Consider the following 267,594-nt stretch of genomic DNA (forward strand, 5'->3'; position numbering starts at 1 on the left):
CTAAATATCAGCATTCCCTGCTAGACAAATAGTAGTGCAGATACTCCCTGGATGAGTCACCGGGCTGCTGCAATAGCACAGCAGCTCATCCTCAGATAAGAAGCCCATTACTCGTGCAGTGTGTCCTGTCACCACTGACTCAGAAACTGGAATACCAAGATTGGTCTTGAGTCAGCATTGCTATGGCTGTCACTAGGCTGCCTTAGCTCGCCCGACGTTTTCACACACAATGAAAATACAGGGCTGGTGATGATCAAAACAGGATCTACATGGCTCCAGCTGACGCTGACTAGCTACTCTAACATATTATCCTTGTGGAAATAATTCCAGGACAAGTGTTCTGAAGCAGTCCTCATGCCAAACCATAACCATGGCAGCAGTCAGTTGTCTGACCCCCGGCTATCCCTTACAAGCCCCAGGGGCCTCTACTGTGTCCTGATACAGCCCTGAGGGGATTATTTGCCAACAACAATCTGTCACTTGATTCTCTCAAGGATGGTCATGACTCTAAAATCTAATTCTAGACCTCATTATAAGCTCCGTTAGCTTCTAGTAGCTTGCAAGTTGCTATTTGGGAGCAACTTGGATGGGCAGGACCTGTTCCCTAAGTAATCCCCCATATCTGCCTGAGTGTACACTGAGGATTATCCATAGATCTTTAATTCTTCCTCACTTAAAATGAGTGAGGCTTTGGCTGCTTTTAATTTCCAGGTACCTTTTGTAGTTGGGAAGGCTGTAGGTTGAGCTAAGCCGAGAGAGCAAAGATGCCTGTTGGAGGGGCCCCTACCTTTCTCATTTTATTATTTAATCACAGCAGGACATGGGAGGGTACATTTCATCCTATAACAGCAGGATTCAGTGTAGTTTGATGTCCTATGGTGCCAGAGCTGTGGGTGACAGTAAGTGATCTGAGTCCAAATTACTCAGCATACAAAGGCTTGAAGGCTGAGTGCTGGTGCCTGTGCATGTTTGCCTCCTTTGGGGTATAATAAAAAGCCGTATCTCTGCATCCAGGGTTTCGCACTAATACACAATGGAAATTACTGCAATGTCTAGAACAAGCTTATTCTGAGGAGACTTGCGTGCTGATTCTTGCCAGTCAAACTGTAAGGAAGTTTGAAAAAGCTGCTGAAAACTGAATGCAGGGACCTGGGAGCATTATGGAGCTCACTTACCCTCAGTAATTTGCCTGATTTCTCTACTTTCATTTATGAATCAGTAATACTGGAAGAAAGAGGAGGCTAGACCTGCAAGGTGGCAAAACCAAGTGTAATTTCACTGAACTGAAAGGAGATGGGGTAATTTACACCAGTAAGCCATCCAGTTTGAGGCTTTAAAAGCTTTAAATTGATGACTATTCCCCATTGATGGCTGATTATTATTGGTACGCTTCGGTACAGTGCCTCTAAAGTGCAGTACTCTATTAATTCAGCACATTGCATAAGCCTCAGCCTTGCTTCACTTTTAGACTCTTTCTGGACACCAGATTTCACTCTTTCTTTATGGTGATGTAAGGCTGGAAAGAAGCCATCCTATCCTGGCAGCACTACTTGGGGTACAGACTAGTGCAAAAAAAGAGAAATATGTCTGTCCCTCTCTGAAACTTCTTGGTGTCTCAGTAAGTTGGATGTTTTCTCAGTTGGCCTTATTTATTTATTTCCTCATTGCTTACTCCTTCAGCAGAAGCTCTTGACACACTTACATTATGTACAGATGTCTGTGCCTTGCTCTCAGATTCCCTGCAGGCAAACCATGATAAATGGGGAAGAAAAGAAAGGTGGCTTTTAAAGAGTGACCTTAGGAAACAAACACTGCAGAAATGGTTGCTATGCCTGGAGTCTCATCTAAATATGCAGGAAAGTTAGATGCATATGCGAGTGGGAAATGCATCTCTATCCTTGGGTAGAGGAAACTGGAAATTTTTGCACAACAGCTGGCTCTTTAGGGCCAGACTTCAACTGATGCATCCATGGACTTCTGTAATAATAAGAGAAATATATCATTGCTCAAAGATAATTTTAAATGAGATATAAAATGTTTAGTAACACTTTTATTGCCTGATAGTCCTCATTTTCCTTGTTACCTGTCGGATTTCCTCTCTTGGCTTGAGAAAAAAGTATCTCCTCTGCCATGCAGCAGCTGGGCTATTGGTGATGAACTATTTCCATGACTCACCTCTTCTTTTTCTCTTTTATTATGTGAAATACGTGCCTATTGTGTTAGGCCTCATTGTCTTTGGCATTCATTCCGAATGGTATTTGCTCTAATGGAATCATTGCATCCCAGGATATTTATATTTAAAAGAAAATAATTAAACTTTTGTTTCATTGGTTCCAAAGCTGGCACTGGGCTCCTGGAATAAATCTTTCCTTGCCTTTGGTTATGTCTTACAGAATGCTCTTATTCCTGAGATTCTAAATATATGTTAAAAAGGAAGAAATTAAAAATGAAGTAACTACTGATAACATCCTAGAATCAAACTCTGTTTGGAAGCTTGCTTTCATTTAGGAGCATAGTTGTTAAAATGCAGCTTATCTATGCATGTAGGGAGATGATTTTGCCTTGCTCTTAGACAGGAACTCCATGACTTCTCTGTTCTTGGTTTGACCCCTGATGTCACCAGAACATTTCTGTATTTTGCAAACTCAGTGCCACTTTCTGTCCTGACCATTTCTTGCTGAGGCTGAGGATTATTGGGCAAATGCACATCTGAAGCTTATGTAACTTTCTTGAAAACTGAAGAAGTAGAGCTTGGAAGTCATAATGAAGAATCATCTTGAAAAAAAAGGAAGGAGAAACAGTTTGCAGTAAAATGAATGGTTTATCTGACCTTTCTTAGTCTGCTTTTATTTACTTTGTCTGGATATAGCCTTGTTTGCCATTGTTCATATAAATTGAAAGCTCGTTCTTATAATCCTTGAATCTACATCATTCCATGATTGTCTGTGGGAAAGTAAACTCTGTCTTCCAGGGGATCAATCTCAGCTTGTGTTATAACAGGAGAACTGACAGATAACCCGTGTTAGGGAAGAGCTACTCTGAATAGATATCTCTGAGACAGTAACCTTAAGTTATCTTTGAAGTCAAAGGAGAGATGTTTTTCTCTCTTGTATCCCAACCTAATTAGACAGCTCTTTCTCTAAAACTGTTGGTTTCTCTCCAAAGTCTCTAAAGATGACCCAGCTTAGTTTAGTGCAGTTGTCTTGAGGTCTGGTGAATCACACCCCTGATAGCTGTGAGGATGGAAAGGGGAGCTGAGGATACTTGCAGGAAGTGTCAGCCCCAGATTTAGAACAAGGGAGTAGTTGTTCAAATTAGACACAACTGACAAATTGGTCTGAATTCAGTGAATTGCTAGTAACATCTCACTAAGCACAAAAAGAACATGGTGTTTCCTGTTCTCCATGGACTTTTTTAGACTTGAGGGAAAAAGAAAATCTGATATAACATAAAATTCTCACCAAAGACTGCATATGGCTGATGCTTTATATAGGCTTAAAGGAAATTCCCACGCCTGCATTTGACCTTTCTTTTTTTTCTGTTTTTTTTTTTACAGGACACATTCAGCATCTAAGTAGTTATGCACCTGCATATTATTATGTACTTTGCACATGATGAAACTGCTGAGTTATGTTAAAATTGGCAGGATGCAAGCTGATATATCTGCCAAAGCAGAAGAAAAATTAAGTTGTCTTTAAAATACGTGCCTTCACCTTAGCAAACTTGTTTTAGCTATAGCACAAAGAACTCATCAGAATACAAAATAAAATTGTCAACTCAATGAATGCAGAAAGAATTGCATTGAGTGTTTTCTGATATGTGCACACTTAAAGCAATTCTCTTGCTGAGTACTTCCCTCTGGGAAATAAACATTGTTGTCCATGGTCCATTTTGCTAGCAAATCATCATTTTATTCACCTGATTTTCACGTGGTTCAGCTTTTCTGTTGCAAAAGGAAAATCTTTTATATAAAGAATGGGCGATATGCTACTGTCTGACAACACAGAAAACCATTCCATACTTCAAATCACAGACTTTTTGGTATTGACTTGCTCAATATTGCTTTTTTGAAAAGAGTAGATGACAGGAATAATTGTGCTGATTGCTAGTTTGGGGCCTGAATGCCCAGGACCGTGATACAGTTAGTATCTAAAACTCAACCTGAGAAGATTCATACCCACACTTAGCAATACGCACTGTGCACAATCCTCTTGACATTTCTGGAGGCAAATGCAAAGCATGCAGTAGAAGTCTTTGAACAACTGGGGTTTCAGCTTCCAATTTGAGAAATGTGTGCTTTAAATACAGCACTAAGCCCCCAAAGGCTGAGTTCTAGTTTCCATTCAGCTCTAGACTAAGTGTTACATCACCTGGGGAATGAATCATTGCTCAGAAGAAAAGTATGCTGTGTGACTGCATTGAGCAATTTGAATTCCCTGGACAAAAAGTCTTCAAGACTGACACTTTTCTAAATGCTCTGAATTTAAGTAGGAATAAGTAACATGGGAGTCAAACTGTCTTCTTCTTCTTTTTATTATTATTATTGTTATTATTATTATTAATGTAATCATATCTTTGGTACAGAAGAATACAACTCCATGCAAGTGATGATGCACTTCACTGACTTCAACACTCATTTTGCTCCTAAATATTTTAGTGAGTTTTCTTGCAGTTGCAGAATTCCTGGCTGAGCCCAAGGAGTTTGCTTGGCTCTGGCAACTGCTGTCAGCAGTCACAGCTGCTGTCGCAAAAGGAACGAGCAAATGCACGTTGCCAATGTCAGGCTCAACTTTGGGGGATAGCATAGGAGCAGAAGAAAAACTGTAGGATGGATGACTAGCTGTGTATGTAAGGTCTGAAATTATTTTGAGAAGAATAGGCCTTCACAAAAGGGTTTCTCCTTGGGGGAAGGTTAATCACAGATGCACTTATAAAAATCTGGCTCTTCAGTAACAACAGAGAAGCAGTGGGGCAAAGTACTCAGACCCCAACCCAATCAAATACTCACATGTATAAAATATTGCATCATCGATGGCATGATTTTAAATTGCTACATGCAATAAGTAGCTGGTAGTTTTATCTACTTTATGGATAAACCATTGAGACCAGTCATCCAAAGCCTTTGTTGTAACTGTATTACAAGATTACTATTTTCTCTGAGAGTAGCTATGAGGATAAATTAGGCAGTAATGCAGATACCTTTGAAAATATGTAATAAGGCATAGCATGGTTTTTCCCATACCCTTTGGGTACAAAAGACAAAATGAAGATCCGAATCTTCTTCCTTTTCCTTCCAGTAGATTCTGCTCACACTCTTAGTTTTATGATTTCTTCAAGCCTGTAAATCTCATGCAAGATGAAAGGACTGTAAGGAGAGAAATCACTGTCAGGTGAGTTTACATCATTCCTCTTCATTGCCCTTTGTTCAATTACTTTCATCCTTAGTGGTCTTGTTTCCTCTGTATATATAAATCAAGATACATAGACATGCAAAATTAAGTACAGGAAAATCAACTGCTTGCTTTATTGCCCAGTGAGGATGAACTGCAAGGATATTTGAAGTTACTTGCATTCAATGAAAGTGCCTGAAAAGGAACAGGTCTTTTGTGCACAATTTTCTTTGTACTGTCTAGACTTTCTAGTCCACCTCTTAAAAAAGAGTTAATCTTGGTGCTGTTGTATTTGCCTGTTATAGCTGGACACCTTGACCATGCCAGGGGACAGCTGACAGATTATAATCTTTTTCTTCACCTCTGTACCTCTTTCCCATCTAAATACTTGCCTTATAAGAGATTCTTGTATTTTACACCAATACAAACTTTTATTTACAGCTACAGTTATTTCACTATGACATTCTTCCTAAGAAACTAAACAAACAATTTTAGAGCAAGGAAATATTTTCTTTCACCTTTTTATACACAAGAATTTTCTGCTCTGTAAGAAGGTTTGGAGTATAAAGCTGTGTTCCTGAGTAAACCCAGAAGATTGCTTAAAAGAGCTGGCAGATTTTCTGCCGTTTCCTGTTTTGCCAAGGAGAGTGATGTTTCAAACTTAACATGAACTGTTGGTACGCTTCCCAGTTCCCTCGTTAGAACAAGCTTGATGGTGTTGCCCACTCATTTTCAACTGTAAGCTTTTCCCAGTCCGTTTCCTTTTTTGTTGTTGTTGCTGTTGTTAAATACGTTTAAAAGAAAGCACTAAAGAGAACAGAATCCTGATTGTAACAAAGGCCTTTGGGCATAGATACATTAAATTCATGTTAAGTCTTGAACTGCAACCCTTCAGGTCACGACACAGTAGGTCAAATATGTGAACTGAGGCAGGAAATGTTAAATGCTGTATTGATTTGAAAAGTGTATTTTATACTGTCGCAAAAGACAGACTTCATTTCAGCTTGTACAGAAGTTGTAATTGTGTTGTGATCAATGGGTCTCACACTGATTTAACTATCACTATCCACTTGGATAGTAATAATTTGCAACAAATGGGTTAGATAAAGATTTTTTTCCACTACAGATGATGTCTCTTCTACATGCACTGAAGGAAGGAAGGAGAGAAAAAACTTAAAAACAACATGTGAAACAAATGCATGACCATCAGCAGGGAATATGTTGAAGCTGGTGAACTCAAGGGTAGTTCTCAGATTTTGGGCTCTGTCTAGAGGAAGCCTTGGAACAACCTTTTATGAGGAAGGCACAATGTAAACTGCTTACTCTAACAAAAATCAATTGTATATTTCACATACAGAGATTGTGGAAGCTGCACTCTGGATTAAAGAACATTTGTTTGCTTTCAGATGATTTTTCAAGAAATGACGGCTGTTTTGCATTGCTAGTACCTGGCTATTGTTGCATGCAGTTCTCTTGAGAAACAGGCAAGCTTTGTCACTGACTGGCTTTGCTTTGTCTCATTTGGTTTCTATCTTTCAGTTCTTCAGTTCTTCTTTTTCTGATGGGTAGAACTTTGCTCATGCTTCCCACTCCATAATGCTGAGATTTTTTTACCTATTGACACAACAGCTGTGACATTGGCTTCATAGTGCGAGCTTCCATGCATAAGAGGACAGTTTGTGTTATGCACCACTTCCTTGTCCTCTTATGCTGGCATTTGGCAGTGCCAGTGATCACCCGTTGTGATGGTATCTTTTGCGTTTCAGCTACTTTTGCGTACTAACCTAATCTGTATTGGGTTGATATCACCCGTTTATTTAAAGCAAGGTTTCATGTGGTTTTTCACTCAGAGGGTGGTGATGCACTGGAACAGGTTGCCCAGGGAGGTTGTAGAAGATGCCCCATCTCTAGAGGCATTCAAGGCCAGACTGGATGTGGCTCTGGGCAGCCTGGTGTGGTGGTTGGAGATCCTGCACGTAGCAGGGGGGTTGAAACTAGATGATGATTCTGGTCCTTTTCAACCCAGGCCATTCTATGATTGTAAGATATAGGCCTCTGGCAATAAAAATGTGTTGAGTTTATTGCTTTAGAGCTTTGACACCAGACAAAAAGTGTGTAGCCTATGTGGTCATTCACACTCTTCTTCTTTGACTGAGAGGTATGGGTAAAGCCAGCACCTGGCAAACTGTCTTATAATGGTCTCCCTCTATACTTTGCCTCACTGACTCTTTACCAAGGTAAGCAATTCTGAAAATGAAATCTTGGACTATGATCCTACTGTTTCTGGCATTCATTTTTACATGGTGGAATACTCAGAGTTTTTAAAAAAGGTTAAATTCAATCTACTGGATTAAATTTTTGGATATAAAGCAGACTGATCTGAAATTTAACTGTGTCATTGGAAGCTAATATAGAAGTCATTTCCAGTGTGGGGACACATTAAGGATTTATTTCTTTTCCATTCCCAACTTTCTTTTCTAACATATTCAACCGTAAGAGCAGATTGTCGTATTAGAAATATATCCAGAAGTAAATCCTACTTCACCAGTGCAGAAACAGAGCTGGTTCATGAGGGTGATGGCCACCCTTGAACTTTCAGTTCTCCACTTCCTGGTCTTGAAGGTGTCACCCTTACACGAAGCATCAAACACAGTGCAGAGGCTGGGAATGTGCCACATTCCTGCTACTTTGCCATCTCCACATGAATCGAAGATCTTGGCAGTGATTTCTGTAATTGCAGAGGTGAGATTTAAATGAAGATTGATCTATCCTAGATTCCAGTCTGACTGAATTACCCTACTATGGCATTTCCTCAAATTTTGAAAGGCCTCGATGTTCATCAAGTTCTTAAATTACAGAGCAGTTTTTTTACAAGCACTCTCCATGCACTATGCACAGTGATGAGGATGGGATTTCAGATGACAACTCCACGCCCATGAGCCGTTACAGCTTGTCACCCCAGTGAGCAGAATTAAGAAGGGAACTTCTTCAAGTACTCTTCTCTGTTCTCAGCAGCTGTTTGAAAAGTGGAAAACACGTCCACATTTTCTTCTACTTTCAGTTTTTGATCATGTCTGACCATCCCATTTACCCTGTGATTTTTTTCCCTTCAATTACTATTGTTTTGAATTCTGACTTCTGGAGAATAAAACACTGAGTACAGAGGATTTCCATAGAGAAATCAGCATTTCTTCATAGATCAAGGTAAGGGATCAGACAGAAAGTTTGTCGCAGTTCATCATGTTGGTTTTGCCTTAACAGAATCACACAGAATCACAGAATCACAGAATTACCCGGGTTGGAAGGGACCTCAAGGATCATGTAGTTCCAACCCCCCTGCCTGGCAGGGCCACCAAACATACACATTTACTAGATCAGGTTGCCCAGGGCCCCGTCCAGCCTGGTCTTGAACACCTCCAAGGACGGGGCATCCACAAACTCACTGGGCAGCCTGTTCCAGGACCTAACCACCCTTCTAGTAAAAAACTTTCCCCTAACATCCAACCTAAATCTTCCCTCCTTCAACTTAAAACCCCTAACATCCAACCTAAATCTTCCCTCCTTCAACTTAAAACCATTTCCCCTAGTCCTGCTATTATCAGCCCTTTCGAAGAGTTTACTCCCCTCCTGGGAGTAAGTTCCCTTCAGGTACTGAAAGGCTGCAGTGAGGTCACCCCGCAACCTTCTCTTCTCCAGGCTGAACAAACCCAACTCCCTCAGCCTGTCCTCATAGGGGAGGTGCTCCAGCCCCCTGATCATCTTTGTGGCCCTCCTCTGGACCCTTTCCAAAATCTCCATATCTTTTTTGTACTGAGGGCTCCACACCTGGACACAGTACTCCAGATGGGGCCTCACAAGAGCAGAGTAGAGAGGGACGATCACCTCCCTATCCCTGCTGACCACCCCTCTCCTGATGGAGCCCAGGATCCCATTTGCTTTCCGGGCTTAAGAAGAACAGGAAATCACAAATAGTCATGTTGCTAGCAGCAGTTCTTCAGCTTCACGTTGGGATAAGATTTTCATTTCTACTTACTAGTTCTTACTTGACAGTACTTCTTTTTTGCCTTATGAAAAATAAACGGTAACTTCTTAGTGAAAGATTTGATGATGGCAGGCAGGAGGATCTACTGAATTTTACTGCTGCATGAAAACAGTGTTTTTAAATGTTGTTTTTGTTTTTCTTTCACTTGCTTTTGCTCATTTGCAAAATTTCACACGAGCATCCTGAATTCCGAAGCCATCTGGTCAGGGTAATGGAATAATGGAGATTAAAATGGGAAAAGAAAGGAAAGAAAGAGGTCTTCATCTTATTTTTATAAGATTGCATACAGATATGTGAATGTTCTGCTTTTGAAAACACTGATTCGTATTTATTCATTACAAAAAAAAAGATGTTTGTCTCCAGATATCTCTCCCTTAAACACTGGAAGTGTCTTCTTGTGAGAAAGATCCTTCTCTCTGTGGCAACAGGTATCTTAAAGTACATGAACTCCCATCAACATAGATAGTTAACCTGTTATTTTTACTCCCTTTATTTCTATACTGATTATGCTGACATGGCAGTTTCCTTGTTGTGAAGAGAGGTCAGCTCTAATTATGATGTTAAATAAAGCTGCAAATTTCAGCTAACTGTTTGAATACCTGCTACTTTTTTTTGCATAAATGAAGAAAATCTCATAGCCTTGATTTCTACAGTTTCAACACTCGATTATGGAGGTGTCAGCCCCTGACTTGTAGTGCAGTCATTACAGAGACACTGACACCTATATATTGGTGCTATTAAAGCTTCCGGTTCATGTCATCTAGATAAGAGCCATCCCTTGGAAATCTTTTTGTTATTTGCCATGGGATGTGTGTGCAGTGCAAAAATAAACAAACCATAGAATTTCTTGCTTTTTAAATCTGAAATGAAAAACTTGGTCACCTTTATGCGTGACACATTCAATGTGTGCTAATTTTCAGTTGAATCTGTATTTGCCAGAGGTGTTGTTTAATGTGATGGTGTTGGTGGAGAGACACAGTGGACTAGAATAGTTCATATTATATTCCTGGAGGAAATTCCACTTTAAAATAGAATTTGACAATGGCACTTTCTGCCTGACTGGGTCTTTATATGTATGGTCTATCAAACAGAACCAGAAAAGAGACATTAGAAAAGTAACATGTTATTTGTTAGCACTTCTACTACTAGAATGGCATGGCTATGAGTAGATATTATTGCTCAAGAGAAGTAGCAATTGTCCTAGAGGCAAGCAGAGGAAGAGCTCTTGCTGTGGGATTTCCAAACTGGGCAGAATTTGTCAGTGTTTCTAAGACATTAGTAAAATTACAGCCACAGAAATTCTCTTAAAAGATGATGAAAGAAAGAAAAGAATGTGTTTTACTAAGCTTCTAACTTTACATGGTTGCTGTGGTTGCTTTATTCTGGCTCTTGAAAAGGTGTTATGTTTTCTGTCCTTTCTGACCCCTTGTTCCTCTGCTGCCTCTTCTGCAGAGGAAGGAACATTGATCTAATTCAAGATGAATGGTATGTGAGAACAGATCTTGCTGAGAAGTACCTCACCTGAATCTATGATCTGCTGGATCATTTGTCTGGGCCTGGCCAACACCAGTGCTGGTACAAGGAAGGCACCAAGAGCATAGAACCAGATGAAGAACCTCACTGCCCATGGTCTTGTCTCTGGGTTGCCAAGAGTAAAGTGCACTTCATTTCATGTGTATTCTCAAAAGTAGCTTGACTAGTTCCCTTGCAGAGAGCAGGTGGAGCTCAGGCTTGGCTTATCTGGTCAGAAGAGTGGGTGAAAAAGAGGCAAGGATTCTCAAGCCTTGGCTGTCATGCCAATTCATGACTCAGATATACCAGAGGTGTACCAGGATCAGCAGTAACCAAGCAAGACCTTCTCATGATGCTCATCACTATGTTCACAAAGTGCTTAGTTCACTCTGAATCAGAAGCAAATCTTTCACAGTCAGCAGTTATACTGTCATAAAACCAGCATAACAGGAGAATCAGGTCTTACATTGATAACTATCCAGTTTCTTCACTTTGAGCATTCCCAGCCATTTTAGTAATGCTGTCCTCATCTTCTTGTGTTATCTTCTTTGGCAGACTGGGATGGTTTAATTTTTCTCCTGGTGCCAACCATTGGTCTTAATATCCCATTCTGGGTGGTGCTTTGTGGAACCAGGAGTTGAACTCAATGATTCTAAGTGGGTCAATTCCAACTCCAAGTATTCTGTTCTGTTCTGCATTAATTAATTGATCTCTCCTTTTGAATCTTTCACACACTTACGTACACACATACAGACACAAACACACACTGAATGATTTTTTAAAAAGATCCTCTGTGGACTGTGGTTTATTAATCTGCATAAGGTAGTGTAAAATGGTGATAAGCTTGTTGTCCTAGTATAAATTTGCTTTGCAGGACCATACATTCCTTCATGCTGTGAGCTTCTGAGATAACAAAGTTTGACAATTTTGCATCCTTGATTTTTAGCCTTTTTTTTTGGAATATGGCTTCCTCTTTCCAGAATGCCAGTTGTGTGGTTTATTTTAGAAAATATCTCTTATCTACCTTCTCCACTCCTTGCAGCCTCCTGGCAAAAAAGTGTTCATCTGAGAAAACTCAAAGACATGTCATTGGAGGTGCCAAAGGGCTTAACTTCTTTGAGAGTTCCTTGAAAATAACTTTTTATAACTGGAGGAGCCATCACATACAGCATAACAGACGTGCAGATACCAGGGTCATCTGCTACTTTACCTTGGAATACTTACCTTGGCTTTTTTCTTAAGTGCTAGTTTTCTTTATTGGACAACTTCAGCTACAGGAGGTGGTTGTACCCACCATTGTTCCCCATATGTGCCAAATAATTATATATTAAAAAAAAAAGGCTGAAGCTAAATTTGAATGTGCTGGGTTTTTTGGTTTTTTTTGTTTTTTTTTTTTCAGGGGGAGAGGGGAATACATTTACGTATGCTGCTTCTTTCTCGATTTAAGTGTTGTTTCTAAAGCATGCCTGTGAATTACTTTTAGAAGCATCAGCCATGGCCATTTCAAAGCATCATCTGCTCAACAGATTTGGAGTAGATTAACCTGTAGTTTCACTGATTTGTTAATTTAGGATGATGTTTCCAGATAGTAGCTTTCTTGCTCCTAGAACTTGATGGATCTAATTTTTATGACTCAGTGTCAGTAATAGTTTACCCCACATACGCTATTGTACCAGTAAGTATAGAATCACAGAATCATAGAATCACTCAGGTTGGAAAAGACCTCAAAGATCATCAAGTCCAACTGCAGCATAACCATAATACCCTATCTCTAACAACCCTCTGCTAAATCATATCTCTGAGCACCACATCCAAACGGCTCTTAAACACATCCAGGGGCGGTGACTCAACCACCTCCCTGGGGAGATTATTCCAGTGTTTAACTACCCTTTCTGTAAAGAAGTGTTTCCTAACATCCAACCTAAACTTACCTTGGCACAACTTGAGGCCATTTCTCCTCATCTTGTCACCTGTCACCAGTGAAAAGAGAATTGTCCTTCTATCACTGTGAGCGCCCTTCAGATACTGAAAGAGAGCAATAAGGTCTCCCCTCAGCCTCCTTTTCCCCAGACTAAACAGCCCAATCTCCCTCAGCCTCTCCTCATAGGGCTGACTTTCCAAGCCCTTCACAAGCCTTGTTGCCCTTCTCTGGACCTGCTTTAGTTCTTCCATGTCCTTTTTGTACTGAGGTGCCCAAAACTGAACACTGTACTCAAGGTGAGGTCTAGAGTATCACCATTAAATCTTATGTAAACTTGTTTCCAGCTCAGACAGTACACTCAATTTTTTTTTTATTCCATACAAGTTCTTCTAATTTCTTTCTTCCTTCACCATTTTTCTTTTAGTTGTTTTTTTTCAAAAGCAGATCCCATCCTTTGGAGCATCTTACCGTTACTGCTCTTGAACTTTGCAAATTGCTCCAGCTGGGCCTGTATAGTAATGAAACCTGTTGTCAGGCTGGTGTAACATTTGGGCACTGCTGCAGAAAGAACAAATGCTGGCTTTCCATCACCTTGGACTTCCTCAGTTCTGGCTGATCTTCAGAGTCTAGAGCCTCCAGATGTGAGGCTGGCAAGGAATTGAATGAAATTGGCAGCTGCAGTATGATAGAAATACACACACAAAAAAGCTATTTTATGTAATGAAAGCAACATACCTTAAAAAAAAAGAGGCAGCTTTCCATGCCTTGCATGGTCCTGTGCACAGTGCCTGGCACTGCAGCTTGAGTTTTGTACCTCTCTGAAAATGCAAGACTCTGACTAGTCCACACAGCCAGACTGCAGAAATTTATGTCTTCCATGCTGGCCTTTATTCACTTGTTCTGCAAGAAGACTTCACTTCCCTCAGGTTGCTTTATCTTTCTCTATGCTCCTTTCCAAGGATCACTGCTGGATCCCTGGAAACCTCCTCAGGGCTGCAGCCTGTGCTGGAGTCTTTGATTTAGTCCCAGGTATCATCACTGGACTTCAGTACCCATCCTGCCACCTGCTTGCAGCAGCACTATTTCCAATACTTCCCTGCATCCTTGCTGCCATGTTGCTGCTGCTTTCTTGCCCTACAGAGCTGGCAGCTTGCTGAGGAGTAGTGGGGAATATGCTCTGTGCCCTAGGGGTGACAGTTGTTTGGCTGCTTATCATAGAATCATAGAATCACAAGGTTGGAAAGGACCTACAAGATCATCTAGTCCAACCATCCCCCAATGAGGACCCAACGTTGGACTGTTTCCAAGAAGCACACAGAAGATAAGTCCCCTGTGTATCAGAATTAGGGAGATGTTTATGAGGTCCATGCACTGCCCTACCTCAAGTGGAATGCTTTGTTCTATGCTTTTAAGTGGGGCTAGCAATCATGCTTGACTTCCTCAGGACTGGCCTGTGTAGAAAAGGTGCTGGCTCTCCCTTTTTCTTCACTGCTCTGCAAAGCAGGTTCAGCACACTTACCATGCTGTGTGCAGTGGAAGCAACAGTACTGAAGGAGTTAGAGATAGTGGTGCTTAAGCTGGCTTTGCAACATTTAGCATTTCACTAGAGCCCGGGTTTGCATGAGAAAGAATGGATCCTTCTCACAGCTCAGGTCAGTTTTAGCAGTATGTACAGCAGCATTATCTCATGTTATTACATCTTCATTATTTCAACAGTGGCCTGTTTCAACTGGCTGTAAGATAGTACTTCATGAAACATTATGCATAATTATCTTCCAACTGCCCAAACAAATAACTAGACTAAACACATTTTCCTTTCCTTTATTTTAAGTTGTCTTTGTTCCTTTGCTGAGGGGAGTTATGTGGTCCTTCATGTTTTCCCAATCCTTCTTGAGTTTGGAGTAACCTGAACCAAAGAGGTGATGATCACTTCTTCAGTGAGCAGCTGTGCCTGGCTCATCCACATTCAGATGGGGTGCTGCTGTGTGGAGAAAGCTGAAAGACACAGTGCAAAAATAAAAGCCAATTTTCAGCTTCTCTATACCTCACTATGTTGTTTTGATAGGTGAGAGGTAACATACCTCACTGTACTGAGAGAAAAATCTGTGTGGCCAGTCCTCCTTTGTAATGTGTGTGAAAAGGAAAGGAGGCCAGAAAGAAACAGTTCCCACCTACTGCAGACATGCTCACTCAACAAAATTAGGAAGATAGTATCTACAGAAATACCAGCCTTTCAAAAGCAGTAAGAATCTGGAGATTACATGAGTGTCAGTATCTCATTTACAGAACCTGTGCAAAACCCTCTGGAAACATGATCCCCATGTCTGTTCAGTTTTTAGCTATTATGCAAAGAGTAATTACATTATCAACCAACCGGTAGAACAGGCAAACACCATGGTGAATGTTATTATGTCCACCCGTCTATTTAATGGATGAATGATCTTTTTACTTCTGCATCTGACTTGTAAAGGATAGAAGGCAAATAAGAACAGCAGCAATCAAACCATGAAATAAGGTAATGGGGATGTTTGCTTTGTTCTGAGGCACCGTGCAAAGAGCCACTTCTGACCAAGTTTGCAGAGATAAATTCCTGTGGCTGACTTTAACACTGTATGTACCTATGTGTCCTGAAAGCAGCACAGCCCTTTGACCACTATGCTGCCAGATTCTGTGGACCTACCCCTCAGCAGAGCTCACAATTTGGGGTGCTGCACTGCTTGCCCAGCTGTTGCACCTTCTGCTCTGATGCTGCTGCAGCCTCTTCAACTCCTGGTGATCTGTAAACATCACCAAGCTCTGAAGCTCCTTCACTTAGGAGAGAGAGGAGAGAGAGCAGTGGTCTCTGGCATTTGAAAGCTGCTCATCTTACCCTTTACACTGTACCAAATTTGTGCTAGAAGACTCTAAAATAAAACTCACTGGAGAAAACGAAGAAATTTCTACAGTGCCGGGAAGCTTTCAATCAGGCAAAAGAGCAAGGTTATATGGTTGCTTGTCTCCTCCAGTTCTCCAGTGTCCACAGCGGCAGGCTGTCAAATCTAATAACTCATATAAAATGACCTTAGAGCCTAAAATGGAAAAAGCAACAGCAACAAATGGCAATGATAAAACAGGAAAAATTGGAAAAACAAAGAAGATAAAGAGAAGCTGATATGTTCTGAGGTTTCTCAAGTAATAGTTAAATGATTAGATAACTGCAATAGAAAATCACAGGACTCAGCTAATGCCATGTGTGCCTGTCATAACTTTGTAGTGTCTCGCCAGTGTGATTGGCTTGTCTGAGAACCTGAAGCATCCCAATTCTCCAGGCCTGGCAGTATGGACCTGTCTGCTTTGTGACTGGGTCACTTTGCAGACTCTGGCCACCTAAGTAGCAGCAAGTAGCCAAGCTGCTCAAATTGACAGCAGCTGGCTGAGCAATAAAGCCTCTGCTGTATATCTTTGTGGGACTGAATACCCCAAACTTCCTGCTCAAAACTGCATTTCCCCTGTGCAGAATATAGCACAGAGTGGGCATGCAGCTGAGCAAAGCTGCCATTGCCTGGCTCTTCTAGGGTGTCATGCCTTGCTGCGAAGGCTATGCATGCTATGTGGGATGAAATCAGGTCTAAGAACATCTGAGTTTGGCCTGAATCACTTGTAATTTAAGCACTAAAATAAACAGAGGGTATTTGGAATGTGTCTTTTGTGACTTGCTCATTTCTGAAGCAGAATGCTCAGTGAATTCACAAGTTTTAATGCAGCGTCAGAAAAAACATACAGATACTGTTGTGATACTACTCTAAGTGCCGAGAGAAGAGTCATAGCAGAAGAATAAAACTCACTGAACTGTTAAGATGTCTCATGATGGATGAGTCAGAAACTCTTTGTTTCCTGCTACACTCTTACCCATTTAGCAGGCGGCAAAACTAGAAAATGGAGCTGTGGATGACAAAGAAGTGATCATTTTTGAAAAAAATTTCCACAGCTTGTGAGGTAATTGAAAGACGTGATTCAGCAGTTCCAAAACACCAGGAGATACACATCTGAGCAATTAAATTCCAAGTTACATTCTGTCTATTTTCAGTAGGCAGGAGCGGGTTCATTCTATGCAGAGACCACTAGTGGATCCATCAGATGGCGTGTAATAAATGGCACCAATGGAAAGACAAACATTTTGAGCCTAGCAATCCTCAGTTTGCATCTTTTGTGAATTCCTGTGGGGAAAGTGTTTTCTGCAGGGAAGGTCTGGAAAGCAGCATTATCGGTTGAGCATCACAACACAGAACAAGGGCAGCTCAGAGGTTGTTATGAGGCTCAGACTGAAGGTTACTCACCTTTGTTAGTCTTCTGTGAGCCCAGCTTACCAGAAGTTCATGTCACATGTATGTGATCCATGTAAGGCATTATCACCTACCACTTAACCCCAAAGATAAAGAGTTAAATGCAGCTTTGGGCCACGTGTGTGAGCCATTAAAGGTACAGGAATCTTCCTGGCACTAGATTTCTTTTAGGGAACTAAAACAAATGGCTTCTATAAGATTTTGAGTCTACCTGCGAATCAAAATGTTCTGTGTTTCAACTTCAAGTGTTGGTCAGCAGAGCAGCTAAGAAAGAAGACTACAGAATAAGTCATGATTGTTTCTTGACATTTTGCTGTTTCAAGCTGTATGTCTTAAAAATAGAATTGGGAGATGCAAGGTAAAATGGGAGCCTAGATTCTACTGGCACAATTTGAAAAGCAACTAGCAAACACATCCAAGAGGAACTTCACAAGGATACATGATTAGGAAAGGGGTTCTTGAGAGCATTATTATTTATACCTATGGCCTCCTTTATTTCAGGAAGGAATTCTGAAAGATCTTTTAGGGAAGTAAAATAAGAGAAAAGCCATGGGGAGAATTGTGGAAAATGAAAAACTCTGAGAGTAGTGCTGTGTATTTACTTCATAAAGGAACTGATTGAGAAATAACTCAGCTCTGATCAGTGTGTATCAGCACTGAAAACATATAATGAGCCGACTTTTCAGTATAGCAGACAAAAGTAAACCAAGGGCATTCACTGAGAGGCAGGCGGTTCAAACTAGGAATGAGGCACACATTTTTAGCAGCAAATGTAATTGAAGCAATATAGCAAGGACTTCACTAAATTTTCCATCAGTGGGAACGCATATAGAAAGACAGAACATTTGTATAGAAGACACTTAGTTGAAGCGCAAATTAATTCATGGAAGTTCAATGACATGTCGTATACAGGAGGTCAGACTGGATTATCACAAATGAGCCATTAGAGCTTTTAAGTCCAAGAATTTATGGGAGATTGAAATGGTATTAACAAATTTTCCTGCAGTAGGATGCCCTTAACAAAGATCAATCTCTCTGTCTATGAATGGATTTCCCATACTTTGCATCACTGCCTTTAGTCTTTCCCAAATAAATTAGATTATGTAGTGAGATCGATAGTGATTTCATAGTGTCTTCACTATTTCAGCCTGCCTCAGCTATTGGAAGAAATGTCTAGTCAAAACATTACAAAGTATTTTATTCCATTTTAGAAAGGCATCCAATCATATCTCATTACAGAATATTAAAATAGTTCATAAGAAAGTCTTAACAAACATAGTGAAATTATCAACCGAGAAATCTTACAACTTTGAAACTTCTTTAAACTTAACTCTGGACATGTTTTATCAAGAACTAAAGAGTTTTTCAGAATAATTATGTTTGCAGTCTCAATTTCACTTTTTTTTTCTTTTTCTTTTTTTTTTCTAAGTTAGTCAATGCAAAAGTTTGAGTCAGACCACATGAAAAATAATCTTTGCATACTTTAATAGCTCCATGGATTTTCTTTCATTTTTTCAAATATCCCAAACTTGATGTGTGTTAAAACCAAATCTGGAAAATGTCAGTCCCGGAAAGCATGTTTGTCAACTTAATGGCAACCAAAGAAAGAGGAGTGGTTTTATTAAGAACTGAATTCGGTGGTTATTATAATGGAAATCTTGTGCCTATTATCAGACTGCCTGAAGTAAGATGCAAACATTAAGGGACCTGCCAGCAGAAGTTGCCTGGGAGATGTGCTGAAACAGCCTGTCTCATGGTGCCTGGGCTCCTTTATTTCCCTGGCTGACTACATTCACAAGCCTCATCATGCCAGTTTGCTCCAGTCCTTTCCCGTCCCTCCCCAGCAGTCAGGTGTTGCAACCTATTTGCAGTGAGGAGACTTCCTTCTTGGGTGAACTTTCTTTTACCTGGCAGGAGAAAATCCTCAGGAATGAATGAAGTCTCACTATCTGTGAAGTAGCTAAAGGATTAGAGATGTCTTTTCAGTTCACTGAAGGTTGCTGATAAAGAGCACAGCAGCACTTTGTGAGGAGTGCAGAAGAGTACAGGCCCCATAAAAGACTACGGAAGATTTTTTTCCAAGTCCAAGCTGATCATCTGTCTCACCTCCACTGAAAGAAGCCCTTTGGTGGCTTCCCTCCCACCTCAGCAGAAAAGAAGCTACAGCTGCTGTGCTGCACCGTGCTCTTAACCCTGGAAATGCCCACTGCTGGGACATGCAGGTGCTGCTTCCTATTTACCTTTGGCTAGGGTGAAACCAGCCAAAGAGAAAACAGCCTTTAGCAAATGAAATAGTTGGGGGCTGGGAGAGTGGAGTTAAGAGTGGCTTCTTCCCACAGTGAATGGAAGCCAAAATGGTTGTGAATCTCATTTCAGCATCTAGCAGAAAAACTGCCAGCCTGGTAATAGTAAAGATGATAATTGTATGTTGTTTAATCTCATCTGGATATGTCCCCTCCAGTGGTTTCCTGCTGGTAAACCACAGCGAAGGGAGGCAGTAGTAAGTAAACTAGTGGAAGTAAGATGAAATATTGCCTGCTCCTCTGGTTAATAGGGGATTCATTTGAAGAATATTGCTAATTAAAACCAATAGTATTTTCCTCCATCTGAGCTTTCAAGAACAGAGGACGTTTTATTTCACTGAATCACTTATAGTTTAGGGAATTCACTGTGACAAAATACTAGCAATGTAATAAATTGTGCTTGTGCTCTAAGAGCAGTGTGTGAGATGGGTCCCTTACAGAATGTGAGTAACTGGTTTCACCCCTAAAATGTCCAAAGGAAAGGGCAGGTTGGGTTTAGAGAAGCAAAATCCACCTTCAGCCTATACCCTTAGGAGCAAGAAACTGCCAAACTGCTGTGGTTACTGGGAAAAGGATTCATGTGTCCCCAGGCTGCTCATGTGGCTCCAAGGTTGCTGGAGCTTCCAGAGCCCGAAACCCTGGGTTTGCCTGCAGTGCCAACAGTAGCACCAGCCTGTGGATGGCTTGGTGACTCACAAGGAGTGCAGAGCATGTGGCTGCTTCTTGCAGCTTTCCTCCAGTGTGGCCAGAGGGAGGTGAGGTTGCCTTAAAGGCTTTGACTTTATTAAATGCCTCAGAACTCAACTGAGCAATGCCAGTGAAGAGGTTTTGTGAGGGAAGTGACATCTTTCAGCATTAGAGAGACCTTGTGCTCAGCGCCTACTTAGTTCAGCAAGATTCTAAGCTTGTGCCCAAAGCTGAGGAAACAAACCTACATTTTCTTCAGCTTGCCTATTCACGAGTGCTTTGTGTCAGCAAAACATGCCTCATCATGTGGCTACCGGATGTTTTCTTCACCTCCTGCACCATTTCCACAGATCCCACTTCAGCCCACTTCCACCACAACAAATGGGACAGTCAGTTTTTGGTTCTAGCATTGCCAGCAGACTGCAGGAGGTGCTGGATCAACTCCCTGTGTGTTGACAGCATCTGAAGGCTGGCTTCAAACATGGTTGAGCTGAGTAGGCTTTGCCCCTACTCCAGAATTTAATGTGAAGGGGCAAGTGAAGATGCTGCTGAGAAGTGTTGGCATCCGTTCTGATCAGAGGTGTCTGAGCTGTGTCCTGTGGGATGTCCTCTGCCTGACTCCCATTCTGGCCATTGGCTGACTTGTTATGGTATGCTCTGCATCCATATTGTCTAAGGCCAGACTGTTCTGCTGCAAGTGATCTATCCCATATCTGAAGCAAATGTCCTTTAACAGACAATTCAAGTGAAATAATGAATGAATTAGAAGCTGAAGCTTCCTCTTTTTCCACTTTTTCCAGTTACATTTTTATGTATATTGGTTTTTGGTGTGGGCAACGTATTCCTCTTCTCATCACATGCTTTTGTGCTCTCAAGGCTTGAACAGCCCTTTACTATTTTGAGAAGCTCCTGTTTACCTCTTTTCACCTGTGCTCTGCTTTCTGGCCCTTGTTCTTCTCTTATTGACTCCTTGAGGGTACACAGATGGTAGCCTGGAAGCCAAATGGAGTGATTCGGAGGGACTGTGAGAGGGATAATTAAAAAAGGCAGGGAAAAAAGAGGGGGAAAAGAAAGCTGTGCTCACAGACTCTTCTAACAGCAAAACCCTGGTGCGTATCAGTGTGCTGGATCTTGTCAAGATGCAGGTAATAAATAATTATGGGAATGCATCCTACACACATTTGGCTTGTTGGCTGTAACCACGTAGCCCTTTTCAGAGAGGTAGAACCATTCCATCCCAAAGCACCTTCTGTCAGCTGGGAAGGATCTGCCCATCCACACGCAGTGCCATAGGTAGCCTGTGGACGTCAGTAAGTAAATACAAATACTCTTAGCACACAAAATATTACCGCTCTGTCACCTGTTAATACAGCATCGTACCGCCTTCCTACGTTTGCACGTGAAATGTAGCCAAGCTCATAAAAAGAACAGTGTAGCTGGGCTGACGATACAGGCTGCAGAAAGCAGCCGCGGTGGAGGCGGCTCAGTCATTAAGCAGCAAAGGGAACGGGCAGAGCATAGTGCCTGCGCAGGGGACACCTAGCGGCGGCTGCTAAGCTGGGGAGCTGCTCCTCTGCAAAGCGCTGGGGCTGCTGGAGGGGACTCCTCGAGAAGAGATAGTTTTTCTGGTGATTGAGTTTTCCTTCAGGGCGAGAGGTGCAGAGTGAAGCGTGGCTGTCAGCGAGGGGGATGTAGTCAGCAACTGCTGTGAGGAGTCTGAGCTCCAAGAAACCAGCTGGGTTTTGGAGTGAAGGAGATTATCCGCGGTGAGCATCCCTGTAAGCGCTGCTATGAGGAGAGCTCGGCCAGCAGGGAAGTCACAAGCAAGTGCTGACGGTCTCACTGTGTGTTCCTTGCACCTCCCGTAATTCCCTATCATTCCGCTGACTTTTCCTGGGCGAGCTTTTAAAGAAGCGAACTTTCCAGGAAGGATATGGTCTATGATATGATTCAAATGGAAGAATACAGTTTTGTCCACTTGCGGTTTTGGGGTGAGTTTTATTTTTAATGCGTAGTAGGCTCACAAAATCATAGAAATGCTTGAGTTGGAAGGGTCCCTTAAAGGCCATCTAGTCCAACTGCAGTGCACAGGGACACCCTGCAGCTCAGCCCCATCCAGCCTGACCCTGAGTGCCTGCAGGTGTGGGACATCGACCATCTCTTTGGGCAACCTGTGCCAGCACCTCACCACCCCTACAGTAAAAAACTCCTCCTTATCACCTGAAATGTGTCTTGTCCTGGGTGCCTCGGATGTTTGGCATACGCTTGGCAGTTCCTTTCTATTAAAACCTTCCCCAGCTTCCAGCACGGGGTGGGCAGTGAGGACAAGCTTGTGGGGCAGCAGAGCAGCATTGCAGGGCAGCCGGCCGCCTGCACTGCACCAACCGGTGCGACCAGAACAGTACTTGTGTGTGAGAGATGGATGCAGGTGGAGGGGAGAATGAGCAGGAGGGCTAAGAAAATGAAACAGCACGGGTTGTCCTGTTGGGTTCTGTCGGAGCAGCCCTTATTTCCAGTGATGGAGCTGGAATGAGATGGAAGCAAGTGCGTCGGTGCCGATAGTATCCTCTGTTTTGCAGCTTCCGCGTGCACGGCTTCTTGCAGAACTGGCCGCAGAATCGGAATAGGGAAATTCAAATCCCCTAACGAGACTTGGGTTTGCCTACCAGAACGCGTTGGAGGAGGGGGAGGAAAATGCGTGCGCCCGGCCGAGGCTCATTTGGCAGGTAAACTCCAGCGCTCCTTCCCTCCGCCCCACCTGTTGCCGGTCAGCCCATCCCAGCCCAACCCAACGCCAAAACGCCCCGCGACCCCCGCCGGGGGCAGGAGGCGGCCGGCACGCCGCGGGGCGGGGCCTGGCTGTTCGATTGCGCGACAGCGTGAGAGGCCAATGGGGAGTTAGGGCTCCCCCGGGACCGAGAGCGGAGCCAATGCAAGGCGGGGCCGGCAGGAGGCGGGGCTCGGCTGCGTGCGGGGGACGGAGGGAGCGGGCGTGAGCGGGGCTGCTCCCCGCCCCTCCCTCCGCCTCCCCTCCCGTCCGGCGGCGGAGAGCACTCGGGAGCCAGCGCCGGGCAGAGCGCGACGGAGCGGGCGGCCACTGGAGGTGGAGCGGTCACCATCCGGCTGTTTGTGTTTGCGGCTCCGCGCCCCGAGGGACGGGCGGAGAGGAGGAGCGGCCAGGGGGCAGCGGAGCCCGCGTGGGCGATGGGGGTCCCGCGGTCGGAGCGTGGGCTGCAGCGGCTGCAGGTAAGGGAGGGAGCGGAGCCGAGCCGGCCGCCGACGGGGCGCCCGGGGGGGGATCTCTGGGGACACGGGAACGCTTCTCCCCGCTGGGTGCCTGGGTGCCGGGGGGGGGGGGGTCACTGTGCTGCGTGCGTACGGGGCTCCGCTTTCTCCGGGCTCTTGGGGCCGAAGGGCGGCCGCGGTCCGGCGCGGCGCTCGAGGGGGCCGCTCGCTTTCCGAGCTACACCGCGATCCGCCACATCCATACAACCCGGAGAGCGGCGCTGGGATGAGAGCCTCGGGGAGGTCACAGCCTCATGGGGAGCAGCTCTGCTCCGGCACGGGGCTCCGAGCTGCGAAGCCCGCTGAAGGGATCGTGGCAATCACGGAGTTAGTTTGCTCGGAGGGCTCGGAGCGGAGCTGCGGTGCGGGGGGCACCTCGCGTCGGGGAGAGCGGAGAGAGGCTGCTCAGCCCTTGCTGCTTCCCCAAGTGGATTTCGTGCTTTTTACTTATTTACCGCATACGAGGCTCAACCTGCGTTTCAGTCCGTATCCTTCGGCACTCTTTGTTGCCGTGTGCTCTTCAAGGGTGGGTGCTGCATCTCCCGGCTCATCGCTTCGGTTCGTTATATGACAGCCCCTCGGGATGGACTGGACGCGGATCTGTTCTTCCGGCCCTGTCACTGTGCGTGTCGGTGCGGGTGTGCAGGCAGCGCTCCTGACAAAGACAACTCCGAAGTTGCCAAACGTCAGGTGTGGTTGTTAGCGGGCACGGAGCGGGGCAGGGAAGGCGTATGGGTGCCGGGTCGCTTTAATGCGCAGATAGCTCCAATGTCTGCTTTTGGTCCGGCTTCATTAGGGAAATGAGTTTGGGTTTTCTGCATCATAAAAACTAGAAGTTAACAGCGAATTGCTTACGTTAATTTTCCCAAGCTCTTTTGTGTGCGGCTTTCACTTCTACGAGTTAACGCTAGATGGCTTTCTTATATCAGATATCCCACAGGGAAGGGAAGCGTGTCATCTGTTTCTGCAGCCTACTATTTCTGGTTTTGTCTATTTTGTTCCTTCGTGTGAATAGTAAACTGACTTCTACATCAGTTCGGTGCTGATGGGAGCAGAGCAGAATTTAGTTTGCTCACTGGCTGACATCATTCAGCGATCTGATCAGCTTGCCTTCATGTTTTTGGGCTTTATTTTCTACGTGCTGCTACCAAAAGCTAAAGGAAGTTTTCTTAGTTGGAAGATAGTTCTGAACAATATTTACATTTCTTTAAAGGAAGGCAGCTGGATAGGAAAGGTTGTTTGAAAATGGAAAGAAACACCAATTCACTCTTGGTTATTACTTAGTTGGACTGCATTTCAAGAAGGACCACAGTATATTTGTCAGCTGATTTGTCTCCGGCTTGTATCCGTAACTGCTTCAGACAGAAATATTTTAGAGCTGGCTTCAGGAACACGGTGCATCGCAGCCTGTTGGGGATAGGAATGCGTAGGCCTGATGCTCTGTTCATCTTGTTCTTCAATCTTTCCAAAGCTGTGCCTGTTGTCAGTGCAGTCCAGCATTTCCTCTCTGTTTGTCTCTTTGCTGCTACCTCTGAAATACTCGACTCTTACATTTGATCTTTGAAATGTGTTTCATTATTAATGCAAAAATGTTTAAATCATCAAGAACGATGATGCGTTAGGGATATTTAAACATCACTTAAGCTCCACAATAGTTTATTAATAATTTATGTAGCATTCATATAAAACAAGATCACGGGGAAGGCTCTGAATGTATTGTCTTGGTTTGGCAAGTCCATTGTGGTAGTTTACCAGGTCATGCAGCACTTTAGATGTAACAAGAAGGAATATCTACTTGTAAGGATGCCAGGCTGTTTCACCAATCATGTTGGATCAATTAAAGGTGTCATTGTATATGCCAAGGGTATGATCTGAAACCTAGAGCTAAATGAAACCTCATTATTTATATGTTTCCAGCTGGTATTTGCTTGCTGTGCCAATCAGGCTGTTCTTTAAGGTTTCTGTTTTGTTGTCATAAGAGAAAGATAATTCAGTCTTTCTTGTGGACACTTACTGACAAGCACTATTACTCAAGTGCATTGTGAAATGTTCTTGCAGATGTCGAGTGAAACGAGGAACTAAGCAAAGCAGTGGTCACACAGGCAAAGCCTCTTTTTCTGCCTGATGACCCTTACAAGTGAACTGAGGCAGTTCTTTCATCACCATCAGCTTCATGTTGGATGTGGTAGTCAGGCATTGCCCCTAAGATTGTTATGTGCAGAGCAGCAGTTCTGTCTGCAGGAGGATGTATTTGCTTGTTGCCTTAACTGGGAATAAAATTACATTTAGGCAGCTGGCTGTTAAGATATTACCGGTAGGTTCATGCTTTTTACTGGTAAGCGTTATAGTTTGGTAATAAGGAGTGAGAAGTGTATCTTGCATTTTCCTACTAACATTACAAGTTCCTGGTTGTGGAAGGAGGGTGGGGTGCTGGGTTATCTTGTTTCTCACATTAGTCATCCAAGATTACCTAACATTGGCCATACTGACAGCTTGAAATGAAGTCATGGTTTGATGAATGTTCCTTTCTCTTTCACTGCAGTTTTTGCTTTAAAATGTTTTACTTCCATATTCCATTTGTGCTCAAGCTTGAATGGTTGTTTGGGCAAGCTGCACTGTGAAGCAGAGGAGTAAAGAGGAGATGGCTGACTATTTGTTGTGGTGCTGTACTTACAGTAAAAACATATTAATATGCTAAGCAGCATCATTTGCGTTCAATCTTTAAAACATCCCGCAAAGTTAAGACAAGTATCACTTCCTCTCTTTATTTTTAAGAGGAATTTCATCCTCTTATGGTTCAGAAAGTTTAGGCTTTAGGTGCACCTCAGTATTTTTCTGCCCTGTTTTTTGTTGTTGTGTTGTTGTTTTTTGTTGTTTTTTTTTTAACTGTATAATTTTGGGCAAATAATGTAATAAGTGTCTACCAACCTGAGAATCCAATGTCAAGCTTTAATTGTGGAATTTGCATTCAGTAGATAGAAAAGTGCTAAACATACTTCTCTATTAAAGAAACACTAATTATTTTTAATACAGATTGTGTTAAGAATACCATAAATTCTTCATAACACTCAGCAGTGATGCCATATGACTTGAATTTTTATTATTTTTAAGCTTGGACTTCATATGAATTAATCTCCTGAATGTGTAATGAATGTAATCAGCAGCTGCTCCGTCTTTTTGAACCCACCAGCAAACAGCCTTCGTGGATCTGTCGTGAAACGTTTTAAGAATAGTAGGTGTTTGAAAGGAAGTGGGCATTGTTTTGGTTACTGTTATCTGGGGAGTTCTGTATTCTTGAAGAAAATGGCCTGTACTTGCTAAAGAATAATTCTGTTTATTTGTTTAGGACTAAGAGATGTGATGAAGAAAGATGCTGTAGTGGGAGGAGGGAACCTCTTGGAAATAAGGGAATCTAGCAAGCCCTGAAGGAGAGGTATCAAGCTGTGCTGTAGTAGCTAGGAAGGCGGCGGTAGCTGAAGTTTTTCTGACATCCCCTCCCCCTCAGCTGCTCTGTGAATTCAGATGCTTAAATGAAATTCTGAGCACAAGACTTGGAGTTCTGCTATTGACTCTGATTCTTTTCTTACATAATGTCTTCATTTGTTGCCCTGCATCCTGCAGTGTGACATATCCAGCTTTGCAGACATTTGTATAATCCTCCCATAGCGTTTGCCATTCCTTCATTCTTTCCCCTCTCCCTTCACTCCCTGTTGCCTCCTAACTTCTCGCTGGCATGGTGCCTATCGACTGTGATGATGCTTTCTGCAGCCTCATCTTTTGAAGCACAGGAATTTCAAAATACAACTAACCAGACTTAAGTGATACAAAAAGGGTTTGATGGGATTTATGTTAGAGGATACATAACACGGATACAGAGCTCTGATACGAGCCAACAGTCTGGGCTTCTGTTTCTCTTTTGGTTCACCAGCCCTTATTTTAAATCTGATACAGCCCATGAAGCTGTTTTCCTTTGGTTTGGGGTTTTTGATTTTTCTTTGGGCACTCGCTTATTCTGTATGTATGAGAGTGAAAGGAAATTCTAAACTACTGTTCAGTTACCCCTGTTTTGTCCTTCATCTTGAATTTTCACACTTATTCCCATCACATCTGATAAGTTGTTAAAGGCTATGAGAATTAAGTGGCAAGTAAGGGGGATAAGAACATAAAGGGGAGTAAGAAGAGAATATGGCTTTCTGTAGATGTTATAAATGCACCGAGTATTAAAATCCTTGCTGCTTTTTTTTTTTTTTTTTTTTTCCCTTGGGGGAGTAGAAATGAATTCTGCAATTAATGCATAGTTAGCAAAACTGTCATTGCAAATGAGTGTTCTCTTTCTCTGTCTCTTACATTTTGTGGAGGAGGCATTTGTGAAAGATAGGATATCTTATTCTGTGGTCTTTTTTTCTTTGTTGTTGGTTTTTCTTTTGCTTGTTTGTTTATTTGTTCATCTAAGAGCTAATCACATGTTCTTCCTCTCTGATTATTTTCATTTGTGGTTTTCAGTTCAAAGCCAATTATTTCCTAGTTTTAGATACCGAAGGATTTTGTTTCCTTGGATGTTCTTTAAGTATTTTTCTAGGTTCTCAGCACTGAAAAGTGAATACTTGACATGTATTGCAATGTGAATTCACTTTAAATGTGTGTGACATAAGGTGTGTGTGGGGGGGGGGAAGTGGGAACAATGTGTCTTTGTATATGCATACATCCTCATTCATAATGTGATATAGTATATATGCAAGCATACATCTCTTACTTATTGTAGTGGCCAGCTGCTCTAGAAGAATTAGGAGCAGCTTAAGGTGATCAGGTTATCTCGCTGCTCTGCTGTAGTAAACTAAGCCTTTGTGAGGTTGTCAGGACAACAGCTTATTATTTTTGTTCCTAGTATGCTGTGTGTCTTTTTTCCCCTCTATAGCAATGAAGGGAGCTGTTTCAAAGAGTGGTTGTGTTGCCATGCAAGGATTGCCAGCTGTGATTTGGGTTCAGCAGGATGCTCTGGGTTTGTCATGTAAAAATTCTAATTGATGATGAATGCAAACCCAGTGTGAGAACAATTTTCATTCATTGGACTAATGCAAAACAACCCATTGTATTTATACATCCATAGCCTATTTTCTCAGCAGTATTGTCATTACTCTTCTGTTCTCTTCCATCTGAATCCCAGAGAAAAGCGTTTTATGTTTGGCAGTATGGAACCTGTGATATGAGCTGAGACAAGGTAGGAATTAGTTTGCATCAGCATGCACTTGTTTGAAACTAGAAAGATAACAAGTGAAACCATTGGGAATTTCTGTTAGTTTCCTTCATCGTATGTTTCACAAAAACGTGGTATGCAAATGGTGCTCCTTGAAACTATACAATCACTGTTTTAGTGTTGCCATTATGAAAGGCCACTAATCTCATTATACAGTAAATGAGATATGGCAAGCTGAATGACTGAAAGGTACTTCTCTGCATGCAGTGCAAGAGTGGCAGTAATTTTGGCTGAAATAACATAAAGGTTATTAGTATGTGTATGGTAACTGTTGAGTCACTGCCTGAGCCACTGATTTAGCACCTGGGAAAGGACCTGGTCAGCCCTGGGAGCACAGGTGAAGGCAATTCAGATGTGTGAGCAGAAGGGGTGGAGCCTGGCTGCACCTCTCTTAGACCTCATTTCAGGGCTGACCCCACTGGGGAAGGATCTATGGTTGGAGATCCCTCTCTTGTGGAGTCCTTTCTATGAGTGTTAGTATTCAGAGATAGGTGAGCACCTTTACTTTTCCTGTGAAATACCACGTTATCTGCACAGGTCCCTTTACTGTTACGTCCCTGTATTGCCTTTCCTCCACGTTAATCTGTCCAATTGCTACAGCATGTTTAGGGCCAGGAAACTTATTGAGATGTTCAGCTGGAGCAGTTATATGAAGAAGGCTTTCAAATAGCTGTGGTTTTAATTTTTTTAAATCTTAAAATGTGCTAACATGTGGGATTTGTTTTGACACTTTCATAGCTGCATTTATACTGCTAATATAAAGATATCCCTTAGTCTGATCCTCTAAGTCTTCAATCTGGGTTTATCTATATAAGTCAATTAAATGATGTGCAAATAGCAAAAATCCTTTGTCAGAACAGTAACGTTCTACTGCATATTCCATTTTTGGCCAACTGAAACAACAATTTATTCACAGAGTAAATTGATAGAGTTATATAGGTAGTTTTAGAAACTGCTTAACAGAATCACAAACTATTGGGATAAACCTGTGAATGCTCAGATGTTGTCTCCCTTACTTGGCCAGTTAGTCTGGAGGTGATTTTCTTCCTCCTCTCAGATTGACTGCTACTCTGTGACTTTCATGGCATGTTTGTATATTTCTTTCAGTCACACAGCCTTGTTTGCTTAGGAAGCCATTCCAAATTCATCTATTTGAAGATGATGAGACTAGGTGGGGTAAACACAGTGCTCGTTGTAATCCATAGCAACATGAGAACAGGCTTATTTCCCCTTTTCTTCAAGTGGAGAATTTAACCAATCTGTGAAGTGAAAGAGATGAGATAGATGAGATCTGGATTGGTTAAGAGCTGTGAAGGTGAGTGCTCAGAGTGCTACACCAAAACAGACAAGCAAATACCTGTTGAGCTCCAACAATGTTTTGTAGGTGAGTTGAGGTTGCTGCTGGTAGATTAGAGGGACTTGCTGGGAGCCTGAACTTTTGGTAACCTCTTAGCCTGGTTCCATGAAAAATCATTATCGTCAGTGGAGACTTCTGAATGAAGGTCAAGCATTGCTTCATTAGCCTGCGAGTTTCTGAGATTTGATAATTTTGCTAATGTCAGTGCTTCTCTCACTCAGGGGATGCTTTGTACTTTTTCACTGTGCTTATGTAACTTTTACTAATGAAGTTTCTGTAAGTATAATTACCCTTGATCTTTTCTATCAAATCTTGCCGAGTCAAACAACATGCTCAAAAATTATTGGGGCAGAGGGAAGAGTTTCACTGTGCGATTGGATAAAGCTTGTTTCCTTGTAAAAAAATAATTGTTAGAAGTACCTGACCATTCTTTTACATCATACTGCCCTGCGGCGAACAGATAGGAAAATTCATAATATTCCTTATTTTTAATTTTACTGTTGTGCTTCTAAGTACTGTTAAATATGTAGTACTATACTGTCAATTATAGGAGTGTGCTGTTGTGCCTGGTAACGTGCATGCAAACTGTATCTTTGTATGCACAAGCAGTTAACTGAATATCTGCCTTGCTCTATGAAAATGCAGTGGCTGCATGTTAAAACAGGACATTTGCATATATGCATAGTAATATTATTTTCTTCTAGGAAGTAGATGTTGGATGTCATGTTTTCCTCTTTCTTATGTTGACTGTACTCAGCAGTGTTAGCATTTGCTCATTTGCCTACATTCAGGATGCCTGTTGGTCAGAGCTGTTTAAAACTGCAACTTAAGCTTCTCCTGAGCCAATTCCTTTCTTTACCAGCTGTCTCAGCTGCATCTTTCAGTGTGGTACTTGTTTGTGACAGCTCCAGGGATAACTGTGGGAAAAGAAATAATATGTATGTCAAATATGTTAGATCCTACTCACTGAGACTTACTATATGGTTGGGGGAAAAATAGAACAACACAACAACTAAGAAAAAAACCTGCCTGAAACCAAACTGTTCTTCGTAGACTCCCTGCAAGTCGCCTTCGGGTCACCATGAAAACTTGCTCAGCTGGAAATCCAAATAGATATCAATGTATTTGTTTCATTTGTGTGTAAAAGACTAATAATTTATATTGGTTAAATAATGACTTCTGTTTTAGTATTTCTGCATACTTTGTTACAGCATGAAATTTTTCGCATTGCATAATTTATGTATAAGGGGATACCACTTTCAAGTTTTCTTGCTTTGGTGGTGAAATTAGTGTCTCTTTCCATGGACTATATCTACAGATGCTAAAATTCAGATCTTTTCTGTTTTATGTACAAACAGATACTTCTTTATCTCTGTATCCTCTTTGTTACGAGGAAGAAATCTATTGCAATTGTTCATTTGTTGTGTTCTTTTTAACTTAAGCAATCATTAGACAGCCCTTTGTAAGGTCCTTGAGTATCTTTTACATGTTGTTTATTCATAAGCTTGTGATCTTTTTGCATGTTGCTTAAACAATATATCCTATTAGCTAAGATTTAATAGTGCTTATGGCAGTTTGTTCATCATCTGTCTTGGTTTTAATCCAGGCTTTTAGCATGATTTCAAAGCATCTGTATAATCAAGTTGCAGTGTTATCTTTCCAATGGGAGGATTAGAGGAATGAAAAAGCGGCTGGATTGTCAGGCTCGAAAAGTTTACAATCAGTGGTTCATACTTTGCCCATAGACCAGTTATAAGTGGTCAGGGGCCTATCTTGTTTAGTACCTTTATCAGTGACCTAGGAGAGGAAATGAAACCTGTCCTCATCAAATTAGAATGTGATGTCTCATTACAGAAGTTGTCAGTGTGGTCGAGCACAGTGCTGTATGACTTAGGAGGGCTGGAGGAATGGCCCATAATAAACCATTGTGACCTTCAACAAGGATAAATGTAAGGTCGTGTGTCTGGGGTGGGGGTTGTAGAATCTCTTGCAATAGTACATGCTGGGGACTGCCTGCCTGGGAAACAGGTTTGCTGAGGACAGGAGTCAACGTACCTGTGTTCTGTGAAACTTACCATGCAGATTGCTCTGAAAGTAATGCCTTCTATTTTATTTCTGTGGAAACTGCAGTGGATACTTTGAGCACAGTAACACTATTTGAAAGAGTAAATTCTCAGCTACAAAATTCTGGTGTGAATTCAGTGCTTTGAGCAGGCAGTTGGATTAGGTGATGTGCTAAAGTGTATTCTAATGTGAGTTATTCCATATAATACCACATTCATTGATGATAGTTGGGCTGGTAATTGAGAATTGTAGTTGACTTTCAATATGTGTTTGACTATCAATATAGTGATATTGTGTTTGTACTTCATCTGTTGCAGTACAGAGTATTCCTCTATTATGATATTGGAAAGATTATTTAAGCCTAAGAAAGAGTCTTTTGTATTTACATTGTATATTCCTTGTTTAAACCAGTTGACAAAAATTCCCAAAGAAGTTACTGGCAGATGAAATATCTTATAGCTGTAATTCATAACAAAAGAGTAAGCATTTAAAGACAATGGTGTCATATCAGGTTTTGCTTCAGATATATGTTGCTAACCTTGTCACTGAATTCTAAAACATAATTATCAGTACTAGAATTTGAATGTGTGAACATCTGTTGAACTACTCGATTGGATTTCTTCCAAAAAGATTGTTTTACTCTTAAAAGAGCAGGACAGTCTGAGTTTGAAATTGGCTCTCAGCCTGTTAAACTGAATTTATATCTATCTCTCTTGTGCTGATTACTGCTTTTATTATTGTCAAACTTCTAATAATCTGTGCTGAAGTTATCTGTACTTCTTTTCGAAAACGAGGTGATAAATCAGTTTAAAAATCCAAAATAAAGTGAAGTTTGGTGGCCCTGCCAGGCAGAGGGTTGGAACTTCATGATCCTTGAGGTCCCTTCCAACCCAGGTCATTCTGTAAAGTGTTCAGCTCTGAAAGCAGCTGCTGCCTGTATCTTCTTACCTTTAGTCTTACCTCTTAGGTTCATTAACCATAAGGAAAAGCCAGGAGTAATTCAGAAGATTGAGTTGATTTCTGTTCTTGCTCATCCAACTCCACAGTAGTTTACTTTAAAATATTTCTGTGCTTACTGATGCATGAAATAGACCTTTAGAACTGTTTGGGTTTTTGTATGCTTGAATTTTTTAAAAACAATCAAGAATTTATATAACATTTAGCTTCATTATGAAAGAGAATGTAAATGTGTGCTGATTTAAGCAAAGCAAACAGGAAAGGGAATGGAAAGAATTTCCTTTAATGTAAATCTCCTCTACGTTGAGATAATACTGATAGTGCTCCTCAGTTGGCAGGTTACAGATTCACATCTGATGTTTTTCCTAAAGATGGGAAGGAATTTTGTCCACTTTTTGGACAGGATGTGGAGTAACTCAGCTTTATGTCCTTTTGAGTCCCATTTTCAACAGAAGGAGGCAAAACTTTAGTTTGATAAAATTGTAAGATCTCAAAAGTTGTTGAATTCTAAGGCTGATTATAAGCGCAGATGGGCAGGCCTAGCCTGGAACTTTCTTTATCCTGAACTCAAGAATTTGTATCAGTATTAATCTTATTACTTTATTATGTAACTGGATCATTGGTCTCTTTAAATAAGGACTCTGCAGTATAGGTATATATATGCAGTACTGCAGATGAGACCTTACCTGTACAGAGTAGAGGGGCAGGATCACCTCCTTCACCCTGCTGGCCGCGCTTCTTTTGATGCAGCCCAGGATATGGTTGGCTTTTTGTAGTATGGGCACATTACTAACTCATGTCTAGCTTGCTATCCACAAGTACGCACAAGTCCTTTTCAGGTTTTTTACTTTTTGTTATGCTTAAGAGGAATTTAAGCTGTATTTTATGAAGAATTATCTGTGGCAAATAAGATGGCATTGAAGCATGATTTCTACTGGAAATATTGTGCAATTTTGTGTTCTTGTTGAGTACAATGTCATGGTTATGCTTTCTGGTGTTCTGATGAGCTACCAGACTGAAAAATTCTCCTTTCATTCTTGAATGAATAACTGCATGCAAAAATGAAATGAAATTATTCCTCAGATCTCACTTTGTTCTTCTTAGTAACATTTTCACCTTCCTTCACAGTGCAGGTGCTTTCCAACTGTGTTATATTCAGATTTCATGAGCAGCTTCCACTTAGTGTCAAGGCCATTATTGAAAATATGAAGCCAGTCTTAGTTCATTTTTGATCTTCGGCTTCCTTTAATGAACTATCTTATTTCTAGCATTTTTCAGGGTGGTGTATTTTCTCTTGTTCTGTTTTCAGTTATGCCACTGTGCCAGGTACTTTTTTTGTTCTAGGTTGCATGAACAGTCTTGTTTTTATTTTAATGCCATTGATGAGCTGATTTGGGGAAATCATGCTGCTATGCAGAGCTCACAGGATCAAAGCTGAAGCAATAGTATTCCTGCACGTATCAATGTATGCAAACCATACGGCTTACATATAGGATAGTGACAGTACAGTAGTTTAAAATACAGTAGTAGCGGTATGGCATGCTACTTTGCTCTTCGGTTGTATGGCACTGCTTGTTTTTACAGTTTTGCTTTGAGTTTTTGTTTTTCAGGTTCAGTGTGAGGTTTAGAGTGTGTGTGTGGGGGAAAGATATCCCCTGAGCCAACCCTCTCCTCCTCATATGTCTTTGGCTTCCTCCTCATTAAGGCAGTATGTCTATATTCTAAATTACTAACCAGAGAAATAAGATGTCTATATAGTAGTGGTTGTTTGTCTTTTTTTCCTTAGTTCTTTTTTTTTTTTCTTGCTTTTGCTTGCTGTGGTGGGTTGACTCACATTTGCATAGCTGATTATGTACGAGTGTTTTTGTTACAAACACCAAAATAAGCATGTGGCTTCCTATATTTGCTTTATATTGATCTCTGTACTGATTTTGTTTGTGGTTGTTCATTTTAACTAGAATCATTGTTCAGTTCTACTGAAGTTAATAGAGCATATGGAAATGTTGTAAAAATATAGTAAGTTGTTAAAAGTTTCCTGATGATATCTGATTAAGCTTTTGGTGATAGACTTTGTTTTATTGGTTATACTAGTCTTCAAGTCTAACTTTTTTCCTCTCTGTATTTGTGATGAGCAAACTGTTGTCCCTCCAACTCTAAGGGTTGATTTTTCTCTCCTGGTGGAGATCCTGAAAGATCTATGTTCTTTATTAGCATTTCTTACAAGCACGTTGTGAAAGAGCAGTGCAGTGTTGTAGGTAACTTGTTATTTTCTTTCATCTGCTCCTAACATGAAGAAAAATATCAATCAGAAGAAAAGCAGAAGTGGAAATACAGAGAAGCCAAAGTGTTGAGTGCTTTGGAAACAGGTTTTGCTAAGTGAGGCTTTCATGCCAACTGTTCAGAACTGTTAAAGCAATTTGTGCCTTGTTATTGGATCTTGAGTAGAATGGCGCTGCATTGCCAAAAGACTAATGACTGAAGTGACACCAGAAGACTTAATATTTGTGAAGGTCTATTCTCTAGTTTGTTGTTCCAAGAGCACAAAATCAAATACTCAGGATGGACTGAAAATTGTTACAATTTTGGGTCTACTGACATAATTATATGATCATGGATAATAAAGTGATCTGCTTTTTACTGTGGACTTTTTCTGTTCTTGATACAGCTGGATACCATTCATTGCTGTTGTGGATGTGACACTCTGGCTTCCTGGCTGTAAGGCATTGCTCTAAATGAGCTGATGCACTTTTCAGACTGGTATAGCAAATCATATATATGTGATGTAGCAGGAAAATCTAATCTAAAATAAGGTTGTTGTTTCAGTGTTAAATAAAGTAGATCTTTCTCACCGTTTAATTTTCTCTTAAAATTAAAAAACAAAACAAAACTGTGACAAAAGCAAATAAAATCTGTGGATGTAATGATCATCATATGTGTTTTGTTAAAATGGAAGCGACTGTTAAGATGTGCCAAAATATAATGAAAGATTTGGAAGGTACCACTGCTAGTTCAGCATTTTACTTAATAAACAAAAACTGCTTTCTTTTGTTTTTTTCAAACTGCCATATCGTGTCACTTCTGCTCTTTCAAGGTTAGGACTGTTGTCCTTCAGGGTTTGCCAGTGTTGAAGGAAGGGTTACTGCTGGAGTGGGGTCTTGGAGCAATTTCATGCCATTCACATGAACTTCAAAAAGAATTGTGGAAATACATTGAAGACAAGACTTCAGATGTATGATCATTTTAACAATGGAAAAGTGGATTTTCCTTATGCTTTGTTTTGGAATTATATCTAATAAGTTATATATTTTCAGCTTCTGTTGTACAAGTTTGGGGGAGGTCCTAATCTACCAGTAATCTTTCTTAGAACATTGCAAGGGAGCTATGATGTTTGATCAGATACCAAATGTGTTTTAAGGTACTTAGAACTTTTCACAGTGTATGACTACCCACCACCACGCATCCACATGCTCACTTCATTGTTAAAGGTTAAAATGTTATGTTAGTGATGTGAGAGACTATATCTTAGGAAAAATCTCTTTACTGTGAGATACTGGAACAGGTTGCCCAGAGAGGCTTTGATTGCCCCCTTCATGGAAGCGTTCAAGGCCAGGCTGGATGGGGCTTTGAGTAACCTGGTCTAGTGGGAGGTGTCCTGCCTATAGCAGAGGGGTTGAAACTGGATGATCTTAAAGGTCTCTTCCAACCCAAACCATTCTATGATACTATGATCTCTGGTGCAGTACCAGCTACCTTATGAATTCTTACCAAGTTAGTAGTCTTGTTTTGTTTTGTAACGCATTGTTTACTTTAGCCATTAATTACTGTTATTTCCAACGGTGTCTTTTTGTGTTACTATGGTTGGATGGAAGTTACGGGGTTGAACTGTGTTTTTCTGTTCAGCTATTGATGACTTAAGGAAATAGCTGTCAGTCAGACCTATACTTCCCAATTATTCCCCAGGAAACTCTTTTCTTCACCTCTTCTTTGAAGCAGGAACTTTGGCACACACATGCTTTATTTTGCTTTCAAATTGTTTTATTTAACCATAGTGTTCTGACTCTTAGGTTTGCTTCTACCCTCCCCCAAGAAACTAATAATTCAAAGTCAGCTCAAATCCTAATGGGATTACTTACTTGGGAATAAACTGATAGTAACTATTGTACTGAGCCTTCTGGAGACAATAGCTTCAGAAACACTAAAACAAAATTGCAACTAATTACTGGTAGCTCAGATGATTTATAGCAACAATATAAAAACTCTTACAGTTGAACTGACTGCAGTAAGGCCTTGCAGTTGTGAGATGTTATGAAACATCAAACTTCGGCTTCTAATTAAATGTTTATGTCCTTTGACTTTTTTGGCAATAAATTAAGAAAAATTCTATTTAGAATACTTTTTTCTTAAACTATAATAACATCATTTCTACTCTAATACTTTCCTCCTCCCACATAATCTTTCCTTCTACAATAAAGCTCTTCATAGCCTTTACCCCATGCTCTATTCTGCCTCCTACACCCTTCTACTGACTGCCATTATCCACTTGTGGAATAACAAAATCACTTTTCTTTGTTTAATAAGTGTAGGCCTGTGGTGCACCAGCATAATTCACTCCAACCCTGGATATGTTATTGTACCCAGAGGGGCAGAGTGTGTTGTTCCTCTAGCCAGAGGCTGGAGGCAGAGTGTACATCCTGATGAAAGGTGGCTGACTCTCAGTTCATACCTCCCTGGAAAGTGTATACCCAGATTTGCTTCCTGGCTGCTCATGCCTGTAAGGTTTTGTGTTTACTTCTGCCAAGGGGACATGCTTGCAGCCCCGTACTAACCCAAAAGCACAGATTACTCATTGACTTCTGGCAAATAAATTAGATTACTTATCTTGCAGTGTCTTGTATGGGACTAGTACAGTATCTATCTAAGGAAATTCAGAGCAGAGTGAGATTTCTTGTTGGTTTTGAATTCTTTCCTGTGATGTAGTTGTTTGTTTGTTTTTTCATTAATAGACAATGGTTTCTACTCTGTCCTTTCATGCTAGTTAGACTTGAATGTTTTTCTCTCTCCTCGATTTGAGGGAAAGTCAGTCTATAGAACACAAAGATAATGGTCTTGTTTGTTTGTTCCTAAATCAGTGGATTTTAAGTGCCTGAATACTTTACAAAATACAAATCTTAGCCTTTTTGTTTGTTTGGTACCTGCAGGATTAGCAAGCTTTATCACATAGTATTGTAACTGTTGAGTCACAGCCTTGAACCACTGATTGAGCACCAGGGGAAGGGACCTGGTCAGCCCTGGGCACGCAGGTGAAGGCAATTCAGCTGCGTGACCAGAAGGGATGGAGCCTGGCTGCACCTCTCTTAGACCTCATTTAGTCTGCCTGCCACTGGGGAAGGATCTCTGGTTGGAGATCCCTCTATTGTGGAGTTTTCCCTGTGAGCCTAGATTTTTAGAGACAGGTGAGCACTTTTTCTTTGTAATGCCTTTCTGTTGTGCTAGTCCCTTTGTTATTGTATCACCTGTATTGCTGTTCCACTGTGTTGGTCTTTTTGACTGTTTTATGCATATAGATGAAATATTAAAGTCTGGCTCTTAGGTTGATATTTTTGAGCAGAAAGACATACTAAGCAAGCTTGAGGTTTGCTAATTTTTGTTGGTGTTGTTGTTCTCAAGTACTTTTTCATTACTATATCAAGAGCAATTTATGACAAAATAGCTTACTAATATCAGAGTTCACAAGTGAGTAACTTGGCTGTCTAGTCTAACTGGCCTAACCCTATGGTCTCAATGGAACAAAAAAAATCTGTCTGAAAACTGACTGCTGTCTTTTGTAATGGTGTGAGACAAACAAATGCCCTACAAAGTGAGCCTGTCTTTGTATGGAACTGTCACAGTTCCACAGAGCTGATACAGATTCTTTTCACCTGTGACTTTCAGTACAATAGAATCAAAGTCTGGGTGTAAACTTACTCCTTCCTGTTGCACTTGACTTATTTTTGTTTCCCTAAAACATTTCTGACGCCTACAGGGCTATCTTTCATCTTTCCCTTCATAGTCCCAATGTCCAGAATCCTGATTTCTTTTTATTCTGTGTTTGCATAGAAAAGTTCACTGATAATTTTTCAGTATTATTCAGAAATCAGCATTGGATACTGCATTTCACCTGTTTTGGGGAATAAAAACATACCTCATACTCTGAAATGTATGTTCTTCTTGTTAACTTAACACTAAGTAAAAAAAACAATACTTCTTGTACCTGTTTTGTTTTTAAAAGTGAGTTGTTCAGAAACTGTCTAGCTGATAATCATGACATACAATAAATACAAATAATGTTATTGGAAGAGGAATGTAAGGCCTGTTGATATTTAAAGTACTTAGATCTAATGACTGGTTAAGTGTGTGCATCATTATTGTACAGTTGTCTCAAGCACTTTTTAAATGCCACTCAATCTTGTTCTTAACATTCTTGCAGCATAGTTAGAATTTCTTGGGAAGAACCTTCTACTAAACGGAAATAAAATGCAACAGAAGTCACTGTTGGGTTTGGGATAGGCTGAGTAAATGTGTGTGTACATGCTTGTGCACATGGCACATATGCAGAAAGAGAAAGCCTGTGACTGACAGTTTCATTGTCTGTTCCATGCATAAACCAAAGAAGCAAAACCCTCCTAGATCTGAAGTGGATCACTTTATTCTTTGTTCTTTCAGTGATCTTGGGTTTGCAACTGAACAGAAACAGGTTACCATTGGCCTGTAGAATCAGCTTAATACAAGGTGTTGTTGTTGGGTTTTGTTTTATTTTATTTTTATGCATCTTGTAAAACTTTAAAGCTGTTAGAATGTCATTGTCACAAAAAATGGGATTACTATTTAAGGCAGCTGATGTTATTTAAATTGTGGAGTTATTTTGAATGCTAGATTTCTATGTGTGGAAATGGTGGATCTCTTGACAACTATGTTTTGTTGCTCTTAATTGCAGTTTTTGGATCTGAATATAATGTCAATAATGTCCTTAGTGGGTATAAATTAAATTGTTATACAAGTGCATCCCTAAGCTAAAACTGCGTGGCTGCACACAAAGTAACTGAATTGCAAGGAACTCTGAGGCTGTTTTTATTCTAATCTTCTTTCTAATAGCAACTGAAACTTTGTAATAGGAGGGTTTGTTTTGGTTTAGATTTGACTCAGTGGCTGAGATAAAGGCTGTGTATTTCCAGAATTTTGGCAGCTTTGAAAGCTTGCTTTAGGTCAGGTTAAATTCTTTGTAATTAATGAATATTTTTAATGAGTCCAAAGATTGTATTCACTAGACTGGAGGTCAGTGTACTAAATGAGTACTTTAAAGGCAGAAGATAGGGAATTATGTTGGTGCCAAATCTACTGAGTGCTGTTCAGTCTGGACTACTTAGCAGAATGCAAGGAGGTGCAAAGCCTTGCTGATTTCTAAACTCTGCCCAAAAATGTGGAGCATGGACAGTCTTTTGGCAAACTCTTATTTTTAAGCATCTCGTAGGCGGCTATTGCTCCTGTTTCACAAATACTCAATAGCCGTAACTGCTTCACAGTGAAGGCCATTTGTTTAAGTTCAGAAGCAGATGGCCTCTTTAAAAATACAAACCCAGAGAATATTTTAACTGAAGATGGAACGAAAATAACTGTATGTGGCACATGGCAATGTGAAACTGTCAATTCTTGCTAATTATTCAGTAATTTAAATGCATTGTATTTTTTTTATGTCCCTTTGACAGTGGAGTCTGTAAAAGTCCTTGTTAAATAAGGCCTTCACATATCTCTTGGTACAGCACACCAGCCTTGGTCTTAGTAATTTTTTGTTTTATTGGTGGCAAGCTATTGTCTAGTCTCTTCTCTTGTGCTACAGTGCCTATGGGATGCTTCTAATTTGATCGTCAGGTTGGTTTGCTTAGGCGTGTCTGAAATACATGTTGTGTATTCCTCATTTGGAACCAGAAAAACTATGCTGTGTTTGTAATATGTTTTTGAAGTGCTGTTTGCAAGAACAATGGGTTTAAAAATGTAAACTGGAGATCTTATTTCATTAAAAACCTGCTTAAAGAAAATCAAACAGAGAACAAGCATCTTCACTTCATAATGCACTCCTGTGTCAGATGCTGTTTGGTTAGGCTGCTTCTTTGTCACCTGGTAACAAAGTGGGGTGGAATTGTTGGAGAGAAGAGTCAATCTCTACTGCTGTACCAGCAATATCTGCCTATGATGTTGTAGTCCAACATAATAAAACAGGAGGCATTATTTTCAAACCACTCTCTTGTAGATGATGAAAAACTTCACTTTTCTGCAAATTTGCTTTGTTGTGTTTATTAAAACTGCTTGTGAATGAACCATCTTTGCAGCTATATCAGGGATGAGAAAATTAGCTAAATCAAAGTGTCTTGTACTGAAACATGCGGAAAGTGCCATATAGGTTCTTTTTTTTTTGTCTGGCAAATAGAATATGTGCTAGACTGTAATGTAAGTATATAAGTATAGGGCCTTAGTTATAATGGGAATTACATGATGGGACACTTACTAAAGATGCTTTTTATCAAAGTAATTGCAGAAGAATTCATTTCCTTTTGTATGTGTGTTTGTGTGTGTGTATATATATATAGTAATGTATTATGATTCCAATCTCACTGTTATGTTTACACTTCTATGGGCTTCACTTTTTTAATGCGAGATAAATACTGTTGTTTAAAACATCTTGCGTTACAACTTCCATAAGTATTATTCCTCCCAGCTTACCTGTTGGGTGGAATTGCAGTGACTTTTGTCTTTGGTATCATTGACACTCAACTCACCATGTAGCTAAAATCTGTCACCGAACTGGTAATCTGTGGGATATGAGTTAATGTTATTTAGGGGCTGGAAGTTTTCGATTGATTCCAAGACTGTCAATCTGAATGTGAAAGAGAGTCTTTTTGTTAGTGTGTATTATAGCGTATTTCTCAGCTCACATCTCTGCAGTCCACGGAAGAGTGATTATTAATTCCTTATGTTTTATGGTACATTTTCCTTATATATTCCATTGTACTTTGCACTCAGTGTGTGCCCCTTTAATCTGGCTCATTCCATTCTAATGTTATACCACGTAATTGAATGCTGACTATAAAAAGCAATGGCTGTAAATTATGAGACTCATATTCTTGGAATGAATTGGAATGACCAGTTATGCTATTTTTGTCTCTGTGCTTCAAAGGGAAGTGGAAGACATTTAAATGCAATTGGAGGCATTGTCTGTGTTTTCAGTGCTGGATCACAGAATTAAGGTTGAAAGAGGGCTGTACAGAATTCTGAGTAGGCTTTTCATTCAAATGTACAAGTATCTATGGAAAGCATTATGATGTTACATTTGTGTTGACTGAAAAAATGATGAAATCAATTACTAAAGGTGGTGAACTAAGTGTTGGTTTTTTTAAATATCCACATTATTGTATAAAATAACTAGGAGATATGTTAAATATTTTGATGTTAAATATCCAATGTTGTTCCCCACAGCTCAGGGGAGATGTTGAAGTGGGAAGCACCAGTAGCTTGGGTAGTAGCTCTGCTGCTTGGAGCACATGACCTGTCACAAGATATTGACAGAGCTAGGCTTGATTTTCCTGACAAAGCAGCAACTGGTAGGTGATCTGAGAGCATCACACAGGTACTCAAAGGGCAGTTACAAAAACAATAGTGTGCAGTTTTTCTCCATGGTACCAGATGGGTCAGTTACCCTAGACTGTGATTTGGTTGGGCTCCCATTAGACATGAGGAAGAACACTACTGGAAGGGCAGCGTAGCCCAGGATTTGGCTGCCTGGAGAAGCTGTTGAATTTTACATCCTTAGAGGTATTCAGGACTCAGTGAAACAAAGCCATACCTGACCTTTTCTAGTGCTGATGACAGCCCTGCTCCTGAGCAGGGGTATGACTTCCTGAGTTCTCTTATAACCATCACTGTCATGGTTCTATGATCCGTACTCAAAAACATACAATTAAACTTGCTCCATCCGTAGTAGATTGGTTGAGGTTTTAGCTCTCTGCTTGAGTTGTGTTGTTGGTTGTGTTGCCACAAGAGCAGTGGTACCAACTTCTAAAAACTTATCTACATCCGATTAGGTTTTTGCTCATCCTCTATTCGCTATCTTTTATTACCACATTTTAGAGTGACTGTGGCTCATTTTTATTTGAAAAATCAAGCAACGCTGCGAAGAAGGCATATTGTACACACAGTGAGGCATTATTCCCAAAGCTCTAATCCTGTTTATGAGAGAAAATAACACTACAAAGGAAAAATCCTCTCCACTGATAATACTTGAAAACTGCCCTACTTCTCGCTCTTGAAGAAAACACAGATAATAAAGATTTATTTATTTATTTATTATTTGTATCACACAGAGAGAGGAGAAACAAAACAAAGCACCAAACAAAAGTCACGGGCAAAATATTGAGCTTTCTTATGGGAACAGCATGAAGTTTTTCAAATTTGAAATTTGAAAATGATCTGTGTGAATGACATAAACTTAACTAAATTTCTGTTGTGAATAGCGTGTTTCTTTTATGACTTCTGAATGATTCCTGCATCTTTGCTTTTTCTAAGCACTTACTCAGCATCAGTAGCTTTCCATTCCACTTATCTTCAATAGAAAATTATCAATACCTCATCTTTATAGTTGACTTACTTCATCTACTTACTTGATTATGGATGTAGTCAGTGATTTCTGCCTTGCATAGTAGCTTCAGTTCAGGCTGGTAATTTGTAAATGCTTAAAGTTTTAATGATAAAGACACTTCTCTATTTTGTCATTTCTTTTTTGTGTTTAGTGGTTATCAAAAGCACTGCAAATCTCTTGTTGTGAAACTCGTGTTGCTCAGTGCAGGACATTAAAAGCCCCTTTTGTTTGTACAAGGGTGGCATGTTAAAAATGTAGATTATAAAGATTTAACTCTATTACTTTTTAATGAAAAGGATTAAATTGACAACATATGATGTATTGTAGGTAGGAAGGCATCTAGTGACATGATGGGTTATTTGTGATGAAGATCATTTTAGCATAGCACATAGACCATTTCCCAACTGAAAAGGAGTTTCAGAAGGCAGAGCTTTCTCTAGCGTACTTTTTCTGTTTTTCTGATCAATAACACTTTTGAGTTTTGAAGAACTCTTCCATGTTAGAGGAGGGCTAATTGATTTTCTTTCTTCATCAGGAGAAGGATAGGGTTGCTCTTGAGTGTATATCGGAAAATTATCATGTCCTAAAGGTAAACCTATTTTGTTTATTATGTTCCGAAGAGCACTGTCCACCTTACATCACTTTTCTAATGAGAGCTCTTTACTTTCCATCTCAGAGAAAGGCTTATCCAAAATTATAGGTAGCTCAGCAGGTTCCATAGACAGTTCTTCTCATCAGTCAATCTGAGACTTAAGTACTCAAAAGCAGAATGGATATCACTTTTCAAGTAAGTACTACTGTGTAATTAATTACGTGTAATTAGCAAATCTTTCCTTAAGTATTCAGACTGCAGAGATGTAATGTTTCCCCAACTGATCACATTGCTTTCCATTTCAAGCTGAACTGTGTCATGTTGTTTTTAACAAGCTCTGAGGAACTGTATGTTTTAATGAAAATGTTTTGGTTTAACATGTGGATCACACTGTTTCACCTTCAAATAGTGTTTGTTCCACCTAGTCCTTGTAGTTGGCTTCCTGTTACATTGAGCTGTGAAATGGCATTTGGGGCAGTGTTGTCTGGTTATCTGAATTTTGTTCCTTGTTCAGCAGTCAGCTACATGTCCAGAGTTGAGCACTGGACGCTTTGTCTAGAAGGGTTCTGTGTGGCAGCAGAAAACTGCTGAAATTCATGAAGATTTAATCAGCTGGCTTCCCTTGGTCAACTTGGTGGGTAACCTTGTCCAAAAAAAAAAAAAAAAAAAAAAGAGAGATTAAGCTCATTAAACAAGACCTTCAAGTCCTGTATCCAAGTCACTGATAAAAGTGAAGTCCTCCACTGAAGAGGACTGTCCATAAAATGGAGCTCTGTGGAACCCCACTAATCACTGTCCACCATTTACTGTAACCAAATGGGTCTGTAGCTGATGAACTTCGGCCAGCCTGGGTCAAGTAAAGTACCTTTTACATAGTTTGTGATAGCATTAACTCCCAAGATTTCTTTTCAAATGAAGTAGTAAACTGCTACATTATTAATCGTTGTCTACTTGGCTGTTTTTTAAATTGCGTTTTGCACACCTTGATGTGCAAGAGAATTACTGATCTTAGAATGTAACTCTTACTGTAACAGGTGTAAGTATTTTAGAAACTTGCAAGCACGTGCAAACTGAATTATCAGTTGTCTTGAACCAACATGAGTTATTTTTCCTTTTTTCCATGGCTTGTTTGATGCTCGGTTATGCTTGATTCAAGATATTGCTTGAGAAGAAACTTTGTAGATGGGGAGTATCAGCTTGAGTTGTAAATAGACTTTGCGACTTGCAACCAGAATTGGTATTATTGAAGCCTGTAAATGAAGGGAGTGTTGTTTGTGGCTTTTTATTTTTTTTAATGGTCAGAGATAGCCAGGATCCTGATTTGTGTTTATTTGGGCAGCATGATATCAAGAAAAAATATGGATTCAGAGGAAAGGCCTTGTTCATATGTCAGCATAAAAAGAACAAAGTAGTGGCATCCCAAACCAAGCTTCCCAAGCCTTGAAAAAAATGTTTTATTTGATAGTATTGTAACAGGAGCTGGATGGAAAAAGGAAAGGTAAATGTGGAGTTTTGGGAGATCTGGAATGCAAAACAAGCCAAGCGAAAGCTTAATCAGGATTATTAGTTGTATGTTTGGGTCCATGCATTTCTTACGTTTCACTGTCTAAACCTTGGTGACTCTTACTTTTCTGTGTCCCGTTAACCAAAGCTAAGAGAGAAGAAAGCACATTGTGGATCCTACTTATGGCTTGTTCATTTTTTGTTTTTATTTTGTTTCTCAGTGCTTCAAAAAGAAGCAATGTGTTTTCTTTCTGAAATGAAGAATTACAATAGATTTCATGTATGGAACACCTGCACAGTAAGAAATGAAGCAGAACCTTTCAGCTCTTGCTGTTCCATGGTAAGGTTTCTGTTGCCTTTCCTTCCTGTAAACAAAGGCAGTCGCTTAAAGAGTGGGAAATAGGCTGTTTACAGGATATTTTCTGTATGAAAGGAAGGAAAAGTGCCTTTACAGAGATCAACCTATTGTGTTTAGAATATTGGAATTTATATGGAGATAAATTGAGTTTAGCTTTCAGAGGGGAAACAAGCAGGAAAGCACATGTAATCAATTCAGTCTTGACCCTGAGAAGTGCTAGATAACCCCTTTACTTGTTGAAATCAAAGCAGGAGTTAGAACGGGATGCTTTGGTTTATTCCAAAGTCCTGTATGATCGTTTTAAGAACTTGATAGGATATAGGCCATACTTCAGAATAAAAGGTAAGTTTATGGAATGCGAGTTTTATTTAAAATTCAGCCACCTCTGAATTACCGTCATCATTCCTAAAGAAATGTCATAATTAGGTTGAGAATATGTGCAGTCCACACGTACATTTCAAAGGTTTACTTGTGATATATGCTAACAATAATTCTTGTGTGAATCGAGTTGTCCTATTCTTGCTTATGTTGTGAAATTAATTTCTGTGGCTAGTTATTCAGTTTTCATGCATCTTCTCTAGAACCAACAAGAACCTTTTATAGCTGATAAGAATTGTGAATTTTAGGCATTTTAACTATCTCCAAATATTTCAGAATAATCTCACTTTATTGAAACCTCATGTTTCTACATGAGAGCTGCTCTGAAATTAATGTCTCTTATTTTGTGATGTCAGCCTACAGCATCAGAGGCAGGTGTTGGTGATATGGCAACACAGGGATTGAATCTTCCCACTGATTTTTCCATTCTGTTTTGTTATATGACAGATGACAGCAGAGGGGCAGTCAGACCAAATGGCATCTGGCATAGAAATGCATATGAAGCAAAGGTGTGGTACTGAATTCCTCCATGAGGAGAAGCTGTACCTTTTGACGTTTGATGCTTGCTGAAGTCCGCTGGAAAACAAACAGTGGATGTGAACACAGCGAGGTGGTTGCTTGGTGGTGTGTTTCAGCAGTGGTGTCAGACTTGGGTGAGGCAAGCCATGTTCTGGATGGCCATACACAGCTATCACACCAGAAAATGAAGAGCATTTTGATCAGTTCATCTGTATAAACTGACTAAAGGTGGTGACTATGTTGAAAAACAGTGTTATGTTTGTTAGTTTTTTTTAGCAGAGAATTTGCTCTATCAAATAGTGTTATTGTATTCTATGTATACGTTGTAGTTTGCAGTGGAAATAAGTAGGAGGCATTATCTTCATAGGGACCTATGTATATAAGCTGAGAGGACAGACAGCAAATTTGCCTAGGAATCCAAGCAGGATAGATATAGTTAATGACAAATTATATCTTATGTGCATTTCCTCTAATTCTTCTACTGTAGTCAAGTGTGTCCACAATACTTCAGACTTGCAATGTAGATCAGCTCTACAGTGAATGTGCAGTAAGCTGTTGTTCTGTATGTACTGTCTTGCTATGGAGCTTATCCATACAATGACCATCTGTATAGTGTTCAGAGCACTTGGAAGCCAACTTTGGAACTGGGCTTTCTTGACCTGGATGCTGTCCATATAGGCCATTCTTTCTGGACAATCAGTTTCTTCTTTGTAGAGAAAAGATTTTTTAGAGGGAAAAAAACTTGCCAGAAAAAAATGTCTGGTACTAATGCTCTGCTTTTTCTCGTATAGGAAAATGGGAAGATACTAGAAGATTGGGCATAAATAACACCATGGGTTAAGGGAAAGATTGTTTTCACATCAGGTTTGAGAAGGAAGGAAGAATTTGTGGTGATTTAATGTCCAGCATTACGTGCTTTGTATACCGGCCTTTTTTTTTTTTTTTTTTTCCCTGCTTGTTTTCTGTATTCTGTCTTGTACCAGCTAGTTGTGTTTGAGAATTTGAGATCAGGATGAGTGTTTTTCTAACCTTGGAAAATGGTGTGCAGTATATGGCAAGGCAACTGTTTGAATGTGTGACCTTTTGCCAAATGGGAATTATGATAAGAATTAGCCTCCTTAAATTTTGGGTGTCTTAAATGACCATTTCTTTGCCTTGTCACTGACCAAGTTGGCTTCCTCAGTGACGTTCCCTGTGGGAGCAAAGCCTTGGTTTTCAGTTCCAGGGGACACTTAGAAAAACAGGAGAGGACTAACAGACCTGCAGAACAGATGCATGTGTTACTTTGTGGTGGAAAAACAACAATCCTTGGTTGTTCTCTAGGAATAGTGAAATGAGAGATGTCCAGATGTATGACAATTGTCTTACCCAGAGGATTCTTATGAAGTCTTTTATTACAAATAAGTCTTAGGGTGCATTGAAGAAAATAAGCATGGTTTTCTCTTATTTCTGATTTGCAGTTTGTTAACTTACATGAATTTAAAGAAACTTGTGTTTTGAGTAATTTCTCAATTACAGATCTTCATGCGTGTTAGGGCAAGATATTATGAAGAAAACTCTTAGAATGCTGATAAGACCATGAATTCTTCATACACACACCAATTTATTTTTCTCAGTTCTTAATTTCTTTTCCCAGTGCTGTTTTCAAACTTGGGATTAAAAAAGATACCAGTATGTGGACAAAGGCTACAAAGGCTAGTGGACAAAGGACAAAGGCTAGTGTTTTCCCATTTGTCTGTCTCTTAAAAGAACCATTTAATTCTCTGAAGTTCACTTTGTTTTACAGATCAATGGATTCCATGTTCTACACTCATAATAAATAGGCAATCACAATTCTTTGTGGCAGAGAACCCTTAGAGTTGGAAAGGACCATAATACTTAGACTTGTAGTTGACTTAGAATCTTGGAACTCTGTGTGCTTTACTGTTTTAGACAGTATTCTGTAAAATACTTTCTAGAATTATTTTTGTCCTTATGGCGGTTGTTTAGTAGAGGAAATAGCATTGCTTCCTGCTGTGTACTTTCCTTTCTTTCAAAATGAATGTAGCATTGTGTATTTTCAAGCTCGATTTTACTATCTGAGATCATGATAAAATAAACTGCCTTTGAAACTCTGTTAACACAGATAACATACATAGCTAGATAACCATAATGGTAGATGGAGGTTTTATGTACTGTATCTCTGTATGTTGATCTGAGAGACCTATCTGAAATAGAATCAAACAATGGTCTGGGTTGGAAAGGATCTCAAAGATCATCTAGTTTCAACCCCCCTGCTGTGTGCACGGTTGCCAACCACTAGACCAGGCTACCCAGAGACACATCCAGCCTGACCTGGACATCAGTCACGCTTTACCCATTCACTGATGCCATCCCTTCATCATAGCAGGCCACCAGATTGGTCAGGCAAAGTCTGCCCTTGGTGGAGCTGTGCTGACTGTCTTGGATCACCTCTTTGTCTTCTATGCGCTCTAACATAGCTTCTGGGAGGATCTGCTCCATGATCTTTTCTGTCGCAGAGGTGAAACTCGTTGGCCTGTAGTTGCCTGAGTCTTCCTTTCTCCCTTTCTTCAAAATGGGAGTTTCTCTTTTTGCAGTCTCTGAGGACTTCACCATACACCCAGGATTTTTCAAATATGATGGAGAGCAGCTCAGCAACTGCATCAGCCATCTCTTTCAGAACCCTGGGATGAATATAATCCAGCCCTATGGACTTATATATGTTCAGTTTCATGAGGAGTCTTGGACTTGTTCTGCTATTACAGTGGAGTGGAATCCGCTCCCCACACCTTTACCTAGAGGTTCAGGAGGGTCCTTTATAATAATTTCATATATATATATTGTTCTTCTTCTTCCTGAATTACCAACATTTCTGTATGTTTGAGGTAGTGTTATAGTAGTCATTAGACATATTTGTTAATGTTTAAAGGACTTCCTTTTTGTCTGTAGAATGTGAAGCTTAGAGTGTTGGATGCTCTGTTGTCTGGAATTCATTCCACAGGTTGTAGCAGAATGTTTTTTAAACTTTGTGGAAAGAACTATTATCTTCTCTCAAAATATTTTATGGAACATAATGAATTTTTCTCAGACTATTAATTGAAAATATTAATGAGCTACTTGCTGTAAAGATACCATTCTATGAATAACTGGGTACCCTTGATCATGACCACTGAAGCAGAGCCATAAGGAAACAAGCAGATAGTTCTGCAGCTGGTGGTTTATTACATCTTCACCCTACACTCCTCCCCAGCGAAGATTTTTGTTCCAATTTATTGCTTAGAACTTGCACAAATAACATCTTTAAATTCTCTTACACCACATAAACGTGATATGTGTTGCACTATGCTGAATTTTTAAGCCATTAGGGTTTATTTATATTGTATTTCCATATGCTATTAGATTCTCACACAAATGTTCTGAAGTTACTGTGTTGGGCTTTCTTTTACTTATTCCTTAACATCATAACTGGACACGTTTGCCTAAGAAACAAATGAACAAATAAAACAACAACCAAGCTGAACCAGTCTCATTTCACTTGCAGGTATCTCCTTATTACTTAAGTTAGAGAAGAAGTGACTCAAGTAGGCATCCTTTGAGAATCTTTCCAACCAAAGGTAAGCAAGATTTTTAACCCATGACAAATATAGCCCACCTTTTTTAACCCATGACAAATATAGCCCACCTTTTAAGTAAACTGGCAGCTCTGTTTTTGTTTGTCTTGATGTTTGTCTTTTGACATCTCAAAATCTGTATTTCTTACAAATTTGTTAAAATGCTTCTTGATATCCTGAAGGGAATTGCTCATAAAGCTCAGCATACATACAAGTGAAGTTAAGTCTTTTTAAAAAAATCTGTGACTTGGCAGGTTACTTCTCATTAATATGGAAGTATAAGATGAATGTACAATCAAACCATGTCAAAAGCAAAAGCAGAGAATCTTTGGGTAATGATTCTGCTTCTAAGACAGCCTCTGTAATTTTTTTAGTATTAGTCACTTTTTTATTGTATCTCTGTAATGCAAAGCACAAAATAAATAATTGTATACATTTAAACTTGGGAAAGTAAGTAGATACTCTGAGATCAGTCTATTCTAGTTTTTTTCTAATTAATTGTAAAATTGAAATATTGGGTTTTGTACTATTAGGTTAATTTTATGTAAACAAATCATGTTCTATATAATTATAAGCAAATTGCGTTAATGATGCCTGACACTATGTTCCTTCAAGTCTATTTATTTCCTGTATATTCAAGCATCATACTTCTGCAGTAAGATAGTGTTCCACTACAGTTCTCTTCCATACTTTCTGTGTAAGAGATAATTACTGAAGCCAATGAGATAATTACTGAGCCAACTTCTGTTCTTACTTTGAATGTTTCTTCCCAGAGTATTCCTGTTTTGGGGTGGGAAAATAAGATAAAAATAGATGAATAGATGAATCTTTTTTTCCTAGATGAATGCCCCCAAATGTTTTATTGTTTGTAAGTTCAAGTCTAGGTTATGTTTACTTAGGTGGCAAACCAACCTTGTGAAAGATCATGTGTAAGCATCTAATGTTCATGCTCGTACTTAGCTTTTCTAAGTTATCTCTGTGTGGTGTCAAGGAACCATTACTGTTCTGATTGAGCAAGGTACGGTCATGCAGTTCACATTGTGGATATTTTCTTTGTAGTCTGGATATCTGATTAGGGAAGCTAAACAAACTTGGAGACAGACCGAAGCAAGCACAAAATGTCAAACCCCAGCTGCCTATGTAGTGTCTATCCCTGTTGCAAATGTGGGTAGGACTGGCCTTCCACAATATTCCACAGTGTTGAAGGCAGTTTCTGTTTTACACTTCACTTCTGAAAGAAGGATGTTTTTTTGTGTGTGTGTGTAACTTACTATGTATTCAGAGATTTGTGTGAAGTGAGGTAATTGCTTTTGCATTCCTTTTAGATCTGTACAAGATTGTCAATCTATTCAGATAATTACAGATTTAGGAGAGTCTGAGTAGCTGACATTCTTTGCCTTTGGTTTGGTATGGCTATCTTATGCTTTGCTGCAAGAGGCAAAATTGAACTTCCTGTCTGAGGAATTACACTAGCTGGATGCTCAATAGCTGCATGTTACAGTTTATCTGCTTTAAATAGTCTTCCTTTGCTTGCTTTATCTCAATAGCTGCCTTCCCTTTCTCATCTAAGACTGTTCAATAGTCTACTCTTTAATATGAAATAAGATAACCAAATGCATGTATTAGTACATCTGATGAAGCTCTGCTTTATTAACAGAAATATGATATGGATATCTGAATCTTATCTGTCGCTTTTTGCTTAAGCAGTGTTTTGCCTTAGAAGTTGTCAGACAGAGAGAACAATGCTGTAATATTACAAGTTGTCAAAAATATCTTCATTTGAATGGTACCATGACAGGAGTCAACGGGATCAGTCTTGTATAAAAAAGTTCTGTCTGAAAATCAGGAAGCATTTATTTTGCCTTGCAGGTGATTGAGAAGTGGCATAGTTAATCTCCTTGGGAGGGAGACTCCACAAACTCTAGACTTGGTCTTAGGCAGCCTTCTGTGGGTGGCCCTGCTTCTTCAAGGAGACTGCCAGATCACCTACAAAGATCCTTTTTGATTTCAACCCTTCTATGATTCTGTGATACTCTAAATTAGAGATAATAAGAAGCACTAACTGTTCATTTAAAACATGATATAATTTTGGTGAGGTTCACTAAATTGCAAGTTAGGCTGGATTAACATGCAAATTAATAATAAGGTCTCCTGTTTTAGTTTTTGTTTTGTGCTGTCTGTTTTGCAGAGGGCATAGGGAAAATGGAGGGAGCAGGCTGGATTTAAGGAAAGAAGATCTGGGATCAGTTGCTAAAGGGTGGTAACTTTTAGAAGGGAAGGGAAAGAAGAGGCTATTTTTAAAAAATTGGGAGCAACTAATATAAAGTTGTCTTAAAGCCCTTCGCAAATATATTTTCTGTGAGCAAAAGACTGACATAACTCTAGTGCACACTAAATTGACCTAAGAAGAAACATAAAACCACCCTAGTAGCCAAATATAAAGAATCGAAAGAAAGTTCTTGGGAGAAGAGGGGAAGGAAAAAAAAAAACAAAACTTCAAGATGTGTACCATTTTAATCTCTTACTTTATACAGTTCCATTTACTGAAATAAATTAGAATATATATTTTTCTTTCATGGAAAGTGAAGGATTACGATAAATTAATTGAAGTCCTTTGTTTCTGGCTCTCGCAAAAAGTCTAAAGAAATATTTGAAGTAATGAAAAATTAATGCAAATGTGTCTGAAGATCAACTCAAAAATAGGTCAGAAACATATTCTATGAACCTATTTTCAGCTGTTACCAGAACTGTGCAGTATGAAGGGGTAGGTTAAAAATAATTACATGTTGTTGAAGAAGAGACTTCTCTGAGGAGACTGGAGAAATGAAGTGCATAGCAGAATGAGTAATGTGAGAAATGAGAAAATGAGAATTTGGAAAAGGTTTAGGGAGAGCCACATGCCATCTACAATTACAAAGATGGTGAGGATGTAAAGAACAACAAAAAGAAGACTACGGTAAGTGCTTAAGTAGTAAAAGGAAAGCTAGGCTGATTAGTTAAACTGGGAGTTGACATAGGTATGGGAATAGCAAAGGTCACAGAATAAACTAAGATAATCCGTACTTTCTTCACCTCTGTTTTCACTGATAAGTGTGGACTTCAGGTATCTCAGACCCCTAAGAACGGAGGCTAAGCCTAGAATAAGAAAGACTTACTGTTGAAAGAGGAGGATTATGGTAACGAACACTTAATCTGGACATCAAGAAATCTATGGCATTGATGGGATGTATCCACAAGTTCTGAGGTAGATGGCTGATAGCATTGTAAGGCCACTCTGATTTTCTTCAAAATGTCAGGGCAATTTAGAGAAGTTCTTGAGGATTGGAAGAAAGCACAGGTCACTCTATTTAAGAAGGATTTGGAGAATTGCAGAGTGGTGGTTAAAAAGGGAAAGTCAAGCATAAGTCACCTGATAGTCATCTCATCATAGAAGGATAGCTTGGTGAACAAGAAGAGAGCAGTGGACATTGTCTTCCTTGATATCATCAAACCTTTCCAATTTGTTCCTTGGAGTATCTTCTTAAGCAATCTGTATTGGCTGAAAAACAGCCTGTGAGAGAGACTGAAAGACTGAAAACTGGCTGAACTGTCAGTCTCAGAGGGTTGTGATTAGCACTACAGAGTCCTGCCAAAGGCCAGTCACTAGTGTGTACATTACAGATTGATGCTGTCTTGAGTACTCTTTCATTTTAATTAGTGATCCAATTGATGGGTTTGATGGCATACTTAGTGTGTTTGTTCATGATACAAAACTGGGAAGAATGTCCGATACCACAGATGGTTGTGCTTATCACACATGGTGGATGTTCTTATCAATGTATGCAAATACCCAACGAGGAAAATCAAGGAAGGGAAATAGAGACCTTGGCAGAGTCAAAGTGACAGGATGAGAGAATGGGTGGAAACTGAAATACATGAAATTCCATCTGAGCGCTGTGAAGGCTCTCAGGCACTGGAACAGGCTGTTAGGATAGACTGTGGGTTCTCCATCCTCAAAAGTATTTAAATACTAACTGCACCCTGACCTGTGGTCCTTAGTAATGTGCTGTAGCTGACTGTCCTTGAAAAGGGGTGTTGGTCTGGATTTGTAGAGGTCCTTTCCAACTTCACCTATTTAGTGTTTGTGTCATTCTGTGACAGTTTATAAGGAAAGGGGAAACACTGTATATTTTTAAGGCAGAAAAAAGTTAAAACACACTGATACATTCCATGATTTTAAAAGTCTTGTCCGGGTCACAAGGTTACTTGCAATTCTTTCCTTCATAGTCAAGTTGCAGGAATAATGTGTAAGGCACTTTTCCCTTTATTAGGGAGTTTAGGTAATGGGATAATAGAGAAAAGATATGTTTTTTGGGCTCAGATCAATGTTTGGTGCTCTATTGTTGTTTTTTCTTCTCTCTCCCAGTGAAAAACACTTAGGTTTTGGAAGTATATTTCAGGATCCAAGTGGAGAGAACTACCTTCAGTTTTTATCTTGTGAAACTGTGCTATAATGCTTTTACCCTGCCTGCAGGCTATCTAATATTTGTTTGGAATAAATTTTAGCCTTAATCTTCCATCCTAAAATACCAGTGATATAGTACAGATTGGCCTCTTGTCATACTTGGTCTTCTCTTAGTTACCATTTCAAATTCACTCCCTATCTAAAAAAGGCAGTCAACTTAAAATCTTTTTGCAGGCTGACTTGGTCTGCTTATTAACCTGGCATGCTCTGAGCCCTGTCTATTTGTGAAGACTGGAGCGAGGAGAGATGGGGTCAGGGATGGTGGAGGAGGTGAGGAAGTATCTAGTTTCAAAAATAGAAATCTCACAAGTATTTTGTCTTTTTTAGTCCTATAGAAAGTCATTTGTTTGCTCTGAACGTTACTTCATAGTTTTTACCTGCTAGACTTGCAGTTTTGTCTTGCCCTCTCATGCCGTTTAGCCTAGTAACTACATTTGCTTTTCAGCTTCCTCATTTTGAATGTACCATGTAATCTATCATGTGTGTCAGCTAAGGTGAGTGGGGAAGGAGTGGTACAAAAGTTCCCCTGATACTCTACTTCATCTGCTGTCAGCTTTGTATGCATTTTGGTTTTGTTTGAACATATTACAAATGGAGGAAGTGATACAAATGGCTTAAAATCACACTTCAGGAAGGAAGGAGGAGGGAAGGAAGATTTTCTTCATGCATTTCTTGAGATTTCTTTGTTGTCATTTATGAAAGTAAATGTTGGACAACATTGGGAGGGGTAGGGCTACATGCCAGCAAATGCTGAGGATCAAAGTCTGCTTTTAGCAACAAAGTTTTCTTAAAAACAAACTAATTTTTTTAAACATTTTTTGAAGTGGTTATTTATAAGAGGGACAGGAACGTGTTTCCATTTCATGTACTTTTTGTTAAGCATCTATACTAACTGCCTTCTGAGGAGTTGAGCTGATTCTGTATGTGGTGTGCTTCTTTCTGTTGTTTTTCTACAGCTTCCCAGAGACGAGTGATCTTCATTCTTGTTAGTGATAACAGCTAATTATGCTTGGGAGGCAGACAGATTAGATACACTATTTCTACATTCCTTAAATCTTCAGTCAGCTCCAAAGCACCATTCACAGTTATTTACTTACTACTCAAGGATGAGTGCTCTGCTTGTAACATGTTTAGAAGTTAGATGCAAAGAATGTGATTTTGATTTTTGACTCTGATTCTTTTCTTTCTTTTTTCTTTTTACAAGAAGAGAATACTTCTTGCTCATTTTAAAATGTAATATACTTTTGTAAATACGTATATATTAATATATATAAATATATTCTGTTTTGTTCTTGGCAAGGCTTATAAGACGTTGAAGGTCAGATACGTCTGCAGGTTTAATTCAGAACCTATCTTCTAGGGAGAAAGTAAGTTGATGTCATATTTCAGCCCTTTGACTTTACATATGCTAATTATTAGATTACATTTGGCAGTTAGTGGTTTTATTTAGAGGAAGAGGACGTGTGAGTGTTAAATGACAACTGTATGCTTTGCCGCTAACTCAGTCTTCAGGGCAGCCAGTGTTTAATGGTATTTTTAGGTTTAGCAACATAATCTTGGTTCTTTTATTTTTGCCTTTGATATGCTTTGAAACATTGTGAGATAAATGTATTACTTTTTTTTTTCCTGAAGGAAAAAGTGTAGCACATGTAATCTTGGTAGATTCTAAGTTACTAAAGCGATGTGGTTTTGGATGAAGTAGGAAAGAAACTTGTGCCTCTACAGTGAATTGCTGGGATTGTCATTCTGTATTGAGGTAGTGATCTAGTAAAAAACCTATCAGCTAAGTTTAATCTAAGCTTTCTTTTTTTCTTTGTTAAAACTATGAAAATAAAAATGTGAAACACAAAAACTGACATACTGAAGTCACATTGTAGTTGACAAGTGTGCTTAAGGAAATATAGTTTTGTCTGTAAGTTCTATGATTTTTATTCCTGTTGCCCTTGTATTTGTTATTAAGCTCACCCAGGAAATTAAACTGGCTAAACCACATGCTGAAGCAAGGCGGAAGATTCTGTGGTGAGCTGTAAACTTTGTTTCTGGAACTGTATACTGAAGTAATTATTTCATCAGTGTAAACTTGGCTTTCTTGATTTAGTAGAATTAAAACACATTTTTAAACAGGCATACTCATGACAAACAGTAACATTGTCATGGTTGCCAGTGTAACAGCTGCAGGTCTACAGACTTTATAAGGCTCTGGGAAACTAAAACTGTGGCTGTACTTTTGGGGTGAGAAATAAGACTTTATAATCTGTTATCTGTTTTGAAGCAGCTTTTTTTTATTCTTTCTTTCTTTCTTTCTTCTTGTTGCTTTTGTGTAGTCCATGTGGTTGCAAAAGAGGAAAGAACTGAGCTCAACTAACATATACAACCTTCCTGGCCATATTACTATGTACATTTATGTATGTTATATATTCTATGCATGTATTCATGTACTTCCTACCCCCAAAGGACTGAGCAATCCAGACTGCATGTAGTAGGAGGCCTAGAAACTGACTGGCATTGGATGTTGCATAGATGTAGAGACTGAGAGAAACGCTAGTAAGGAAATGCTAATTTTAGTCAACAATGATTTGATACTGCTTAATTTGTCTAATCCCATTAAAAAGAAATTTCTCTAGCAATTCTTTGTATAGTTAACACATGTTTCCTGCTTCTCCCAACTCTTATACCTTGACTTTTCATACATCTGTAACTTAAGTTTCTATCTGATAGATTTTTGTTATGTCTAAGTGTCTACTATGGCTAGAATATACTTAATGTCTCCTTTCAGTCACTGATAACTGTAGTGGTTTTAATGCAGATGTCTACCTTTGTTATTTTAATTTGCTTATTCACATATTAATTCTGTCCTTTTTAAAAGTTACCTTTTTTTCAAGTATTCAACAACTGTCCAACTGTGTTGGTTATACTATTCAGTGGAGATTTTACCAAAATGGTTTTATTGTATGTTTTCTTGCCTACTGTGGAGGAGAAGAACTAAGCACAATGGCAACAGTTATTTCTTCCTTTATGTATAAGTCACCGAAAGGAGTAAAATTACTTTGAGAATGGAAGAGCTTCTTTGTAGAGTTTGATTTTGATTGATATTTAAAGAATCGTTGTGTTGATCACATATTGTCTTAAATGTTGTTTGTTCTTTCTATAGAAGCATAGATTTCCAAAATATATGTGTTAATTACTCAGACTCAGTATCTCCTTTTGTTGTCATGTCTATAATTACTACATGTGGAAGATAGCTTGAACTGGGTTTCATGTGGTGTGTTTTTTTCTATTACATTCATATCTAATTTTCAAAGTGTTCATGTATTTGGTGAGGCTGAACTGGAGATCTATTAAACTTTCTTTTTGCCTTTATTTTTTGGAGGGTTGCTTGGTAGTTATGGTATTTAACAAGAATGTTGATTGCTGAGGTTCAGTCTTGTAGACTTTTTTCAGTAAAGGTTGAATTTCCTTCTCTGTTTCAAATGGAGAATTAGGAACTTATTTTTTACTGGGATGTTAATGATACTGCAACACAGTGGGAATACATAGTTACAGATGTATCTTACAGAGCAAACTGAATACTGGATAAACTTTACTCTCTCTTTTTTTCCTTTATATATATTATTTATAAGAAGCTAAACTGGGTTCTAAAATGTGGAACAAAAGATCTCCACAGAAAAACTGAAAAATCCCGAATTTGTATTTGATTCCTTGTGCGGTGGTTCACTTAATCTACAAGTCAACCTGTTTGGAGCAGGTTGTTTCAGAGCAGGAAAATGTTCAGTATGTTGTACTTTAAAAGCTGCTCTGGATAATCATTTCTGTATTTATACCTCAGTTACACAGTTTTCCATAAAGCTGCTTTTTTCCAGTTGACTCAGAATTTTTATGCTAATGTGTATTCTTTCATCAGTGTCTTTAGAAATGTCACTGAGGTTCTGTAGAGCTCAATGGAAACAATGCCAGCCTTGTTTAGCTTAAGTACAATATGCTACCATTGTAGTATTGTCCAGATTTTTACGTGCATATCAGAATGAGATGGAATTCAGTGCACCATGCAAACTAACGTTGGGTCATTGTTTGTTCAGGAACAATTAACTATCTCTAAAAAATTAGTTATGAATGCTGTAATGAACTTTTTGCTCTGGTGCCTGCTTAATAATAATTAGGTTTATTTGAGTTTATTTTAATAACCTTAATTTAATAATCTTCATTTTAATAATCTTAACAATTAAGACTCAACAGTACTCATTTGAGCTGTACACTGTCTGAGCAATGACTGTGATCTTGTTTAATGTCTTCATCAATGATCTGGACAAAGGGATTGAGTTCACCTTTTGGAGTCTGATGATGCTGAGCTGGGAGGAGTAGCTGATGCACTAGAATGCTGTGCTGCCATTCATTGAGACCTGGACAGACTGGAGAGCTTGGCAGAGAGGGATGTGATGAGATTCAACAAGGGCAAGTGCAGAGTCTTGCATCTGGGGAGGAATAACTGCATGCGTCAGTACAGATTTAGGTGCTGACCTGCTGGAGAGGAGCTCTGCAGAGAAGGACCTGGGGGTTCTGGTGGAAAACAGGATGGCCACGAGCCAGCAGTGTTCCCACATGGCCAAGAAGGTCAGTGGGGGATCCAGATTCTCATTAAAAAGAACGTGGCCAGAATATTGAGGGAGTGATCCTCCCCTTCTGCTTTGTTCTGGCAAAGCTACATCTGGAGCACTGAGTCCAGTTCAAAAAGAACTCTAGAGAGAGCCCAGTAGAGAGTCAAAAAAAGACAATTGAAGGCCTGGGGCATTTCCCATATGAGGAAAGAGAAGGCTGAGAACTGATTTCATCAACACTTACGAATATCTAATGGGCAGGAGTCAAATTAATGGGGCCAGGGTCTTTTTGGTGGTACCCAGTGACAGGACAAGGGGCAATGGGTGAAAATTGGAACAGAAGTTCTGCACAAACGTTCAAGAGAACTTCTTCACTGTGAAGGTGACAGAGCACTGGAGGAGGCTGTGGAGTCTCCTTCTCTGGCGATGGTCAAATCGTGCCTGGACGCTACTCAACCTACTATAGGGAACCTGATTTAGCAGGGGGGATGGACTGGGTGATCTTCTGAGGTCCCTTCCAAACTGTGTAATTCTATGATTATACGATTCTTAATATTAAAGTGCTGTTCCATGAAGGTGGCTTATAGTTGGTTTCGGTTTTGTGCTTTTTTTGTGGCTTTTAATTGCTCTTCTTACAAAACCAGTTGTCACTGTGCCTTAAGATGTTGCATTACTAATGTGTTACTAAATTTAAACTAACTTACTCTAGTTTCTTAAGTAGCTGGAAAGGAATTAGTTGATTCATTGCTTTATTTTCAGGTGATTTGATAGGTATGTCTGGCAAAATTCATGGCCTTCTGACAGCTGTAATGGTGACTGCTAATAAGGATCTGAAAGTAAATTACATTCTTGTACATACACAGCAGGAAAAGAACTATTCTCTTCTAAAATTCTACTTTAGCCATTCTGCATAGAACAGTCTCACCTCTTATGTGCATTTGGTTGTAGACTAGTTTATTCAAGTCCATTTGAAAAGATTATACACCTTTATCTAAAGTTGGATGGGGGAGAGAGGCAGGGGTTCTGTTAGGGAAATGGGGAAAGGTCATTTTTTTTAACCTGAGAAATGTGACTATAATGTGACCTTAATTTACTGCAAAGTCTAATAAATTGGTCTACTACTTCTTGCTATGGCTAATCCTGTTGGTTCTGCCAAACTCACCTTTAAGCCTGTAGAAACTCTTGTTACCTTATGCATGGATATATTTGCCTTTATTTAATTGTTTTACATTTTGAAATGCATATGAGTGTTTCTTTGTTTAAAAATGAGGAAAAGCCAGCTGAGCGTGGTCTGTAGAAAATCTGTTCAAATCACTCACTTCATCAATTACCCTAGGTAAATATCCTTTTTTTTAGTGCCATACATAATGGTGATGCTAATATCCAAAAACTTTTATAAGCAAATTATAATCTGTTGACAAATATGCAAATACAGAAGCAATTCACTTTAGAGATAAACGTTTCTCTAGGTTATAAAGAGAATAGAATTTGATAACGTTCTGAATTTGGGAAGAGTGGAGGGGTCTATTGTTCATTTTACTGATAAAGATAGGAAGCCTGAATTGAGAAGGAAAAGGAATTCAATCTCATTAGGATGTGTCAGAAGTGTAGTTTGTGTAATAATCTTATATGAGCATTCTAAGAGTCAGAAGCCTAGCAAAAGTGACTGTTCCTTGTGGAACTCTTGAATTTTGAAATAATTCTGTCATTTCTGCAATGTAAATGTGTTGCAGAAGAGAGAAATATGCACTGATACCAAGTAAAAATGCAGTTCCAGAAATGTGCAGTCTGTATGAATGAAATAGTTCGTTAGCTGAAGAGAAACTTTGTGCTAAATTGAGGCCAATAATAAAAAATTCAAAGGCAGTTTTTTTGGTTTTTTTTTTTTTTGCAGTGCTTAAAGTTCATAGCTACGTTTGTGCATGAACCGTTTGGATCTGTTAATTATACCCTCCTATCTCAACACTTTCATTTACATAACGAGCAGAACTTGATAAAACGAATGTAAAATTCAGTGTCTGAGCTATTGGATGAGGAATTATGTAATCTGAATTTCGAATATGGAAAAAAAAGGACCGATAAATGTGTGCCATTCCAGATAAATGAGGAATTTAATTCAGATTCCCCATGCCGCCTCTTAGTGAATCACATTTGTATTGTTCATATTTCCCAGCAATGTTACTTCATATTAATCTATTTAGATTGATGTTTAAAGGTAAGTTAGTGAAACTGTCAAATATGGGTGTTTATTTTCCCCCTCGAATCTTATGAGTTGTTCATAAAGTCACTAAGCTACACATCTTAGTGTAGCAGGCAGCTTTTCAGCACTACCTGTAAGCATTGTTCTTGTATACATGAACTAATCTTAAAAAGGTGAATGTTTTGATCCAGTGTGAGAAAGTATATGGGGCCCTGTGGGATGACATGATCAATTCTCATAAACATCAACAAAGCAAGAGGTCAAATTCCCTCAGTTACTGCTTAGTGACTTTGTACCTCTGAATCTACTCTGTAATACCTGTTTCCTTTGGACACTCGCACTTTCATTGATGATAATTTGGTAAAATAGAATTTTTATTTTTTTTTTTTGGAATTGATTTTTTTCTCTCTTACTCAAGCTATTGCATTATTTTCTGACTAACAGTGGCTTCCTACATTTCCATAACTCTTCTGAGTGCTCTGTCGGAATTAGAAACCTATTTTATGGAGTAGACAATCTCAGCTATTTAATAATTCTGCTTTGTTGTTGGTTTATCTTTTTACTGAGTAGTCAAACCAGCTTGATTTTTGGGTTTCCCTATAGTAGACCTATGAAAAATAGAAACGCCTCTTATTAACTGTTGGGGTGCGTTGACTTGTGAAACTCAAAACTTGCAATCTTCTTCTTTCCTTACTGAACAATTTATCTTTTCCCAGTACTTGACTCTTTATTCAAAAGAAGTACAGCCTCTGAACTTACTACCGGATTTCTACTTCCAAATGTGAAATACCCATCAAAATGTTAACGATTCTTGCTTACAAACTTCTCATTAAAGGCACTTTCTTCAGATACCTTAGGGGTCTCCGGGTCCAGTATTCATGATTTAATTCATAATAATAGAAAGCAATGATAAGCAGTATGTGAAAATGGCTTTACACACATCCCACAAATGGGGGGGGGATGTTAATGATATTATCTAGCTACTTGTAATTTTTCTATCATTGTATCTTTTTGTCTGCAGAAAGTTGTTACATGTTGAGAGTGAGAGCTTTCTTACTGTTACTTTTAGAATGAAACTGGATAGGATGTTTTTTAATAGCCTGTTTTTTTTTCTTTTTTCCTGGTTTTCCCTGTGCCTGCTGCTGCTCAGTGTTTTTCTAATGGACTTTCGATACTACTTCTTGCTCTGAAAGGAAACATGATAATATAAGACGTGATTAACTCTGGAAATAGGTAGAATGTTTTTTTTTCTTTAATTTTTTCAGGATAATGGAATACACGTCCATTATTTCTTAGAAGGTGATTTGCTTTTTTTCTCTGGTGTTTTACAACAGTTGTAGTGTGAACTTTTAACTACTGTATTTGGTAGGGTTTATGAGCAACCTGGAGGTAACAGGTTTGCTTTGAAATATATCACATGTAGTACATTCATTTCTTGATTATAATATGAATATTCTTCTCTGTAATCACCAGCTAGTCAGTTTACAAATGCAGAATTTTCCTTGGAGCATTATCCGAACATGTAAAATTGTCAAAAACTCATTGTTATGCAGCAGGTTATTCAGCAACTACTGACTTTGTTTTCATTATGCAAACGACTGTTCAGTACAAGGTAGTAGTCCTTTTCTTTGTGTTTGAATGATCAAAATGTGGTGTACAAGTCCTGTCTTTTTTTTATAAGCTTTGCCTCTGAAAGTGATTTGGTGCATTTGTTTCTTACCAACAGGATTATCATAGTGTTTAGCATACAGTATGATAGGGCTGGCATATGAGGGTCCTGTTGGATCAGGACCAAGAAACCTTCCCTCCTTTTGGGGGATTATGCAATTTAAATGAGAATACATGCCTTCAAACAGCGAGGGGTAATTCAGGAAAACATGAACATGTGACCATTTCTGAGCCTGCAGACATCATTGTTTTTATAAAGAATTCTGATGTTGTGCGGCTTGCTTGAGGAGACCATTGAAAATGACTTCTTTCTGATTTTGAGTGAAGCTTATTGCAGTGCAGTATTTCAGTTTTGTAACTGAAAGTTCTTCTAAAAGATGAATCATTTGTGCTCTAACCTGACCTCTCTTATGAAGTCATTTCTAGTGGCTGGGGCGAAATACATGCCATAGAAGCAGCTTTTTACTAATGTTTTGGAAGCTCTTTAAATACACTGGCTATGTAGAGTGTTATCCAAAATCTACCTGAATTATCTGCTGTCTGTTATTTCTTGTTTGTTGGATCTGTATCACTGTGTATTAAATAATCTTCATTCTAAATTAACAAATAAATAAACCTGATAGAAATAATCAGTATTACCAGTTTTTCTTAAGGATAAAGTTATTTACAAGGAAATTCTAATCACTATGAAATGTTGCAGGCAGAGAGATAAGTACGTCTTAATGCTTAAAGATATGGAAATATCTTGCAGTCATCTAGCCTGCTATACTTCTGTCCTAAGGAGATAATGTACGTAATGTAAAATATGTTCCAGATGTCATTTTAGTCTCCCTGTAGAAAATAGATTATTTAATGTTCAGTAAGCAGAGTTCTTTTTCTTTTTTTCCCTTTACTTTGACATGTAGATTCATGAATGGAAAGAATGAAAGGGAACAAAGACTCTTTGGTGATTTCTGTTTATTTAAAATTTGCGCTGATACAAGAACTTGTCTGCCATGTAGGTAGCTTCTATTTGCAGTTAACAAAAAGTTACACTGCCAAAAAAAAAGATGGATTCAGCTAACAATATTCCACAAGGAGTTTGGTGTTTGTGCTGTTTTTGTTCTTTATTCTTCCTTATGGGACAAGAAGTGATCGGTGCTGGTAGATGTACTTTCAACCCTTCCCTAAGAAAATTATAAGAATTTAATATTAAGACATTTTCTTTTAACTTTCTACTTTTGCGTTTCTCTTGCAGTAATTATGGTAACTGTAAGGAAAGACAAAACAACTAAAGAATGTGTAACAAATATTCACTACACAGCGTCTCAGATGTATTTCCTCTAGTGAAATGAAGAACTTCACATCTTTATTCTGTCTCTTATCTATGTCTGCATATTAATTGTGTCTGAAATATTCATAAGAGAAGTAACCATTTATACACTAGTAGTTATAGCTTTAATTGTAAATTTGGTATATTATAACATGAACCACTTTTTCATGAACTGTGCTCATAATTTGTTCATTTTATTATTTCCAAACCATTTTGCACAGCTGCAATTTGAATAAGCAGCTCAATTATAGTTAGTGTCATCCTTTAATATTCACTGTGCCTCATAGAAAACTTTGAAAGAAATGTTCTATTTAAAGACAATTATTCTTAAGTATCATGGCTTTCTAGAGACATTTGCATTAAAACAAATGCCTGAAGAGCTCATCTTCCTTTTTCATATTCCAATCTAGAGTAATAATTCTCCTGTGATACCATAGTCAACTTCATATGATATGAGATCACAGTTATGTGTGCCCAGAATTTTCTACCTTGGACACATCCTTGAAATCCAAGCATAGCCCTTATTTTGCTAATGACAATTGGGTAATTCTGATTTCAGAATCAACTTGGAATTTTGCTGCAGGTTTAAGAAATAAATACCATTGATATAATACGCTAAAAATATTTTCGTATGAATTTTCTTGTTTTGAAAAGCTGCTCTTTCTTTCCTATATTAGTTTTAGGAAGTAATACTTCGGATCAGCTTTGTTCAGTGGGTTATGTGGTTCAGAATTTGGGAAAATAGCAGGAGCTGAAAAACTACGTACATTTTTCCTTTGCATTGTTCCTTTTCATTAAACAGTGTTTTCTTGCAGACTTGCTCTGAATTCCTGTAAAGTATCCATTGTGTCACTGCTGCTCTGCTGTAGTGGCAAAAAAGAGAATGCTGTATTTCTCTGTATTTATTTGAAGAGTGGAAAACCAAGCAGACTCTGAGCACACGTGAAATGCTGCCTAGAATTATGTGAATACAAATTATATGTCTTATCTTCAGCTTTTTGTATTTTATTTCTTGTTACGCTCCTATTTTATCAAATTGCACTTCCCATTTTTTAAGATTAGTAGATCTTGAGAGTCATGATTTGTAGAATTGTCATCTTGATAAGTAGTAGAGATTAATGCTTTCATCCAAATTATGCATCCTTTTTAGGATGATAACATTACATAATAATAGGGGCAGGTTTCCAATTTCTTGATCAACAAAATGGTTACAGAAAGACTTCTTAAATAATTCATTTCCGTCTATCAAGGCTGACATGAGGCAGGGTTACCAAACAGCCTCCTTTTGACAGGATAGTGCAGTAGTACAGTTCTTATTCATTGCTCTGCTGCTGGCACAGGAGCGTCTGTGGGCATATATCCAGGTCCCCAGGAAACTTGGAAACATTCCATTTTAAAGAACTGTAACTGTGGCTAACAAACCAGCTGCTGTATTGAGCTCAGAAGGAAGTCTTTGTAGCAGTGTGGAAGGAACTTAAGTTATTTGCATAACATCCAGCAGCCTTAGTGGGAAGAGTTGGCAAGAGGACAACAGCAGAGTAGGCGGCATTGAGCTTTTTATCTTCTGAGTTATCTGTCAGTGATTCCATTCTTAAATCCTACAATGAGAAGAGAAAGATGTGAAGATCTTGATGGAAAGGATGGGGACAAATGAGTACTCGTGGTCTTACTGACAGCATTCTTTGTGGAAGTAATGGTTTATTACATTTATCAAACCATGTAAGCTTGTCTCAGATAGTATCCGTGTCATCTCTAGATCTTTGTGAGTTGCTCAATTCTTATTATGGAGAGAGAAAAACATTAAAAATAACAAGTACAGGATAATATGATGCTATCCATCAGCATAGGCCAGCTGTCAATCAAAACATGCTGTTATATTAAGTTTTGAGAATTTACAGAAATGGTCAGTGCCAAAACACATTTTATATTAAAAACAGGCATATTTTGTCTATTAGGCCAACTTTTTTTTTTTTTTTTAAGGTTTTCTAGTATACCTTAAACAAATTTTAGTGTTTGAAGGCATGATAAAATTTTCAATAAAATGCCAATCAAGAGTTCTAAAATAGGCATTTCTTCTTGCCAACTTTGCACGGTAAAGAATAATAATACTTTTTATTTTTAAATGTTACCTTCTGCAAAATAGCTTTAATTAAAATGATCAGGCCATACTACACAAAGTATTAAAGGCCACGCTACCAGAAAAGTTTGTCATGCTTTCACATTGCCTCTGGGTTCTTTTCTGCTATGTACAAATAGAGCAGTTTGTGAGACTAAGCGGTAAATCACATTATGGATTTGGATTTAAAGCAGCTAGGGTTGCAGTTTGTTACTACCTCTTTTTGCCTTCCACCACTTCATATCCCATTTAATTTTGACCTACAGTTGCATTCCTGGCCCAATTATCTACTTTTTCACAAATGCATATGATGGAAAACAGTTAATATGAGATAAGAAAATAATGGAGTTTTTGTAGGGTGAATGGTATTGGTCTTACATGTGTTTTCCCCATTTTGTAAGAGCTTGTTTTTGATTAAAAAATAAAATAACTTCACTATGAATGGTTCTGTGTAGGAAAAGACAAGAAGTGTAGAAGATGTAATTCTCCATAATTAAAAAAATTAATCTTCAGTAAGCAGCTAAATATTCTTCCTGATATGAGAAATCGCCCTATATTTATTCTCAGTATTTCTTTTTCTTGCATAATTAGAGAGATGACTCTGGAATAGCTTAGTCTTCTTTCATAGTTTTTATTTGGTAAAGAAGACTTGAAGTGAAAACTTCACTGTTCATATAAAGAAAATGTCCAATAAATGTTTTGTTTAAAAAAAAGAATGCTGTCAGCTGTTCATGTTGATGTGAGTCCCATGGAAGTTTTAATGCATCTCACCACTACAATATTACTTGTGCCACAGAAATGTTAAGAATATTGGTTGGTACTTTTCTTTTTATCTTTTTATCGTATTTTCATAAGTCTGAATTTAAAAATTCTACCTACTTTTTTTCTGAATGATTGTTTTTCCAAACAAGTTAATTTATAGAATTTTTGGAGTCCTGTAAGGAGCCCCAAATTTTATTCTGCTTGACATAATCAGCCATCAAACAAGAGTTTTGAGGAATTTGTATGTAGTTCAAGTTGCAATATGTAAACATATTGTATTAATGATGCTATTGTAACTCTAGCTTGTGGTTGGTAGTGTAAGTAAGTGGAGAATTCATATTTCAGTCTAATTTGACCTGACTTTCTTGAACTCTCATAAAGGCATGTATGTTTGTTTGTCTGTTTTGATGTGATGGGTTAAAGTATGTGCTCTTCTTGTGAATGAAGAAATGCCAAATTTGTAAGTAATTTAAAACTTATCAATAGGGCTGCTCTCCCGTCTTATTTATGGAAGACAGCAGATGTGTTCTCTAGCATAGTAACTACATTAACAATGTACGTTTCCAGCTAGAGGAATGTAATGTAACAAACAAAGCTGTTTTGCACACTAAGTAAAGGAACATAAAGAGATCTCTTTGGAGAGGGGAAAAAATACTTTTATTCACTGAGTTATTGTTGGAAGTTTACTAATCCTTAAAATGCTCTTTTAAATGGATAATTTTGATTTGTCTGTGGTCCTATCTGTTTTCATATATAATTTGCTTACGTTTTTACCACTCTTGCCTCAGTAACTCCTGTATTAATCAGTCTCAGGCAAACATTAAAGGATGTCTTAGAGATGACTGTGCTTTCGTGTTATGTAAAAAACAGTAAAGAATAGGCATCTATTGTTAATGTCAGTATTGAGGAGGGGGGTAGGGGAGAGACAGAATTGTACATAGCTGAACCTAGTCATCTGGCTATTCAGTGTACATGAAGTGGTTGGCCAGTGAATAGGTGTGCAGGTCCAAAATACTCACATCCTGTGGGGATCTTACAGGAAACTGGAATTTTTGCATTTATTGTGTTTTAGGAGGCAGAGAATATAAAACCACAAGAAGCAAGTCTCATTAAATGTTTCAATTTCATGGGGAGAATTGTATATATACAAACAACACTAAAAGCTTACCATTGTTGACTATAAACATTTTAATATGCTTTGTTTCCATTTTTTTTATAAACAGATAAAAGACGTTTGACTGGATTAATATTGAACTGAATGCATCTGAACGGAAGGAAAAGTTTTAAGATTGCTCTCCTGGCAGAAGTTGGACAAAAATGGGACACTGAGGCTTCTGCTGACTCTTCTGGGGAGACTGTAACTGTGTATTTACTTTGGGGTTTACTGGCCCATAAAAAGCAATGTAATAATAAAACTTAACAGTACATTTATGTAACTCTAGTGGTTCCCCTCCCACTGACTGGACATGAGTGATCAAAGGTCTTTGCAAGAAGATAAGCACAAAATCAGCAGATCTTCCTCGAAGTTCAGGGAGTCTTCAAGAAGCATGCAGTCTGATGATTATTTTGCTAGAAAACTTAAAGCTTTGAATGGTGGCATGGGTCCTCCTGTTCCTTCAAATGCATCTAGCAAGTCTGAAAGTAGTCAATCAAATGGTACACCAGCTGTGCCTAAAATGGGTGTTCGAGCAAGGGTATCTGAATGGCCCCCTAAAAAGGATTGCTCTAAAGAGCTGAGTAAAGCTGCTTGGGAAAATAGACCACCAGCTAGTTATGAAAGCGTTGGATCGGTACATCCAAGTGGACAAAATGACCAAGATGAAGGGCAGCAAGAAGAGCTGGAACTGGAATTTGCAGAGGGAAAATACTCTATTGGGGATCTTTTTGTTCATTCCCCTCAAAGGGGACTTCATCCCATAAGGCAGAGAAGCAACAGCGATGTGACAATAAGCGATATTGATAATGAAGATGTTTTAGACCAGAATGCTGTTAACCCAAATACTGGAGCAGCACTTCATAGAGAATATGGCAGTACTTCTTCAATTGACAGGCAAGGATTGTCTGGGGAAAATTTTTTTGCAATGCTAAGGGGGTATAGAGTGGAAAATTTTGAACATAAAACTCTTGCTCCTTTTGGATTTCCTGAGTTTTTCCACTGTGATCCTTCAGTTTCTCCAAGTCTACATGCTGCTGCACAGATTTCCAGGGGAGAATTTGTCAGGATTTCTGGCTTGGATTATATGGATAGTGCCCTGCTTATTGGTCGAGACAGGGAGAAGTCTTTCAAGAGGAGACTAAAATCAGAATCGGTAGAAACGTCTCTGTTTAGGAAATTACGAACAGTTAAAAGTGAACACGAAACTTTTAAGTTTTCTTCTGATCTGGATGATAGACTTGACAGAAATGTTCGCTCTTGGAACTGTCAGAAGTGTTTTGCACATTACGATGTTCAGAGCATTTTGTTTAACATAAATGAAGCAATGGCTACCAGAGTAAATGTGGGAAAAAGGAAAAATATAACCACTGGGGCTTCTGCTGCATCACAAACTCAGATGCCAGCAGGACAAACGGGAAACTGTGAATCACCTTTGGGAAGCAAAGAAGATCTCAATTCAAAAGAGAATTTAGATGCTGATGAGGGTGATGGGAAAAGTAATGACTTAGTGTTAAGTTGTCCTTACTTCAGGAATGAAACTGGAGGGGAAGGAGACAGACGGATTGCACTTTCTAGGGCAAATTCAGCATCTTTTTCTTCAGGTGAAAGTTGTTCTTTTGAGTCTTCTCTGAGTTCCCATTGCACAAATGCTGGTGTTTCAGTGCTAGAAGTACCAAGAGAAAACCAGTCAATTCACAGAGAGAAAGTGAAGCGTTACATCATAGAACACATTGATCTTGGAGCATATTATTACCGCAAGTTCTTCTATGGAAAAGGTAAGTTATTCTAATGCATGCCTGTCTCAAATTGGTTGCGTTAGATTTTATTTGCTTAGGAAAAATAGGAAATTCTTCTCTATGGCAAAACCTAAGTATTACTCTTGAAACGTGTTATTAAAATTAAGCCTCTTAATATTTCCCTTTGGGGAAGCAAGAGTCCAGTGGATTGTGTATAATGATAAGCAGTACTTGCCTGAATTCACTACTTGTTGGATCACTTAATTTGGTAGATGAACTTCTCTGTTTCTGACTTTCTTGGAGGGTAGGATAAAAAAAGATCAGTTTTATACCCAGAAAATTATCCATGGTAATACCAATACTCAGAATTGGCTGTTATTTCCTAAAAGTTGTTTCCAAAAGGAAACATTTTGTTATCAAAGCTCATGACTGCCTTCTAGATTAGAAACTGTTGTCTTGTGTCACTGGGCTGTTTCATACTCTTTAAATACAAAGCTGTTGACAGTATTTCATTTTTGAGCCTTAAGATTGTTTTGTGCTTTCTCCTCTCTTTTTACTTTTTTGGGTATCTTCAAACTGCAAAGTGGCAGGATACTCTTCTCTGTAGGGTAACTAACTTGGCTTGAATTGTTATTCAGACAAGAGATCTACACTCTGATCTACTTTGTCTCTCTGTATTCAACACTGTCTTGCTCTGTGTGTTTTAATCCCTGTTTTTGTGAGGGGGAGAAACCCAATGATCCTCTCTGGCCTATCTGTATTATGAGTTCCTGCTTAATCTTTTTATTGCTATTAAAAGAACAAAAGAATAAAATAAACCAAAAAGAAAGAAAAAAAACAAAAACCCACACATACAAAACACCAAAAATGCAAAAACAAAAAAAAAACCCAAACACTTTTGTCCTTAAAAGATTGTTTGTTACTGCCTGAGTCTTCCTGAAATCATACTTCCTTTGCCTTCTAACTGTATTTGAACAGCAGGAAATAAGCTCTATTCTGTACTTTCTATACTCTCCTTCCTGTACTCCTTACTCCTGTGACCCTTCATGAGGGACTCAAAAGAAAGTCCAGAAAAATTTAATGACATGGTGGAAACCTGGAACATACAGGCTGTAAAAATGGTGTATTTAAAAAGAAAAGGGAGAAATCTAGAACTGTTATGTAGGAGAACAAAAAAGGTATATACTTAAGCAAAGTAAACTCAAATATTCAAAATGGCCCCTGTGTTAGGCAGGTTGCAATGGACAAAAAAGTGCTGAGGGAGTTAGGGTGGAAGATAATGAAGGAAAACTTGTGAGAGTAGTGTGTGTTTTTTGAGTCAGAAGAGAGAATTGGCATAGACAGAAATAATTGTCAACGGAGAATTTTGTGGCAGGATGGGAAGAAAGAAAAAAAAGACAAGGACTAAGCCAAATAAAAGATGACTTGTTTGTGAAATGCTTTTGCAGTGGAGGTGTTAGAGGTTCCAAAGAGCTGAGTGTTTTTTGGAGTTGTTTTTGTTTTGTTTCTTTTTTTTGCAATGAAAGACAGTGTTGGAAGGAGAAAATACAGAGAGAAAGCGCTTTAATAAGGTACTTGAAATTGCACTTGGAAGCTGATGCATGTGCAGTTAGTTTTGATGACCTAATGTTCTGATGTTAAATAATCTCTTGACTAAAAATAGTGTATTTATGTTAGTGTAGTACTGAAAACTTAAATAGTATCTGAGAGTTGTACCCCATATTGTATATTACTGGTGAATGTTAATTGTTAATGTCCTTGTTACTACATGTTTTGTGGGTAATGCTCTTCAAAAGTAAATACTGCGATGCATTTAGTACTCAGGAAGGAACTGTTATAGTTTCACCTTTATAATCTATGCCATGCCCTCTTCCATGTTAAGTTTCTATGGAACAGTAACAGAAGCTATACAAGAGAAATCTTGATGAAATGAAAAATATAGCAAACAATAGTTACTTGTGTATAGAGACATATGTAATGCTACTGTTTTCTTTGCCTTCAACAACATATCTGTTATAGAGAAACAACTTTCTGCATATTTGATTTAGTTCACAGTTTTATAATTGGCACTTGTCAGCATACAATTTTTATTTCTGTTTTAAGATGCATGGAAGAAACACCCGGGCATGTGTAGCACTAATTATTCCTTTGCCTTTCAAGAAATGAAAGATTTGGAATTCAGTCTTTTGATATGAGCTGTAGTTGTATATTGCATATTTATAAGCATTGTAACTATTGTTAAGTTCAAATCCAACAAGGCTGATGTAAAATATGTTAATGTTTCTGAAAAATACCTTCTTAGTTTCCAGCTAAGGTAATCAAAAGCTGGGACATCTTATTTTATCTAGCAGTTTTGATTTATTATGTCCTTCAGAGAACTACATGCTTGTGTGATTGACTGGATGAGACGGGGGGGGGGGGGGGGAATTGTGTTGGTTGATATATTTTTTAAGGATAATTGAAGCATGCTGTTATTGTCATTGAGCGGTTCTTTTGTGTGATTATCCTCATAATATCTCAGGACTTATTACTATGTCTTTTGTGGGATGCTTGCTAAAATTTTCACAATTGCTGGATTTATGTGTTGATATCAAAGAGGGAAAAAAACATCCTAAAAGAAATGCCGAGGCTTAGCAAGCTTTTGGTGTTAACTCAGACTTCTATAAGTAAGAATTCCTTCATGTAAGAAGGAATGTTGACATCTGTTCCTCAAAATGACAGATAAAGAGTATTTACTGTCTCTCTTCAAACAGCTAAAAAAACCCAGCATTTTCCTCTTTCATTTCTAGGTGATACTTCTAAGGCAACGTAAATAAATTTAATGACCTTAATGAGTTTGTAGCTTGAGATTAAAATACTAAGAAACAAAACAACAACTTAGAGTTTAAAATGTTGTCTCTAAATCTTGGAATATTTACATTCATAACATTTTAAATATTTTATCTGTTATCCACTAACATTTTGTACAACATATCTGCCAAGCTTGCATTTTTGCACAGTAATATAGCTGCCAAGGTGCCTGGTAAAACTGTGGAATACAATTTTCTCTACTTCCAAACAGAGAGCTATAGAAACTGTAACTAAGTTTACCCCTTGTCAGAGCCTGAGTATGCAGCTGTGGGGAGTTATGTTGTTCAGTGTTTGATCTATGAATTTCACTCTCTCATGCACATGCAAATTAATATTTTTATGGTCTGTACAATCTTGTTCCATTGATTTGCTAAGTTTACTAACTGAAGTTCACTTAACACTATGAAGTATGAGCTATAATTAATCCATGTAGGTAGAACATCCAGGGTGGAGAAGGTGGGAAGAGTGTAGCTGGTGAGCATGGAAGAATAGGTTTGTGTCTGTGCTCCTTTGATCCCAGGAGTTTCTTGAGGAAAAAAATAAAGGTTTATGTCTATAACGTGGTGTTATTCATTTTTTTTCCCAGTGAGAGATGGACTGTAACCACCAGTATACTTTATAGACAGATCTTTGGAAGATGACTGGAAATGTAATTGAAAATTGGTTCGACAAATAAGTCTGTCATTTACATAATTAGAGATAACTTTATCTTTTTGTATCCCTTCCAAACATGGGATCTCTGGGATTACTTTCCAGTAAAAGAAATTTGGTGAAAACTTTCTTATTCATTGATCAAACTAGTTAAATCGAGGTATTCTTAAAATAACAAATTAATCTATTACATTGTTACTATTTAAAACCTAGAGTTATAGCATAAACTGATTCGGAGGAAAATTCCAAAGGTCATCAGTCCAATTCCCTATTTAAAGCCACCTTTATAAGTATTTTTTGAGCAACCTGTTCAGAACCTTGTCTCTCTAGATTCATTCTATTTCCAAAAATAGAGATTTCGCAAACTCTCCTTGCAGCTTGCTCCTTGGCTTGATTCTCCTCTATGGGGAGCGGCATCTTGTAACAAGTGGAATCTTGTACTTCTTTCCTTAGCTTGGAGGAGAGTCTGGTTCTCCCTTTACTGTTACTCTCCTTCAGGTAGGGGTGAGACAGTTGTTCTCCTTAGCTTGTCTTAGGGCTGCAAAAACTCACCTCCTTCAACTGCTCTTCTGTTATATGTTTCAACTCCCTGTTGTCTTCAGAGTTTTCTTGCTAATTATCTGCTGTACTTGTATCCAGTTTTGGACAGAGGGTGACAGCATGGCATGTATGGTCTCAAAAATGCCAAGTGAAGAGGAATAATCTTTCTCTTGACCTGCTGGAATACTTTGGCTGGCACAGCCCAGATTGTGCTTAGCCTTTGTTTCTGCCAGGATGTTCTGCTGACTGCTGTACTACGTAGTGCTCACCTGGGCCCCATGTCCTTTTCCAAAGAGCTGCTCCTGAAATAGTTTGTTGCAAACCCATGCCCTTTCATGAGCTTTCTTTGTCTGAAATGCAGGTCTGTGTCAGTTTTCATGTTCTTAGACTGCTGAGGTCCCTCAGAAATGCAGCTATAACCTCCAATGCACGAACACTTTCCCTTGAATTTGGACTTGTATGTGAAATTCCATCCCATCTTTTGAATGTTTAAAAAATGGTATTGAACAGTAACAGCTCCACTATCAACTTCTGATACAAGTCTTTTAGCAGCTGGCCACTAAATGGAATTTATATTGCTTATCAGAATCATTTTAGGCCAGCTGTCCAGTCAGATTGTCTACTTTGTAATTTCTTTGTACAAAGAAAGTCTTCTCAGTTTACTTAGACAGATATTATGGAAAAGTATCAAAAGCATTGCTAAAATGCGTATTGCTGACATTCATTGCTGCATCTTCATCCACAAAACCAGTTATGTCATTGTAGAAAGCAGTTGGTGTGGTGATGCGTTATTTACATTTAGTAAATCTATGCAGGCTGTTCCCAAGCATCTTTTATTGGCTTCCATTGTAATTTTTTCTTTAATCTGGCTGGGGCTGAAGACTTGTGGGGCTTCCTTATAGTTTCCCAGATTGACTTTTGTGGGTACAGCCACTCACTATGATATTTCAGAGGTGTTAGTGGCCTTACAGTGACATTGGCCAGTTTCCTCAGTATTTATCCTGTCTGGAGTTGGGTATGTCCAGTCTTCTTAAATAGTGTCTATCTTGATCTTCCTCTGTCTGGCACAGGCAAACCCCTACTTGGCCAGAACCATTTAGCTCAATGACAAATTTAACCTTTCACAAAGACTGAAGAGTTACTAGTATGAATTTGCACTTGTCAAAACTGAATTGCTGAATGTACAGTTTTAAGCAAGAGTAAGAATAAACTGAAGGAACCTATGTGGTACGTTACTTGTCTGGGGACTACTAACTTCTGTTGGAGACTTTAACTAGATAGAGTTTCTTTGAACTAGTTTCCTATGGTGTCGTGGAAAGAAAAAAATAATCATTTTGGTATCAGAAGTTGAACTTAACTATGGGTTATGTGGTGACTTATCATTCTACTCATCAAAGTTCTTATTTTGTGATTTACATGTTTACAGTAAAGAGTATACCCGATATATTTACAAATCACAGCTCTCAACTAGAAATAATACTTTTTCTTGATGCAGATTTTTTAATGTAGTTTAAACATTTTCTGGGAGATTCATTATTCTCTTCTTTCTTCGTTCAATTTTGCACGAAAGAGCATCAGAACTACTTTGGAATAGATGAAAATCTTGGACCTGTAGCAGTCAGCATCCGGAGGGAGAAGGTTGAAGATGCTAAGGAGAAAGAAGGATCTCAGTTCAACTATCGTATAGTTTTCAGGACAAGTGAGGTAATATTATTTCAGAAATTCTGCAAAGGAAAGCTGACTTAGAACTTAGGGTGCTGGTTGTTTGCTAACTTGGCAAGTAAATCTGATAGTGGGAAAGAGATGTTTCTTGTACTGTTAGTAAACGTACTTGCTACCTAGACCAAAGTTCTCTTCACTGCTACATTCAATTTTTCTTTTTGGATCGGCATCCAAAATGAGGTAAGTTGACTGAAATTAATATATCTGCAAGATGTAAGCAAGGAATCAGGTAGTAAGAACAGAATTGTAGATAAATCTGGACCAAACGGATAAATGTTATGTTTCTAATGGTAGGAAAAAAAATGATTAAGAAATGCAGGGGAAAAGAGAGGGGAAAAATATGAAAGTGAATACTAAAACTTAAGCGTACTTTTGTGTATTCTATTTTAAACTGTTTTCTTAGTAGCTTTTTTTTTTCTGAGAGATGTGCTTTGTACATTTCAAATAATTTATAGAAAGAACATTAAAACTTTCTAAGGAAGAGAAATAGAGAAGTGCTTCTCTCTTCTCCTCGTCAGGATAACCAATGATAGAATGCGTGTGAATGGCAGAAAGCCACGCCAAGGCTATTAAGATAAGTCAAGCACTGAAACAGCCTTCACAGTGAGGTGGCTGATGCCCCAAGCCTGCCAGGTTCAAAAGAGTTAAAGGATAATGCCCTCAACTATCTGCTTATCTTTTGGTTAGCCCTGAAATGGTTAGGCAGTTGGACTTAATGGTCTTTGTAGGTTACTTCTTAAGTGGAACTATTTTATTCTATTAATATGTTAATAAGATAATTACTTTAACTGGAAGAATAGCTTTCATTATTATTGTGGAAGGGTGTTTCTCTTAATTTTTATTTCAAATCAATTAGCGTCTCTTGCAAAAGTAATTTTTTTGACAAGTGACTAGGTCTGATTTGTATGATATACATGGCGTTATTATCCTTAGGACTGCTTGCCTTTTATTACTATTAAAACACACTCCTGATATCTCCGGGCTCGTACTTTTTACAAATATATGCAGAAACAATTTTTTTTAAGGCTAGTTTTTTCCTTCCAAAAAAGATGTGCCTCTGTTTATTGGAGAGCAGTGATTCAGCTGACTCACTTCTAAGTAACGTCTCTTTTTGCCAATGAAGACAAGATAGTGTGGTTTAAAAAATGGATGGATAAGGTAAATGAAGGTGCCATTAGGCATGGCTTACCTTGCCTGTCCAACACTCACACACACAAAACAACACTGTTTTCTAGAGTAATATGACATTAAAATTAACGATTTTTAGCTATCCTGAATTTCTTTAAACTAAGCATAGAAGCATTTCAGTTGGAGAAGACCTTCAAGATCACTAAGTCCTTGACTTACTGAGTCTCATCACTAAACCATTTCCTTTATTGCCACATTTTGATGTCTCTTAAATATCTCCAGAGTTGCAGAGTCCATCACTGCTCTGGGCAGCCTGTTTCAACACTTGACCAACCTTTCCATAAAGAAATTTTTCCTAATGTCCAATCTAAACCTGCCCTGGTGCAACTTGAGACCACATCTGTATGTCCTGTAGCTTGTCACCTAAGAAAAGAGGCCGGCACTCTCCTTGCTGCAACTTCTTTTGACAGAGTTGTAGAAACAGTGAGGTCTCCCCTCAGGTTCCTTTTCTCCAGACTGAACAAGCCCAATTTCCTCCATTGCTCCACATGACTTATTTTCTGTTTCCTCCACCAGCTTTACTGCTCTTCTCTGCATGCTCTGGAGCAATTAAATATCCTCCTTGTTACAAGGGCTGAAAACTGAACATGGTATTTGTGGTGTGAAGTCACCAGTTCCACATACGAAGGGACAGTCACTTCTGTCCTGTTGACTGTAAATATGTAACTGAGATAGTAAGAGACTGTGTTCTCTTTAAAAGTTATTTAGCAATCATTTTACTTATTAAAAAATAATTGCATACAATGATATTTTTCTTCATGCTTTGTTCCATGCTTTTTGTAAAACCTGAAGATGTAATCATAGTACTAGAAAGAATTTTAGATTAAAAATGCTTTGTATCTTTATTGCAGCTTACTACACTTAGAGGAGCAATTTTAGAAGATGCTATACCATCTACTGCAAGGCATGGCACAGCGAGGGGTCTGCCTCTCAAAGAAGTGCTAGAATATGTAATACCAGAGCTGAGCATTCAGTGCCTGAGGCAAGCATCCAACTCACCTAAAGTACCTGAACAGCTTCTTAAATTGGATGAGCAAGGGGTATGTAGTGTATGACTTTTATTTAAAGATTATTCATTTAGAAAGCATATGTGGCAGTGGGGGGTCTGAAATATTTTGCAGATAATGTTGATAAACCTGAATCTGAAATGCAGATCAGTCACATTTTTTATTTTGGCAATATTTATTTATGAGCTCTGCATTTTTACTGACAAAATGAGGTTAACTATTCTAAGCAAATTACTTTAAAAATATGTTACATCTTGGGAAAAATGATTAGGTTATAGTGATCCTGCTTAAACTGGCGGGTGGGAGAGAGATTATAACTAAACTTCTGATGTCTGTATTGATTTATTTCCATGATCTTTTTTTCTGCCCTGCACATACTGTGTACAAATGCAGAATGCAAATGAAAATTGTTCTAATATTTTTCATTAATACTTCTTACAGGTAAGGAGGCAAAAGTATATAACGTTATATCTCTGTCTTAAATTTTTATTTCTTTTAACTTTGATTTTCTGATCAACTTCTGCATTAGGTTGCATAGAATGCTTCTGGGTTCAAACAATGGAAATTACAACTGAGGCTATGTAATTAATTAACTGCACCAGTAATAAAATATCCACCATTTTTTCCGTCAAAATTTAAGCATATGAAGTTTATTGTGTTCAGTAAAGTGAGCCAGCCTCAATAGAAGCTTGTAGGTAAATTCATAGCTTCTGAATAATTTGGAAGGATAGACTTATGATGGATTTCATTCAAGTGTTAAAAACTTATTTTCATTTCAAGGAAAGATTACATTTTCTATGTGAAAGTCAATATCCAGCTGTTGAAGTTGATGGATCCTGTTGTTTATAACAGTGGTATAAGTATTTTTTTTTATGCTAATTTCATTTCCAATATAGTGATTGTGTCAAACGTATTGGTGTCTGCCAATCTTTTCCTGTGACTCAAACTCACAAGCACTTTCATTCTCTGCTGAAAAGTCTCAAGGAACAGTACTGCCTCCTATAATCTGATGTTTATATCAACAGTTCTTCCAGTTTCTTCTGTTTAGGGTTCATGCTAGTTTTACACTGTATAAATAGTTTCTGGCATACAGTCTGGGATATTCTATTAGCTACCTAACTCTCCCCCAGCACTCTTTCAATGTGGAGATTAATCAGGGAGGTGTTCTGGATGGATAGTACATATGGCAATCAAAAGGAAATTTCTAGAGCAGAATGGGATCTTAACCCTACCTTTCCCCAGAGGATCTAACTCAGATCTAACTCAGGCAGCTTCAGCACTGTACACATCCCTGAGTCTTCTTCTATGTGGTGATCCATTCCATTTCAAACTATGGTACAGGTCTTAGTTAATCTGTGCTCTGTGTGGCCTAGATGCAATGTTGTTAAAGTGTCATTCCTAATTCCTGTCCTGAGCCTGTATGTATTCTATATTTCTAACTGATTCCTGGTTAATGACCTTCAGTCAGAATATTCAGAGAGGACGTAAGGACTCCCCCCTACAAAAAGCAGATATCAAATGGAGAGGATGGACTGGGGCTTGCCAGAGAGGGGAAAGGGCTGCCATTGTATATTACCAGTTTGTTGCATACTAGTAGATCAAGTTCTGTAGTGTGCTTTTACATGTATACAGATATGCTGAAGTTGCAGAGCTAGGCTTATTTATGCAAGGTTACATGGGAATAAATTGTCCCACAGATACCTTTATTTCATTATATGAAATGAATTTCAGCCCTGTTGATGTTTTGAAGGGTTTTGCTATTGATTTTAACAGTAGACTGTTATCCTAGTACTTCATTTAAGTATGTTTAGTTTTGGAGCATGAGATTCATATTGTCACTGATTCTGTCTGTAGCCTTCATTAATTTGGACATCTTTAGGATGTTCTATGTATTAGTTGTGCTTGAAGGTAAATGCTTAAACCAAGAATGCTGTCAAGTTAGACCCTGAATTTCATGAGAGACAAGGAACATCAATTTTAAAATCATGAAGCATAAAAGACTAGGTTAGTAAAAGCATAGTGAGAGTTTCTATTCTTTCAGGGGTGATTTGGGTAGATTCTTTTTCTGTTCTAACTAATGCTTGGGTAACCACCTTATATAGAACTCTCCATGTAAAGTGGAGAAATGCTACATTTATTGGAGAAGGAAGGTTAAGGAGTATTTAAAGTTTGGAATTATATTTTTAATTCTTTTTCTTCTTTATGTGTGTGCTTCCTTGATTCAGTCCTTCAGTGTTTTAATTTTACATCTTTTCTTAGAAATTGCTGTGATAAAACATGAGCGCAGTAGCATGCTGTGAATATAACATTCTTAACATAGACTGTTCTACAAATGGCTGAGGCGAAACAAACCGTTCCCATCACCTTTGATCTAATGTGAAAGACTGTATAAATATAATCCCTAATTTGGACACTAATTTTGCAGTTTGATGTCTGAACATCTGGTGTGTATATAGACAGCGGATGGTGGCTGTCAGTTTGTGAAGCTATACTAGTTGTCAGTTAAGAATAACAGGACTACTATGTAGAGGTTGCCAATTTGTCATTTTAAGTATGCTTAAAAGTTAAGTAAGCAAGACAATATTCTCCTCAAGAAATAATGCCTTTTTAATATTACTATCCTAGTTAAAGTTCCAATACTATAACATGCAGTAGGGGTTGTGCTTCAATAGATCAGTAACTCAGATGTCATCTTGCACTGTTTTTAGCTGTTTTAATAGTGATAATCCTGTTTTCTTTCAAGATGTGTTTGCTTTTTGGTGACTTTGTTTTCCAAATAAAAATACAGGTTTTCATAATCAAATATTTTCTGTTAAACATTAGCAGTGTCAGTATAATAATTTTTATTCATACTAATATTGATTTTCTTTGCTGCTGTAATTGATGGTTTTTTTCTTTTTTAATTTCAGCTGAGTTTTCAACATAAGATTGGTATCCTTTACTGCAAAGCAGGCCAAAGCACAGAAGAAGAAATGTATAACAATGAGATGGCAGGACCAGCTTTTGAAGAATTCCTTGATTTGCTGGGCCAGAGAGTACGGCTAAAAGGGTTTAGTAAATACAGGGCTCAGCTAGATAATAAAAGTAAGTTATGTATCTGACCTGTGGTAGAAACTGCAGTTCTCTGGTTCATCTTCTGCAAATATCATTTTTATCTTTTCATTGTCATATCTTTGAGTTTTGGTTAGTAAAGTTAGATGGTAAACAAGGAAGATGAAGTATAGTAAAAATAGGAATTGAAATGTTAACGATACAGTGACACACATCCTTATTAGCATTGCTCAGCCTAACTCATTAGCAAGCTTCAGCTTAACTCATTCTTTAGTTTAATATGCTTTTAACAGGATTTTGTCAACTGGTCATGATAAGCTGTGATCTAAGGATATCTAGGTGCTTGTGTACTCTTTAGTAATATACTGTTTGTCTTGTTTTGTATCCTTTCCTGTAGCTTGTCTGCTACATCCTGGGAAAAAAAATAAATTAATTTGTGCAAACATAACTGAGTAAGCCAATTATAGTTTTGAATATGTTAATATTACAAACACACTTAAATACTTTCAAATTTAGTGCTAGAGATATACAGCATAGTTACTGCTGAATGTTACAGCATGTTCCCTACAACAGATTGCATAAGAAGGCATCCAAATGGGTTTAGAATTGCCTCAAGTTGAGCCAGGGGAGATTCAGGTTGGACTTTAGGAAAAATTTATGGTCTGAGTGGCCAGGCACTGAAATAGGCTGCCTAGGGAGGTGTTTGAGTCACTGTCCCTGGAGGTGTTCAAGGAATGTTTAGATGTTGTAATAAGGGATGTGCCTTTGTGGGGAGTTTTATTGGTGGTAAGTTGGACAGGATAATCTTGAAAGTCTTTTCCAGCCCTGATGATTCTGTGTTTCTATGAATATCTCCTGAGAAGATACTCTCCACAGCCTCCCTGGGCAACCTGTTCCAGTGCATTGTCACCCTCTAATAAAAGAAGTTTTTCCTCATGTTCACATGGAACTTCCTATGGTCCAGTTTGTACCCATTGCTCCTTGACCTTGCGCTGGGCGCCACTGAAAGAGCCTGCATCCCACCTATCATTTAAATATTTACAGGGATTCATAAACAGTAATAACATATAGTCATATTTTAAAAGTAAATAAACAGTATGAAAAAGAATGCTAGAGAATGCTTACTGCTATGAAAGATGTAAAATTATGTAAAAGAAATAAGATTGAAAAAGGGAAGAAGAATTGAGAATTATCTTGACAGAGTAGAGTTCCCAAGCTCTTTCTTTGAAGGTAATTAGTCATACCTAAGTAATCCAGACATCAAAGTGAATAACAAGGACTAATTTCTGACTACAAAGTAACTCCCATCTAATTTGCTGTAAACATGCTGAAATGTGAACTGTATTTCTAAGATGCCTAAATAAAAATTCACATCTGATATGAAGTATATTTCATTTTTAAAAATTTTAAGTTTTTTAATACTTTGAAAATTGCCAACAAAATTATCTGTGCTCCATACTACAACATATTATGTACGTGTTCTGTGATTTAAAAATGTCTGATCTGCAGTGTGTGTTCTATTGTGAGATTCAAAGTGTCACTGCCATTAGTTTATTTTTGATAAAGAATGGGATTAGCCAATTGTCTTTATTAAGGTTTTAAATGATGATAATAGATATCTATAATATAAAACTAAAGTATTTGTTTATTTTTCCCATGAAATATTAAGATCTTACAGTACTGGCTTATATATTCAAAAGTTGTTCATCTCATAGACAGCAATTTCTGAGCGCAATTTCTTGCAGAATCCGTCTCTCATAACATGAAGTTACAGAAGAGATTTTTAGCTGATAGAAATTTTTTATTCTGTTGCAGAAAGTGTAAAATTGCATTAATATATTTAAATCATAGCATGTAAAGAGTGGTGTCCTAGAAAGTCATGTGACTATTGTTTGTCTGACCTTCTTATGATTGAATTTGTTTTCAGCTGATTCAACAGGAACTCATTCCCTCTACACTACTTATAAAGATTATGAGTTAATGTTTCATGTATCAACAATGCTTCCATACATGCCCAGTAACAGGCAGCAGGTATGTTATTAACCATTTTAATATTATTTTATTTTATCAACACAGAGTGTTTCTTTTATTAAAACTGATTTTAATTGAGCTGAATTGCTTTTATACAAAGTAGGTCTCTTAATCTCGTGGTTGCTTTTTTAAATTTTTATTATTTAAACCAAATGATTTTTGTAATGTTTTCATACTTCTTTAATTCATTCTATACCTGCTTTTCTCAGTGGTAATACATAGAACAGTTGTCTGTGGTCAATTAGTTATTTTCAGTTTGTAGTTGGTTTATATCTTACATATGTTTTAAATGTTGCATGGAATAAAGCTTGAAAATCCTCTTATGGTAAAAATGTGCATGTGGTAAGATTTCTAAATGACTCTGCTTCATGCTACAGATCTTAAAACATTTATTAATGCATCAGCTTAAGATTCAGTGCTTAATTGTATTCTTCAGTAGGTCTACTTGTGAAGACAGAAAACTGCTGTGTACTTATTTCTGGATAATTCTCTTTGCTTACCCGATATTCAAAATATCTTTAAAGCATTAAGGATGGCTAAACAATAGCACAGCAACCAAAGTGTGCACCAATAAGGTTATTCTGTCTTGCCTGTCTTGTGACCAAATGGAAAACTACAAGCACATTTGGTATAATATATCAACATTATAACTCAACAGCAGGATTACTGCTCAGGCTACTGATAGTTTCTAACTTTCTACATTACTAGTCTGCGTTTCTCTAACTCTGCAGAAATAAGTACTGGATTTATTCATTTATAGAATATTATCCCCTTGTGATGCGAGATATGAAGACTTCAGTCATTTTGGTGGGTTGTTGTGAAGATGCTATCTCATTTTTCTTTGTGAGAAGCGTGCAGAAGTTTTGATTAGTTATTATTAAACCATATGATTTGCACCTTTAGTGTCTTGCCCTGTGAGTAGGACTTGTGGCAGGAAAGAGTTGCATCAATGCAGCAACAAAAAGATACAAGAAAAAATTAAAATATAGGGTAAATGAAGTTTGAAATGGAAGTATGTAATGTGATTTAAGTAGTCAGTTCTGAACTCTTTAAAGAACAGTTTCATCAAAACAGTTAAGACAGCTGTGAATTTCTTCCTCTATGACACTCAGGATTTGGATGTGGTTTAAAGAAACTAAAATAGGCATAAAAATGTAGGAATTCTTTATCATGTGAATAATATGAATGTTTAGATAAATAGTCTTTGAAAGTGTGTGCCTTTTAGAGGGCAGAATGTTGAGCTGCTTCACACACCCAGCTGTGACAGCAGCAAGTAATCAAGGTAGCAAATTGTTATCTCCAGTATCTCCACTTCTCTGCATTTTTAATTACTATACAGGATTAATTTAGTAAGCACACTAGGAGTTGCTGTTTCTGTAATTTGTCAGAATGGTTTACTTTGTGTTTGCTTTGGTTTGCACACAAGACTTTGTGGCTCTTACGTATTTGTAAAATAGCTCAAGTTTTCCTAAGGTACTGTATGTTTTCAATAGGGACTTGAAGGCTAAGGTTCTGAAATCCTGTGAAACACTCCAAAAACATTGCTGTATTCAATTTGTTAATATATGTATAATTTATTTGCAAGACCTTTACAAGTTAGCAAGGCACAGATGAAGGAACTGTACAAAAATTTCTGAATATATTGACCCGGAAAATGTACATATAAATTGGAAAAACTATACACTTTATTATGATATAATGCACTGAATGAGCTTGCCTTAAAGGAAAAAATAAATATTTTCATAGTTAATCACAGGCACTGACAGTAAATATGACCTTATTTGGGGTTGACTACTTTCATCATCGTTCATGACTTTCCCTTGTTTGTGAGGAAAGGAAATCCTTTTGACTCAATCTGCTCATTTTCACAATTGTTTGCAGTTTGCTGCTCAGCCACCTCCTATTCCTGTCCTTTCACTTATTCTTTTACTCTCCTTACATTCTTGTCATCTCCTTACATCTTTTTGTCTCCTCCTTTGTAGACAGGTGCCAGTTGTTGTAAATAACAAGCTTTTAGCTCCGTGGTTTTCCCCAGCAACAAGCACTTCTTTCCCACAGTGTTTTAGTAAACACACATCGTCACTTTAAGTGTGTTAAGGTTCAGTATTTAGTAGAAGCATCATGTTTTTATTTGTTGCTTTTTTGGGATTAAGATATGGTGGCTGTTTTACAAGTTTAATACTATGCCTGTCTGAAGACATCTTACCCCACATTACTTTTAGATGCAGGGATCTAGTACAATTTGCACAGCATGAACACTGCCTTAATAAAGTGTGACAAATTCACCTAAATGAACAGAATTTAGCCAGCCTTAATGTTCAGAAAGTATCTATAATCATTATTAAATTGTATTCTATCACCAAAATGAATACTGTGTAAAAAATATCAATGATTTTAACCTAGCTTTCAGGGACTAGGTTAAAATTGGATTAGGTCTTTTTCCTTGAGATATTTTAGATGCTGAAGACCACAAACGCAGTTATGTAAGTTCTGCTCAAAACAGAGACACAGGTGCTATGGGACACAAATGTTGTTCGTCTCTTCAGGAGTTGTCACACTAATCCTACATAGCCAAAGAAGGGGATTTTTTCTGGGATTATGGTAATTTTCTTTCATTCAGAAGTTAGTTTTTATTAGCATATTGTCTATTTTCTGGCAATGAGGTGATCTTACCCTCTCCCTATATCCTTTGTTTGATAATGATTGAACAAAATACTGGATCACCCTTCATCGTGTAGAAATAAGACCTTCGATGAGCAAGCACTGACCTTTTATTAGATTCCAAATACCTGTGAGCCAAAACCAGGCCACACCAGAACTGTCTGTTGCTTCTTCCAGGACCTAACTACGCCCTGCTTGGTCACTGATCAGGACATCCCTCTAGTTTTAGAGCCAGCAGGAGAACCAAAAACCAAGGTAATATTCACTTTGGCTGCAATATAGCCTGAGAACTTCCAGGTCAGCTGCTCCTTCCCTAGGATAGAAAAGACTGCCAAGCCTGGTGTGGCCAGTTCCTTTTCCTTTAGTGGCCCTTTTTTCAAGTTGTGGTTTAAGGCCTTCTCCTTTAAACTTTACCTTTGCAAAATCCCTTTCCAAATCATTCCTTTGCAGTTTTCCCATTCACGCATTTGCAGTCTGCCTGTGTACACATAGGAAGAGCTGAATAATACAAATCAATTCAAGCAATCAGTTTTCACCAGATTTAATGAATATTTGAAACAGATATGCAAGAATGCAATGAACTTTTTGAATTTAACCTACTGCTGAAATCTATGAGGTACCCACACATATGCTTGTGTCAAACTCATTTTTACCAGATCTTATGAAATATCTTTAGATATTTTTTCTGTTTTGGGTGCAGATGAATGACAGATTGAACTGAATTTCCTTTAAAGCCATTTAATTTAGAAATGTGCTAAAAGAATTCTGAATTTATTTTTTTTTACTCTTGGATTTTACTTTTAATGAAGAATATTTTTTCACTTGCAACTACGACAAGAATACCTTGTTAATTCTCAGTTTGATGAGGTAAATAAAATTCTGCACTAATGGGTACGTATGGCTGTACGTAGCCTGTAAATGTCCTAAGTTTTATGACAGTTAAGACTTTGCTTCAGAGATGCATATCTGAAAATTAAGAATTGTGTATTCTATTAAGAATCTCAAAGTTAATATAATTATTATTTGGTATAAATACTTTTATTCAAATGGATTCCGCTTTTCTAACATATTTTTCCTTACTGGACTCCCCTTTGTGTGTCTTGTATTCCCAAATAAAATCTTGCTGGTTTCCCGTTGGCTGCCTATCGTACTTGACTGGGTTCATTTTTAAATTCTACCATGCCAGTTTATAATGATACTGGAATGATGTCAGAGTGTTTGGTATCTCCTTACTGTAAGTAATTCTCTGTAATCTGTGCACCCTGTTGAGAGTTCCTATTGTGCTCTGCATTGGCATGAGAATCTTTAGAGTATGTTAGAAAGGCAGAAGGGTGAGGGGGCTGAGGAAAAGGAAAGAATACAACACACGAGCAGACCTCAAAATGGGAGAGGAAGCGGAAACTGAGAACCCAGAGTTTGGGGAAGAATGTGAAAGTTGGGAGGGTTACATAAGTTACAGAATATAAACTAGAGAATTTCTTACAGTTCTTCTTGCATAGTTCCAGTTTCTTTCAGTTCCTCTTTCATTTTCAGTATGCTGTCCTTAATTCACATTTTTTCGGGAAAGTGTGTTTCCTCCTTCTTTTCCATTCAGTACTGTATTTTCCTACTCCTTTATCCTATCCAGAGCACTTCTTTCCATCTTCCAGATCACCCTGGTTTTTCTCTTCCCTTTCTACTTCCTTGCATTTTGACTCTCTGTGGACAGACATATGAATGCGCTTTGCATTGTGTTAATGTTCACTGACCACTTATGCATGACAGTTATTTATAATAGTGATGTGCTGATTTTATTTAAAAATATTGAAGAAGTCACTAAGATCTCAGCAAGTTTGGTAAGGTTCTTAAAAATGATGACTTTGTGTTTACAGCTTTTGTGCCTCTTAATGTTTTAAGCTCTTGAAATAGTAGTCTAGGCATAGGATATGTGAACTGACATTGTTTTGTAAAGGACTTTCTTTATAGTACAAATTCGAACGTTCTAAAACTTAATTCTTTGTAAGGAACTTGCTTAAGCAACCTCTGCAGCAAGCAGAATCTCTTGGAGTTTCACAAAAGCAGAAAATATTCTTGAAAGCAGCGATTGTCTGGAGAAATAAATCTAATTTTAGACAAAATTTGGTTTTCTATTTTTTGTTCTCATTTTGCTCTGTGGAAAAGTATAGGTAGAAGCATGAGGCAAGAAAGAGTAAATGGTCAGATGCAATTACTTAACCAAAACAGTAATGAATCGCCTTGTACCTTGTAATTGGAAAGTGACCTAGAAATTTTACTGTGGTGTGAATTCAAACCTGTGAGATAATAATAACCTCTTTAACATGAATTTCTGTTTCACTACTGTGATCTAAATGTATGGTTCACTAGTTCAACAAATTAAGATTTACTTGCTGCACTTATTTCTTTGATAATTTTTACATATGAGTTTATGGCATAATTTGTGTTCAAAAGGATGCCCATCGTAACTTGTTCAAATAGGCAATTCGTTCACTTTGATCTTAAATCTGAAAATATGATCAGATGACATGATTTAACCAAATGTTATTTTCTGTTATAGTATGTGTCGTAAAGTGTCATCAGAAGTCTTACAATAACACAGTTTCTGATAGTGGCTGTTTCTCCATGAGTGTTCTGTCTTGGCTCTCTTGAAGTATGCAGCTCTATATAGTTTGTGATGATACTCATGATTATCTATTAAAATAAAAGTTAAGTTCATCACGTTAAGGATGATGCTAAATAAAAATGGAAGAGGAAATTGTATTGAGAAATACAATCAAATGTGTTGCTTTTTGTATAAAGGTGGATATTATGCTGTCAATAAGGAACTGATTTTAAACAAGATTCTGATACGCTAAGTAAGATAAATGTTTTTTCTTGTGAAATAAGAGAAGTGAGCTGAAACTGTACAGAACTAGTGTGACTGTGGAAAAACTCATTAGTATTTTTGTGAACTTAATCCAGTTTTGGTGTTTTTCCTGTCTTTTTACAGTTCAGCTCAATATCCTTTATTTCCAGCTATCCAAAATATGATTAATTGAAAATGTTTTTCTGAGAAAAACACAAGCATCGTTCATTCTCTTTTATTTTTGTTTGCTAAAATGAAGAAATTGTGATTTATTATAACTAATTTTTCAATGCATATTTCTCATCTAGCTGCTAAGAAAAAGGCATATAGGAAATGATATAGTTACCATTGTCTTCCAAGAGCCAGGAGCACTTCCTTTTACTCCAAAAAATATTCGTTCCCACTTTCAACATGTATTTGTCATAGTCAAAGTGCATAATCCTTGCACTGAAAATGTGTGCTATAGGTGAGTAGAGCTTTATAAATCTTTGTTTGCTTCTAAGAATGCAACTGAACTGCCCTTTCTAACCTTTTTTATGCTTCCTAGAGGTATTATGTATACAGTTTTTAAGATTTACACTTAATTTTGCACGAGTTTGAAACCCCACTGTCTTCTTCGCACATATCTAGAATCACTGAGCACAGTCTGTAAGATTTAAATGATTTTCTACAGAGCTCTGTGTTTTGATTTATGAGCACAAAAAAGTTGCTGAAATTAAGATTTGCAATCATAGCAATAGAAATTAGTACAGGGAAAAAAAAGAACCTCCTACTTTTTAAAGTAGGAAAGTAGGAAAATAATTTAAAATATTTTAGAATGTTGTTAATGTATATGAGTCCCTGAGTTTAACTATATGGCACCAGTGTGAGGTGTGGCTGTTAAGCATTTCAATTAGGACTTTTGGGGACCACAGGATTTGAAATTTCAGTTCATCTTCACTGTCACAGTTAAATTACAGTATAATGTATTCTAACAAGTTTACCAAAGGAGAAGCATAATTCTGAACTGAATGGAAAGTGTGCAAAGAATGAGAAGGACTTCAATGACAGCAGCACAGATTTAACACCTGTGAATTTTATATTTTTGTTTAGTATGAAATTCAGACTACACCATGAGGTTGGATCATATTGCTGGAGGGGATGTCTTATAGAACTTGATTCTGTTTTACTAGCTCTTTTGTACATACTAATGCATGATATATTTCATCAGTTCATTTTTATTATTAATAAATGATGGCAAATATGACTGCATTTCAGTCAACCTAGTAGTAGTTGTATGTAGTTTGTATGCTACTGTCAAATCTTTTTATGGATTAAATATGTTCCTTAGCTACTGATTGTAGTTATAACTGAGTATCAGTGAGAAAAATGTTTTTATTTCATTTACATTTTGCTGAGAACTTCCCCTATAAAAAATGGCAGATATTAAGAAATTGCATGGCAGCGGTTCCATTGTAGACAGTTTGGCACTGATACCTTTTCTGTCTTCACATTTTAGCATGGCAAGATGTCTGCACATTGCAATCAATTCTATTTATATTTATGTCTTACTTAGTTCTAGTGAAATTACGTGAAAACTGAAAGATTTAAATAAAAAAAAAATCAACTTGCAAAGAATATGTAAACTTATTCCATTAAGGAAAGGAGTCACTGACACCTTAAGGATTCATCCTTGACAGTCTTTGTGTTAGTGAGATACGTTCACAATGCTACATATTTAGAAAGAAAAAACATTTTTATAACAAATGTCTAAGTAAGTTTTCTTTGTGTCTAAAATATCTGAACATTTACATTTTAAAACTAAACTTATCTTTGTAACTGATCTGGACAGATCATTGCTTGTTTTCTGATGTTTTGGTGTTTTGTTTTGGTACAGAATTGACAATTGCATTTTTTTTCTTTCTATTTCTAGTGTTGGAGTTTCAAGATCAAAAGATGTACCTCCATTTGGTCCGCCAATTCCCAAAGGAGTAACTTTTCCCAAATCAGCAGTCTTTAGGGACTTTCTTTTAGCCAAAGTTATTAATGCTGAAAATGCAGCACATAAGTCAGAAAAATTTCGAGCCATGGCCACAAGGACACGTCAAGAATACTTGAAAGATCTGGCAGAAAACTTTGTTACCACGGCTACAGTGGATACTTCAGCCAAGTTTAGCTTTATAACTTTAGGGGCAAAAAAAAAGGAGAAAGTGAAACCAAGGAAAGATGCCCATTTATTCAGTGTTGGAGCAATTATGTGGAATGTGATTGCAAGAGATTTCGGCCAGTCTGCTGACATTGAATGTCTCCTTGGAATCTCCAATGAATTTATCATGCTGATTGAAAAGGAGTCAAAAAACGTTGTGTTTAACTGCTCCTGCAGGGATGTTATTGGATGGACATCTGGATTAATGAGCATCAAAATATTTTATGAAAGGGGAGAATGTATTCTTTTGTCTGCTGCGGATAACTGTGCTGAAGACATCAGAGAAATTGTTCAAAGACTCGAAGTAAGTACAACTACTAAACTGGAATCCCAAAATTTTTATGAAGAGTTGCTTGTCTATAACTCCTTTGAGATATAATTAAAAACGTCCTCTGTTTGTACTTCAAAACTGTTCTCAGTCTTCAGAGAGAATTACAAAAAGTAATCCTCACACAGCATATGAGATAAGTTATTAAACCATTTTCAGGGATGAGAAAACAAATGCCAATAATTTGATAGATTTCTTTAGGCTATGGATGGTTTCAATATTGAAATCAGTACCAAGAGGCTAACTTTTTGCCTTCTCTTGCTGTAGCCTATTCTCAACTCACACTTTTTTTTTTTAGGTAGAAATGTACCTTAAATTAAAAAAATCTTAATTGCACAAAATTGTATAAAATATGCTCACTTGAATTTTTTATTTAAAAAAAACAGTGTGAATCTTAGCAGAAAAAGTTGTATAAGTTCTCCTTTTTCTATACTGAGCAACGGCAGGAGGTGAAGAAAGCTAGACCTAATAATGCCAGCTTTTACAGCTGACTGGATAAAGATTTTCAGGTACTTGTGACCCTGTTAGCTAACTGTCTTGTAACTAGTCAGTGTGAAAGGACTAACAAGAGCTCCAAAGTAAAACAGCTGATGTGTCTCCTCCATGTGGTTACACTTTGCCCCTTTGATCTTAATTTCAGTGCTCTACATGGTGCCAGCTTTTTTTAATATTAAAAAGCCTCGTTCTGAACAGAAATTCTTATGCTTACCATTTTCATGCTGGATTGCAGCTGATATTGCAGGGCTTCTCTAGTTCTACATTCACATGTGGCATTGCATGATATTCTAGAGTAGAATATTGAATAGAATATAGAGTAAACTATTTAGAATAAATACTCATATTTTTCTTTCAGTGGATGAAGGCCTTTAGACTCCTTTTCTCACTATTATCTTTTTCAACTGGGCATTCAGCTCCATTTTTCTTGCACAGATATTTTCCTTCTGAAAACTAGCACATGCTTAGTCCCCTTCTATTCTGTATTCCTAAATGGGCAATATAACTTTCCACCTATTTAACACAGGTGGAAAAATGCATCAGATTTCTAGCAAAAACTTCCACTGTCAGCTGCCATTACAATTTTATTTGCTGTCCTTCATTTCTTTGTTTTTGCAAAATATGCAAACATGTCAGCTCCTGAGGATATATTTTTATAATAGAGTAATTGAATGCAAACTGGTAATCTGTATGCCATGATTATACAGGGATGATTGTCGCCATCTCTTCAGCTTCCCCTATTTTGAAAGTTGCATATTGTAATTAGTCATTTTATGAAGTTGAATGTTCCTTATCTATATTTTTGTTCAGACGCTCAGAGATGGCGCTTAAAACCACTAAAAAAGCATTTAAAACTGATTCAACACTTCGCATATGTGTACTTTAAAACCCTTCTAATTGACTCAGAACACAGTTAAGGTTGACAGCCACACAAGGTAAACTTGAAAGCTCTAACTATGACAAAATAGCAAGCTTTATTGATCAGATGATTAGATCTTTCCAGGCCCCAGTAAAAACATTTCTCATGTATGATGTGTTTCGTTCAGTGGTTTTAAAAACTGAGTTTGTCAGAGAATTATCTTTATTGTCTGACTTAAATTATTGAAATGAATAAGATGTCTCTCTGAATACTTATATTAAGCAACAAAGTGAAAATCTGTGGACTGTGATTTCAGTTTGAAGCAAAAGAATGAGTTCTGGCTTAAAAGAAAAAGCTGGCATTGTTCAATGTAGAGTCAGCTCTGTATTGGAGGAGGAATATTAAGTGATACGCTACAGAGGAGGAAAAGCAAACTATAGATGATTTTAACAGACCTGTCTTTTAAGGCAGAAAAGCAGTGGGTCTGAATGTTAGGATAATAGAGCAAAAGCAGAGAGAGGGATTAAATGAGAACCCTGAATGGATCCTTGGACATCAATTTGCATAGAAAAGGGTTTATTAGAAGCCTTTATGCTTCTTGTTTCCTTCACAGAATTTAGAAGATTTGTCTTTTAATTTCATCAGTGTTAAGTATATTCAGAGATGTGAAGCCATCTCTTCCTTCAGGCACAGCCACATGTTTACAGAAACAACAGCCAAGTAAGCAGAAGGACCTACTTTCAAGTGGAGCTGTACTATGGTTTATGTGACATAATGCCATGCCACATTTTAGATGATATGCTTGTGGAAGACTTGATCTCCTGGAAATCTTTTAGCCTTTTAATGGACTTGTTGAATCTTATGTAGAAACGATCACTTTCATCTCTCTTAACCTTCCAAATATTTCACCAATTTGAAGAAGATTCTGACTGGTCTGAGTTGAGGAAGTTCATATATTTTGGCACATTTGTTATGCAGTATTCTATAATTGGGGCATAGCAATAGAGAAGTAGCTGCTCCCCCCAACATCCTATTGTGTGCTTTTGAGAGAATAAAATTTGATCCATCAGCAGCTCCCGATTGTAACAGCATGTTCTTCTTTTCATTGCATCACTAAATATTGCATATATTTCAGAAGTTTGTGACAGAAATGTAAGGATGGTAACAAGGAGTTGAAAATCTTAATTTTCACTTATCCAGGCTATAAATTGTGAAGTGTCATTGAAAATTAGCCAGGACTGAAGGTGAAGCTGAGAGCTGGAAAAAAAGAGCTAAAGCTAAAGCTTAGTGTTTTCAGCCTACTCAATAATACTACACGCACAGTTATAGACACAACAGAAAGCTATATTTATGAAAGAAGTCTTCTAAAACATATAAATAACTTATTTCTGAGTAGTGATAAAGAAAACAACTATTTTATGTTTTCAATGAGAAGATCCAGAGCATGATTTAGTAAAGAAAACCGTACAATATCTATTGGGCATTTGAATAAAGGCTTTCACATTTTAACTTTGAAACTGACACCCTCAGAAGGTCCGTGAAGTCAATGTGCTACAGCTTACATAGCCTTAATTTGTCAGTCAATGATTCTTGAAACATCTGATCCTTGCAGGGTCTCTCCAGTGCTTTACAGATCAGTGAAGACTAGACCTTAATGAGTGAGGGGTTTATTACCTTGATTTTCTCCTAGGATGATCAGCTCTCTCAGATTAGCAACCTTACAGTAGCTTATTTTGTGTAAGTTTTAATTGTAGATATCTGTATAAAAAATAATCCGTGAAGGTGCTAGTGCCCTTGAGACTTACTAGGGTACTGAAAATAGTGACTTTCAGCTGGCTGGTTTTCAGGCATAAGTTATACAAATTTTCCCGACAAACATTGGATTGAGAAAGGAGTAAAGTTAGGCCTCCCATCATGCCTGGTTCTAAAACAAACTTGGGCAAAGATTTGTGTAAACAGGAAGTGTAAAAAGGAAGCTGTGAAGGTAACCTGCAGCTTAATGTTTGCTTTAGGTCCATTTGTTGATGTCGATGTGCTTTGATCGTAATTGTAATTGAAAAGGATAGTCTATTGATTCCCTACCTGCCACTTCTTTGAAATATTATAAGAAAAAAAGCCAAAGAAATAAAAATAATAAAAGCATCTGAATCATATCTCTGTCTGCATGGCTGCACAAGAGCTAATGTAATGCAAAGGAAAGGTAACTAGGCGTTAGATCTGTTTAAACTTCCCATGAAAATTGCACCTAGTCAAATCATCTGGCTCAAGTAGTGAAAGGACAGCTTTAGCCAGTTGCTGTGACATCTCACTGTCCAGAGCTGTGTGTTCTCACTCTCTCCCTGTAAAGCCCTGAATTAGGTTGGATTGTGCTTCTGTAGGATGCACACGGTAATCTACTGAGCTACTCTCCCCTAATTCTGGCTCAAGTAGAAGGAGAGGGAGAAAGATTGTTCCAAATATCCCTTTGAACTAAGCTCAAGATCTAAACAACTTGTAACTGATATGCAGACACCAGCCTCCTAACATTACTTTAAGTTAAATGTCAAACCTTGGATGATGTGCATGCCTTTGTAACGCGCACTAAAATACAGCATAAACAGTGAACCTTGATGGAACAAGGCATGTTCTTCATGCAGTTTGACCTTGGGAAGTTCCCTTGATCTATGCTGTTAGCATACACCTCGGTAAAAGGAAAATATTTGTCTTGCAGGAGAAAGAATGGTATACATTATGAACAAAAACTTTTGATAATGTGATTTGATAATGTCAGAGTTCTCAGGCACTGGAATGGGCTGCTCAACATTTTGATAATGTACTGAAGGATACGGTTTAGTGGGAAAGATTGGTGATATGCAGACAGTTGAACTGGATGATATTGGAGCCTTCTTACCATATTGTGAATTTAAAAGGTTTTGACTATTCTGTATAGTGACAGAAATAATTTTAAATGAATATGAGGTAACATTCTCTGAAAGAACTGCTTCACTTAATTAGGCTCTGTTATATCTCTAGTTTGATACTGTCTAATACTGAATTAAAAATGCCTACACGCCTGCAGTCAGCCTACAAGAATGAAGCAATTGACAGGATAGCACTTTGCTTTTTTGCTTGTTTTGAACTTTGAAGCTAAAGCAGCTGTTACGTTTTCAATAAGATATAAATGGTGTTCAGTACATGTTGGGCTGGGGTGAGGAAAGGAAAGCAATTTGACACAGGGCAGCTGCTTCCTTTGAGTATGTAAGGTTTTAATATTGTGAAGTGTTCCACTCGTTTTTATGAAGCCTACAACCACAAATATCAGAATTATGATTAGTATTAGTATATTAGACATATATAATGTCAATTAAATATGAGGGCTGCTCTGAAAGTAATGCTTCCTATTTTCTTGGCCCATGATGTCAGAAGTGTATGTTGGTGGTATGGCAGTAGAAATTGAATCTTACCACAGGTATTCTGTTAAATTTTGTTACTAAGTGACAGATGGCAGCAGAGGGGCAGTCTGACAAAATGGTGTTTGTCATAAAAATGAGTGTGAAGCAAAGGTATGTCATTGAATTTCTCCATGTGGAAAAAATTACACCTATTGACATTCATTTATGCTTTGTGAATGTTTATGGAGAATAAACAGCAGATGTGAGCACAGTGAGGTAGTGAGTGCTGTCAGCAGTGGCAACAGTGGGTCACCTCCACTGGTACAAATTTGTTAAGAACATGGCATGTAGTCTCTTGTTTATCACAAGTGTAAATGTATAGCTAATGGTGGTGAATATGTTGAAAAACAGTGTTTTGTAGCTCAGAGTTTACTCTATCAAATAAAGTTGTTGTACTCTTTGTATCTGTTGTAGTTTCCATGGAAATAAAATAGGAGGCATTACTTTTGGAGTGACCTACTTATTTATGATCTTTCACATCAGTTGGGTGTAGGGAGTATATCTTACAAGGAGCAGCTGAGTGAACTGAGATTGTTTGGCCTAGAGGAAAGAAGGCTCATTATTGCTCTCTACAACTATGTGAAATGAGGTTGTAAAGAGGTGAGGGTCTATTTCTTCTCCCAAGCAACAAGTGACTCCCAAGTGACAGGGGAGGTTTAGGTTGGATATTAAAAGATATTTCTTCACTGAAAGGGTTGTAAAGCATTGGAACTGGATGCTCAGGAAGAAGTTGACTAACCATCCCTGGAGATATTTAAAAGATGTGTAGATCTTGCACTTAGGGACAGGGTAGACTTGGCAATGCTAGGTTAACAGTTGGACTTAATGATCTTAGAGGTCTTCACTGGCCGAAATGATTCCATGAACAATACATAGCCTAATACTGTTTCAAAAGTCTGTGTGTTCAAATAAATGAGTGTCCTAACAATTTGGTACCTCTTTAGATAGTGACAAGAGGATGTGAAACAACGGAAATGACCCTTCGGAGGAATGGGTTGGGCCAGCTTGGATTCCACGTGAACTTTGAAGGAATAGTGGCCGATGTGGAGCCCTTTGGTTTTGCATGGAAAGCAGGCCTGAGGCAGGGGAGCCGCCTGGTTGAAATCTGTAAAGTGGCTGTGGCAACATTGACTCATGAACAAATGATTGACCTATTACGGACATCAGTAACTGTAAAAGTGGTGATTATTCAGCCACACGAGGATGGAGCACCTAGAAGGTAAGAAACAACAGTCCTCAATGTGATGTTTGCATCTGTTTTGTTTTTCCTCTGACACTGCTTACATTGTTCCTTTGGAAATAGATATTGATGTTTAATGATAATAATATTGAGGTTCTCAAAGCAATCTTTTCCCCAGAACAATTATTGATTCAGAACAAAAGATGAAGTGAGATCTTGTAAGAAATTTAGAGGGAAATTTACATTTATGTGGCTTGAAAGAGCAAGAAATAAACTTCATTGAGTAATGATTGAGCCACTCTGAAAGCTTGTATGACTTCTTTCCTTCCACAGGCTAATTTCATATTTGAGTAATAACATTTAAAATATGGTATCCTCTAAAAACAATACCTTTTATTTCTTCCAAGTTTCTCTGACCGCTGATTGCGGAAAAGGATTGCTTTTATTTCCTTGCTTTGAAATTTTTGCAAAAGTAAAGAAATATTGGATTCTGGACATAAACGGTACCAATTCTTAGAGTACTCATTTTCCACAGTAACCTAATTTATTCTTCAATGTTACTTTGCACGGGTGAAATCATCTCTTAAAACCATTTGAAAAAAAAACAACACAAAAACAACCTTACTGAAGTATGAAAGAACTGGTTGCGTGCATTTAGGAGAAGACTGTAGCAGGGGCTATTATGTTAACATAGTATGTTATGTACAGTTGTTCTCAGGGATGAAGTGCAATGTTCTTTTGTTGGCATTCCTTTTTTTTTTCTTCTGTGACAAATGTGTGCTCTTCTCTCTATTCTTAATGTTATTGAGATAGATAAGAAGTAGGTAAAATATAAAACTTTATTAAAATGTCTTTTCTCACACACTTTTCCAGACATTTTTAATTTGGCATGTTCTGAATTTGAACTGTACTGGAGTAAATTGAATTACTTGTCTACTTGTAAAAGGCCATCTTTAAATCTCTGTTGATTTTTAATTTAACAGAAAAAACATTAGATGTGTTGCTTTTGGCAAGACAACAATCCATGAAATTTTACACAGCATACGATTCTGTGAAGTTGGTGCCAGCTGTACATGAATACTGTTTAATTGGTGGCAATTATCCAAGTAGACATTGGCCTAATGAATGACACAGAAGTGCCCTTTCCTGCCTCAACCTGCACGTTGAAGCATTGGGGTTCTTTTCTGAAGTAAATGTCTGTGACTGTAGAATACTATCGTTTTGCTTAGTTGCAATTAAGCATCTCTTTGCTTAGCTTTGCTATTCTCACCATCTGCTTCTGGGTATGAATTTTCACTCGCTTGTTTGGTATATGTGTCCAAGCTGTTTGCAGAATATGAGCTTAATGAGCTGATCCTATTATGTTGAAGGTAAAGTGTGTATTTTTTAGTCTCCGATAGAAAAGTATGTACTGTATGAATTGTTTATATCTTAGTTACGTGTTTAGAAATAAAATGTTAACATTCCAAATCAGCGTAAGATACATGGCACTCTGTCTTGTGTGTAGGAGTTTTAACTAAGGAGTGCCACCAAACTGGGAAAGATCTGCAAAAGCTGTTCTTGTTTATAAATTTTTTGCATATTTGTCAACTGTGTAACTAATTACTAACGAAAAAGATTTTTTTTTCTAAAAACTATATTCAAAAATGTGAAGAGCACATGGAAGTATTTTTCTATGCTTTTCAGCCTTGTCTCTGTAGTATAAAATAGGGAAAAGAGGCATTGATGAATATTTCTCAAATTCCAGTTTCTTGCTGAAACAGAAAGCCCCTCATTTTCCCCTTTAACTTCCCAAAACATGTGAAGTGCTCTTGGTCACCTAGTTTGAAAAGCATCTGATAAACAAAAAGTTTTGAGCTTCCTGAACCAAATGTTTGTAATATAAATAGACAGGAAGTGATATCAATACCAACTAATAAGACTGGCAGTTTCTATTAGCGAATGTGACCTGAAACATTGTGGGAGGAAAAAAAGGCATCTGTATTTGGCACTAGTGAGGCTGAACTTCAAGTACATCCTTTCAGTAAAAGCCCCAAAACACTTAAGATTTCATGTAACCACCTGCCACCATACACCTCCACCTTCTGTTGGAGGTGTTGAATAATGGCTATGATGTGATTAGGATCATTTTTGATGGCAACTTGTTCACTGGATTTATTAAAAAAGAGCATCCCACAAAATCTCAACAACCATGATTATTCATGCCTCAAGTAATAATCTAAATAATCTATTACCAGTCAGTTTTGCAAAATGGCATGTCACACTTCCTTCATTTCCTTACTAGCTGATGAAATAACTTCTGAGGTTCAATTCAATCCTTGTGTCAGAGCTCTTATTACATGTGCTGACTGCCTGTAATTACGTATCACCAATCCTGGGACCCCTCTAAAACTTAATGTAAATCCTAATGACTTGTGTGAGAGAATTAAGTGATGTGGATTACAAATGCAGTCTAGAATCTAGGCTTGGAAACCTTTCCCTTGTAGCTAAGTAAGGCAGGATGTTCAAATTATAATTGAATCATGATTCTACCAATTGTACAGGGGCCACCTGTAGAATATTCTGGCTTGGGAGTATAATCAGTGGTTCCACAAAACAAAAAGCACCCCCTTTGCAGGATTAAATGTGTCCTGATGTAGGTTATATTCACTGTGTAATTGTATGCCAATTGTCTGTTCTCAGTATCTACCTCTGTTTTAGTACAATCAGCAAAGCTAAAACACATTTCCACCCATGAGACATTTGCTACTCAAAGAGCTTTAATCTCTGTAGTCAGATATTCTCTGAGAAAATTTGCAAGGAGCTACTAACGATGATTATTTTTTTGCTACTAAATATCTTTTTAGCATGAAACTATTTCAAATGTTAGAAATGAATGTCACAGAACGGTTAGGAAAATGGAGGGAAATTTTACTCCCTACGTGTATTCTGTTACTTAAGGTACATCCTTCTCCCTATAGTCTTGATAGGAATATATGCAAAAGCGATCATGGGGTAAGGACTTCATGTTGCTATCCTGTGGAGTTAATGAATTTGAGACAGAGCTCCTACTCTTTTCAGATGGCTCCAACAATTAAATTATCATGAACAAATAGAGAAGTTGTAATTATTTACATGGCACCGAGCTGATATTCAGTTAGAAAGGATAAATGAGTATTTGAAAGATATACTGCTTTTTAATTTAAAGAATTTGAGAGCAAACATGGTTGTCAGTATGCTCAGATCTGAATAAATATCCTTGTGTCATATTTATTTCTGGTATCTTTCCCTTCAGAATTGTTGATGTGTTCTTCTGTTGTCAATATTACTGCGGCACAGTATCTAAAATTATACAGAATTTAACAAAAGAATAACAACATTCACTTCTAATTTTTTTTACACTGTGCTGTCCCAGTAATGCTCAAGAACACTATCTCCTTAATCAGTCAAATCCAATCAAAGAATTCAAGTACTTGTAAATCTGTTTCAAACTCTAGACTGTTCTGTTCAGTTAGAGTATTTTGTACTACATTGACCCTAATGTGTCTGAGTTCAGTTATCTATCAAAAGTGATTAAGAAACAATTTCTGGAAAGTTTAGAAAGTGAATAAAGCTTAAAGTAAAATTTCCAGGGAAATTCCAGGGTGGGAAGCAATAGTCCAAGTGCAATCACTGGAGGAGAAGTAGCAGTGGTAGTTTCCACTTGTTTCTGAACAGGCTCTTTTTTCCCTGTTGTTGCTGGTATTTTTGAGAATGGAAATATTTTTGTACCTTAACTCAAACTGCCTTGGAGCTGTTATTAAACACTACTGCATTTCTTCTGAGGTTAATTTCTTCTTTTGAATCTTGCAAACTTTTATGTGCAAAGTAAATGTAATGACCTTCGGTGCTTTCCAGTTATGTTACTTGTTCTTAAATGGTTGTGAGCACATCAGACAGTTGTGTTTTTAAGGTTCCTTTAAGTAACAGATAACCAGCAGAGTATTGAATGTTTGGATAAAAAAAAGAGTTTAAGAATTATGGAAAAGTTAACTTAGTGGTAGAGTTCAGATCTCAAGGGCTTTTTTGCCGTGAGCTGGTGGAATAGTTTGTAGGCCGCTTTTGCTTTTCTTGGTCCCTGGAAGGAGTCATTTCCTAATAATGTGGTGAGTGTCTCAGTAAGACCTCAGTAAGACCTGGCTCTTCCCATCACTGTGAAGTGTCTGCCACTCCTGCCTTCACAAAGGTGACAGCAGCAGCAAACCATAGAGCTTAGACATGGAATAGAACAGTGCTTACTGTCTATGTACCAGGCCATAAAAAATAAAAGTTTGGTTTTGTACTGAAAAAAAGGGGAAATACTTCCTCATTGAAAAAGAAAAGTCACTTTTCTTTTGTTTCATTGTCCTCAGTATAGTTTTTAAAGAAAAGAATTTGTGAAGTTGACCTTTGCTTGTACCTACAATTTGCATTTTAAGATCTTGCCCTAAATCCATCATGCTTGAGAAAGTGGGGATAAGTATGCAGCATTGCTGTAATCCTCAGTGAGCCGAAACTTCATTCAACGCGCATCTTTTTCTACTTTGGTGTGCATCAAAACAAGGGAAAATCCTGGCAATATAACGTATGTCCTCTACCCAGAAATGATTTAACAAAAGAAGCGTGAGATAAAAAGGTAGAAAATTGAAAGGAATTGTACGGTGCTTATCATGTTTCTGATCCAAGACTAAACGTCTTTGAGTTTTCCTCACACTTGAGTTATGAATTGAACTCATAGCAGGAGTTATTTATAATTGCTGAAGTTTCATACAGTTACTGTAGGCGAGAAATAAAAAGGGCAGTACTAACCGCAAAGCTTCTATGGAGAGGTGTAAACCGGACTTTGAAGTTCTTTTAATTCTTCTCTGTTATTCAACGTGATTGAAAAAAATCCTTGAGACACCACATATTGTTTGTGTCTTGAAACTTAATTTATTGCTTACTCAATTCTGGATCAGCAGAGGATTTTCTTTGGTTGCAAATACCTTAGGGCGTATGTATAGATTCAAAAACTCCAAAGCTGGAAACTATGTAACTTGGGAAAGATGTAATACTTCAGTGAGAGTCATTTGCTTTTTAATAAGAAAAGTATTTGATGTGTTTTAATTCATTTATTTTAACCACAAAGAATAGAGGAAAAAATGTCAGTGTGTCTCTGTGTGTGTACTTCATAAATATCTAAGAAACTCCAGCTATATATCTGCACTTACGTGTATCTGTACAATGTTAGTGTAGCATTCAATACTATCAGCTGATCTACTGGGCAACTTTACTGGGTATTTTTTCTGTTGAAGTAAACCTTTTTCCTTAATTTCAAAAGAATCTTGGTGACTGAAGATAAAGTTGTTTCCTCCTGCTGGTTTATATTATATCTCTTCTATATGATTTAAAGCTTTCTCGTTTTATTATCATTTGCAAATGGTGGCAAAGAAAAATTGTATGCACAATTTTCTCCTGTATTTGATTTAGTCAAACTTACACATTCTCATAATGATAAAATGATTGAGGTTGAGAACCTCTGGAAGTCTTTTTGTCCAGCCTCCCTTGCTCAGGTAGAGCCACCTAGAGAAGGTTGTGTATGCAGTTGAATATCATAGAATCATAGAATTACCCAGATTGGAAAAGACCTTGAAGATCATCAAGCCCAACCGCAGCCTAACCAGAACCCTAACTCTAAAAACCCTACACTAAATCATATGCCTGAGAACCACATCCAAACGTCTCTTAAACAACCAGGGATGGCAATTCAACCACCTCCCTGGGAAGCCTATTCCAGTACCTAACTACCCTTTCTGTAAAGAAGTTCTTCCTAATATCCACCATAAACTTGCCCTGGCGCAACTTGAGGCCATTTCCCCTCATCTTATCATTTGTCATTAGTGAGAAGAGACCTGCCCCACTCTCACTGTAAGAACTTTTCAGGTACTGTAAGAGGGCGATAAGGTCTCCCCTCAGTCTCCTTTTCCCCAGACTAAACAACCCCAGCTTTCTTAGCCTCTCCTCATATATCTCCAGGGAAGTAGGCTTCACAACTTCACTGTTCACATTTCACTAGTAAAATAAATAAAGACAAATCTTATGCAAAAGTGCCTCATGTTCAGAGGGAACCTTCTCTGTTTGGTTTGAGTGCAGTGGCACCTAAACACAACAGAAACGAGCCTGACTCTGTCCAGGTCTCATCCTTCTATCAAGTTTTCTTATACACTGATCAAATTCCATCATTTCCCTAGCCACGTGCCTTTTCTTTTCAAGCTGAAAAATTCTAGCTCACTTAGATTTTGCATTTTCCTTTGTTAAACTAAGGAGTTTCTTCTCTGCCCATTTCTTCAACCTGTTGAGAATCCATCTGAATGGCATCACAACCATCTTGGGGTATCAAACACTCATCCCAGTTTTATATCAGCAGTCTCTAAGTGCATACTCTATACCCCTATCTGGATCATTAATAAAGATGTTAAACAGGATTGGACTCCATATTGAACCCCGAGGTTCACCACTAGATACAGTCATCTAGTTCAACCATACCACTGATTACATCTCTGTGAGTCTGACACTTTTCAATTGATATCACTATGCATGCATCTAGACCATACTTTATGTATGTACTGTAACTGATAGAAGCTCCGGGCTTCAAGTTGTTCCCTTCATACATCAGTCAAATTAAAATACACATAACCATTACGAGTATGATTGAGGGATTTTTATCTTTCTCTATCAGAAGTATGGTCAGTCTGTCATTTTTCTTTTGTAAAAGAAATGGAGGAAAGTTTCACATAGCAAAGTTTAAAATATACCTTGAAAACTGTGTTTCACTGAACTGATCTTAAGATTGGTGTACTATCACTCTAGATGATTACTATGCTGCTTGCAATTGCTGTAATTTGTTGATAGCTTCGTTGTCAACTGTAGTTCAGTGTCTTGATCCTATCTCAAAGAATTCAGGAGATATTAATTGAAAGTCTTTTTGCTTGCTGTGGGAAACTGCCTTGAAAAATACCATTTATCCTCCCAATGAAGTAAAGAATCAAAAATGTCGAAGGACCCTGGCTATGACCATCCAACCAATTCTTTATCCATGTAATAGCCCACCCTTCAAATCCATCTCTCTCAAATTTAGAGATAAGGATGCGGTGCTTATCGAAGTCCTTGCACAAGTCCATCATTTGCCCTTCTTTTGTCCACTGATGGTGTCACTCCATCATGGAAAGCCACCAGATTGGTGAGGCATGATCTTCCCTTGGTGAAGCTGTGCTAGCTGTCTCGGTTCACATCCACATCTCACCTGTACCTTAACATCTCTTCTAGGAGGATCTGTTTGATGATCTTCCTTGGGCACAGAGGTGAGGTTCACCAGCGTGTAGTTCCCCATGTCCTCTTTCTCCCTTTCTTCAATGTGGAAGTGATGTTTCCCTTTTTCCAGTCACTGATGACTTCACCTCGTGGCCATGATTTTTTAAGTATGATGGAGAGCATCTTTGCAACCACATCAACCCATTCCTTCAGAACCCTGGGATGCATGAAATCTGGCCTGATAGTCTTGTACACATTCAACCTTGTGACTTGGTGTTGGTCTTAGAATAGGAGGAATTTCGATCCCTGCCCACTTCTTAGTGCTTCCAGGATGCAAAAGAGGTGAGACGTCTGGCTGACCATGAAGACTGAGGGGAAGAACTTAAGTACCTCAGTATTCTGCATGACTGAGTATGCCAGCTCTTTGTTTTCATTTATCAAAGTGGGTACACTCTCCTTTGTCTGTCTCTTATACCCAATGTTTTTAAAGAATCCCTTCTTGTTTTTCTTCACATCCCTCACCAAGTTCAATTCCATCTGCATCTTGGCTTTCCTGACTTCATCCCTCCACATGTGGACAGCATCCCTAGATTCTTCTTAGGCCACCCATCCCCACTTCCACTGCTTATACTTTTTTTTCCCTTAGCCTGACCAGCAAGTTCTTGCTCAGCCAGGCTGGTTTCCCACCTCATCTGTCTCATTTCTTATTCCGGGGGATGAAGAGCTCTTCTGTTCTCAGAAAAGCATCTTGTGCTTGCCAGCTCTATTCTGTTGCTGCGTCCCTCTGGACGGTTTCCTGGGGGATCTCATCCAACAATTATTTTAACAGCCTGAAGCCGGTTCTCCTGCAATTCAGGGTCCTGAATAACACTTTGCTCATGACTGATTCAAGTCTCTCCTGAAAATGGGGGTCTACATCTTAATCCTGTATCTCAACTATCTTAAAGATAAATTCAAAATCAGATTTTATTCTGAACTCAAAACATTAGGTCTCTAGGTGGTTCTTCATTTATTCTCTTTGTTACTAAAATTTTCTACTTCATAATATAGAACATAATATAAATTCTTCATCCTAGAAGAATCCCAATTCTGGGTTTTCCAAATCTTCTTACAGACTTCTGGTTAATTTTGAAACTGTTTCTCTTTAATGTCACAAAGATCTGTTCTGTTTTTCTCAGTGATTCTTACTTCTTGCCAATAGTTACTCAAGCCTTTACCCCCATAACTGTTATCTTCAGATGTGCTCATCTTCTTATTCTCTGGGAACTGGAGATGTGTCTTGCTGTTTTTCTGTACCACTTTCCATCAGTGGAAATCGCAAGGATTGTTACTGCCTCACTGATTGCTCAATGGAGTCAAACACCATGGTTGCTTTCTGTTTTTTTTCTCCCATTTTTTATTTGCTATCTAGTTCCTTTCATTCAATGCATGTGTCCTGTCGATATTCTTCCTGTTTTTTTTCATACAACATTTTGGGCACAGAGGCTTTTAAGAAGCTTCAGAATTGTTTGTCAGCTTGCTAAGGCAAGATTCTGTAATAAAGATCAAAAGACAACAAACTTTTTTTTTCTCTCCTTTCATAAAGGAGAGAATGTCAGTTTCAGCTCTTCAGAGAAGGGCTAACCAGACAGTTATTATCCCCCAAAAACTAGGAGAGAAAAAGTGAGAGCAGCCCTATGGCCCGAGCTTGCCTTAAGCAGTTGCGTACATCTGTTGTGTAAAGAAATTGGTTTAAACTAAAACTCATTTAATACTTTTCAAATGGTATTTTTTTCTTGTTTGACACCTGTCTATTGCTAATAGACTTCTTAGATGTCATAATTTGGGAGTGTTCTCCATTACATTTTTTTACCAAGTACGTTGTCTCTGGCCATTTGGATTTTATCCAATATCTTGAGCTTGCTTTGTAGTTGATGTAGGGAGTCAATAGAGTTCAGGGATTACCTTTGGGATCTACTTCAGAGAGTCACAGAAAGGAAAGCATGTGTGTATCTTACTTAATTGCACAACAAGTCTAAGAAAAACTAAGCTAATAAACTCTGCTTTTTAATCAAATCCCTAAAATTATATGAAAATAATGTGTTTTATCATGCGGATTTAATAGATGTGTGGTAAGCGCAAGAATTGCTATAGAATAAGGACAAACATACACAGTAATAGAAGAGATAACTTTCAAAGTTTGAGTTGAAGGATTGCAAGTAGTTATTGTACTGATACATATACATAATGTCTCTTTATTGGGCAAGAGTATATATTTTGGTTTGAAATGGTGGTGGCAAGGGAAACTTTGTCATTGCAATAAAACTGATGAACACCAACAAATATCTTTTAATCCCTACATCCCCTTTAGTAGTTCAGGTCTGCAATACATTCACCTAATGTTTAATTGTAACCAGTTATTACAGTTTTGTTGTTGTGTTAACAAATTATCCATAAGGATGAGTGAAATCTGAAAGTGAAAGACCATGATTTTGTTGGTTCTCGACACCCCCAAATGCCATTGACACGTGTTAAAATAACTTTACCCTAAAATCACTTTTTCAAGTAATTAAACTAATGTCTGCATGATTGTTTACCAGATCAAGCAGTGCTTTTCGTATCCTTTCATCTCTAGACTTTTATAACTTTGGAAACTGAGCGTAACATTTTCATTGTATGTATTTTATGAGCCCAACAATGTTATTTTAAAATAAGATTTTAAATATCTTCAGATACAGATCTGTCTTTACTTGCTCTTTAAAGTACATTTTGGAAGTTTAAAAATTAATTACGTAAATATATCATGGCATACGAGCACAAATTTGTAATCTTTATCCAGTGGAATAAGTTGTGATTTTATAAATAGGAGTTAGATAATGGTCTGACAAAGTGTTTTATAGGAAATTGCATTTAATTTCATCGGTTATTTTTCATACAAGATAACAGTTCCATAGCTAAATTTTTTTTGGTCAGAAACAGTATCTTCTATCATTGTAATTTGTCCTTTAGATGAATACTGTACTGTTTAGTGTAGTAAACATACTTGTTTGAAGGCACTGGAAATAATTTTCTTTGATGGAGAACTTGTTGGCTGTTCTTATATCATGTTATATGGATTCAGTTAGCAAGCTAAGTCAAACTAATAGTAGTAAAATCTATTTTGCTGTCAGAGTTCATGGTTGTTCTTACAGCACTTTAGATAAACCCTGCAAAGTAATTAATGAGGGACAGAACAGTAGTTGCCTTTCGCAATTACTAAGACAAACTGTGAAATCAATATCCTAATAATTAAAGTCAGAGAGGGGATGTTTTGTTTCTAACACTTAAGATTTATGGGAATGAAGAAATGAATGAAATAATACATAGAAGTCAACAGAGGAATGATTGAAATAGTTTCCTACTTAATTGTTGAACTTCCTATTCAAATAATGAACATGACTGCATGAAAAATTGCACAGCATGCTAACCTAATATTAACATTGCTTTATCATCTGCACATTCTTTGTTCTGTTTGTTTTGTATGTAAGGTTTTATGAATGTCTTTAATTGAATAATCAATCTTATGGGGTTTTTTGTGTTTTTGTCTGTTTTGTTTGGTGTTTTTTTTATCTGAGAACCTTCTGTGTTCACATAATGTTGTGGCCCTGCTTTGGAAATGAATCAAGGTTGCACTGCTAGAGGCTATTGTGACTTAGATGTTGGTCTCATTTGTTGCACATAGTAATAATGTGGGGAATCTTAGGAAGACAAAGACGGTCTTGGGATATGAGAAGTTGAATATGACACTGAAGAAGTTCATTCTATTTCCAGTATAAATGTTTGTGCAATTCTATGCAATTTGCTTAACTTGTCTTTACCACATGGTTCGTTATTTTAGTAGTCTGATATATGTGCTCCATAACTTTTCAGAAGTGTCAAACAATGTTAAATGAACTGGTTTGAAGTGGTAGATGAATAAATGTGAAATTCATGCAGGGAAGATGGGAGAGGCTATTAAGTGTATCAAATTGATCTTCTGAAATTAATTGATTATTTTATAATATTGGTTTCTCTGTAGCTCCATTTCTTCTTTGGTAGCAGACTGTTAAGGTCTTTTTACCTCCATAAGTAAGCTAAAAACAGAAAGCCATTCTCTGATACTCTGTGATCACAGGAGCTGGAAAAAGATGAGTTTTATACCCGGTGAAACTATACAGCTAGCAAATAATTTCTCATCATAAATCAGTGCAGAAATGCAACTGAATATCTAACACATTCAATCATAGTGATAATTACATATTGAACAGCATCTCCCCAGTGAATTCTGATCTTTATATGCATGGAATGTGATAAAGAGCTCTTTGCTAAAAGCGAAGTAATAAATATATTGTTTCACTCCACTGACTTAAAGAGAATAAAGTTGTATGCAAAATTAGTTTTGAGATTTCTTACCTTCTGAGTTCTTAAGCTTGCAAAAATAATGTTCTTTTAATGTACAGTTTTAGCATGATTCTTTAGATTTTGTTAAAAGTAAGACAAGAAATTCTATGTCCAACTACATCATCAGAGTTTGCAAATGAACTTTTACTGTCAAGTTTTGTTCTTTATTGTTGTTGTTGTTTGTTTATTTTAACCACAGAATAACCCTGAAAAATCAGGAATTCTGAGTTCTATTTTAGAGTATTCTAGTGAACCTTCTTTATCTCATCATTATCACAGCATCTTTGCTCTGCACTAGCTACTGATATTCACCCTCAGTGTTTCTTTACCTGTTTTGGACTCTGAGACTTTATGCCACATGATAAGCACTTTTCCTATTCTAATACCATAAAATTCAGCAGCCAAAAGCATTGGGTGGTTTTCACTGGGTAGATACAGAATCTGTGGAGTGCAATTGTTACAGTTACACACATCTTCTTTTCAGCAGCCTTGAATAACATTGCTAGCGTTTTTATAATACCTAATTTTGATCTTCTTACTGAAGCACTGGGAGTGAAGATATTACTTTAAGATTTTGTTCAGAAGCCTTGAGGGGCAGTATCTATATGAATCTGCACCATGTATTTGTATTAAGTCATTTGTCCCCAAGTATTTTCAGGGTTAAGACTGTAAACGCTTTATAAACATTCTATTACAATTTCTCTAAGCGTTTTTACTTAAGTCAGAAATGATGAATGTTGAGTTTTCAACAAAAGCAAAGTTTAATTAAGACCAAGCTTAAGGACAGAGCAGTGAATTTTGACTGTTTCTTGCTTTAATTTGATGTGTGGCAATAGAATTTTTTAGGGTGTTCATAGAATTAAATTAGTACTTACTGTCTATCAAGCAGAGAAATAATAGATACTATATGTGAGAATGGGAGATATTACTGCAGTGGTAACCATTGATAGTATCTGTTAATGAATTGGTGAAACAATTATTGTTAATACAAGTCCAGCTAAAGTCTGCAGAAAATACCCCCAAAAGATCAGTACAGACTGATCTTTTGAACAATACTCTCACTAATATTATCTGAGCTTTCTTGGAATGCTAGTAATATTCAAACGTGTACAAACCAAAGTTGTAAGCTTTCTGTCTTGTCTCTGTCTTCTGCTTCACTGTTTGTCTTCTCAGAATGGAGACTCCCAGCAAGATATTACAAAGTACTGTTTAGAAATACATGGAAAAAAATGCTTATTTGCTACTAAATCATTGACGTTACAGTGTAGTTAGTAGGAACAGGACAGATTATAAAGGATAATTCTCAATACCACTAAGAAATGTCTAGATTGCTGGAAAGCATCAAAAATGTTTTGTAGTTTCATATATTTAAACTTTACATTAAGGAATTGTTTGTACTTAAGAAATTTAAACAACAACAACAAAAAAGCTTTTATTGAAGAACTTGATGTTTGCTGATTTCTGAATGCTTTATTTCTACTAGTTCTTATTATGTGAAACTTTAATCATAGAACTATAGAATGACTTGGGTTGGAAGGAACCTTTAAGATCATCTAGTTCCAACCCCGTGCTGTGGGCAGGGATGCTACCCAGCAGCTCAGGCTGCCCAGGGATTATCCAACCTGGCCTTGAATGCCTCCAGGGATGGGGCATCCACAGTGTGTGCCAGTGCCTCACCACACTTTGAGTAAAGAATTTGCTTTTAACATCACACCTAAATCTCCCTACTTTTAGTTTGAAGCCATTCACCCTCCATGCTATCACACTCTGAAAAAAAAGTTGATCTCTCCCTACTGTTTATAAGCTCCCCTCAAGTTTTGGAAGGCCACAGTGAGGTCCCCCAAGAGCCTTCTCCTCTCCATACTGAAAAATTCCAGCTCCCTCAGCCTGTCTTCAGAGGAGAGGTACTCTTGCTTCACGTTAATACATAAAAGCTTAATATTTTCTTTTTTTGAAGATAAATGAGAGAGGTCAAAACTCTATTTTAACGTTTCCCACCTGGTTGGCATGATAGCTTTGAAGCATGCATAGGGCAGCACAATGCTATAAGAACACCTTTAGGCACTCAGAAAAAAAATGCCTGTACATCTGAATATAAGATTGTTTTTTCTGTTCTCTCCAGTGAAGTTGATCATAATTTTTGTTCATCCAACAGGGGTTGTTCAGAACTTTGTCGTATACCCATGGTGGAATACAAACTTGACAGTGAAGGCACCCCATGTGAGTATAAAACCCCTTTCAGAAGAAATACCACTTGGCATCGGGTGCCGACTCCCGCTGGGCAGCCTCTCTCTCGTGCCTCTCCAATCCTAGGAACATCTGACAGACTGCAGTGCCAGCAGCTTCTCCAGCAGGCTCAGACAGCCATTCCTCGCAGCACTTCTTTTGATAGAAAACTGCCAGATGGTGCAAGGTAGTATACCTTTAATGCCTGTCATTTTCCTAATATGCTTTAGATATCTCTGTTCTCTGGAATTTTGGTGTACTTGATTTTAAACAACTTCTGAACATTTGTTTTATTTTTGTGAGTTTCAACAATAATTCTGAGGTTGAATGAAAGGGAATTAATTGGTTATAGTTAATTCTATATAAGACAAATGACTTCTGTTGTTTGTGATGAGAGTGTACTATAAGAGAATCCTACTGATTAGGATGCCTACCTTTCCTTTTAGTCCCAAATCAATAAAGTGGGAAACTCTAATTACTTTTTGATCTAAACAATGTCCTGTCCTCCACCTTTTGGGATCCTATTTAAGCAAATAATGAGTGTAAATAAAATGAACCCATCGTTTTAAAATGAAAGATTTAATCTCATTACCAGACTATTTGCATAGTTTCAAAGGATTGTGTAACTCATTACTAGTCCTTATGCTTTGCCTTGCTTTTAATTAAACAAAGCAGAGCTTGTGATTTGAATATGTGTTGTATGTTAGATGATGGGTTGGTATCTTTAAATCTTAGCTCTGTTCTAATTCAGTTGTAATCGTAAGAAAACAATTTATTTTTAAAAATTATAAATACATCTTCAACTATTTAGGAAAACTGTACTCTTTGTCCCTTATTGTTTTCATTATTTCTGCGTATGTCCTTTTCACTAGAGTGAAAATATTGGGAATAGCTTAATTTATATAAAAACCTAAAGTACAATTCTTGTACAGCTTTAAAATTTCTGGCTGAAGTCTTTAAATGCTGTTATTGCTGTACTATCTACCTTACTTAGCAGTAGAGTTCTAATGTCTCATTACAGAAATTTTTGGTAAAATAAGAAGAAAATACATTGAATGTCCTCAAATACATCAGGTTTGATGAGTATTTGTTAAGCATACTAAATGTGAATGAGTAGGAAAAGAATGAAAGGTTCCTGAAATGCTACTCATCTCCAAAAAATGTTCACAAACATAAATTTTAATTCTTACTCTCTATATAGCACATAAAAAGCTCAGAATACAGAGGCTCTCTCTTCTCATGAAGAAATTTCTAAATTACTTAAACAAATCAAGTGCAGTGGATGAGAGCTATTCTGGGGAAGACATGATTCAGAGTATAAATAACGAAAAGGGAGATAAGTGATCAGTTGTGATGTATGGGTCTGAAACATGAAATGTTCCTAATTGGCAGGGTCTTTTCCACATAGGAAGAGGCATGGTTAATAGCTTGACAGAGAGATGTGCTTAAAAAACAAGTTTGAAGTAAGGTTGATTAGTACTTAAGGTCTTGTAAATGTGAGAATTTGTATTCAGACTAGAAAAATGATGAAGAGTTTTTAGAGGGTTGGAGCTGCAATGCCATTTTAGTCAAATTGAAGAGGAGTGAAGGCAGGGAAAAGTGGGTTGATAAAAGAAGGAAATTATCACAGATGATCTGAGAATGGACTAACATTGAAGTCTGTGATAAAGGGGCTATTTTTAGAGATAAAAAGAGGAAGAAACAACAGAAATGTTTGTAGATACAGCAAAAGGCTTTGTAAGGCTAGATATAGCAAAAGACATCAGCAGCTACAGTTTAAGTACTGTGACGTGTGACAAGTTAGGTGCCCAGACCCAAGATGAAATTACAAACTGGGAGCTGAACACCTGTACTCCTAGATCTCCTGGGGAGAGTCCTTTGAGAAGGCAATTTAAATGTTTTTGTGTTCAGGAGGGTTTTTCCTGTAATTTGTCCTTGAGAAATACATAGATATGTTTGAAATCTACTTCTTTTAAGTGCCTAAAAGTGAAGCTTCAGTTGGACTCACTTTCTGGCTTTTCACACCCAGAAGATTCTGTGTACTTTAGTCTTTGAGTCACGGTGGTAGATGAGCGTGTTCTTTCACTTGGAGTCCAGAATCTATTCCAAGTATCAGAAAGATGCAACTGTTCTGTGAAGGAACTGTGTGAGGCATCCACAGAACAAATTTTGTTGCCACTTTTTGTGTAGCAGGCTAATAAGTAGACACTTGTCTGGGGATTAGTTTTGAGATCTGGATTTTTGTCTCTATACACCAGTATCTCAGTTTTGCAGACAATTCCCTAAATATTAGTTTGAAGGCTAGACATGGATGGGATGATAACTTAGCAATTCTTTAAAGCTGGTTCATTTAAGCTGTGCAAGAAGTGCCACATTCTTGGCAACAAGAGGAAAGAACACGCAACTGAGACTCGGCTGTAGCCTACAGAATAATTTTCTTGATTGCGAAAGGCTCAGTCCTGTCAGTGCCTGTCAGAATAGGATATGCTGAAAAGTTAGACACTCAACCATCTACGTGTTTATCATATGTGTGTTTGATGGTTAGACAAAATATAATAGTATATGTCTTTGAAATTTTCAAGCTGAACTGTAAAGTTGCTTATTGAACTTCATGTCCTTGGGAAAGTGTGGCGCTTAAATCTAAAACAACCTTTTTCCAAGCGTTCCCTGAGTATATAAATTCATTCCTACATATAGTCTTGAAAAAACAATAAGAATTGAGATTAGGTAGCTGAGTGAAATTGCAGAGGTATGGATTGATACGCTCAAAAGTGAAGAGTTGGAGAGTAATCAAAAACAAATTTCAGCATTGCATTTCAGCTGCCCAGAAAGGCAGAGGTTCCTATGCATTAATTTATAGGTCTAATCCAGCTGCTCTGACTTGTGAGTAATCCCACTTGTTCAGAAGAAAAAATGGAAATACTCGATTAATCATTAAATAAGTAACGTATTTCAAAAATTCTGAAAAAAGAATGTACATTAAGGATAAATATTTTATCTGCATTGTTTGTAATAATGAATGTATATTAAAAAACAAAACAAACAAACAAAAAAAAAACAGCAAACAAACAGTTCAAGTCTGAAAGTCTACAAATACTCAGTGCACTGTTAATGACTCTAGTCAATATTACAGAAGTTCTCCAAGCAACCAATCTTCCTCCAGTGACCCAGGTCCCAGTGGGAGCAGCCAATGGCGACAGCAAGTGGGATATGATGGGTATTGATTTTATTTCATTTTTCTAATCTCCCATGCGTCTTCTTTCCAAAACAAATTTTATTTGGATGTTGCATACTGTAAATTTCTCTGGGAAATCTATTAGTTAACTTTTAAGACTCTTGAGGTTTACTGTATTTTAATCTGTATGCTGATAAAATTTTACTCATACTACTTAACTCTTTAGGAACAAACTGTTATTTTACAATTTTGGGTAAATAACAAACAGTTCTTAGTTTTGCTTTCCCAGGAATGGGTCAGAAATGAGCTGGTAACTCAGAACTGAAACTATACAGTAATTTCTCCTCCTCCAGTTTCACTGGGGGAATATTTAATGTAAAAATGATCATTATAGTCTTGTAAGGTTTTATTTCCTACTGTTCTTCTTTCAGTGGCATCCATTCCCTATTGTCTTTCCTCAAAAAAGTAGTGGTATTTCTTCTCCCTTTAAGGCTGTTGCAATATGTAAATGTCACGTTTGCATGGACTGGTGCTGAAAGTTTTAGAAATCAGTTATCTGTGAGTAAAAGACCAACATGCTGTTCAGGTTTTAAAAATATTGTGTGAAAAAATCTGTTCATTACTTGAAATGAATCACTTTGTTGTACAAATTTAGCTGACAGTGGTTATAAAATGATGGGATGTGGCAGCATTTAGATAGGACAATGATAAAGATTTTGGAAACTCTGTAAGAAGAAATGTAAATATTGAAAGCATCATCTTGACTATGTGAAACATTCCTTTGGCATAGCTGTTTCTGTGTGCAGATATAGATGCAATATCTTGGAGATTATTCACTGAAATCTCTGATAGATAAATAGGTGCAAACATTCAAAATGTATTTATTTATTATTTATTACTGTATATGCATAAAAATCTCTCTGGTGTCATTTTACCAGCACAGAGATTACTAACTGTGGCTTTATTTTTGTTATGTTGCTTTATGAAATAATCTAATTTCTGCAAGTTTTACAGTAGAATTTGTATTTCAAATTGTAATATTTGTAGAATTTCAAATAGATCTAATTCTGAAATGAGTGCAGACAATCATTCATAGTGTTATGCAAAAATGAAATAGCAAATTTTACAAAATATAAAGTAATTGATCAAGCAAACATGTTCTGAGTGTGAAACCTTGCAAAAATACTCTTGTTTTCTCCAGGGCTTAGTTTATTAAGCAGTTAAGTATACATTACCATAGTTATCCCCTGCAAAACCCTTTGCTCCAAGAATGCGTTTATTTTTAAAGCTCAAAGTCATCATGGTCTGTTCACACTTAAGACTTAAGTGTGCTGTTGAGAAAATTGTATGTAAATATGTCTATTCATTGTTTGGAAATGTCACTATACTTGCTTGGTGGGAGAAATAATGAGTGCTTAAACAAACCACTTTACAAAATGTTTGCTTTGAAGAGTAGAAACTGTTGTTGTTTGTCATGTAAATGGTTTTCTAGAATAAAACCAAACGGCTTAATTTTCTGCTTATGTTAAAAGGTGCCAATCCCCTTTGCTTCATGAACACCAAGGTTCGGGCTCACTGGAGATTGAAGGAGGCAGAGAACGAGATGAAAGTTTGGAAGGATCTAGACATTCTGGTAATAACAAATACCGCATCTCAAAAACAAATGTTCTTTGTTCTTTCTACTGTAGTACTCACTGAAGTGCAGCCACCTTCTGATGTAACAGTTTTATACCCAAAAAGTGGCGATATGACAGTGAAAGCTGAAGCTGTTACAGACAATCTAATAGAATATGGTATGGGATATCTAGATATGCAGATAAACTACTCCTATACTTCAGAAAGCATCATGAATGATGGATAAGTGGTTGAATTTCACTTAAAATCTAGATTTTAATAATTCTGCAAAGTTGCACATCTTTGATTCCAAACAGTGTACAGGTTTGAAACCTGATGCTAAGCCATGTGCTCTTTTCTTTGTGCAGTATACTCATCTTTTTAGCATTCAGAAATTAAAACACAATTATTTATGGCAGAAACCAAGTGGCATGCACCATCGACCAAAATCCTCAGCTCCTACAAAGACCGGGCTTTACAAAAAGATGGCAGCGGCAAGGAGTCACCAAACAAACTTTCACATGTAAGTCTTTACCTCAGTGTCATTCAAAACTCCAAAATAAATAAATAAATAAATAAGATAAGATAAATAGGAATCAATAAAGATGGCTGTTATAAGATGAGACTGTTTACTTGTCATATGCTGTAAAACAGAAAAAATGGTCATCACCTTACAAAGGAACCTTAGCATTCTTCTGTACATCCCCTTTTTATTCAACTCAGTTTGCCATATAACTGCCAGCTATGGGATAGCCAGTGAAATTCACACAGTAAACATACAAGAGCTCAGTGGAACATTTAAGCGTCTATCCTGTTTGTTTTGTTTTGTTTTTTTTTTTTAAATCAGATTTGATGTAGGGAAAAAGAAGTGAGATGAATCTTACCTAATACCCTCAAGCTCTTTCTTTCTTCTTTTTTTTGGCCTTTGATGATTATCATATTCCTCCTGATTTTACTCTTTTTTTCTGAATCTTACTCTACTACACAATACTTAGAAACACATAAGAATTAGGGTCACACTGAGCTTTTATACAAAAATTTCTCATGGCACAAGGAAATGGATAAAATGATCCTGAGCTGTGGTGAACTTTGAACTGTTCAAGATGTCTGTATCTATAGATGTTGGCCAGATACGGAGCTACTTGCAGAGTCAGGGGTGCCTAAGCATGTACATTCAACGGCATACAGGAAATCTTTGGGAGGGTTCATATATTCTCTGTGTCTTCAGAGACTGATTTAATAACTTTGAACTTTTCTTTTTCTGTTCCTTTCCACTTCGGTTCCATTTTACATTTACAATAGAAAGAGAAGTGCCTTTTTGCCGGACACTTCACAAAGTAGCTCCTTGGAAAAACTGCTCATTTGTATATTTGTCAGTTGTTCTATTGTTTTTAAGGTCACAGCCATTTTGTAAGGGTTATTATAAATACAAATATAACCCTTATTTTTTGAAAAAATAATTTTCTCAACTTTTGAGGCACGTTAATTCCCAGATGGAATAGGAATGTTATTTTTGGAGTCTATCTTTCCAAAGTGCTTTTACAGTTACAGAGCAAGAACTATGTTTATATACATCTGCTAGGAGGAAGAACTCATTAAAAAATGAAAGATAAAAAATAGAGTTAGTCTCCCTTCCAACTTATGTTCTACCTAATAGAAGCCCATCTGTCCTTATTCTGGCTACTCAAAGATAATACAAAGATAAGTCAATCCAAGATTCTATAAAATCACTTTGTAGAAAAACAAAACAAAGCATGAATACTTTATTGACACAAATGTGTGGCATAATTCTTACACTTCAGTTGCCATACTTAGTTTGGAGGCCTATTACTTAAGTTACTTTCATCTGGTTCACATACATTGCACTTGGCTGCAGTTCAAGCAGCCATTGGATTTGATTCAGTAAACAGTGTATTTCACCTGCAATGAGAAAAAGCCAAATAATTCATTCTCCAGTGTTCTTCAGACTTGCAGCAGAAATTGTTTAAACAATTATGAATGCTTCTTGCTGTAGCAAATGCTTGTTTCAACTTTCCAGAAATTCAATTTTATGGATGTTAAGCAAGTCCTATAATCAAAAAATTCAAGTGTGATCTTATGATTTGCAATATAAGATGGAAGTAGTGTCTAGTATTAACTTTTATTTGCTGTCTCATATTATCACCAAGGTTGGAAAAGACCTCCTAAATTGTCTAGTGCAACTGTCCACCTACCACCAATATTTCCCCACTAACGCACATCCCTTAGTACCACACCTAAATGTAGGACAATGACTCAGCTACCTCCCTGGGGAGTCCATTCCAGCACCTGACCACACTTTCTGAGAATAAATTTTTCCTAATATCCAACCTGAATCTCCCCCGGCACAACTTGAGGCCATTCCTTCTAGTCCTATCCACATCAGCTTTTAGCCTGTCTAGCCAATTGTGCAATTATTTAATGGAAACAAGTTGTGTCATTCTTTTTTCATACTTTATAGTTATAGCATACTGTAAAAAACAATAATCTTTGAATGGCACAAAATCAGTAATTTGTATGAAAATTAAGAGTTCACCATTTAACTTGAGGTGTTTCTTTTTTGTTTGTTTTCCTCTTGCTGATAAGATTGGAGATAAAAGCTGTTCAAGCCACTCAAGCAGCAATACCCTATCTAGCAATACATCCAGCAACAGTGATGAAAAACACTTTGGTTCTGGAGATCTTATGGATCCTGAGCTGCTTGGATTAACATATATAAAAGGAGCTTCAACTGACAGTGGAATTGATACAGCTCCTTGTATGTCTGCTCCTCTTCTGGCCCCCCTGCATCTTGCTGGCAGCAGGTCCGGAGTGCATTGTCGTACTGAGCAATGGACCGAGTCTTCTGAAACTCCTGGGCTAGATGAGGATCCAGCTAAGATGTATGCTGTTCATAGCTATGCCTCTGCTATTTCTGCCAGTCATACGGCTGAAGGAAGTATGGGAGACCTCAGTGAAATCTCTTCTCATTCCAGGTATGTGTTTTATACGTCTTATAAATCTTATAAATCAGTGGTTTTGGTTTATAGATTGTTGTTCAGAGATTTGTTGTTGTTGTTGTAGTTATTTTCTTTGTTTTTTATGGGAGGTAGTTTTGACTGATAGTATAGTTTTGATAGGAAAGGTAGGTGCATACTTTCATACTAAGCTTTCACCACAACTGTGATAGTGTAGAAGCTCCGCATTTACTCTGCTTTGTACGTGTTGAAATTTAGTTTTACAGATTAGGAAGAAATATGCTCTTTTTCTGGGACTTCATCATAGAGGGCTATAATCAATTTCTGATGGCTAAAATATGTGATTTCAGCACTTGTGTGGCTGCATTCATAATTAAGATTTCATGCAGCTATTAAGTATTATGCTGCTCTCTTATTTGGAACAAACATGCCATAGATTACTCTAAAAATGATTAAAAAACATATAGATTTATATAGATTTTAAGTGAGTTTACTCAGGCATTTACAAAGAAGCAATTATCACTGAGGTGACAACTCATGTTAGGACTGACCAATTCCACTTTGAAGTAGCAATGTTCAGCTTCTAATCTGTGTACCAAATCCTTTCACCACAAGACAATCTTCGACTTGCATTATGTGACCTGACCGTATTATTTAAACTTTTCTTCAACATCTTTCAAATTATCCTGGAGTGATGAATGATTTTACAGTTTGTTTCAAAAGCTGACATCATCTTTATAGCACCTGAAGGCTTATATTATTTTTTTAAAATCTCATTATATAGATGTGATGTTGCAATACTGTAATGTTCAAAGCGGAGCAAGAAAGTTAAGATTTTAGTGCTATCTACTGCCACATCCCATGTATATTTTCCAGCTGGTCTGACACTGAGTTTTTAATTGTTCATAATTTGCAATGATGAAGCTCTAGCCTAAATGAGGCATTTACTCAAAATTAGTTTATAAATGTTAAACACTGTGTGTGTTCTACAATGGCTAAACAGCATAAAACTGAAACAAAAGCCCACAGAGTACTGGATAGTCATAGATCTATAAATACAACATTTCCTTATTAAAGTTGAATTTATTGAATAAAAAACATGATGATTCTGTGGCTCTGTGATGATTCTATGAATAAATTAAGTTCAATTGGACATCAATTGGTTTGATTCTCTAACATGATCAGATAAAGAGCCCCCTGAAAAAATTGTCTATGAAATAAGCCTGCTGCGTGAAACACTATTTCAAACTACAGGGTTGACTTGAGCTGTGCACAACACCGTGTCTTGCAGCTATGTTCTTAATGGCTTTCTCTTTCCTATTTTATATTAAGTACACACTCGAATTATCAAATGCCTTTAGGTTACTATAGCTGAAGCAGCTCCGTTGCCTTTAGGTTTTTTTCACTCACATAGACCATCAGTACCATTTGGGTGCTGAGAATATATGGTACTTATTCCAACCATTGCTTTGAACTCATTTAAAAGGAAGTTTCTGAAAGTATTTTGTTTCTTAGAAAAAATATCCTGTTATTTAAAATATACAGAATGAAGTTGGATGATCAGTTTTTCTGGAGTTTAGTTACATAGAGAAATCTAAAGTACTCTGAATAGAGTCCTTACTGTCAGTCCAATATATTTTTTACATTATGCTTCAGTGCTTGCTTCACCTTTAGACTTCAGTTTTCCATTACCAAATTATTCTGATTATGCCTTTACATATATGTCTTGATATAATTTCTGTACATCTTTGCAAGGATAACAAGCATGAAAGCAACCATACTTCTTTTAACATCACCTCCATTAATGTCTTCCTCAAAAAACTCCTTGTTTCTGCATTTGTGGGGACTAAGAGAGATGATTGAAGCTTCTTCCATATCAAGCAGTTTAATCAGATCTAATGACATCTAATGCACAGTGCATGTGCTTTTCTTGTATTTGATCCTTTGTGAGTGAATCCTGTGCTATGTTAATAGATTGGACCGTCTTTGGTATTTGCAAATCAGCAATGAAAATTAGGAGCTGTTGCTTTAGTTTCCAGTCTAATTTTAGTTCAGACCCTTGGTTTATGAATGTGTTGGTTACTTCGCCTGCAAGATGAAAAGAACAACTTCATTCTTCAAGGAAGTGTTTGAGTTAGTTCATTTTGAATCATTTTGAGAGTCGTCAGAGGCTGTTATTTGTAATAAAAAAGACTATTAAAATCATCCAGAGAATGGTACTGAATGAAAGACCGAATTTAAACTGGCATTAACTTGAAAAATCAAATTGAAGAGGAAAAGACACAGAATTCTTACACTTAGGGTGATATTTGGGGTAATTCCCCATATAGTACCTTTGCATAAATTGAATTATACTATGAATAATGTGTGTTTGTGTGTACATATTTACTGAAAAAAGCACATACAAATCCCTGTTTTTTTATTAAGCTTGTGTCTTTAATTTTGGCTCACATCATGGTTTGTGTTGGCATTTCAGCAAGTTAGTTTGGATATTACTTGTTTTAAAAGACCATTATTATTTAACTATCATCAAAGACCTTTAATATATATACATATTTATAAACAATACGCAGAAAATTACTGTACTGATGTTGCTCCCTTGATTTTCACTTGAGAAGAAGATAACACTGAGAATTATATCTGAATATATGGGGAAGAATTTTTCATTTGCTGTTTTTTTGTAACAGATTTTGTTTTTGCTTTTGTGTGTTTCCTTTGCTTTTCCAGTGGGTCACATCATTCTGGAAGCCCATCAACACATTGCTCTAAAAAGAGTGGCTCCCTAGATACCTCCAAAGTCTATATAGTGTCGCAGAGTAGTAGTCAACAGATTTCTGGGTCAGTTTCGAAACCATACCACAGACAAGGAGCAGTGAGTAAATACGTCATTGGGTGGAAGAAATCAGAAGGAAGTCCTACACCTGAAGAATCTGAAATTTCTGAATGCCACGAGTAAGAATTCTTTCAACTATGTTTGGGGCAGAAGGGCAAAGGAAATATATCTTAAAATAGGATAGGAAGATGAAAAATTATGGATTCTATTTCACATTCAAATGTTTGGTTTATTCCTGCGCCTTGATGTATGTCCTTTTCGAATCTCTGGGAAACAGATGGAAAGCCACAGTTTTATGTCTAAAGGCCTTTTCAAGAAATCTTTGGGAATGTTACAGTTGTTTGAAAATAGCTTACTTCTTAATATTTCCATATTAAACCTGCCTACCTTGTTGCATACTCTGTCAACAAATTAATTAAAGATTGAGAGAGATGATTATAAACTGAGCACAAGTCTATGTGGATAATTAGGAAAATCAATGCCATTTTGAGGTATTTGAGTGGTTTCCATGTATTTTTTTTTCCTATTTGTTTTAAGAAATAGGTAGAAACTGGTGGATAGGATCCCATAAGACAAAGGTCAAGTTTGTGATCTCTGATGCTCAAGAGATTATGCACAATTTCTAGGCTTCATTAGAAGAGCATTGTTATTATGTTTTTAAACAAGTAATATTTAGACAAAGATACTCTTATCAGTTACAGCTTAATGTAGGAATAGCTCTTTCAGAGTGTGTTACTTGTAGGTGAAAGGAAAACACTTGCGTTCAGAAGAAAAGATGTAGTACTTCAAATAGAGATGAAGCTTTCCAAGTACTGCAGCAATAATAACTAATATTTGAATCTGCTATTTTGAAACAAATGTTTAAATTTCTGTTACCTTCAGAATCATTTTGTCTGATAACCTCTTTGATTTCTTTCTGTGCATAATCTGTTTAGTTCTATGTCTCAATAAATCGTATTCAGTCCTTCATATCTTGATAAATTTACAAGATGACATGCAGCCCCTGATTTTCAAATGCCTAGTACAGGATTACTCTTTGTTTAATAGGAATGGGATATTTGCACCTCGTACTTTATAATACATGTGTGCATATTTATGAGATAAGAGCTTGATGTTATCTCTAACATTTCTAATTTTCAAAATCTAAAAATACTACTGCTTTACTACCTTCCTTGTTATTTACATTACTTTGTAGTATTGTACATGTTATTTGTTTATTTGCTTACTTATTTTAGGCTTTCAAATATTAAATTGTTCAGTCATAGTAGTACTTGCATTTGAAAAATAGTAGCTTCATTTATTCCTAGTTTTTGTATTTTGAAGTTCATGAACCCATGAAATATATATATATATTTTAATTTTAAATAGAACCCTTAAAACCAAATTGCATAATGAGGCATAGCATTTAGACTGAAGCCACAGCTATTCTGAAAAGCATCTTCAAGAGTTAGTTCAGTTTATGAAATGTTAATTGAATATGGCAGCACTTCTTATACCAGAAAACATTTTCAGGTTTTTCCCTGGTTTAGAGCACTTCTTCACCTCTTTCTTTCTAGGAAAGCTTTCTATACATCACAGAGAGGAAATATCCCTCTGAGGATAATTATGTTGAAATAAAATAACATCTCTAATTAGCAGTGATGTTGGAAATCAGGTCAATTGCTGAATGTTGTGCCAATATAGGATATAATTCACTGAGAATTACACTTTACCATAGCAAAGCTTGTTTTCTCTCCGCTGAGGACAGAGTCACTGATTATGCTGCACTTGACAGTAAGTAATGGATTCAAATGCATGTTCTATGTGACTGCAAATCTCTGGTTCCTTAGATTACATTTCAAGAGTAAATCTGCTAAAATTCTCTCCTTTCTCACTGGAAGGAGGGTGAAAAATAATAATTCAGCTTGACAGTCCTTTGTTGACTGTAAATACATTTTTATATACTGATAATTAAAGAAGACAGCTGTTTTATTTGTCTAAACAGCTGTATGAAATTGCTGATAATGAAACACACTTGGCACATGGCACAATTGATTATAAATATACTTCAAATGTTGCTGTTGATGACCATGGTAATTTTTTCAGTTTGGATAAAATACCACAATAGAAAAATCTTGATTGTCATATTTGCTAAGTAATTAAAAAAATACTTTGATTTGTGAGGAACTATTGAAAATGTTGATAACGAGTAAAACCCCAACAATAGAAAAATGCTGTGTGCGAAAAGGAGAGATGCAAGTTGGGAGAAACGAGCATTATACTCTTTTTTTTTTTTTTTTTTCTTTTCCTTTTTCTATTTTTTTCCCCCTTTCAGATCTTTTGGTGACTTAAGAATTTCATCTTGGACCCATAAAAACCACAAACAGTTTCATGTGAAATGTCTGGAACGTGTTCTAAATCAAAGCATGCTGTAGCAGGAGATAATTCTAACATGTTTTATTTTGTGCCTGAAAATAAATCCAAGAGCACTATGGCTTATTTTGCAATTTTTTCAACAGAGTATACGATGATATCGATGCTGTGTCTGCATCAAGTCCACTTCAAACTTCCGTGAGGAATGCCATTGTTGAAAGCCAGCAAGTCTTGTCCAAAGAAGATTTTCTGAAGTTGATGCTTCCAGAAAACATCTCTGTGGAGGAGGGGAGAAGAAAGGTTAGCTACTTTCTTTGTGTGTAGTTCAGACACAGTTATGTTAGAAATGATCTTCTGGGATTCAAAAAATTTATATAGGAAAGGCAACATCATTTTGCGTAAACTAACTATATTCCTTGGGAATGCTTTAAATACTGACCATAAATCTCAAAACATTGTCTCCCACATCATGAAAATTATACCTACTTCATGATAATGGATGAAATACAGCATTTGTCTAAGTGTGACTGTAAAGATTAAGCAAGTTAATTATAATTTCAAAGGTTAAGAGTAGCATTTTCATGGTTGGGTGGTTACATTTATTCACTTCAAATTATATTTAGGCAGAGGAATAAAAAGTAAGCCTTCTTTTTCCTGTCCTGTTCTACCTGGTACAGACAATTCTGTCTGAATCACAATTTTGCATAGGCTGGAAGTACTCAAAAGGCATAGTTGTGGGTGCTAGAGGAGTGCATAACTCTATACAGTATGAAGACAATCAGGAATATTAAAAAGTTCACAATAAGAGTATAAGGAATTTAATATTTACTACGTTTCGCGTATACATGATTCTCGTTTTTGGGCTTAATTTGCAATAAAGCACAAAGAAATTGAATTACTTGAGTAACTGTCACACTTAGATATAAATTCAATGCCCTCTTAACCCCCAGTGTTCATACAGCGTGCTAAATAGCATAATCATCATGTCTGAACAAAAGAAACACATGGGAATCCTCTAAGTGCAGAGTTTAAAATTCAGATTATATGTATTTTTAAAGTGCAATATGTTAAGTATGTTAAGTACATTAAGTATGTGTTTGAATTCTCATGAATTATGTCCTGGAGGTCTTCATGAATTACGATTAGTGCAAAAATTGGCTTTCTGTGATGATTTCAAGAGCTGCTAATGTTTCTGGCTGCCTACATAAGAAGTGAGGTGGAATGACTGTTCTGAGATGTATTGCTACTGTCCCCTTCTCCTCCCAAGGCAACTAAGTAAGAGAGACCATGGGCCCTGGTTTGCAAGGGGCCTCCATCCACAGGAATTAGCAGTATCCAGTCATTGATAATGTCCTCATAGATAATAATTATCTTGCCATAGCTTGGTCAGTTGTCTTTGATAGCAAAGCAGAATGTAATTTTTGTGAGTATGTAAATCAGAATTGAATCATGTCTTTGGTTTTGTTTTATTACACCTTCTTCAAAGATCAGGGAATAGTGAACTCTCTAGAATGTGTAGTGTTTAATTTTTGTCACACTCTGAAACTCTGTAAAGCTTTAACAATGAAAGTTTAACGTATCTGAAGAGCTACTGGCCAATGTTTTTAGATAAAAATGCAATGTGATGTTGGGAGACTTCAGAAACACACAAGAGTTGTAGCAGAATGCTTGCTGAGTGTCTCAAGTATGTCAAAGAGGACTGGAGATGCTTTTAATTTACAGAGAGAAGTTTTTCAGTCTTTTGCTCAGTGTGGTCCCTATTAGGACTCAGCAACTTTTACTATTCTTTAACCACTGTTTAACCATGTGTCCATATACTTAAGGATGTTGCATATGTCTTTCATCCAGTCATTTGGGACTGCTGCTCATCACTGTTGATACCACTATCTGGTATCACTGATCACCGCTCCTTTTCCTCCCCCCCTGCTGGTATTACAATGCTTTCCTAGATTAGAATCCGAGTATCTGCCTTAAAATTTTTGGGACACAGTTAAACATTCTAACAATTAAGCATTTTCTGTATTGTCCTCAATATAGATGCTTTCCTGAACTAAAGATATGAATTACGTTAATCTGTTCTGCAAAGACTGTTCTTTGTGGCATGTTTGAGCGTTTCTCTCTATTCTTTTTAGAAGCGTTCATCAGTGAGTGAATTTTGTTCACAAATATAACAATGTAGATATTTTAAACTCTGTTCTAGATTCACTGTTTTGTAGTTACTGGTCCTAGGCATATTTTCTTCATAGAGAGTATGTTCCTTCTACTTAGTTACATGGAAAAAAGGGCTAGATGTTAAACTGTCATAAGCAAGACAAATCAGTTAAAATAATTAGGACAATAACTGACCTTTGTAGCTCTGAGAAATAACAGGATTTGCAGTGCTGAAGAATGACTTATGAAGTGAAAAGGCCCAGTTTTACATGGCAATAACATCTTGTTTTACTGTAGATGTTTGGGTTGTGGTTAAATAACTTTTTGAAATACATAACAGTTTCCACTAAATTCTACTATCCTACTTACTGAGCCTATTTCATGGTATTTGGAGAAATGCAGTCCCTAAAATCACTCTTGCTGTTCAATGAATTATATTGCACCATATATCAGTTCAGAATGTTTAATATTAGAGCAGAGCCATTTCAAATTAAAATCAAAGAGTTATATGTACAGTCTTCAATAAATGTTACCAAGAGCTGGTAGCCTTAGATACATATATTGCTGGAAAAAAAGATTGCTGTCATAATGCTATGGAGATTTCACATTTCACATTTTGAATTAATAAAGCTGCACAAAATCTGATTAATTCATGGAAATTTGTTCCAAAATATCAAGAGGAGGAAGTATGAAAATCCAATTCAACTTTATGAGCCCTCAGTAGAGCTGATGTGATGGAACAAATCTCTGATCTGTATTAGCTCACCAATTTCAGAATGCCTGCCCAGAAAAATACTCTCAGCCTGATGATGGGATCTGCTGGTGGAAATTGTTTTAACCAATAGTGTGTAATCTTTTATCTCCATATTTTGATGTTTAGTTTTCATTTTATGGAAACCTTTCTCCACGGAGGACACTTTATCGTACGCTGTCAGATGAAAGTATATGTAGCAATCGAAGAGGATCTTCATATGCCAGCTCTCGAAGTTCAATGCTCGACCAGGCTCTCCCAAATGATATCTTATTCAGCACTACTCCACCATATCACAGCACATTGCCTCCCAGAATGAGCCTGACACCTGGAATGGGAAATCTGAGAAGTAAGTGATTGTTAATGTTGTTGCTAAGTTTAGAATATATATTAGAATTTGCTTATTATGAAATGTCACATCAGTCTTGTGGGTATCCTAGTGAAAACGTATTTGGTTGTCAGTACATGCTTATTCTTAACTTGGGGATCAGTTCAGGTTTATTATGTTCAGAGATGGTGTTCACTTCCTATGAAATTTTCAGATGATCAGTGATAGTTAACAATCAATTGTCTGAAGATATTTCTGGTTATAATTTTATTTTCCAGTAGTGGCCCAATTGAGCCAAGCTGGCCTGTTTTGTTTCAGTGTATGTGTACATTCAAATTAATGCTACATTATTGGTGTAAAACATGAATGCTTATATACCGCAGCCCAAACCTGTGTACACAGATGCATATATGTAGGCCACATATTTGTATATTTATATTTATATATTTATAAATATATTTATATTTATATATCTATATAGCAAGGGTAATTTTATTATTGTTCAATGCTACTCAGTTATTTTACTCTGGCTACAGGGGACATGAAATCTAGAAATAAAGAAATACTTTTACTTAGCTACATTAATACAGTATTGCAATTGACTACAGCTTAGAAACATAGTAGAACAACTGTGAACTCTGAAGTTGATAGTTGAGGAGCTGTGGGTGGATTTCCTGACTGCTTGTAGACCCGTATCCAGAGAGAAAATGGACAAATGACTGAAGTAATAATGATGGGCCTCTGTCATTTATCATGTCCTTAAGGCACTGGCAGTTACTTACTTTCAGAATGAAGTTATATGAAAAAATACTTTCCTATAACACTGAGGTGCATAACACTGAGCTTCATGTTAAACTGTTATTATAAACTTCTAAACTCCTGTTTCAGCTGGAAATGGAAGCTTAATGTACTTTTTGCCAAACTTCAAACTATTCCTCTTCCATCAGCATGAAACTCTTTAGCATAAATTGAGAATAGGAAGATTCTTTACTTTTACTGAAGCTCCATTTTCTTTCCTTTCAGACTAATTCATGAAATTTTGTAGCGTGTTAAGGACTTTAACATGGCTTCCTGATTGCATTTGTTTTTTCTTACACGTGCTGGACCTGCGCTTGTAGAGCTATTTGTTACGAAGGTTCATTTGCAGAGTGATCAAACCACCATCATACTGGAGGCTCCAGCATTCTGGAGGCTGACACATGGCACCTAATGGTGCGTGTTCAGGCTTTATGCTCTTCCAGCAGTGGAATTTTATTGTTTTGTGTATTGGTGCTGTCTTACATTATTTTCCCCTCTTGGTGCTTCTTAGATACAGACACATACGTAGTGGTGAAAAAACATGAAGTTAATATCTTGTCAGTCAGTGTGAAGCCAATTGTTAATAGCCAAGATAGTGTTATTTTCATACACAGCTCCTATTTTCTGCTTCTGGTTTTGTATTATAAAAGTACCTTTCAATGCCAGCAATAAAAGATCTGTTATGATAACTGTCTTAAGGAAGCTATAATTGTTTATCTGTAATTGCCACCTGAAAACAAACACATAATGACTTGCCCACCATTATTTTCAAAATACTGCTAATCAATATCTGGTTATAAGAAACTAATTTTGACTCTTTTTAGGGAGGATTTTATAATTAGCATATATCAGGTCTTTCTATTGCATTTATAATAATAGTTCGAGGCTGTAGTTTCAGATACCTGGACTACTAGCTCTGATAGTACTGCCTTTCATAAAATGCATCCATTTGTGATCTTTAAACATTTAAATTTTACTGATATTTAATGTTAGCAGAAATCAGTAAAAATAGTGTAGTCTTGACCAGAATTCATTTTTAGATACACTCTTGCATGTTATTACCCAGCACGCGTTCCATGAAATATTGTGGCAGCACCAAGTCTCGTGAGACCCCTCTAGCAAGGAATTGACTGTGATTAATAGGGAAGCAAAGCAGCAGCAAAAACAGAGCATAATGGGCAACCTGAAGGGTTTCAGATTACTAGAAAATCAGAATTATCAGACAAAAAGACTGTGCAAATATGGAAACAGGAACTTAAACTGTGTGATGTTCACTGTAGGAAGGAGGTGAGAAAATGAAGCTGTAGGATTTTTTTATCATTTTATCACTGGAGGAAGTGAACTGAAAAAAATATTGCTTTCAGTAGAGCTTGAAATGAGTACTATGGATTGCACACAGTACACAACTGCAGAAAGATTTGTTTTATCTTAGTTTTTAGCTTAAACCAGAAAGCAGAACTTTTGTAGCTGAGAGCTCTGAAATTTTACCTTGGGGACACTGAAGATTCTCTGAGACAGTGCTTTTCGTGTTGAGTGATTCTCGCATACCATGCACAGTTGCAGGTACAAATGTATCCCTGTCTTGCCAATTCATGGCAGCTGAACTAGCAGTGAAGAAATGAAATCAGTGAAAACTACAGATACAGAACTAGCGTACAAACATAACTAAGAATAATCCAGGAAGACATATAGAGGCAGTCAGAGACCGTGGTCCACTCCTATAATGAAAAAAAAGGGAAAGAAAACTGCTGTGCTTTGGGAGAAGGAGCAAGGTGCAGGATACCTTCACTTATGAGGGTCTTCAGGAAGGGAACATTCTGGAACAAGACACTGGCAAATTCTGAATGTTTTCTTTTATGCTGTAGGAAACGACTGTGAGAAGTTCAGCATGAAAGTGGTTATTGGGGCACGTGCCCACTGTTCTCACAGTAGCATAAACATAGTTCCATGAGAAAGTCTATTAGCAGGCTGGTATGTTTGAAGGGAGGATTTGATCGTCCCTAGGCAATGTAGTGGGGGGAGAGGCTTGGCAGGTAATTGCTGGTTGCAGGAACAAAGAACTGGAAGCAGACACTGGGATTTATGTCTGCATATGTCTTGCTATGTTCCTTTACTTGCAGCAGCTTTTGAGTATAATCTTCTTATTAAATGATGCGTAATTTTATGAACACAGTAAGTATATAGCAGATATTCTTCCATTGCCTACAATTTCTACATAAAAATAGCAGCTCCACTTGAAGCAAGATACTTATCTTGTAAGTAGAAAAGGTTAAGTCAAGTGAATCTTTTTTCTTTCTCTTTCTAGTTACTCTTTGAATACAGGAGGGTGTAGGACTGACAACAGTCAATTTTAGGAGATCTCTATTGGAAACTGAGTTTAACAAATAATTCTGGTGAAAATAAGAACTCTTGAAAATGCTTTTACTGTAACGTAACAATAATTAAAAAAATAAAGAAAATTTGTAAGTACAGAAAGTAAATGGCATAAATGAAAGGACCAGAAACCAGGAGATCAATGATTTTGTGCCAAATTGGAGTACAGCAAGTAAAGTAATCTTTGAAACTGAAAGATAACACATGCATTATTTCCACAAGGAAATAAAGCTATAAGTCTGTATTGGTTCAAAACAAAACTTGTGGGCAATGAAAAGAATGACTTTTGGGATTATACATATCTTCTGGGACATGCAGAGGTGCACATGTTCCAGTGCAACTTGTCACCTTTGCACAAGTCAAAAAGGAAAACAGCAAGCAGTCTGCATGCTGCTGATTCTGCATTCATACAATGAAAATGTGTAGGCAAGGGGAAGGTTAGAGAAACAAGGTAGCAATGCAAATACACTGCTATAGAAATAACTCTTCCTAGCTAGTGTTCTTGAGTAGTATTCTCTGAAATTCCGGTGTACAAAAAGGCCTATGTCTTTAGAGCTCCTTTTTTAATTCCACACACCCCCTTGCATAATTTGTGTGTTGAAAACTGATTATTCTGCAGTGGCACACTGATGCCTGTTCAGTTATCCTACTTATAATAACAGCCATCAACATGAGCGCTTGAGTTTTCAGAGCTATCAGTGTTCATATCTCCTACTCCAGGAGGCTTTCAGCAGTTAAGCTACTCTGTCAGGGACCAAATAGAATCCACCCTAAGGTGAACTGAGGTTCTCACAAAGACAACGTGTAATGAAGGTTGACTGCTGGTGAATATATCACTCCTAGACTTTAATTTGGATAGCCAGCAGAATGTACTGAGAACAGGCATCTTTCTGACAGGTTTCACAACCGGCCTCTGTAGGCTGATTGTATAAAAGCAATGGCTACCCCCTAGGGCCTGCCTGCTGGTCTAGAACCAAAATCTGGCTTGCCAGCCTTCAAATAAGGCTTTCTGTCTATTTTCCTCAACGGTGATATATAAAACACTTCTACTAGCATGAGTGTGGGTCTTACAATTCCCAAATCATATACAACAGTTTAGAGAGTACTGTTGAGCTAACAAAAAACATTTTTACCCCAAGATAACCTTAGATAAGATTTTGCGTGTGTTTATAAGAAATTGAAAATATAATATTAGTACAGATGTAGGAGTGGTTACATTTCATATAGCATCCACTTTGGCATACCAAAAATGGTTATTAAGGAATATATTTCTACAGAGAATTGTCTAATCTTTTCCATTTGTAGTGGAACACTACTTTCATGTAAGTTGTAGAACAAGATAAATTCCACACTAAATAGGATTTCTACCTCAGAGGCATTGATTTTGATTTTCAGGGCTTCCAATTCTTGATAGAGAATTGCCAAAACTCCTTTACTCACATGTTCCAGATTTAAAAACAAATAACAAAAGCCCCAATTTTTTTTACAAAGAGCTAATTTTACATGCCATAATCATTGCTCTGTGCAGTAGAATGTTCTGTAACATGCTACTGCTTTGAGATTTTTAGGCCAGAAATCTTTAATTCAAATAGACTTCAGTATTCTCTGTTATAGTTCTGGACAATGACAACATGCCACTTTCTTACACAAGAATAGATTTACGTGCGTGTGTGTGCATTTTTTCCTTCAGTGATTTTTATGTTTGGTGCTGTGCTGGAAAAAAACATCAATTAAAAGATTGTAGTCAGAAGCACTAGAATAGTTAGATGGAAAAGTCCTCTACTTCTGAAATATTTAATGAAAAAATAGGTATTTTGACACATCATAAAAGCAAAAATCATTTTTCTTTTGACTGTACTATTTAATAAAGGTGACTGCATCAATAGCTGTAGATGAAATTCAGTTTAAAATAGTCTATTTGTGTTTTATGCAGTCTTAAAAGAATCTTTTCTTTTTGTCTATTCCACAGTATTCATTCACAGTGAAGATTGCTATAGGAAGATAAGGGAAATGTTAAACTATTTAAGATAGTTATGAAAATTAACATCTCTTCTACTATGATATGTGTTTGCAGTATCTTTCTAAAAGACTGCATAACTGTATAAACTAACATTATAGATCAACTGAAATGCATACACTAATCTTCAGTATATGGCATTTTACACCTTAATCTGGAGCTCAGGGATCAACATGCAAATTTTGCATTCTCAGATACACAGATTTTAAGTTAATAGGGTAATATTTTCAGTGTGAAAGTGAGTCTTGGATACAGGCTAGAACTTACAAATGTAATAGAAGTACATGATTGTTCTGAAATTGCTTTGAGAAATGAAATGTTTAAGTTTCAGAATGAAACACTGTGTGTAAATATTTCATATGTTGATTCACAGCCTTCTTTAAAACACGCCTTTGTTCACCTAGCAACTTTTCTGCTCAGTGCCCAGGTTTAATATTGTATGCTTTAAGAATCAATGCAGCCTACTCACAGAATTCACAGGAAAGTGCAAAGAGCACATAACGTGTGGAGGGGCACAAAAACCTCTAGAAACCATTCCCAGCTCATTCTTCTTGAGTTAACTGTTGTGTGTCTACCCTTACTGAGTATGAAAAAAGAAACAGAAAAAAGAAAACTGAAGAAAGCAGTCATTAATTATATATATATATTTACAGTTCATTATAACAGGTTCAAAATTAATTGTACTTCATTGTTATGGGAAGACTAATTATTGTGTTTATTGTTTAGATGAATTCTGGTTCTCAGATGGGTCCTTATCTGATAAAGCCAAATTCAATGATCCTGGCCTGATGCCCCTGCCAGACACTGCCACAGGGCTAGACTGGTCCCACCTGGTAGATGCTGCACGAGCGTTTGAAGGTAACAGGAAAAGTTAAATAAAGATCACTGTTCACTACACAAAAATTTTTGGGGGAAAAAGAATATATATTTATATATATATACACATATGAACACATTTTGAATTAACAAAAATCCAGTGTTTGCCTCTGAAGCTCTTTTAGTTGTATTCCTTCTCAGTTCTAATGATTGTCACTGAAAAGTAGGAATGTTCTCTAAAATACTCTCAGTGTCTGTCTTAAATACCATTCATCTCTTACAGACCATTGTGTTCTCTGTAATCTATTAGAAAAATCAGGTGATTCAAAGATTCAAAGCTCCTAAGTTAGATGCTTTAAAATGAGACTGGGATTTCTCTGGATTTCTTGTGTTGTCTTCAAGAACTTTGTGTACACAGTCCAAGTGATGTTGCGTCCCTCTTGGCATTGAAAGCAGCAAAAATATATGCTAAAAATGTAGCAGAATTTGAGGTGCAGGATATAAACTAGGTTTGCATTATTAAATGATAAGACTGGATTAACAAAGAAAAACCTCATTCACCTCTCTGGTAGCTAAGCATACTCATAATGTATAAACACAGAAAGGTGGATGTATGTTTGAGTCTAACCATCTATCCATTTGTACATTTGTGTTTCCTGGTTTCCTATAAGTGTTATGGTTGGGACACAAGACTATCCTAGAACATGCAACGTTTTTTTATCCGGTATTATTCTTGCTAGCGAATGTATGAGTCAGAAATATTAGAGTAAGGATGATGTATAGGTCCCGTATTTGAGTTGAATGGGTTAAGTTAGTAATGAGCTGTTGTTGTGTTTAGTTGGCTTTTGGTTTTTGTTGTTTGTTTTTTTTTTTCAACTAAAAGCAACCATGGTAATAAGATCTCAGGTACAGATTCCTTCCCTGAGTATGAAGTGATTAAATTTTGAAAGCTCTTCAGAAGCACTTACTTTACTAATTTAATTGGAATAATTAAAATTTCAGAAAACAAAACGAACTGTAGTAAAAAAAAAAAAAAGTGGAGATAAACAATGATGATTAGCATCCAAAAGAACTCTATTGTTTATCTACACTCATTACTCTTCACAACTTCTTACACATCTGTTGTAGCTCTCTGAAAGTATTGTAACGATGGGAATATGACAACTGGCCCCATACATTTGGATGTTTGCACAGGAAACATCCTACAATTTGTTATTAGTAAATAACTGAAACAGCAGTAAATTATGTATTTGATAACTTGGTGCTTGAAGAATATTTTGAAATGCTAATACAAATACAGAATTTGAGTTCAGCTATCTAAAAGGTTATGCTCCTATACTGGTTGATTTCTTTGAAAACCAGAATCAATTTTCATTACCTTTACTGTTTAATATTTCCATTTAAGAGATAAATGTAGAACAAACACAACTGTATACTGTGCCTGTTCTACAGGGGGCAAATATTGCTGGATTTTAATTGCAAATATCTTAGTACCTGAGTAGATTAAGGTGAAGAATTGCAAGATGGAAACTTATTAAATCTGATTTTTTAGAAAAACTTAAGGCAGAAAATAATATATATACATGTGTGCATGTGTGAAGGAAGGTAATTCTTCACATTTAGAACTCTGCAGTAGATACATTCACACATCTGTGCAAGATGATTTGTAGTATATTTTTACTTCACTTGTAATACTGCAACTTAAATATTTTGACGAGGAGAATTTTTGAGCTCTTGTTCATCTTCCTCTATTCTATGTCCTGCAATTGGAAAAACATTTTTAAAAAGAATAACTGATAGGAATATCATTAAAAAAAATCATTGGGAAGGAAGGATTTGGATATGAATTAACAGATGTTTGTTCTCCATGTGTTTTAATGTTGATAATTGAGGAGTTGCTTCATCTTAGCATTTAAAAATAACCTGGAACTACTGTTCTGCATTCCATCAATGTGAAAAAGAGAGAGTGGGTAATTCTAAAAATCATAAACTCATGAATAAAAAACTCTTTTCATCTTTTCATTAAATAGGATGGAAATAAGGTCACATTTTAAATAGGGCAGATCAAAAAAAGATCAATGGAAAAGGATCAAAGATGGGAAATTGAAGTTAGAGTTGATTTCTAGTTTGGCTTTATCAAGCTGATATTTAAAAGTTATGTTCATTTCTAGACAAAAGTCTTCATTCAAGTTTGGTTTTTTCTTTGTACAGCGTCTTTTCTTAGTATTCTTTGATTAGAATTACCAAACTGATAGCAAGGTTGTGGTATTTCCCCTGTGATTTTTCTAGACTGTATTCTAAGAACTTACATTCTTCTCTGTTCAAAATGCATACAACCTGTGGACCCCACTATCCTTTATCTGTCTGTATGTAAACTCCGTTGTATTCTGATTAATGATATACATATTGTGTAGCCTTTTGAGGTACTTATACTGTTCGGATTATTTGGATAAATAATTATGTCCAGTAGCAACATTGTTCCTATCGTTGTCTCAAAGTTTTTTCCACCTAACTGAACAGTTGAGGAGTTTGATGTTAGCTTTTACCCTGCTGATGCCTTGATCTCATGCAGAACAGCAGTTTCTGAACTATAGTCTAACAAAAATTGGATTAAATGGTTGAAAGAAGAGTAGGAGGAAGTCATAACTTGTTAACTTAAAATTATCATGATAGGCCTTTTTTATATATAGTTTGTGAGAATTTCATTTCTGATGCTTTTGCTTGGCAAGAACTTTTGTGAGAAGCTGAATATTTCACATTTTGCTGGAAAATCCAGTTTTACATGGACAGATTTACATAGTGCAGTGAAGAGCTGTGCAGGGTTTACCTCCACAAACTCCAGAATCTACATCTGTAAGAAGCTTTATTGGAGCTGTTTGTGTTGAGGATTAATATCTAGAAATTGGAGTTCAGTGCAACATTGCTTAAGTATTTGCACTACCTTCCCCTGCAGGTCATAGATTTGACTCAGATATTTCTCCGGAGATTATTTTTAGCATTCATGCAGTCAGTTGCAAGGGGTATAACTCAATTCCTTTCATGTATAGATTCACTACTTCCAGTTCCCATTTGTTATTTTGTTAGAAGCTATAGTGAGACAGGAAGACAGCTGGCATGTTGGAAGTTCATTGTGGCTGCATCTTTGTATCTGTACTTTTGTATCTGCACCTGGAACAAACCGTAAGAAAAATAGATAGGACTTCATGTGACAGTGAAACAAAAGAGAGGAAAAGAAGCAGAGAAGTAAAACAACTTTTTGAGGAGATTTAGAGTATAAAGTTGAAAGATGAACAAGAAGGAGAACAAAGACATCTAAAAAGAAAAGAAAAATGAGAGAATGTGGGTTTGGTTTTGTTTTGTTTTTCAAATTCTCTTTCTGTATTATCCTTTTGATAGATTACAAAGTAAGGGAAAAAGGGCAGTTTTTCAATACATGTTATGTGGTTGATATTTCATTTGGTATTTTTTAGAGAACTTGTGGAATAAAAGGTAAAGTCATTCAAGGTGTCTAGATCTCCTACTGCCATTATAGAAAAGGGTTGGCCCAAACATAAACATTATTTCTATGAATAGATCTTTGTTCTATTTTTGTTTGTTTAAACTTATTGTGTTCTGCTTTAGAAAGGTTAGTGTTTTATAAATAATATTTTGGGAACTAACAACCTAAAAGTCACATTCCTGTGGTGTCTTTAATTTAGTTCATTTAAATAGGTGGTTTAAGCTTCTGATTATTTTCCAGGTTATTTTTGTGATCATCTACTAGCCATGCCAATCAGAATGTAGTGTTTCTTAATGCCAACTTATCTTTGCAGAAACATCTGTGCTACTATAATTAATATAATTTTAATATTTCCATTTAAAATCTTTTTGGCTCAGTACAAATAATGCTACACACAACATAATGAGAAAGAAGTGAAGCATTCAACAAGAGAAAATTATTCAAATCAAATTAGTAAGTTAAACTGTTAGATTGATAAAAATATTCAGCTGTGATTTGGTCATTTCTAATGCATGCATGTGTGGCTGTTTTGTTTCCATGCAAATCTCAGTGTATGTTTGAAGGCAGCTTTTGCCTTGTAATGAAAAGGCTGTTTCATACTCCCTGCTTATTTTAGCCTTTTCTGCTCTCCAATAAGCAAAAGTTGTTTTGAGATTGTTAAACTTTTGTACAAATGTTGATACACTGTAGAATCATAGAGTGGTTTGAACTGGAAAGTTTCTTGAAGATGATATAGATCCAACTTTATACCAGCTCAGGCTGCCCAGAGCCCCATCCAACCTGGCCTTGAGTGTCTCCAGAGATGGGGCACCCACATCTTCTTTCTGCACCTATGCCAGTGCCTCATCACCCTCACAGTGAAAAGTTTCTTCCTAATGTCTGGCCTAAATCTTTCCTCTTTTAGTTTAAAGCCATTTCCCCTTACGCTATTACCATACTACCTGATAAACAGTCTTACCCATGTTTCCTGTGGGCCCTGGATAGGTTCTGGAAGACTACTGTGAAGTCTCCTTGGAGCTTTCTCTTCTTCAGACTGAACAGCCCCAACTCTCTCAGCCTGTCATTGCATTATCTTCTCAGTTTGTTTATGCACCTGGGTCCTTGGGTGGTTTGGCAAGAATGTCCCAGCTGAAAACTGAAGTTCTGACATTTTAGCATTTAGAGGTGTCCTCATAATTTTGAGGAAGCAGTATCTACAGTATAATAGTCAGAAGTATGCTCGATTGTTCTGTTGAAAAAAGCATCAAGGAAGGTCGCATTGATTTCCTTTCTGTGAATACAGTCAAGCCAGTTCTGTTGGGAATGAATAAAAACAAAACCTGTAGGAAAATTTTTGTCTTTGAAACACAAGTTCAGTTTTAACCACAGTTCAGATTCAAAAGGCATCCTGGTTTAAATAGTAACTTGGTGAAACTATTGTGAAGCATGAATGCTTTCAGAGAGATCAATGAGGCTTGATGGCGGAGTTATGGAAAATAAAATTCCATCCTTAAAAGTACTTGAAAATTATTCAAAGGCAAAATATGTTAGTGCTCACGGATCTTGTTGACATAGCAGTTAGTACTCACAGATCTTATTGACATAACAGTTTATTGTGTCGGTAACTCGTTCAGAGAATGATTTTGACACTAACCAAGATTTTGAAAATAGTCTATTTTGAAGAGCAACACAGGTGTTTTTGTAGGATGCTGTATAACTGGAGACTTCTGGTTATTAATGGCCGTGTAGAGACTTTGTTCCTCATCTGAGGAAGATGTTTTCATATTTTATGAACATAGGAATGTTTCAGAAATATTTTTTAAGTTATGCTGTGTAAATATAAAAGGGTTAATAATTTATTTCCTACTCTAAGTGTTATTATTTTTTATGACATGCATTTGAAATTCATTATGAAATATACAAAGAAGAAAAAGTCAATCCACAAACGATACTAAATTGTAAGCACCTGTTTGGTTTTTTTTGTTTTGTTTTGTTTGTATTTTTGTTATGTGTTGAAATGTTATAAAGATATTTTAAAATACTGGGCTTAAAACTTCCATCATGTGATTTCATTAACAGCTGCATGCATCTGCTTTTACATCTGCTTTTACCCATCAAGAGAAAGATACTTTAAAACACTGTTAGAGAGGACGAACTGACAAAACATGTTCTCAACTGACGAAGTATGATGAATGAGTGGTCATTCTCTTTAATTAAACTTACTTGGCAGTGGAATAAAAACACAGGCTTTTATCTTACAGACAGTATGGCCTCTGAGATGCGATGTCACGCATCACATATTAGTGACCATAGAAAAAATAGCAATAGCATAGAATAACATCTGTTGCTGACTTTGTTTTCTTCTGTCAAGAGATAATGAAAATGTAAACAGTATAAAAGTGAAATTGATAATTAGATATGTACTTCAAACTTCTGACCCAATCCATTGTCAGTATGGTTGTTTATACAGCTTTGTTTCCGGACTACATACTGCTTTTGAATTGGGAAACTACTTTTGGTTTATCTCTACCTATTAAATCTATCTAACTTAGTATGTTTCAAATTGATTTAGTGTTTAAAATTATATTCTTACATTATTTTCAACTCATATAAAAACATCATGTTCAAATTTGCTGAGGTCCATCACAAGTTAGAAATGAAGTTAAAATCAGATTAAATGAGCTGTGGTCTTAAAAACTGGATAAAAATATGGCATGCAATTTCTGTTCTTCATATAAGAATGAATTGTTAATATTTGCTATTCTGAAAAGGAAAAAAAAAAAAAAAAAGGCTTTTGAATGATTTCCTATTTTTATTTGAGATGAGTTTTAAAACAAGTTTTTCATCCTATTTAAAGTGTTATGACCTGTTTTTGCTGTTTGGGTGCTTGGAGGATTGTCTTTTTTGTGTGTTGTGCCAAATTGCCATGCTGTGTATCAAAACACTGGGTATTACTATTAGAGACACTGGGCCTGACATCGCATGCTTTACTCTAATGTTGGTGTACAAAAATGGTTTGGTAATGCTGGCAGTGAGAGCCAGCTTGAGTTGCACTGGGAGTATCCCATTATCTGAACTTTACTTAAGGGCCACAGCTACTTTAGTGGAGATGGATTGTCTTGTTTATAGGAACATTCTAAATCTTATTCCAGGTTTTGACTCAGATGAAGAACTTGGGCCGTTCTGTCATCATACGCCGTTTCTAGGTGATGATCTGGGATTGATGACTTTATATTTTGTAAACTTTCTTTAATATTTCCTATGTTTGCACGTTTGCATGATAATGCAAGCTTTGGGTCTGTGGGGTGGTAGAGCAAGGGGAGAAAAGGCAAGGCAGGCATGTTGTCACCAGAATTTAAGCAAACCTAAGGACTTGGATTTTGTTTGACGGAAATAAATGAATCTCCACAGAATATGGATTGTATTTTTGTAGAAAGCAAATTAAATTCTAATGAATGCATAATTTACTCCCATTCTGTGCAATTATGATCTGCATGGCATAGTTATATTAAGTGATAACTGAGTTATTTTGGCAACCACACTGTATATCCATAGGTAAAACCTGTGCTTGTTAGATTACACTCCAGTGCTATCCAATGTAGGTGATTGTGTGCCTTCGTAATATATATAACAAAAAAAAAACCAACCCTCAACTGCTAAAAACTAGTATGAATTTGTTGTTTTTTTCCAGTCTGCAGATTACCAGAAAATTCTTGAGACAATATTAAACAGTGCAAAAAAGTACAAAATGGGCAGTAGAGATTTCTGAGGAATCCAAGGGCTCTAAGTCCATGGAAAATACAAACTTTTTCATTGAATTCATACTGAGTGTTGTGGCCCTGAGTTCTCAAGTGGTTTTCTGTGGATTTCATCGAGACCAATTCACTGATCATATCAACCTTAACTGGTCCAAACAGATCTGAGGTGCAAAAAATTTGCTTTGAGGTTGCCTTTGGATGCAGATGTGGGGAAGCCAACTAATTAGAATGCACTTTACATCTGCTGACTATCTTCAAAGCTGTGATGTAGAAACCTACATCCTTTTGATGAACTGAGCAAGAACAATGGCTGTAGTATAGCCTTTAATTTTATATATATATGTATGCATATCCAGCTTAAACATAACTTTACATTACTTTTTTTACAGATCAGAGAGTAGCATCTTTTTGTACCTTGGATGATATGCAGCACGCTCAGGGTTTGGAAGGAACACAAGAATTACCTTTGGACGAGAGTCCCACAGATGGGAAAGATTTTCTTGAGGCTGCTGGGTATGTCAAAACTACAGCACATTTCTTTAAAACTAAACAAAGCAAAAAAAAGTAGCTTTTTTTTCTCCAAATGTTGTTTGTTACATATCCTCGTAGTGGGTGTCAGCTCTGCCCATGGCAGTTGGTTTGGATCTAGCAGATAGTTAAGATCCTTTCCTACCTAGAGCATTCTATGATCCCATGATTCAATGAGGGAAAAAGAAACCAGAGGAGTATAGGAAGCAGAGCACCACTGCTCTGAAAATATGCAATTTTCAAAATTGAATCTACTACTTTATTATTAAATAAGCAAATAAATAAATAAATAAATAAGGGTAGGAGATATACTTGGATATTTGCTTCAAGGTCAGTGTTCTGGAACAAATGCTGTAATTATTCTGATGTTACCTACCTTTTGGCTATCAGCAGTTTAGCATTTTGTTGAAACTGTTTGAAAACTAACACATTATAAGACCTGAGGAAGAAAATAAGATATTGGATGGAATTCTCTCAGTCCAGTTTATGAAAGTTAAGTATGTTTCCTTACTGCTGTTCAACTGACAGATTTTAACCAAAGGGGACTGACAAGTTCTTTAACTTCAAAAGTCCTCTCAGTGGCACTGTCTTGCGTGATAGTTGCCATAAAGAATTAAAATCCTAGCAGTTCCTTACAGTCCTAATTTAGGTCATTAATTTACTGGACAAGAACTCCTCCTCTGAGTCTCAGTCTACCAAAGCAATCTGTGTTTAGCGCACACAGTTCAGCTTGTGTGAACACTGCCTTTGTCTTCGCAGTATTTTTGCCATGTGTGTTACTGTTAAAATAACAAACAAACAAAAAAAAAAAAAAAACAAAGCAAAAAAAACCCTTTCTTTGAAAATGTCTCTTAGGGTTTTCCTTCAAAACATGTGATGCTTACTTGTCTACTTGAGTGTTTCGTTATTTCATGGCAGAACTGTTGCCTTGACAGATGGCACCTTCACATTACTTTTGATAAATGTTGTTTCTCGGGATTGACCTCAGAGCGGTTTCATCTAGGAAATATGTACCATAGCCAGGCAAAATTCTCTCATTAGAACAGTACAGGTATATACAGAGTTTAACCAATTAACCTGAACTGATCTATCGCACCTCAAACCACAATTTTTCTCTGTGCTTCTCGTTTGCAATAGTAGTTTGTGTTACATTCATTTTTGTTTTTCATCTGAACTGGTAAAAGGAGCTCAGCTCTGTAGGATGCAAGACTCCTATCTGCAGCTAACATTTCAGATCTAGGAGGAAGTGTTCCTACTTATTTTTTGCACGTTCAAGGAAAAATTGCTATCTTTTTTCATCTATGGGGAGAAAAATAAATCTGAACCTGCAACTGGGGGCTGCAGGAAACTTGCATGCCAAAACTGCCCAAATTCTTCACCGTCGGTGATCTGTCTTCTCTGTTGTGGGGAGCAGATTCTGTCCGTTAGCTCATGTTAGAATGGAAGCATGTCTTTGATCAGTTTTACTCTTCAGTTGCAGGAATGGAGGAACAGGAAATGGAGAGATAAGAAGGGGTTTAGTCTTCTTGCTTGTTAGAATGTCACATTTAAATTTCAACACATTTTAAACAAATTAACCTACCTGATTAAGTACATTGATTTCCATTACTTCAAAGTCCACATCCTTCACCAGTTAGTGATCAGCAAGGACTGAAGAACGATTTTAAAATGTTCATCTTTAAACACTGGAAAATGACTGATTTTTGCACTTGCTTGAAGCAAGTGATACAGCTCTGCAAAAACAAAATTGCACTCTCTTCAGATTTTTTTTTCTACACAATAATTCATGTTACAGCTAATTTCATCTCTAACATATATGAAACTCTCCCAGTGTTCAGTTTCATACAGGAAACAGAAGCTATTCTCAATATTTTCCCCCAGTTACGCATTTGATTAACCTGTAGCAATATTTCATATGTTCTGACCTTTAAACAAAATATTTGTCTCCACGAAGCTGTGGGTTTATCTTTTGCTGGAAATGATACAACTGCAGACCAGACAAAAGAATTCAAACAGCTCATTTAATTTGCAAAAATTACTGCTGCAGCTTGCTTCAGATTAGTGCAGTCCTTATCTGAAAGCAGCTTGTTAACAAATGTGCTCAGCATAACATTTACCAGCAAGTTTGACTTGCAGTGGGAAGGTATATGCAAATGATACCTGAAATATTCCTTCTTAAAAACATTTTAATTTCTGAAAGTCTCGCATGAGAAGCAGTGTCATATTTCAAATAGCATACAAATGGGTCTTCCACATCTTCTGCTTTTATCTTGGTTTCCCCAACTATCCCTAAAACAAATTGATTCCTCTGCTGTCACTAGAAGTCTTATTTTGCAGAAGCAGGTGGAGAAAACAGGGGTTAAAATGTTTTTATGTAACCCAGAGTGAAGGTAGTGGTTTTCTTTACAGGGAGCATGCTCCAACTACTCTGACTGGAAAAGTTAACCAGCTGGAAGTGATCCTCCGGCAACTACAAACTGACCTGAGAAAGGTAAGATTGCTATTGGTGTTATTGCTCTCTAATTTTAATAGCTAGATTTTTATGTGGATTTTTATGTTCAAGCAGGGCTTGAAAAAAGTAAGTTAAAATAGGTAACATAATGATGACTATGAATGATGGAGCCTAGTGATAAATGTAGGAGTGGCTACACAAACAAGTTGCCACAAGGCTAACTAGTTTGCAGGTCACTGACTTCTGCAGAATAAATTATCCTACATACTGTCATACCTTAGATAAATAATGTACTTTATCCCTGTCCTGTGAAGTTTCAGATTTAACGAAGGACAGGGCTACTGCTAAGCAGGTAGCACTCTAGATTTGTCACCCTTCTTGCCTCTCGTGTGCCTCAGTCGTGTAACAGTGACTTGATTTACCTCATTTGCTGTAATTCCTGAGCTGGGAACAATGCCAAGGACTGGTGGAAATGAGTCTGCTTTTGGTCAGAAAATAATTATTATGTGGAAGATTTAGAAAGTAGATAATTTTCTTCCTTCCTGGGCTTTCACATATCATTTATAATACTCGGAATCTTCTTATTTTTTTACTCCTTGAATTTTTGTGGAATTCAGTGAATTTCTATGAGTTTGAAGTTGAAGTAGCATCTAGCTTTCTTTTTAGCTTGCATCGTTTTATCTCCAGACCAACTTAGCGAGGAGGAGTGAGGCACTTGAAACATATTCTTGGAATCAACTTACAGTTAGCGGTTTTCGAAATGGATTAGGGTGCTCAACAGAATATAGCTGAATGGTTTGCACAGAAATATTAACGGTAACAATAGGTGCTTGAATCTTGACTGCTTACTTTCTTCAACTTGTATCTTTCTTAACCAGGAAAAACAGGACAAAGCAGTTCTTCAAGCAGAGGTACAGCATCTAAGGCAAGATAACATGAGGCTTCAAGAGGAGTCTCAGACAGCAGCTGCTCAGCTGAGGAAATTTACAGAATGGTTCTTCAATACAATAGACAAAAAATCCTAATGGCCGAACCCCTAGAAAATACTTACTTGGAACAGCTGTGATGTAGCAGCTGTATTGTTTTGAATTAACGGGGTAATAATTTCACTGTGTTCACAATCCATTGTAGGTGTTTCTGCTACATTCTCAATCCAGTTTTATTCATTTGAAAAGGAGAGAGACCTGTGGTAACCTATCTTTAAACTCGTATGAAGAAAGCAGAGAATAGCAGATATTTGTTTGTGTGAAGATGAATGTAAAAAAATTCCTAGTGTCATTTTAGACATTTTTAGAGGATGCGCTGGCTAGGGCTTGCCTGAAGAGGAATATTTGGGATTTTAGTTCCTGCATTTCAGGTGCACTGGTGGAGATGTTAAAGCAATTTACATTAGCTTGGGCTTCAGTATTGTAAGATAAAAAGAATAACCAGACGTATACTTTAATGTTTAAAAGGTGCTCTATTTTTTTGTATGTACAGTAGTTTTATTTCCACAGTCCACATCATCATAGCAATAAGAATGGAGGTATAGTGAATAGTCAAAAAGCTGTGTTTATAAAATGTTAGCACTGATGTGTTTAACACTAGTTTGGATGCAGATACATTAGAGATTATTTATTTGCAGGAACAAATGGTGCCTGAATATAAACAGTGTTCTGATTTTCTAAAGATACACATGCCTTGTAAATGGCTCACTGGGGTTAGCCCACTCCCAAATTCTCTTACTTTTGTATAGTTGATGTTCAGCTAAACAGTTATACTGCTTAACCATTGGAATCATAGATGGTGTGAGCCAGCCAATCAATTGTACAATGCCAAATTTGTTTATCTTTGTACAGAAGCTTTGATCAAGTGTCTTGTATTTAACACCTTTATTTAAGCTTATTTAACCTTAAATTGTTGATTTTATAAAGTTTGTTTTATCTGCACTATGGTGAGGTCAGTTGGTTGCAAGTTGTAATATTTTTAGCTTGCCAAGACTGTACTGAGGAGTTCTAGAAAATTCTAACAATTGGATGCTGCTAGTACACAACTGATTTGTTTGTATGCTTTAACATTTTTAACTGTTTAATTTGAAATGAACATACATCCTGCTTTTTTAATAAATGTTCAAAATCTAAACCTGGAAAAAAAATTACTTTATCTTGTATCATCTACAACTACTGTCATCACTAATAGTTCAGGTTTCCTTTCAGCTCAGTCTATGTTCTCAATCTGGAATCAGTCCAAGCTCCCATAGCTCTTACAATCCCTTATTACTGATGAGGGATTGTCACTATTATCAGAGTTGATTTATTTCGTGGATCCTATCCTGTAACTGAGAAGGTAGCTTCATAGGTCAAGGAGTAGAAGTTATTTTGACTGTTTATAGGCGTTCATTAGTGACCGATGAGAGAAACTGCTTTTCACGTAAATATGTTCTAAAGAAAAAAACTAAAATTGAAAAGGTGTCTAGCTTTCCTGTATTATTTTATGCTTATCAAAGCAGCAAATTACTTCCATCCTCCTCTTGTGTCTGCAATTGAAGATTTGATTGCAGTGTTAGCATGTGAGATGTGAAAGTAGGTTGATGATAGCTTGCACTACTTTGTTCCTCTTCTTTTGTAACAGTTTTGTGTGTGATATTGAACTATATGTACTAAGTCTGCTCCAAAAAAGTAGAAGTTTACAAAATGAAATGAAGCTAATAAGAACCCTTGAAGTTATCCTTCTGAAAGAAAAAGAAATCATTCAAGATCATGCTTGTATCCTGTTTACATTTCAATGGCTGAGTGCATTCAGGCAGACCTACAGAAAATTGTAGAATTGTTAAAATATATATGCAATTGATGCAAATAAAATTCTGTATCCATTGTTAGCTTATATTGGCTAAGAAATGTTTCATAAGACAAATGTATATTCCTGATCTAATGATTGTTCTGATTAACTGGTCTTAGGAAGAGTTACATGGGCAGTAAACCAACGCTTTGATATCTTTATATTCAAATGAAAAAGTCTATTTTGTCTTTGTATTTTTCATCAAAAACTCTGACTCTTACATACCAAAGAATTCATTAAGCTATATCAACAAAGAGTAATTAAACATGGCAGTCGTGTGTTACACTAGATTCCAATTTAAACACCTTACAAGAGTCATTAGCAAATCCATCTGGCTGGAGACCTTGCCAAAATAGCAGTGCTGAACAGCTCGTGCAATTTGTCTGTGAACATGTTTCTGTGAGGACTGGTTTGCCCTCTTTGAGAAGCCGTGTTAATGGAAGTGAGCTGGAGAATAAGCTTTGTCTGAAGGAATGCTGTTAGGTTTGTGTGAGATTTTATAGTCCAATATTAATTTCAGTGTTCATCTCTGTCTCTCAATTATTGAAAGCAGGCATTATTTTAATTAGCTGTGCAGAAGGGATTTTCCATAGTTATTTTTCTCCTTTTCCCACCAATTAAAAATGTTTTGTTTCTGACAGTGGCAGAAAACCTTTCCTACAGATCTCTTACTGCCTTTGCTGACCACTTCCTCAGAAAAGTAGTTTTGTCAGAGGTGTGTTCTTCTTCCTCAAGTGTCTTTCACTGTAGGAAGATGTTTTGATAACATGTGAATTCAATATTTATTAGGGATCATAATACAGATTTGGCAAAGAGTATTTAACTGGACATTTCAGTTATATGATTTTTTTAAAGTATAATACTCTGAGACATTTTACTGTTAGAAATGCCTGATTTAAATACATGGAGAGACAAAGACTTAAGTCAACGTTAGCAGCTAGTCTGAAACACAAGAAATATTCACACTGTTGATAACACAAGCTTTAGAAGTGAGAGGAGATCACTCAGACTCTTTGTTGTCCGGTCTCGTGACTGGGCAGCCTTTGGTGGTTGAAATCGTATGTTAGGTTGGCTCTGGTTTAGTTTTATCTGGTAAGATGCCAGGCACTGTGCAATAAATCCAATCCATATGAACCAAAGCGTAGTAAGTGGGGATGGTCTGAAAATTCACTTCAAAGATTCTTTTGTGTTCTGAACTGAAACAATAATATGGAAGTGATTTAGATGTCAGAGAAGTCTTTTTAGCACAGTAGGCCATGCTGTGAAGTATACCAAGATGCAGAAACTGAACCAACTCGGGCATTTACTTCTGTAGAAGGGAAAAATATAAATTGTGGCAAGATTACCAAATGTTCTATTTCTGCCTTAAAAATGACACCATAACTTATATATAGATCCTTATTCAAAGGGATCCATATTGAAACATGGACTGTATTTTATTGTGTATAGATCTCTTTTCTGAGATCACTATTAACAAAAATCAGGGCTAATTTTTCTATTTTGTTGACAACGTGCTTTTACTGTGGTCAGCAGGCATGTGATAGCTTTGTACAGAATCTTTATGAGGCACTTGAGGGACAGGAAGGTGACTTGAGACAGCCATCATAGCTTCAGCAGGGGCAGTTCATGCCTGGCTGATCTGATAGTCTTCCGTGATGGAGTGACAGCACTGGTGGACAAAGGGAAAGCAACTGAGGTCATCTTCCTAGGCTTGTGCAAGACTTTTGACATGCTCCTCCACCACCTCCTTGTCTCAGAATTGGAGAGATATGGATTCAGAGGATAAACTATTTGATGGATAAGGAGTTGATTGGAAGATCATAGCCTTAGGGTTGTGATCAATTGCTCTATGTCCAAAGGGAGGCAGGTCACAAGTTGTATGTCTCAGGGGTCTGTCTTGGTACCGATGTTCTTTACTATCTTTATCATGGGATTAAGATTATTGTGGGATTGAGTGCACTCTCAGCAGATTTTCTGATGGCTCCAAGCTGAGTGGTGCAGTTGATACAGCAGAAGGAAGGGATGCTATCCACTGGGATCTTGATCATGTCCAAAGGTAGGTTCATGTGAACCTAATGAGGTTCAACGAAGAATAGAACAAGATTTTACACTTGGGTCAAGATAACCCCAAACATGTATGCAGACTGGGAGAAAAACTTTTTGAGAGTAGCCCTGTTAAGAAAGACTTAAGGATCTTTGTAGATAAAAAACTTAGCTTGAGCTAGTAGTGTGCGCTAGTAGTCTAGAAGACCAATGGTATCCTAGGTGCATCAGAAGAGGGATGGCCAGCAGCATGAGGGAGATGACTGTCCCTCACTGCTCTGCCCTCAGAAGGCCTCAGCTGGAGCACTGCATCCAGGTCTCAGGCCCCCAGCACAGGAAAAAGGAGCATTTAGAGAGGGTCCAGAGGAGTTTCACAAAAATGTTCACAGGGCTGGAGCACCTCTTCTATGAAGGCTGAAGGAACTAGACTTGTTCAGCCTGCAGTAGAGCGGGCTGCAGGGAGACCTCATTGCAGCCTTCCAGTATTTAAAGAGAAATTACAAACAGGAGGGAAATCAACTTTTTACATGGATAGTGACAGAACAAGGAGAAAGGGTTTCAAGTTAAGTGAGGGAAGATTTAGATTAGATCAGGGGAGGGTTGTGAGGTGCTGGAACAAGTTGCCCAGAGAAGTTGTGATGCTGTCCCTGGAGGTGTTAAGACCAGGTTGGATGAGGCACTGGGCAACCTGATCTGGTACCTGATCTAGCAGTTGGCAACCCTGCCTGCAGTGGGGAGTGGGAACCTGGTGATCCTTGATGTCCCTTCAAACCCAAGCCATTCTATGATCCTGTGATTCTTGATGTCTTGTTTAATTTAAATTCTGAAATTAACTCTCCATTATTTTTTTTTGTGCCCCAATTCAAGTTGCTTGAGAAGTAAATGCTTCAATTACTTGTAATACAAATACGTAAGTAAATTTTAGAGCAAACAATTAGAAAAACAATTTTCAGTCTGTAAAAAACTTCCTAGACGTATTATGATATTTTTGCACCAGCATTTCATGAACTTTCTGTAATACTTCTTTCTTACTCTTAAATGCTCTAAAATCAGATTTTTGTTCTTGTATCTAAGAAATGTAGTGAAATCCAGGAGCTGGTGTTGTATGATTTGAAAACATCCGAACATTAATTATTGCTAAACAAGTTATTTGTTACCCCAGTTTCTCACTTCCACAGCAAAAACTTGAAGGAAAAGAATGTATTTCAATCCCAAAGCAAAATTTTTAGACAAAAGCTTGCTTCTGCGTGTTTGGGAACATATTATGCAAACTGGGGAGGAAGTATGTATGTTAGGAATCCAGAAATTAATTTGCCCAGAAAATAAGCCTTAATCTAAGCTCTTTTCTCTGTGCATACAGGAGGCCTTTTTGTTTGATTCCCCACACTACCTTTATTTCACTCCTTACCAAGTTCTCTTGCTTTTCCTCAAGAAGAATCCAATGGCACATGATCCAGAAGGAACACATATTGAGCTGCAATAGCCCCCTGGTCTGGATGGCCAGGAATGGTTTTATGTGTGTTTGGACAAAGCCACAGAGAGGCAAAGACTAAATGTTTTTCAGACTTTGCTCCTCTGTCATTCTCCACAGTGCCTGTAGAATAGAAAGCAAGGCAGACAGACCTCCATCCAGCCTTGCAAAATGTGAAGAATTTGTGTTTCCAAAATAGCTGTATCTGGCGAATTCCTAAAATCTTCACCAGGGAAACAATTAGAAAAAAAAAAAAGGGGGGGGGGGGGGGGGGGGGGGGAGGGCAGGGAGGATATTTGCTTACATTTTCAGTTCTTTTTATTTTCTTTTCCATCCTTCCTGAGAGGCAAATGACACTTCTGCCTGTTGGGGCAAATCACCAAATCATGGGAAACCAGTAGGACCACAGAATGGAATGAGTGGGCTTAATTGTTCCACTTTTCCGGTGAATTGTTCCCTTCTACTTAAGAGATGATGTGAAGGTGTCAAACTTTTCAGTATGGGATTTTTATTTATTTTATTTACTTATCTAGAGAGGTAGTTTTATTCCCTTTGTTCTATTTTTCAGACATACGAGCTTTATGCTTCCACTAACCATTGATATTTAAAGGCTCCTTAATACAGTAAAAGTCACGTTGACATTGTAGCAGGAACAACCAGAAGCTGATAGGGGAGCAATACAAACATGCTAGTTTTGCAGAAAAGGTATAAATCTATTTTGTGTTTTTCTGTGTTCCTGTTATAGCAAACCATTAAATCTCAAAAGCTGAAAAGCAGTAGATGGGCATTTTCTGACCAACATCAGAAAACCTAAAAGATGATTCTATATTCTGTGATATCAGTTCATGTGTCCTCATGTCTATAGAGTAGCTGGAAGTGTTTGCAGTAAATCTGAGGCAAGGTGATGGAGAATAAAGAGACAAAATGTGCCGTGTCAGGAAGTGGGATGTGTAAAATACACTAATAGTAACTGGGGGCATTACTTGAGTTGTACTTCTATTGATGAGAGATGGCTCTATGTCCAAATATTAGAATTTTAATAAAATTGGAAATATTTATGTATCTTGCCTATTCTTGTGTAAATCCACTGTTTAGAACCTAGAAAGCAATTGTGACTACCTCAGGAAAAGTTCTCTTATGACTTAACCCTGGAAGAAAATCTACATTATTCAGATTTAATATGTAAACTGGGATACTTCATTAGTCTGAAATGTAAAGTGTTGGTAGCTCAGTCCTTTTCGTCTTTGTTTTCTATTTGAAACTGGTGAGTGTGTGACTATTCAAGTGACCAAAGCTATCAGTAGTAGAATAAATATGTGCCCTAGAGTTGTCCAGAAGAAAATACCAGCCGACCCATTTTTCACTACCCATAACATTATTTTGTGACTTTGGTAGATAGTATATTTTAAAGTTTTTGTGGGGTTTTCTTTTTTGTATGTATGTAAATCTGAGATGTGTGTTCTCATGGATGGTGCGTCTCTTGCTTTGAAGACACGTTATTCACAAACCCAGTACATACTGTTTCTTTTAAAGAACAAGTGCTCCAGGAAATACGTGTTTTAAGCACACTTCAAGCTGCAGGGCTTGAGGTTCTTCCTTAACAGATTTGGAGTGCTTTTGAAATTGAACTGTTTCAATATTTTGCCTCCTAACTCCCAGCTTCTTGATCATCCCTTCCTTTGCTAAGAGTGAAGTGTTTATCAGTAGGGGTTCCAGTTTAAATAAGCACAGAACTTTAGACTTGAAGAATCTTCATGTTGTAAAAAATATGGTTTTTTCAGAGGTATAAAAGTCCTCTCTTGTTTGTTTTTTTTTCTGGGCCACCTTCTGTCATGGAGCTCAAAACAGAACTTCGAGGTGGCTCAGCACCTAAACAATTCAAAGCCCCTTTTAGTGAAATGTTTGTTGATTCGTATGGTACCATAAATGTAAGCATTAATTAATTTTAAAAAGTGTTTAACGTGCTTTCAGACTGTGTACAACTGGAAGTGAGCTTGTTTCAAGCGAGGGAAATGCTGTTCCATCAATTCCAGCTCACACTGATTTGGACATTGAGGAATGAGTCATCTAACATTCAAAAGAGAAAAAAATGGGCTCATTCCAATATATTTTACTGTCACCTGGCCATCAGAAGATGCTTATCATTTCACCGGAAGTATTCCAAATGGCACCATTAAATTGGACTGCATTTTGTGGGTGGGTGCATACTGGGTGGCAGATTTCTTTGGAAATATCAGTAAATATGATTCAATTCCTCTGGTGTTAATCAAGTTTAATATAATTAAAATTACTGACGAGAATAAAAGTGGCACAAATGATCAGTCTCTTTGTCTGAAATGGTGAATTACATCCAGACCATATTTAAAAAAATGAGGTCAAGGGATTAGACCAAAACAGGATATGAAAATAAAATTGAAGTCTGTCTTTATTAACCATGACCTCAGTAGCCCGCAGTTTTTTGGCTCATTGATTTCTAATGTTAATGTGGTTTAAACCTCTTACTAAGCTCTGAAGAATGTTCTTTCAACAGAACCATATCTATTAAATGAGTCATTTGCTCTTTAAAACTAGATAGCCTCACAGCACAGCATGCAGTAAGCCTCCTAACGTCTCGCCAATTGTCCAGCAAGAGAAACGTTTTTGCTGAGAAACGTTAAAGGGATGCTGACAGGAAGGTTTCATCATTTGTAAATAGCCTTATTAAGGTTCATGCGGAAAATCCTCTTGGATACTTGAAATGTGGACTGTTGCTAAGAATGTATATAGGTGCTTTCCTTCTCTGTCTGTCCTAGTTTGTTACTGCAAAGCAAGTCGAAGTTGATCAGCTGCTGATTTGTTATTTTTGTATCTAAAACGAGTATGAATTATAAGATATGTAAGAAGATTCAGACGAGCACAGATGAGCATCGTTTTAGCATGTTTCTATAACATCATAGAGATAATTTAATAATCCTCACAGAGAGAAAAAGAGAGAAATGATTACGTGTGCTTATTTAACTGGCCAGTGTAGAATTCCTGAGTACACCATGCATTCTCTGTCAAACTGTGCAGACAGTGCACCACATTACAGTGAATGGAAGACAATACGGAGGTCATATCTTGTTCACTTGCTATGAAATTCCTCCATAAAAATCACTGTTTTCACCCCAAAGAAAATTCTCATTAATACCCCAGCTGCATTTTTGTGGAAATGATGTGGAAATAAATACTTACTTACTGTTAATGCTATGAAGCCTTTAGTGTTATGAATAAGACTGAGATTGCTGATCTACTTTGACAGGAAACTGAGATACCCAGAGCACAGAGGCAGATATTCTTGCACCTTTCTTTGAAGGGAATACTCCTGAAATATCAGAAGGCCTCCCAGTCAAATGCATAATTTGATTAGAATACAGATGAGAGCGATGTAATTGCTGACAGAGATACTCTGATCTTTTGATGGAGACAAACCTATTTTTTTCTAGTGTTGAAAAATGAATCTACATTCTCTGCCCTTGAGGGCTGGCTGTTTCTTCTTGCTTGTACCATGGAGCTATGAACAGCTTCCTGGACTGCAGGGTCCCATCTGATACCTGAGGAAACTGTTTTCCCCTGGCAGCCTATGGTTATGTATGAGTCTTTGTGTCACAGGAAGGCCTCCTGCTCCCTTTGGGAGTCCTCAGCCAGCCTGCAGGCTCCCTGCTATCTACTCCCTGGCTTCCACCACTGGTTTTCACCTGCCCCATATGCTGCATCAAGCTGAATGCTTGCATGCCAGAGCAAAGCAGCCTTCCTTTCTGCCATCCAGCTGCAGCCTTTTAAATTGTACCTAGCACACAATGCTCATACAGTAAACAGTGATCAAACAAGTGTAGCTGATACCGTCTCTCCCAATTATCTACTCATTTTCTGAAACGTTTGCTTGTGGTCCTGGAAATCTGGTGTTGCCAGTACTAAGTGCATGCTGTGGACTGCAACTGGAAATGCAGGAAATAAAGTGGGCTTGAAAAATGTAAACAGCTTGGTCTGATTGAAGTAATCTACAAGGAGAAGCAGCACAAGAATCTTCAAATACTTTGAAGGCTCTGAGATAGTTTAACACTGATTGTAGAAATGTTTCTGGTGGCAAACAAATAGGTTATTTTGGAAGTTAATGTAGGAGTTCGCTGTGCATAGAGTAGCTTTTCTGACATTCAAAAGCAGTCAACTGTACAGCTAAAGATCTATCCCTTAGAAAGCATCTTTAACCTCCAGTATGCTTAAGGTATTGTGATATCTGAAAAAAGCACTCCTCCATGAACCTCATACTACTGGGGCTTCTATTCCATCTCTGAGCAGAACATATGGAGAACTCTCAGTTTTCAGGGAGGCTGTTTTTTGTTCACTTTATTACATGATGACTTTAAACTAGCTGAGGCAGCATTGCCAGAAAAGTAAACACTCTCCTTCATCTCAAAGTGAGCATTCTTCATTAGGCCTGGTTGGATTTGCAGGGTCCAGAGTCTATTTTTCATGCATGCGTAGACTTTCTTCTTTCTCTGTAATTAACCACATTTCCTTTTGAAGCTGTTTTGGTTACTGAGTTACTATGAATTAACAGAACTTACAGTTTGCCCCAGAAATGTTAGCTGGAAGGAATGTCTGGAGGTCATCCTGTCCAGTCTCTTGGACTGTCATCACCAATATATTTTGTAAGGTATGGTTTTGTGTCACCAAGTCTTACAGACCTCCAGGGATGGAGATCCCACAGTCTAACTGGGTAGCTCACACTAACTCCCATTAAAGGTTTTTTTCCTAATGTCCAAACCAACTCATGATCCATGATCCTTGCTCCTCCTTATGTCATCTGACATTCTTTTGGCTGATTCATATGTGTGAATACCCCATAAGTATTTGTAGACTACTATTAAATCATCCCTTAACCTCCATGATTTCAGATTAAACAGGCTCAGTTCTCTCCACTGCCCCTTTTTTGCCCATGCACTGAAGGCCCCTGAGTGTCTCAGTAATGTTTCTGCTGCTCCCTCTCCCGTTTGTTGCCATCCCTCTTGTACCAGGAGTCCAAACACAAACAATATTCCAATGTGCCTTACTGGTGCAGTTACCAATCTTGTATATCCAGGGGCATGTGGAGTAACTGTTGTTTTCCTCCTTTTCCCACCAAACTCTCTTTGGAGATGCCTTAATTTTTGTTACATCTAACTACAGTCTGAGCACAGGAGATGCTTTGCTGTGTTTGGCATCTGTGGAAATGGCAACAAGGGTGAAGATTTGCACACATGCTTTTGATAGGTGCAGTGAGAAGTGTTGGTATTTGAAGTCAATGCTGCTTTATGCTCTATACAAAGTAAATGTAAATCCTCAAAGAGGATTTTGAATAAATGAGAACAGAAGATGTGGGATGCACTCACCTATCTTATTTTGGCTGAGGCAAGTTTGAAATGTTGTTGGATGCCTTAGAAAATGATATATGATCATCTGGAAGCCAGTTTTATAACCCAGGATTTCTATCCATTTGGACAGGTTGTTATGAGTAGAGGTCAGCTGTTTCCAGGCTGGTGTTAAACTTTACCTTCGAGTAAAGGCACATCGAGCTTTTAATAAACAAAGAGCCTTTGAGCCTGATCTACCACTATGTCATTCTGGTTTACTTCTAGGTTAACCCAACTCAGTAAATGTTATTATACTTCATATTAGTTTCAAAGTAGAGCTGCTCATTGTTGAATCAAGCCTCGTGTTTAGATCAAGATAGAGAGAACTGTGTTTTTAAAAGTGCTGAAGTATATGTTTATTTGTTTTGGAAGGTGTTTAAACATGTTAAGGAAAATGAGTTCTAGGCTGAATATTTGTATGACACGTTCTGCCTACAGCAAATTTCTGACTGAGCTACAGATCTCTAAAAATAAGATTTAAAAGGGAATGTTTATGCAAGCCTTAACACTTGTGGTACCGGTGCTTGTTGCCACAATAATAAGTAGAATAACAGAATGTTGTCACATTGTATTGAATTTTTGGCCTCTGTTTCATCTTGTGGGATAAACTGATCCTTGAACATGAGGGCTATGAAGGCTTATCAGAACAGAAACATTTTCCAAATATTTGTAATGAAACTCAATATGCTACGTAATACAAGTAACCAATAAATAGATTCATTATTCTGGTCAGTTTAAAGTATCATCGGCAATAAAGCATTAGAATCATCATCTAAAAAAAAAAAAAAAAAAAGCATGTCTAACATGTCACAGCTGATTGTTTCTAGAGAGCAAAAGTACACAAAACCCAGTAACAAGTGCAGGAACTCTTACTGTTCTGGAGGATGTTTTCCTAGCACAATGGAACATTTCTGGGTAGCCAAAGAGCCAGCTGGGGGTCAGATATAGCAACTGTAGAAGAGATGTCAAGGAGATCTGTGCTTTCTGCTGTTGCTCCCCCCTGTTAATGGTGGTGCTCAGAGCCCCTCCACTGGCACTACTGTTGCGTAGGAGGCAGTGAGAACAGGAAGATGGAGGTATGTCACTACATTTGTGCCTCTTTGGCACCATACTGAGTCACCTCTAGATCTTTGCATACAGTTTAGATTGTGCTGCTAGAGTTCCTTAGATCATTCTTCCAGGTCATAGGAATTACACTGGGAAGTAGGAGAACTAGAGTAGCTGGAAGAGCAACATGGCCTTTCCCTCTTCATGCTCTGGGCTCCCCAAGCTGCATCCTGGGATATCTGTCTGGGAGCCAATATGGAGCACTTATTTGCCAGTTCCATTAGTATCAATTAATATCCTCATATTCTCTTTTAGATTGACCAAAGCATTTTTAGTGCCCAGAAAATAGACCTTTGTCTTTACAACTATGCAAAAACACACATGTATTTGTGGTGAGGATGCATTTAAAGGTCTCAATACCTAGATCAGATAATCAACATAAAGAAAGTAACCTAGTATTAGGTGAATGTCTTCAAGAAAATCTTACATTAAACAACCACAAGTCAGCAAACTAATATAAGTGGAGTTTCTGTTACTCCATTTTCTCTGATAACCTCCAAGGCAGAGTTAGGAGTTTCCTTGCTTGTTCTGCTCATATTCCACAGAAAAACCTTCACCTTTTGTCCTCACCCCACAGATGAAATCCCATCACACTCAGTCAGGTAATCTACTTTGATTCGATTGCAAAGTGAAATCAATAACCTCATTTAAAAAACTTGCTGAAGGGAGGGAATCTCCCTCATATTGGGCATGCTATCAGGAAGAATCTGCCACTCTGTGTACAACCTGACCTCCAGTCTGCAAGGATAAGTAGTTTGAGAAAGCGTGAGGGATTTAGTAGCAAAATCAAGTGAGAGGAGAGGAGATCATGTTAAGAACTATGTACAGGTACTGGAGAGTTATTAGGATTATACCACATTTCAGTTTTTCAGTTACAAACTTTTCCCATAGATTTTCTAAATAACTGTTTGAGCCCATATACCTGGGAGGTTATAAGGTTATAAAGATTAATAAGTTGCTACATTGAAAGTGTAAGTAGCAGAGGACACACAGATTCTACTGCCTTCCTCACTGTACACAAATAACAGGTGAAGTCATGGCATCTCTCTGAAATCATGGGTTTCTTTGATCACTGCTGTGAAAATGTCTATTTCCTTTTTCCAAAAGGCTGTTTCAGGCACTGCAGTGGAAGAAAGCCAAAGCAGCTGAAGCTGAATGCCATATTTTGGGCTTCCCTCACTGAAAACAAAAGCACATTGCTAATCTGATGGCAGAGACCTGTTTTCAGATTTCATAGGGTGACTCCATCTCCTGAAGCCTTAAAAAGTGCTCATTGATAGCTTCAGTGTAAGTGGCAGTGCTTGAGGGAACTGGGACACCTGAAGATAAAGAGTGCAAATTAAAAGAAAGAACAAACAACCTCTCCTACTTTCTATGAATCTGTGAATGATCAGACAGGTTTATTGAGGTGCAATCTCCCCTTCTCCCATTAACATCTTTTGGTAAGGTACAGAGTCCCATGCACTCCTGTTGCAATTGCAGCCACTCCACCTAAGCAGCCCCAGGGTGCTGGCCACATAAGCACGTGTTACAGAGGAAGCGTTTGAACTCTGTGGTCCCCTTTGCCTAACCTCTTTGCTTAGGCTCCACTAAGTGCAGCAGAGTTAGATATCCTCCCATCTACTATGACTTCCAGATCCTTCGTACACTGCATTGGTTCCGGAGGGATGTGCAGGGATGTGCCAAGATGACAACTAGTCAGAGCCACAAACAGGTAATGATACTTGATTCATCAGTACAAAGTCATTATTACATGTCCTCTGGACATCCTACTAGGCAAACACACTTTGCCTTTATTTTACTAGCTGTGAAGTGTTAACCTGTTTTTGCTGATCTGGTGTTGTGCTTGGTAATGATTTTGGTGAACTCCATTCTTAGGCCACAGACTGAAGACACAGAAGGGTATTTTGTGGAGGCCTGAGTGACTACAAGGGAGTATGGTTATATGGCCAGCCTCAAGGAGTATCACTATGCAGGAAGGCAGACACAACCCACTGATGACAGACATCCGACTTGTTTCTGGAGATATATCAGTTTTCTCAGCAGCTGATTTCTGCTGCCTCAAGCTGCAGACATCTGGAGTAGGCTGCGTAGGGGTGATTGTGTCTAAATACGTGCTGTCTCAGTGTTTTCTATGTGAGGAATCAGGCTTTTTATGCTGGTAGAAAACATCGCAATAAGCTGAGCAGATGGGGTGGCCCACCTGGAAGGCAGAATCACTGCTATCCCTACCACACATTCTGCTGACAGCCCATTCTGAGCCTGGTGCATAGGGCTCTCTCTTGACCCTAGAGAAGCCTTGAGATCTGGGTGTTTCCATAGGTCTAAGTATGTCATTAAGCCTCAGCCTGATAGCAGGCTCAATAGCATTCTGATAAGAGTTGGAGACAGGGAAATGTTAAATTTAAATCTGTTTATTTCTCTTTGATGCTGATAAAGGATGAACAATGCATAAAGCTTTGTTCTCTCTAGAACAGGAAGCGAGCAACAAACTCAATTTCACCCGAGAGTAGCCAAGAAAAAAGAACGTGAATTTGTCTTTGAAGCCTAAGCACCGATCATAAAATACATGACATTATTGCAGCACATGCTTCCTCCAGGTGTTTGGAGAAGGTCGCTATTGGTGCAATATAAGGGACATCCTGTTGCCTCTTGGTTATTCCAGGTTGTACAGAGCAACTACTTCTATTTATAATGCATGATAAGTTCAGCCACTGGAGTTTCCTGCCTGGCTGATTCTACTCTAATTTACAAGGAACACTGGTCTTGTGATTTACTTCTCTGGGCAGGATTCTCCCCTTGAAGAAAGCTTCTCACCCACATTAGGGCCTGGGCAGTTTCAGTTGCCTGTGCCAGCTCCAGCCCAGGATCCTGTAAGAAGAGCAGTGCATGCAGCAGACAGGGTGAGACAGGTGAAGCAGCATTCTTGATCCAGCAGATCACATTTATGTTGGGTGAAAGGTCTAACCCAGGTTTGCTCCTGCCAGCCTCAGCTCTCTAGTTACCTTACTTCTAGGTGCCTCCCCTGAACGCATGGGTTCTGGCCAGCTCCAAAATGAAACTGTAGGACCGTATTTATGTCTTTGGAAAACTCCATATGGGAGAATTCATCCAGTGGTTTGCACTTTTATAGCCCAAGGGTTTGTGTCTGCTTCTGTGTCTCCATTCGTGAGCCTAGGTGTAAGGTCACTCATAGGCATGCATTATGACTGATTTGAACTCCATTCAAAAGCAGAGCGAGATGCCAGATCCCACAGTCTGCAATTCCTTGGGAACTAGTTCTCCTATTTGGTTACCTGGTGTGGTGTCAGCATTGTGCTTTGAGGAGGCAATGGCTCTAGAGCAGCACCACTCAAAAGAACCTCATCTCTGGTGAGTCATTTGGGAAGCACAACACCTTTGATGACTTAATGTTATTCTCAGAAAGACAGTAACTACTTCTGGCTTAGGAATAAAGTAAAGGAGAGGATTCAGAGGTTTGGTTGTACCTCACATGCTTACAATAGCAGTCCTGCCTCCTCTTACCCACCCCACCCCACTCCCTATGCTCCTCCCTGGCCTGCATGGAGCAAAGAAACAGCAGGTTTTTGGTAGCTTTGATGTGGTGCAGCAGTATGCTGTCATACTTCAATTAGGTACTTAGAAGCATCTCTAAAAGGTATTAATATCACAGCTGATGCTGGTTGACACTTTGTTGTCAGTCTTGAAAGAGTGGCAAAAGGCTGAGTTGAAGACAAGTTTCTCATAAGCTCAGTCCAGTCCAGTCCAGACATGTAATACAACCATGGCATGGCACACTCTATCTCCCAGTGTCCGTGTGACTGCACACAGTGCTCCTATGCCAGCACTGGCAGAGGGAAGTCTCCCACAAGCTCCAAATCCATGTCAGTGAAACAAAAGAGAAGTGAGGGCTTCAGGTGCATACCAGCATAAATTTGCTTAGTACTGGGAACCTGAAGGCTCTGCGAAGGCTTGAGATAGCTTGTGCTAACTGTATGAATAGAGGTGAACATCAGATGTTTCAGAAGAGGTCATAGGTGAAGCTTAATTTACTAATCCTTCTGAATGGAATGACCTCACTAGAAGTTATTCAGAAGCAAATTGCCAGGACTAAGGCAAATGCCCAAGGTCCATTGAAGTTATTAGTGGGTGAAGAGTCCTGATTTCAGGAAACTATCTCAGTGCCTTCTGGAAATTTTTCAAGTCTAAAGGGCAGTTATTTTGGCCATCTTATGTGCTCAGTGTTTTCAGGTGGCTGAGTATTTCTTCAGACTCAGCTATATAGTTTGCCCATCTGCCTACTGGGGAAAAGTGGTTTGTGATGATCTTTTGTCAGACTGCTATGAGCTTGGAGTGTGAGGAAATGCAATTACATTCCTGAATGCTGATCAGCTAAGAAGCTAAAATGCAAGGTCGCTACAATCAGAGGTGGAAAAACTGAAAATATTCACACTGCTGTGCTATTCAAATCAGACCAAAATGCTGTGAATCAGAAAAAAATCTGTTTCCAGCAGTTTTCCTAAAGAGAGGTAGTATGTATGTCTTGATAGAAGTTAGTGGTCAGCCTTTAGATTATTTGCCCATCTCTTTAGCTCATGGTTTAAGTGGTTTCATTGCTTGGGCAAGAATCCACATCACAGAAACTAAGAAGTATTAGAGTATCTGGTTAATTTATGTGATATTGTAACTGTAATGAATCATCTCTTGACACTGAAGTAAGTTTTGACAAACATAAGACTCTGTCTTTTAGAATCACCAAGGTTGTAAAAGACCTCCAATATCATCTAGTCCTGTCATCCACCTACCACCAGTGTTCCCCACTAAACTGTGTTCCTTAATACTGACTTGTGGAACAAACTCTTGTAACCATGAAGTAGTTGTAGAGCACGTATGTTTATTCAGCTGGCCAGGTGCAGGGGGATAACTCCTTCCTAGCCTGCACACTGAAAACAGGTGAAGATCCCTATTTCTAGAGGGAATTCATGCATATTCATGGTACAAGGAGTGGTTATTACAATTAATTCTAGAAATTTGTTACAATTCTGTATGCCTATTCTAGGCCCCAAACTCCACCCCTTAACTAATGGCCCCATATTGTTCCCATTGTTCGTGCTCAACTGCTCTTAAAGTTTAACAATATAACAGATTAGCCCTTTATTCAATACCATATCCATACATTTCTTGAACGCCTCCAGGGAGGGTGACACCACCACCTCCCTGGAAAGCCTGTGCCAGTGCCCAACACCTCTTTTTGAGAAGGTTTTCCTAATATCTCACTTGAACCCCTTCTCCCCATTCCTGGCACAATTTGAAACCATTATTCTCTTATCCTAAAGAAAAAAAAAAAGACATCTCTCACATTGTCTATTACTAGGAGAAATTTCTTCCGAGTCTCAATTATGAAATTGCTTTTATACTAATATCTCAAGTAAAAAGTTTTCAAATGATGCTATTGTCCTGGTTTAGATAGCACAACTGAACAAACCTGTGCAGAGTACCCTCTCTCCAGCCTGTGTAGATAAGGTATCCAGAGGTTTGAAACAAAACAATCAGCTGTACACACAAGTCTGTTTTTGTGGACCTCAGCCAGGCCATTAACACAACAAAGGAAATATGTTCTTACTCAGATTCTATTCATAATCCATATTTCATAACTTCTAATGAAGGAACGGCTTGAATAACGGCATTAATAATATATTAGTAAAGTTTCTTGCTTCTGGTTCAGCACTGTGAATTCTGTCCTCAGCTTACACTGTACAAAACCAGACAAAAGTCTGGTAGAGCACATGATGTTTTCGCCACCACCCATGTGGGAGTCCCTGCATCTTCACATTCACTAGTTTGACTGGCATTTATTATGGTCTCTTCTGATCCCAAGTATTCTATGATTTTACGTGGTACAACATTAAGAATTTCCTTCAGCATTTCTTAGTGGCATGAAGTATGTTAAGGCATATGAAGCAACAAAAATAACCTCAAAAAATTAATAACCTCTCTTCCCAAGTAAGTACTGCTTCCTACGCAATACCTGGGGCAATACCAGGGGAATAACAGCTGTAATCAATGTGAATTCCTTGCAGGTACAATTTATCATACAGCTTAGTACATGTAGGGGTCTTCATCCTTCACCCCTGTACACTGCACTGCTTCACATGCTGGCCAGGCTCCAGGGCCTAGGTATTTCCCCAGGTGTCAGGATTACTCACCTAGGAAACTTCAACTGTTTGCTTGTATGGGCTCTTCTCAATTGTCTCTTTGTTAGAGGGGGGTGGGCAGAGAGTCATAGGATTTGGGGTGATGCTGGAAAGAGAGTTCCAGGCACAGGAAGTAGGTATTTAAGCTTAGGAAATTTAGAAACACCAGACACTCAGTTACAGATACACCATAAGATCTGCCATCTCTCTGTAAACTCTGGCGAACTTGAGATTTCCTTCATACAGCACTGCCTGTATCTCCATGAGGATATCTACATTCTCAGCAGGAGCAGGATATCTCCCCTAAGTCACCCTACAAAACAGACTGACCAGAGCTGGCTCCCCATGAGGAACAACAGCTGATTAATAAATGAGTAAGCCTGAAAGGAGCACAGTAAACACAATGTCTTACCTCCAGTATCAAACAGGTCCAAACTGTTTCTCTTGCCTCATTCTCAGTGACCAATTGATTTAGTGTATGTACTTACAGCCTTGATGATATGACAAATTGACATTCCTTTTCCAAATTTGCATGGGCACCTTCAATTAGGCTCCACAGGGCAATAGTCATAGCCCCAAGCTGCTGGAGTTCAATAAGTGTTTCGATAACACTCTCAGACATAGAGCTTGAATTGTGAGTGGTGCTGCATGGAGCCAGGAGTTGGGCTCCTCTCCAACTCAGAATATTCTGTGATTCTGTGAATGGAAGAATTCTGAATGTATTGTATGACAGGACACATTTATGTACTACAAGGCGGGCAAAGAGAGCAGAGGTACTCCAAGCATTACAATTGCAGGCATGCCCCCCATTCACATCAATTCTTTAATTACTGGAGAAATCATGTGTGCCATGTCCATGTAATACACACTGAAAACTCTGGCTGGGTTTAAAACATAAATAATGTAATTAACTCTGCTTGATGATGCACAAAAAAAATCATGAAAAAAATCAAGTCACATATTAAAAATGCTATTGTGGGCACAATAAACTCATTGGAAAACACTCAACAATCGCCACTTTTGCTTTGGAAAGAGCCAACAAATTCCTGTGCACTCAAGGGTTTGATGAAGGGAATGCAAAACTCAGAAGCCCAAATTCTGGCCTGGCTTCTTGGGAGTGAGCCAGCAACTTCCTTTTGGTCCTAGCTATATTTAGTGAAGAATAAGTTCAAAAACTCAATTTAGATCCCTCCTATACTAAACACTTTGAATTAGTGCTTTATTTTGCCAGTATTACTCACTTTCCATAGTATTATAGTTGGATGAAAGCATTAGAGCATGAGTAGAACTGCATTCAGGAGCATGTTGTTCCTATCCAAATTAAAACTTATTAAGGAATATTACAACATCCGTGAAGACAAAGTCCAAGGGAAAGAGTCATTTACTTAACTTCTGCAGCCTCAGTTGTGAGACACCCGGATGCAGAAGTAATAAGGTTTTTATTGCCTTCTAAGAAGCCCTCAGACTTGTAGGTCATGGGGCTGAACCTCCTGTGCAGGAGGGAATGGGAATGTTGGACAGAGGAACTATCAGTTCCACTTTTCTAAGCTCCTGCTGGTAGAAATAGTTGGAAATCCGGCATCCCTTTACCAATGGCAGCAAGAGAAATAAAGGACTGGGCACTACTTTACGCTCTAGAGGGCTTGCAAGGCATCAAGCCTGACTGAGAAAAAATAGATCTACGTGCAGATGAAGCATTTCCACAAAGCAAGAGTCTGGACTGGTTCAGCAATATCCAAAAGAAAAAGCAGCTGGCTCTACAGGTATGCATTAATCCTTGAGCCCGTTATTGTGTCTGCTGAGGCCAGCAGTCAACCCAAGCAGAGAGAGGCTGGGGATAGGTCTCTCCAGCAGTATCATTCTAGTGCTGTTGGGTAAATATAGCTCCATATCATAACTGGTGACCAACAAACAATAAGCAAGTGCCTACTTTCATTGAGTAATTCATTAATTATACACCTGTCTCTCAGGGAGGCACTCAGGCTGAGTGTGCACAGTAGGCTGGCTTGTATGTGTGAGCTGGCTGAGGCTGGAGCTGTGGCAGCTGCACAGAGTGCACTACATTGATTTCATCACATACCCTCACATATGCTCTGCATGTATGAGTATTTGGACTTCCCCATGGGCTGCCTCAGACAGCTATGCTTGGCCCCTCTGACTGCAAAGCACTCACTGGCCCTGTTCTCTTGCATCTCTCCTTGTGTGCACCGGGTAACAGAGCAGGAATAAGAGGTCTTTGCTGTCTCAGAATTGGTTTTTGCTGACAGGAGTCAGAGGTGCAGCATCACAGCCATCAGCTCAGGCTGCATCTGCGTGTCCAGCAGCTGACAGGCCGGATGGCTATCAGCTGTATTGGTATGCTCAGCAAGGTAGGCCTTGTGCAAACGGACAGCAAGCATTGACGCTTACAGCAGACAAGCAGAGGAAAAGCCAGTGCCTCTGTGCCATTGGGTGAGTGCTTGTATCCCGTTTGGTGTGAATTGGCACCTTTGCCCCCATGCTCTCTCTGCTCAGCTCTGCCCCACATCATCATGGCCGTGATGCATTGATGACACCAGCAGGTGTGTGGAAACCAGTGTGGTGCAGAGCTGAGAGCTTTAGACAGTCCCTGAGTGTCAGGCCTGAGGGAAGCTGGTTTTCTGCTACCTTTAGACCACTGATACTTACTCAACAGTGCCATTCTTTGAGTCTCTTAAGTGGGATCTCTGTATGTATTAATGCAAGTAAGTTGATAAGAACCAATAATCAGCTCTCCTAGCTTTCACAATAGAGTATGTGCATTGCATGTAAGGCTGGTGCCTGCTGAGACAACTGTCATGCTTTATTTCTCAGGAAACTTTACTGTCTCCTGCTGATAGTTTTAATCAACCAGGAGGGAATTACACAGGCAGGGCTGCCAGACATATAAACAGAGACGTTACTTTAAAGGAAAAAATGTGATGCTGGGATCCATATGCACATTCTGTTATGCATTTTCCCCATCTTCACATGCAATACTAACCAGATAAAAGAGTACGCAGGGAGGAAAATAGAAAGTGAAAGAGAGGTGAAAGAGCATCTGAACAGCTTCTTATGGCTGGATCATCAGGGGAAAGGGTCAACAGTTCAAAGACCAAATGAGAGGTTGTCTGCAAGATTTAATTTTGGAGAAGATACTATTTAGCATCTTCATCAACAGCCAGGATTTTATATTTGTAAGTGCTGATAAGATCCCCCTTTAGTCTTCTCCTCTTCAGAGTGAACAGCCTCAGCTCATTCAGCCTTTTTTCCTAAGGAGATGCTCCAGGTCCCCAGTCATCTTTGTGGCTCTCTGGACAAGCTCAGCAGACAACTACCACAACAGTTAGAGGGCTGGAGTATACAGCAGACAGGGAGAAACTGAAGGAGGTGGTAGCTGTGGAGCAGCTGAGTCTCTGAGTTTCTTACAAAAACTGACTTCTATGAGTTATGAAACATGGTCGATTCTTATCACTCTGTCCCTTAGAAGGTGTCAACTGCTGTTCTTAAAGCCCAGATTCTCATTTCAAGTATATTAATATGTTTTTTTCTGTCATTTCAAGATAACATCAATAAACCAGGACCTGACCGTTCTGGCACAGAAGATAACAAATATTCTTACTATCTTTCCAAACAGAATGTCAGCTGCAGTAAAACTGTTTTTGTTTTTCTTCAGAATTTCAATCACCTGTCCTTCTTCAGCCTAATGTTTTTTCCTCCTCTCTCAGAATCTGTGTGAACCCTCAGCTTTTCTCAGCTGCCAAAGCTGCCTCAATGTTACCCGCAATGAGCTGAAATTGAACATAAATACACAGTGTGCTGAGATAGAATGTCATCAGCCATCCCTCTGCAGCCAGCAACCGTAGAGCTGGGGAGCACTGAGAATCAGAGGGGCTGCATAGCCATGGCATTTGCTGCTCCAATGTGGTATCACGATGCAAATGCCATTGTCTCCTTACTCTGGGAACCAATGTGGGTAGCTCTGCTCGTCATCTTTCCCACTAACTACAAGAAACTTATTCACAACCACGTTTTCTCAGCCAGAAAGAAGCTGCATTAATTAGCTCACCTGAAAGGTATGGAGCTCATTAACAGCTCACAAAGATGTGAACATTTCAAATGCAGCAATGCAGAGGTACCAATGTGAAATATGCTCAGCTCATTCCAAGTTCTCCCTAAGTCCTTCTTCCCTCTCCTTTCCTCTGCAGAGGCACCAGGCATTTCAAGGTTATTTCTCCGTCACCCCTCTGGTGTTTTCTGAACTGTTTCTTTGAAGCAAGGTCTAGAGGGACCTCTCCTCCTTGGACCTGGTGGCCAGGCTGTCACTCATTCTTTACTTGCCTGTCTTTCCTCCGTGAAGCAAATCTCCTGACCCAGGGACCTACTAGGCACCTCTTGTCACTCTTCCTTGGAAAGCACAGCAGATCTTTGTGTTCATGTGGGAACGGTGCTTCTAATATCAGCAAAGAAAGTCCTTGGGGAATGGAAGGCACAAAGCACTCGTTCAGTGCTTTTTCAGGCAGGAGGGACAGCTCTCCGTGTTTAACCTCTGCACTAGCAAGGAGGAGCATGTGACTGTCAGGGACTCTGCAGGGGATTCCTGCCATGTTTGAAGGGGCTGATGAGACCCAGAGCTGGAGGGCACTGACCAGCAAGGCCAAAGGTGAATATCTTCACAGCAAGTGAGGCTTCAGCTCTAAGATCCTTGGTATCCTGTCATCCTGAAAAACTGTTCAGCTCTGCCAAGCCACTTTCTCTGAAGCCATCTGTAATTGACCACTCTGGCCCAGAAGCTATTGATGCTGTTTGCCCTTTTGTTCTTGTGATGGGAGAGGCACACTGCAAGTCAGCGGCAGCCCAGTGCCTCTGCCTTCTGTGGGGTGATGCTGCACCTGTCCCTGCAAACACCATGCTTATCCCACCATCCTTCCCCTTGGGAAACTCCTACACCCAACCTGTACCCTCAGCTCTGTTGTGGTAAGCTTGCCTTTCATTTACAGTGTTAAAAGCATTCTCATTTTTTCTTTCTTTTCTTTGCAGATTCCCCAAGGCAAACACCTCAATTTCACTGAGTCATATCTCCTTATGCCACTTGTGCTGACATGCTGGGGTGAGTAGTGTGAAGTGCCGCTCTGCCTGGCTGAACACCGCAGCATCCTGAGAGTGTGAGAGCCATCACAGTGTTATAGTAGCCAAGAACTGAAGCCAGATAGCATATTCCAGACAGAGTGCATCATTAGCAGTGCAGTTATAGCAAAACACCTCACTGGTTCCCAAAATACCATGCAGAAGACACTGCTTTCCCACCTAACTCTGCCTTACAGTGGGGATACTACTCACCAAGTCTTTCATTTTGTAACAGTAGCTGCTGCAGTTGTTCATTGGATCACTGGCAACCTGCAGTTAATTATAGCATCCTTCAGGTATTTGTGATTTATGTCTGGGTATGGCAGCATAGGATGAAAGTTTCACATTTGTTTTGCAAACCTTTTGCTGTTCTCTTTTTCACTGGCTTTGTCCACCCACCAGCTCTTCCTTTCTTGGTTTCCCTTCTTCCAGCTTTTCTGAGTAAAAACCATTTTTTTTCCCTGGAAACTCACCCTATAGCTGTGATGTACTTTGGCCCCACATGGAGGAGCTTGAAGGAAAAGTGTCCAGAACACAGGGTATCCCTGAGGGAAGCTTCCAGTGGGAGATACATGGCAAAGAGGAGGGAAAACTGTATCACCACCAGGAAAGTCTTTTCAGCTGCCTACACTTAATGGCAGTACAGGGGAAGAGGAACTTGTTGCAGTCAGACTCGACTACACAGTGAGTATTGAGTTCAAAGACAAAGAAGAGCATTAAGGGGCAGATTTTGCAGCCTTGCTACCTGCTGTGTGACAAGAAATTGCTCCACCTCTGTACTCAAAACCTTTATTTTCTTATCCACTATGTGAGCCAGCTCTTCCCAAGGGCAGCTTTGTGCTGAGCAGGCTGGGAGCCAGTCCATGCTTTGCCTTGTGGCTGCAGGCGCATGGCAGCTCTTCCCCAGGCACCTGGGGTATAGACAGGAGTTTCAATATTATTACATTAGATCCATATTATTCAGATTAACTCAGTTCCCAAGTTCTTATTTGAGAAGATTTTCATAATGGCTTGTGTTTCTTGAAGCTGATCCCTCATAGTCCACTGTTTCTCCTGACTTCTCTGGGGTAGCTGCCAGGTTTTCTGAGCTACTTTAGAATCTAACTGACCTGGAATTTCTTTTCTGCCGTTAAGTAGACTTACTGGTGACTTTTTTTCTCCCATGCATGCCATTGTAGCTGCAATTGCAATGCTGTACTCACAAAGGCTGCCTTCTTGTCTGCTGTGTGATACCATTTTCCCAAGGTGAACAAAAAGCATTTGAAGCTGTCACTAACCCAACAAGTGTCCTTGGGATTTCTAGATTTTTGTGAAGCCATAAGGAAGAAAGAGCCTTTGTTATGCCAACAGCAGATTCGTGCCCCCTTACCAAGTTAGACACCACCTGAGCTGCTCTTTTCCCTGAGTCACTTGGTCTTGTACTTGTTCAGGTCTCTTCTACATGTGGTCCCCACAATGGGACATGCTGTCTGTGTGGGATCCTTGTAGGTCACCAGTGCATCCCAAGAATCCTGGTCTTGCACAGGGGCACTGAGACAGATGGCTCCCAGATGGGCAGGGCTGTAAGCCTGTGGGGATGGAGACCAGCTCCCCACAGCAGGAGAGACAGTGGCACTGCTGAGGACATGCATAATTGCAACCTGAGTGGCCAAAAAACAGATAACCAAAAACAGAAATAGGAAGTTCATCCTAAGGAGGTGACATAGTCCTGATTTCAATCAACAGTTCTCTATGTAACACCTTAATTCCTTTGTCCCTTTCCCATCAGGACTGGATGAGATGCATTTTCCATGCAGCAGCCCCCACAGGATTTGAAACGATACCCTTGTTCCCTGCTCTCTTCCTGTAATCCAGCACTTCCTAGGGGCCTGATCCTGTACCCCACTATGCATCAGTGTGCTCTTGGCTGAAGGACAGCATGCTCACATGAATGGCTTAAAGGCAGATAGGGACATTGGTGGATACCTTTAATAAAAGGCGAAACAGAAGCAACGCTTGCTAGAAATAGTTTTGTGACGCAGATTTCTGGTATATATTTGGCTCATATCTGCTACAATAGCTTCATGGATATTTGCCATTAATATACTTCTGTTAAAAAGGGGAAAAAAAGGAATAAAAGGAGCTTATTCTTGGAATCAAATCTCTCCGTTTTCTACGCTTCACTACCAGCCTCTCTATTTCCATCCTGCTGAGGCAACGATTTCACTGAGGCTGTGGCAATGGCTGGAGACCAGCGCAAGGCTGGCCCCATCTGCAGCCTCCCATAATGAACACCTCAAAGGCAGCGGGGGGAAGATCTACCCACCCTGCAGGTTCTACAGCCCATTGCTCCTGGCAGGGCTTTGGCCAGCCACAGAAATTGAGGCAAGGACATCTACAGCACGTAGGCATCCCTAACAAGAGGAGAAGCAGTGAGCCAACCAGCCTGACTGCATGACTATCTATATGATGGGTGTTCCTGTAAACTTTGTGTGGTCTGGGCATTGCCATTATATGAACAAATCTGAAAAAAAAAAAGGTAAGCAGCACAAAACGTCATTGCAACATACTGTGCAAGGTCAACCTTCCTGTTCAGGGAGAAGAAAGCTGAACTCCTTCCTTGCTCATGCAAAGAGATCCCACTCTTCTCTCCTGACTCACATTGCCACCAGCCTCTCAGCTAGCTTAAAGCCATAGAGTTTTTCTAGTAAATGATGCTGTTTTAATAGCACTTCTGGGAGGAACAGAATCGCAGCTGGGTCCTGCTGTTGCCTGAGGCACAGGCTAATGTGCATGCCGCCTGTGTCTGGGGACATGGAGACATTTCTTACCACATTCTCCTGCTCTTCAGCAGCTTCTCAGAAGGGACATGTGTCATGACAAGATGGCCACTTATTATGTGATGATAACCCCTTCACATTATCTCCCTCTTCTCCCGTTTCAACTGCAAAATCTTTTAAAATACTTAATTCAAAAAGAAAAAGTCCTTTTTTTGTGTGTGAGATACCCACATTTCAGCATGTAACTAAAGCAGTAATTGCACATGTGCCATTTGCACATGACCTAATCCAGAATTTTGTGTTGCCAAAACAATCCTTGCTGTAACTGATGTTCTCAGCTGCTGTTTTGTTCCCTTAAAAATCTGAGCCTAGGCAAAACATTGCAGCGCATTTGGGATTTGGCAAGGGTCACTCTGCGAAATGCGTGGGAGCTACCTAGGGCATGGGGTGCTGTTGTTTAAACACTTCTGGGTCAATATTTTCAAAGGCATTTAGAAATCTGAGGGATTACAGCAGGTGCTTAGGGGAATTTTATAGAAAGCCTAGGCTTCTTGTTCTTAAATCACAGCTATTGAGTACTTCTCATATCCATCCCAAAGTCAGGGGCTGGATAAGAGTAGAGCCATTGTACACCAGCACAGCACTCAGTGGTGCCTGGACACAGCACCACAAGGCTTCTAAGTAACAATGCGTCCCAAAGGCAGCATAGCAAACTTTGCTCAGTCAGAGAAGCACTGCCAAGCAGGTGCTCAGCAAGGGACTATGAGGGGACAGCTTATTGCTAATAATCCGGAAGGGAAAAACGGCTCTTGTCAGTGTGCCCTAGCTTGCCCTCCTCTTTAATGTGAAATCTCTCACACCCTGATCCCCTGGAAAATGCAGAAGAATTGCCGTTTCCACTTCAGAGCACGCACAGCCCTTGAAAAGCCTCCCTGGCTGCTTGTCTGCGGCTTTGTTTGGAGGGGGCTCTGGGGATGTTGGGTTCATGAGAGGGAAGAGTGTCCCAAGGTGTTATGTGAGGAGCCCGGGAGATTGCTACTCGCTGCCTGGAAGCAGTACAGGGAGCTACTACCTGATCCTGTGTCTACCCCCATTCTACAGGCCCATGACTTGCCAGTTCTCCTATCAGAAGGCATTTTGGGGCTGGCTGCAAGCCAGAGCACTGAGATAAGCTGAGGTAAAGTATTGCAGAGCTGCAGCCTCACAAATGCAGAGAAGGAAAGGGGTAGGCAAAGAGGAAGCTGCACAAGCAATAGAGAAGACTGGAACAAAGTTTGTGTGCACATTTACATTATTTCAGTTATTTCGTATACACACTGAAATAGCCTCTAAAGCTTGCTTTGGCAGTTGCACTCATATCTACATCAGTGTAAGCTGTACTCTGCCCCAACCCTGTCCCACAGTGGTGGACAAGGCAAAAATGATGGATTCAGGTACACAGATAAGGGAGTGGAAGAAAGGGTCTATCAACAAAGCAAGTTAGGAGCCTAGAGCTCCTGGCTCCTCACCACTATCAAATTTACTGCAGACATCGTGTATGGGAAATTGGCAATCACAGCCCGAACCTCTGATTAATCAGCTGAGGCAAGTGTTGGGTCAGCTGTGGGAGCACAGGTGAGAGTAATTTAGCTGTGCTCCCGGAAGGGGTGGAGCTCGACTCTACCTCTTCTAGACCTCATTTAAGGGCTGACCACCACTAGGGCAGCATCTCTTGGAGATTGCTCTCTGGTGGTGACTGCCTCAGTATTTCCCAGTGAAGGTGTTTGTATTGGTGAGTTTTTCCCTATAAATAACCTTCTGAATATCTGTTACCATTTTTGTGTTATTCCACCTTACACATTGCAAGGAAGGGAGGTTTTGCATTGCATTTACACAGTCTTGCCTGCTCAAGTGTACAGAAAAGACAGATCTGGCTTCAGCAGTGGCTGGCTGCTATTTTGTTGGGTACGTGGCCCCTTGCCTTGTTTGCAGTTTGCTGTGTAAGCACTGTTGTCAGGCTGGAATTATTTGTTTCTTTCAGGCTTTTGTAAGAGACTTGTATCCATGCTATGGGAGGACTTCAGACATCAGTGAATTTCTTTCCTGTGTAACTGAGAAAGGACAAGAAGGAGGAAAAGCCTCATGGCTCTGAGGGCTTGTCCATGCCTCACTAAACTACACTTTGTGTTACGTATGTAGAAAACAAGAAACTGAGGTGACTCACTCAGCTTTACACAGGAATCTAGTGGCAAAAGCTGGTCTCACATCTTGTGTTCCTGTGCAGTGTTCAGATAGCTTAACTCCCAGGAAACTGCTCTTTCTCCTGCAGAAGTCCTTTCCCTCTTCTTTCATTATACTTTTTCACCTAAAGAGACTTCTGCTCTACTCAGCTATGATTCATCCACAAATGTTCATATCCTATGTGCTGCACGGACTGAATAAATGTGCCATTGCATTGTATGCAATGGACATGTGAAGAAAAAGGAGACGCTGCATTTACATGAGTATTTTCTAGAGTTGTTCATAAATGTCAGTGAGTGCAGTGTTTTCCGCATGGAGGAATTCAGTGCCACATCTTTGTTTTATACACACTTCCCCATCAGGTGTCATTTTGTCAGACTGCTTCTCTGCTGTCATCTGTCACAAGGCAACAAAATGAAAGAGAATATTGGTGGGAAGGCTCAGTCTCTACTGCCATAGCACCAACATCTGCCTCTGATATTATGAGCTGACATTGTAAAATAGGAGGCATTACTCTTGGAGCAGCCCTTGCACTTCACCTCTGAGAGAAATGTATGGGCTTCTGGTAGAAGCTAGGAGGAAACAATAAGAAAGAAAAGGCATCCTGTCATCCACCAATCCTTGATCACACCTGCATGAACTTTCATATTGCACTAGCAGTAACACAGGAACCTGTTGAGTACAGATTCAGCTGGATTTAAATTGAAGACAAGCATCTATAGTAATCAAGATTTGTTGTATGTGTCTTGAATACAGCGTTGTACTTAATTATTGAGCTCCGCACACCTGCAGCAAAGATATTAGATGCAAAAAAAGAGTTTTCCAGCATTCTGCTGCTGGTTAAGTGAAGCAAAGGTATGTATGGTTTTGTGTTTACAAAATCAAGACAGTGAAACTACTAGTTCTGTTTCCAGCCTTTTTCTCCCCAGGATACCAGCTCTGGCACAGATCTCCAGCACATTTCAGACTCTTTTGTACTCTGTCTTTAAAAAAGCTTTATGAGAAGGGGCACAACAACATATCTAGATGCTTGGGAGCCTTGTTTGTGTGGGCTGTAAACTGAATAGACCTCAGAAGAGCCAGACTCATTGTGTAATCTGACAAATAAAAGCCATGGTCATTATCAAGGCAGAGCTTTGTGTGTACTTGAAACCCTTTCCTGGGGCTTCACAAAGACCACCATGATGTACCATAGTGCTCCAGCAGCTCTGTTGTGTCTCCACACCACGAGCATCCCCAGGAGATGCTGGGAGACAGAGAGCTGGAAGCCCTGCAGCATGGCAGGCCTCCTCCTCTCCTTGAACTCACAGCCCACCGTCTTGCCTCCCCCCATGGAGAGGGAGATGGTGACTGTTCTTTTTTCCCTGCTGCCATCCAATATGTCCTGGGTATCCCATAGGGAAGTTTACTCCATGTCAGCAGTGTGATCACGCTCCTACTTCAGGAAAAAAAAAATCCACAAATCTTCTTTGTCAAGTAGAAGGATGATATGCTAAAAAGTAACACTTTGAGTAAGATGTTCTCTCTAGGAGGCCCCTGAAGCAGGACAGGCATGTAACCTTGTCAGTATTTCCTTTGACAGGGTTACTGTACAGAAAATGAATAGAGTGAAAATGGAGAAGCAATGCTCCAAACAAGAAATCTGGTCTGAGAATACTTAGGCCTGAGGCAGTATTTAAATGTATGGTTTCACAGGATGGTGCTGGGCGTAGAAAAGCTTGAGGATGGTTCCTCATCCTTCTTTCTTCCATTCAATGGGGATGATGGTAACTGTATTGCCAGAGTACTGACAGATCCCTCTGCATATGGACCCTTGCCTTAGAAAAGAATTCCCTCACCTCAGTCTGCAGCAGGGCTGGATTTGGTCACTGTGTGGGCCTTCAGGAACAGCAGTTACTTTTGCAGCTCTGTCCTGAGATGGGTCTGTGGGGTTATGGGAAATGAAGGGCAATGAAACATGTGATGTAGAGACTTTCCCATCAGTTATATGGGAAGGTAATGATCACTCTGCTCTTCCTTACAATGATCCTGCTCCCTGAGTGCCTTAGGAAAAACATCTACAAGAATGGCACACAGCTGGGTGTTGAGCCCAGGAAACAGTGGGAGTCACCTTCCTTTGGTTTTGTTTCATTTTGAAGAGGAAAGCATTGCAAAGATGTACAGAGAGCCCCAAGCTGCTGAAGCACTGATATTCTATTTTGTGAAGTGACACAAAATGAAGTGCTCCTCCCTATCAACTGGCCCTTAAAAGCCTTACGAATGGAAATGTATGTGACTCTTAACCCCTCACGTTGTTACAGTGACCCTGGGTAGTTTAATGTTAATTTTAAACAGCAGCTCTCTCCCCGCTCCATTGGGAGGCTGCTCATGGGAGATAGGGAGGCAGGAGGCAGGTCCACTCCCCACATTTGCTGATGATGGTGGTTGTAAGCAGCTGGGCTGCTCCGCTGAAATCTGGAATGGGGTGTTCCCTGGCCTCCAGACAGAAAGACTGGACCTGTCATGTCATGTTCCCCCTTTCCTTTGTGTTTCATAAGGGGGAAATTTCCATTTTTCCTCTGGTAGAACTGTCCTTTATAGAGCAACCTATGGCTAAGTCTGATTGAATGGCCTCAAAGAGCTGTGCACACAAATCCCCAGCCACTAAGATGAGTAGCAGGCCAGCAGGGCTGAGCTTTGAAAGAAATAAAGGTCTAAGGGTGTTGCTGCAGCAGAAGAATAACAAATGCAATTATTTAAGGAGAAAAGATGAGTTCCGACAGTCAATCTGAGCTCCGGCAGTGAGTCAGAATCCCCTGCCACTGGGGAGACAGGGAACCATATGACCAAAATCAATGTTCTGGCCTTCAAGATGTGGTTACTGGAGTTATCAAGATGACTGGATTTGCCCATTGAAGTGTACAGGGTGAAACATATGGTACTGAACAAGCCAGCAAAGCAGCCAAGGGGCTGCTACACTAAGGGATTTGTATGTAAACATTGGGAGGCAAGGCAAAAGCCATGCTCCTGTAAGTTAATTTAGCTGTGCTTGCTGTAATGACAATATAATTATGGGAGTGCAATTTACAAGATTTATCTTTTTAATTAGTAAACTCCCGTGCCCTTCAAAAATCTCCTTTCGCAGCTCTAGAGCCACCTGCGTCAAAGTGCGGCAGGGAGCCCTCGCTTACGCACAGTTCCCTTGCCCCATGCCGCAGCACTGCCACAGTGCCAAGCAGATGGTCCCGCATCGCACGTGGCCTTCCTATGTCACTTGCTATTAATTAATTGGAACATTGTTAGTGTGCATAAAAATTTCCTTGTACGTTTTCCTTGTGTCAGTGCATTTCTTTTCAGTGGTACCTTAAATATACGTACATATAAACCTGTACTTCTTGGGAGCAAAATTTTCCTAGCAGTAATTTCAGCTAAAGATTTTTTGTTTTACAGTTGTTCCCGAGACAACTCAGTGTGTTAGCAGTGCTCCCTGACTTTGCTGTAAGGGAACAAGACAAATTCTGGGAGCCCTGCCAGGAGCCACGGCCCATCCCTGTAGATGTGTGGTGCCCAAGAGGACAGCCCTCTTCTCACAGACAGGAAGTTGACATATGTGCAGATCATCCCCAACCCCATCCCCAATCCCATTCCCATCCCCAACCCTATTCCCATCCCCAAATCCATTCCCATACCCAACCCCATTCCCTTCTGTGTGGTGGCCCCATGTCAGTCTTTGCTTCTTCCCCTTTGCTTCTTCCCCTCAAAAGTAACACCATATTAACATGTTTTCAAATAGCAGCTACAAACTTCTCCTGGAAATAAAAACTGAATTAAACCTTGCTACCACATCCTTGCTGTGCTTCTGGGAGCACTTAGCTTAGTATCATAGAATCATTAAGGTTGGAAAGAGCACTAAGATCATTCAGATCAACCAACTATTCATGCCTATGGCCGTTCTGGACCATGTGACTGAGTGAGACATCTACCCTTTTCTTGAACACCTCCAGTGACAATGACTGCATCTGGATAGCTTGTTCCAATACATCACCACTCTTTTGGAGAAGAAATTTTTCCTAATATCCAGTTTGAACGTTATACCCAGGTCATGGAGCAACCAAGGGCCTGAGTGGAGATGGTGGAGACTATGCATGTGCATAGTGAAGGATTCAGCTTGGTAGCATTATCAGAAGAAGCTAACAAGAAGGAAGATTGTAAAACTCAGCACTGATGCATAATTACCTTGATTGAAAACACTGCATTTACTTTCCTTCTTTCTAAGTGCTGGGATGGGAGAAAGAAGCTGCACCAAGCACAAAGGTCTAAGAAGACCCCACAAAGGATGCTGGTCACCTCAGCAGACCTGTAGACAAGCAGATATGAGAACCTGGTTCAGCACATCCCAGCCAGCTGCTGGTTTCACCAGCTGCCTGTGTCATTTTCCCTACTGCATCCAAAAAAGCAACCATTGCAGATGCTCTCCAACACGAGCACTTCCTCCAGGCACTGCTGGAAGCCTCAGGCTCTCAGTAGATGTCAGAGCACAATCCCACCAGCATCCTGCTGACATCCAGGCAGTTCCTGGGCTGGCATTGAGGGGCATGACAAGTGGTAAAGATGAAGACACAGCAGGGAAAAAAAAACACTCCTCACAGTAAATCAGCTTTCGGGGGAAGCCTCAGCACACATGGACTGTAGCACTAAAAATGCAAACACAGATCTGTGCAGAGAGGTCTTTTATTTTAGCTCCTGCAACATTTTACTCATGGCTGAGATTGCAAGGCAAGCAGAACTAACAACATGAATGCTTATGAGGAATGAGCATATTAGAGAATGCCAAAAGAGAAATGTACTTTTTAAGTACTGTGAAATTTTTCAGTCCCACTGAAGGGTCTGAGAATTTAGCACTGTACTGAGTGCAAGATTTCTTCTACAAGATGATGACACATACCTGCACCTCAATGACAGGTGGGTAAGCTCACCTGACCTTACACATACCCACTCACCCCCTCCAGGAATCCCAAAGCCATTTACAGCAGGAGTGAACAGATAAATGGATTAATTAAATCTTGCATAAGCTTTAGGAGGTGGAGGCACACAACAATGTTTTCCCATTTTGGAGGTAGAAATTAAAGCAGTAGACTGTCACCAAGGGTTGGCTTCAAAGGTGTCAAAAGGGGGCAGGGGTAACTTGGCCAGCCTCTTGCTCTCCACAGAGCATAAAGTGAGCTGCAGGCAACCTGCTCAGGTGAATCCAGCCATTTTTTTGGCTGCTTTTTGGCCCCCAAAGCAGATGCAAGATGGAAAAAAAAGAAAGAAAGAAAGAAAAAAAAGCTGACTGCGTAAAAACCCTTTCTGTTTTGATGAGTAAGGTGCTGTTCCAGGCTTGGTCATGACCTCTGTGTATGAGGTGGCCAAGTATGCTTTGTACCTGTAATTAAATAGATCTGCTCCATGGAGGAAACCAGCTTACCATCGGGGTACCTCCACCCCATCACATGTGGATGTCCCTCTGTATTGAATGGGAAGTGTTTGATATGGATAGGGATTCAGACATTGTTTCCTTTTCATTCTGTTTAAATGAGATCTACATTTCATTGAAAAAGTGTTGGTTTGGATCGCTGCTTTGCCTCAGACTCTAACCAAATTGGTGAGCAAATATGTATTTTAAATGTGAAATTCCTAAGGTCTGTGCACCCCTAGTGTCCAGAAAGTTTTGCAGTAAACGAGATCACTGCACAGCACTGAGAAGAGCTTTATTCAATGTTTCCAAAAAGGCTATTAAAAATATCCCATAAGAAGATAAGTTGCTTAGTAGGTGTCTGTGTAGCAGAAGATTAAACATACCGCAGCCAGACAATGCTTCGTGGTTAGACCAAGCAGGCGCTGCCTCTTCTCTTCATAAAACCTAATCCACTGTATCATTTCTTCTCTAATGTGCTCTACCTGGCTTCCTGCTGAGGGTGATCTATGAGCTTTGTGGAAGCAGAAACTAATATTATTCTTGGGAAGGGAAGAGGAAATAGAACTTAAACTGATAGTTTAATTTTCATACAGAAAATTTTGAAGACTGAGAAAGTTTTGTTTTAGTAGAAGAAATTGTGGCTATTCTCTTTATTTTTACTGAGAATGTGATAAATATACTTTTTTGAAGCCACATTTTGCATTACGAAGTATATCAAATATAAAACTCAGCGAACCAGGTTTGCTACCAGGAAAGTCACATCTAACTCCAAGATTGTGTGTGGAGATACTTTAAGCACATCTGTGGTTAAATTATCTGGGGAGAGAGCTGAAGTGCTCACTGAAATCAATGAAGTAGCCTTCTTCAGAAGAAGAGGCTGTGGTCTATGGGTTGCTAAATGAATAAGCAGTTATTAGCAAGTGGTGAAGATGAGGAGCTCCAAGGCCAAGACACTGCGGTTGCATTTATGTTGGCACTGCACTAGGTGGAAATCAGAGAAACACAGCAGTCAGTCTGTCCCCCACCCCCCTGTCAGCCATGATGTAATGGAGCTGCCTTCTCTTTCCCTTCCTCTTCTCCTTCCCCTTCCTCTCCCCGTTCCTACCCGCCTCCCCCTCCCCTTCTCTTTCCCCTTCTCTTCCCTTCCTTGCAGAGCAGGTTTAAGTACCTGCAATTAAGTAGGTCACATCAGATCTCTCTAATCTATTAATCATTGTTGTTCCTGTATATCCTGTCACCAAAGTAATCATCTTTCCAGGGCTTCTGTGTCCTCACCTGTCTGTAAAGAAAGACACCATAGTTTTGGGCACTGTGATTAAAGCACTTATGTGAGCAAAGAGATGTGCTTCTGTCAGCCTTGCAGTCCTGCACAGGGAGTGCTAATGCACTCTTGTGCACTCTCTACCTTTGGTGCTGTCTTAACTTCCCTCCCCCTCGATCAGCATGAGGCCAGCAGGTCCCATTTGTAGCTATTATTTCCACACAGGGTCAGAAAGTTATCATACAAAGATTATTTTTCAATCAAAAGTCGATTTCTTCCTTTGGGAACGAAGGGGGAATGAGGAGTGAGGAAAAAGAGAAGGCGCCAAGGAGGCAGAGAGTGATGGGCAGCTGGCAGATAAGGGAAGCACTGAAGTGGAAATGAAAGCTTCCATATCATTGCAAATGGATAAATTCATGCATTGCGCTAGGATGTCACAGGCTGTAATCATAAAAAGAATCAAAGATACATAATAGCACCATTACTGGGAAATATGAGAAAGACTTGAAAGATAAGGTATCATCAAAACTCTCTTACACTGAATATTTTGCCTCTGCTTCATGCAAAAAGAGGCAAGGAAATTGTTCTTTCTGCCCCCTATTAAAGGCAAGTTATTGCCCTTTCTCCACACACCTTCTGGTTTTGAGCACAAATAAAGACAGCACCTCCTAAGATATAACTATATGACAAATGAAGTCATAAAGCTCCATACAGAAAGTTCAACATATGAAGAGCATTTAGGTTCTCCCAGCTGCAAAGCCAGCTGCATGGAAATTGCTGTGATGAAGTTGCCCTTGGAGTTCTCACATCTGTAACACTGTATGCTGTGCAGGACAAAGCAGACTTTCACTGCAGCCACACATAATGGTTTAACCAGGACCTTTATGTCTTCCTCTGGAAGTAGGGGCACTGCAGCTGTGCAGTCACAGAGTACCTGCTCTGGCTTCTCTTTATGTCCTTATCAGAAGCTTCCTTACCTAATGTCCCATCCAGAGCCTGACGAAACTCCCATATCACCCATCAGGAATTTCTGATGCAACCTGGAACTTGCTCCAAGTTTTGTCCTCTGCTTTTATCCCAGAGATCTCCTTCCTTCTTGAAGGACAGGAGAAACCTTGAAGAGCTGCATATGTAGGTCTGCTATCTCCATTTTCCACAGAATCACAGCATAGCCTGGGTTGGAAGGGACCTCAAGGATCATGAATCTCCAAGCCCCCTACCAGGCAGGGCCACCAACCTCTCTATTTAATACTAGACCAGGTCTATGTAATATAATACTGTTTTCCAGCCACAGAAAGATTAATCCGCTTGTTCAGATCTGCCGTATTCAGACAGAAATTTTAATGTCTGAAAGGTATTCAGCAATTAATAAGATTTTATTTACATTATTTATATTATTTATTTCAAATAGAAATGCCTAGACAGCATCTTCTGCAATGTAGAAAACAGCACATATGTACATTGTACATGCAGCTCTTTACGTGTCTATGTCTCTCTGCAATTATACATACCTTGCAAATTCCACCTAAAAGCTGACAAGTGGCAAGAGATGAGCTTTTAGAATAGAGGACTGCTAATAGACAAAATTAACCAGCAGCAGAAGCGAGAGATTATCTGTGTCCATAATCCTCCAACATTCAGCAAAATATCTGCTTGCACTGAGTGGACTTGCTTTCCCACAACAATAAACCTTTTCTGTACTAACATATTAGTAATTTAGGTTTTTGCTGAGTTATTAAAACATATCTGACAGATTTAGTAGCTCCTGGATTCTCAAGAGCAGACATACATACTGAACAAAAATCTGCTTCAAAGACGGTGCTAGTAACTCAATGGAGAAGCCAGCTGGCTGGCTGGCTGCTTACAGCATCTTCCAGTTAAGGTAAGGACAAACCACATCTTTGAGTCTTCCTCACAGCTTGAGATCTACAGTTCCTCCCTGAAGGGATGGAGTCAAGAGGTGAAAGAGGCAGTAGGGCTTCCACATACCATCTGCAGTGCAGGCCTCGGGCTGTGGCTCCAGCAGAGCTACCTGCCTTTCCTTATAGGCACATGGTACAGACTTGGAGGCCAGTGACTTGTGCAGCAAATGGGGCTGTAACCCCTAGGCAGAGGGGAGGGCATTTCCATTCAGACTTTCACTGCTCCACAGCTCTCCACAGAGATTAGGCCAACTGACACTGCAGATGTACCCCCAAGGCTCTGCTCTGCCTTCTGTGAAGCTCTAGTGCAAAAGATAAGCATTTCCCCACTGCTGAAATAGATAAACTGCAAGAAAATGGTTAACAGTGGAGCAAACAAGAGCTCGTGTTTTTGAAACTGGAAGCTAAATGGCAGGTGAGGAGGATGTGTAATTTCTACTTTCTAGATTACAAACAGCAGAGCAAGAGGCCCACAGCCCACATCATGAAAAATAGTGTGGGTTTGGCAGTGAGTAGTTATAATTTAAGAAAGCTCAAATCTCTATTCACCCCCTAAGATTTCCTACAAGAATAAGGCTTGGAACATTGCCCCTGGCTGATGTATGGCGAGTCATTTGGATGAATGTCCCTTGTGTGACATTAAAGGGAATACATTAAATACATGTGCCATGTATTGCTCTGAGTCGGGTTCATTTTCTTCCTTATGCTTTTCATGAATGTGCTTCAGAAACAAGCAAATAATAGTGGGAAGTGACCACGAAGCACTACAGCAGTAAGCCCAGTGGGCAGTAGGGATTTGTGTGGTTGATGTTGCTGTGGTTCACAAGAGCTGCTGAGCCATGATGTGGGAATGGTTAGTAGTGTTACCTCAGCACACAGTGCAGCAGTGTAATACTTCGCCATGGAGACCCGGTTGGGCTCCTCAAAGGTCTTGCTTTAAATTCATGTGAGTTTGCTCCTGTGTCCTTGCTACCCATCATGCTTTCCTGTATAATTACATATAACTATGCCCTCTTCTGATTTTTATTCTGGTTAAAAAGTGTTAAAAGGGGCAAGAGAGATCACAGATCACAAATACGTATCCCTATAACTGTAACCTACCCACAAAGTGATGCTTTTGAAAACAAACAGCCTTCATATTTTTTTTAGCACTTTTCAGGCTAAAAGACCTTGCACACTGCCAGCACTCTGGCTCTGAAGGTTGTGTCAGCAGAGCTGCTGTTACACAGCCTTCCATTCCCTCAGCTGTGAAACTTCCTCCAGGCTCAAACTTCCCTTCAAAGTGCTAACCAGGAACCGGTTTGATTTTCATCAGTTTTGTCTATTTTTGCAATATAAACAGGAAGGTGTGTGTATATATAAATATACTACAGGGCAAAAAAGAAAGGTGTGTGTTTTTAATTTAATCCTCTTTGGTTTTCTCACCTTCTTGCACCTTGAAAAACTCACGTTTAAAATAGTATGTCAGAGCAGCCAATCACATCTAATGAGGTTTTCTTCTCCTTATACACTAGGTGAAAAAATGATAATCTGAAAGGCTAGACTGAATTCTAATCTGACTGGTCTGCCTTCAGATATCAGATGCAGTGAAGGTTGTCTGGGTAAAGGAAATCAGAACTAGTCCTATTGTCTTGCAGAAAATTGTCTCTCCTTTACCCAGCATATTTAACCTGTAGCCCCTAATTGGTCTAATGATTAAGTAGCACATTATTTCTTAGACACTCAAGCTCATACAGATAAATCTTAAAGAGAAATTATTTGATTTAAAATCAGCATTACTGATTTGATGGCTAATGACTTGCTATTAAGTTCCACTGTCACAGAGACAGTACAGCCTACCTTGATAACAAAGCATCATTTATGAGTGTTTCATAGATTTTTAATGATGATTATCAATCTCCTTTTCTGTCTCACCCTCTATCTCCCAACACAATGTGTTAATCTATTTGTTGCTGTCTAAATAACTGGGCTAAATCAGATCCCATGCTAAGCAAGTTTGGCTTATAAGCACAGCACTGATGACCCATTTGGTCCCAATTGGAAAACCTGCAAATCAAAACATCTTCCTTTTCCTCCTGATAGTTATTGACAGTTGAAGCAGGAATTTCCCTGCTTGTTTTGTGTGGTTCCTGCGTGTCTCTTTATATTTCATTCTTTTCTGCTGACGGATCGCTTTTCCTCACAGTTGCACTCCCAGGTACCTTTAGCAAAGAAAGGGGAAGAACAGATGTTTAAAGATTCATTCCTAAAACATATGTGCATTAGAATAATGTTAATTTGTGGTGAATCACTAGCTGCTGCAAATTAGGAAGTGACTAAGTGCAATATGAGAGCAAGAAGCATACATTATAAAATATGCTCTTTTCATTTATTTGGACAGTTGTAGTTCACTTTTTAATTATTGATGGTAATATTCCATAATGTGCTAGTAAATGTGCTGTTTTGTGTTTAGTAAAAAATGAAGTCTTAGTAAAACATGAAGTCATTACAGCACTCAGCTGTTAATTATTGCTTAGGGATAGAGGGAAGACTGCAAATTTCGTGCAGGTTAATGAAGCATGAATCAGCTGGCTTCTACCGGAAGGAACAGATGAACATCAGATATGCTGCTGCAGATACATAGAATCCTCAGTCTTTGTTTTTGCACTGGCTTGAACATCAGCACCTGAAAACAGGTCACAAGAGGTGTTTTTCAGAACTGTGAAGGGATGCCAATAGCAGGGAACAATCTAATTTGTTCCAGCTCCCAGTGAATTTAATGGGACTTTCATGGAAAGACTGTGAGATGGGTGTCAGGCTGTTAAAAGAGTCAGTGACATTTCATTGGTGCTATTTGGAGAAGTAGGAACTGTGGGTTCCCAGGTGGACTGATGATGCTATATGCATCAGCCCCCACCATGCATGTGGGTTGTGTGTGCCTAACCATCAAGAGAGCAAGGAGGAGAAGCTTTGAGACCTTACATCTTGCCATCTTCTGTTTAGCTGGCAAGAAAGAAGACCTTTTGTTAATATACAACAAATAAGCACTCACTATTGCCTTTGAAAATAAAAGCTGCTGATTCATGTTGCTGCACCTCTAGTCCTTTCCATTGCCTTTTACAGGCATGGACACGTTCTGACTTGTGGAATTACTGATAGAAATCAAAGCATCATAAATACCAGCAGTGTAAGAAGCTGGGCCCAGACAGCAGTCCCCAGTCTAGTTTTAAATATTCCACAAAATTCATGCTAGATTTTCTCAGTGATTGCAAATCTTTGACAATCAGTGGTAAATGAGAGAAAGCGCCAGTCCTGCTTGTAATTCTTTGGTTGTCCCAGCCAAAGTAGAAGTTGGATGACAGCTTTGGTCACAGGTTTATAGAAAAGGTCTTCTAATGCTCTGAGCTATTAGAGTTAAAACAAACCATGAACTAATGCAAACAAAAAAAAAAAAAGAAGAAGAAGAAAGAAGATGCTCGTAAAAGACTCTTTGTGGAGGCTTCGTGAATGAGAACAAAAGTTGCATTGATTGTACAGATCAGTAGCAGTAAATAACTCAAGATCCAGCCGTGAGCATTCACGCTGACATGAATGAATTCTGACCCTGCAGAAAGCCACCAAGGGATCTTCCCCTGAGGGAGTGCTCACAGTTTCCTCCCACTTGTGTGGAAATATAAGCATGGGTGGGTGGCATGAAAGGACCACCAGCGTGAAAGGTTTGGTGAGAACTGCTCTCCGCTTATGTTCAATAGGAATCTCTTTCATTATCAGGCACCTCGCACCTTCTAGTTACCTTTTCCAAACGAGGCTGTTCACTGAAGGTAGGAGGTTTGCTTTCATACTTACTGGAGGGCACAGAAGTTACCAGAGTTCTGCAACATAAAATTTCGATGCACATTATTTCATGGTCTCTAATGAAAGGATCTCTTTACCTGAGATTTGCACAGAAAGACAAACAGCTTTGCATTTTTGATGTTGCTAGCTACACTCTTCCTTGCTCTTAAGAGAAATGAAACACAGGGTTTTTTTTTAATAAACTTTCTGCAAATTGTTTTTCACACGGATTTCAAGCAATGTGGGAAGGGCAATACCTCAGAAGTGAACGCGTTGCTTGTGAAATCAAGCAGCAATTGTTCAATATGCTAATTATCCTTATCAGCTGGTGTTTTTCTGATATTTTCCTGCATTGTGGCTGTATGCTGGGTGGCACCTCCTATACACAGAGGGGAATTGTGAGGAAACTTGAACTGTGATGTCTGAAAGCCTGGAAGCTGGTTCAAGTGCACAGCTCTCTCACATGGTGGGAGCCCCAGGGGCTTGGCAGTGACCTCACCACACCACCCAACATGCCCTGCCTGCCAGGAGAGGATCAAATGCCCATTCAAGCTGGATTAGATAGCATGAATGCATAACCTCTGCTGCAAGTCTTGCTGTGATTCCTACAGAGGATTTTGTCAGTGTTTGTGTGCTTCAGCTCTCACCAGGATGGGGACAGCCTGTCTTCCCTCCTCTTCCTGATTTGCTTTGCTTTTCTTCACTTTGTGTGGATAGGGGACCAACTCCAATGATCCTGTGGCTAGTAAGTGTGCATTGAGTGTGCACTGAAGGTCCAAGCCAAAACAGGACATTGCTGTATTTAACCTGTCCTCTCCAGGGATGCTGCCTCTTGCATGCCTCATTTCTGCCTTCTCCTGAAGACAAAAATATTGTAAAATATTGCCTGTTTCTATGCTCTCCAGAGGCACCATCTGGCAGCCATCAGTCATGGAACTGTGACACATTTGGGACATGCACCTGAGTAATCATCCTAGGCCATGTTGAATGCTTTCCTTTGAGCTGAGCAAAATCCATCACCAGGTGAAATTCTAGCCTTGCTTTCTGAGTGAGAGGAAACAAGATCTGAGTAAGACATCCAGCACTGGGCCTGTCTGTGCCTATTAAGCCAGCTTCACCTTTTTGAATTGCTTGTGCTGCCCACCGTAAAGAGGTGCTTAGTGCATAAGAAAGACAGGCTGTGTGATATGAGAGATGACGCTGATCTCATGCTATTTACATACCAGAAATAAGATGCTTTAGCAGAGCCTGGCTGGGCCCTTGTCAGATCTAGAGGGATGGCTCAGAGCAGAGCTGTGCACAGAACCTGGCATCATCAGCGGTGGATTTGCTGTGGGGGCCATAATGAGGGCTGTGTTCACAAATGTGAGGAGGTAGGGAAGCATTTGTCTGGGATGTGCTCAGGAAGAGACACAATGACAAAACGAGGTTTCTTCCCCCATCATTACTTCCACATCAGCCGAGTGGGCCAGGCACTGCTTGTGCTGCCCACCACTGGCATGCAGAGCCAAACTCATCAGTCTCAGTGCAGATGGTACCAGCCCCTGGGACCATATTGGGCATGTGATTGGTGCCAGCAGCCTCACAGGGAGCAGGGAGGGCAGAGGGACTGGGATGGAGCACACAAGCACTTCAACCTGGGATGTCACGTTGCTGCCATCCCTCCACCTTTCCTCCACACAGCAGACAAGGGCAAAACTGGTACTGCTGCTCCCAAAGGCAGCTGCTCCTCTTCTTGGAGGGGCAGGCATTTCCTTTCCCCTTCAGCCTTGCCACATATGGAGAAAAGAAGGGTGTATCATCTATATACCCTTACAAGCAGTGCTGAGGGTCAATGGAAATATTAGAGATAAATACAGAAATGAATAATAAAAGCAAATGTTGGAGATAGTCAGCTCCAAGTTTTCTTTCCTTATAAGCTCCCTCAGGGAAAAATCACTGTGAAAATAAAAAAGTTTCAACTAAGTTATTACGTTTTATGAAAGGAAAATAATATCTCATGCTCATAAAGAAATATTTCCTCCGCCCTTTCCTCGCCTTCAAAATGAATTAAATGTCTATTAAAAAGTACCTTCTTTTTAAAAAGGACAATGAGCACTTTGATTAAAAAGAGCTTTTAAGTATTTATATGATTATCTCTTTTGTCCCCCTGGCAGCATCTGTCTTGCTGACTGCTCAGCATCTGGCACGTGCTGCCTCATGTCAGGAAGGCTCTGATTTCTCATTCAGGCAGGGGGTGGGTGAGGGAACAGACGTATGGATGCACAGAGAGGCTTTTGCCAAAAGAATAAGGACATCTCCCTGGCTGCCACTGCTGCTAGCTGCTTGGCCACAGCGCTGCTGGAGAACAGCTCTTCTTTCTTCCTGCTGCAGCACACTGTGGGTACCAGATGGCCAGCTCACTGGGTCGACATCCATCAGTGCTTCTGAGTGCAGCATGGCCAGCCAGAGCATCACGGCCTGACATTTCCTCTGCTTGTGGGCAAGATTCCTTTTTCTTTTCACTTCCAGGCCCTTCTGCTTTTACATACATAACAAGAAGACACAGCAAGACTTCCAAAGCTCCTCAACCGTGGCCTGGCATGGGCATTTTGCATCACTCTGAAGCAGACTGGAGCAGGCTGTGGTGGGGTGCTTGGGAAAATCCCAGTGCACCATTTGGTGTGCTCACATACAGGGCATACACAATGAAAGATCTGTGGGTTTTGCAGGATCAGCCTTATTTTCTGCATATTCATTTTACTAAAACTATCCTTGGTAACACAGTCAATGACTCACAAAAATATTAGTCATAGTTTATGCCATGTATAATTCCTTGCCTTGCAGAATTTCAGAATGTTTCTAATATGATTTAAGCTGTCAACCACAAAAGATGAAGCAGAATGGATCCGTTTCAAATACTGCTACTTAACTAAGTCTAGAAGAGCAGCGTCTTGCCCAAATAAGACAGAATCAACTGTCAAGACATGTGTCCTGCTCATGGATCTCCATCTACTAGGAGAGGAGAGATTTAGGCTGGATATAAGGAGGAAGTTTTCTACAGTAAGGGCGGTGAGGCACTGGAACAGGTTGCCCAAAGAGGTGGTGGATGCCATATCCCCGGGTACCTTCAAGGTCAGGCTGGACAATGCTCTGAGCAACCTGATCTAGCTGTAGGTGCCCCTGTTCATTGCAGGGGAGTTGGACTAGCTGGCGTTTGAGGGTCTCCTCCAACTGAAAAGATTCTACAGTTCTATGATATGCACAATTCTTCGTGGTGGAAGAGGTGAAGGCTTTCACCTGCAGTTGATAGAGCCTTGAGACCTGAAGGAATGGATAACTACAGGGGGCAACAAGTCAAAGTAGGGTTATTTTGCTTGGCCCAGTACTGTATGACTTTTTCACATGACCTAGGACCCCATCTGCTGCACTGCAGGGAAGCAGAGAAGGTCAAGGGACCTTTCTGAACTCTCTCCTGCTTTTACACAAGAGCCCAATTAACAAGCAGCAGTCAGAAGTGGACTCTCAGTTTTGCCTGTGGGCCCTGTGTGCGGAAGAAAGTAGAATGGAAATCCTGGAGTGTCTGACTCAGGTGTAAAGCTAATATTTTTGGTGCCATTCATTGACTGTGCCATAAGAGATACTACAGCTCAAGACCTTTTTTTAAAAAACTGTGTTTACAGTAATCTCAGGGACCATTCTGCTTTTGTTTTTTTGTAGATGTACATGTCATGAGCATAACTACTAGAAGCAGAAGTGAGAAAATCATGCACTAGACTTGAAAGCTAGATTTAAATGAAGGACAGTTGTTCTTTTTTAGCATTTCCAGGGTAGTTTTCACTTGCCTTTGTTGTGGGTTTTTGTTGGTTTTTATGTTTTTTGGCTTTTGTAGAACTCTCAAATCATGCTTTTTCACACTTGTTTTCCAGATGACTAGAAGTATAAACTTCTGGTTTATATTAAAAAAGAAGGTGATATTCTCATCTGTTTTCAATGCCTAAGGCTTCAAGAAGTAGCACATGCTGTTAGAGGCCAGGAATAAGATACAAACAATTGGCAATATTGCATCAGTGATTTAGATGTCTCCTCTCATTTTACCTGCAGTATTAGAAAACAGCGATCCACACATCAGAACAAATAGCACAGCTGGAAAACAAATGACAAAGTGATTTTATTTTACTGTGTTGAAGGAAAGTATCTCTCTTCAAATAATGTGCCATCATTAGCCTTCCTCATCACACTGCAACACAAGGTGGGATTAATTGAACCTAATTTTAGTCACTTAGAAATGAAGCATCTCATCTAAGTTTATTGCTTAATTCATTCTGCAGTCAGTGGAGGTAGTGCCAGACAGTGATTCATCCCACTAACCACTATTCCTGGATTAAATGGGATGAATCAGGCAGTGTTGCTTGCCCTGTCACCACCAGCCACAGAGGCAGAGCAGACAGCAGCTGGGAGGAGATGTCCAGCTTCTGGCCAGGCCCATTAGGGTGAGCATCTTTGTGCAATGGTAGTGGGGCTGGCCTCCCCAGAGCTTGGGCATAGCCCATGAGATCTTCCAGACTGTGAGACTGTAGGAGGGGTAGAAGGAACCAAGACAGCCCAGGAGGCCACTAGACGTGTAACCTGACTTATCATCTTGTAATGTGTCAAGCCATCTCTTGCTGTTAGTGCTGCCTCAGCTGAAAACAGGACAGGTCATTAAGAAAATAGATATACTTTTGGGGCAAAAACATGTAACAAAATTGCTTTGTATTTCTCTGGGTAGGAATGTGTGCATGAATTGTATGTACATCATGGCCGTCTCTGAACCTTACTGACCTCTTTATTTCCATTGAAGTGGGATAGCATGGGTATTTGTGATGGAAGTCTGAGAAATTTTTTACTCTCTCAGCAATTAATAGGGAGCCACAGAGACACTCAGAACAGGGCAAATCAAAGCCTGTTTTGAAAGAGGTGATTAGTTTATAAGGAAACAGTTAGCAAGCCTGGCCAGTCTGACCCTTGCCAAATGGAACACAAATAAATAACTGTCTTGTTTTGGGGACAGCAGCTCCTCCAGAAAGGCATTAGCAAACTGACTGGATCCTCTGGAGTATAGAATCAGATTTCCTACTGTGGCCATTGCCCTGTTGCTGACATTCAGCTGATAAAGAAGAGCTTTTTGGAGTGTTTTCACAGAATATTTTAATTCACATTCATCATAATTTCCAGTGTGATTCACTGACTAGCACAGGAAGCTGGAGTCCCAGAGCAAGATATGCCTGGTTCAAGTTGGATCGACTCCGGGGAACAGACGACCTTTCATTTGAATAATGCCTGTGTGGGGATGAACGAGTGACACTATTTGGAATTAATTTCTATTTATAACCATAGATCAGCATTATAGTAGACATGTTTTTGGTGGTTGAGAGAGGGAACTGGGATTGTTTTGTCTGGAGAAGAGGAGGCTCAGGAGAGACCTAGTCCCTCTTTACAACTGCCTGAAAGGAGGTTGTGGTGAGATGGAGGGAGGTCTCTTCTCCCAAGTAACAGTGATAGGATGAGAAGGAATGGCCAAAAGCTGCACCAGTGGAAAATCAGGTTGGATAGTAGGGATAAATTCTTCTCAGTAAGAGTGATGAGGCACTGGAGCAGGCTGCCCAGAGAGGTGGTGTAATCACTTCTCCTGGACGTGTTCATGAAAACTGTAGCTATGGTACACAGGAACACAGTTAATGTGTGACGCTGGTAATAGGTGGACAGTTGAACTAGACAATCTTAGAGGTCTTTTACAACTTCAATGATTCTGTGATTCTGAAATGTATTCATGGCTCAGCAGCTTTCTGTGTGCCGAAGGGAAAGAGCAGCAAAAAAAGAGCAGCCACCACCCAGGCACTCATCCTGCTGGCTGCAGCCCTGATGTGGTGACCATGTCCAAAGAGTGAGCACAGGATGCCTGAACTTGTGGTGAAGGGAAATGCCAGCAATGGACTCTAGCACACAAATTCACTTATGGATTGATTATCTACAGACAGAAATGCAGCTCAGAATTTGTGAACTTAATACTGTCCCTTTTTGAGACTATCTGATCTCTGTGAATAATGCATGTTCTCTTTAGAGCGTAGCAAGAGTTATAACTTAAAGGGTAACAATTCCAGGTTTTCTAAGGAGATCTTTTTCCTATTTTTTTTTATTTTTTTTCCAAATTTGTTTTGCTGCAACCTTCTGGAATTCCAATCATGTGATAATTGGAATGCAAATACTTGCAAAGGAGACAAGTTTCAAAGCTCCTAATTCCGCCCTCACTGGGACTGCCACACTCTTCACCTTTGCCAAGTCATTATCTCCACCTGTTATTCTCCCATCTATACCACCCATCCTGCCAAAAGCTAATAAAGTAACAACTCCTCCAGCAAAAAAAAATAAACAACATTTTTTGACAACACATTCAGACTAAATTCTGGGAACTGATTTAATCTCTACCTGAGAGGGACTGTTTGTACCAGTGTGCAATTGCATGTACATGGGGGGCCTTGAATTAGGTTTTCTGTTGACTTTGTCATTTCACCAAGACATGCCGTTCCATAAATGGACTGGCCCAGGCCTGTGTTCTGACACTCCTTAATTTCATGGATTTTAGACACTAAATACAGATTTACTTTTGGGGTTATCTCTAATAAATATGCACATCTGCTAAAATAGATCCCAGCTGTGTAGTCCCTTCATGGGATGCAAAGCCATATCCAATGGAGCAAGAAAAACTAGCATGGACATTTCATGGTTGCATAAGTAAAAGCTGCAGAAAATCAGTAAAAACAGGGAATGCACAGGTACCCAAAGTTACAGCTTTAGGCTATGAAAAATACCTTGCACATTTTAAAAATATTGGCTTATCTCTTCAGGAAACCGAATGTGGCAGTGGGAAAAGTGTTAATAAAAGGGTATAGTAGGAAGCAGTGTGAATTACCCTGGAAATCAAACAAGCTTTGAAAATGCTCAGAGAGAATAAGTGACCTTCTGTCACTTCATAGCCAAAAGTTAGATTAGTAAAATAACAGGGCATCTAGCAAGGATGGGCTGGGAGTCAGAGAGCCTTTCTGCATTCTGCCCTGCTTCCTTCTTTCTTTTCTCTTTTTTCCTTTGTGTTTACTTGGAGAGTATATTGATTGTGGAAGTGACAAAGACAAGTCAAAACTCCTCTTTGTTATTCTGTAGAGAGGAGGTTACCCTTGTATAAAATCTAATGCTTCTGGTGTTCTCTCCTCCTCCCTGCTCTGTCTGGGAAGTCACAGTTAGCTGTGGGTTGTGGGTTGCATTTACACTAATGACTGTTTTTCTCCCACTGCTACCCCTCCCAGGCTTATTTACTAAGCTTTTTCTTTCAGCATGACCAATAAAGCATGAATACAAATAGACCTGGGTCCTTTTTTTTTCCCCCTCTCATTTTTATTTTCCTACTCTTAGAAGTTACAGAAGAAAATAGTGTCATTCTATTCCAGAAGGGCTTTTATACCAAGCTGACACTGTACATTTAAATATGTATTGCTTCCTCTATCATTTGCATTTTAATGTTCCAAACCAATAATCATGAAGTCTTGTGTGAAAATGTAAAATAATAAGGATGGGAAGAAATTTGGATCAAATTCTAAACCTAGTTAAATTACACCTAGACATGGCAGTTCATTGAGAGACCCTTCTAAAAAAATTTTCGAGAGATGGAGAGATTCTGACAGAGGATGTGCTGAATTGCCCTGGGTGTTTGCTCTATTCCCTTTGGATACTGAATAGGCACAGCCTCACAGGCCTTTTCCTGTGCAGCTGGTGCACTGGCGGTGTGTCTTAGCTCTGCTTTGGAAGAGTCACCCTCCAGGCGTGCTTAGAGTAGGCTCTGCAATTGTTCATTATTTGGCCAATTAGTACAATAGCATTAGCCTGGTGACATTTCACATGTACGTAGCCATCTACTGGAAGCTAGACTGAAAATAATGCGTGTTCACACTGGGAGAAAGAAAAAAAAAAGAGCCATTTGAAGTGCCAGTTATAATATTTTCATGTTCTGCTTCATTATTGTCATCATTTAGCTCCCCATTATAGAAAAGAAGAATAGAATATTCAAATTAGAATTTACCTTGTGGACTTAAAAATCTTGTCTTATGTGCAAAGTGACCCACTTGCAAGAAACTGGTTTGTTGGAGGTATTGTGCAGTGTAACAAAAGGCTTATTCTGTACTTCTGTTGAATGGTCTCTGTAGGAGAGGGCTTAGCTTGGAAGAAATAACAACTGATGGTCCAGTTCTAGCAAAACATTTTTCTCTACATTTTACTCTACGATTTTTCTTTTCTTTCTGTAGGAAAAAAAAAAACAGTTTTAAAAGCAAAATGTGTTTCTTGTATCACAGCTGTCATAAATTTAAATTCCCTCTTGGATCCTTACCACAGTCTATTTCACTGCAATATTTTCCTTCTTTGATAAGCAGCAAGCACTGAAGAACAAGATGTTGAATATTTGAGATGTAAATCTGACAGGAGGCATTTGTTTTTAGTGTCATGATAGAGCTAGAAACAACTGCAGAAATGTGAACCCCTCAGATAGCATAATAACCACTGTGGGTGTTTGCTTAGAGCTAGAATGAAGCTCAAGACGTTTTTGAGCTTAGAAAATGGCCACTCATATACATGGATTTACATGGCTACTTGCTTGAGGTTCCAGCTATGAGAATCATCTGGAAAAAACTGTAAGAAGATTATTTTCTGCAAATCCCCTAACAGAAATCAAGAAGCCTTGGAAACATACAAAAGCATCTGTTTACATCAGCTTTCCAGCTATAACCCGGGTAGATAAATCATTAAAATCAAGGTAAGTACTGGGACATTTTGATATCCGTCCATTCCTTACACCCTCTCTATTAAACTACTTTGCAGTTTCTTTGCCTGCTTTAGCCTGTTTTGCTTCTGGGCTTCCCTCCAGGTCTCAGATCAGTGCTTTCACCAAGACCAGCCTTAATTTGAAGCTAAGCAGACCTTGCTGATAATATGCAGCTATGGGTATTCTCTCTCTTCTTCAGCATTCTCCTCTCCCTTTCATCGCTGTCATGATGCAATGAGTTTCAGAAGGTGAAAGTAAGAGGACAGCAAGTAAGAGGAACCATAAGCAGAGGGATAGTAAGAAAAGAATGGATGCCTGAATTTCCCCCCTTTTATGCATATAGATTTGCTTTTATTTTCATTTAAACTGCATTTATTTTCTAGGAGGGTGTCTCAGACATTTTGAAGAACTGCTATGTTACAACTCATTAAATTAAGTCTCTATATTTGCTGCTTAAGAAGATATTATCTTCAGTACTCTTGGAAGCTTATGTGTGGTTGACGTGGCTTTGCCACTGGCACAGAAACATTTCCTGTACAAATGTAAATTGCTGAAGCTTCCCATTTCCTGGCTGGATGTGGCAGATTGCTCAATTCTCCGTTTTAACTGATGGAATTAATGTTTAGCCCACCAGATGGGCTGCCTTGTGGATGAAGGCTGCAGAAAGGAAGGTCTAGTTGGAGAGGGCGGAGGGACCTGGAGCCATGACCTGAGGTGCCCCACTGAAAGTCATGTATCAGATGCATGGATCTTGGTGCCCAGCATGTGCCTCAGCCTCACTACCCTCACAAATTTATCTGGGGTTATATCTTGCCCCCATCTGCACCCTGGCACTGTGGTCTGGTCCTCACCCCAAAGCCACAGCACAGCCTATTGACTGGAGGAGAGCATGGGTGAGAGGCCCCAGCTCGTGGGGTGAAGCAGACACCTGCAAATGGTATTTGCAAAAGCCAGCATGCCAACCAGGTGCTGCCTACAATAGCTGGTAGGAAATTCTGAGGAAAGGGGGTGGATCTGGTATTTAACATATTCATCAGCTGAGCCCTTGAGCTAGATCAGCCCTTCCTTGCAGAAAATCGTGGAGTTTCTCTTCATGTGAAACACTCTTTCCAGACATGAGTTCATTTTTTCAAATCCTCCCAGCATCACGGGTTTCACTCTTCATGGAATCATAGAATCATTGGAGTCGGAAGGGACTCTTAAAGGTCATCTAGTCCAACTCCCCTGCAGCTCAGTCAGGGTGCTTAGAGTCCTATCCTGCCTGACCTTGAATTTCTCCAAGGATAGAGCATCCACCACCTCTTTGGGCAGCCCATTCTAGTGCCTCATCACACTTACTGGAAAAAATATATTCCTTAAATCTAATCTAAATTTCCTCTCTTTTAGTTTGAAACAATTTCATCTTGTTCTATTATAACATCTCCTGCAAAAGAGTCTGTCCCCTTCTTTCCCTGCTTTGGATACTGAAAGGCTGTTTGCAGGTCTCCCTGGAACCTTTTCTTCAGTAGGCTGAACAACCCCAGCTCTCTCAGCGTGTCTTTGTAGAAAGGAGTTCCATCCTTTGGATCACATTTGTGGCCCTCCTCTGGATGCACTCAAAAAGCTGAAGTGCTTTTGAAAAAGGTTATTAGAAAAGCTACCTTTGCCTAACTTTAAGCTATTGGCAGTTGGTAGGAAGTTTGCTGCTGCTTCTGTTTGTGGCTTTTCAATCTTATCCTTCAAGAGAACTGGTAGTGAATTGCACAACTGAAGATGTGCTCAGAGGAGCAAATTGAGCAGTTAGGCACAGACATGCACACCTCCTTATCTATCGTGTGTAGTTAGTTATTCTGTGTAACCAGGACTATGAACTTCTTTATCTGAGCACGTGTGCATGCTTCTGTCTACATGATGTGTGACTGCACTCACTCTAAGACTGAAATGATCCAACATGTTGCTTAAAAGATAAACCCCCTAAATCTGTGTCTCTGCTGTTGAACCACAACGAGCCTGAGCAGTCAGACAGAAATAGGAAGTCTTTCCTTGTTTGCAATGCAGAAGGGAGGAAAGGAGACAAAAACATTACCGAATATACGAAATATTTTTAGGCTTTATGGATGGCATCTTGTTGCAGTATGTGAACGTTCAGACTGCACAGGGCATGAATCTTCTCTGCAGTTTCTAATTGTATGCGTTGTTAATTACTACAAGAAAAAATGAGACTTGTGCAATACTTGTTATGGCTGTTGTGCTTGTTCCTGGTTTTCTCGATTGCTTGCAAGGGATAGGAAACAACAACAACAAAAGAGTGGATCGATTTATATACTGCTCAGGCTGCTAGCTATAAACTCATTTGGCTGTTTCCTTCCATGCCATTTCTACTGGATTTGAAGATGATCCCAGTGGCATGAATATCTCATCCCCCTGGATACCAAAGTGGGACCTCTGGAATGGTTTCTGCTCTCCAAGGCTGAGGTGTTCACCCTAACCCACCTCTGTGTTGGGGAGCACCCAAGTGAGCAATGGCTTGTGTCCTCACAGAAGAAAATCTGATGCACTTGAACTGTATTGCATACTGCTGCTGTGCTTGGATAGTATTTCAGGGAAGAAATATCAGGCAAGCAAATTATGGATTTGATTCTGATGCCCTTACTTTCATAATATAGCACAAGAGGACTCAGAGTGGATTTCTGTGAAACAAGGTGCTTCTCAGTGTGTGCCAAGACTGCAGATCTTCCTATGCAGCTTATATTTATCTTCTTTGAGGGTACACTTACAGGATCAACATCTGGTCCATAGGGAAATCCATCTGGGAAAAGAACATGTGTCACTCTGTGGTAATGCAATTGTAAACTTATAATGAAGGGGTAAACAAACCCAATTGGAGTAATTTAGAAATCTTCTATTCCAATTTTAGCTGTTTTATCTTTGCCTTAAATTCAGCTCACATTTTCCAGCTAGGAGCCAGTCTGGATTGGAAACAAAACAGAGTATTCTCCTTAAATTGTTACAATGCCATATTTCATATTTCAGTATTTTGAAGTCTCCCCTCCTCCAAATATTTTGGAATGTATCTCCAATTCTTACAAGAGACCTTCAGTAACAAGTTGGAGATTCAAAAAATCAGCCTTTCTATGATTAATATCTGATTCTCAATTAATTTTATTTTGAATGCGTATTAAATAATGCAGTGACTAAAAGCCCAGAAGGTTTTAAGTACTAACACTTGATGTTGAGCCCATCAGTCCTTTTGTCCATTGCAATTCCTGTATGATGTGTCTAAACGTTTATAGGATACAGAATTTAGGTAGTATCTTTCTGTGGTTAATGCAGAAGTCTAGCTATTCTGTAATTATTATAATATACAATAATGAAACAATAATTTCATTCCTGCTACGTAATGCACTCTACCAGCTTTAATTAAACCTAACAACCTCATTAGTGAATATTATTAGATCGGCTTCGGGGAAGCAATACTATCTAGTGAATAAAAGATTATTGCATGATTTTGGAGATCTGGCATACCAGATGCATCCTGAGGCTGCTATTATACTCTGGGTGATTCATTTTAAGTCTCTGGGCCTTTTTTTACTCACTGACCTAGTGAAGTCTATGGTATTTATAGTAAAATGCTCTGAATTACGTGGGTTCCAAATATCTGTATGAGGACTGTGTTTCTGCAAATTAACTATTAAAGACACAGAGAAGTGCTGCCTGAAACCACAAAATGAGATACTGTCAGTTCCTGGACATCCCCAGATGTGCTGCAATTTCAGTAAAAATACATTTCCCATGGATTAAATCTACATTCTTTCTGCACCATCTTCTTGACCTGGTGCAGGCTGGGAGCAGCCTGCAATTTTTCACACAGGCACCCAGAGTTCTTCCAATGCTTGGGTGTCCACGTGGAAGAAGAGGAAGATTGTGCCCCACCACTTCATGTGGGTTTGTGAAAGGAATTAAGTTGACCTTTGTTTCCTCTTGTAATTTAATTGATTTTGCGAGCCTGCCCAGGCTGCAGCAGAGGGCTCTGCCTGGGTAACTGGGTGCCAGTGTCAGCAATACAAGAGATGCTGAAAACCAGACAGGCTTATCCTGAAGGTGTTGGTAGGACTTCAGAGCCGGAATAGGTGCCACTTCCCTGATAGGATCAGCTTCTTAGTTGACCCCTTTCTAAAAAGGAAGGCAAACAGAGCAGAAGAGAGTCACATCAGGCTGTCAGCAAGGTGCCATAGGCAGCATTGAGCCCTAGCAGGTGAGAGGGCTGGGAGGAAGGTGGCAAGAAGTGGACATAGCAGCAGGGGTTGTTAGTGCTTTTGCTACAGGAACTCCCTTTTTCTTCCACTGTCAATTATCTGGTGTTGTTACCAGCAGCATGTTTTAACAGAACTGACTTATCTCTTCTTCCCTCCCTGCACACTGCTGAGGTTACAGCTGGAGAGCCCCCACTTTGTTGTGCTCTTTCTGAGGTGGAAGATGCTTCAAATCTGTGTCTGTGGGGCTGAGTGTGAGATCTGGCCAGATAGGCTGTGGAGACAGGCAAATAGGACAGTGTTCTGAAGGCTTGATGGGTGACTGAAGTGCAGTGTATTCAAAGACACTTACACATCCGCCTCTGTTTGGAAGCTTTAAAGTGAGAAGAACAATCAGCTGAGGATCGTTTCCTTCCTTGATGCATGCAAAAAGGAGGTTACCTGGAGGGCTGCTGCAGCACAGGTCATGCATTACTACTGATTGGTTGTGATAAGGAGAGCAGCACAGGTATTTAGATTTGTCAGAAATGCACAGCCAGGTTATTTCATGCTCACTGTATGTGAAATGTTTTACGGATAAATTAGTATGTTTGTACACTAGTATATTTAAGATGCTATATTTGTGAATTTCTCCTCTCATTTACAATAGATTAAGTCTTAAATTGCCATTGATGTTGAAGTCACATCACCAGTATGAAGCTGAGGTGAATTTAAGGCATGTCACGTGGTTTAGCAGTGGAAAAGTGTGGATGATTGCAGGTTGCAACACGAAGTTGCAATCTTTTCAGCTTTGCCCTCTAGTGATTTGAAGTGATTCATTCATCATGTAGGCTCAATTTCTGTTTTCTTCTGAAGGAACAGCATGCCGAAACAGACGGTCATGTGAATATCTCTGTATTTTCCAATGCTGACTCTCACATTTTTCCAGTAAATCAGAAACCCAAGCAAGTTTTTTCTAGTTCTGACTTTGATACCCAAACTGCTTATCTGTTCTCCCAACTGAACTTAGGAAACACAGCTAGAAACATCGCTGTTGCTATTATTAGATCCTATTAATGCTTAAATTTTGCAGAAAACAGTGGTGATCAGGCAGGCCTTACCAAGTATACTGAGTAAAAACATTAGGAAATCCCAGTGCCCAACCTTTAATCTCACCTCTTGTTGGACTTCATACACATATGTTTTCATCACAAGATATGCAATTAGCACACGAGCTGGTTCAATGAGCTGCAAGTTCTGTGGCTCATAGCAGCCCACAGTACAGCACTCTGGGTGCAGGAAGCAACATTTCCACAATGCAGACAAAGGCTAAGCTTCCTTCTGTCCCCACTACATCCATAGACTTGAACTGGCAACACAGAGACACATATCTGAAGCAATTGTCTCTATGCAGCACTGGTCTCTGCTTCCTGGGACAAGTCATGAGTTCATTGCCAGCAGAAGCATCTGCTAGCATCTGTGGGGATCAGCTTCACAGTAAAGGGTTTTGGAGCTCCATCTTAGTTCTAAGTATTCATTAGCTGACATACGTGTGTTGGTCTAGTGTTTATGAAAAGCACCTCGACTTTAGCTTGATTTAATAAGGAAACAGGCAAGTGAATGCTGAGGCATTCAGTGTACAAATGCACTGTGAAAATCAGTGAGAGAGTGCAAGAGCAAGGCAAATCAAGGCTACTCTCATCATAGAACTGAAAAAGAGGCTCCTATCCCTCTAGAGAAGTAGATGGCACCTGCAGCGTGAACATCAGCAGCATCATTGCCACCACTGTGCACTGGTCCTTGCACCAAGGGCCGCAGGTTCAAAGAAGGGAAGCACTGAGAACAGAGGAGAGTCAAAGAAATATAGAAGAAAGGTAGAATTTAAGAAAAACTTGGACATAAAACTCTAGGAATCAGGGGAGAAGTCTTTTCTTGTACCCATGTGCAGAATTCAATCTGTGCAGCTGTTAATTTTACTGTATATTCCATTTCAAAGTAATAGAATGAATTGAATTAGTTTGTGAAATAGCAAGCTGATTTGTCTGATGGTTTCTATACAGCACTGAAATCCAGATGGTTTTTCCTGATAATGATTTCACTTCTGTTGCATGTGTATGCACAAGACGCTCAGGTACGTTATTTATAATCAAAGATGAACTTCGTTACTTACCTCCTGAGAACATAAACTTCGCTTGCCCCTGACACATACCGTTGATCCATGTGCCTCAATACATCCAGGTGCCTCATATATCAATATCATTCTAGCAAATGGAAATACATTCACAGACTGTCCGGTCTGAGCAGGTCATGAGCAGGTCATTGGCAAATTATAAAAAAAAGGCATTTTCATGTAATGGATCCTATATCTGGAGGTAGTGTGTAGGTGCTGAGACAGCCCTCCAGTCTCCAGAATGTCCCAAAGCATGGGAAGCATTAGCGAAATAATGCTCACAACATATCTGCATTACTAATTCTTTTCTGAAAAGAAGAAAAAAGTAGGCACAAAAAGAGGAACCTTGAGCAAGAACATGTACAGAAAAACTGGGCATCAGCATTCACTTATGAAGACCCCGCTGCTTACCCTTAACTCTGAGATCATCCTTCCATGATTCAGGAACAGTTTCATCACAGATATGCAGGGGATGAGAGAGAAATAGCTCAATACCAAGATTCCAGCTGTGACCACAGCCTGAGCTGGCCGCAGTTCCTTGTGCCAGAGGTCATGAGTTTGACAGGTTCCTGCTGTACAAATCCCACTGCAGTACAGAAGCAAAAGCCAGATGATTTCTATCAACTTCTTATAATTATAAACAAAGACAATGAGAAACATCAGGGAGTCACATTTCACTGGAGGATAGAGACAGTGGGGGGCATAATTAGCATTGGAATCACATCTGCATCAAATTGAAAATTAGTAAAAATAAAGGAAACTCTTCACTTTGCAGCTTCACAGATGAAAAGCAGCACTTCTATGCATAGCATATTTTTTGGTTAAAATTGCTTTCTTACTACTTGCAGGATTTAAATAAAAGATCTATAAAAATAGAAAATCCATTTATCCACCCATCTGAGGGCATGCTCCCCACATGTGCTATTCACGCTTTTAAGATGGGAGGATGGATAGATACCTAATTGTTGCTGGATGATCATTTTTCAGCAGCAGTCAGATCAGCTTTTTTGCTCCTTCCTATTAGATTATGATCACTTTAAGAAAGCTGACTCAGGCACAAGTCACACCTCAGAGAGACAAGACAGAAAGCCAGAATTTGCAGGCCTGCTGTTTGTCTTCTGCCCTTTGCCACGCAGACATTGAACAGTGCTTGGATGTCTGCACCAATTCAGCTTAGTGTGGAGATACACCCTCCTGCAAGGAGCATTACCCTGGGATGTAGAGAACTGAGAGTCTCTTCTGCCTCTTCCACTGTCTTGGCAGTCTTGGCACTTGGGGAAAATCCCACCTCAGTCCTTGGACCCCGATTTCTTTTAACTGTAAAATGAAGTAAATGATGCCAAATTCCCCTGTGAAAATTATGGATAAAATCATCACTGTCCCCTAAGGTGACACGTGGTAAAAGGAAGTCCAGAAGGCAGTTCATCCCACAGAGATCCTTAGGTCTCCTTTGTCAAAAGTATCTTTGGACCTGGATGAGGTCCAAAGCATAGTGCCTGCTTAGCAGCATCCATCTTAGACACAAGACTAGCTGAACTGTCTATCCCTGTCCCTGTGTGGCTTTCCCTGGATTAGCTGGCTGGAAGATATGTCCCAATAGACAACCCAAAAGCCCACTGCCCAGCAAAGACACAAGGCTCAGGGATGTCTCTAGATACCTCTTCCATGTCCACCCTAGCTGCCTTTGTCAGGGAGTGCATTTCTTTCCTCGCTCCACCAATGGTGAGAAGCACAAAGCGCTCCCCTGAGCCCAGGAACTGAGCTAAGCAGCTCTGAGTTCTGATTCATAATTTAAAGCTTTTACCTAAGCACTCTTTGCTAGCACAGATCAAACGGTGGAAGCTGAGCTGACAGGTTAATCCCATTGTCAGGTGATTTCAGTATTTCCAAAGCAGGTTTTGTCTGGATTTAGAGTGAAACCCCAAGGCTGATGCTCCTCTGGGAAGAGAGCAGAGTCCCCATCCAGACAGCTAGGGCAGCCCTGAGCTGAGAAGCTGGTAGGAAACATGACAAGGTTTGGCCAGTCCTGCACCCTGCCAGAGCTGCTTCTAAAACTCACTTTTTATGAAACATTTTGACCTTGTCAGCTGGCATTTCCAACAGTCAAAAAGCTTAGTCCATTTTTTTTTTCCTTCCTAGGCAGCTCTATTCTGACAATATGCAATATGCATTTGTCCAAAAAGACATCTACAAAACCACTAAACTTGCAATTTTTCCTCCAAAGACTCAAAAGCCTCACAACCTCATTGAATATTTGGGCTCTTTCATTCTGCTGTTGTTTTGACAATGTAGAGAAAGGCCCAGATGAGAACAGCTGTTTTAAAACAGTTTTTCACACAGATGGGAAGATCTGACTGCTGTAACATAGTACTCATCCTGCACACATCCCTCTGATTCCACAGCTGAGCTATACCCGTATAAGCATAAGGCCAATTTCTGGTTAAGGGTTGAACGCCTCCAGAAACCCACAAGAAATAATTGTTTTTACTGGAATGACTTTCCCTAGATAGTGGAAATCATTTCACAATAGCTTGTAAATTTATAATTCTTCACTATCCGAGTCCCAGAAATAGAGTGAGGTAACAGATCTTACAAAAGAGTGATGTGTGGTATAATTGATGGGAATGGGTAGATTGGAATCTTGAGTATCTGTACAAAAGGAGGCTGAGGGGAGGCCTTATCGCCCTCTTCCAGTACCTGAAAGGTTCTTATAGTGAGAGTGGGGCAAGTCTCTTCTCACTAGTGACAAGTGACAGGACGAGGTGAAATGGCCTCAAGTTGCGCCAGGGCAAGTTTAGGTTGGATGTTAGGAAGAACTTCTTTACAGAAAGGGTAGTTAGGTACTGGAATAGGCTCCCCAGGGAGGTGGTTGAATCGCCATCCCTGGTTGTGTTTAAGAGCTGTTTGGATGTGGTGCTCAGGGATATGATTTGGTGTAGGGTTTTTAGAGTTAGGGTTCTAGTTAGGCTGCGGTTGGACTTGATGATCTTCAAGGTCTTTTCCAACCTGGGTAATTCTATGATTCTATCATTCTATGTGATACGTGCATAGTGAAGGAGACAACACTAAACATATTGGCACCTTGAAAATCTTTTGTCAAGCTTAATCATAAATACAAAATGTAATCTCAGTTTTCCATTCTTCTTTTAGAACCTGATAATTCCTAAGGAGTTGATGATTATTTATGTGGCTGAAAATGAGCATTAGGTCACAATTCTGCTTTCTCAGTTTGGTGCAAAGCATGAGCAATGTCTCTAGGTCATCCCTACATCACTCCAGAAATCACTGCACGTGTGATGCTGCAGAAATCTGTGTTTCTCTGACACCTGCAGAGACACAGCTCAGCTTGAAGATCCGCTCACCGATTGTCACATGGTCAGCTGGAAATATATCACACTCTTTTCTGGTCAGCAAAAGAGTAAGTTATTTTTGAAAACAACTGAAGCAGGTAACAAAGCTCTGCTTGCAATCAACAGTCAATTGTTGTTGGCAAATGCAGAAGCACTTGATAATATTAGCACAGAAATAAATCATTACAAAAAATTGGCTTTCCATCGCGGAAAATGCTCTAAAGCTCTCAAGTATTGAAAAATAATGTGCATTTTAGCACACTTTCTTGTTTCAGAGCATATTATTAATTATTTCTTACCCAAATATTATGTAAAAAAGCCATCATTTGTATCAGTAAATGAATGGCAAATCACAACTTCAGTGAGATGGAAAACCAATCTGCTGTCATTGTGAGTTTTTCTCTGAATATTACTTTTCAATTTTACAAGAGGAAATCCTTTGTATGCCATGGAAGCGTGTGTTGCAGCTAGTTAGGTCAATTTGCATATTGTGGCGTGACAAAAACAAAACAATCTCATTTCCCTTGGTGGAAGGAATGACTGGAGGTTGAATTACTTAGCAACGCCAATCCTTCTCAGCTTTTGTTTCTGTCTTCAGGTCCTTTCCCTTTTATTGTTGTTTTCTCCCCAGATAGGCAAAAACTGTCCCTTGCATTAGTTACAATCTTCTGCTTGTCCTTCAGTCTCATCCTCCCCTGAGCTGGAGATTGAATCTAATACAGAGAGAAAGAAGGACTGTGATTTGTGATAACGTCTCAGAGTCTGAGGCACTCAGGCCCACAGAAATGTCACTGTTTTGTGCTTTTTGCTTTCCCCAGGCAATTCAGACAACTTTGTTCAGTCATGCATAGTCCTCCCAGCACTAAGCAACTCGTGCTAGAGCTTTAAAACTCTACTTCACCACCCAGTCTTGTTCTGGGGAAGAATTGAAAATGCATTCACAGATGTCTCATCATTCATAAACATAAAGGTTAAGATCTTTAAGCCTTTGGCTTAATTATTTCTTGCAACGTCACTTCCATGGCAGATTCCTGGGGGACTTTTGATTTTTCTTACTGTAGTTGCTTGTTGGATTTCCTTACTTTAAGCTGGTTGCTGGTTGTTAGCCTGCAGTTTAACAGCCGGGCCTCAAAATAATTAATCATGTTAAGATAAAATAATTACTTCATTTATTTGAAATGAAAGAAAAATAGGTTTGCATATATAATGCTGTTTTTGTAAGAGGAAAAGAGGAAAAGAGGAAAAGAGGAAAAGCCTTATAATCAATCTTGGCATGTAATTGCTTTGGATATACAGTTTAGGTGAACATATTATCACAGTTACAGTCTTTCAGATTTCTATACAGGTTTTCTTTAATTTCCCATTTTACTTTCTCTTTGCTTTAAAAGTATCTACATTCAACGAGTCCACGTTGCAACATCAGGTTATAGAATCATAAAGGATGGAAAAGACCTCTAAGTTCATCTAGACCAACTGTCAACCCATACCCACCATACCCACTAGCAATATTCCTTCATTGCTATAACCACAGGGTTTTTGAGCACAGGGATGGAAACACTTCCAAGTTGTAAGAAATGAGGTTTGTAGTGGAAATGCTAAATCATGGCCTGAAGTAGTGATTGAGCATCTTGGGAGAAGGCAGGGCCAACCGAGGGGAGCTCAGGTGCATGTAATGTACCTGAGTTACACAAAGGGGTGGAGCCAGAATGCACCCCTTCCCAGAGCTCATTTAAGTGTTGGCAGTGGAGATAAGGGTTTCTTGCTGGAGGTCTCTGCACGTGTGGGGCCTTTGGGAGGTAAGCTGCATTTTTTTCCCTCCTCCATCCACAGCTGTTGCATTTGGAATTATCTTTACTTGCTGCAGTCTGGGACTCTGCTACTCTACTGGGCACTATATTGCAATGGAAAACACAGCAACAACTGTACTCATCTGAGTACAGTTTTCCATTTCATTATAGCATTACAAGTTTGGTTTTCATGTGATGCCTGTATGTCTAGTATTCGTGTTGATATTTATCAGAGATTTTTAGTGGGGGGGAGATATAGAAAGGGTTAAGAAATGCTTAATTGGTTATTCTGAAGACTTTTTAGTTCCTAGAGGGGGGAAATTCTGGTGGAACTCTGGATCTTGCTATAGAAGCCATAGGTGGTTTCAGGCAGTGGAGGAATGGGAACTGTTGAACAGTAACAAGCAGAAAAGTCAGTTCCTGCTGTTAGGTGCCCACAGCCATGAAATGCTCAGGCCTGCTGCCTGCAGCACTGCTGGCTGGCTTCTGTGGGACAGGTGATTAATAGAAGAGAAGTTTCTGTGAGCAAGTGAGCAGCATTATTTACTGATTTATTACCGCTTTGGAAGAAAGAAAGAAGTGGAACAAACAAAAGTTAAGGCTTACTGAGGGAGCATGGTGTGTCTGTGTTGTATAAGGCTCCAGTATTTCTGAGGACAAAATGGATGATTTGTGTGTAGTATGGTGGAGATCTTAGGAAAACACAGGAAACAAAAGGCATCCCAGTAGGAAGCTACTACTCAGTATCACAAGAAAGGTTTTTCACCTGGTGTATGTCATAACGCTGCATCTAATTACATGTGTCAAAGAAGTAAAACATGCAAAAATCACTTCACAACGTTTCTATTCTCAGATAGGAAGAAATTCTACCTTCTAAAGATATACATTTGAATACACATAAAATGCCCTGCCTGGGAATTTTGAGGTATGTGTGTTATGACTTCTTACTTGTATTACTCCTCTGTGGGGGCAGATGAACAGTGGGCAGAAATGGCAAACTCTAGGACTGAAGAGGCAGGGAAACTGGAACAGCTAACCCTTAAGTCAGGTAGCCAAATAGAAATTGAAGAGATGGGTCCCCCTCAGGCATAGCAGGAAAGCATATCATCAGCCCAGAGTCCAGATCTTCAGGGGCGTTAATATAGGCTGATTTTCATGCAGTAACAGTTTGCTCTTGCCAGTGCATGTCTAATAGCTCACCCTGTGGATCTGTTCTATTAGCGGTGATGAATTCCAGTCAAGGGAGGCAAGCCAAGCTGCAGTATCTCTTGAACTTTAAAACAAGACAGAACATTAATGAGGGAGATCGCTGTCTTATCTCCACACAGTGGTGTCTGATACATCTTTTGTTTTCATGTTCCATACAAGTAGTGATTCGTTAGGGTTTCTCTAGACCTCAACCCTTCCTTTCCAATGTTGCCTACTGGCTGTAATAGATCCTTGCATATTCTGGGGCTTACTCTGAGCTGGCTGTATCTGTACTGGGGGGAACTTAGAGGAGTGTATAAAGGGGAAGAAACCCAACAGGAATGGGTATAAATTCAGAAGCATGTGTGGGTTTACCTGAGCAAGGCTGCACCCTCCACACTGATGTAGTAGAGGACTTGTCTGCTTAGCGAAGTTTCTTCTAACATTGTTTTTGTCCTCCTCATACTGAGATTTAGCCCAGTTCCAATGAGTTTTTCATTCCTTCCTGGAGAACAGGAAAATGAGGAGGAAAGAGAATTAATTCCACCTGATTTTAGCTATGTAAAAGTCAGTCCTGAATCAGTAGTTCAAGGCCTGCCAATCATCAATGGAAAGGCACCACTGGAAATGGGTTTAGATCAGTACAACAACAGATGCTTAAGGTTCATGGGCAAATCTTCTGGATTTGCTCATCTGCCTCTGTGCCTCCTGCAGAAGGAGACTGGCTGCCCTGCTTTTGTTAAACTCCTCACTTTTAGTTCACAAAGTTCTGTCTTTAGGTCACTGAATCCCACTCCCAGTGCTTATAGTGAGGCCAGAGAATTGTTGGATCAGTAGACTGATACTGTTGCATCTTCTTGTCCAGCCATCCATGGATCAGATTTTCTAGCAGTGTTTACTTCATGGATGTAGCTCCAGTTGGATCCCAGATCTTGGGCTGAATATTTCTTTATAGTTGGGTGAGATCAGGGCTCTACTGTATTCCTACAAACTGCAGTTCTCTGTTTAGCTCCTGTTTGCTTTTCAGCAAGAAAGTTGTAATGTGCAGTGGGGAAGTGCTTGCTGCTAGTGTTTGGCTCCTGTGGAGATGCTTGACTCTTGCTGCGTGCACACTAATATGCTCACTGTATCCATGAACCAGCAGTAGGACAAGAGAGTGAGTCTGATGGGAATGCATGCTTAGTGGGAGGACTGGACCCAGGCCCCTGGCAGAGTTGGGGGCTGGACAGCCCCTGTTGCACCCCCAGTAGACACCAACCACTCTAAAAATCCCACATTTTAATTGCAGTAAGGTTTTACTGCCATGGATGGAAAATTGCCTTGTGCTTTGCTTATTTTCTTTCTGCTTTCAAACATATGAGGCTCAGTAAGTGCTCGTGCTGACTGATCCTTCTCCCTGCTGCATTGTTCTACGCTTTGCACAAGTTAGCAGTGCAACAAATTGGATGTCCTCCTTCTCATGATACGCAGGCAGGATTATTCCTCCCTGCAATACATATGTTTGGCCCCACAAAGCCCAAAGAAGCAAGTAATGTTGCTTTTGCAGCTCCCTGGGCAAGCATTCATTGATTAAATAGAACTCTCCGTTCCTGTTTTCATGGATGTCTCCCCTGCAATCTTCTCATGCTAGTGGCTTTCTTGCTTTTTAATGGCTGTGTTTTAGTATAATCTTTTGACAGTGAGAGTTTGTAATGGGCATCACAAGAGGAGTAAGGCTCTGAAAACCGCTGCAGTGGAAAGAATAATAGCTTGTTCTTCCCGTGTCAAAGCCTAAATTGGCATAAATCAACGCTGTTTCATTGCCCAGTATAAAGTTTTCTCTCATGTATATCAGCAAAGGATACATCCCTAAGAACTCCAGTCCACTGTATAACAAGGTTAATTTTCTTGCTCTGAAACCTCACTGAGTTTTAAGCTTTCTGAAATCCAGCTCAGTAATTCTCATTTCTTTCAGTCAGATTTATTGACAATCAAATTAATCTAAAGTGAACAAGAGAGCCTGAAGAGAGCTTTTCTATTTCTGACGTTTTTTTGTGTCCTTATCAGTGTCCTTCCTAACTCCCTCCTTCCCTCCCTACCCTGAAATCTTTCATGCTGACACCTCTTGGAGGAGGGGGGAGGAATGGAAATCAGAGTGTGTTCTCTTGCTTTGGTATTTTTTATTCCTCAGCTTTATTAGCTAACACTGTATACATCATCATAATTGTGCTAAGATGCTGTCAGCATCACTGGCCAGCTTCACAGATTGTTCTTCCTGCTTCCCAAGCATCACTAAGAATAGCTAGAGACAGTGATGTATGAGCTTAAGTAGAAAGCTGTCATTACAATGGCTCCTCTCTTTCAATGGTTCTCCATCAGGATTCAGAAGAAGAATGAACTGGAGAATTTCCTCTGGAGATTCTGGATGGAAGGTGTGGGAAAGAAAAAGCTGAGGTGTATATTCTCTGTTCCTTCTGTCCTCTGATGCTGAGCAGCACTGCATGCAGTCAATGTCTGAAGGGGATTATCAGTGCACTGCTCATTCATTCTGAGCAGGGAGTTTATTTGTAATTGTTAATCTGTATGGTTGCGTGGCTTGAGAATCAACAGGAATGGCATTTGTTAGAGTAATGTCCTTGTGAAGAAAAGCAGCACATCAAAAACTCCATATTTTTGTCCTGCCCTTCCTATAGAGACAGATGCAATGTTGTCGCATGGCTAGAAACCACACACACACAGTTATTCATGCTCTTAAAGGTCTGTTGTCAGCCAATTTCTTCTCTGGAGCTATGAAGGCTTCTTGAAAAGTGTGCAAATGGTTACTCTTTGGACCCTTTCCATGACTTCTATGCCATGCCAGTAAGAATACAGCTAATTAACTGAGACATTCATGACAGCATTTGGGTTACAATTTTTGCAGTCTTTCTCTCACTTTGTTTCTATTTTTGCACTGTTCCCATGGCTGCCCTGTTCCCTCTTCACCTGCAAAGGGTATAGCGGAGCAATGGGTAGGGAATAGGACCAGCACCCTGGGGTCCTTGTGGTCTTAGTGTCTACTCCTCATGGACAGGATCTACCACAGTAAATCTGTGGTGCTTCCTTGCATTGAATCACTACAGGAAGGGTGATGGGAGTAGGAGCAGATCCTAGATGAATGCTGCCTGGGCTCTGTTTCCTGTGCTGCCATGTTGTCCTGCTGGATCACATGTCTCTTTTGTCATTTTCACCAAAAATGGGGAGTGAGGGAGGATGTGAGTTCTGAGTTGCACTGATCTCAGTGATACCTGCTGTGCTTCAGGCTGGTGCTTATTGGGAGCTATAGGAAGAGAACCTGGGAGTAGCAGGGCTGCTGTTAAGAAGGCAGTGACCACTCTGCAGTGGTGTTTAATTCCTGTTAGCAACTGAGATGTGTTTTAGTTTCATTTCACTCACAAAGACTCCAGCTCATGCACTCAGAGCATCCTCCATGATGTAAATCAAAACAAGGCAAGGAAAGCAGTTATGACTGATAGCTACAAGACTTGTGTTGCCAGCTCTAGGCTCAAAGTATAATTGAACAGCTGTGTAAGGAGGATGTTTACCCACTGCTAACTAACTTCTGCTCTGTAATATTGCTTGTGACCCTTGTGTCATACCACCCCCTGACACTCGGAAGTCTGTGAGTGCAGACCAAAAAGGCAGGGAGCCTCCTGAGGCGGCCATCACAGTGCCAACATTCAGGAGCTCACCACAAATCATGGAAGGGGAGAAGGCTGCAGGCCCACACATCCTGCAGAACAGAAGACTCATCACCGCTGGGTTCCCAGTGGCATCCATAGACTGCTGTTTTTCTGGAACAAAAAGTAGTTTTCCCCAGTAAGTGTTCTCAGTTGTAGCAGCAATTCTTCAGTCATGTCATGTTTTACTAACCTTGCATGCCTTTTATGCTGAGCTGTCATCAAAGGCATACATATGCCTTGATTCAAAGTTATTCAAGATGCAGAACCTATAGATTTTGTCAATAAAAAGAATACTTAACTATAGAACACTTAAAAATAAATAAATAAAAATCCATGCTCTAAAATACTTTTACAAAAGCACAGAGATGCTCTAGTGCTGTTTTTTTATCAAACACTTCGTTTAAATGAGTTTCACTCTATTCAGAATTAGCTTTTGCTGTCCATGAAATCTACAAGCAAAATCAAACCCAGTCCAGCTTGACTCATCCAGCACCAGCCATTGTTAATTTATGTGCCCATGATTTTGAGTTTGAACTTGAATGAGGGATTTACTTTTCCACCCTAGACTGGCATAGCTGAAGGGCAGATCAGGTTTGGCTTATACTCTCTAAAATGAGTTGTATTTGCATGCAGAGAAGTCTTTCCTAAAATGGTTTCTTTGATTAAAATTGTGTTTGTCTGAGAAGTGAAATGGGCCAGAGGGAGCCCATGGGCCTTTGCTATTACTATCAGAGTGCAAAGACCTGTTGTTCTGAGAAAGGTTTCACCAGGCAGCATCAGACTGTGCTGGGAGGAGGAGTTCCTTGAGGATGAACGAGAAAATATAGCTGATTCAGCTCATACCTTCCCGCAGTAGTAGTGGGGTCTGGAGGGTACTCCCCACAGGGTGCTGGTGGGTGGCACAGCTGTGGCTTTAAAGAGGCAGCAAGAATGCAATGCAGTCCGGCACAGCCATTGATGTGGGCCCTGGCACTACATCTGAGCAGAATGCTGCACGGCAGTTATTTCACCTCAGGCATTTTGTGCTTGGAACAGCCAAAATTTCAGCTGGTGTGGAACTAAAAATATCTGCCTACCCCAGAGCAGTGATAGCAAAGCATCCAGAGGAAAGCATTACCTGTAGTCTAACAGCATGTAGCAGATGAACTTTGCAGTCTGAGAACATTGTTCATACGTCTAACTTATCTAAGATTCACATTATAAATCAGATGGGAGAATACAGACCTAAGAAATGAAGCCTAGTGAATAAACGTGAAATGAAGGATTAGCTTCATTTGATATCGTATAGCAGCACAAAATGTACATTTTGGGTAATCCTGTTTGTTTTCTTTTTTTTATCTTATTTCTACTTTAGAATATTTCATATGCCCCGTCCAAGCTTGTATCTTTTTTTTTTTTTTTTAAGAGATAAGCATGTTATCATCTAGTATACAGCAAATAGTATGGAGGGGAGTCAATATGTTCAACACAGCCTCACTAAAATGGATCCATTTTATTCCTGATAACAACATGTTTAATATCCTTATATAGCAAGGCAGTTTGTATTTCGCCATCAGGAGCTTAGTTAGTGTGAAACAGAAGCTTAGACCCAGGGCTGTAACTGTATAAAATGATCCTTCTCCTAGCCAGCACAGTGAGAATTTTGTCCATTGCTTCACTCTAAAGCTCACCCCAAACCTCCATGGCTTTGTCTTTCCATGGTCAAACAACACCCTGGGCACTAGCTGTCAGGTACATAGGGGTGGTAAGGAGCTCAGCTGTCTCCCACAGAAGAAGAAGAAAAGGACTGTGATCCTGCATACCTCCCACTGACCTCTGAGCAGGCAGGGAATCATCAGGGAGAAGGTGGATGAGATCTGTCCATGCTTCTAGATATTGATCTTTAAAAAGAATACATGTGAATGCCAACTGGAATTACCAACATGTAGATCAGAGGAAAGCACCATGGCAGAGCAGAGATGCACACACCTCCCTGCATGCAGCTACGCTGCAAATGCATGTACCCAGCCACATCTATTTGATTGCGGTGTCCTTGGATAGACCAGAGGGGTGCAATTTGCACACATTAATATTGTAAGAAAATGAGAAGGTGGCTTTGGATGAGGCAGAATAAAATGGCAGAATTATGAGAATGAAGAGGAAAAAAATGTGAAGTCTTAAATGATTCCACTCTAAGTGTGTATTTAGTAAATAGTATAGAAAAACAACATACTTGCTTTTGCCAAGCAGCAGTTCTTGAAAGACTTCCAAATGAGCCAGCTTTCACTCTTTAATTCCTTAGATGCTTCTACAGCTATCTAGGTGGGAATGTTATTCATTCAAAGAACCCATAGCAAATGCACAGAATAGCATATCTAGCTTTCATGCAGCGAGTCCTGCTCCATATGCTTGGACCCAGTATGGTATAGACCTAAGACCTAAATTCCCAGAAGGCCCTCATCTTTCAGGTTTCAGGGTGAGGATGTGTGTTTTTCTAAAGCTCTAGGACAAAAACAGCAAAGTATGCCCCACTTCCCCACTCACTTCTGGGTGACTGCACTGAGAGAAGACCACTGAACCCACAAAAAAGATCCTGTCACTTGCCACCACCGCATCTTTCAACTCCTGCTTCAGGCTGTCATGACTACTTTAGGATAGAAGCAGAAGAATTGCCAGTTATAAATGGAGCAGCATCTCTGTCTTCATCTACACATTCACAGTGCTGGAAACAAGCAAGATGTTAAGATTTAGTTATTGTAGCAGATGAACAGACATCATCATCATCTTCCAAGTTCTGCACATGAATATGGAGGAGGAATTAAACCATAGGCAGTGTGTTATAGTTTAACCACAAACCACAAATTGTCCAGAATATTTTTTTTTTTTACAAGTTTTGCTCAGGGAAGTTCCTAAACCACCATCTATTAGAATATTTGGATTTCTGCTTCAAGAAATCCAGAATAACAGTACGATCTTGACAGAGTAACCCTCCTAGAATTTGCTCTCAGTCCTACCATGACCTGCTGCATAATGTGAATTTCGTTTTAGTCTGTTTTGCTATCAGTCAACTAAGATGATGGAGTTGCATATCTCCTAAAAGGTCTTTTGACCATTTTGTAAGAATAGCATTCAGTAATCGACTGTATTCTTTAAAAGGTATTTGTTATTGGTAGCAGTGAGTTGATATTAAAGAGTAATTCAGCATAAGTCTCTGACATTTGCACAGGAGTAAATGCCTTCTTGTCAGAAATGGCGATGCATCTTCCAGCAAGTCTGCACCCAGTTGGTGTTACCATTTACTATTACTGTAGGATCTAGAGTATCCTGTTACAACCAAATCCCCAAGACACACAAGAAAACACCATCACAATGGGAGTAGAGAAGGGGATGTCATGGTCAAAAGTCCACCTATTGCAGAGTAGGTGCTCCAGTGCAGCGCCTGTAACCCAATGAGGAGCCACAGCCCACTGGGATATGGCAAAGCCTCAGTGTTTTTTGAGCATACCTATAATTTAAGCTAATAGGATTTCTGAAAATATGTTTTACTGTCTGATTTATCAAGGTCTGATTCAATTTTATTGACAAAGTAGCTGAGCTTTCTATTTCTGTGGGTTTTTTTGTTTTGGGTTTTTTTGGTCTTTTTTTCCAACACAAATGCAAAATACACAAGTTGCAGGTGTCAGGAGATCTCAAAATTATGTACAATGGGATGGAAGGGAAATTATACAATTCCTCAGTTCCTATGCATTTGATAATACTTATATATATATATAAAGAACAGCACGAGGTTTGGGCAGATAATGATGACTTACTGCAACCTCATCTACATGAGTGGATGAATATAAATATTTATGCTTTTATTTGGTCTTTATGATTTATTCATTACATACATAAAGAGATAATGACCAATGTATCTGCATGCTATGCATCAATGTTTCACTGATGGTTTTCTGCTGACAAACTAAACTTCTAAGCATGAACCTTATGCTTTTTTTCCTAAGATATTTTATTTGGGATGCCAGATTTTTTTTTAAGTTAGATTTTCGTTTAAAATAGAGACGCAGAGATGAGAACAAGAATACTATCACACAGGCAGACTTCAAGCAAAGAAAATAGTTTATTTTTCCTATGTGAATTCTACAACTGCTTAGTTTATCTCTATTATTGAGAAACTCAGATGAAACAGGAATTCACAGCTCACAAGTGATTGAAGCCAGTTTTAAGGAACCTCTTCATAACCATGGCTCAGCGCAGCCTGTATAAGTTCAGCACTCTAACTGTTCTGAACTTTCTCACAGAAATTTGTGATGCTATATAGCTGTGGGACAACATAATTTTCACATCAAATTTCAGTTTTAATTGGTTTCAATCCTTTTGTAGTGCAGAAAACAAAGATTATGCATGTTCCAACTATCAAGCCCATTGGGATTTGGGAGAAGAAAAGCCACATCCACCCCACCCACCTCCAATTACTTTCTAAAATGGGAAATAGTGAAAAACAATTACCTTAATTTCTTTTCATTAAGAATTTATGATATCAAAGCCGGAAGGAGCAGTTCTTCTGGAGAAACGCACACAAGCCACTCTAGCTTAACCCAGCTGTGTGATTTTTATTTTTTTTTCCTATCTCTTGACAATTTTAAACTTTTCCAGAGATTTCAGCTCAATTCTGAACTCTAGAGAACATAATATCTGATTTTTTCCAACACCATCCATTACAAAACTTTGATAGGTTCCATTAAGTTATTAGCTACACCAGTGTATATTATAATTTGCACGAACACCCATAAAGTGTAGCTTCTAAACTTATGATTTTTCACCTTCTACTGTTCTGTACAGAATGTAGAAGAGCAAAAGCTCCTATGGTTTCAATGAAGCTCTTTGCTCTATACTCTTTTTCTGTTATTTAATAAGCAAATATTTTCACTATTAAATTTTATTGTTTAGCCACAGATCCAACATAAAAAAAATTGTAAATCTCTTATATTCCAAATATTTATTTGGAAGCATGAAAACAGTGCCTGGAAAATTGTAGTCTTCACATCTGAAGGAGTCTTTGCTGCATCCTTTGTGAACAGTTTCCAGTTTATGTCTACAAAAGAAGCTCTTGGTTTATTAAGCATGATCCCAATGGTCATGTCTCAGCTTGCAGAGAAATGAGGTTGTTGTGATCAGCTCCTGCAGCTCACACAAAGACAGCCATCCCAGCAGGTCTGCATCAGCCCATTCAGTTTTGTTGTGGCCCTGGAAACTTAGGACGTCATAACGTATGAAAAGGTGCATGGCTTAGGAAAAATTGGAAATCTTGAAATATGTATCACATAAGTCAAAAATTCTTCATCAAATTTGCCCAGGGCTAGATGGTATAAACTCAACAGCAGGTCAGATTCAGAGTGTCCTGCAGCACTACAGGTGGATGGGACGTTTGGCTTAGAAAAACCTTGGCTTGCACAGCCGTAGAGGCACAGAACTCACAAAGAGCTGAGGATACACAAACTATCACTGCTGTCTCATTTGTTTTCTCTGAATGCCTTCCTTCAGCCCTACTCCCAGGAGCTCCCACAGTGTTGGTTGCACTCATTATCTATATCGTTTCTTTTACATAAGGCTCTTTAATCATCAGCAGACAGTTTGTGCTCTCAGAAGAACGTATGAGCCTGAGGAAACATGCCCAGGCAGCTGAGGGAGAGCATGGGCCCTTGTAGGATATTTTTTTTCGTTTTCTGTCTGTCCCCGTCAGGGACAGAAATCCCATAGACTACAGGAGTTAAAGCAGAAAGCTCTGAGAGATTTTGTGCATCATCTCATCTCGTTTCCCTCCTTGCAGCCCTTCCTGGTTGCAGTGCTAAGGTAATTTTCATGCAAGAGGGCCCGGGTGAAGGAACAGCTGCTGCTCCCGTGTCCTCTCTGTTATCATCCCGCTACCAGTGATGCTCTGTAATCGTTCCATTGTACCGCTGTGTTTCCTATAAAGCCGAACAATGAATAATGGATGCAAAAACTAAGTGGCGTTTCAGGTTCATTAGTATGCATATTGTTAGAAATTCATTTCAGTCCGTGTTGTGAAGCCACTCTCCTCTCTTTTGTATTTTGAGGTGTTACTGCTTCAGGCTCTGCTAACGTTCATTTCGTATTCATTCATTTGTGCCTGTAGTTTTACCTGGATTGTGGGCTATTGTTCTTATTTGCAAAGCTTGGGTTTAATTTCCTGTAGGAAGCTTTTCTTTTGTCTCCGGGGCTCATTCTCCTATTATCATCTGCCTTGAGAGTACTAAAGCACTGTCCTGCTGGTAAAATATAATTTGTTTTGTAGGGTTCTAATGAAAATTTTTACCACTTCTGTCCTCGAAAATATAAAGATCAAGATTTTTCCACTTTTCCATTCCAGCTGTCAGTACCGAGCGCCTCACCTCTTCATTCTTCTCCTGCTCCTGGTCACTGGGTAGTTCATGAGCTCCCCAGACGTGATCTTGCAAATAACCGTATCCTTGCCCCCATCCATCCTCTATCAGAGGCTTTGCTGGCAGTGCTGGGTGCCTGGAGAGAATTCTGACCAGCCATGCAGACAGCATGCTGTGTAAAAGTGTTTTCTTAAAAAGTTGAGTTTTCCACTTAATTTCAAGCCTCCAGCCCCTCTTATGACATCTTACAGTTGATCCCTTTATTTATATAGCATACATACTTTATTTTCTTCATTAGGCTGTTCAGTAACAACCCATTATCTATCAACAAACTCCTAGCAGATAAAACATTCTTATTATTGCCCCTATTTTTATTTCTCTTTCATGACGTCCTCACACATTCAGACGTGCTTCCTAACAACAGAATATCATTAGGTCTTGCCTTCAGCTATTGTTAACAAGGAACTGACAGGATACAGTAGACTGATCCCAAGCTTTTTTTTCCCCCCGCTGTCCTAACTGTATCTGTTTGATGGTCTCATAGATCTATCTGTACAAGAAAGTACAAAACAAACTCTGTTAACACTGGAAAAGCAACAATAGTGAATTGTAGCTGTGCTCTCCCAAAACACTGCACAAAAGAACAGTCGCCTCCAGCAGCCACAGTAAAATGGAATTTGCAGTGATAATATTCAATGTATGCACAGCGCATATAAAGTAATACAGTAGCAACTGATAGCAGTTTCTCTGCACAGGAAGTGTCTTTTACTTAAACTGTTTCTCGTCTTTGAAAGTGTATGTAAAGCCTTATTAACATTACAAGCAGTACTGTCTGCTCTAAATAAAGTATTCAGATCAGGTTGCCAAAGATAGATGTTGAAATGCAAGTAAATGGGTTGTCCTACATTTGGAACCAAGAACCAGTAGCCACATTTTGAAAGTGCTGGTGTCAGTTTGTCATCACCTCCATCGTCATTACCTATGTTCCCCTGTAGAAAAGTACAGCTCTCCAGTTCTTTGGTCATATGAAGCCAAAGATGTAAACAGATCTACTAGCTCAGTGAGATGATGAGACCAAGTGAGACAGGGCTTCACAAAGCCAGGCTGTTGCTGGGAAGCTCGCAATCTCAGCTTCTTCTAGGATTCCCCTTCTGCTGGTGTTGACAGCAGGTTGAGTGCACTGAAGATAATACAGCTCTGTGATAAGAGAGCAGAAATGTACATCCCCAAGCAGAGCATGAGTGCTCATAGATAACTGGGCACGAGCATATCTAAAAGATGCAAGAGTGTGACACCAAGACATACTACAAGAGGAAAGAGGGATCAATCATAAGAAGCTCATTTTCATTTTTATTACGGCAAGTTGCTGGCTAATGGTAAATTGAACAGATGCTTATCTCTGAAGTTTGAAAAATGAAAAAATTTCTATCTATCTTGCAAAAATATGGAGAGTGTGCAGTTCCACTACAGAAATTTTAATGACCACAGGAAAAAGCATCCTCGTAAGTATCATAACCTCGTATATCATGTGTGCATAGATATATATATGGATATATATAAATTTACATAAGAAAACTCACACATCTACACTGTAATTTTACTCCTATATAAATATTCACATATATCTCTCTATACTTGTTAGTTTCCCTACATTTATACGAAGACAAACACAAATATATGTACATAAATATAACATAACATGTATGTATGCACATACATGCATATTTATCATAGTTGTTGGTTGGTTGCTTGCTTTTTTAAACAGGTTTGCTCTTAGATATAAGAAAATATCCTGTCAGCTACTTTTCTGTTGACAATGGACATCTCCAAGGACACTCATTGTTAGCTTGCTTCTTTAAACTTTTCTAAACAGAGTTTTACCATATATCTCAATTGGAACTTGACTGTGTGCAGTAAGAGACAATTAGCTCAGGAATAAACTGTGTAACCTCTAATTAAAATCAGAGCTAGGCTGGTCTATTTGTGTCAAACCACACCACCATTCAGGCATCCCACAACCCCAGCAGAGGAAATAGAGTAACTAAGAACCGAATTTGTCCCAAAAGCAAAAATAATTCCCTTTATAATCACAATTGAGGCAGAATAATAGACAACTTAAACTCAGTTTTCAGGTGTACAGCTCCTGATTGCAAAGCTGGAAATGAGCATAGCCATGTGTTCCCTTTTCTTTCTTTTCTCTCTTGACAAGTAGGTCTTTGTTCTTGTGGTCTACTTGATTCTAGGGATTTTTTTATTATTATTTTTATTTATTTATTTATTTGTTGTTGTTCCAGGGAAACATTTAATTTTTCTTTTTAATACAAGCCCTGGCACTGAGCACCTGCTGCAATTAAAGCACTGGTATTTGGCTCCTATGAGGTCTATTCTATTATGAAGTTTTATCCATTGATTGTAGACTAATGAAGCCATCAATTCATCACAGCACTTCTATTACCCTACTGCTGTTGTGGGATATTGTATTGCTGAGCATGGGTAAGAGGACTGACTGTCTTGCTGCTGCCCCAACCATAGCTGAGGATGTAAAAAAAGTAAAGTAATCAGAATTTCAATGCAGTTCAACTTTGTGGCCCTTCTGTGGCCTGTTGGTTTCTCCTATAGCAAGATTTTCTCATTTAAAGCAAATCAATTTCAGCACTCCTTGCTGTTTAAAAGCAATGGGTCTTGAGTGAGACCAAAGAAGAGGAGATGTGATATTTTCCTGGGAAACAGTGGGGGACAAACAAAAGACCATGTTTTTTTTCACACATTGAAACTATGGAATGAGGGATCCGCAAAGTCTAGATAATGGCAAATTAAAGTAAATAGAAACAGCAAGAAACAGTTTTGGCAACAGTGTTTTTCTCCCCCTGCATCAGATTCTGGTAATGTAGGTTTTTTATAGCCAAGTCTCACATTATTTATGGCAGATTTATTGTCATTCCATAGATTTTGCTTATTAATTTGTTTGTTTGCTTGCTTGCTTTTGCAGATTGTCTGCAATTGTATTGATTCAGTACAAAAAGAAACACACAACAGGAATTGGGAAGAAAATAAAAAACTGGAATAGGAAAGGCCTTGAAAGCATCACTTTGAGCTGCCAAGAATCAAATGTAATAAAGGATAATAAAAATAATTTCTGGCAGTCTTCATACCTTTCTAGAGAATTTGGTGTTGAATTTAGAGGTTGAGGCCTAATAAAGGATCATAGTGAAAGATAAAGGAAACCAGGCTGCTATTAGTAATTGTGTCATAGAAACTATATTGTCTATATGAGAAGTGTGTAAAGAGAAGGTCTGAAAATGCAAACAGGAGTAATGGATCTGTCTGGAAAAAAACACAAGTTGTCTATCATGTATCTAACAGAGAACAGTGGATATAATCTTTTCAAATTGCATTCTTTGCTGAAACCATTAAAAAATCTGAGCACAAGCAAGTCAACCGAAGCAAAAAAATAGTTTGAATTTAAGCAAGACAAGTCCATGGGAAAAAATAGTTTGTAAATTCCAAATATCAAAGACTTCTTCTATCCAACACAAGCATCATTTGAATTTAACCATCAACTCATTCAGCTCTTGTTTTTTAAGCTGTTACAATACAAAAAGTACCCAAATGTCTTGGTCCTAGGGCTAGCCTCAGTATTTAAAGTGCATAATCTGATGGCACAGTGCAGAGATGGGATTTGGGCAGCATGGACATTTCAATAGTGCATCCATCACCTGCATGTGTCCTGACATAGGCTGTTCTGGATGTGGGATATGGAGCATCTAGAGCAGTCGTAAACAATGAAAACAACATGAATGATTAGCTAGTAAATACTGGAGCTGCAAGTCTAATTAATTAATGTTTGTAAAATGTTCCAAGATTCCTCAGACAGAATGTGTTACAGACGTGAGAAATATTACAAGTGATCTTCACTGAAGTATTAACAATCCAGAAGGCAGGAATGCAGCCTTGTTATAAAAAGGCTCATAACGGGTTTCTCCTGCAGTGGTTTGCTAACAGGAGCAATCAGCAGCAAAGCAAGTACAAGGCTCTGCTCCCAGCTCTGTTGCCTCCGTGCAGAACAGGGGAGTGCACAGTACAGAACCCACATCATGCTGCTAATATGAATCAGAACTTTGTTACCTGAAGTGGTGTCAGGATCTTCAGGTGGAAACACACCCACAAGACCTATGAGCATGCTGATGTGGAAACTCTGGGTTATTTCTCCAGATTGCTCTCCTTGGGGTGACATGCAATGAAGCGACGGCTTGACACAGCAGAGTGCTGGGTGGCTGCAACACACCCTCTGTGCTCATGTCTAGCAGTGCACCTGTGAACACGCATTGTGGCATACTGCATGTCATGTTTCATTATTTCATTATTGTGGTTGCCACTGTTATGAATGAATATCCACACCCAGCTTCTTCCTGAGATCTTCTGATTAGATATTCTCCTGCAAATTACTCCTTTAATGAAAGTTTGTGGGAAAGTCTGCAGGCATCCTCAAACAGCACTCATTCATGCTGAATGGGGGTGCAAGTTCTTTACAGCTGTGCTTCATCCTCTTTGCCTGTGTCTACAGTAGCTGGATTTTTCCAGCAAGACCCTGGCAGCCTTCATAGAGATCAATGAGGCTAAGCAGCTGCAGAAGCGGCACATAAGGTCAATGCACAAGCTCCTTTCTCCCTCAGCATGAGACAGTGGGGTGTAAGTGATTTATAAACTGGAGTTGGAGGTGATTGCAGTCTTCGGGGCTAATTACACAATTTCATTATCCTGTCACATTTTCCACATTTGTCACAGATCTGACAAAATAAAAAGAAAAAAAAATAAAACAAGAAAACCAATATACTGTCTGCAGGCTGCAAAGGTATGGGCAACGTCTGTATTACACAAGCAGCAGAGAGCAAGAGAGAAATACTCTTCCTTGTTTCATACATGAAGCTCATGGGAAAGCTTGCTTTGTGCTCACACAGCAGATCAGCATTGTTCCTGGAGACTTCATCTTCCTCCACATCCCCATAAGCTACACCTTCTTCCACTAGCCCAGAATTTGCATCTCTCTGTTTAGGGGATGTAACCATAGAGTGGTGGCCTCTTACCTCACCCTACCTCCTTCCCTTCAACTTTGGTAAAGCTACTGCTACCTTAAACACAAGGCACAACGATCAGTCTCTACCTGTTCCCAGGATCAAGTATATCTCCCCCCAAAAAATGGTGCGATTTTGATTTATTTTCTCCCTGTGTTTGTGATCAAGAGTGTCCCTGCAGTCCTTGTGAGGTGCTGCTCTTCTGCTATGCTCCTGAGAGTGCTTAAATCCATCATCACCACCACAGTGAGACAGACGGCCCCTGGACTGATCTCATCTGCTCCCACACAGTATTCCCTTTCCATGTTCACTGCAGACAGCTTGGAAATGGCAAGTAGCTTTCAGGCTCTGCAGCCAGTTTTTGGGGTGGAGCAGCCGATGAGATCACCGATGAGCTGCACTGGCCCCAGTGTTCCTGCTCAGAGGGAACAGCTGAGGCACTTTAACCTCTGTGCACATTTAGAGCCAGACGAGTGCTCAGCCACTTTGAAAACCACGCGTAATTAAACTAATTGTTCTCTTCAAAAATAGTAAATGCTGTAACATCTAGAGAAGTAATTAGAATTGCCACACCACTGCTATTAAGAAGAAATACCACATCCCTTATATAGCCATTAATCTGATAATTGCTTCTTTTAATAGGAATCAAATATTTGGGAGTTTTTGATCTCCTTAGGCAAGAAGAATCAGGGCTACAGGCCCCAGGAGGTTCTTTTTTGTGGGGCTTTTGGAGGTCACAGGTCTTTTAGGGGGGTGAAGCTCCCCTTCCCCTCCCTGCTTAAAAATTTCCCTCTCTCCCTCTATACATAGATCAATGATATACATATCCCCACGTACCTATACATATATATCTACAGCTATACATAAGCACATGAATGTGTAACCAGGGCTTTCAGAAGAGCTGCTAAGCTCCTGTTGCATTCTCTGCATACTCTTAGCTTCTTCCCCATGATGGACAGCCAACTGTAGTTCTGCAAATCCCCTACTTCAACCTTCCAGTTAGTTCCTCCAGACAGGCATTAAAAACCACTCTGAGCCTATGATAATTTGAGGATTCTTAGTTTGTATTGTAACTCAAACAATGACCAACCCGTCTTTCTCAAAGGACCAAAAGAATTATGCAGTACCCTGAAACTTAGAAGAACTGCACAAGAAAAAGAGGAAGGGTATAAATATGCTCAAAATGGAGGTGGGTGGAGTGTTAATAAGTAGTTAACTTTCTCCAGATGAAATCAGCACACGCAGGTGTGCTTTAATTTTGAAATGTTATACCCAGGTGACTGATTATATTGGTCTTGGAAAGCTCTCAGGTGAATAGGTTTACATAAAATGAAACTAATGACTGGTGTTTAAGAAAAAGACTTAAAGATTAACTCATGGTTTTGTTGCCTGAGGTGTACCATGCTGGTGAATGCACACAGAAGAGAGAGTGTGTGCTGCTGAAATCTGACAAAAAGATTTCCTTAGCGTAACCTTGTTGTCTGCATAGTACTTGTGTCTTCTCACAGCCAAAGACCTGTGAATCCCAGTTTTGGAGGCAGCACTAAGATTTCTTTTTACAAATGAAAAGAGACTGAAAAAGAGGGCTGCATTTTCTTGCTCCTTTAGAAACAGAAGCTTAAGGGAGTACCAGGCATTTTTTTCCTGGAGCAGACGCTCCATGTTTAAATAAATTTGCCAGTTCTTCTTTGTTTTTGCATTGTTAATGCCACACACTTTGAAAACTAATTGTGGGAAGCTTTTCTGAAGCTGTTCACCTTTACGTAAACTTTACGTGTTTATAGGATGTAACAGAGCTTCAGTTTATTAGCTTTATGATTTCTGCATAGAAATTCTTTCACAAGTGATATTTCTACTTCAGAAAATACTGCCTCAGCTTGATTTGTTTTGTCTTGTTTTCTCCGTCTATGGTTGTTCTCTCACAGCTTTGTTGTATTGAGGTTTCCGCAGCGCCTAAAAATGCAACTCCACACTCTGCAATGCTAACATGTTTCACAGAAGAATGATTAAAACAACAACAATAACAAAAAAATCTCCAATATCTTCAGTGCCTCTTCTGCTCTACACAGCCAAGACCTGGCACTGAGAACTCACTCCTCAAATGTAAACTTAAATTTCTATCTGCACCCATAGTTTCTGTTGCAGTATTAAAGAAGCCTGATCCTTAAAAATTGAAAGCTTTTATAAAGTGTTTTCCATAATTTTTTATGACTGTGTGAAACTGAATCCACCCCTATGCCTGTAGCCCTCTACTGGATCCGAAAGAGGTGGAGAGGATGAGGTATGCAAAGGGACGGACTCAGGGGAGTAGGTCACTCTGTTTGTCTGTACAGAGCTGGATGCAGCTGCAGCTTAAGAAAAACTGAATAACAGAAAAGTCCCAGTGGTTTACACAAGACTTCCACCCAAGATGCAGGAATTCTCGCCAGACTGTCTGGGTTTTCTGTTATTTGGTAACATTGTTTATTTACTTATTGAACCATGGATTCTCAGCTTTAAGTTGCCAATTTTGATGTGACCCAATATTCTGACTGATGTTGTTTACTAGAGAAAATCAGCTCAATAATTCAAATCTAGCCAAAGTAATTAGCACCTGCAAATTGTTTCTCTGGAGTCTCCTTAAGTCCAGCCTATGTGAAATGGATTCATCATCTTCATCAATCCCTTAAACTCTGATATAACAGAAATCAGACTAATCTGGGAGACACTGCAGATAAGAAAATAGTTTTGATTACCCTGGAGGAAGAGGCAGAAAAGACTAATTCACATTTCCCATAGAAGAAGATAAAAGCTTCACGAACACTCTTGGTTAGCTGAAAGGGGAAGTCTGTTTCCTGTGCTGGGCTGGGAAAGACCAACCTGCAAGGCAAGCCCATGTGACAAAGGAACAGGTCTGCATCTACTGCCCATTGTAAATTTAGGAGGGAAATAAGAGAGAGGCTCATAAATACTACAGCAGCAGAGCAGACATACAGAAATGGAAAAACCCTAAGTAGTTTCAAGACAGTGTTGGATCTATTCCTGAATGAAAAGTCTCATGTGCAAGCTCTATTCCCAGTGGGGGTATGATTAGTTGGAAGTTACCCTTGTCCTTAAATTAGAAGTAGTCACAAATGAGTACTTCTAATTTGCTATAAAATAGATAAAACTCAGATCTCAGTGTTTTGCCTGTGGGAATTGGATATCCTTGCAGCCAGTACTCTTTTCCACTCTAATAGAGACTGACTACTGATGAAGCATTAGGGGAATGGACTACAGAAAATAATGTCATATGAACTTTCAGACTAACACTTGCCAGTGCCATCATCATAAACAGAGTGCTGGGTCAGAGGATCTGTGATCTGACCCTCTGGCATTTCTGCCTTGCTTTCATGTTCCTAATTGTTTTCTCTCCCATAAAAAGTGAATCCTCAATGTTAGTTTTGCAGTCACGTTTGCAGAACTGTATCAGGAAGACTGATGTCAGATTCTCCAGGTTGGGTGCACTGTGCCTTGCAGTTTTTCCAAACTGCATCTGAAGGACCTAGATGGGGAAATACCATGAGGACATCAAAACCCTAAAAGATAGTGGCATATAAACAATGAAGACAGTGGGGAAAATGAGCTAAATAACAAGTAGACACATTTATGTGCAAGGTCATAGAGTTTATTGATAACGAGGCCTCTGCAGGCTAAGAAATGCAAGCGTGTTTTCAACACGGTTATTCAAGGAAGAAGGAATATTCTAGGGATGTCTGGAGGCCCTTACCGTTCTATTTTTTACAACCCAATGATTTCTATGACTGTGGTTTGAAAGAGTAGTTGATGTCAGGCAAGTCAGACTGCAGGGGAGGAAAGGATTTGGATACCAATCATACTATTCCCAAGAATAGAAAGCAAAGCACAATCATGCTCAGACTCTGAGATCTGCGGCTGCTGAGGTGTCTGTGTAGATGAGGGCAAACAGATTAAATTAGGTTTGACTGGAACAAAGAGAAACAGCACAAACGGTAGAAAGGGAAAGAAATGTCAAGGATAGAAATATTGATAGAGTACTCTTAAGAATCACCGTTTTCTCTGGACAAAGTCATGGAGTGACTTGTAACAGCAAACAACAACGTGCAGCTTGGAGCACTCTGAGTCCAGTGAGCACAGTAATTTACCCAGCTATTCCCATGACCCATAAACACTGAGTTGGTGAATGTGATAGACAGGAGCAACAGAGCAATGCCTCAGTCACTGCTGTGTCCTAGTTCAGGAAGAAATGTGTTTGCAAAGGGTGCAGTCCAGTCACGAACTCAGAAGCGTGTTCACACCCGTGCTCTCATCAATAGCATGTTGCAAACAATCATGAGAATGCCAGTTTCTTGCCAAGGCACAGAGAGTTCTCACGTCTGTCACTTGAGAGAGGCACAGCAATAGCAGTACCAGATTCCAGCTGTGTGTTCCACATAGTTTAGCATTTATGAGCTTCACATCATGGAAATATTTGTTGTGGCCCCATTCATCAAGGTACAGCTAAGGCAGCAGCAGTGTGCCAGCTCCTGGGATGGCACAAGTGGGCTTTGCATTGCACCAGCTAGTGACAAACAGAGCCTTGTGCTTCCATCACAATGTGAATCCTACAGACAAGCACGGCACTGAAAAGGGTTAATTGGCACCCATGATAAAGACACTGGAGAAGCAATGGTACAATCCACAATGCAGAATTGCCATCAAAATGCATTCGTGCAGTTAATAGGAATGCTTACAACCAGATCCTCCTGCTGTGCTTTTTGTTACTCATTTGTGGCACAGCAGCACTTTGCCACTCAGGGAAGAATGAATTTAAACAAAAAAACAAACAAAAAAACAAAAACAAACAAACAAAAACAAACAAAAAAAAAAGCGCAAGGTTTTACTGCTGGGAGATGTGCAAAACACAGAGTAGAAAAGATGGGTCCTGTCCACAAACACTCAGCATCTCACTGCATGGTGCGGTGTCACCATCCATCCATAGCCATTTGCTGAGCAATCCATCTGTCATCACAATATGACCATTGGATTTGCAGCACCCAAGTACCTGCAGTGTTAAAGACAATATCCATGCAGCCTCTCACAGGCTCTGCTCTTGCCATGTATCTGTGTTCTCAGCTTACTGAGTTTGCCATATATTAATGTTTCCATATCACTTGGTGCATTAAAGTTGATGCTTGGTTGAAGCAGCTGCTATAAATGTCTTGTGGAACAAACCCTACAAGTGGTTTATCTGTTTTCAGCTGCCAAAGACTAATAAGATGGGGTGGAAGGCTCAGTTTGGGTTGGAAGAGTTGAGGAATAAGTGTCAAAATGACAACCTTACTACAAGTTGCACCTCTCAGTCCAACCTCTCATTTCCTTCCCCCAAACCTCCATTTGATTCATTTATTTCTCTAATCATCCAGAGGATCTCACATTCCTTCCCCTTTCTCTTTGGCACCTAGTTCTTGGCAGGTCAGCAGAGCTTATGGGCTCAGCAGGAAGCGAGAGTGCAGGTGATAGTTTAAGATTTTAGCTGAGGAGCCAGACCCAGCAGGAGGAGCCAGGAGTCCTGGCTGCAGGGATAGACAGGAAGCCTGATAAAAGGTGCTCCAGAGCTCTATTCCAAGACATGAGATGTTAAGGGCTCTAGTTGGGGAAGAAGAAGAAAATCTGAAAGGATCATGTCATGGCATCAAAGACCTCTTTAGGGTAGAGCATGATGGCTGCACAGCTTAGCTCACTTTGTTGCTCTGGTTCTATCCAGAATAACTGGTTGCAGACCTGGAGCTTCACAGGTGAGACAGAAATAGCTCAAGGAGAGAATCAAGAGAGCTGAGCAGGGAGTGCCTTGATGTGTAGGAAGGCAGGAACTGCAGGAAAAACATGAGAGCAAGTTGTCACTGAAGGCAGAGGCACGAGCACTCTGCAGAGGAAAGGATGCATGCAAAGCATGTATGCAAATAAATTGCAGCAGTTAAGGAACAGGGAAGAGGAAGAAGGCACATCCAGCAGCTGGTGCAAGAAATCCACCAGAGGTACTTCCCCACCCATCTGCAGGTCAGAACAGCTTTGGCAGGGTGTGCTTTCTTTTTCCTGCCCCAGACAGATTTCTAATTGTGCCACTCACACAGTACAAAAGCAATGCTAGTATTTTAGTTAGATCTGAATGCACTCAACACCGCTGTCGCAGAAAATCCAGACACAGTGTGGGAAGGAAATGCACAGGGTTCATATGGAGGGCTACAACCCTCTGACCATTCAGTTAAGGAATAGCTCCTGCCACCTTTACTAGTAATGCTTTCCTGCAAGAGTGGTCCGATTGCAGCTAAGGTGCAGCATTCATCCCAAGCACTGCACAAATTGGCAAACAAGAATAATATTCTTTGCTAATGCAAATGCAAAAAAGCTTCTCTGAAGTGAGTGGTACTAAATCTCTATGGCTTTATGTAATGAAGCTAGACTGCTGTTCAAAAACACAAACTTGCCCCCAGAGCTCTTTTGGCTATTCATTCCTACAATATGGATCCAGACATTTCCTGGACAGTGTAGCCCAGAGGCAGTGTTTGGGCCCTGTGAGCTGCATTTGAAGAAGATGAGAAACAGCCAAATTGAACATATCCAAATCTTTTCAATAAAAATCTTCCATCTCATCTTTTTCTCAGGCTGAAAGCTATGCAATTATCCTTTTTAATAGTTCCCCATTCTTTCAATAAAAATAACCATCAAAAAAGAAAGAATTAAAAAAGCTGGAGAACTGCTTTGGAAAACACCTTAATTGATATTCAGAAGTCAATTTTCATAGCTTATTATTAAAGTCAGTATGAAGAAATTATCTCCTGTGGTCAGTCAGTGAGACTGGTACATCTTCACATCATTTTTACTTTTCAAAAGACAGAGGTCTGAGTTTGTATTCAGTGTAGCACAGCAGATAATTGTTGGATCAGGTAGCTATTCCAGCCAATAAACATGCACAAATTGTAATTGATATTTCATAATTAAAGTACAGCCTGAGAAGGAATAATAATAATTAGTAGGGAAAACACATAATAAGATAATGTACAACAATATAGCCAAGAGATTTCTGTTAGGCAGTTGAAGCACATTACTCTGGAGCTTTGTTAAAGCAAAATCAGTTTCTTGCTTTTAGGGAGTTGTTTTGTTTTTTTTTTTTCATTTGAAGTACAATTCAACCTCCGATAACCAGTAAAGGAATGATGCATTTTTTTGAAGGAGACTTAATAGTCTCATTCACATTGTGGTTTTTTTTTTTCCCAGGTGTCCCAGACAGGAGCTGTTCATCCTCACTGCTAAGTGTTGAACAAACACGAAACAGCAGAGAACATCTGCCCCTCCAGGCTTCCCATGCAATCCAATTGCTCAAAACACAAAGCAGCCTGCAAGTGCTAATAAGGATTTTCAACTTCTATGTCAATAGGTTTCACCTTTCCCTCAGACAGAGCTGGTGATCATGGGGGATCTGTGCAGCATGGGCTGTGTAGATGGTGCAAAAGTGGATGGCCTGGCACTGAGGAGTGCAGGGATCTCAGTCCAGTGGATCTCTAGGCAGATGTATTCAGGACTTGGATATTTTGGGTCTTCCTGAGTTCATCTTACATATCTGGGGTTCTCCTTGCAAGCCTGTTTCAAGATCTCCATGAACTATAAGAAAAAATGTAAGAGTGTCAAACTGTTTCCACCATCAGCTTCATCAATCTTCTGCCTTGCAAGAATGGGACAAATATTCCTTACTTCCATCCCCTATTTGTTAAGAGTCTTTCATATTACAGGATGGGCCCAAGGGGAGATACGAAAATGCTTACCCTGGCAGCGATAGGAAAAAGTCACATTCACTTTGCAGGGTTCCTGCAATGAGTCCTGGTGTCAGAGAATCATAGAATAATTTGGGTTGGAAGAAACTTTTAAGATTACCCAGTTCCAAACCCCCTGCTAAAGGCAGGGACACCTTTTTCTAGACCAGGTTGCTCAAAGCCCCATCCAGCCTGGCCTTAAATGCCCCCAGGGAAGAGGCATCTACAACCTCACTGGGCAACCAGTTCCAGCGTCTACCACTCTCACAGCAAAGAATTTCTTCCTAGTATCTGGTCTAAATCTACCCTCTTCCAATTTAAATCCATTTTCCCTTTTCCCGTAGCCACATGTCTCTCCCCAGAAGTCCTTTCCCAGCTTTCCTGTAGGCTCCCTTTAGTTACTTGAAGGCTGCCATAACGTCTCCCTAGAGTCTTTTCTTCTCCAGGCTGAAGAGTCCCAGCTCTCTTAGCCTGTCTTTGCAGGGGAGTTTCTCCAGCCCTCTGATCATCTTTGTGGTCCTCTAGGCCTGTTCCAAATAGCTCAAATTCATTTATTTCTGTCATTTCTTCATGTTTACTTTCTGATACATAGTGAGGCAAAAGGAAATATGACTGAAGAGGTCTCTTGAGAAATGCTTCTCATAAATGGCCTCCCTTTGTTCTTTGGTTCTTTCTTTCTTAATTAATCTAATCCATGCAGGCTGGCAACAAAGACATTAAAAAACTAGCAAAGAACGTAAGATAAAGCTTTTTATTAGAGCTTTTTTTTCTTTAAGTGTTTCTTAGTTCTGATTATCTGGAGGCTGTTTTTCTTCCCTTTTCCTTTTCTTCGTACATTGTAGCCCCCCTTAGGAAGCTCTTCCTTAGAGATTTCTTTCCATCACTTGAGGGCAAGGTCCAAATAGATTTTGTCTTTTGATTGAAGGAATTGTATTCTGCTCTGATGTTCAGATTTCTGGGTTAACCAGCAGTCTGATGCAAATCTAATCCACTTCACCAGTGACTTTTTTAATTCAACAGAATTTGCCTTTCTGAAATAATAGTAATGCATTTAGAAAGATGCTTGGCAAATTTTGTAACCTGCCCACTTACAAAGTCTGATTAGACATAATAAAATCAAGACCAATGTTGCAAGCTAGCATAACAATACCATTACTTCTGTCTGGGACCAATGTATGTCTATAAGACATATGCAGTCTAAGGCTGAGCTGAAGTTGTACTAATTCTGTTACTATTAAAATATCTGACAGCATTTCTAATAGTAATCTCTGTTCATTTCTAAGTGTAAGCAACCCGCCAGACACCTGTAGAACAATCCTACTAAAAATTCTTCAGCTGTCCTGCTCTAAACTAAAGTTGACTTGCACCTTTTTTTTTTCCCCTGTATTTTTTCTTCAACATTTGCAGTCATTTTTCTTGCATTATTACTGTGTTCCCTCCTGGCATTATTATTCATTTCTACCACTCCTCAGTACTTCATACTTTACAAGGTATATCTTAGAATTTGTGTTATAACTGAGACACATTTCTGTCATCGTAACAGTGCCTGGTTATCCTACAATTTCAGATTTTTTCTGTTAGATTCTGGGCCAATTCTTTGGTGTTCTGCCCACCAGCACTGTCTTCTGGATTAATTCAGGCTACTGAGTCCCTGTTCCTTTTCACAAGTTGTTTTCAGGCATATGTACCTGCTTCTTCAATGTGCTGAATTTCACAGGTTCTCTCTACTCTGTTCCTCCTGATTTCTGCCCACAGATCACACTGATCTTAGTTTTCAACATAACTAGGCACATGAGTAGCTAGTTTTCTTATATGATATCCATATAGGCATGTGTAGATGAGGAGGCTGGGATTTCACAGTCACATGCGCAACCAGTTCCCAGTATATGCTCTAGTCTTGCAAGCTGCTGTTATAGCCAGTGGTAATTAACCCAGAGTAACCAGCACAGCCTAGGGAACGTCTAGTGGAAGACAAAATGTTTTCTGTAAGCTTCCATTTATTTGTTTACTTATTTTCTCAATACTGGAATCAGTGATTGGAGATTTAAGTTAATAGGGAATAAATTAAATTGATTGGAGTTCCCTCACTCAAAACTACTATTTTTGCTCACAACAGCTGGATATCTTTAAATCTTCGTGAATTCAGACTAAGTGAAGTAGTTTTGATGACTCAGAAGCTTTGCCTTATTCATCTCCCTCCCTCCCTCCCTCCCTCCCTCCCTTCCTTCCCCCCTTCCTTCCCCCCTTCCTTCCTTCCTTCCTTCCTTCCCCCCTTCCTTCCTTCCTTCCTTCCTTCCTTCCTTCCTTCCTTCCTTCCTTCCTTCCTTCCTTCCTTCCTTCCTTCCTTCCTTCCTTCCTTCCTTCCTTCCTTCCTTCCTTCCTTCCTTCCTTCCTTCCTTCCTTCCTTCCTTCCTTCCTTCCTTCCTTCCTTCCTTCCTTCCTTCCTTCCTTCCTTCCTTCCTTCCTTCCTTCCTTCCTTCCTTCCTTCCTTCCTTCCTTCCTTCCTTCCTTCCTTCCCTCCTTCCCTCCTTCCCTCCTTCCCTCCTTCCCTCCTTCCCTCCTTCCCTCCTTCCCTCCTTCCCTCCTTCTCTCTCTTTCTCTCTCTTTCTCTCTCTTTCTCTCTCTTTCTTTGTTAATTTATTCTACAAGTAATAGTAAAAAAGGCTCTTATCCAAACTTTCATTATTAAAAATAGAAAAATCCCAACAGCATGAAAGTGACTGTTTCTAAAGGAAGTTAACTGCATGTAGTAGAGCTAGAGGGACACGTTACAAACAAATTGGGTTACACACGGGAAATAACTAACTTCTCCAGTTTTTAATGCAGGGCTACAGCTAGCTTTTGCCAAGCTCACAGCACTGCTCACCCACCAATAAATCAGTTTGAGAAAGCAAGAGCTTTGCATGATTCATTTGTATTTTAAGAGCTGTATGTCTGGGTGACTTTTCTGTTTCAGTGAAGTAGGGAGAAAGTAGAGTAGTTTTTTGTCACATCAGATCTAAGATGTCTGCATGACATCCACCACCACAATCACAATCAAAAACCATCACAATCACAACAGTTCACATTGCAGTGCCACTCAGCAAAGGGGTCTGTCCCATGGTTCCCAATGTCAGCTGAAGCCTCTGCTGCATTCCCATCCTTTTGGTCCCTTGGGCTGGTCACCACACTCCCCTTAGCAGCCACTGTCAGCCACTTCCATCAGCTGGGAAGACACAAATTATACAAAACACACAGACTGTGTACCAGCTTCCCTGTGTGCAAAGAAGCACTTGAGGTACTTCAAGTACGCTGCACAAATCTAAAAATAATGACTGACTCAATATGAAAGGATTTGTTAACAATGTCTTTGTGTCCAAGCTGAACTTCATCATGAAAGTTTTGCTGATGTATGCTAATTTGTATGCATCCCCATCTGCCTTTATTTAATTCCTGCTTTAAATAAATACAATCATCTAATTAGAGAGAAGAAATAATGCTGGGTGACCACTGTGTGCTGAAAATAATAAGTAATTTGTGATTTAAGGAAAGAATTCCAAAAATACCAGTGACTGAAATAAACAAATCTAAGCCATTAAGAATATTTGGAAATAATGAAAGATTTTTTTCAGATGTAAGTTCTGTACTGGAGGATTGATGAGAAAGCTGACCTTATCTGATAATTCATTTGCAGTGAATAATTTCACTGCCTCTACTAACTGAACATTTCTATGCAGTCAACAAGTTTCATTAGACAGGAAAAAAATGTGAAGTGATGGAAATACGTGTTTGTCCTAATATCAGCTAAAGAAAAATGCTAAAATCCTAATATATCCTTGCAATAAGGAAAGGAATATTCAAAGAAGTCATGTGTGAGTACAAGTCAGGAAGAGGGGAAGCACAGCTGCAATTGATGGGGACTTCAAAATACAGTAGGCTCAGCCAAAAGTCAATGTTCTGTTTCTGTTTCTGATGCCAGGCAAGGGGCTAGATCTATTTTGTAAACACTGACACTAGCACACTAAAAATTGTATGAAGGGAAACAGAGCTTTTCTTGAGGTAGCAAGGGCTGTACCTTTAATACACCCAGGCACCCAGTTCCCACTGAACACCCCTGAGGTCACCATAAGAAGTAATCGGCAGTAGGATCAAGTCCCTAGAGCCAAATTTTAATCTGATTACAAGTGAATTTTGAGAGACTGGGTAATAAACTCCCTAGAGCCAAATTTTAATCCTATTACAATTGAATTTTGAGAGACTGGGTTCCTAATTCCCTTTAAAAATTGGCCCTAAAGCTTTAATCCTGTTCTCAACTACAGCATTTTAAACTGACTTCAGAGTAGCTATTTCGGATTTAAATTAGTGCAAGTGAGATTAACATCAGAGCCAGAGGCAGTTCACACTCTATGCAGGTCTGAACAGCATAAAGACAGGGGCTGAGGCACAAGTGTAACTATGAGGGAATGTAAGTGGCTGGGATTTTTCATGGATTTTTATCCTACATATCTTAATTTACAAGGTATTTTGAACGTATGCTCCATCACTCTTGTTCACAAACATAAATAAAACATTAGTAACCAGCAGGAGCATATAATTTAATTTTCCATTCTGCTTTTTGTCAAAAAAATAAAAAATAAAAAAAAAATTATTTATTTTAACAGCTTCATTACTTGATATAATGATCTAATCTATGGGTTTTTTTTTTCAGTTGTCTATAGAAATTACTGACTGGCACTTTAATAGGAAAGGAAGTCTGCTGAAAGAATTAAGGAAAGGTGAACGTGACGGTTTGTGTAGAAGCCGTAGGACAAAGCAATTTTAGACATGTGAAGAATTTCATAGTATATTAAGGGCTTAGGTAGAAATTAAGCAAGTTACCAAAGGCCTGTAAGATGCTATTTAATCTATCTTTCCAGTTCACAGAGGGATCAATTATTTCTCTGTGCTCTGTGCTAGGTGTTCTTCTCTTCTGTTCTTCAAAACATACTCCAAAGCAGGTATTCCAGAGGTGCTTCTTTTTCCACAGCACATTTCTATTTGCCTATTATATTTATCAAGACAACTCCTTGGAGATTTTCTAGCTACACAATAGGGTTCACATAAATGTTCAGCTAGCAGTATACTTAATACCACATATGCTAGCGGAATCACATCCGGATCTAGAAAATAAACCTTCTTCCGTTTTCCATTTAAGTTCATCTGAAATAAGTGCCTTAATCCAGAGCTGGGAAACCACACAGTTTAATGATATTGTCTTTACTAGATTATTCACCTTGAAAACTATTTTTTAAGTTGATCCAGTCATGTTACAAGTGAGGTTCTTGATCTTCTAAGCATGGAGATTTGCAGGTTGTCATCTATTCCATCTACCCAGACTAGTGCTCTAAACTCAGTGCTCAAGTGAAAGTGACAGGAACCTTCTGAGATGAAGCAGTCTGTCTGAAATCTGAGGCATCCACATTCTATATGGGAGACCTGGCTCCCCCAGCATAGATTAGGCACAGTGGTACCACCAAACATGCCTTCAGTGCCACTGGCATCACTTTGGGCATGGCTGCAGAAGGTGCACGTCTCCAGGAGCTCTTCAGTGGCATGTCTGCCTGCTCAGGGAGGGGATTTCAGGAATCCCAGGACATTTCAAAGAAATCTCTATCAAGGTCTAGCAGTATGCAGTGAATCTTGCTGGGCATTTTTTTTCCATGCACTACCTTGGCTACTTTCTTCCTAGCACTGTGACTGTTCCTTTTATTTGCATCTGGCCACAAATTTTAAATGTCAGTTTTCTTAGATTAAAATAACCCAGCACCTTCCTGGGTTGATTGGCAGCGCTTTTCTCCAGAGCATTTGTTTGGTGCACAGCAGAGGGTGCAGAGATGAGGCTTCGCATGCAAACATGGTTGTGCTGCTTGTGGGGCACCAGCCCTCAAACTCAGCAGGAGAATTGAGTCTCTATGCATGTGGAACTGTCCCTGACTCACCAATTCCAGTGGGGTTTGGATCAAGCACTATTTTTACTTCTTCTCCTTAATCTTCATACCCATTACCAGGTAGGGTGACTTGATTGCTGTGCACCTACTTAATACACAGTTGCTGCATTTACTACATGGCTCCCTGCTTTGCTTTTGTTGTAACCTGTTCTTATGGGAGCTACACGTTCTGGAAAGAATCAAATACCAAATGAATATTTTCCTGAGGCAGAAAAAAAAAAAATCTGAAAAGACTTTAAATGAACTGGGAAAAAGCCACTAACAAAAAAGTATTGATTGTATCAGTCTTTCTCACTTGACTTGCCACCATCTATCTCTGGCTTTTATGTTCATAGAAGTCCAAGGCAGACAGAGTTGCTCCAGTATACAGCAAGGACAGTGCAGTGATGAATCTGGCCTTTAATTTATCAGTTACTCTGTCTGAATCCCATTGTTTGAGATTTCCCATCTTCCATATGTTTCATTAAATGGGAAAGTCGCTATGACAATGACATTCTAGGAGTAGACTTTGCTTTCTCCCATTAATTGGTTAGGCTAGTATATTGGCAATTTTCCCAGAGGCACTGATAAAATAGGGTATATATAGCATATATCATAAAATTTGCAGGGAATAGATAAAAAGATCATTACTGTTTTTCCCTGTTACTATTCCCAGATTTTATATTTTATTTCTCAATATTGTGTTCTTCCTTGTTTCCTATAAAAATATTTTTGCTAGTAGCTGTATAAGGGTAATTTAGGAAGCTATTGCAATAATTTGGGAACGCTTAGCTGAAAAAGGAAAGTGTTGTCCCAAAACAACAATAGAAACAGACAAAATGTCATTTGCTCACACGTTTTGTATTAAACAAAATTGCACACATCATATCCTTACAACTGAAGAAAACACAGTTTGAAAAATGAGTCTATGATGGATAACAGAGCTTTTCAACTCTGCCTCTGACTTGGTGTACTTAGCAACCCTACTGTATGATTCCAAAGCAGCTGGAACTCTTCTGAAGCTCTTCAGTAAGGAAACAAAGTCATTCTGCTCTCATTCTGCCATGCAATTATACTCCTATAAGCACACTTGCTAATAATAAAATGGAACAGAACAGATAAGCTAAGCACCAATGAAATATAACAGGTATTTAGGTTTTAAAAACTGGTAGGGGGAAAATGCTGCAGTTTCAGTGATAAAGTACTTCAGATTCAATCTTTCTTTCTTTGCAGTGACCTTCAGCTTCATCTTTGCTGTACCTCCAGTGGTAATGAGCATGTCAAAGAAAAAATGAAGATAATTCCTATTTCCCCAGGAACTTAGTCTGCTCATTAATTGAGTTGCATTTCTTTAAGCTCATAGTTTACTTCTGGGAAAGAAATCTCTAATTCGGCATAGCAGTTACCCTGTTCAGCCTGGAAGTCATCGGTTCATGAAGACTGCGCCCATTTAGCCCATCAGCTTTGGGGATCCTCATGCTGGGACCCGTGTCAGACTCTACAGATGGCACAGAGGTAATGTATGCTACAGATTCACACCCAGTAGCAATCGCTTCTGAAACCACTGCCTCTTAGCTCCATATACAATAAATAAAATGACCTATTCTGCACAAGCAAAGAACTTTCTGCTTGGTTTCTTGCTTTTTTCTTCCCTTTACGTAGCAAAGAAAAGGTGCACCTTGCGTTCATTCCATGTGTGTGAAGAGCCTTCTTGAGTGTATATAATTCACCCAGCATCTCTTCAGGCCTCAGTCTCTCATCCTACTGAGAAAGGAATGTTACAAAGCCATCTGTAAGAAGAGCAGAATAACATGAACCTGAATGAGCAGTTGCCTTAAGTACTTCAAAACCTACAATCAGGGTACCTGATAATCATTCAGAAAAGAAGCAGACTTGTGATCTCAGCTTGTTTAACTGACACCATCTGCCTCTTTAGTTTCTTTCTCCTGCTGACACCAACAGGTTTTCACCTTCTGGTTCACAGACACCTTGCCAGAATTGCCAGAATAATTTCCATCCCTGGCTGGAACCAGGCTGCCTTTTCCCTCACTCTGTCGTGCCCCAGGCAGAGCTTTCCCAGGAGCAGTGCTGGAAGACAGACAGCCCTCTGCTGTCCTGGAGTGGCTGTGAACATTTCTGGCACTGTTGTGTCATGTACCCTTGTATTTGGGGAGCAGAGTGGAAGAGTGGGTGAAGCAGGAATGTGGATCTGCTCACTGCTCATAAGCACCTACCTGCAGCCTTAGCACTAGCGAGGTACCTCCCTTGACACGGGAGAAGTGGGAAACCTGACTTTTAATTAAAGAAGGCTTTCAAAAATCTGGGAAGGGGAACAATTTTAGACTTGAAACTTAAGTGTTGCACTAGTTATTTTTGGTGTTCCTTCTGTGAAAGACCACATTCCACATACAAGATGTAAAGTATTATTTTTCTTCAAATTTGGGCACATCTGTGACCATCATATTTCACTGATAAGAACCAGGCAAAAGGAAAACTGATTGTCTCACACAGTGCTGACTCGATGTACCTTCTGCCTCTATGTACCAGTTATCTGAACCTGTCCTCTGTTGTCTCATGAGCTATTGATGATTACATCTAATACATTATCTTTTAAACCCAGCATGAAGCTAATTACTGCCACCTATATCTCCAGGCACCTTGACTGCAGCTCTGATTATTCTTAGCCTTATATCAAGAAACGCCACTGACCCCTTATTGTATGAATTCCTCATTTATAGATTTTTTTCTGTGCTATGCCTGTACTTCAGGCACATCTTTACACAAGGAAATGGAGCCAAGGCCAATTGTTTGCTGTAAGCACAAACCTCCATTTCTTGCTTTCCCTAAATGCTTTCTAATAAAATTTGTGTTGAAACTTTGTTCTCAGATCATCCGTATATGGAATAATTCCAGTGACCTCTGCGAATTACCTGTGAATGAATCTCACATCAGATAGGAAAGGGCATTTTCTGCCTCTTTTTGGAGGCTCAGTTTTGCTGTCATGGAGAAGGTTTTGACCTCCAATTTTTGGGTGCCATAACTAATTATTGGTTCAGCATTCTTTCATGAAACTTCAGGAGTGCAAAATATGCCTTTCTTGCATAGTGATGACAAGCTGTTAATAATGAAGGGCACCCTATTCTGTCCTACATTGCCATGGAGGATGGTGCACCCACATCATGGCAGCTTAGGGACTAGGGCAGCATTAGAGTTCTCTGCTTGAATTTATAAAGTCTGCAAGGGACAGTTCTCCAGGGCTTCCTTGAAAGAGTGAAAGAATAAAATACACTTTAAACAATAAATCCTCTCTTCTTTGTCCTTGCACCTCTAATTAGATTAGAGGTGGGCCTTAATGCTAAGAGCCTCAGGTGAAGACAAGGAAAATGCAGTTTTGCATGAACTGAGACTAAACATAATAGAAGATGTTTTGTCTAGATTAGCTTACAATGTAAGGGTGATATTTTCAAATTTGTGGGGTCCAGTGTACTTCACCCTACACCACTTAAGATCACGTCTAATTTTATTTGCATTAACCACAATTTTTTAAGGTCTAGTAAAAAACAGGAGAGGTATCAGGTGGATGAAAGGTAAGCATTGCATTTCTTTTGAAAAGCACAGAGACAGGACGATCTCAGGGATTACGGACCTGACAATTCAGTCGTTAGAAGAAAATGGAAACAACCAGTCAACAAGATAACCTGCGTACCCCAGGAAGAAAATAATAAACAGTGTGAGAAATGGCATAGATATGTCAAAGACAAATTGTGGCAAACATTTAATTTTCTGCTACAACAGGTTTGGGGATTTGCAGATAGAGGAAAGGCATTGGTGTCCTGCATTTCAGCTTATAAAGGCTTTTCCAGTACATCACTGGTACTCATAAGCAAACTAGAAAAGCATGGTGTAGGAAGAAGTTGAAAAAAAGGAGCTGGGAAAACACCAATTTGGTCAAAATGTAAGGACAAACAGGAGGCTATAGAGGCTTCCCTATCACTATTTCTATTTGGTTCTTTTGCTTATGTTCTGACCGGAATACAGCAGTCATTCAGCATAGAGAGACACCAAGCAAGGAACTGGAGAAAAGATCTCCATCACAGAATAACCTTGGGCAGATTGAGTCTAGGAAGCTAAGTTCAAGTAAATAGAAAGGAATGCAAGCCACAGCTCTTGAGGAGGAACTGGGTACAAAAACAGTTGGGAATGACTGACTAGGTGGGAGTACTGCAGAAATGCACATGAACATTCTTGTGAATTTTGTGTAAGAAAGCAAACATCATTCTAGGTTGCCAAAATAGAAGAAAAGGTCTCTAAGAGCTCTTGAAGGATTGAATGTTCCTACTCTACACAGCACTGAAGGCCCAACCTGAATACTGAGTTCAGTCTGTGCAATATGTTTAAATGAGATGCAGATAGATAGCAGGTAAAGCTTTTCAGGAGTAGGAGTGGTGACATGGAACAGAAGTTTCCCCAGCAAGAAAAGTTTTAACAACAAATAAACTTTATGTGGGCTTCTTGTTCCTCCTTTTTCTTTATTTGATCTTTCCTTCCCTTTCTTCCCTTCCTCCTTGCAGTAGATGGCAGTTTAAGGTGTGTTCCAGCTCAGTGACAGCCCAAAGGTGTTGAAGATAACTATTACTTTAAAGAGTGGGAGGAAGTGAGAGAGATTTGAGTTCAAGATGGATACATCTGACAGGTATTGTCACCCTGAGGGGACTTGCAAAAGACATCTAATTTTCACTTATCAACAACAGCCTTACCCTACAGGGAAATACACAAACTCATCTCAAAACCTACCACTTAATTGCTTTGAGCTACGCATCCAGTGCTGCTTTACACCACCGGAGTCTCAGAGGGTGCCTCACACATGCTTTCAGGCTCCTGATATTACTTAAAGCAGTGAAGTACAATGCTAAGGTGACTTAGGGTGACTCTCTTCTTATGTCCCCATGAAGGCAAGGCTCCTGGGATTTTCTCTATGAAAACAGCTGAAAGAAGCTGAATGCCCTCAACATTTGGCATCAGTTTAAGATACGGGTTGGTATCAACACTGACAGGTAAAGATCCCAAATATACAGCCCTTAGGAAATGCATGTGGAAGAAGTCTGAACAATTTTCTTCTAACAATTCCGTTCTAGCTAAAATGTGCACCTCTTTGAAAGAGTGTGTGGATTTCCCACTCCCTTCTTTACATTTGTTATCCTCCTTCCCACTTCCCCTCCTCCCAGTTGCTAGCGACCTCCACTGATGTCGTCTGTGGACAAGTGACACCCAGACAGGCACGTACCTACTCAGCCCTTGGGAAGTGTCCATCTGGAGGAACTCAGCACTGCCACCCCTCTGTGCATCACCAGGTTCCCCCTCCCACCTGATGGGAGCTCAGGACCAGAGGATGTGCACCACCCTTCTATGCACCCTTCTACACAGTACAAACATGGGTAGGTTTAGCCCATCTGAAACTACTTTTTTTTTTCCTTTCAAATATTCACTTTCAGAGATAGTGATTTCCAGCTCCTTTGAGACAGTTGCCAATCCCACAGGAGAGGAGTTAACAACTGGCAGGAAAGACAGAGCAACCTCACTTCATATCCTTCCACCATTCCCCAGTGTGGCTCACTTGCAGAGGACCCTGGGAAGCCATAGAATCGCCCTGACAATAGCTGATATGACTCTTAAACCGTAGGATGCTGTTTTTATTTCTTTTGACAAAATATTTTGTATTCTCATCCTCCTGAGTCACAGCACAGGAAAGATGGCATGGAGTTGTGAAGGACTGTCAGGAACAGATTTGTTTCTTACTCTGCAGAGAAGACTTGAGCCACCTAGCCAAAATGCATTACATTTACATTACATTTTACACCACATTGAAAAAGAACATCAATACAAAATTCATCAAAATGTGTTTAAATATGTCTTTGTTTTTCATCTCTACTACTTCCTAGGAACAAAATGGTTTTAATGCCTTGGGTGGAGATGCTTATGAGGTGCATAAAGCCCAGAGATACATTGGAAACAAATTTCCTTCTTGAAGGGCAGGGTGCAAGAACCCTCTAAAGTAAATGGCCAGGTCACAAGTTAAATTCACTGATCTACTATAGGTCAAAGAGAAACTAACTGAGTGGCACTGTGCAGGATGTATCATCATTAACATCAGTCATGTTTATTGTTCTAGTGCCTTAAGACCAACTGCAGATGGATCGTTGTTGTACAAGATTAGCTGACAGTTTCTGACCCATGGAAGTTACCGTTCAGTAACCAGGAAGTTGAGAAAAGCAAGTAGCACATGCAAGCAGAAGCACTCGTGCATCATATTGATCTCAGAGCATTTAATTTTATTTCTGTCTCTCTGTGTGTAAATTAAATAAGCATGGATAAAATAAAAGGAAACACTGAATGCAGGACATGACAAAGAGTGGATGAGACAAGAGGGACGGAATAGACATTTTTAAAGCCTGAATTTCTCTTTGACCCATAAACTCTACATTTTTGTCAAGTCTAGAATGCAACTCACATGTTTGCACACACATTCTGCAACTACAGTCCCATCTACCTAGGAATCTGTGGAATCTCTGTAATGAGACATGCAGGTTGTCTGTCAGCCGAGGAGGTTTAGAAGTTGTTCTGCCTCTTTGTGTCTTTCATCCAGACACAGGAATACAGCTCCTAGTTTGATCTTTGTTACTGGCAAGTATCCATCCATCAGTCCCATCTGTTATGCTTAGCCTGTGCGATACATGCAGCAGGCTGAGTCCCGAGGGCAGACTGACAAGGGGCTGGTGAACACTTGCATTTCTTTCCAGTGACTGAAATGTATATACCAACATTTTCTGCAGATGGAAAATAGGAAAGTACTCAAATGTCAGGGAGAGGTTTGATGTCAGTACTTCTATAAGTCAATACCTCACAGAATAGATGGTAGCCCCATCTGAAGATTTTAATACTTCTACTCCTAGATTTGCCTCCAAAACAGGTCTTCGACCATCATGCCCTGGATCTGATAGGGTGTTTCCAAATTCTTTTCTACAACATGCAGGGATGTTCAATGAGTTTCTTCCCTTGTACTTTCTGGGTGCAGAAGATATGATGGCAATCCACACAGGTTTTGAGTTTCCTTGCATTTCTGCTTCCCTCTATTTGAACAATTCAGTTTCTAAATACCCTTCTTTCCACATCAACTATCAGTATAATCTACAAAGCAGGGGTTTTTTTGTACAGAAGATTTATTTCTGAACCTTGAATTGAACATAGTGCTTGGTCCTCCCATGCTAGTACTGCATAAGTAACTGTGCATTGAAGTGCTGCAAATGAACTTTAAGAGTCACCCCAGGAGGTCAAAGTACTGCTTCTGAGACCTAAGAAATGTGACATCTAAGTGCTGCAGTTGTATAAAAGCAGTAATAGTGAAGCTGAAAACACAACTAATGATAGACCAAACAAACAGAAAGCTCACGCCTGTCATCTGTTGAGGTCAGTATAAAATAGACCAAGTATTGTGTGGAGGAAATTGTACACTACTGTGTACAAGTGGGCCAATATCCAAATACAATATCAAATTATATCACTCTAAGTGAATAAAGGTACGACTAGTGATCAGAACATCTATGTGTGCTAAATGTATCAATATTTAGCCAATAAAAACAATGTAAAGTATGTGTATGAGAACCAAAGAGAACACAGGATGCAATGCAGAGAAGATTAAGCATATACATGAAAGAAAGCCTCAGGTTGAGCACAGGTTACTGGATAATCAGACCCTACCCTGTGTGGCATGGTCACCAGCAGAAAGTATGATTGTAGCTTCTTCCCCCTGGTATGGAAATCTGCCTGATGAACCTGATGTGCAGCTAACTGCAGTTTTTGGAGGCCTAGTTGAAACTGGAGATATAATCTGCAATAGCTGATGGGGACAAGAATAGAAGAGCCCTAGCATAGTGCTGTGTAAGGGTCCCCCTGCACTACTCCCATGTCCCTGACCCTTGCACTATGGAAAAGGCTGCCTGCCCAGAGCCCAAGGGTCAGAACCACCAACCAAAACCTTTCTAAAAACCCCAGCTTTTATCTCCATTCTTGTAACAATGAGCATAAACTATTCCACAGATCAATCTGCTGCCTTCCCTCTTCCCTGTCCTTACAAGTGGACTCTGACGTTCTTTTATTAAACCAGCTGCAAATCAATTTCCTCACTGGATCAGCACAGCACTGAAGCAAACATATATGCAGTTTCTCGTAGAGCTGAGCTAAATGACACCCTAATACCTTATGGCACTTTTTCCTTCCAATATTCAGCATAATGTAATTTCATTTAAAGGACTAGGCTACCTCAAAGATAACAGTCTAGTTAAAGTAATGCATAAAATTGTGTGCAGAAAAAGCATACAGACAAACAAACAAAAACCACCAAAGATTTTCTAGCTCTGAACAGCTATTACCCTCTGTGACTAGGAAGGCAAAATCCCTGAATTCCACACAGAAATTCATACTGCTCATTGTATTAATCATTTTTTTTTTCTGCAGGTCTTAGCTCTTTGAACACCTTTTCACTTGTCACACAGGGAAACATATGGCTATTACTCGTAATTGCTTTGTATTTCCAAATTCATGTATGGAGTTTGCCACACCATTTGCAAGCTGTTGTTTATTAGAGCACTGAGACCCAGGTGTTTCTGCCCACTTTGTGCCAGAGAAATAACCAAAGAAGAACAAGCTATCATTCACAGGAACACCAAGAAGAAGCGCCCATGTTGCTTTGTTACCTCCTCTCTTTATAGATCACTAGGCTTAGTAGTTTTCAAGGCCAGAGCACTTCTTTTTCTCTTATTTTGTTTAGTTTTGTTTTGCTTTTGCTTGTTTTTGCCAGTGGGAAATCTGTTCTTTGCTAAGATAAATAAATAGGTGACAGTTATGATTCAGAATTAATTCTGTGGGATTTGATGAACTGTGCTGTGTTCATGGGCTCCCCGAGGTCTAAAACAAGGATTGTCTTGGGAAGACCACAACAGTCTGTAGTGCTCCATCAAAAATGCCAATCAAGCAGCGTAGTGAGAAGGAAGAAAATGAAATGAGTTTCCTATCCATTGGTCTTTAATTGTTACAACCCAAATGTCACATGTTGTTCATTCTGGACTGGCTGTACTGAAAGGAAGGAAACCCAGCTCTAATGGTATACATGTATTTTCTAAGGTTCCACAAGGTATTTTGCTTCAGTTGGTCTGTATTTTTGCATAATAACCTGTCTAATGGAGTCATTCTGGTGTCCTTTCCAACAATTCTGAAGTACAGCATGTGTTGATTATCTCAGCTGAATGAATCTGAGCTCATTTATGAGTTGCTTTGTTTTGACTTTTTCTTTTTTAAATTTCTTTGTTCCTGCCTTCTCTGTTTAAAGCACATAAAATTGTTTGTAGAGGGAAAAACATATAAACAGTGTGATTCAATACAATGAAGAACAGCTTGTTAAAAATATGCTTTCAGTATATGTGGAATCCAAGCTTTTCTTCCTTCTGTAATATCTCGGTACAGACAGTTTTAGCTGAAGTTGTTCTGGGACTTCCATTAGAAAACCTATTTTTTTTTCTGTGTATAATAACCTGAAAAGTCTTCCTTTTACAGTTGAAATTATCTGTGTTTTCCTTTAAGTCAAAGGCAAAGTTCAAATCAAAATCATACACATATTTTTTAGCTTTATGAATGTTACAATACTTATCAGAAATGAATATGTTTGCAATGATTAGTTATGGCAGGAAAAATCTCTTTACTCTTTTTCTCCTTCCTTCTTTTTCTCCCGCTCATTGGAGGCAATAAGAGCTTTGCTGTCTTTCCACTGAAAATGATCAAATTCTATTCCTTCAGCTGAAAAACTGCCAGTGGCTCATTCTTATGAACCAGGACAGTCCGCATATGTGGATTGCCATTAAAGTTGACTTTAACTCATGAAGAGTTGAAATGACTGTCTATCTGCTTAGTGCACATACAGTTGTATGCATTCTCCTAATGTCAGCCTACGTGTCTGGGTCTACTCACTGACATGAATACATCTAATGAATGTTAACTACGTGGTGGTGTTTCATTCTGGAGATCTATCACTATATAAGCTCCCTTAAAAGAGCACTTTTGAGTCTGATGTGTTTGGGCCTGCTTTTAAAATTTCACATGCCCAGGCAAAGAGCAAAAGCAAGAATGCTTTGAATAAAAAATTCAAAGCCCACATGCTTTGAATAACAAATAAATAATGGCATGCAGGTAGGGGTGCTGTTATAATGAGTAGCAGGGTGAAGAGAAAGGTATGTGCCCCAAGCCACAAGGGCAGTGCACGGGGAGCAAAAGAGATATGTGGAGGCAGATGGACAGAGCAGCGGCCAAGAACCCAGAGGCAGGGCTGCCTTTGCTGCAGGGTGGGGATCTCTGATCTTCTCTGGGAGAAAAAGTGAGTTAAATTCTCAGGTCTTGAAAGGAAGGTAGGAGTTTGGGATACAGAGCGTCAGGACGAGACAACAGATATAAGAAGTGGAAGATTAATACAGAAAAGAAAGGGGAATGTGGGCTAAAAATATTATGAACCACTGTTACAGAGGAAGTGTTCCAAGGCCTTCTCTTATTTCTTTTTATAGCAAAAGGGAAAAGGGGACAGACTCTGGAAATAACAGACCATGAAGTACTGATAAATTAGTCAATTTGCCACCACAGCTTGATGAAGCGGTAGCAGTACTGCTGCAGGAGCTCCTGTAGGCTGGGGCTCAGGAAGGGGCTATGCTTTCATACAGCAGCAATTCACAGGGAACTTCTGGCCCACTAAGGAGGGGTCATTTTGGCTACTGTCACAGGAAAGCCTTCTGTCATGAGATTTTCATCTAAATTTGTGGACACAAGAGGCTGAAGTGCTTTATAGTTATGTTTCTAAAAAACATTTGATTTTTGAAATCTTATGTGTATGTATATAGCACCCCCCAACCAAAGTATTGACTGTCTCTAGCAGAGCCACGAGGATGAAGAATGGCTTTTGCCACTGTAGATACGCAAAGAAAGCAAACACAATGGGATTCACCTCCCTCAGCACAGTGTGAACTTTAGCTTCAGAGTTTCAGAGAAGAGAATTGATCAAACAGTTTCTTGAAGACAGAAACCCATGGGTAATTAGGAAGATGTTATTATTCAGAACTCTTTTCTTCTATTACCCTTTCCTGAACAGTTGGGTTTGGGTAATTACAGTCCCTCAGGGATAAGTTTCAGTGACTGACAGTCCCCAGCCAGGAGCAGCCCCCACGCTCCCAGCTGCGTGGAGAAGTGAAACTGCACACGGAGCAGGTTTTGTTTGAGTGCACAGCAGCAGGACTTGCATGTGTGTGCATGTGCATCTGTGTGCTTTCAGGTTTATCAGTTTCAAAAATAAGAGAGGTTGTATGCACAACATTTCCCTTGCATCAGCAGCAGTATCATTCTTGGAGCCTATGAGTAATTAACACACTCTGATATTTTTTCTTTCAGTGTATCTTTTTGGCATAAGATAGTACATGTCAGGTTAGGAAAGGGTTTGGCTGGGTTAGCAGCTGCTTATTAGACTTGCTTTACTCATTTTTAACTAATGTCTGAGTTTTCTGTTTGCTTTTTTTAAAAGATTTTATAACAGCTAAAATAAGACGTGATAATTTCTTACCACAAAGAAGTTTTAGATGAATAGATCACAATTAATTCTGAGCTGCCTCTGGAGCCATTTTGAGATTTTTTATTTTAGGCAAAACTACCTGATTAAACAGTCATCAAAGTGGGAACCAAGGACTCAGATTTATTAAATAAAGGCCAGAAATTCCTCTGAAATAAAGTCTGTGGAGAGGTGGAAATTTGCTAATGGATGTGCCTTACAGGCTCTCATTATGGTACCAGGACGCATCAGGCAGAGGTAGCTTTGATCAAAAGAGCTTAAGCCCCAGGAAAAATCTAACTGTATGAGTAAGCTATATGAGATCGAGTGAAAAAACTATTTGCAAAGGCAGTATTGTGTTGTGTAAGTGCACCCTGAAGATGCATCAATGACAGCATGAGGCATAGGGAAGGTGAGACTTCTCATTTAAAGGGAATGAGAAATTTGATCCAGAGACAACCATTTAGGGTAAATATTCTTGCAGTAAGTAAGGTGAAGGACTGTGGTCCATACATGGAGCCCATATGCAGATTGGTGTCTCCCTGATCTCCAGTTTCACTCAGGCTGGGGTGGGGGGACAGAGTCAGGACAGCTGACCAAACTGGCCAAAGGGATGAACAACACCATGTTGTGCCATTTGGAACAATAAAACTGGGAGGTGGCCACTGCCACCTGTCTGGGCATCTGTTGTTGTGTGGTGAGTAATTGCATTATGCGTCACTTGACTTCTCTATACATTAGTTACAGTTGTTGTTGTTGTTATTATTTTCCTTTCCTTATCTGTCCTGTTGAACTGTCTTTATCTCAGCCCATGAATTCAACAGTTCTCTACCCCATCCCTCCAGGAAGCAGTGAGCTGTGTGGTGCTGAGCTGCCTACCAGGTTAAACCACAACAAAAAGTATTGGATAGGAAAAGTAAGGTTTTTAGTGATGCTGACTGAGGCCTAACTGTTGCTGCTGTCTCTGCAGCACATGATGATAACATGTTGATAACTGTGAAATTAATTTAAAATACAGCATTTGCTTGGTGTGGATTAAAGCTACGATATCTCTGTCAACTGTCCTCATCAGCTATTTGAGAAGCAAGGAATTTCTTGTTAATCAGACCCTAGAGGAGTGAGTTTCCAAGAACCACATATGCAATTATCTTAAACATGCTATGCTGCAGATCCTAGCCCCCAGCCAACTCATCTATCTGTGTATCGAAACACCATTTTTTGTCCTTTCCCTTAAGACCAAGGCTGGCCAGGCAGAAACAGGAGAGAAGGGGTGCTTAAAGCCATCTTTTGCAGCCCATCACGTGCATTAGAGGGAGTGGGAAAGAACATGCATTAATGGAGGTGGCCTGCAAGCCACAATGGATTTTCTTTCATAGACGGTGTGGTTGTGGCCTGGCACTGGCAAAGGATAGCAACACTCTAGGGAGTAGCAAACTGGCTGGTGGAAGTCCCTGGGGAGAGGTCTTTGTAGGGTCTGATGCTCCTGCAGGACAGCAGTACTTCTGTAAGCCATGGGGCATGGGGATCCCCCTGATAGGGCAATGGACAGCCATGTACCAGAGACGACTTCCAGTAGCTGTGAACTCTATACAGAAACACCTGTTCCTGTTTAAGCCTCAGCAGTTCTTGCTGATGGCTCCCTCATCACCAGCCTTACTTTTACATCCTTAAATCTTTTCTCCATCCTTTGTTATTGTCAGCTGCAAAAGAAATTCACTAGAGCCAAGCTCCACTTCTTTGGAAGGTCCTGGTGTCTTATGATGACTATGGGAGCAGCAGTGTACCTCATGCCCCATAAATACTGTCCTTTTCCTCTTCTAAAACTGATATTTTCACACAGAGCTCATCATTACTCTCCTTATTCATTTACATCTATTTGTTATTTAGGGAGAAGGAAACAAAAGAGGAATACAAGTACACCTGAAAGTCTATGGAGTATAGTGGACTAGACCGTAAGCAGACAAGAAATGCCTTCTTTGCCTTCTATCATTTCAAGATATCACTACTAAAATTCTTTAGGAAGCACTTAGGTCTTCTCTTTTTAGTATCTTAACCTGGCATGAAGACCTTTACTACAACCTTATTAGAAAAAAAAAAAAAGTGGATTAATCTCTGTGATAATCATATTTCTCTGCCTCATTCCTCCCATCTCTTTGAATTTCTACACCAAGTAAGAGTATCCCTTGCTATGCTTCACATTCCACACACCAGTTCTCTTCCACATTTCAGGCATCAGATAGGACTCTGAATGATGTGTTTTAAACTTAAAATACTTTCTTGAGCACAAAGTTGTCATTCTGGTTTTCTATATGAAATTGTAATTAAATGTGATTGTGCATAAATAGTTCCTGTGTTGCGAATCTTCAGCAGTAAAGTTTTACTTCACTTTTTCTCAAGTTTCATGTCTATACTAGCATCTAACTTGATAAAAAACTTGATTTGATTTAAATAAGGTAGGCTTCAGTTTGGATCGATATTATTAACACTACAGACTGCTTCATGTCTACAGGAATTAAAGGTTTCATTTATCTTAACATCAATCCAGCCTAATGAAGAATATTCTATCTATTTATATTTAAATCTTGGTTCTTCTCTGTTCTGAGTCTTGTTACAACTCTTATGATCTAGGCTAGAGAAAAGCATAAAATCCTGTGACCTTTTGCATTACTGCCATTCATCTTTAGTAGTTCTCTATGCAGACTCCCACAGATTCTGGTCTTTACTGTAACAGTGCCTTATTAGATGTTGTGCACACAAGACACTGCACACACTGGCAGGGATAAATCTGACCATTAACTTAATCAGACTTTTCAAAAAGAGAGAAAACAGTGCATAATGTTTAAATAAAACTGTGCAGCAGTGGAGCAGTTCCAGCAAGACATGGCTGTCTCCTGGCTTTGTATCAGTATGCAGAATGTGCTTGTATACATCACCAGTTCCAGCTGCTGAAGTGCGTGGTGATAAAAGATTTATTTTGAGAGAGTACATTACCTTGAATAGCATCACAATCCTGGGTACCAGTGACAAATGAATAATGGAAGTACTTCTTCTGCCAATAGCTTGTATACTTGTCTATTGCAGCTCCTGCCAACAAGTTTCTGAACTAGCGTTTGCATATCTAGGCCATGAATTTACATAGAGTGTGAATAGATATTATTTACTCTGGGTTGTTTTGCAGACGCAATGCATTTTTATACTTTTGTATCTTAAACTGTAGTTCTCAGAAACCGACAAGTGAGCAAGTAGGCTTTCCTTTGATTTTTAAACTGATGAATGCAAAGTGACAAAGCCTATCAGTCTCTACGGTAAGGCTTATTTTCGGTTTAGAACTTAACAAAACACAAGTGGTTTGCCCCTTTTGTATGCAAACTGGCTACAGAAGAAAGTAATTGTGGGGGTCAGGGGGGTAGGCTACATCTACATTTTTGCACAGGTAAAGCTTAATATTGAAGTTTTATCACCCAGACCATGCACTGAATGAAGATTAAAACATAAATGACCTTTCAGTTAAAGACCAGACACAGACATTCTGAGGAGCTCTAGGAGTCCAACCCCTGCCACTGCTGCCCAGTGTGTGTGTTGAATCTGTGCCCTCTGCTGCTAACCGTGGCTGTGGCTGGTTAATGGGGGATGGGACCACATGCCTCCCCCAGACTGGGATTATAATACAGGGGCAGAAGGGAAAAGAATAAGACTGACAGGACCCTGGCCTCCTTCCCATCCCTTTATGAAGAGATTTCTGCCTTGGAGGAGAGAAGGGACAAGTCGTCCTTATTTGCAGGGATGGACCTTAGCCAGGCCAAAGAACAGATCTGGAATACTACTGTGTGCCCATGCCCCATCCTGTGCTGCCTGCACTCCAGTCCTTGATAACTGAGACAGACAGAGACGGGATTTTTAGAAATGAGTCTGACATATCTCACTCCATTGACGATGGCCACTGCCAAGTCACATTGACTTCTGCTGTTTCCTTCCCAGTCTGGATCTTACCCCAAGGTTATCTCAAGGATTTGAAGGGACCACACTCCTCACTTCTCCTAGCCTGAAAATCTGATCTCTGGTTATTTTGTTTGTGAAATGATTTTCTTGCTGGTTATAGCTGTCACCTTTGCAGGATGCTACATTTATTTTCACCAAGAATTACTTTTAAAAATAACATAATGGAGTTTGGTCTTATGCATTTGTTGCTAGCTGTCTGTTTGTGTTGTATATTCCTTGATGACTTCACCCCTGACTTCCAGACCTACAATACTGCTTTTCTACTTCCTTCCTCTGGACTTCTAGTCCTGGGGGGAACCTCTGGTACTTGCAGTCTTTGGTCCATTTCAACTACCCTCTGGCTCTTCACCAGACATCTGCCTCCCATCTCCATCATTTTCACTCCAACGAAATCTTTAAGCTAACCAGAAGCAGCTCCACAGAAGGCTGTGGGTCACAACTCAGGAGTGGGGCAAACAGGTGGCTGTCAGTGAGCAGAAATCTTACCCCTCATCATCAGGAAGTGAGGAGAAGCTAAATGGAAATTCACATTAAACGCAAATCCTCACTAAGGCTGTCTGTAGCACACAAGTTTTGCCTCCTTTCGAAAGCTTTTATTACACATCTTCATTATTGGAGATGTTGCTAGGTCAGGGAATTACGAAAATTCTTCTCTACTTTCTCAGCTCTGCAGAGCTTTCCAGGTTGCTGCGCAGCAATATTGTCTCACTTGCTGCCCTGGTATTTGAACAGCACAACATTTAAAATAAAAAAATTCAAGAAAAAAGAAATCAGAGCATTAGTGGAACTGACTGTATTGCACACCAATAGGACTGAAGATTTGTGCAGGTGTCTTGCTTCAATTAAACTTTCAGTTGCAAGAAGAACTGCTGGATAAAAATATATATGTTAACATTTAGCAAATGCTGAATCACAGTAGACACCTTATAATTAGCCTATCTCATTCCAGTGTACATAAATTGGTCACTGTCATTTTCCCTGTAGTGACAGATGACATAGTACACTAGCATCAAGACAGAATGGTAAAAAAGTCCAACTCAAAAGAACTCAATCTTAGTATGTGTAAGGTGTGAGGGGGGATTTATAAAACTGCCACAGTCAATTCAGTCATGGTCTTCACTGAGTTTGTGTGCACAGAGAAAATAATGTCACAGAGGAGAGCAATGCTTCAGTCTCTGCAGCCAAGTCTGATGGCAAAGAATAGCCCAGTCCCAAGGCTGGTGCTATGTATTAGTCACCCAGCACCTTGTATATGTGAACTATGAAAATGCTCCATTTTTAACAGCAAAGGAAAGAAATAGTAGCTGAAAATGAACAATGATGCATGTATTCTAATCTTTCTGGCACCAAAGGCCTCAGCCCAACTGTAGACTGTCAAAAACCCTGCCAGTGTACATGCTGCCTAAGCAAGTTCAATTAGTAGTGCTACCTACAGCAAAGGAGAGACGCCCCATATCAGTCTCAGGCATCCAACATAGCTATCACTGCTGTGTTCATTCGTCTACAGAGCCATGAAGCAGTTAAGTGTCAGGAACTCTTTTGAGCTGAGACAAGTCGCAGCCCCAAAACTTGCACTGGTAAGAAGGGAGTTACATCTTATGTTCAAACAACCTTCCTTCAGTCTCTGACTTAAACTGTGGCCACATCACCAGCAACAAAGATAATATACAACTCTAATGGTCCTGTGTGAAAGACAAGGAAAAGTGCTTTTCCCCCTGTAAGTTACTGTTATCCTGCAAGCTACTGAAGTCTCTATCACACCATGGTACTGCAGAGGTATTTTGTTGAAAGCACAGATGCTTTGGCACAGGGAGAGTGGCAACACTTCACTTGAGATGACGCCAGCATTGCTAGAAGAGCACAGATCTCAGTAGCTGAGCAGTGCCACTGAGCTGTCCAGGAAAGCATTGTTCCTTCATGTGAAATATCAGAGATTGATTATGTTGCTGTGGTGTTCTACAACCAGAGTGCTCACAGACCTCTAGAAAATGGTGGCAGTCCCTTTGCCAGGGCTCATCTGGCTCTTCCTCTCCAGCTCAGCCACCAGGTCCTGCAAGGCAGCAAGGAAGGTGGCACGAGTACCATGGGGGCTGTAACAGGCTTTGGCATTGTCCAGAGAGGACAAGGGAAATCTCTTAGCACCCTTATCTTCTTTGTACATTTGCTCAGGGATTTGGCTATAAAGCTGCAGATCTGTATATCTGTTAACACATCTGAAGAGAAGAAAAAGACACATTAAAATTCCATTAAAATGTCAACAAAATAAAAAATAAATAATAATTAAAACAACAACAACAAACAAACAAAAACACACAGCAGAAGATCTCTTTCTGATGAGATCCTGAAACAAAACTGGATGCTGCGCTCTCTGTGCAACCAGTAGAGCAGCGGACAGCATCCTAATGCCCTCCCCTCAGACTGCTGCTGGGAAGCTTCCTTGTGCTACTTCTCATTTACTTTGAGACAACTGAGAACTGCATGAGATGCAGGGTGTTTTGAATGGTTTAAAATTGGCCACAGTTTGGCCAAAAATCTAAATTAAAAATCTGTTTCAAAGATTTTGGCCAGAAGCTCCAGCTGTGATCATGGCAGCAGGCTGGAGAGCTGAGTGAGCAGATGACTTCCTGCATCCAAGGCCAGAATATTTTAACTGGGGAAGTGTGGGGAAAGCTAAAGGATCAGAAACATTCTAAGAAAGATGGAGTTGGCTGGGAGAGTGTGGGAGCTACTTTCTGGAAGCAGAGCATTGGGCTGCTCAAACATTCTGGCCTTCTCGTTGATGGAGGGAAGCATCCCAAGGAAACAGACTGGGAGTAGCAGACACTGGATTATCTTGCCACTGGTCCCCTTTAAAACATTTATAAATAGAGTAAGGGGTTTATAATACCTGCTGGAGTACTCAGACACTTTGTATTCTATTCCCTCCTTCCCAGTACTTACTGTTGGTGCAAATTATTAAGCTTTGCCTACTTCCCAGAACAGTGAATTTGGTTTGTTTGTTGTTCCTTTCCTTTTTTTCACTTAAATAGACACTTCCAGGCAAATATTTCAGGCTTCAGCATCTTACTTCAGTACTTACTTCAGTTAGGGAAAGTGACTGAAAGTATTGTTATGATAAAAGAGAAATGTACACCAAGGTACCAAATTTTGAACAACTGTTTCTGATTTGCTTTTTGCTCTGAAGTCAGCTGCTGCACTTCAGATCTAGCAAAGGTGCTGAATTCTAGAAACCTTGTCTAATCTTTTCCAGCCATGCTCCTTCGGACTAATAGAAGACAGCCCGTGGGGGGAAAGTCTGAGTGTTACCAAGAGGTACCCAGCTCCTACATCTCCAAAATGGCCCCGTTCTGCAGCGGGGCCGCTCCAATCAAAATGCTTGGGGAAAGATATAGACCCAAAACAGAGGTGCTTATTTATGAAAGCAGCTCCAAACAAACAGCTTGTCTTCCCCATGTCCTTGTGCCATCACAGTTATAGCAACACTCTCACTGTTGTATTTCAGTCTTGTCAACCACTTGCCATTATTATAGTGTAAAAGAAAAAGAGGACTCACATTTCCACTTTGCGGCTGCAGCATGTACAATTAGAAATAGCTGCAGTAACAGTGGAAATTTCCAAGGGCAATACACAAGGTTCTTCCTCTTTTCTCTCATAACAAACCTCTCTCTGGAAGTTTCCAGGTAAAAAGATTGTGAAAAGCAAAACAGACAGTTTTTAACTGTGATATGCTTGTAAACAAAAAGGAATCACAAAGATCTCCAGTGGGACAAAGCATCTGTATGCTGTACTCCTGAGAGAGCAGCTGTTTAAAGGCATAGAACTGTTCCAACTAATCTGTTTGTATGAGGAGAATCCTTGAAAAGCAAAGAAGCCTGTAAAATGAGCACTAGTGCAGAAAAGTAGATCAGTTCAAAACCCGTGATTTATTTCCTGGGGAATTTCATCCAGGTCATTCCAAAATATGCACAGGCACACATGCACACTCATCTACATGCCTTAGTTCAAACAACATTTTTACAGCAGAGTGTTTTTCAATAGAAATATCTTGGAGTGCTTCACTGAATAGATCTTTTTCTTTTTTTTTTTTTTTTTTTTTTTTTTTTTAAATCAAAGAAAATTGCAGAGATCCTCAACAGAATGAAGTGTGTTTGTAACAGTCTTTTGTTATTAACTCCTGATGGTGCATGTGTTTCATCCCATTCAATAAAGCCTTTCACTGAATTTGATTCTTTCCTTTCTTGCAGCAGGTTAACATTTCTTGCTGCATGCTACATATGTGCACCTTTTGGTTTCCACTTTCACCCACGTACTATTGGTGTCCCACACCCTTCCATCCAGGTTTTGTTTTAATTTTCTGACACTTTGTTGACCTGTTTGTTTGTTTTCCTTAACTTTGTCCTTGACTTTGTTTGTGTCCTCAGGAATATCTCTAATATTTCACTTTCTACAGCAACCCCCTTTCTTAAAGCCTTAAGTGAAGACACCAGCAGGTCACACCTCACAGCTCACTGTCTTCCATCTTTTCTTTAACAAAACATTACTTCTCAGCTTTCCACCTTCTGTTTCTTTTGCTGTTTTCATTCTCCTCAGGAGAAGGAACATTTAAATTATTCTTACTAGATGTATAAACATCTTTGAGAGCCTGTGTGTTAGTTTTGCACCCTGGAGATAAGCTTCAGCTATCCCTCCTCTATCCAGATCTGGGAAAACTCAAGCATCAACCACTGAAGGTCCAGAATAAGCACAAGATGGATTCTCAGGTGATTATGGAGATAAACCTCCTTTTACAAAGGGCCTTTAATCCCATCCCTGAAAGGCCTTGGACATTTAAGGGCTCTGCACTCATAGGCAGTTCTTTCTCCAGGAGGGCAAACTCCTTCAGAAAATACACATTAACCTTCTTTCTGCTTGCTGCTTTACTGTTAAAGGCCATGACCCTGCTAATTACCCTGAAAGAAAAACACAGCAGATCTTACTGATACAGAACTGTTTTCACTCAGTCTAGCCCTCTGATGCTGTGACAAGGTCATTCAAATGTGGCAGAGGTATCTAAGTCTTATAACCAGATCTGACTAACCACAAGCCTTCATCCTGTACTTCCTAACTTTGCCACCAGGGTTGCAACTAAATTTTGGTAGTTGTCTGGGCCTCTTAGCCAGATCATGCATAACTTCCCTTCCCCCAACTGGGCTACTGCCCAGACATCCCACGCAGGGTGTTGGCATAGATAGACATCTCTCAACTTTCAGCATTACCATGAATCGATACTGTAACTGAAAGGATCATTCATACTGTGAGCTACAGCAAAGGAGCTACCAGAAAGAAGTGTGTGCATATTTATCCCATTCACTAATAGCTACATAACTTGAATGATGCTCAGTATCTCCACTGAAGAAAGCTATGAGCAAATCAAAGGAGCCATTTACAAAGCACTTACAAAACTGTTCCAAGATATTGTTATAAATCCTATGTCTCTTGCCTAGACTGAGCTGTGCTGGAGATGATTCAGCCTGGTTTGATAGAGCTGGCTGTCAAAATCACAGCCAAAATGGCTGTTAAAAACTGCTTTTGGCAATCTCCATTTTCTGCCACTGATCTCCAGTCTCTCAGAGGCAGTGCTGCTACTCTTTGCTAGGAGCAGTGCGTTTTTGTAGCCTACCCACTAAATTTCCAGCCTGGAAGTCTCTGGGTTGACTGCCCCAAGACATCTCTCCACATCTCAATGAAGTGGCCCATCACACAAGCCCCCAAGTGCCACTGGCCCCACAAAGAGCTCTTGTTCTACTGGTTACGTCCCTTTCATTGAGGCAAACACTGGGAACACACCTTGAGACAACAGGAAAAACATGGCTATGCCTGCACATTGTAAGGAAAAAGATGTTTTCCAGTGTTACCACTGCTGACTTCTGTTGTCTTATAAGCTCTTCTCTGTTGCTCTTTTTTTACATTTGTTAGATGATATTTTTTATCCTAAACCCCATCTTACCTCAAGAATTGCTCCTTGGCAATTTTTTCCAAGAGTAATTCATGCCATTTTCAGATGACCGTCTAGAGGTCAAGATAAAACCTTAACTACAGTCAATAACTGTTTCATCACAAGTCCAGTAACTTCTGGCCTCAGTACCTCCTTGGTTCCCTTCAATCTTTCTTCACCACTGCACTGTGAGGTTGAAATCCAATTGCTTTATCTGTGCACTGAGTGGATGTGCTGCCAGTGCCTGTGAATCAGATTTGGAAGAAGATGGAGACAAAGACCCACAGGATACACCATCACCAGGGATGGTCATGTGCGGGTCAAGCAAAATACTGCTGAGACAGTGAGATTAATGTAAATGTGTGCCTGTATAACTTCGGGAAAGTGTGTAGACTTTGGTGAGAAACAACCTGCAAACCTCATGCTCTATCTGTCTAGGAGTGCTCCCATCCTTCTTCAGCATTAGAAGCCAGCCTTCCATGTTCACATGGAGGGGGACTGAAGATAGGATGTTTCTGATGGCACAGTCTCAGACCCACACATCACTCACATATGTTAGCTGTTGTGGCTGCTCTCAAAACACATCTTCTTTTGAAGTACATTTCACTCAAGCAGCTTTCTAAAACATCTACACTGTGGTTTCATCCCACCTTAGTAAACTGCTCTTGCAAAAGGAAGCTGCAGTTCTCTGGCAGTGCATGTCAGTCTTTGCCACTCCTGTGTAAATGCATCCCTCTGGCTGTGACTGAGGTTTGGCTGCCGCAGCACCAGGCAATCTTTTCTGTGCAGCTTCACAAAGGAACCATGCTTAAGTATTCCTGCCAGCAGCTGATGAATCTGGGGGTATTGCATGGTGAGAATGTCTGTGTTTTATAAAGAGTACAAAGAAGCCTTAAGGAATAGCCTCTCAGGAATTTTTTGCTGATGCAGTTTGTTTTGTTGCGTCCTAATTGGAAGGAGGCCTTGTTATCAGCATTTGTGCCCAATTGCACAGATTGTTTACCTGCTGTGAGGGAGCTGCAGCTTTCTGTATTTTAGTCAGTGCTGCTAATACCATCATTTTCTGAGGATGCAGCCAAGAAAAATATCACAGCTGCCTGAGGTTAGTACAACGGTACCTCCCTTCAGATTAGTCTCCAGCTATATATAAGATGCTTTGCGGTTATTCAGAGAAAATATTTCAGTTCTTGAGAGTATAAACTTTAACTTAAGCGGATATAAAGGAGAGCAGATTTATGCTGATAAGGGGTATTTCAAGAATGATGATGGTTATAAGAGGTGACCCTGGCCTTGCTTCCCAAGGCCCTCTGAGAGCCTGTCCTTGAATCTCAGGTAACTTTATAGGAGAAGCAGCTGCAAGGGGCTTGGGAGATACTCTCTAGTACAAACCACTATCAGTTTTCAGTACTGACAAGAGCAGGATTCTGATTCTGGCTGTTCCCCATTGCGTTTAGCAGGGTACAGCAAGGCCAGGAGCCCTCTGGCCCAAGGTGGCATATAATGTGGTCAAAAGTCCCTACCCTGGGAGAATGGGTGGATCCCAAACCACCGTGCAACAAGAAACAAGTGCCAGCGAATCACTGTATTCCAGCGGAACCATTCAGCTTTATTAGGAGTGGCCCATTATAGGGACAAAATGAGATTATTTTTTTAATGGAAAGACAGTGAAGAAGAAAGCTGATGCTCCTAGCAATTCAAACTATAAAAGAAACTATAAACTTTCATTTAAAGGCTAATCTATCAGAAACCTATTTAATTTAACATCAGTGAACTTATTCAGTTTTTTAACAGACTATTCTCAATAAATTGACAATATTTTACCTGAAGCATCCAGGAATGTGCCTATCTTTATATATTCAGTGCTTTTACATAAAATGGGGAATATGTGTTTACCTACCCATTATAGCGCACTTGCATTGTGAGGGCATTTTTTGCTCTATCAGGCTGACTGCAGCCTTTTTTGTTTAACCAAGTATACGTGTGCTATCTACATCTGTGATGGCAGAGCCCCAGAACAGGATGTGAAATAGGGAAGCGGCGAGAATTCACCGAAGAGCACCGCTTATCTGCATGCTTCTGTCTGAAACAGGTGGATCTGGAGGGAGTATTTTGAGCTTCAGTCGGTGCTGACCTCAGCTGAAATAATTTGCCCTCTTGCTCTTCCTCCAAAGCAGAGTCAAGAGGGAGTTGTCTGACTGCTGTGCGTGATTGTACACATCTGTCAACAGCATCAAAGATCCAAATGCAAAGCACCGCACTTGGGAACACTGTGTGGGTTTCTGACACTCCCTGAAGGACACAAGGACCATAAACCAGTGAATGGATTACAATAAGGCATAAAAAGAGCATTTTTATCTGTGACAGATGTACTTCTGCTCCACTACCATCAATGTTATTTAAGGAAAAGCATATCTATTTCCCTCAGACCAGCTCTCTGAATTTCAAGCATAAAAATAAGTCGTGTTTTTCCATGCAAATAAACTGGAGCCTCATTTGGAAGCAATTTGGCAGCATTGTTTTGCAGGGGATCTTTCGTGACATGCCCCTTCCCCACTCACACAAGACCACAGAAATAATTCCAACTGTAAACGGCTTTCACTCTGCTTGGCAACCCAAGCAGGGAAAGGCCCACTTTTCTACCCCAGCTTGCCATTTGAAACATGCTGCATCACAAGCCAGTGAAGCTGTAGTAAGAACGTTATGAGGAATAAAGTGGCGCTGGCCAAGAAGCAGGTGTGAGACATGCTTCTTGCTTGTGCAAGCATATGCTACAAAATGTTGCAACCTTTCCTGCATAATATCTTAATGTATAGTCATTAGGCAGGACAGAGTGAAGAGTGCACACATATGGAAAGTGTCTCTTATTTGAAGACAGGAGCACGTACTTTCTCTTTGATGTTGGCACACGTAAGGAGATGCTGAGATGCTGGCTCTAAACTGCTGATCGCAACCCGATAAGGAGACAATCTTGAAGATGGCAGAAATGTTGCCAGGTTTTAGCCTACTAAAATTTCTACATGAATTCTTCACAGAAGTGGCAAAGCTGGAGAATGGTTGACTGTATCTGGATTTTGGCACACTGGTAAGTCCTACTGGGGAAATGAAGGACAAAGACTGGGGGTTAAGGTTATCACAGGCACACAGTGTTGAGTTGGCTCACTCCTTCAGGCATCCTCTGACATGCTCACAGCTTTTGTATTGGGAAGGAAAATGTGCATTTCACACAGCTGAGCGAGGGGGTGCAGCTGAGGAGAATATTTGTATCGATGAATGGATTTTCTCAAGGTTGCACTTCGAAGAAGGGCTCGGATAATCTAGTTTTACCTAGGAGTAGATCTTGATGAACTGCTATGAAGGCTAGGATATTCTAGGCTCCTCAGCCACCTGAGAGACCCTCACAGATGCTAATGTGCCAGTTTTCAGAGTAGCTGGGGGGAGGGGTCTCAGGAAGCGTTGTGCTGTCTTAACAAGGCAAAAACTCGTACAACAGAGGCATGATAAAATAATCATGTCTCTGAAAAGACTAATTTAAAAAACATATTGGTAAAGAGATAAATAAGTGTGGAATTTTGACCAAAAAATATCAGACATTAAGTGAAATTAAGTCTGCAATTAGAATGTTTAAAATTCTGACAGAAATTAAAGAAAAAGAAAAAAAAGAAAAAGAAAAAGGAAAAGAAAAAGAAAAAGAAAAAGAAAAAGAAAAAGAAAAAGAAAAAGAAAAAGAAAAAGAAAAAGAAAAAGAGAAAGAGAAAGAAAAAAAGATGAGGCAATGAGGTCCAGTGAAGTATCTTTTCATCAGAATGAGGAAAGTTCCCCTTCTTGGAACATGAAAAGACCAGCGGAAATCTGGAAATGTGTTGAAGAAAATGGATGTACATTGTCATGGAGAAGAACTGGATGGACTGCACGACACAACAGGCATTTTTTTCACTATCTTTTCATCTTTAGCTACAGAGCCATATACTGGTGTAATTCAGTGATTCTGTAGACTTGATCTTTCAACACAGGCACATAAATACACCTCACTAGATTCCTATTTTTCTCTTGGCCATTGTAGCTTAGATTTTTACACAGATCACACCACATGCTGCTGTTCTGTTCCCATCTGGGCAGATGATCAGTGACTTCCAGGTTAAACAAATTCAGCAGGGCCCAACAGCAAAAATAACATGCTGACGCAAATCTGTGTGCATTTATTCAGCTGCTGTTGAATCTGTGCTCAGACTCAGTCCTATTGCTTGTGCTGCCCTTTCTGGATGCTCTGTGTGAAATGGACAGAGACACACACACTGTGGGCACACTGTCACAAGGCCTCACATTTCTCCCCACAAATTCTTAGCCTCTCCCTCTCACCACTCACTGAACAGGTGAAATCTTGGGCATTCCTTTAACAGTGCATGGAGAAGAAAAGATATTATCAAGGAAACATGTAGTTTTTTTTCAGTTCAAGGGAGATGATGGAGACAGAGGTGTACAGTCCATTCCCTTTGCATCATCTGGAGTAAGAACAACTTGCAAAACATGTCTACTTATGTTGTATATTTATTAAAAATTAATTTTGTGCCACATGAGCTGTAATTTGTGCAGATCTCATTGAGGAGCTAGCTGTGTTCCTGGCTGTGCAGTTTTGCAATGAAATATGTCAACTTTACTGTATTTGTCAACTATGCAAGAAACTTCCCAGAGTTCACCTGTAGCATGTGACACCATGGTGTCCTGTAGAACAGGAAATTTGCTGGTGAAGTTTGTGAATTACACTGAAAACTGGAGAAATATGAGGATACTCTTGTTCCTTCAGGGCAGCTCCCAAGCAGAAAGTAAAGGAAGATTATATACTTATACATACTGGTCAACAAGAATATCCCTGTCCCTTGCCACCCAACACTTGCATATCTGTCCCTATAAAGCAAACCCATGCTTTGTTTTCTCCCTGTGACTGTCAGCCTGCTGGACTAAGCCATTAGCTCTCTATTATCTATAGTCCTGGTGCATCTCTACAGTCCCTGCCAGGAAGGAAAGGCCTCCTGGACTGACCACAGCTTGCTAATGGTACAAAGCATTTGATTTGTTCCAAGTGTGAGGGCATACTTGGTACAGCCAAGACAAGCTGCAAAATTCTTCTGCTTCTCCCGTGACCTGTCATCACCTATCTTCTAGCCAAGATGTGGTTTGGAAAAATCAGTGGGTAAACAGCATGTGGAGAAAATTATCTCTGGGAAAAGAAGTAGTGCTGCAGTCTTTGCTGCTTCTCATGCAGGGCTTTTCTTGCTGTTTGCCACTGCCAGTTGGTAGACTGCTGACAAAAGCTTATACTGATATTACCCATTGCTCTTTATTTCTCAACTATACCTGTTGGCAAGCAAGTGATGATTTTAGCATGCATGGCATGAAATGAAACTCCACAGGTGGAACAGAATTTCACCTCAGAAAAGAAAAACTACAAGTCCATGGCAGTTTTCTTTGCTTGTTTTCTATTTGTTACAGTGCAGTTCTATGTTACTGTAGTGGAAATGCTAAATCACAGCCTGAAACAGCGATTGAACACCTGGTGGGAAGGCATGGCCAACCCAGAGGTGCTCAGGTGCCTGCAGTGTACTGGCATGTCTGGAAGGGGTGGAGCCAGGATCCTCTCCTTCCCAGATCTCACTAAAGGGTTGACAGGGAGAGGTAAAGGTGTCTTTTGGAGATCTCTGTGTACCTTAGGCCTTCTAAAGGTAAGCAGCTTTTTTCCTTTGCTTCTGCATCTATGGTTGCTGCATTTGAGCTTGTTCTCTTTTGCTCTAGCCAAAGGCTTTGCCAACCTGCTATTATTATCCCATTGTAGCATTACTGTAACCTAGAAGAGCATGATAGGGATCAAATTGTGTTCATTTGTATGGTATGGATAGAAATCTTACAACCTAAGCTCATATATTTAAGTAAATTATTAAAATTATACTTTTAAAATCAACAAGATTTTAAAATCAAGTCTCTTTTCCTCTGTTGGAGGATGTTCTTTTTTATTTATTTTTTTTATGGGTGTTGGGTTTGTGTTTTTTGGGTTTTTTTTAGCTTGGACAGTAATGGAAAGGTTTTGGTGTTTTTTTTTGTTTCCTATTTATTGAACATTTCATTTTCTAGTTCCTGTACGCCAGAGAAAAAAGCTGGCTTTGATTTCAAACAGTGTAGAGGAGCAACTCTGTTCAGAACTATAGCAGTAGAACTCCAGTTGAAATAGTTTAGTTAAATGTTATACATTAAGATCATAGCCTAGTTTACTAAATCCATTTTGAAGAAAGCTTAAGCTGTGGCAGAAGGACAAGAAAAAGGCAAAGAGTATACAATAACTTTATGGGATTACAGTTATGAAGTTTCCCATCACCATCCCGATATTGGGCAGCACTTTGTCTCCCCTCCAGGTCAGATGGGACAGAGAGCGGGGGACTCCAAAGGAAGCACCCGGATCCACGCAGCGTGCTTTGGTAATGAGGACAAGGCTGATGGGCAGTGAATGTAGTCCTGGCATGCACCCAAAGGTCTGTGCAGGGGATAGAGGGAAGTACAGTGGGTGTGCAAGGAAGGAAGGGGCTGGGGATGGAGCTCCTTCCCACCACCCTGCCTGGCCCTGCACCTCCTGCTTCCCATTTTCTGCCTGGCTATTCAGGGCCAAATTCTGACACATTCCCCTAGCATCCGGCAAAGTGAATGGACGCTGTGTTTTTCCACTCAGCTGTGATGAGAGTTTGGCCCCCAGTGTTTAACTGTTGGTTCCTGGCTCTGTATGCTTGTGCTGTCCTCAGCACGAAATCTCAGACTGGCTTGGGTTGGAAGGGACCTTAAAGATCATCTAGTTCAGCCATGTACCCATTTCCATGGGAAGCCTGTTATGTTGTTCAGTTAAGGTGAAATTGCTCAGCTATGTAATGTGCTGGTCTTTCTTGATATTCAGCATCTTCCTTGTGCAGTTGGGACTGCAGAGGGAAAGTGATTTGCTAGGCCACACAATGGCTCAGCAGTATATCTGCAGTCATCTCTTAACCTCCCTCTATCTCCAGGACCATGCAACCACCTAATATTGCATCCCTGGGGAGAACTTGCTCTGTGCAGCTTTGGCCTTTTAACCTTTTAATGCTCTTCCAGTTTAAGCTCTTTTGTGGCAAGATCCAGACTGAAATTGCTGAACGCAGATGTCACAAATTGCTTTTCAGTGTGCTCTGGTGATGTCTAGAGCTGCTGACAAGACCTGAAAAAGCTGCATTTTAAAAGGAGGTTTTTAGTCTGGACGAGCTTTAAACTGCCTTTTCCCTAGTTCAGCATCTGTTCCTACATGAGTGATGAACTGACTAGTACAAAGCAAAAACCAAAGTGCTTTCACCCCAAAATGGACTCATAGCCTGCAAAACTCTGCCAAAAGGTGAAAGTAAATACTTTAAAGAAACAGGGAATTCTGAAGAAGTTGGAAAGCCTCATTCCATGGCTATGTTCTAAGAGAGGTTAAGGGGCAATAAGCAGGATCCTCCATGAGGATCCCTCCCAAGCAGTCTGTGGAGGGGACTGTTGGACACACGAGCTGGGTTAAGAGGATTTTCTCTCTTGTAGACTGTGACAGGTCCTGTGTCCTAAGGGACCACTGACTGCCCAGCCAGGGGGAGAAATGCAGCCTCCTAAAAACCACCTGGAAAATGCACTGTTCCCATAGATCTGCCTTCAGAACAAGCAAACCAAAAACACATTTAGGAAAAAATGAGGTCTTCTGGTGCTCACCACCAGAGTGGCAGAGAACTGAATGGAAAAATCTTCCCTCCAGCTCTGTGACACATTCCTCGCAAGCACTGCTACAAAAATACTCCCTTAACTCCTCTGAGCTTTAATGTAACGAAGACATGCGCCCAAATTGCTCTGGGCAACTACATCTTTATTTGTTTATCTTCTTTAAAGTGTGTTCATTTGAGTGTTAATATCTGTGATTGGATGTTGAAATTGTATTCCTCTTTTGATTACTGGGATGTTAGAATATCGGATCATAAATAATGTTTTTCTTCTTACCCTCATCATCCTCCTTTCACCCTAGTATCTGCATATGCTTCAGGTTGCTGATCTAATGCATTTAGTGACTGGAAGATATTACTGTGCAAATTATATTTGATAGTTAACTTTAATATCTGATAATCACTACACCTGATTCTGTTAGCACAGATGTTTAATTATATGCCAGCTTTTGCCTGAAATGCACCAAAACTATAATTGATCACCAACAGTATTAATGAACAGAAATGCTGATGACCATAAGTGAAAATCCCAGACCAGTCATGACTGGGAGCAATTTGGTAGCAGGTCTGGGTGGGAAGGCCTATGCTCTTTCCCATCAGCTGCTGCCAAGCTGCTGAGGGCTGTGGCTGTGCCCCCAGCCCTCAGCTCATCCTACATGTGATGGAGACATGGGCAAGGAGAATATGGCCTGGCACATTCTTCCTGGCACCTCCTAGTGACTGCCAATCCAGCCCCAATGAACTAAACATGGCACGACTGGATGTGAATTTGCAACTCCTTCCTTACAGCTCACAGCCTGCCTGTTTATTTATCTTCTAAATTCAAAATCCCTACAATAAACAGTGGGTAGCACACAATAGCATGTTTACCCTCACTTCTCTTGTGAGCAGATTTCTTAATTGCCTCTTGTGATGACTGTGTATTGCACTAGTGCTCCCAGTCCCCAGGAGACCTCATGCTTGCCTAGCTTTGCTGCAGGGTGTTTATCAGAGCAGATGGTTTTGCTCTCAGAGGCTGCATTTTCCCTTGCAGGAGGAAGTGTCACGGCCCAACACTGAGTGGTCCCTGAGGCAGGTGTGGGGCTGGAAGGTGCCTGCTGGTGGGAACAGGGAATTGAGTGGGGACAGAGCTGCTGCCTCTGGCAGAGCAGAGCCCATGGGGCAGGAGTGGAGCATGGCAGGCTGGATGCCACCCACTCCTGCAATAGCTCATCTAAACCTTCAGCTTGTTTTAAACAATTTCTTGCTATAACAAAAAAGAACTTAATGAGATCTCACTCTGCTTTCCTATCTTGCACAACAGCATGAGCTAATCAGGCAATTTTATGTATAACAATGAACAACCCCCTTCTTGCAATGATTTTCTGCACTTTGGGTGCACTTGGCTTTGTTATACCAAGCAGCACTTGAAGAGAGAATTATCCACACTCTGTGAATAAGTGAGATGAGATGCAGAGAAGGTATGTGACCAGATCAATACCCAACAGCACTTGCAGAAATAGGTGTAGGAGTCTGTAAAACTCAGAACGCTGTATATGGTTGCTTGTTCTTCCCTAGTACCAATGCTAATTCATTGCCTGGCATGCTGTACTGGATGGGAGCATATACATTACTGGTAAAGGTCAACTTCCTAATCATTGCTTATGAACTGAGCACTAACCAGGCTCCACCACTCGTGAGAAGGCATTGTGCAAACTACTACCTAACCTATTACCAACAGTTATGATCATTTGGGCACATCCACGTTTGTACATCTGACATTGACTCTGCTTATGGAAAATGCTCTGTGAACACAAAGCAGCTGCTTTTGAAGTGTTGTATTTCTTAAAAAGTGCCTTAAAAAAGCAAATGTCAAAGAAATGCCCCCTCAAGCCACAAAAAAATTCAGGCACATATTTTGACTAATGTCTTGCCAAAGTTTGTTTTTAATTGACTTTTTTTTTTTTAACATGTAATTACCATATAGAAGCGCAGAAATGCAAATCAAACCACAAAAATTCCCCTATTTTATTTCGCACTCAAAATAAGTTACAGTGAAGTTGTCAAATGCATGTTTCTTTTTTTTTTTTTTTTTTTTTTAATGAACTGGGAAACCCTCCATCTTGAGAAGAGAAGGTTTCATCTTGGCATCAAGGCCAGTGGG

General features: G+C 39.3%; 1 protein-coding gene across 14 annotated transcripts; it reads left to right on the forward strand.

Moving 5' to 3' along the window:
• Nucleotides 1-23,212: 23,212 nt before the first annotated feature.
• On the forward strand, nucleotides 23,213-147,091 carry SIPA1L2 (signal induced proliferation associated 1 like 2). 14 transcript variants are annotated; one of them, XR_014943917.1, is made up of 24 exons: nucleotides 23,213-23,423; nucleotides 50,652-50,724; nucleotides 69,099-70,806; nucleotides 76,379-76,512; nucleotides 78,570-78,758; nucleotides 81,635-81,809; nucleotides 83,704-83,807; nucleotides 89,619-89,776; nucleotides 91,223-91,799; nucleotides 97,553-97,827; nucleotides 111,629-111,693; nucleotides 111,787-111,886; nucleotides 114,833-114,916; nucleotides 116,407-116,507; nucleotides 116,908-117,011; nucleotides 119,093-119,481; nucleotides 122,191-122,415; nucleotides 124,795-124,948; nucleotides 127,680-127,899; nucleotides 133,793-133,924; nucleotides 140,513-140,566; nucleotides 141,508-141,631; nucleotides 144,056-144,137; nucleotides 144,977-146,232. XR_014943917.1 is itself a non-coding variant. In XM_085541305.1 (24 exons), the coding sequence occupies exons 4-24, from the start codon at nucleotides 69,342-69,344 to the stop codon at nucleotides 145,121-145,123; spliced, it is 5,154 nt and encodes a 1,717-aa protein (XP_085397431.1). In that variant the 5' UTR covers nucleotides 23,213-23,423; nucleotides 50,652-50,724; nucleotides 56,526-56,592; nucleotides 69,099-69,341; the 3' UTR covers nucleotides 145,124-147,091. The 14 variants fall into 14 exon arrangements, 12 of the variants coding, with proteins under 12 accessions (XP_085397431.1, XP_015713357.2, XP_015713361.2 ...); XM_085541305.1 differs by adding an exon at nucleotides 56,526-56,592 and having other exon boundaries at nucleotides 111,629-111,886; nucleotides 116,407-116,506; nucleotides 116,904-117,011; nucleotides 144,977-147,091; XM_015857871.3 differs by adding an exon at nucleotides 86,646-86,723 and having other exon boundaries at nucleotides 111,629-111,886; nucleotides 144,977-147,091.
• The last annotated feature ends 120,503 nt before the right edge of the window (nucleotides 147,092-267,594 follow it).

This window comes from Coturnix japonica, chromosome 3 (assembly GCF_054131305.1).
Source record: "Coturnix japonica strain WE chromosome 3, WE-NBRP24, whole genome shotgun sequence".
Classification (NCBI taxonomy): Eukaryota; Metazoa; Chordata; class Aves; order Galliformes; family Phasianidae; genus Coturnix; species Coturnix japonica.

What these genes read in the sequence shown, in the direction of transcription:
- SIPA1L2 (XM_015857871.3), top strand. Translation starts at nt 69,342, where the DNA reads ATGAGTGATCAAAGGTCTTTGCAAGAAGATAAGCACAAAATCAGCAGA. An exon ending in AAATTGTTCAAAGACTCGAA is followed by an intron (nt 91,800 to 97,552) that starts GTAAGTACAACT and finishes GTACCTCTTTAG; the next exon opens with ATAGTGACAAGAGGATGTGA. An exon ending in AAACTGCCAGATGGTGCAAG is followed by an intron (nt 111,887 to 114,832) that starts GTAGTATACCTT and finishes TCAATATTACAG; the next exon opens with AAGTTCTCCAAGCAACCAAT.